At 38.6% G+C, this 288358-nt stretch overlaps 2 protein-coding genes across 3 annotated transcripts in view; one reads left to right on the forward strand and one right to left on the reverse strand.

The window, feature by feature from the left end:
• The first annotated feature begins 12868 nt into the window (after nucleotides 1-12868).
• On the forward strand, nucleotides 12869-172452 carry LOC122793458 (amyloid-beta A4 precursor protein-binding family B member 2-like). Of its 2 annotated transcripts, none has more exons than XM_044061488.1 (6): nucleotides 12869-12979; nucleotides 55818-55905; nucleotides 116731-116814; nucleotides 137076-137191; nucleotides 138617-138796; nucleotides 166975-172452. In XM_044061488.1, the coding sequence occupies exons 2-6, from the start codon at nucleotides 55821-55823 to the stop codon at nucleotides 167143-167145; spliced, it is 636 nt and encodes a 211-aa protein (XP_043917423.1). In that variant the 5' UTR covers nucleotides 12869-12979; nucleotides 55818-55820; the 3' UTR covers nucleotides 167146-172452. The 2 variants fall into 2 exon arrangements, with proteins under 2 accessions (XP_043917423.1, XP_043917424.1); XM_044061489.1 differs by having other exon boundaries at nucleotides 116734-116814.
• Nucleotides 172453-262452: 90000 nt separating this feature from the next.
• The window catches only part of NSUN7 (NOP2/Sun RNA methyltransferase family member 7), a 1092683-nt gene continuing 1066777 nt past the window's right edge, over nucleotides 262453-288358 (reverse strand). Inside the window, exons 11-12 of the mRNA XM_044061490.1 lie at nucleotides 279095-279218; nucleotides 262453-263225 (exon numbers count right to left, since the gene is read on the reverse strand). Coding sequence (XP_043917425.1) covers nucleotides 262725-263225; nucleotides 279095-279218 — 625 coding nt within the window. The 3' untranslated portion in view covers nucleotides 262453-262724. The remainder of the gene's footprint in view (nucleotides 263226-279094; nucleotides 279219-288358) is intronic.

Below are 288358 nucleotides of genomic sequence, written 5' to 3' on the forward strand. Positions count from 1 at the left end.
AACTTAGGCACACAACCAGTAACTATTTCAGATAATGCAACATTAAAAACTAGGATAGGAATGTGAGGTAATGAAGTAAAATGAGGGATTTTCCCACCTATCTGTTAAAAAAAACAGCCAAATTTAAGAAATGGGTAGTGGAAATTATTTTGAGAATTATTGATGAAGATAGAAGTATCTTAAACAGTTATACTTAGTGAGTGGGCTAAAGTGATAATGGAACTTAATACTACGGTAGAAATAAAAGAGAAAGACATATGGTTAAGACGTAGGAGGATTTACTTAGAGGGGCTTTAGTACTGCAGAATAAGGGAAACCTCAGTGAACAAGAAGAGGAACAACAACAGAGTGCTAAAGAGAAAATGAGAGAGTTTCTGGATAATATGCATGAGTTTAGAAAGATTGCAGTTTTGCAACTATTTTTGATAGTAACTAAAGAGCACAAAAACATTTAGCACAGTGACTTAAGCAACAGAAAGTAGAAAGGGATGTTGCCAAACTTAGGGAGCATATAACAAGAAGAAGAAAGAAAGAAAAAAAGAGATTCTGTAGAGGTATTAGAGATAGTCTGGAAATGCTTTGAAAATTTGTGTAAAGCAGAGAAATGTGGAAGCTAAGAAAGAATACAAATGGAAATATTTATGGAAGACTTAATTATGCCAATGTTAGAAATAGATGAGGCTCAACAACTTACAGTTCAGATAGGAGATGAAATAAAAGCAGTGATGTATAGTCAATCTGCAGGAAAGTCTCCAGGGGTAGCTGGTATTCCTGTGGAAGTTTGGAAGGTAGGAGGGAAGAAAGTGATAAAGATTTGGAAGGGTTTGTTTAACAGTGTTTTAAAAGGAAAAGAAGCACCAATATCCTGGAAGAAAGCTGTGGTGGCTGTAATACCTAAAGACAAATATTCATCAGGTCCATCTTCATATAAGCCCATTTCAAATATAAACCGTGATTATAAATTGTTTGTCTGTAGTAGCTAAAAGAGTGGCAAAGATCTTGCCAAAATGACTAGATATGATTATGTGTGGCTTTGTGGAGAGAAGGCAAACTTTTGGCAACATTAATGGAACATTGATGGTCCAGAGGGAAGCAGAATGTAAGTAACTGCTGCTGCTGTTGGTTGGTCTTGATGCAGAGAAAGCATTTGACAGAGTAAGCTGGGATTTTATGAGTAGGGCAATGGAGCCATATAAATTCCCTGATACAATAATTCGGTTAATTAGGAGGATATATGAGGGATCAGAAGCAAAAATTAAAATAGGAGGGTTCCCCTCTGATAAGCTGCATCTGAACAGAGGAACCAGGCCGGGGTGTCATCTTTCCCCTTTGTTGTTTACATTATATTTAGAACCATTGGCAAAGAAAATTAGGGAATCTAAAATTCAAGGATATAATTGATATGTTATTCAAGAAAAGTTGTCTTTATTGGCAGATGATATAGTTTTCTACCTGATTGAACCAGGAAAGGACATCTCAGTATCGTGGAGCATTGAGACAATGTCAAGTCCTTTCAGAATATAAAAATATGAAGACAAAATAAAGGGCTGTAGCTGTAAGCTATGTACCCACACATGAATTGGTTCAGCAGTACCCATATTTATGTAGACATGATAAAAATAAGTATTTAGGAGTATGGGTTAAGGTTTCTGTCATGGCAGCTAACGATATGTGAAAAGAGACTAAACAAAAGATGATACAAAAACTTAGAACCTGGAACTGTTGTTTATTGGTATGTATAAGAAGATACAAGCAGTGAAAATGTTTTTGCCCCTTTAGTTTTGTATACAGGTTAGGCATATTTTTATCAACCAGAGGAGAAATTGTGGACAGTAATTAATAAAGAGGTAAAGAATTTTATATGGGAGGGCAAGAGTTAAGTGGGATAAGTTGATGCTTCCATTAGAACAACGTTGTTTAGGATTACCTGATTTGAACAGATATTTTAGAGCTACACAGTTAAGGCTCTTATACATAATACAAGCAGAATGTTGTAATTCAAAATGGAAAGGGATGATTTTAAATTGGAGGGGGAGTTAAGTAGTAAATAGAGAGTGGGATTTTGGATGCCGATACTTAAGAAGAAGAGTAACCATACAGAATGTTATATTCATAAAGTAGCAGAAAGTATTCCAAGGACTAACCCAACATGAGAATGGAGAAAGGAAATTTTGCCAGTAGAAATGACTGGAAGTACGGGTTCAGAACATAGGCAATAAGGGGCTGGAATTTACTGGAAAAAAATGGCAAATTAATTAAAGTATTGGGAGCAAATAACTGGAGCAGGAAAACTAACAGAGTGGTAGGAACACAATATGATGTGTGGACTGCAGGCTAGAGATTGCCTTCCCTACCAGGGATTGATATCAGTGTATAGGCAAAGAGAAGGGGGTAGGGGAATCTTAAGTGAAATACCTACTCTAGTAGGTATTCTACTTGAATCTAAAACAAAGGCTGATGTTAAAATAGAGATAATTAGTAGTGCATATAAAATATTGCAAGATAACTATAAAAATCAGTCAGTGGAGGTTAGAAAAGATTGGGAGGAGAGACTGGAAAAGTAATTTAACAGAGAACAATGGAAGGATGTGTGTATGGCTCCCAAGTATTCATCATAGTGCAGAAGGTTTAGGATCTTTGCTTTGAAGTGTTTGTATGGGTATTCTTTTACCCCAAGCTGACTTCAAATAATTTTTCCTCAGGTGGATAGCAAGTGTTTGAGGTGTGATGTGGAACAAAGAGGTAACTGGGAACATGTTTTTTGGGAGTGAAATGATTTGATAGATTTCAAAAAAATCTCTGCAGAGTACTCTGTCAGGAAATATTGGGTGAGCAAATGGCTGTAACTAAGGAAATTATTATTTTTAGCTGGGACATGGTATTTGAATTGCCTAGATGTAGTAAAGCCTATTTAAGTTTAATTCTTTTGACTGCCAAAGCAATTATTAGAAAAAGGAAATCAAAGTTTAAACCAACTGTGTTTGAAGTTTTGAATGTTATAAAAGTGATAAAAGAACTAGAAGAGGGATCTTTAGAAAATTGGAGTAGCAAATTACATACAAGTAGATGGAGGTTGTGAGAGTAATGCATGCTTAATAATTTTCAGGAGGAGAAGGGAAGGCAGGAATTGAGCAATTTATGTAATGTTAGGCTGATGAAAGTTACAAAGAAAGAAAGAAAAGATGTGTGATGTGTATGGAAATGGAAAAACATGTTGACATTGTTGGTTATCTTTTCTGTTAATTTATGTTTGCCTGTCTCAAGTGAAAGTTTAATAAAGGTATTTAAAAAAGACAATGCTGAAATGCTTTCAAAACATACTTTCATTATAAATATTGTCTTAATTGCTTCACTAGCAAATTATTCCAGTCTTCTGTCAACTTCAGACATGAAGTATTAATACACTTTTTGCAGACCAAATCAAAACAATAAACCATATTTCTATAAATCTTGGATCTGAACTTTCTAACATTATCCTTGGGAGAACAGCACTTCCTGAATGCCAAAACAGATAACAGACATGGTTAGCTAAGAAATAGCTTAACCATTGCATTGTATCCAGTATGATTAAGATTGTGTATGTCTTACTTTCTGGAGGTTTATTAAAAACTTAACTAAGTTTGACTACCATTTCAAGGGATTTGTCAAACTTATTTCATCTCCACAGTCATTGGAGAAGTAGCCTTTTGTTTCCAGATATTTCATTAAACTCTTTCCACATTCTGGCAGTGTTTCTTTTATGGTTAAAGTTGTTGGGCCTGCAGTTGTTCTTTGTAAATATAGATTTAAAGTAATTTCTATGGCACTTATTCTTTTCACAATTCTTACTATAATTTGGACCCAACAGATTTTTTAAATAATCCTTTTTAATCTGTATAGCCCATTGTCCATTCATTATCATCTTGTAGGACCCTATTTTTTTTACATGTCTTTCTTTTACATAATGAAGCTATGAGATCCATTGTCATTGTTACTTCATAAATAACTGCAGTTTAACATCAACTGCTTTCACTTCATAAATACCAAATCAGGTTAATGAAGCTAATTGTAAAGAAACATACTCAAGGTGTACTTTTTTAAATAATCTAAATGTTATTTTGTTAATTGAAGTGCGGTGTTAATTTGCAATGATGGCTAATGGTAAATGGCAACTTACCACATAATTTAGAACTGCAAAATGTAAAATTCTTTCTTATTAGTAAAAATTCTTATTAGTTAGAATGTAGTCTATCAGAGAAATGTGACATGAACTGGAATATTCTGGACACTTAAATTACCCAGTGATTAAACCCCAGTTTTGTTGCGTTCTTTAAAATTGCTATGTTAGCACATAATACATTATGGTTAAAATCCCATCTTTAGACCTTCACAATTTAAAACACTTTCTTATTGGTAAACATTTTAATAAGAATTTAATCTGCCGGAGAAATATAGCATGAACTGGAATTGATTTAACCTCAGTTTTGTTACATTTCTGCAAAACTATGTTAGCCAATAACCAGTTACGGTTAAAATCTCATCTTGCAGTCATTATTAGCTGCTAATCCTGATGTAACTTGCCTCAGATATTTTAGCTTTACCCCGAGTGTGCAAACAGGCAAATATAGACGTGGCAATACTTTCTTTAGTGTCAAATAGCTTGTCAGTAATTATATCGAAGTCACTTACATTATCAAAACTTGTATGTGAATATATTTAGTAGTTTGTTTTAGCAATACAGCTACCCCCATCTCTACTATCCCATTGTCTAACTCGTTTTACTTCAAAAAACCCTGCAGTAAACTTGATTAGGAGAGTTATATCGAAACACCAAGGTTCTGTAATATGTAACAATCATAGATGTTGATTACTTTGTCTTTGTTGAACAAAGTAATCATCATATTCTGAGAATCTGAGATCAAAGATCATATTCTGATTTGAGGCACTCCTACTGTGTACAAAGAGAGCATTTGGGAAGGACAACCCCTGTAGCCTCTTAATCCTGCTCTGTTCCTTCCCTCAAAAAAAAAAAAAAAAATATATATATATATATATATATATATATATATATATATCTTATTCATCTGCTCTTACTGTAACTGTCTTAGTTGCTCTTCTACGTGCTATCTGTGCAGTCGCTCTTACTCTGCACTTATTACTGCTTGCTAGTAGCCCTCTAATTTACTGCCTTCTGCACTTGTTTTTTAGTCATTTGTTAATTTAGTTGCATTTATTTGAACTGTATTTGCCGTAGTGTTGCTACACGCTCAGTGTGCTGGCCTGCACTACAGTTTGAATTGTATTTTATATCAGTGGGAGTGGTAAGCACTAGGTAACCTATCTACCACAGGAGGAGTGGTTTCTGGCCCAGAAATTATAGTTTATTGGCCGTTTGGGAAGCTTTTCCATCTCTTTCAACCTTCTGATTTAATAGCCTGTGTTTGCGCTTGTTTCCTGCCTTTCCTGTTACTAGTCTAGTCCAGTCCAGGTACAGATTTGCTGTATCTAGGACTGTTTGTAAGCTTCTGAGCCCCCCCCCCCCAAGCCTTTCCATGTTGGAGGGAAGCCTTCTAGCTTATCAGTGGGAGTGATAAGCATCAGGTAGCCTATCTACCACAAAAGGAGTGGTCCCTGGCCCAGAAATTGTAGCTATTGGCTGTTTGAGTTTATTTCCGTCTCTTTCAGCTTTCTGGTTTGAAAGCCGCACTTATGCCTGTTTCCCGCCTTTCCTATAACTAGCCTAGTCCGGTTACAGAGTTGCTGTATCCAGGATTGTTAGTAAGCTTCTGAGCCCCCAAGCCTTTCTGTGTTGGAGGAAAGCCTTCTAGCTTATCAGTGGGAGTGGTAAGCACTAGGTAGCCTATCCTCCATGGAAAGAGTGAGTTTTGGCCCAGAAATTCAAGTTTATTTGGCCGTTTGGGCAGTTTCCCATCTCTTTCAACTTGCTGGTTTAAAAGCCTACATTTGTACTTGTTCCCCGCCTTTCCTGTAACTAGTCTAGTCCAGGTACAGATTTGCTGTATTCCAGGACTCTTTGTAAGCTTCTGAGCCCCCCAAGCCTTTCTGTGTTGGAGGGAAGCCTTCTAGCTTATCAGTGGGAGTGGTAAGCACTAGGTAGCCTATCCTCCATGGAAAGTGTGAGTTTTGGCCCAGAAATTGCAGTTTATTTGGCCGTTTGGGCAGTTTCCCATCTCTTTCAACTTGCTGGCTTAAAAGCCTACATTTGTACTTGTTCCCCACCTTTCCTGTAACTAGTCTAGTCCAGGTACAGATTTGCTGTATTCCAGGACTCTTTGTAAGCTTCTGAGCCCCCCAAGCCTTTCTGTGTTGGAGGGAAGCCTTCTAGCTTATCAGTGGGAGTGATAAGGATTAGGTAGCCTATCTACCACAAGAGGAGTGGTTCCTGGCCCAGAAATTGTAGCTATTGGCCGTTTGGGCAGTTTTTCTTTCCATCTCTTTCAACGTTCTGGTTTAAAAGCCGCACTTGCACTTGTTTCCCACCTTTCCTGTAGCTAGCCTAGTCCAGATACAGAGTTGCTGTATCCAGGACTGTTGGTAAGCTTCTGAGCCCAGCAAGCCTTTCTGTGTTGGCGGAAAGCCTTCTAGCTTATTAGTGGGAGTGGTAAGCACTAGGTAGCCTGTCTACCACGAGAGGAGAGGTTCTTGGCCCAGAAATTGTAGTTTATTGACCATTTGGACAGTTTGTCCGTCTCTTTCAACTTTCTGGTTTAAAAGACCACATCTGCGCTTGTTTCCCATCTTTCCTGTAACTAACCTACTGGTAGCACTAGAAAGCCTTAAACTGATACAAGCCTTCTAGCTTAGGAGAGAGACTTTGCAGTGATTAAGTATCAGTTTTCTGTACTTTCTTGCTGTACTTAACTGTTTTCTGCCTAAACACAGATTTTCCAGCATTTATTGTGATTTAAAAGCTTGTTTTTTTTCACATATTGTACTTATTTGACTGCCTGCCCTTTTGAAAAGTTGTTTTTTTGTTTAAACAATTTGTTTAACTGTTGTAGGCTACACACTAAAGTGTGATAGCCTTTTCTGATTGTTTGTAGTCGTTTAAAGCTGTTTTAAGTGTGTTTTTTATTGTATATCTTTTCAAAAAAAAAAAAAAATCCTTGTTTCCTGCCTTTCTAAGCAAGTATAGTGCAGTTTTTAGGCTGGTGCTGAATTCAGGGCTGTGATACTAGTTTCTGAGTTGCCCATACCTTACTTGGATAGAAGGAAGTTTCTGTGTTCACCTGTGAGAGAGGGGAGCTTTGAGAAACCTATCTGTCCCTGGAGGAGTGGTTCCAGCCCAGAAGTTAGTAGTTTAATAGCCATTTTGAGCTAATTTCTATATCTTTCATTTCCCTACTATAAAAACCGCGTTTGCACGGTTTTGCGCACCGGGCAGTGCCGGTTAGCTATGGTTAAATTATTCCCGGCTCCACTAAGTCTCCTCTTCAGTTTTTCCCTTGAAACTAGTCCAACTCTCAACCTAAGCACTCAAAAAGCATCTTACAGCCCAGCACTTGCTCAGACCTAATAGCAAGCAGTAATATACCCTGACACTGATTGCCCAGCAGGGCAAGGCTCTTTATTCACCCCTCACCAACCAAGCGACTAAGCAGCTCACCCTACTATTCAGGCATGACCAAAGGGCAACTTCAGGTGCACTCTCCAGTCCAGCTGGTGAATCTGGGTATCCTGAGGCAATGTTACAACTGCCTCATGTACACAGACAGCCCTCTCCTCCTACCACAAAACACTAACATATGCAAGAGATGCAACTATACAGCCAAACTGGAAGCTAAGCTGTCTCCACCCAAGACTGGGACAGACGGTCAAGAGGAGAAGGTTAACACTTGCCCCACAACTCCAGCCGCACATAGACCTACTAAAACAGCACTGGCAAAAAATACACAGAATCATACTCGGAGGCTCTAAATAAAAACCTGCAAAAGCATCAGAGACCTCCAAAGCAGACACCCAACCTGCACTTCCCATCTCAAACCAGACAACACATAAAACGCAAAATCAGTATGCCGCACAATCACAGCCCTTAAGGCGAAGTAACATACCTAACACACTAGTAATAGGTTACTCTATAGTCAGGCACACTGACGTCCCACTCACTAAGCTGGACAAGCAGAAGGTTACTGTTAGCTGCCTGTCGGAAGCCAGAATCCGCCACATAACACAAGCACTCAGGTCACTCCAGAACAAGTGCAAATATGACTCTGTCATTGTTCATGTTGGTGTGAATTACCTCAGATGTACCTCCCTGGACTACATGAAAAGAGACATGGAGGAGCTCTCTGATCATGTAGCCCAGGCTGGTATGACCATGACCCTGAGTAGCATCCTGCCCTCACCCAAGAATGATACCTCAGTATAAAGAAAAAATGATCAATTTCAACAATTGGCTAAGGTTCTGGTGTCATTCAAAGGGGATCCAGTGTCTGTCAGCCTGGGACGACATGCTCGACAAGCCGCATTGTTTTGCAAGAGATGGATTGCACCTGTCACCCCTAAGCTTTCGAATACTGGCCAAGACTCTTGCTGCCCCCATAGTGCCTTTTTTAGGCAAGGCTCAAAAGTCAAGCCAACCTCTGTAAACAGCACAATTAACAAAAAACTGAGGGTTATGCTACTCAACGCCAGGAGTTTAAATCTCAAAATGCATGCGCTCGAAGCACTCCTCGGTATGGAGCACGTCGACATCTGTGTAGTAACTGAAACCTGGTTCAAGGCTCCAGAGAACACCCCAGCACTACCGGGCTACAACTCATACCACACATTTCGGCCACAGAACACAGACCAAAACACAAAAGGAGGGGGTGTATCCATATTCATCAGGGATACCTACACCTCCAGGTTGGTGGCGCAGCATGATACCTCTGAGATCATCCATGTGCAACTAACATCGGACAAATCTGCAATGCAAATTGTGGCCTGCTACAGATCACCCTCCATGACCCAGGACCACCACTCCACCTTTCTGGAGACACTGGAAAACATGAAGGTCCTACAAAACACCCTGATATTGGGCGATTTCAATTACCCTACCATTCACTGAAAAAACTTCTCGAGTACAAATTCCAAGGCCCAGCGCTTCCTGGAATTCATCAATTCAAATGCCCTGGATCAGCTGGTAAACTCCCCTACCAGAGGTGAAAACATATTGGACCTGGTCATCACCAACATGGGCGACAGGTGTTCCACACTGGAAGTCGACCCGTCACTGGTTAGATCAGACCATAAACTTATCAGTCTGGATGTCCACACCCCACCCCCACCCCCAAATAAGTAAACCACAGTAAAAAAACTTTTCTAAAGCAACCTTCACCATACTTAAGACAGAGGTAGTAAGTTTCACAGCCCTCACGCTAAAGGATAACACTGCCCAAGATGCAGAAACCTTTACAAATGCACTCTATGAGCACCTACAAGGATGCTTGGATCATGCCATCCCTATCAAAACCAAGACTCACTCCTCTAAGAGAAGGAAACCAGTTTGGTGGACCCCTGCAATAAGCAGGCTATACAATAGAAGGAGGAAACTAGTTCAGAAAAAAAGCAAATCCCAAGAAGGAAAGACATCCCTGATCAGTATCAGTAAGAAACTGAGGTCCCTCATGAAATCTTCCAAGGCTAACTTTGAAAGAAAAATAGCTAAGGATTCAAAAGATAACCACAAAGCCTTCTTTAGCTTTGTTAAGAATCTAAGTGGCAACTCGCAGATATGCACTGAACTAGTGCAAAATAGCACAAAATATACTGAACCTACTGATATTGCCAACATCCTGGCAGACAGATTCAGTGCAAACTCCCCCCCCCTCTCACCTACAAAAGGGCCCACAACAATACCGGAAAAGTGTAGTGTCCCAAAAATCACAGACGCACAGGTGAAAACAGCCCCTTCAAAAGCCAAAAACACAGCGTCAATGGGACCAGATGGTGTACCAGGCTGCGTCTTACATGAACTACAGAATGAACTAACCTCCCACCTAAACACGCTGTTCAACCTCAGCCTCTCCACAGGCTACATGCCCATAGAATGGTGCACAGCAATGGTTATTCCTCTCCACAAAGAAGGGACCACAGCTGACCCTGGTAACTATCGCCCCATAAGCCTGACTAACCTGGTCTGCAAGGCTATAGAGCGCATCATCATGGAACTCATTAACAAAGACATTGGGAACCTCCAAACACTTGACCCGACCCAGTTTGGCTTTGTTAAGGGCAGATCAGGCCTACTAAACCTGGTTGACTTCTTCGAGACAGTCACCAAGGCCATAGACGAGAGAAATGTGGTTCACACAGCCTACCTTGACCTCACCAAGGTTTTCAACACCATTCCCCACTCGGGTATTATAGAAAAACTCACCAGCCTGAACATAAACCCCTACATCATGAGATGGGTTGCCATCTGGCTTACAGACAGAACTCACACAGTAAGAATAGCGGGCTCCAGGTCCGAGACTAAACCAGTCACAAGTGGTGTCCCGCAAGGCTCGGTCCTGGGACCCCTACTGTTTCCACATATACTTCTCAGAAGTACAGGCAAACACAGGAGGAATATGGCTAACCAAGTTCATCGATGACTGCAAAATGGGAGCCATAATTGACTTTTTGGCTGACACGGACATCCTCCAAAAGGGCCTTACTGAGATGGACACCTGATGTCAAAGTCATGGCCTCAAGCTAAATGCCAAAAAATGCATAGTCATCCCATTTGGGAAAAACAAAACACCCATGAATTACCACATAGGTGGCAGTCCCGTTAATACAAACGAGGTAATAAGAGAGCTGGGGACCCAGGTAGATAGTAATCTCTGTTTTGACAATCATATTGCCAAAGTAGTTAGGAAATCCTTCTATGTGGCCCATCTAATTACTAAAGGGTTCGCATCTAGAAATAAATAGTGCCCCTCTACTCGTCACTCATTAGACCCGTCATAGAGTACAGTGCCCCATTTGGAATGCACCTCACAAGACACTTCCAACAGCTGGAAAGACCACAAAAGTACCTCACCAAGAGGATTACTGGTCTCAAGTATATGTCCTATGAAGCCCGACTGAAAAAACTCCGGCTGTACTCAGTGGCATATCGCTTACTCAGAGGTGATCTCTGCCTGACTTACAAAGCCATGTCCAAATCAGAATTGATGGACATGCTCCACATAAAGAAATCCAAGTCACTCTAGTGAGCTAAACCTTGCCACAACAATAAATAGAACATGTTGGAGGAATAGATTCCTGTCACAGAGACTCCCCATGCTTTGGAACAAAATTCCAAATTACATCAGGCAGAGCCCCTCACTAACACTCTTCAAGAGAAACCTTGACGAGTGGATGGGTAACAGAAACTGCACCCCTGGGATCACTTCATTGGCTCTGCTCGACAGAGGATCAGTTAATTAATAAATGACACACTCTGGCTAGGCTTATAAATGCCTTGGGGCAGATAGCCTAGTACCTACCTATGAACCTATAGATGTTGATTAATTTGTTCAGTAAAGGCACCATTTCTGGTCTGAAACTTCTAATATTTATTAGTGAATATATAAATCTCAACATTATAAAAAACTATTGAGTACATAAGAGGGTTAAAATCATGACCCTTCTCTCCAATTAAACCATTTTTTCCCTGTTGAGGTGGTATGGTTACAGAAGAAGTGGTGTGGAGCTTCTAAGGAGGTTTTGAACCTGCTGAAATCTGTGACTGGAATTAGCAATAGACATTTTAATACCTCTACATTAACATTCTGCAGTTGCAGTTTCAGTTATAGTACTTATGACATTTGCACTTACAGAAGAACATGACTTAACTTTTTTGCAGCTTCCTTTTTTGGAATCACTGAACATCCAGTCTACTCCTAATAGTTTAATAGCTTAATGGCTTTGGTTGGAGGCTATGCTTGTGGCTTATTCCATACTTGACCTGGTTAAAAAAAGTCTCAGAATAAAGTAATGTTACTATACAAAAATGTAGTTCCTGTAGTTTTGCAATGGGAAATCTGCTTTATGAGGTACTTTTTGTTTGCATGTTCCCCACTGGAGCTTCTTTATCATTTCACTTTATTCCATACACATTTATAGGTCTTGCTTCTGTCATCATTGTCCTTGAATTCGGGAAGTGCACATAAGAGCCTGAGGCTTTAGCAAATCTGTATTAATCTGTTGTGCAGCAGGAGCACCGCTCAATGGGTTTCTGAGAAATTATTTTTTGGATATAAATCCAATGAACCAGGAACCCAGGACATCAAATAGAAGATTTAAAACAACCATCCGTTTATTATAACAAATAGTGTGACAGTTTAAGCGCTTTCATCTCATAACAGAGACTTCTTCAGAAGAAGAAGTCTCTATTATGAGATGAAAGCGCTTAAACTGTCACACTATTTGTTATAATAAACGGATGGTTGTTTTAAATCTTCTATTTGATGTCCTGTATTTCTGGTTCTTTGGATTTATATTCAACAGTTTTGTTCGTTTTGTTTGTGGTTTGCACAAATTATTTTTTGGAGTCATGTTGTCTGATGGTCAGAGTTCCAGCAATATGATCTGATGACAGGACTAGCCTCAGAAACTCTAGTTAAGTTCTAACATAATTATTTTTTTCCAGCAAAAATGTAATTCTCTTATGTAAGGAAGACACAACAGTGGTTGGGAATGTATAAGTTTTTGTTTTGCCATGTCATGACTCCGTGGAACATGCTTTGTTTTCATCAGAATGATGGGAATGCGTATTTGAGAAGATAATGCAGTGTTTGAATGCAACATAGGATAACAACAAATTGTTTAATTTCTTTAACTATCAATTTAAATGTGTCCTTTTTTCTAGCATGCGTTGAGATATTCATATTTTTGTTTCTTTGCTGTCTTTAGGGACTTTGCATATGTTGCAAGAGACCGAGACACTCGAATTTTAAAATGTCATGTGTTCCGATGTGACACACCAGCAAAAGCCATTGCAACAAGTCTGCATGAGATCTGCTCTAAGGTAAGTGCAAGAATGAAATACATCATAATTTTGTAGCATACCTTTTAGCATTTTATGTGTGTCTATAGATGGATTGTAAGCATCTTTAGTGTGTTTTTGCATATAAAGATTTATATTTTCACAAAACAACTAAACTCGCACACCTCTTGCTACGCCTTAACTTTTTATTTTACCCCTTTCAGATTAGTGTGTTAAACTGCAGAGTATAGTATATTTCTGTTTTTAGCAGTTCTTTCTCTTTTTCTTAGTTTTCTTTTATTCATTTAATCCACTTGGAATAAACTAGTCTGTCTTGATATGTTTTCGGAGTATAATGTGTTGGCACATTTTTAAAATTCTGCTTACTCCCCTAATCCAAGCTTACTTCTTTTGAATTTTGTTAGGTTGCTGTTTAATTTCCATGATTTGTTCAAAATCCATGCTGGGGAGATGAGAGTTTATTATGGTGTGTCATACAATGAAATGGTTGTTTATGAATGCATTTTTCCATTAGGATAGAAATGTGATGAGTTGAAAGTTATAACAGCCTTTTTTTCAGATTCCCCTTTATGTAGTGGTATTATAATATGAATTTTCAAAGCTCTGATTCCTTCATTGATCAAAGTCATGATTTTAGTTGTTGAATATGCTATGACTTCTGCAGCTGTTTTCATGTAAGGGGGAGGAGGAAGCTTTTATTGATGCTGGAGATCCAGGGATAATTTTCTTAAGGAGTTTCTAAGCACAGGTTGTGCTGACTGGTTAGTTTGACAGAGGTAGAGTTGTCAGTTCTTATGAGATAATTATGTGGCATTGATGTGCTTAGTGTGGGGTTGCAGTATTTTCTGAAGTCACAACTTTGAGTGGCTACCCGAGTAGAGGTGGTGCTTATGGAACAGGATTTGGCTGAGTGTCTTTTCTTGGTTTCATTAACTTGATAATTTAATTTAGTTTAATTTTATTTAATTTAAATTTGTTTGCCGTGGTAGTACACTGATCAGAATAACTTATTTGCAGTCACAGTCCAGGGGGAAAAAAGTCACACAAAAAAATAAATAAATAAAGCAAAACTGCTCTTAGTCCATTAATAAACATTTATCTCCCTAATAGACATGTGAGATCTGAAAGTAAACATCTCTTCTCAATCTATAAATCCAACAAAGCCCCGGGTTTAAGCCTTTACTCCTGCTCTGTTGCAAGATTATGGAACTCCATTCCCTTAGCTGTCAAGACTATTTTAGCTGCATTCCTTCAAATGTTCTCTAAACGACTACTTAGCCAAAGCATGGATTTGCTCCTACAGTAATCCTGGCTGAAGTACTGTTATCCTTTATGTACCTCTTTTCTTCCCATCCCTTCCTTTACACTTACTCTCATACCTTTTCTTCCTCTATTCTTCCCATCTCTTCTACTACCTTACCCCTACCTTCCTTTACTTTAATTCCCTACCATTTGATCGATACAGTTATGTTCTAATATCTTATGACCTCAAGCATTTTCTCCTCATGTATGTCAGCAGACTATGAACATGTTGTATTCCCAGCCCATTCTTGTATATCCTGTTGTTTGTTTTCCATGTTATATAAATCATGTGTTTCTCTTATTATAATGTTTCACCTATATGTAAATTGTGATTCAGTGTTATGCTTCCATTATATCAGTTTAGTTGTTTTTTTTCTTTCATTCTGTTAAAACCAATGATTTAACTGTATGTATCCGAAGTTTTTCTCCCCAGATCTCTGCTGAAAATAGTTACTTTATGACCCATTCAGACTTTCCCGGTAAACATATGCCACATAAATATAACTGAGTTCCATTACACCTTATACCAAACTGCACAGCACTGAACATACCTGTCCTCTCCGGTACCTACACATTGTCAAACTAATGTTGCACATTACACTCTGCTTGTTCACTAGAGTGTATATATACAGTTTTTCTATGTGACTAGTCTGAACTACGCTGTTATTGCTTACATTTCTGTGTTTTTTTTTGTTTGTGAAATGTTTTGTATTTCACCCAGGCTTGGCCTGAATTTGGTCAACACTGATCAGTGCACTACCACAGCAAACAGATATAAATAAATACATAAATGTACAAACATGAAATAATCAAAGAAAGTACGTAGTCCGGCAGACAACTGAAACAATGAGCAAATATTATTGACAGAGGTGAAAAACAAATGTGGATTAATTTAAGTAAATATGGGAAGGGAGAAGCTGGTGCGAACAAAGGGTGGCTGTAGAAGTAAAATCATGCCGGAAATGTTTTGGATTTGTTGATGGAGCAGTCAGTTTATGGACGTACTTGTGCTTCAGTGTGTTTTACACAGAAGGAATTATTAGCACTGACAAGTCATGAGATTCAGTTTTTAATGCTCTTGTACATGTGTAAGTGAAAGAAGGCTTTAAAGGCATATATGATAGTTATTTCCACAGCTGCACTTATTACTCAGGGTGTACTTCAGATATTGTGATGAAAATATTTACTGTTCACCTCATCTTTACATTTAGTACATCTGTTGTTTCTTTAACATTCAGTAAAATCAGCCAGTTACAGTACGCTGTCCCTGCACAGTTATAGAAAAGGGGAGTTGCTTTCAAATGCTCATTTTTCTCTGAAGGATTTGTTTTTTTCCCCTCTTCCCAAAGACGTACAGTAGGTTAATTGGCAAGCTAAAAATTGCCTGTGTGTGTGTGTGTGTGTGTGTGTGTGTGTGTGTGTGTGTGTGTGTGTGTGTGTGTGTTCTGTGATAGACTGGTACCCTGTCCAGAACGAGTTTTAAAGCCTTACTCCTATTCGTTTCTAGAATGGGCTGCAGCATTTCCATGACCCTGAAAAGAGTAAAGTAGTATTTGATTTGTCTTTTCCATCGTCCTCAATCTGTGGGTTATTTGATCTGATCAGATCCAAGGCCAGCATCTCAGAAACTTCAGTTCTGAAGCTCTACCTTTTCTCCCATAATGCCATACACACCTAAACCTCCTCAAATCTCGTTTGCCAGTTCCAGGGTCAAATACATTCCATATGACGGTCTGCCAGCTAAGTCCTTTTGCATTTATCGTTGTTCTGTTTTCCTCCTCTCCTAGTAGTTTTGGGTTCTCAGAGATAGTTTTCTCTGTCGTTGAAGCTAGTTGCATCACAAGCAAGTGTGTGTGCTCATTTGTGTGTGCCTGATCTTGATAGTGCTGTTTGCCACCGTTTTCTGATACGAGTCTAGCTGTTTGTTTTTTTTCTCTCTCAGCCAACCTTTTGTTGTTTATTGTTTACGCTTCATTGTTACAGAAAAGTTATACTAGGATAAGAGTTATTTGCATAGAGATATATCTTTCAATTTACACTTATTAGTGTGAAGTTGTCCTTGATTTTTCTTCTGTTTAGTATTACTATTGCGTGATATATAATATGGACAAAGTTTCAGGCTTTAAAAAGTGTTTGTGGTGTGGGTACAAGTTGTCCCTCTAAGACTCTCATGACAATTGTGTTTACTGTTTTGGTGTTGCACACTTTGACACAGATTGCCAAGCCTGTGCGGCCTTTGGAGCCAGGCGTCTGGTTGATCATAGGGCACTGTTGCTTTTAAGGGGCTTGTTTCCCACTTCTTCTGCCCCTGCCCAGGCTGACGTGTCTCCTTCTCCCTCAAAGAAGTCTGTAAATGACAAAAAGAGAAGGATAATGATAGAAGTATAGGATGGAAAAAAAAACAAGTAAGAAGAATGATTTGAGGAAAAAGAGATGGCAAAACAAAAGGAGAAGGAAGTTCAGAAATGTTTTTCGGATTTTCATGTCAAAGGTCACCTGGATCTGAAGGTCCCAAGACCATCTGCTCATTCAGCTTTCAGTATATATCAAGAACTGGAAGCCTTCAGCTACCAGTCCCCGTCTGTGTTGACTCCAGCTTTGGATCTGACTGAGTCACTGATGCTGAATATTCCAAGTCCCTGGCTGCCAGCTGCTAAAGTTGCAGGTTGGCTCCATTCGCCATTTGTCCCAATCAATACAGATCAAGACTTTTCTCTGGAGCCTTCCCGTCATCAGGTCCTGGCTTCACTCTTTTGGACTCAAGAGATTATTCAGCCTTTGCCTTGGTAAGCTGGATTACTTCCTCAAGGTCAATGAGGCTCTCCAGTAGTGATAAAGAATCTGACTTGGATCAGCTCAAGCAAACCTTTCTGAAGTCCCAAATGGTAGCCCATGCTAACGTTTCTGAAGTCCTAGATAGCCATGGGGATCATCCGCCTTCCCTCAGCCCAAAGGATAGGAGGTCCTTTTCCTTCAGCCTTGACACTTGTTATTCCTCCTCCTGCCCATGTTTCACTGCCAGTGACCATAGTTTTGACATAGACCCATATCACCCATTTTTCAGTGGCAACAGTCAGGCTGCTGTCGACATCGACCTCTTCCTTGATGTACTCGACAGTAGTATTCTCATAGTTGAGTGCATCCTAGAAATGTGGGGGGCAGAGTCCAGGGTCTGAGGTAAGGTTTTACTCTTGAGGATGTAAAATCCATCCCTACCACTGGATGCTGTGGCTCTGAACAGCTCAGTTCTGGTCTCGACTCCAGACCCAGCTAGATCAGTGGCTGGACCAGGGGTCCATCTCAGAGGCTCATCTGCACATCAGTGTATTGGACATGATAGCTGTCCTCCTAGCATTACAGTCCTTTAAGGACTGCCTCCTAAGAGGGAGGAGTGGTCCACAAAATCAGTGCTTCACAGGTCTTTTCTTTGACAAGCCTTTCCTGCACTACTGAAAGTTTGCTTGACGGCTGCATTCTAGATAACATGGCTGTTATTTGGTGCATAAACAAACAAGGAGGAACCTGATCTTATGCCCTGTATTGAGAGGCTATGAAAGTGTGACAATGGACAGTGTTCTCTTAGTGCTTTCTGATAGCAAAACATATACCAGAGAGGTCCAACATTCTAGTGACCAATCTCAGTAGGAGCATTTTGATGCCTTACAAGTAGTCCTTTAGTCTAGCAGTGGCTACTTAGATTTTCAGCCTTTGGGTACAGCCTTGCTGTGACATTATTATGACACCCTTCAACACCCAATGCAGCAGCTACTTTGCTCTGATCCCTCCCAAGGGACATTACTGAGGGTTGCTCTACTGCATGCTTGGTCCCCCGGTCTTCTATATGCTTACCCCCAACCTGCTTGATAATCAATTTTCTGCAGAAAGCAGCTCATTGTGAAGCAGTGGTAATCCTCATAACTGCCTTCTGGCCCAGACATGTTTGGCTGCGCTTTCTGTGGCCTTATCTTAAATACCCTCCTTGGGTTTTGGACCTTGTGCCAGATCTAATATACCATCCTTTGAGTCAGCCCCACCCAAATTTTTAATCTTTCAGACTGACCACTTGGTTCCTCCAATTTCAGTGATGGCCAGAGATCTCAAGCTTCCAAAAATAGTGCATATTCTGTCTTCTTTTCAGAACCCCTCTACCAGAAGGGTGTATGATAGTAAGTGGAGAGGATTTTCTATCTCGTATATTCCCATGGGCCCTGATCCCTAGTCAGCTCCTGTAGATGCAATTTTAGATTTAATGTCTGGCCTAATTCAGTCTGGTTCTAGCTATTCTACCATCAAGGTCCACTTGATGGGTCATCTCAGACTTTCACGTCGGTCATGACCAGCTTTCATTTGATTCTGTAAGACTGTCCAAAGCCTTTTTTGAAGGGTACCTTTTTGATCAGACCTTCAGTGAGAGATCCCATTTTTCTTGTGGTATCTGTCCTTTCTCCTCCCAAGACTTGTCTAATGCCCTTTTTGAACCACCTGCCTCTATAGATTTAAAGTTTTTCTCACAGAAAATGCTGTTCCTGGTCAGTAATTTCTGCAAGGAGAGTTTCCATGCTTCAGGCTTTGCCTCACATACCACCTTACCTTATTTTCCACAGCGACAGATTTTCCTTGCAGGTCAACCCACCCTTCCTTCCTTCCTTCTTTTTAAGGTGGCCTCTGCTTCTAATTTAAACCAGTCAGTTCAGTTACTAATTTTCTTTCCTAATTTTACTAACAAAAGTGACTGTATGTTTCAGTGTTTAGACCTCCCTTGCCAGTTAGGATGCTAGGTGGGCATGAACAAACATATCAATAAAGCAGAGCAGTTTGTTTCCTTTTCTAATGCTAAGCTTGGAAAACCAGTCTCCAAAGTGACTTTGTCCAGATGCTTTCCGATTGCATCCATCCATCTTCAACCGCTTTTTCCCATTTTGCACATGGGGTCAGGTGTCACTTCAACAGTGACAGTCATCTAGAGCCAAAGTTTACACCACAAACAAAGGCCTACTGTGCTAGGGCAGTAGCTACTTCCAACAGCTTTTTTTAGCTGCAGTCCTTTGGATGATATTTATGCAAGGGCTACCTGGTCAAACATTCACACTTTAGCCTCGCTTTATAAACCAGATATTCAGTCCAGATCTAGAATGTGTTTTGGTTCCACAGTCTTGTAAAATGTTATGTCCTGATACCACCCAACTGTCTGGCTGGAGACTCTATCTCACAGGTTGAGACGGCCAGAAAAGACAACAACAGATACTAAAGTTATGTACTTACCATAACACTAGATCATTGTCATCTTCTATTCATCTCAGCCATCCCCTCCCTGTGTTCCCCTTCCAAATTGTCTTTGCTATTTGTGGCTTCTGGTGGACATTGCAAATTGTTCCAAAGTCTTTGTCAGACCCTCTGGTCTATCCCTTATTTTACATTAGGGAAATTATGTGTGCGCAGGACAGCTGTGATAGGGCAAACTCAATCTGAAGAGGTTAGGTGTGAAGGACATTATGGAACAGGAGGTGGAGCATCAGCACTGAAGATTCTGAGAGCTCGCCACAGATCCAATAATCCACAGGTTGAAACAGACAGAAGACAACACTGATCTAGCAACATGGTAATACATAAATTTAATTTATTGGAAAATGGTTGCATGGATGGATGATTACATGAGTGGTGAAGCCATGAGTTACAAAATGAGTTCATTAATTGTAAAGTGCATAATATTTAATTTTATTGCACAAAGTAAACCTCCAGATATTTCATTTACTTTTTTTGCTTTGATTTTTACCTTGGATTACTTATTCCTATTCATCTCAGTGTGATCAGGTAATTGCTTAGTTTGTCTTTTGACTAAGGCTTTGCATTGTGTATAGTGGATTATCTGATGGACATTTTTGTCCATAATTTTGATGTATGTTTTAGTCTTATATGGTATTATTTTGCAGATGTATTGAGTGTTAAGGTAAGGTCTGTTAGGATTGTAGTTTATTCTTGTTTTCATTTAGCCTGAAGTTAGATTTATTAGTTCATATCGATTTTGCTAGTTATGCTTTTATGATTTTATTTTTATTGGTCTAATGTTGCTTGTTCTAATTTTGGAGGGTTGACTTATGAGGACCTAGTTTCATGGAGTTCACATGTGTATTTTAATGTATAATATTTATAAAGTTTGTGTGTATACGTTTGTCTGAATGAGGCTGAGTTGCAGTAATTTGTGATACACAGAGAGGTGATATATGCTTGATAATGTGTACAGTGTGGTGATAAATGAAAGTCTATACTCTTCTCTTACATAACGTTTTTCATATCTTATCAGTGCCCAGTATGATTAAGGAATTGAGAGAAGAGCTTGGAACTGTTATGATTATGCAATATCTAATTTTGTCAGTTTTCTTTTCTGTAGAACATATAAAGGTGTACACAGTGGAAATGTGGTGGGATGTTTCTGTGAATACCACTAAAAGGTTATAATATGGCCAAAATATATGATATCATCCCAGTTGTTAAATTCTAGAATTGAAAGGCAGCTGTAGTTTGAAGAGAAGTTAGATTAGCCTGAAATGAAAAATGAAATGTAAAATAAGAAAAGCGTAGTCCTTAATTTACCTGACTGAAAGTAGGCTTGCACCTGTGTTAAAGCATAAAAACAAACTACAGTTGATGATGTGATATTATCATCCTGTAAGAATGATGATATTTTTAAAGTCATTTGACATATTAGGATGCTGCCTTGTCTGTAGTAATCTGGTTATAAGGAGTATTTTATTCGTAGATCTTTTTTTTTTTTTTTTAAGTGACACGTAGTGCAGATCTTTTTTTTTTTCTTTTTTCAAATATAATTTTTATTACATTTCTCTTCGATTTAAATACAAGAAAAGAATGACACAGAAAATATACATACAAGGTACTTGGAATATCAAGTTTAATTCATCCAAATACGATATACATAACATAAATCATAAATCATCAATGTTAGGGTAACAATTATACAGAATTGTCTAATAATCAAGCTGCTCTTAATGAGCTATAAAACAGACATTTACATAAAGATAGTATACAACATATTGAAAATGTGACATTAAAACATTGCAACCAGATAATATAGTCTACCTAACTAATCATTCTGTCTTGTACTAACTATGTACAATATATACATTGCTGTTACCTTAATGTTCATCTTATATGTGTTTGCCATTACCTGTACACTGTTGTGGGTATACACTTTTCTATACTAATTGTATTTAGTTTCCCTTAATTATGTAAAGTAATATTGATGGTGAAGTCCCTTGTTCATAAATCAATTTTGTCCTTGAATTTCTAAACGCGTTTTCCAATGTTTCTGATAGTAAGATAGTATTTTTTTTTTGGCTTCTTGTAATTAATTTGCTGGCTATTAAGTACTTTATAGCCATTCCTTTAAATTCTTCCCATGTGATTTTACTTCTATCTAACCAATTTTGGGCCATATATGATTTGATCATTGCGCACAATGTGACTATGATGTATTTATTTTCATAGGAGAAATTATTAGGGAATATATGTAAAATTGCCATTTCCCATGACAGGGTAGATTTGCTGTATCCCTTTTTTTCTAACTTGGTTCTTAATGAACACCACAGCTTGTAAACATGTTTACAGCTACAAGAATATGAAGGGTGTCAGCAACACTGTTTTAGCATATGGTACAATAAGGGGAGTGGGAGGGATTAATTTTACTAAGAAAAAGTGGTGTGTGATATGCATTGTTATTGATCATAATTTGAATATAAATTAGTTTTTTAAAGGGAGTTAATTTCAAAGTAAGTTCAGTAGCAGCAGATTTTTGTTCATCAGTTATCTTATTATTTTTCTCTTCCCAAAATTTGGGATATAGAATTGCATCTTGATATCTAATTTTTATCAATCTGTACATATTTGATAACATTTTAGATCTCGACAGTAGCAGGTTAATAATTTGTTGCGATAGCTGCATGTCTTGGTTGACTATTTTGGCATTCATAGTAATTGTGTTGATCAGGTATATTAATTGGTTGATTATGGTATTATAGCTTTTATTTACTTCAAGTTTTTGTCTAATATTGTTAACTGAAACATTTGATCTGGTATAGGTCCCATACAGTGATATTTTTAATTTTTGAAAACTGATTCAGGTTTAATATAGTATTGTTTAATTTAATATTAGGATTAAGGTGTACTGGCTGCCCCAATACCAAAGTATCTTTAAGATTTAGGGAGGCTACCAGCTTTTGAAATATTACTGTGTTTCTTATTGTTATGGGATGAAACTTAAAATGCTTTAAAGTCTTAGAATTTAGAAAGGGTACAGCTCTAGGGTTTAAATTGCTTGAGTTTAGATGATTGTAATATATTTTAATCCATAGTGGATACCATGCTTTGTTGGAATGTTCAAAATTTGCTATTTGTATAATTCGACTAGAGTTTAGTATGTTGTAGTATGTTTGAAATTCAGGTAGGCCTAGGCTCCCTTTTGTTTGAGTAATGTTAATTTAGTGTATTTTATTCTTGTACTTTCTGGAAGACAAATAAACTTTCCTAGTAGTGTTTCAAGTTTGGAGAATAATTTTTTTGGTATATTTTGGTTAATAGCACTAAAATGAAACAATATTCTTGGAAGAATATTCATTTTAACTATGGCTGCCTTAGCTAGTGGAGATAAATTGAGGTTTAACCATCTCTTAGTGTCTTCACTGATGTTAGACCAGGTTTTAAGCAAGTTGTTTTTAGTCATATCAGATGGGGGATGAGTGAACATAATACCCAGCTATTTGACATTATAATTGACTTTAATTTCAGTTTCAGGGAAATAGAATTCTTTATGTCCTAGAGTATTCAGAGGGAATATGACTGATTTATTAGGGTTACTCGCATAATTAGATATTTTTGAGAATTTTTCAATGGAGTTTAGTATCTTATTCAAATCAGTATTAGGGAATTTGAAATAAATGTTAAGATTGTCAGCAAAAGCTGTATACTTTATTGGGACTTTGGAAATATTCATAATAAAGTGGTAAGTTCTTTGTGATATTTTAAGCAGCAGAGGTTCTATGTATATATTGAACAGGTAAAGTGATAGTGGGCATCCTTGCCTTGTAGCGTTCACTATTTGAATAGGATTTGATTGCTTTTTATCTATAGTGTTGTCGTGGCATTTTTGTATAGAGCCCTATCCATGTTTATATAGTCCTCAAGAATACTAAATTTTTTGAGTATATTTAATAAATCAAAATGTACTCTTTCAAAAGCTGTGGTTGCATTTATCATTCGCTTTTAAATTAATGATTGAATCAATAGTAAGTGGGTTGTCATATATTTGTCTGTTGTTCATAAAGCCTATTTGCTCAGAAGATATAATGCGAGGTAGGATTTGTTTGATTCTACTAGCTAGTATTGTAGAAATTATTTTAATATCAATATTTATGAGTACTATCGGCCTGTAGTTGTTTGGGTTTGATGCATCAGATTTGGGTTTTGGTATAAATATAGTTTTTGAGTTATTGATATACAGGTCTTTGGTACCATACTTTATTATATATCTGTATACTTTCAGTAGTATTGGAGCTAACTGTTAATTGAAAGTCTTGTAAAATTCCACCACATAACCATCAGGCCCTGGTGATTTACCTGGTTTCAACTTATTTACAGCAGCAATGATTTCTTCTACACTTAAGGTAGCTTTAAGATTATTTATTTGTGCCTCATTCAGTACTGGAAATTGTAACACTTTGGTAAATTAATGAAATAATGACTCATTAAACTGGTCATGGGAGCCATATAATTTTTGGTACATCTCTTCAAAAGCCGCTATGATCTCTTCATCCGTCTCTAAAGATTTGTTATTGTAATTTAGTTTCTTTATTTTGGTAGGAGGATTTTTAATGTTTATGATTCTTGCCAGTGCTTTTGAGGGTGATTGAGCCCATTTGGTATATTTGCGGAGGAGTTTAATTTCATAGATTGAGTACTGTTGTGTTTGAATTTCACGTAGTTGTCCTTGTAGTGTAACCATTTGACGTTCAAGTACTGGTGAATAATTTAATTGCAGTTCTGACTCTAAATTTTTTAATTTTGATTCTATTAATATGACTTTTTCTTTGTTTAATTTTTTTATAGAAAGCAGCTTTTTGAATTAATATACCCCTAACAGTGGCTTTTGTAGCTTGCCATTGAATGTCGTAAGTTATATCTATTACTTTTAGGTTGTTATAAGTTTGGGTGAGAATGTCTATGATATTTTTTGAAACATCTTTAAGCTTTAGTAAGTTAGACATAGATAATTTTTTAATGTATAACATTTGTGAAGTTTGTGTGTATATTTGTGTGTCTGTATGTTTGTCTGAATGAGGCTGAGTTACAGTAATTTGAATGAGCTCTATTCATTTTTTTCCCCTTATCACTCCCAGTCTTTTATTTATCTCCTGCTTTTGTGGAATAAAAGACAGTGATGATTTTATAGAAAAAAGAATATTCCACCATGAAACTCTTTATGCTTGGATTCCTTTAAGAGAGGATGCTGTAAATGATAATTTAGGAATGGCATTGATGTCATTATTGTCAGTTCAGGTTAGGAAACTTTAGTGCCAAAATTAGAGGGATAACAGGACAGTCCGTTTTGTTCACCACTGGAATGTTTTGAAATAACAGATGAAAAAAATAAAAATGTAAGAGGTGCTCACCAGACTGTAGTTGTAGTAGTAGTAGTAAAGCTAGTGAAGTATTTGGATAGTGATACACAAACCTTGCTTAGTTTCATTAAATTGAAGATTGGATAGAAATGTTTGAAAGGTGAGAATATATCTATTTGGCAGAGGTCGAGCTTATATCTCACAGACATGAGGTGAAGATATATAGAAATATTTGTGAGTTCTGGAAAATAAGTGTCATGTGTCACTGATTTAAAATATCTTTTGAGAGTGTTGCAGAAGTGAGAGCTTCTTACTATTGAGTGTTGATAAAATACAAAAATGGTTGAGCTCAATCATTAGTAGCATTTGGCTATGATTGTAAATATCCTGCATAAGCAAACATAAGCTAAATGAAGGAGTTTAGAGGGTGATGATTATGAATTAAAGAAAATATATTTTTGGATAACAAAATGGAATATAGAGATCATGACAACACCAGTTCAAACCAGTTGTTTCGTTAGCATTATGTCATAAAATAGAGGTTCCAAAATAAACTAAAAGTAAAAAAGACAAGAATGAAATCTAAAAGTATGCCTAATAAAATACAAAGAGCCACTGTTTGGGAAGTAGTTATTTTTGTGGTTATTGAAAACAACTTGATGTGGTCACATTTGATAATCAGAAGTAATTGTCTTAAATGTTACTGTAGGATAGAAAAATGATATGCATTAGTGGTTATTACAGATATAGATACCCATATTAAATATTTAGAAGGAGGCACCACTTATTCTACAGTTTAAGGGGGACATTCATAGATGAGACAGGGAAACGTGATTTAAAGTAATTTATGCAATATATCTATGCATATGTTTGTCTAGTTAACAATATGGCTAATGGGAGGGGTGTAAAATATGTTGAATAAATGTAATACAAACCTCAAAAAAACTGAATAACAGAAAATGCATGCAGTTTCAGACATACAGTAGTCTGTGATGGGTTTTTACTTAAAAAGATGTTACTGCAGATCAGGCTTCTAAGGCATTTGTCTTCTGGGGTGCCTTACCACAAAAAGTGTTGTTGTACATGTTCGGCTTGTGTATGTTGCTGGTGCACGCGCGTGTGTGTGTGTCTGTGTGTGTTTGTATGCTGCTGTCGACGTAGAGGGTGTGGTCTTCTTAATCCCAAAGTGGTAAAAGTAGTATTCACGGGTCATGCATATGGGCACATCCACACATCAGGGGAGGTTATAGGACACCCCATGATGGCATGAGTGCCATTATCAGCCGTTATGTTTAGGTTAGGGTCAGATAAAAACACTTCAGAAATCACTCAGAAGTCACCAAAGACGTTAAAATTTAATCAGAAGCTTTCGGGCTATCCACCCTTCATCAGCACATAAAACTATCAAATTCATCACATTTAAATAGAGGTAAAATTAAAGTCACATGATCAAGCCAGCCATACACATTACACATACACTTTTGCATCAATTAATACTTAAATTATACACAAATATACATATATATATATATATATATATATATATATATATACTTTTCAACATGTTCAAATAATGTACTATTTATAACTAGTTACTACTAACTTTATGAAATATAAAATCAACAATAATGTTGGAAGTTTATAATACTAAAATATTAAAAATTCAAATGTGAATATAATAATTCATCATATAATTTCTCTCTGCCTTTTTATCAATACAGGTTTCAAACTAACACTACTATTCAAGCCTGGTGGTACATTGGCTTGCAGTTTTACTATCCATTCATATTCTCTTAATTCTAAAATATTATTTAAATCACCCCCTCTTAACCCTATATTCAACATATTTATGCACCTAAATTTAAATTTATGCGTCTGAAACTCCATAATGTGTCTATACAAACCATTTGTCTGTACTTTCCTTTTTATTTCTGACCTGTGTTCTATTATGCGGTCCTTTAACCTCCTTATCGTCTTTCCTACACAGAACGCCATGCATTGTGTACATGTCACTAAATATACTAATTTTGTCGTATTACAGTTTGCTTTACAGTGAAAACTAAACTTTTCCTTAGTAACAGGATGTTGAAAGCATTCATTTGATTCAAGGATATCTATGCAACATGTACAATTGTGGCATTTGTATGTTCCCACTCTACTTTGTAACATCACTTCCTCATTCTTAAAATCTTTGTAACACAACATCTGTTTAAGTGTCTGATGGTTTCTATATGCAAATCTGGGTTTCAGACCTATCAAATCTTTTACCTCTGGCATTGCCATTAGTATTATCCAATTTTTTTTCTATAATTTTACATACTTCCTTTGTATTCCCGTTATAGGTAGTTGCATATCTCACAATACTATTATTTTTACTTGTTCTTTGTAAGGCCATTTCCTGTGTTGACTCTAAACTAATACTGCCAAAAGTGGGTCTATATCTATCTTTCCTTCCTAAAAGTACCTCATTGTATATACTATTTATACTCTGTAACGGATAACCATTCTTTATAAATTCTTCCTTCGTTCCATTAGCTTGATCTATAAAATTATTGTCTTCTATATTTAATCTACTGACTCTTATTAACTGTGATTTAAGAATTCCCTTAAATGTATGCGGAGCATGCATACTACTCCTTTTTAAATACCTGGCCGCATGTACTTCTTTCTTGTACACCATAGTTTCTACCTTATCTTGTTTCCTATACAAATTTACATCTAGAAACACTATATTCTGGGATGAAGAGTTCATCTTAAATTTCAAAAAATTGGTGGTATTGTTTAAATATGTAAGATAACTTTCCAATTCTGCAGATGTCCCAGTCCAAACAAAAAAACAGTCATCCACAAATCTACAATAACATTTCACATTATTATTAAGCTTATTAATATCACTTAACACATACTGTTTTTCCCAGTGATATAAAACCAAATTCACAAAAGTGTATGCAACTACCTATAACGGGAATACGAAGGAAGTATGTAAAATTATAGAAAAAAATTGGATAATACTAATGGCAATGCCAGAGGTAAAAGATTTGATAGGTCTGAAACCCAGATTTGCATATAGAAACCATCAGACACTTAAACAGATGCTGTGTTACAAAGATTTTAAGAATGAGGAAGTGATGTTACAAAGTAGAGTGGGAACATACAAATGCCACAATTGTACATGTTGCATAGATATCCTTGAATCAAATGAATGCTTTCAACATCCTGTTACTAAGGAAAAGTTTAGTTTTCACTGTAAAGCAAACTGTAATACGACAAAATTTAGTATATTTAGCGACATGTACACAATGCATGGCGTTCTGTGTAGGAAAGACGATAAGGAGGTTAAAGGACCACATAATAGAACACAGGTCAGAAATAAAAAGGAAAGTACAGACAAATGGTTTGTATAGACACATTATGGTGTTTCAGACGCATAAATTTAAATTTAGGTGCATAAATATGTTGAATATAGGGTTAAGAGGGGGTGATTTAAATAATATTTTAGAATTAAGAGAATATGAATGGATAGTAAAACTGCAAGCCGATGTACCACCAGGCTTGAATAGTAGTGTTAGTTTGAAACCTGTATTGATAAAAAGGCAGAGAGAAATTATATGATGAATTATTATATTCACATTTGAATTTTTAATATTTTAGTATTATAAACTTCCATTATTGTTGATTTTATATTTCATAAAGTTAGTAGTAACTAGTTATAAATAGTACATTATTTGAACATGTTGAAAAGTATATATATATATATATGTATATTTGTGTATAATTTAAGTATTAATTGATGCAAAAGTGTATGTGTAATGTGTATGGCTGGCTTGATCATGTGACTTTAATTTTACCTCTATTTAAATGTGATGAATTTGATAGTTTTATGTGCTGATGAAGGGTGGATAGCCCGAAAGCTTCTGATTAAATTTTAACGTCTTTGGTGACTTCTGAGTGATTTCTGAAGAACTTTGTAACCTGTCAACAGTTTGTTTTTTCGTACTCAGATAAAAACACCCCATGGCTGCCTGTATGACGGCCACACCATGGATAGTTTTTATGGTAGTGTTGGAGAATGAATCAGCAATAATGATCTGCAGGCATGGTGGCCATTAGAAGGATACAGAAAATATCTAAAGGAGTAACATGCCTGTTAATTTGAATATCACACACTAAACACAAGATCCTTCACAAAAAGACAAATTACAGTAAAATATCAATAACACACCCATGGAGAACTCTCCCAGAGCAAATAGCCACCAAATAACCACATCTTTCAAAAGTAATTTAGAGGTGATAAGCTACCAAACACAGAAGTGTCATCAAAACAAAACAAAATAAATAAGTAATTAAACAAACTAATAACGTGATTAGAAAAAAAAATCAAACAGCAGAAACACATATATCCAAGTGAATGAAGTACATGATTATATCTGAATACAAAATTAAATTCAACAAAACAGAAATCAGGATTGTGACTTGAGTTAAACACACTTTACAATAATAAAAAGCACTAGAAACTAGGATTTAACTACATTGCCTGATCAGATCTACTGTCTATTCTATTATGTCCCTATAATGCCCACATTATCAGGCATTATTGCTTACTTATAGGTTAATAGGAGGTTACTAGGCTAACAGCCCCACTTAGAAAATGGTCATGTGAAATGCTTAAATAAGATTTGCCAAACCTTCAAACCATGTAGCTATTAGTATTGCAAAAGAAAACAAGGACCAACAACAAGCTAGCTCCTTATCAGCTCTGTAATTCTGTCAGAAAGCTAATGGATGCATTCCCCCATATTTTGACAACTTTTTTGACAGCTGTTAAAATAGTTCTCCTAGTGTCAGAATTTGGCTCTTTCTGCAGCTGGCAAAAGAACAGTCACGTGTGTTTTGACAGTTCTTTTGACTGCTGTCAAAGGATCCATAAAATGGCAATGCTTTTAACTGCTGTCAAAAGAGATGTCAAACCATAAACCTATTAGACTGCATTTTTAGCATTGCAGAGCAGGGAGAATAAGGAAATCATTTTTGACTGTCTCAGTTGCTGTAAGATACAACACAAAATGCACAACTCTACTATGACCTTCCTATATTATTGCTTCTTGTAGATTATTCTGTGTGTATTGAGTGTATTGTTTCCAAATTTAATGGAAAATTATCATAACCAGACCAAACTGGCCTGCACAGGGTCCTCATAATATTTTTAAGTTTTAGGATGGCAATAAAAAGTAGAAATTTCTGCATGATTAACTAGTAAATGTTTCTTATATTTTCTTGGGTGTGGGACTACAGCTAGGAATGAAGCATCAGTTAATGCATTTATGCATATTAAAAGTTTTAAACAACTTGTATCTTGATGGGCATTAGTACAAAATAATAAACTTTAAATATTTTCATTTTTAAATTTGTATTTTGAAGTTAAGCATCTAAACAAAAATTTTAGTAATTTCATAAGGCTAACTAATTCTTTGACCAGCAAAATTGGGATTGTTCTTGGCAGAATTTTCAGAGATACTGTAGCTTTTGAATACAAAGCTGTTTCTTTTTTGATGTAGAGTTGTAGAGTTAAGTTTCCTAAGATAGAAAGTCATAGGTGAGGAAGAGATAATTTTCTTGTAGAGAATGGAGGCATACACCTCCAGGTGACTTTTTCAAATATTTTATTTATCATTTGATACACTTTAGGGCTCATTGAAGGTGATTCAAAGAGAATATTTTACAAATGTCATGGATCTTAGTGCTAATGTGATACAAGTGGTAAGTAAGGCCAAGATTGTCTTGGTTTTATAGATTCTTAGTTAAGTACTAGGCTAGCTGCCATTAAGGGCCATTTTAAGCCTAGCCAGTTTTCCGTTTTATGCTTGAATTAACCTATCCCACCCATGGTCAATATTATATATTACCCCTAATGAGAATAACTGGGAACATACCATAGATAATTTGCTGAGACACGTTCATGTGTTAAAGCATTTAGGATCTGCCTCTGTCCATTACTAGCACAGACAATAGTCCTGGAGTAAATTTTCCCATCTCATTCATAAATCCAGGTTACACTTGAATGTGGACAGGGATGAACTTTGTGTTATGTGGATGGGGAGCCCATTCCAAAGCAGCAGTATCCTCTATGAGATATACCTGTCCCTCCAAACCATTCTGCTGATGATGCAAAAGAGGTTTATATCACTAGACTGAGTATTTCTGTGCCATTTGACTTGTTGATGTGCAGTAAATGTATTGGTATCTGGTTAGAGGACGCCTTGTGTGCGAGACACAGGTCACCTCTTAGCAATCTGTAGGATAGGATACCGAGTGTAGTGACAGGTTTGAATTGGTTCATGTAAGATTTGTAGTTTAGGTTTTCTATCCTTTCAGTAAAGTATCTCAGTGGGCATTACAGTTGTTACATGTATCTGAACAAATATGTGGCAAAGAGGGCATTATATTCAGTGACTGGCATAATGAGGGCTGAGTAAAAGGAGATAATGACATGCTTAGTTCTAGACACAATCCCTTTATTTATAAGCTGTACTATATAGAAGGACATGCTTACATCAGTGGACACACATTGGTCAAAACTTAATTCACTGTCCACATAAGTTCCCAAATCCCAAACAACTGCATCAGCTCTGAGTTGTATTGTTAATGTGGTAGTTTCTTTGTATAGATGACTTCCCAAAGGATACAATAATGCATTTTTTGGTATTTAGTTTCAGTCCATGATTTTGACACCAGATCCAATGTTGTCCTTTTCATTCTTCCTCAACCAGTGTGTTATGGATCCAATCCTTGGATCCAACTTGGCCACATATTTCAGACTTTGGATCCATCTCTCGAGCTCCTTCCTCTACCCATAATGCCCTAGTCCATTTTCAGTACCTCAGATCTTGTTCACTGCCATCATGCTAAGACGTAGGGTCCTTCTCTTGAGTGCTTAGTATACAGTTTCTGATATTTTTTTCATAAGTAAGATTATTTTCTTTATCCTAATTTTAATCTTTGTTAGCTTTCATCTCCCTCTTAGTTTCTGGTTATTTTTTGAGTAGCATAAATGTAATTTTTATATAGTATTTTCTTCTGTTTACCATAGTTGGTAGCCCTTTCTTCCTGTAACTTCTCACTTTCTACCTGTCTTTTAGGGTAATATCTAATTACCATTGTTGGTAACTTCTCCATTTAGGCAAATTGTTTAAAATAAATATTCTGTAATTTAGTTTGTTGTTTAGTTGTCTCCATTTTTAAACTACCATGGCTGACAAGCTGACAGGATTAAAAAAATGCACTTCTTGTGGACCCAAAATCCCTAACTTGGATGCCCACAAGGAGTGCATATATTGTCTTGGAGAGGCCCATCTAGAGACTAACTGCATTATTTATGCTGCGTTCAACTCCAGGGCATTAACTGATAGATGCAGCAAACTTATCTTGAAGGATCTTCGTCCTCCTTCATCAGCATCTTTTTCAGGTGCTCAAACCCCTAGTAGAATATCGTCCTTTGGAGCATAGACAGTGCTTTCCACTGAAGTCCTCTAGAACTTCATCGGAACTGCTTCCAAAAAGTTCAGAATCATCAGATCCAACATCTTCTGACCTGAAGGTTCATTCTGCAGATCCAGAATCCTCAGATCCTAAAGTTTCAGATACAGTCATTATTTCAGCTAGTCCCATAGCTTGGGTTATGGATGCCAAGTCATCAGATCCGAAACCTGGTACATCACATACGTCAAGAGCTTGCACTACAAAGTTCATCTTAGATCCAGTTTCTCCTACTGTACACTCTCCTTTCAAGCAAACTCCAAAAAGCATTACAGGCCCCAGTCTACCACATCCAGCAGGTCCTCCAGAAGTCTTTCAGAAGCAGATGTGGATAAAATGATGCAAAAGTTCCTCACAGCTCAGATCCAGGTGGGGGTCATTGCAGCTTCATCCCCTATTGGATCCATGAGTCTTCCAACCACTACTCACACAGTACTATCTCCTTCTCCAATCCATCCTTCTGTTTTGGAGCCCCAGGATTCAACGGCTCCAAAGGTTCCGGCATCTAGATTCAAAGAGAATCACTTCCGCAACTCCAACAGCATCCCTGACTAGTTCTGTACCTGCATCTATACTGTTGGATTGGAACAGGTCCCCAGAGCCAAAGAGTCTGCATCAGATCCATAGGGCTAGGGTTTACTTCACTGTTTTTGGATCCATCCTTGGAGCCTTGGCGCTGGACAGCTTGGGTCCGGTTCCCTCCTCCAGGCATGGATCTGGTTGGAGTCATGATCTACCCATATTGGAAGCCTCTGCTCCAGTGTGGATGGCCATGGCTTCTATGGGTCCATCTGCCTTTGAAATTGTGGCAAGGGCCTTTTCTCGTCCCAGAGATCTGGTTTCTCATCCTTTGGATCCACTGCCTGTTCCGCAAGTTCCATTTAGCTTCTTATCCCCATAGAGAAACTCTTCCTGTCTTCTGATACCTCTCCTGAACATCCCCTAGAGGAGATCCATCGGATGAGAAAGTGCAAGAGGAGGGCACATAGCTTCCCCACTGGAATCTCTCACAGAAGATACTGATTTCAAGGAAAGAGATGGGTTCCCCACATCACCACCTGACAATGTCTGTTTTAGAGACATATTAGAGATTCTTAGGCAGAAAGGCGGTTGGTCTTCCAATAATCCTTGTCCAGAGGAAACAATATTTTTGGAATCTTTTGTTTCTGACCCATCTACATCTTGTGTTACCCCCCCCCCCCCGGCGGATGGGATTATTGATTTAATCTCTCACCTGGCACAGAAGGAGCCGGATTCTGTTGAGTCTATACTGAGATGACCTAACAAATTCCTAATTGGCCCCACTGGAGCAAAGGAGTTCTAGTAGATGTGATGGCGGTGGTGGCAGCCACTAAAAAAGAGCTACAGAACAGTGCCTGTCTGTCCAGCCTCCAAACAGAGAATCTAGGGTGCTGGATAGATTCAGAAAGTGAGTCTTTGCATCAGCAACATTCGCCTTGAGGTCTCTTAACTACCTGGCTTATTTTACAAGACTACAGAGAGATCTGACCAAAGAACTGTCAAATTCCCTGTCTATATCCATGTCTGCTGAGGATTTAAAAACATCATCTTCTCAGCTGGCTACTGTTTTATCAGTTTCCAGCGTGTCCATGTGGTTGATCTCTCACGTAGCTGAAGGCACCTCACCTGTTCAGGTACTGCCATAAGGAGACATGCCTGATGTGGCTATGCAACTTTGCTGAGCCTTTCAAGACATCTTTCTTCAGTGCTCCCTTTGATGGAACATCTTTATTTGGTCCATCTTGGTTGCAGCGAACTAGAAGCAAAGACCCTGTCTGCAATGGGAATCAAGTTTTCTACCCCTCAATGAACCTTCTGTAGAAATCAAAGAGGCAGTAAGAAAATGTGGTTCCACAAAATCTCAGAGACTGTTCCAAGATCTCCATGGGGACAACAACTTTAGAGGCAAAGGTGGCAGTTCTAATGGTACACATCATCTCAGAGGCATAGGAGGTCTGCAAAATCATGGTTTCTGAAATTCCTTTCTGGACAGACCTTTTCAGCACTCCTGAAGTGCTGCCCAACTGCCTACCTCTGGAGTCAGTCGTGGGGTGATTATCATTGCACCCAGATGCCTGGGCTACTATAACAACAGATTCCTTGGTGCTAAAAATAACATCCAGAGGTTACTCCATTCGATGTTTTCAACCCCCCAGTCTACAAAACAAAAAAGTTTCCTGATATTCCACCCAGTCAAAGGAAGGTAGTAGCCCAAGAAATTCAAAACCTGCTAGACAAAAGAGTTATCCAAGAGGTCCCACCAGACCAAATAGGATTCAGAACTTAACTCATGCTTCTTTTTAGTGGCCAAAAAGACAGGGGACCTGAGACCAGTTTTGGTTTGGGCAAACTGAATCAGTACGCGAGTTCAAAATGGCAGTTCAGTCCATTCTGCCATTTCTTCACAAGGATGATTGGATGTCCTCTATAGATCATCAGGATGTGTACTAGCATATCAAAATAAACAGATGTTCCCAAAGATATTTATGCTTTTGGCTGGGTGCCAGTTATTACCAATGTAGAGCCCTGTCCTTTGGACTCACCACAGCCACCAGGTGTTCACCAAATGTATGGCAGTGGTGGCAGCTCACTTGAGAGTCAAAGGATTCCGAGTCTTTCCATATCTAGATGACTGGCTCGTCACTGACCCTTCCATGCATTTCCTTCAACAATCCAGGGACTGTTTGGTCTAGATTTGTCAGTCACTGGGAATAACAGTCAACTACACCAAATCAAGTCTAGCACCAGTACAGAGCCTGGAGTTTATTGGAACACATCTGAACATAACAGCGCCAGTTGCATCCTTACCAACTAATCGCATACATGCACTCAGATTTCAGGTTCATCAGATTCTTTCCCATCTATCTCCTCCAGCCAGATTTATTCTTCAAGCTCTGGGATCTATGGCAGCAGTAATAGTACTTCTTCCCTTGGCATGATATTATATGCATGTTCTTCAGTAATAGTCTATTCTTTGACATCCTGTATCCTTTCCATTCAAACTTTCACTGATTTGTAAACATCACTTCCATTGGTGGATCCAGTCGGATGACATTTATCTAGGTCGACCCTTTGTTCTACCACCCCCATTGACCACAGTGAGTACAGATGCCTCCCAATTGGGGTGGGGGAGCATTACTTGGGAAGGACTGTCCAAGGCATGTGGTCCGCTCGAGAGACCAATTTGCATATCAGTGTCTGGGAGATGAGTGCAGTCCTATTAGTGTTAAAGGCATTTCAAGATACTGTTCCTCTAGGGACCATTGTGATTCAGACCAACAAAATGCCTGTAGTCTGGTACATCAACAAACAAGGACGAACTTGTCTTACCATCTCTGCAGAGTGGTTATGACAGTGTGGCAATGGCCAATCTCCACCAACCTCTTTACAGTTGCAATGCACATTTCGGGGAAAACCAACGTATTAGAGGGCAAAAGAAGCAAGTCCATTCTGATGCCTCTGGAGTGGTCTGTCAAACAATCAGGAGTGCAGGAAATTTTCCATTGTTGGGACCAACCTTGCAGTGATCTGTCTGTGTCCCCCTCCCAAAACAAGTGCAGCAGGTATTTTGCTCTGATCCCCCCTCACAGGGAGTCACTGAGAGATGCCATAGTCCACACTCGGCCACCTGCTCTCATTTATGCTTATCTCCCACTTCCCTTGATCTCCAAATTCCTACAGAAAGCAATTCAGTTGAAAAGATTAGTCATACTCATTGCCCCCTGCTAGCCTCAACAGGTATGTTTCTCCTTCCTTTGGTCTCATCTTTGCTATCCTTCCTGGATACTGGGCCCTTGTTAAGATCTCTTGTCACACCCCTCAGAGGTGAGTCATCCCAATATCCCAGCCCTCAAACTAACTACATGGTTTCTCCAGTTCAGATAATAGCCAGACAGCCCAGGCTTTCTTCCTCAGTACGTACCATTCTCTTATCCTCGCAAAAAGACTACAAGAAGGTTTACAAGAGTACTTGGAAAAGATTTTCCTTATAGGCATTGAAAAATAATGTTGCCTCTTTTACTGTCCCGGTTTCTGCTGTTCTTGATTTTTTCTACCTGTTCCTTTCAATGAAGGAATTACTTTTTTCTACAGGTAAACAACAATTGGCATCCATTTCAAATTTTCATATAGGAGATAAAAATTATTCTTTGGCTTCTTCCAAGTTATCTAAATTGTTTTTGAAAGACACCTTTCTCCTTAGATCCCCAGTAAAGGATCCTTCACCTCCCTGGATTCTGACTGGTACTACAAGGTCTAACTCAGAAACCTTTTGAACCTTCAGCAAAAAATGATTTAAAATTCCTATCATGGAAAACAGCCTTTTTAGTAGCTATCACTACTGCAAAAAGAATTTCTGAACTCCTAGCTTTTTCATCAAAGACTCCCTATATTATTTTCCATAAAGACGGGATAACTTTATGAATAAACCATTATTTTTTACCTGTCTTCTGAATCTAACATTAATCAATCTATTCCTTTACCAGTTTTCTTTCCAAAATTTTCAAACAAATGAGAATACATGCTACATCTCCTGGATGTCCACAGACAGCTACGTTTGTATCTACACAGAATGAAACAAATTAGAAAATCAGATCAACTATTTGTATCCTATTCTTCAAATCAACTGGGTTATCCAGTTTCTAAAGTTAAATTGGCTAAATCTGTTCTCAACAAGGGATTTCTCTACCAGTACTGCCCAATGCCCACTCAGCTAGATCCATGGCCACTTCATCTGCTGTTTGTTCAAGAGCTTGTATTGATATTTGCACAGCAGCCACATGTTCCAATCCTCATACCTTTGTCACTCATTACAAATCGGATGTATTATTTGGAAGAAGAGCTACATTTGGCACCGTAGTTCTTTGTAATATCCTTTCACGAATGCTACCTAAGATTAACGTAGCTGGGGACTCTGTCCCATTGGTTGAGGAAGAATGAAAAGGACAACATTAGATTTAAAAGTTTTGTACTTACCATAACTAAGTATCTGTGTTGTCCATTTTCATTCTTCTTCAACTTCTACGCCCCCAATCCATCCCCCTTCCTATAATCTTCTGAAGAAACCTAATGGATTTCTTATTGGAACTTATAGTTCCAGGTTTGAGCTCTATTGAGCTATCCCTGTCTTTATTTAATTAATTGGAATATTATAGTAGCACGCTCGATCTGAGGTACTGAGAATGGACTAAGGCATTATGAGTAGAGGAAAGAGCTGGAAAGTTGGATCCAAAGTCTGAAATATGTGGCCAAGTCATATCTGAGGATCAGATCCATAACCCATTGATTGAGGAAGAATGAAAATGGATAACACAGAAACACAGTTATGGTGGGTACATAACTTTTAACTATTTGGGACAAACCTTCATGCAGGATGGTTAAATTATTTGGGGATTCAGTGACTGCTCCTAGATTGCAGTCATCTGCAAACTTAGTCAAGCAATGCCGTTTGTTATTTGCTTTTAATTTATAAAAGTAGATGCCAAACAGGAGAAGTCCCAGCACAGAACCCTGGGGGACTCCACTAGTGACTGGTCTGTTTGTGAAGGTAACTTCCCCTGTTTTGATTTCCTGCATCCTATCTGTGAGCCAGTTGGCAATCCAGTGGGTGACATAGGGAGTTTATTCCCAGTTTATTTAGCTTTTCTATTATGTGTAAGTGGGGAATTGTGTCAAAAGCTTTGGCCAGGTCGAGGTATGCTGTTTGTGTACCATTTTGCCTTCATCCATTTCTTTGGTGACATTTTCAGAAAAATCCACCAGGTTCATGATCTGCCCATGATGAATCCAGACTGAGACAGTTCCAGTGTTTGGAGGTCCCCTATGTCCTGACTGATTAGTTCCATGATGGCTTTGTGTAAATCTGGTTATGTCTCTGCAGCAGGAATCAGTCATAGGATGTTAAACTGCCAAGATATAATACAGAGTTGTGTGCGCATTCTGAAATGTACGAATAATGTGGCCAGCAGTCTGTATGATGAAAGTGTGAGATCCTAATTATTAAACGTCAGAAGTCTGTTTAATATCAAATGTAATGATGTTTTACATAAGCTCATCTTTTTTAGAGAAACAAGTGAGAGGAGAGCTAAAACAAAAAATCGTGTGGATCTTCATTACTCTGTCAATGCAATGTTTTGTTACTGTTTTAATGAGAGATTAAATGTGGATCTTTGAGAAGTGAAACAGTTTATCTGCAGTATCACTATGTTTAAGTATATGAACAAAGTAAGGCGGCCAGGTATGTGGTACACAGTAGTAACTTGAATGATATTGCTTTTTTTATCTTTATTGGCTTTACAGATTTTTTGTACATTATTTAACATGTCCATAACACTTGATGATTTTAATTCTACAACACAAAGATGCTGCAGGTGACAAGTATACTTATTTCAGAGCCACCCTCCGCTGTGTAGTAACAAGTAAATAAAGCTGGCTTCTGTAATGTACTTCTTAAACTTGTCAGTTTAGTTAACTGAGCAGTTTGCCTTGAAATTTAAAAGGTTAAACCTGTTCGTGAAAGCAGGGCTTCAATGCAGCCCCTCTCCAATACATTTGTTCTTCCACATCAGGCACGCCAGAGCTGCTGCTGTGTCCATACCTCGGTAATGGTCAAATGTACTGCATGACAGAATGGGGTAACAGGAAGGCAGTCATAGTGACAGAAGAGCTGCAGTAAGACATTTAGAGACATAGTAGTCCTATATACCTGCCAGAAAGAGGTTATTGAGGAGGTGGTAGAGGGCACTGTGATTGAAAAGAAAAGTCAAAGTTAAACATCCTTTATTGTCGGGGATTGTGTATGTTTGCTTGTATGTAAACCTTGCTTTAATACATTACTTTGCGGTATTTATTTTAGATGTTCTCTGCCAAACTTAAGACACATCACTAGCCAGAAAGCAATAATTCAGGGTTGGAGGTGGGAGTGTTTTTTATTTGAAAGTAGTGTACTTCCCATTAAACATTGCTTGATTTGCAGACAGTTTCTACTACTTGTTCATATGAAAAAAGATGCACCTTATCAGAAGTAGACTTAATAGATGGGACAGTCTGTATTGCGAAGGGAGTTGTATATTTTTTTTCTTTGCATATTTTTCTGTGCCTTGCTTACAGTCAGAGGAGGTGCATCCCTTCATGAAGGGCTTATTCTGAGGAAGGGCATCTTTTGTATCAAGGGAGCTCAAGAAAAAGTTAGGGACAGTCAGCTCTGTACAAGGGCAGTGTGTGTGTATACAAATGTATGTTACTCATATATATTTTATGAAGGCCCAGTCAGAACACAGTATACTAAGTATAGCAAGGGAGATAATATAACTAGAGTAAAGGGGAAATGAACAGAAACACACTTCATAGCCATATTTTCAAGTCATCAAATGATTTCGTCCACAGGATGGCTGAAGGAAGAGAAGATACAGAGACACCTTTTGGTGCTGTTTTACAACAGTGTCAATGAAGCTGGAGCATGAACATACTTTAGGTGATCACCTATTGATGGATAAGCCAAACACCAGGATTTTAGCCAAATTTTACTGGCCTGGTATTATGAAGGAAATAGAAAACTTTTGTATGGCTTGCCCTAAGTATGAAAAGACAACACCAAATCCCAGCTTTAGCAACCCTTTGATACCCATTGGTGAGGGTGAATAAGGAGAAGCAATATATAATGCTAATAATAAATTATGTAACAAATTTTCCTGAAGCAATACCATTATAAAAAAATATTTCAAATTCTTTAGCTAGAGAACTAGTAGTACTATTTTTTCCAGATTAAGATTTCATTGAGAAGAGACTTCCAAGATGGCTGCACAGTGTGTAACAGTTTGACTCCAGCTCTCCCAATGTGAAATCAGGAACTCAACAGAGAAGGCCAGTAGACTTTTGTGTTTATGGATAAATTTCAGTAGCTAGTAAGTGTACTGCCTGATGCCAGGAAAAAAGAAATACAGAGCACCAGGGAAAAAATCAGCAACAAAAAGTGAGGGGGGGGGGATTGTGCAGCTGGTCAGCAAAAAGTAATGCAACCTCCAGACACAACTTCCAGTAACCTACAGGAAGATATAAGACAACTGCACCCAGACCTTGTTAAAATAAATGAAATACAAACAACAAAAGGCTGAACAATGTAAGAAGCTTTAAACAGATATTTAGATGAGGTGATAAAGCTGAAAAAAAATCAGAGGTTGAAATGAAGAAAAGGCTGGCTGAATATGAAACTGCTCAGGAAGAGATGTTTGAAAAAATAATATAATTAGAGGACAAAGCACATAGGGAATACCTGAGATTTTCAGCTATACCAGAGAAGCTGGAAGGAATAGACTGCATTAATTTTATGAAAGCACAATAAAGCACACAGTAGGAGTTCTTAGTTGAAAGGGCACATCATGTGTATGTTCCAAACCTGGCTATGAGAAAGCAACATAGACCTTTAATAGTAAAGATGCACTACTACGAGCAGAAAGAGTTGATTTTGATATAACTGTGCAGAAGGGCAAAATACTAAATGTGGGAGACAGCAGAGTGTTTGTGGAGAATGGTTACTCATTGTACACCAGGCAGAAGAGGAGTAAATTCATTCCACTATTCAGGAAATCTTGAGATGCAGCTATGAGATTCAAACTGCTGTACCCTGCTGTCTTCACAGTATTCTTCATCATTTTTTGAAGAAGGACATAAGTAGGAAATACAAAAGTTTGTTCAACAAAAAAGTGAGCTGTGAAACAGAAAAAGATTCTGTTTCTTGTTCTTCTGGTAATAAAGACAGTAGGGAGATTGTACCTGTGAAACCTTTTCCACAGTTTCAACAGAAAATGTTGGAGGAAAGGAAGGGAGCACAAGAGTTGACTAGAAGAATGGAGAGGACACTGGAAATGAAGCAGAGACAGGATTTGGGAGATGGAGATGAACCGTAATAAAACCAGTAACATGGAGATGAGCAGTAATAAAACCAGTAACTTAATGCAATAATTATATTTGTGAAATATGACAGAACAAGAAAATCTGGAAATAGTGGACTTTTTCAGAAATGTGTTGGACTTGTGGGGGACTCTATAAAGTATATCCCGTACTTCATGTCATTAATGTTTGTAAAAATGCTTTGGGGAAGGGGGAGGAAGGGGTTAACTGTATGTAAAGAAAACATTTTTTTTCTTAATAGTACTTTGTGGTATATGAATTTCTTTGCATACTATAAAGTAAAGTGTTCTCACATGTTTTAAGAGTAATGGGATTGTAAATAGGTGCTGCTGTTCTTTTTTCATTTCTTTTTATTTTGTTCAGTTTTAAGAAATGTAGGCACTGCAATGTTAAAAAAGGCCTGGTTAAAAGACCATGGCAAAAGAAAAATGAATGTGCTTTTTCTCATTCTTGCATGGGGGAATGACTGGATTAAGGATCTGAGATCGATTTAGTAAAGGTTTTAAGAGAAAGCAAGTAAATAAAAAATAATATTGAATATTATGAGGCTTTGTTTAACAAATGAACGTATGCTTAGTAGCAGTTCTGTATCAGGCCCTCATGTCTCCATGGAAACAATCTGTTAAAGAAAATTTGACTGTCTGATCTCTTGTCTGTATGAAGACAATCTGATAATGAGACATTGACTGGTTCTCATGTCTCCATGGAGACAATCTGATAAAGAGAAATTGGTTACACTCTGGTGGAAGTGATTGGCTGAGGAAAAGAAGAGAAACTGTCTAGGAGATAATGTTCTCTGAAAGCATTCAGGGGATGTTCTTTGTGTTTCACTGTTGCAGTCATTATATTTGGGTTATCTGCTTGCAGTAGCCCTCAGTTAGCCTAATTAACAAAGTCTTGGGTCTTACTTCAGTTGCTGTCTCTTCTTCCGTGACATCAGGTTGTCAGGGGTATAAAACATGCAGCCGACATCATTACATCAGTCTTACTTGCCATGCGGTGCCCAAAGCAGAAGCGGATCGCAAGTGCCGGTCAGCCAACTCCTGAAATTTTCATTTTCGAGTTTCAGAACCAAAGTCTTCAACTAAAAGCTAAGTACCCCATTGGAGAAATTTTTTCTTGCTCTAAACCGATGTCAGTAAAAGTAAAGAATTGCATTTTTTGAGGAAAGCAAATACCTCATAAAGATTTTCATTCGTACTATATTCCTTGCCTAGGCCCTGACCACAACTTACCTCGCTGTTGGTTTTGTGCCTTATTTAAACCACGAACTGTTCATTGTTATTATATTTGCGCTTCTAAATATTTTGGTTCTCAGTTCAATTATCCTGATACGTCTTTGGTAAGCCATCCGACTATCAACATTCCAAAAAAACGCAAAGATAAAGACAAAGACAGGCCACCCAGTTCGCTGGTACTCAGTGAGGTGCTTTCGCAGCCCCTGATACCCGCTACTTCAGATTCGCAGGCCTCTACTGAGACCCATTCGGAGTCCGGTATGCCGTGAGATGCTTCAACTGTGAACTTGCGGATGTCTCTACCTTGGATGGGTCCGGAGCTGCTGTGCAGGCACCGGCTTCTGAGGGTGTATTCAGGCCTACTGACTTGCATATTAAACTGATGCCATCTTCTTCTTAAAGGCCTTAAACTCGAACCATGCCTAGAAGACTGACGCTCAGACTGCATGGTCAGGTCTCTATGCCTAAAAAACAAATGATAAGAAAGACTGAAGATCTTATTACTTTAATCTGGGGAAGCCAACCTTCCCCCTCTAAGAGACGTAGAACTGAGTTTGGTTATGATACTTCTGACCAGGATTCTGAAATTTCTGTTTCCTCTGATGACCAGGATTTACCCTTATCTACCTATGAGGATTCTGATGCTGAGGACTCTATTCCCTCTGCCCCCCCCCCCCCAGAGGATTTCTCTTTTGGTGAAACCTTGCATACTCTCAGGGAGCATTTTCATTGGGAAAGTCAGGATTTCTCTGATTTTAAAAAGAGGCTTAGCGATTTCTTACTCCTGCCCCAGCTCAGACCTTTAGCTATACCTCCTGTACTGGACATTGTTGATGATGCCTTTTCAGAATCTAGCATGGCCCCTGACACTTTACCTCCTGCTTCCAGAAAACCTGATAGATATTACAGGCTTCCTGACTCTCATAAGTTCCTTTTCAAAAATCCTACTGCGGATCCTGAAACCGTTTCACAGGGACCCAAGGACATTAAAGCTACTACTGTCAAAAATCCTACCCCCTCTGATAGAGACTCCAGGGCACTGGATAGATTGGGTAAGAAGGTATACACTTCTGCAACTTTGGCCATTAGGGCCTTGAATTGCCAGTTTCATATGTTAAAGTATCAGCTGCATGTTATTAGATTGCTTAAACAGAAAATTATGTTGATTCCTGATTGTGCTGAAAATAAGGATTTACAGGATTTAATGCATTCTGCTGAACAAGTTGGTAAACATACATTGCGATGTGGTTTTGATTCACTAGAGGCATCTTGCAGGGCTGCGGTAACTGGGTCTGTACTTAGAAGGCATGCTTGGCTTAAGGAGCAATCCTTGCCAGATCATGTTAAAGCGAGATTACTGGATGTTCCTTTAAATCAAGACTGCCTGTTTGTCAACAAGGCAGAAGACGTTCTTAAAAAGATGGAGGAAAAAGCTAAATCTATGCAAACTGTTAAAGATTTTTTACAAGTACATCCTCCAAGATTTAGTAGGCATTGGCCTTCTAAGAATTGGTCCTTTCCTGCTTCTTCCAGAACTTCTCAGTCCAAACCCAGATCCAGCAGAGCACCCAGGCTTCAGTCCCAGGGGATGCACAGGACTAAGCAGTGGGGGGCCTCCACTTCCAAATCTGGGAGTAATAAAACTCTCCCCTATGATAAACTGCCTCAATGACTTCATTTTAAAACTTTCAAGCAGTTCTGAACTGGCTGCCCCTTTGGGGGGAAAGATTGCACTTCATGCAAAGAACTGGGGATTCATTACCCAGGACAAATGGGTTTTAAATATAGTGTCCCAAGGATACAGATTGCACTTCCACAAGTTACCAACTGCAAGCAGTTGACTGGATCTACCTCCAAATCAGTGCGCAGAGGCCCAAAAGCAAGTACTCTCTCTATTAAGCATACGGACTATTCAGTTGGTACCAGAAGAAGAAAAAGGACAAGGTTTCTACTAGAGATTTTTCCTGGTACCCAGAAAAGACAATTCATGACATCCTATCCTGGACCTGCCTACTCTAAACACCTTTTTTGTTAACTCCAAAATTCAAGATGCTGACGCTTCACCAGTTGCTTCCTATGCTAAGCAAAGATGCCTGGTTGGCAACACTAAATTTAAAGGAAGGATACCTGCACATCCCAATCAGGGAATCTTGCAGAAGATACCTACGCTTCAAAGCAGGCTACATGCACTATCAGTTCTCTGCACTGCCCTTTGGCTTATCTACTGTGCCCAGGGTATTCACAAAGTGCCTAGCTCCAGTCACTGCATTTTGCAGGCAAAGAAATATTCAGATATACCAATAACTGGACGATTGTCTAATTGAGGCAGAAAACCAGGACATACTTTTGAATCATCTGGCTTTTGTACAAAGGGTGTTAACTTGTCTGGGGTACACCATAAACGAAAAGAAATCACACCTGGTACCCTGTGAACAAATTATATTCCTGGGAGCAAGCTTGAATACAACTTCCCAGATGGCTTTCCTCACCCCAGAGAAACAAATTCACTTGACAACCTACTTCAAACAAGTGGCTACATAAACCCTGCTTTCTGCAAGGCAAATAATACAAGCCTTGGGGTTCATGGCCTCCTGCATTCTGCTAATTCCATATGTAAGACTGCATATGAGGAAACTACAATGGTATCTAAAAAGCCTATGGTGTCAACACTCTCAGGATCTAGAAGCAATGATTCCTATCACTCCTTGTCTACGCCTAGTGTTCCTTTGGTGGGCAGAGGCCTGCCACCAAAACAAGGGATTACCATTCACACTAACCCCTGCCACCCAAACCCTAACAATAGATGCATCAGACTATGCATGGGAGGCGCACCTGGCAGGGAAGTGCATTCAGGGCAAATGGAACCCAATTCAAATGCACCTTCACATCAATCATAAAGAAATGTTAGCTGTACAGAATGCTCTGACAGCCTTCAAGGACCACATTCTTCCAGGACAATTAATGGTAAAGACAGACAACACCACTGTTATGTGGTACATAAACAAGCAGGGGGGTACACATTCTTACCCCCTCTGCACACTAGCTATGGCATTGTGGAACACAGCCTTGAGCTACCAAGTGCATCTACAAGCTCAATTCTTGCCAGGAAGACTAAATATACCAGCAGACGGACTAAGCAGAAACCTCATGGAACCACACAAGTGGAAACTGGAACCAAGGATTTTCAACATGTTGACAAGCAATTGGGGGAGCCCAGATATAGACCTGGTTGCCTCCCCCCATCTGTCTAGCTATCAACTGGAAAACATTTTCGCACGGACTCTCCACAGACAAGCTTGGAAAGTGGATGCTCTGTCCTTCAGCTGGAAAAACTTATCAGTTTATGCCTTTCCTCCTCTGTCTCTGCTGTACAAAGTACTACTAAAGATCAAACAAGACAAACCAAGGATGATTTAGATTGCACCATCCTGGCCACGCCAACACTGGTACCCCCCCCTGCGCAGTGTGTCACTCTTTGCCCCATAGCACCTGCCTCAGACTCCTACCGTGCTGTCTCAGCAGGAGAACCAGATTCCGCACCCTCAGCTTCAAACACTGAACCTTGCAGCCTGCCTAATTACTTAAGATCTCCTTTACCATCCCTCAGTAAACCAGTGATGGATGTCATTTTAAAGGCAAGGGGGCCTAGTTCTAGAAAATCTTATGCTAAAAAAATGGAAAAAATTCTGTGCCTACAACCAGTCTCAAGGGATGAGCACAGCAGTGCCCAATTTACCTCAGATTTTACAATACTTAACTGAGATGCTTCACAAGGGCCTGTCTTTTTCCTCAATAAAAATTTCATGGCTCAGCCTTTTCAGCTCATTATAACACAGAACCTCCCATCTTCTCTCATTCACTGCTCAAGCAGTTCCTCAGAGGGGCCAAAAATTTAAGACCACCCAGGAGAGCTCCAACTCCAGCCAGGGACCTTAACTTTGTATTGGAGAAACTGACCCTTTCTCCTTTCAATCCAGCTGCTACTGCAGATTTAAAATTCCTTTCTTGGAAAACCGCTTCTCTTTTAGCCATCACTTCAGCAAGAAGGGTATCTGAATTACAGGCCCTTATAGCAGTTGAGCCTTTCATTATCTTTCATGCGGACAGGGTGTCCCTCAGGACCAATTCCGCTTTCATGCCAAAGGTGGTATCCAGTGTGGCCTTTAATCAGTCCATTCATTTGCCAACCTTCTTTCCTAATCCACAGAACAAAGGGGAATGGATACTGCACTCCTTAGATGTGCACAGACAACTTAGATTCTACTTGGACAGGACTAAACCTCAAAGGAAATCTGAACAACTGCTGGTGGCAATTGCTGCAGGGACAGAGGGGAAAGCTATTTCAAAGCAAACCATTTCTAAATGGATAGGCCATTGCATTCATTTCTGCTATATGCACCATGGAAAACCTATTCTACAGGAGATCAGACCCCACTCAACCAGGGTTACATCTACCTCTATAGCCTTTCTCAGAGGCGTACCTACCAGGGACATCCTAGAAGCTGCTACCTGGAGTTCTGTACATACTTTCACCAAGCATTACCATTTGCTAATTTTCTCTAAATTCAGAGCTGGCTTTGCCACTGCAGTTTTGCGGGGCCTTATATCAGGTCCTAATGCTATCTAAATTCCTCCTCCCATCCTTAGCTTTGGGAATCTACCCAGATATAATGACTGCAACAGTGAAACACGAAGAACATAGTACAGTTGTGTACACTTACCATAAATGTAAATGTTCGAGTATATTCACTGTTGCAGTCCCTGGTTACCCTCCCTCCAGCCCCCTGACTTCTTTTGGCTATACTGCTTCTCTCCTTTTCAATGCTTACAAGCTTTTTAGTGTATTTGGTGTATTTGATTTTTTGTTTGAGGTATAACCTTGTATATTTATAGATTTAATTGCTTCCCATTAGGGGGGTACCTGACATCTGGGGCAAGAAAAACTGATGTAATGACGTCGGCTGCATGGTTTATACCCCTGATGACCTGACATCATGGAAAAAGAGACAGCAACCGACGCAGGATCCAAGACTTTGTTAATCAGGCTGACTGGGGGCTACTGCAAGCAGATAACCCAATTGTAATGACTGCAACAGTGAATACACTCGAACATCTACATTTATGGTAAGTGTACACAACTGTACTTTTCTCAGCTGGGAGAGCTATAAAGATAAGACAAAACAGCACTTAGTAGAAGCACAGGCTATACCATGCATCTTAATCATGGATAACCTTTCTTTTAGGTTAACTCAAATCTGAGAGTGTGGCTGTCAGTTTGAGACATTTTTTTTCCTAATAGGAGGGTAAAAAGTCAATATTTGAAAATGTTCATAGTTTTGTGTGCTAGTAGTAAATTAATAGATTTTGGGGAGGTATTTAGGTTTTTTTGAGGACTTTCAATAAAACAAAACATTTTGTAAGATTTGACATAAGCTCAAATGGATATGACAAGAAACTATATAAACGTTCAACCTGCCAAAAAGTGTATGCATGTAAAACAAAAGCTGGAATTAGACATTTAAAAAGATGTTATACATAAAAGGGGGGAATAATAACTTTTTAATACAATGATGGTTTCTGTAATGTTTTAAAATGTTAATGGTCAGATAAATACAAAAAAGAAGGAATGGTGAACTATATTAAAAATGTAGAGAGCAAATAGTTATGTTACACACTTGGAATGAACTGAATGTGTGAATTTGATAAAGAAAGGTTTTCAGGATGGTTATTCAGCAGAGTATCTATGACAAAGAAAAAGAGGAATACTTCTATTAATTGCAAGAGGAGCTCCAGTAGTGATAGAAGAGGATAAAAAAACAATAATGGCAGATTTGTAGTGCTAAGGGGCTACTGGCAAGGGAGGAAGATTACACTGGCATGTATTTATATTCCACCAAAAGCTGCTATAATGGAGCTTAAGAAAATTCTGGGACAAATAATCAGTTTTTAGCAAGGAATATTACTTATAGGAGGGGCCTGGAATTTGATTTGCAACAGTGAAGATGTGTCTGTGGAGCCAGAAGGGAAAGTATAACAAAGGAGGGTAGATCTTTGAAGAAATTTATGAAAATATTTGGCATGGAATATGTGAGCTTACATATTATTCCCAAATATATAAAAACTGTGCTATGCTAGATAAAATTTACATTTCACAGGAACATGCCAGGGCACTTCTATGGGCTAGGCTTGTAAAGGCTCCAAAGCCATTAGCCTAGTACATACCTATGAACCTATGTGCATTTAACTGAAGATCTTGATACACACCTAATAACTATTTCAGATAATGCACCGATAATAACTAAATTAAAAACACAGGGTAATGAAATAAAAATGAGACACTGACTTTTTCCCACGTATCTGTTGAAAAGAGAAGAATTTAAGGAATGGGTGGTGGAGAATATCCAGGAGTTATTTGAGAGGATAGAAATTACTTCTGAAAATATAGAATGGGAGTGGGATAAAATTAAAATGGACTTTAAAAGTAGGGTGGAAGTAAAAGAAAGGGAGCTATGGTTAAGAAGTAACAATTATTTGGAGGGACTGACAAATGTTGAAGTGTTCCAGAATAGGGGGAATCTCACAGAACAAGAAGAGGATCAACTGCAGAATGCTAAACAGAAAATAAGGGATTACGTCGATAACATACACAAGTTTGGAAGGACTGCTGTTAAGCAACTGTTTTTTGATAATGACACTAGAGCAAAAAAAGTTTAGCACAATGATTCATGCAACAAAAAGTAGAAAGGACTGTCACCAAGCTAAGGGGGCTTTTAATAAGGAAAGTAACAAGAGATCCTGTACAGGTATTAAAAATATTTTGGAAGTTCTATGAAAGTCTGTATAAAGCAGAGAAATATGGAAAGCATGAAAATATCCAAATGGAAATGTTTATGGAAGAATTAAATATGCCAAGGTTAGAGGTAGATGAGGATCAATTATAATGGTTATTATAGGAGGAGATGAGATAAAAATTGTGATGTATAACCAATCTACAGGAAAGTCCCCCAGAATAGATGGTATTCCTGTGGAAGTTTGAAAGCTAGGAGGGTAAAAGCTGATAAAGATCTGGAAGGTTTTGTTTAACAGTATCTTAAGAGAAGAAGTACCAACATCCTAGAAGAAAGCAGTGGTAGCTATAGACCTAAAGAGGGTAAAGATCCATCAGACCCAGCTTCATACAGGCCCATTTCAATACTAAACCATGATTATAAAGTGTTTCATTTCTATAATGTCTAAAATAATGACAAAAGAAATGCCAAAATTGATAGATATGGATTAATTTGGTTTTGGGAAGGGGAGGCAAACATTTGACAACATTAACAGAACACTGATGATCTAGAGAGAAGCAGAATGCAAGAAAATACTGTTGTAGTTGGTGGGTCTTGATGCAGAGAAAGCATTTGACAGAGTAAGCTGGGACTCTATAAGCAGGGCAATTGAAGCATTTGCATTTCCTGAAAAAGTTATAAGGTTGATTAGGAGGATATATGAGGGATTGGAAGCAAAAATTAAAGTGGGTGGGGTCCTCTCTGATCATTTTTGCTTGATTAGAGGAGCCAGGCAAGGGTGTCCTTTTTCCCCTTTGTTATTTGCATTATATTTAGAACTATTGGCAAAGAAAATAAGGGACTCAGAAATTCAAAACAATAAATGCACGGACAAGTGCCGAAAACAGTCCAACTTCAACCAGAAGGCACTCGAGAAGAACAAGAGGCTCGACTCCTTAGTTGTGCTTCAAACACTTTAATGTGACTCACAGCACTCCAAAAACACGTATCCCACATGCTTCAAACACTTTAATGTGACTCACAGCACTCCAAAAACACGTATGCTTCAAACACTTTAATGTCTTGTTCTTCTCGAGTGCCTTCTGGTTGAAGTTGGACTCAGAAATTCAGCAATATAGTTAGTATGATAGTCAAGAAAAGCTGGCTCTATTTGCAGAAGATATTATTTTATACCTAACAAAACCAGAAAGAGACATTACAGTGTTGTGAAACATTTTGAGAGAGTTTAAAATCTTTTCAGGATACAAAATTAATGAAGCTAAAACAAAGGCAATAGTGGTACATTTTGTACCCGCATATGAATTATTTCAGCAATATCCATATTTATGAAGACATGATAAAAGTATTTGGAAGTATGGGGGAAGAGACAATAAAGATAAGACAAAAACTGAGAAAATGGTAGCTTTGTTATATGGATATGGATAGTAAGATACAAGCAGTTAAAATATTTCAGTCCCGTTAGTCTTATACACAGAGCAAGCATGCTTTTATCAGCCAGAGGAGAAATTGTGGATAGCAGTTAATAAAGAACTAAAGGACTTTATCTGGGAGGGGAAGATGGCAAGAGTCAAGTGGGATAAGCTGATTCTTCCAGTAAACCAGGATGGATTGGGATTACCCAATTTGAAGGGGTATTTCAGAGCTACACTGTTAAGGCTCCTATTCATAGCACAAGCAGAAAACTGAATTTCAAAGTGGAAAGAAATTATTATGAAATGGGAGAAGCTCAAGAGACAAGGAGAGACTGGGATTTTAGATGCAGACCTTTAAGGAGAATAACAATAATCATACAGAATATTATATCTGTAAAGTAGCAGCATGTATCATAAGAACTAAGCCAACATGGGAATGGAGAAAGGAGATTCTGCCAATAGAGATGACTGCAATTATGGATATAGACAATAGACAGGAGAGGGCTGAAATTTATTGGGGAAAACTGGCAAAGGAACTAAGGTATTGGGAGCAAATAACTAGAGAGGGAAAGATGATAGAATGGGAGGATGCCAAGAATTTATTTGGATGGCAAGTTACAGATTGCCTTCCCTATCAAGAATTGATATCAGAATATAGGCAAGGAGAAAGAAATAGGGGGGATCCTAAATGAAAGACCAGCACTAGTAGAGTTTTTAGTAGAATCTAGAACAGAAGCTGCCATTAAAAAAGGAATAATTAATAGAGGATATAAAATATTGCATAATAACTATAATAATCAGTCAGAGGAGGTTAGAAAGGATTGGGAAGAGAGATTGGATAAGCAATTCACAAAGAAATAATGGGATGATATATGTACGTCTCCCAAACATGCAACAAAATCTAGAAGATTTAGTATTTCTGCTTGGAAATGTTTGCATATGTATTTTTATACCCCAAGTAGACTCCAGAAAAAATGTCCTCGTCCTCAGGTAAACCGCAAATGTTGGAGGTGTGACAGTGAAGAACAAGGTAATTGGGAGCATATTTTCTGGGAGTGCGGTGAGTTAGTGGACTTTAAGGATTCCCTGTGGGATGCACTGTCGGAGATGTTGGTTGGCAGATTGGTGTAATGAGATGATTTTTCTGAGATATAATACCGAATCGGAATTGCCTAGACATGGTAAGGCCTTGCTGTGTCTAATTATGGTGGCTGGCAAAAAAGCAATTACTAGAAAATGGGAATCAAAGTCTAAACCAACTAGACTAGAAGTAGTGAAATGAGCTATGTAATATTTTACTGAAAATGATTTGGTGGATTATGTATATTATGTATATAGTGTATATGTATATAGTGGTGTTTGCAACTGGTAGTGTGTCAGTGTGGTTTGTGATGTAAAATGTTTGCAACTAAGATTGTGTTGGTGTGATTTGTTTTCATTTATATATATGTATGATTGCCTATGTTGCAAGTGATCATTTAATAAAGATACCTCTTGTTTAAAAAGAACAGCAGGAATTGAATAATTTATGTAATGTTGCTTAGGTTATATGATGTAAAGCAATACATGTGAAGTATAATGTTTGGAAACGTGAACTTGTTAATACAGTCTGATTACTTTTATATAAATGTAAATTTGTCTATGTCACAAGTGATAATTCAATAAAGGTGTTTAAAAAAAAAAAAAAGAATTCATTGAGAAATTCTTACAGATCAAGGCACCCCATGTCCATGTCCAGAGTAATGTTTAAATTCTGCCAATTCTGTAAGGTAAGCAGTTAAGGTCTTGTGTACCCAATCTGTGAAATGGGTTAGTTGAATATTTTAATAAAACATTGAAGCCTGTGTTAAGGAAAACCACAGAACTGGATGAAAAAAATGGTCTATCATTACTGCTACATTTTTTTTGTTGTCAGGCTTCAGCTGGGTTCACTTTGTTGGTAGGCACACCTCCCCATGGCTTTCTCACTATAACAAAGGATACCTGGAAAGAGGAAAGCACTCCATTTAAAATGTGATGCAGAATTCTATAGGCTTGCAATGTGAGGTTGAAAACATTAATGCCTAGAGTAAAAAAAAACATCTGAAATAGGCACAACAAAAACATATTATAGAAATGCACAGTTTTCAGTGCCCACTGCTAAGAACTAGTTCCTTGCCAAGTGGCAAGGACATTTTGAACATATAGAAAAAAAATAAGTGAAGTAAATTATAAATTGAGCCAACCTAGAGGGGAAAAAACAGAACAAATGTACTGCATAAATGTTCTTATGCCTTGAATGGAAATCAAGGTGTCTGTAAATAGTATGTTTATAGAAGAAGTTAAGACTCTCACAATGTGTATGTTAAGTCAAGATACATGAGACTGTATCAGAATCCCAAAAGCAAAAGGTTAAGTAGTTTGTACTGAAAATAGGGATATGTTTTTAGTATTGCCAGGCAGAATCACTTTAATCAAGCAAGACATTAAAACTCTGACTACTGATAAAATAAATGTAAAATCATAATATATACCAGAATCTCAACATCTCTTTATTTATTTATTGACATTTGATTACCAGGAAAGTATGTTTGGATAGGAGCCCATTTTCAGAAGACACCCAGGGAGAAAAGCTCCAAAGTATTACAAAATATTTTTAGAATAATTTTATAGTCTTTAAAAATAATGCAAAAAACAAATACAGTTTAAATAATTATACCAGATTAGACATAATGTGAAAACATTGGTTAAGAGTAGATACAAATTATATGGAAATGTTTTAACAGAGAAATTTTAGCCTGTGTATAGAGAAATTAAAGGTAAGTTAATATAAGCAGGAATTGCAATACAAAGGGAGAAAAAAAGCAGGCTTGTGGTGTATATATATATAGAGAAAAAGCCAATGAAGAGAAATTGATAGATGTAAGGAAGTGAGTGAAAAAGGGAGAATAAAGATATGTAAGGTATGTCCATATTTAGGGATATAGTTTATCTTAGTGTTGAGCAAGAACAGAGCCTGGCACAGAAAATTCTCAGACTTTGGGTCATACAGGAACCTTGCCACAAGGGGAATTGACCTCATTGTATTGCTCCCTAAACCTGCTGGATCTACCAGACATTGCAGCAACTTCAGAAAGTTAAACAGAGATTCGAAATGTGACTGATATTTTATATCCTGAGGGGTGAAATAGTGGAGAGATTAGATAAGGGTAGGTTTCTCTCCACTTTGGATGTAAGTAAAGGTCATTGTCATATGCCACTAGTCTGTGCAAGAAGTTAAGGAGAAATATGATTTTCCATGCCAGATGGTCTGTTCCACTATAGAGTCATGTCCTTTGGTTTCTATGGAGCAGCCACAATGTTTCAGTGATATGTGGACAAGATCCTTAGACCTCACACAAGGTAGTGCGTATCATGTCTGGACTGTATTCTCTTGGTAAAGCTATCACCTTAAGATTCAGGCCAGTTTGGACTCCCTTTGCCAAGCTAGACTAACAGCAAACTAAAGTAAGTGCAAGAGAGACCTGGCAGAAGCCCTTTATTTGGGCTATATAATAGGCTGGGGAATGGTAAAGCCTCAGAGTGAAGGGATGGATCACTGAAAGGCAGGTTAACATTTTTCTGGGCTTGGCAAAGTATTGAAGTTTTTGCCCATACTTTACCTCTGTTGCTAGTCCCTTGACAGTACCGCACTGAATGTCAAATGGAGAGATGCTATGCAACAAACATTTCAGAAACTAAGGGGCTTGTGCTCAGAACCCCTTCACTGCTCAAAACCATTTATTGTCTTTACTGAGCACTCTGAGTTAGGGATCAGGGCAGTTTAGTTACAAAGTGTAGAAGAGGGTGAACACCTTTTTTGCTACATTAGCATTAAATTCTTTAACACTGAACAGCATTACTTAGCAATTGGAAGTGTTAACCTTTAGGGAGAGATTTTACCCTCATCATAGATCACCCCCTCTGTTGTTGCTTTATAGCCAGAAGGATGGTAATTCTAAGCTTGCTTATTGGATATTGGCTTCAGATTCAGTACTACTCATCATCTATGGCCCTCCACTGGACATGGTTCATGTAACATAGTGATGGCTGTGCAGGCTGCTCCTTTAAGGTCCAGACAAGGAGAGGCAGGCAGGGCTGTAAGGAAGTCAAGGTGGTGCTAGCTCTGGTTAGAAATGGAGATTCCTGAATGAGAGAGAGAGAGAGAGAGGAGTCCCGAGGGGCTAGAAATTAACTGGGAAGTATTTCTACACCTTGTATTGGAGGAAGTATTAACCAGGCATTTGATAAAGTGCCAGGAGCAAGGAATATGAATTGTCAGTGTGATAACTTTTGCTAAAACTGACAAGACTTGAGTGAATTGTGCCTGTAAGTACTGAACTGTTTGTTTGAAAAAGAAAGTAAAACACACACACACACACACACACACACACACACACACACACACACACTAAACAAGCTAAAATACTTTGGAAAACTTTCACGTGATCACAGTCAGTTACAGATGGCTCCAACAGAAAGTAGTTATTTTATTGGGAAAAAGGGAGATCTGTGTGTGAAAGCTGAAATATTTCACAGTAGAAAATAGCAAAATGTTATGTCAAATTATGTATAATTTATTTCTGTACATATATATTTTTAAAGTACTACATTTATTATTTTGACCAGTAAAGAATAAGAAAGACTGAGCATGAAACATGGTCATGTCTTTTTTTTTTGGTCATTTGGAGACTTGCACTTGACTTGGAATACAAAATTTGAGGAAAACTGAATTTAAAAAGGTAGTAAGTACAAATTTAAAATAGGATGTTCTTAAAATTAAAATGTTCAGTTGATCAAATGTTGTATTAAACAAGACTCTAGCTACAGAAGAGAGACTGGAATGTAATTTCTTTTCTTTACAATTGACTTTCATCCATGTTGTTACCATATTGCTGGTCAGTAATTGAAATTCTTGCTAGTGTAAGGTAAATGGTGTTAGGTGATGGCATGGTTTTGCCGATAACCTTGTGTCATTATTGCATCCTTTATATTTTTCTCATGTCCTTTAGATTATGGCAGAGCGGAAGAATGCCAAAGCTGTTGCTTGTAGTTCATTACAAGAGAGGGTCAATATAGGTCTTGATGTTCCTTTACAAGGTAAGCAAACCCAAACCTTTAACTTACATTTGTTGTAAGTGTTAGTGAACTCCAATTGTTTACAAATAGTTTTGCTTACTTGTTGCTGTGCTTAGGGTTAGTATTACAGCCACAATTATATAATGCCTGGCAAAAATATAAGTAGTAATTTGGTGTCCTTTACTCCCTTCATATGTACTTCGGATAAACACCACTTTTTGTTCACCATTTGTTTCATGGAGTGACAAAACATTACAATTGCTTTTTGTTTCACTTTAAATTTGTAATGCTGTTTCAGTGTTGTCCTTTTCTTGAGTATTTTTATGCATAATTGTTAATTAAAAGTAGTTTAAAAACTATAAAAGAAAAATCAAAAGGGATTTTGCTTCTATGGATATTGTCTATAATTGCTGCATTTTTCACTTTGCGAGAGTTCTGTGAGGGTGCAAAACAGGAACTACTGAAGTACTACATCTTTCTCGCAGCAGAAGTTTGACTGTAAGGTAAACATGATAATTAACCAAAAAGAAAAAAAAATAGAAGAGGATTCCTTACAGTAGGTAATTGTAATGTGTTGGGGTCAGTGAATTCCAAGGTATTACTGAATGTGTCATCTACCCAAGAGTGACTGTCAGACCATGCAATGTACATCCTGGCATTGCTGTGATGTGAAATAGCAGTGTTCTCTTAACAACTCTCTTCAGATGTCCCATGTTGCAGAGCTGCATTTTAAAATAGTGGCTCAACATGTAATACATTATTTCAAAGTAAATGTAGATTACTGTCAGCTTTAGAAATTTCTAACATAACTGCATTTGTCCATCTAGTTAATCAAAAGAAAAAAAGAAATGTAAATTTTTAAACTAATTGCCTTTATAGATGATGTGTCATATACTAATGATTTCTTGGTTTACTATCAAAATCTGGAATGTCAAAAAACATTTTGTACACAAACACCGAAAAAAATTCTGAATTCCTGAATACTAATTAGGTACACATGTCGAAAATACTTCAATTCGCAATGATCGAACCAATGGCTTCAACATTTCTGAAAGTTTACCTGCCGACACTTAAGTGCCTGCTTAACAACAGTATGAATGTAGACACTTCAGTACTGCACATCACTTTAATTCACATCATACAGGGGGACAAGCCCCATACACCTCCATGTGGGGGTTGTGCCCCCCACACTCCCTTCATGTTATATATTCCAACTCCGAGATCACAGTACAGTGAAGAAAAGGGTACATTTCCCAATCCGCATTGTACCGCAGTCTCTGTTCGTAATGTCGACCTCATAGTACCGAATGCATAGTGGCATTTGCTAAAGGATATTCGTAGAACTGAAGTTCGTCAATACTGGAATCTGCCAACACGCATTCACATTCCTGTTTTCGCCTAACTGCACTTCTACATTTTGATAGTAAATTGATTTCTTCTAGAAGCACAGAGTAAAATAAGTTGTTCATCAATTCAAAATGCACTCTATATATTTAATCAATTCCACACAAGCATATTTTCTATCATATAATAGTAATAATAATAATAATAATAAAAGAGTTTTAAAATATTTTGTTTATTTCATAAAAAAAACTACATTTTTTATTATCTAGGACATTACACAGGAGTGTCAACAGATAAAAGTTGGCTTAACAAGGAGAAGTGCTATTTCTTCTCATTTCATATTATAGTTCCTATTGAAATTTACTTGTATGATGTAGACAGCTTGTATTTTCTTGTCTGCTGTTTTTGTCAGATAATTGAAACTTCATGTTAACTGCAAGTCATGTAACCATTTGTCTTTGGCAGTCCTTTGCCTTTATATGAGCTCTTTTCCTCTGCAACTCAGAACTGTTTATCTGTGAAGTAAGGCAACCTCTGCCCTGTAACGTGGTTAGCATCCTTTTACTTCCATATAGACACCATGGAACAAACAGTTTAACATTCATTTTTCAGGTTTCATTTTGCAGAGCTACATATCATTGTCAAATGAACTGTTACTGTTCTGCAACTATAACTGTAAAATAAGAATGTTTTGTTGTAGAGAAATCTGTAAAGATTGTTGTTTAGGTGCATTTTTGGGAATGATTCTAATAGTGACTATCAATGAATGGGGTTCATATTTGCCCACTAAAGGGGTAATTTGGGGCAAAAAGCATAATGGCGCTATATTAGTGATGACCAAGTCGATTACTTTGGGCCTGTAGAGAGCGAGAATGCACTCTATGTTCTAGAGACAGGCCAGTAGTGTAGGTCTTACAGTTATAGCTGAGGAGTTGAAATCCCCAAGAATAATAGCATTAGTACAGTGATGAAGGATTCAAACTTGCTTAAAAAGGCTTTGTGGGTTTTGGGTAAAATAGGAGGGGTTCTGCAGTTGGCTAGGATGTGACATTGGATTTTGCTGATAGTTATTAGGATGGAGAGGAGTCCAGGTAATTTTGCAATGGAGGTATGGCTTGATATGGACAAAACCACACCAGTGGCCAAGACACCCTCAGTAGAAGGCCTGAAGAGGAGTGGTAGTTATTGAATCCTGGTAGGCAAGGTGTGCCATCACTAAGTTGGAACCATTTTTCAGTAGTGATGCAGATGTCAATATTTACCAGAACAGTTTTAAGGAGGTTTCTGGTGTTGAGCAGCATTGCTTTTGTGCTGTTCTGACTTGATTGGGATAGCATACAGATCTTGCTGTGACATTTTGCTGAGGGGATGTATACTTGACTTCTTCATGTTTGTTGTGTGTAATGTGTCTTCTGTCTCTGAGTTTATTATCCTGTTTGTCATTGTCAGGCTTGATTTTGGGATATTTCCTTTAGGTAGCTAAGAATATCATTAGTATTTTAGTAGGTGAATGATAGTGGATGGTATAGTCGATTGTGTGATCATATATGGAGTCTTGATGCAGAGACCTTGAAGATGGAATATTAATATTGGTGAACAAAAGCCTAAGGGGGGGGGGGGGTTGAATGCTGCCTTATCACATAATGAAGTCATCGATTTGTATTTTATTTTGATTGGATTTTGTATGAGGGTGCGATTTTCAGATGACTGTGATGTAAATGTTTTTTACTTTTACTGTACTTGTGTTTCTTCCTACTTTATTTTGCTTTTGCGTCATCTTAAAAGTACTCAATTGTATTTATTACTGCTTGGTGTAACTCATTCTAAGCCTTTTAGTTTCAACACTTGGCTTCAGACCATTTGTTTTACATTGAGAGGGTTTGTGGTCTGCACTGTAGTGGCAGAACAGGTAGCTTACATCCTTCTAAGTTGGGAACTGCTGATTGAGAGCTCAGTGTCTGTTATTCCTAAAGTGTATTAATTCTGGTTTAAGCACTTGGGCTTTCAGGCCAGTTATTTTACATTAAGAGGGTTCATGGTCTGCACTCTTGTGGGAAGAGAGGCTGGACTCTGCCCTTCTGAGCTGGGAATTTCTGGTTAAAGGCTTATAGTGCATGCATATCTGAACTGCTTCTTACTGAAATCGGTACACCTTGTTTGCTGTAGCATAGACTAGGTCCAGGCCTGCTGAATCTAGCTTTGTTTGTATAACTTGAGCACTAATCCAGGCATTCTTTAAAGTATTCAATTATATTTATTACTGCTTGGTAGTAACTTGATTAAAGTGTAGCTATCATTCTAAGTATTTTGGATTAAGCACTTGGGCTTCAGACCAGTTGTTTTACATTAGGAAGGTTTGTGGCATGCACTGTGGTGGCAGGACAGGTAGCTTTCATCCTTCTAAGTTGGGAACTGCTGATTGAGAGCTCAGTGTCTGTTATTCCTAAAGTGTATTAGTTCTGGTTTATGCACTTGGGCTTCAGGCCAGTTATTTTACATTAAGAAGGTTCGTGGTCTGCACTCTTGTGGGAGGAGAGGCTGGACTCTGCCCTTCTGAGTTGGGAATTTCTGGTTAAAGGTTTATAGTGCCTGCATATTTGAACTGTTTCTTACTGAAATTGGTACACCTTGTTTGCTGTGGCATAGACTAGATCCAGGCCTGCTGAATCTAGCTTTGTTTGTATGCTTGTTGTTTGTTTGCTTGTTATTTCCCTGGAATGCTAATTCCACCTCAAACGCGGCTTCTCAGCGCTTCTGTGGATCCCTAGTGATATCTGCATTGCTTACTGTACTTATTTCCTTGTTTCACTTGAAAGTAAGTTACTGTTTGTCGTTTTTGCATTTAAGTTACCTGTAACACATTGCACTTAAGTTACCTGGCACTTGCTCACTAAAGCAATTATATAAGTCAGCACTAAAAATTAAAAGCACTACACCCTCACTCCCCATTGGCCCTTGTTTTCAATTATAAAGGAATTCCCAATATTATTCTAGCATGTCCAAAGGTCAGTTGTCAATCTCATCTCCGGTCCAGCTGGTGAATCTGGGAATCTTGAGGCAATGTCACAACTGCCTCATGTACACAGACAGCCCTCTCCTCCTCCCAACAAATTCCAACACATGTGAGAGATGCAACCATATAGCCAAACTGGAGGATAAGCTCTCTCAACTCAGTACTGGCATAACCAGTCAGGAGGAGAAGGAAACCACACTCTCTACAATTCCAGTCTCACATAGACCTACCATGACAGCAAACCAAACACATAATCACACAAAAACATACTTGGAGGCTCTAAATAAAGATCTGCCTAAGCAGCAGAGACCTCCAAAGCAGACACCCAAGCAATCGCTACCCCAAAACAAAACACGTGCAACACATATCTCACAAAGCCAGTGTGCCGAACAGTCACAGCCCTTAAGGCTAAACAACACACCTGATACACTTGTAATAGGTGATTCTATTGTCAGGCACACTGATGTCCCGCTCACCAGGCTGAACAAAGAGAAGGTCACGGTGAGCAGCCTGTCGGGTGCTAGGATCTGCCACATAACACAAGCACTCAGGTCACTCCAAGGCAAGTACAAATATGACTCAGTCATTGTCCATGCTGGTGTGAATGACCTGAGATGTACCTCCCTGGACTACATGAAAAGAGACATAGAGGAGCTCTCTGAGCATGTAGCCGGTATGACCCTGACCTTGAGTAGCATCTTACCCTCACCAAGAATGATGCCACAATATGAAAACAAGATGATCAATTTCAACAATTGGCTTAAGTACTGGTGTCATTCAAAGGGGATCAAATGCCTGTCAGCCTGGGATGATATGCTCGACAAGCCACGATGCTTCGCTAGGGACGGCTTGCACCTGTCACCCCTGGGCTTTCGGATATTGGCAAAGGCACTTGCTACCCCCATAGTGCCTTTTTTAGGCAAGGCTCAAAAGACAAACCCACCTCCATAGGTATCACAAGGGATAAGAAACTAAGAGTAATGCTACTCAACGCCAGAAGTCTAAACCTCATGAGGCATGCACTTGAAACTCTCCTTAGCATGGAGAACATCGATATCTGTGCAGTAACAGAAACCTGGTTCAGGGCTCCCAGGAGCACCCCAGGACTACCAGGTTATACCTCATACCATGCTTTTCGGCCCCAAAACTTGGACCGAACCACAAAAGGAGGGGGACTATCGATATTAATCAAAGATACCCACACCTCCAGGATGGTGGCAAAGCACGAAGCATCAGAGACTATCCATGTGCAACTAACAGTGGGTAAAACTGCCTTCCAGTTTATAGCCTGCTACAGACCACCCTCCCAAACCCAGGAACCCCACTCGGCCTTCCTGAGAACACTGGAAAATATGAAGGTCTCTCCAAACACCATTATATTGGGTGACTTCAACTACCCAAACATAGACTGGGAACATTATTCTAGCTCCAACACCCTAGCCCAAAGGTTCCTAGAATTCATAAACTCAAATGCTATGGAACAACTTGTTACCACTCCCACAAGAGGGGAAAACATACTGGACCTGATCATCACCAACATGGGGACTCTATGCTCCAGACCAGAAGTGTATCTCTCACTGGTAAGATCAGACCATAAACTGATCTCACTGGATATTCACATCCCGACCCCACCCCCTGCCCAGAAAACCGCAGTGAAAAACTTCTCTAAAACAAATTTCACACTCCTCAAAACCGAGGTGAAATCCTTCAAAGCCCCCGGGCCTGTGGAAAATACGGCCCAGACTGCAGAATCCTTTATAAATGCATTCTATGAACACCTTCAGGAATGCAGGGTGGCGATGGTGCAGCAGTGGTATTGTCACCCTCACAGCAAGAGGTTCTCTCTCGGTCCGATCGGCTGGCTGGGGTGCCTTGTGTGCATGTTCTCCTGTGTTCCTTGTGTTTTTCCCTCCTCCGTTTACTTTCTCCTCCCCCAATTTCACATTCAATCTGGGAGGCATCTCCTCCTTCTCTGAAAAACCTATCTGGAAACCGCGGAACCTGAATAAATAAATAAAATAAATAAAATGCATGGATCATGCAATCCCAAATAAAACCAAGACCCAATCCTCCAAAGGCAGACGTCCTGTCTGGTGGACCCCAGCCATAAACAAACTATACAATAGAAGGAGGAAGCTACTACATGATAGAGCAAAATCCCAAAAAGGGAAGGCAACTCTGACCAGTATTAGCAAAAAACTAAGGGCACTCATAAAATCGTCTAAGGCCAGCTTCGAGAGAAAAATTGCACAGGACACTAAGGAAAATCACAAGGCTTTCTTTAGTTATGTTAGGAACCTGGGTGGGAATTCCCAGATATGCTCAGAATTAGTCCAAAATGACAAAAAATACACCAAACCCACAGACATTGCCAACATCCTAGCTGACAGGTTCAGTGCAAACTTCTCCCCCCCCACCAAAAGGGCAAATATCTATCCCAGCAGAGTGCTGCCCCCCTGACACCTCAGATGCTCAAGTAAGAGCTGCCCTCTCCAAAGCAAAAAACACAGCATCAATGGGACCAGACGGTGTCCCGGGCTGCGTCCTACATGAACTCTAAGAAGAGCTAAACCCAAACATAAAACTACTGTTCAATCTCAGCCTTACTACAGGATATGTACCCAAAGAGTGGCGTACAGCAACAGTGGTCCCTCTCCACAAAGGTGGTGCCTCAACGGACCCTGGAAACTATCACCCCATAAGCCTGACTAGCTTGGTCTGCAAAGCTATGGAAAGGATCATCATGGACCTCATAAATAAAGATATTGGGGACCTACAGACACTGGATCCTACCCAGTTCAGCTTTGTTAAGGGCAGATCCTGCCTCTTAAACCTGGTCGACTTCTTTGAAACAGTCACCAAGGCCATTGACAAAGGGAAGGTGGTCCACACAGCCTACCTGGACCTCGCAAAAGCCTTCGATACAATACCCCACTCGGGCATTATAGATGAGCTCACCAGCTTAAATATAAATCCCTATGTCACTAGATGGGTTGCAAACTGGCTCAAGAACAGAACCCACATGGTTAGAATTGCTGGAGCCATGTCAGACTCCAAACCAGTTACAAGTGGCGTCCCACAAGGCTCAGTCCTGGGACCTCTCTTTTTCGGTATATATTTCTCTGAGGTACAGGCCAACACAGAAGGACTGTGGCTGACCAAGTTCACAGATGACTGCAAACTGGGCGCCATAATCGACTCTCCAGCCGACACAAGCATCCTCCAAAAGGGCCTCATAGAAACAGACAACTGGTGCCAGAGCCATGGCCTCAAGCTAAATGCCAAAAAGTCTATAGTCATCCCCTTTGGCAAAAACAAAGTGCCTACAAATTACCACATAGGTGGTAATCCATTAAGTACAGAAGAAGTAATTAGGGACCTGGGGACCCAAGTTGATAGCAATCTCTCATTTGACAACCACGTGGCCAAAGTGGTTAGAAAAACATTTTATATAGCCCACCTAATCATGAAGGGATTCACATCTAGATTAGGGGAGGTCATCATGCCTCTTTACTCATCCCTCATCAGGCCCATAATCGAGTACAATGCCCCTTTTGGGATGTACCTTGCCAAACACCTGCAGCAACTGGAAAGACCCCAAAAGTACCTCACCAAGAGGATCAAAGGGCTCAAACAGATGCCATATGCTGCCCGGTTAAAGAAACTCCAGCTCTACTCAGTGGCATACCACCTGCTCAGAGGCAACCTGTGCCTGGCGTATAAAGCCATGTCCAACCCGAATTAAGGGACATGCTGCACCTCAAAAATCCAAATCCCATTGAGCTACACGCTCGAGACTTGAACCTCAGCACTGAAATAAATAGGACATGCTGGAGGGACAGATTCATAACCCAGAGGCTCCCTTCACTCTGGAATAAAATCCCAGTCCAGGTTAGGCAGAGTCCCTCATTGACTCTCTTCAAGAGGAATCTTGATGAGTGGATGGGAGATCGTAGGTTTACCCCGGGTATCACTTCTGTGTCACTGTTAGACAGAGGCACAGTATACTAACCTCGAAAAAGGGCATAGCAAAATTAATTTAAAATGGGTGGTGAAAGCCAAACATACTCTGGCTAGGCTTATAAATGCCCTAGGGCAGATAGCCTAGTATGAACCTATGAACCTATGAAATGTTGGCATTGCACATATATACATATCTGGGTGTGTGTCTGTATATATATATATATATATATATATATATACATACACGCACACACACGCACACACGTGTGTGTGTGTGTGTGTGTGTGTGTGTGTGTGTGTAAATAAATAAATATATATATATATATATATATATATATATATATATATATATATATATATATATATATATATATACACACACACACACACACATATATATATATATATATATATATATATACACACACACACACACACACATATGTAGACATATAAAAAGAGGGAGAGCACACACCCAAACTCACATATATGCTTTGTTTTGCTCATCTGAAGTAAAGCCAGGCTGTAGAAATAGATCCAACACCACCACCATGCATATAAGAAAAGTAATAAATATGCGGGTCAGTAAATTATTCTTTAACTACTAATTTGAAGTCCAAAGATGTATGTGAATGGCTGCCTACAGGCAGGCAAAAGTTGCATTTACATCTCTTTTCATTACTAGGTTGCTGCAATTGCTGCTTGGATCTTTAAACTGGTTTGTAGCTGTTCTAATACTTTATGGATTTGTATTGTTATGTCAGAAATATGTTTTATCTATTCATGGTTCCTCTGGTTTAACAAGGTATTCCCTTCATGGGAGGTGCATCTTGCTATGTGTCATTGCAACCTTCCGGAGAATAATATTAAATTGTTTTGTCCAGTGTATTTTTTTTTTTTTTTTTTTTGCTGATTCTTTGCCATCTGGGAACTTTTGCCTTTGTGACATCTTTAAGCCGTTTTTGTTTAAGTTGATTCTATGGAATCTTTCTTTTTTTCCCAAATTTTTACTCGATTGTTATTCATCAAGATATTTTGATACAGCTTAGAATTTCCTTTGCTAGTATGCTCCCAGGCTGTTTGGTGAACTTTGCCTTGATAAACTTAGGCTGTGTGTCTTGCTTACAGAACATGCTGTAAAGCACTTCTTTGTCCTGGGTTCAGTTGTTTATAGCCCATACATCCAAACACATTTGGTGTCATTCATTTTGAACTAGTTTATTTTAAACCAAGAGTGTTTTTGGTGATGATCGGTTACAAAACTTGTTTTTGAATATGATTAATTTGCTTGGCTTTAGAACTTTTTATACAGTTTTTGAGGCATACAGACAGTTTTAAATTTCTCAATAAATTGAACAATCATTCCATTGCTTCATTGTTTAGTTGTATAGTTACTTTGCAGCTCTCCTGGCATGCTTTTTAATAACATTTCACTGTTAGTTTTGTTTATTTTTTATTTATTTATTTTACTATATTTCATTTTGTATTATGTTCAGTTTATCAACTGCTTAGAAAATGAGCACTGAACTAAACTTGAAATAAACTGATGTATCCTTTTGGAATTATTCAGATTCTGTCAGGGAAAATAGTACACAAGAATTAGTATTTTAAGTGCACACCCTATAAAGTCTCTCCTTACCATGTGAGAAACACTGAATTAGAAAGTGCCTAGTGTTAATCCCTGCTGCTTACATAATAGTATAAAGCCATGGTATTAACCCATCTTACCAGCAACTTGAGTCAAACAGTGGTTTGGGTTTTAGACTCCAGATTTAATAGAGGGAGTTTTGTGATACATAAATCAGAGTGAAGAAAATGTAATACAAAGTTTAAAATGCCAAAACATTGTTATTCAAAAAGTAAACAGTCTGAGTACATTAGTGTGACAAAATAAACAAACTGAATTAAGTAGTCATCAAAGTCCAGCCAAGCAGTGTGGCAGGTAACAAACTGAAAACCACAAAGCATGCCAGTAAACTCCAGGACCCAAAAAACTCCAAACTACCAAATCCACATAACCAAAACCGATTACAATACAGTCTACCATCCTGAGCTATAGTAGGACAGATTCAACAATTCATTGTCTCAGGAAAGTATCTGAACAGTTTCTATCTGGAAATCCATAACTCAACATCCATCTTAGGAAAGTGTTCGGAAAAAAGTTTGGGCTGGCTTGTCCACAACTTGACATCAAAGCTCCACCATCAAAAATTTGACTGGCGTAACCACTGAAGACATTTCCTAAGGGCAGGTTGAAGAAATGAAAAGCCATAAACCTCAGATCACAAGCAAATGACTACCCATGGTATCCAAACACTGAAAAGCTGTAATGTAATAACATGGATCACCCACAGTGTCACTGTAGCCACAAATTTTAGCAAATGTGCCTAAATAGAATAGACCAAAAGCTATCAGTTAGTCCCAAATCTGACAGTAGTACTTGACAAGAAAATAAAAAAAAATAGAGCTTATTCTAAATTTTATCCATAGACAGACAGATTGTCACCATTTTCTTATGTGCATAGATACCTAGTGCCCAGCCACCCATCTCCTTTGGTCAGATACCTGCAGGACTTGTTGTTGCTCTTATCATCATTAGAGAGTTCCAAGGGGTACTATTTATTTTTTCATTCATTCAGTTTTGTAACTGGGGTAGAGCTGTGATCCAAATGGAGCTATTTCAGTCTGTGCCCAGATAAATATAAATTCCAGTAAACAAACAAGTTAAGAAGACGTATTAGGAATGCAAACAGGTAGTAATGAATCAGTAACAGTAGTAACAACGATGGACACAGTATAAGAGACACTATGAAGTGATATTCATTAAGGGGAAAGAAGAACAGGAAGAGTGAAATAGTTAAAGGGTAGAGCACAACGTGTAAAAGATACCAAAAGTAAGGTAAGAGCACAGAGAAATGAACTATATACAATATATGCAATGAGAAAGAGATGTCACATGTGGTGTAAGGAAGTAATGTGAGGAAGAAAAGGGTGCCTGACTCATGAAGGGAAGAGTGGAGGAATAGATATGTCCAGAGGGAAAGCATTTGCAAATTGACTCAGACTTGAGGTCAACTTTAAGCTGAGCATGGAATGAGGAATATGTGGTGAGGTGTTCAAGATTAATGGAGAAGAAGGCATGGTTAGTGCAATGAAGTCTGGTTATGCGACAAGTGGAGCAGAGTGGCTGTGTCTTCTTAGATTGTAACTGGGGGGGGTTGCATCTGAATAGCTTGGAGGCAAGGGAAGCACAGGAGTGGCACATAGGCAAATCTTCACAAGCAGGCACATCTGTCCTTTATCTTGGATGCACTGAAACATCCACATGTAGGAAATGATTCACCTTGTTTGGCCTTTCTTTGGGAAGAACATGCTAGGCCTTAAAAATACCCTGCCCCAGTACAGCTGTTGAAAGATGGCTGCTCCTACCAGCCCTGACTGTTACGCCTATATGATGGCAGACTGATGGGAGCAATCTTCAAGAAACAAACAATGAATGGCCAGTAGGACTTGCTGGCAAATAGAAGGTGGAGAAAAAAGTTAGGAGTTGTTTAAAAATAAGAGAGTGAAAAGAAACCTTGATCAGTGTTATAGGCTCTCGAATCTCTGGGCACCAATTATAAGATTGCCTGTCCTTCTGTGGCTCATAATTGTACTGTCACAAGGTGATCTGGTCTGTAAGACTTCTTTTTTCATGTTTTCCACATTTAGAATGCACACTGCAGTATGGAATTACAAGGCTTTGATCTTTTGGCGTTTCAGGTGGCATACTGTGTAAAAGGCATTGTATGTTAGGTCTTGGGTTGCAGCTACAGCACTGATTTCTGTGGTCTATTGATTTCACGTATTATGTCAGGCACTCAGGTGGTTCACTCCCCACTGCTTGTGAGCTTTATTCCCTAGTACCAGCTTGTCTTCTCTCATTTTCCCCTCACTTCTGTTCGCTGAGTGTTTTGCTGTTTGTATGACAGCACTTGCTAACCAGCCAGCTAAATTCATCGTTATTTGCCACCTGTGTAACTTCTGCACTGTTATTGACATTATTTAGTTTGTCATTGCAGTTGTATCCCCAGATGTATGCTTTCATTTATTCGCTGACATTTTGTTAATTGGGAAGTGTATTGATTCCTGATGACCTTTTTCAGGCACAGGTTCAGCTGCACACTGTTTTGCATAAATGATCAGACAGTTAACTTGCAGGGTAAAAACGTGTCACAATAGGTGCAAGTAAAAGGTATAATATGTACATAAAAAGCAACGGAAGCCTTAGTTGTCCTTCTTCAGCATGTCTGCAGTCTAATATGTGCAAATTCATTGGCCCAGTATTTCTAGTTACATGTTAAGCACACTGTGGGTACTTAACTTGTAGTAATGAAGAGAGCTGTTAAAAATAATACGTGGTCATGCTAAGTCTTGCCTGCAGTCATGTAATGAGATGTCCTACCTTAAATGTGCATTTTCTCTGTCAGCATGAGAACTGTATCATACAGAAATGATAATGATTACAGCCAGACCAGTTTTTGAGTTTTGTGTGGACTTTTAGAGCAGTGAAAGATATATCCATCCCCTTAACATTGGTTTTAATTTTAGGAAATGGATCAGCAGATCCACCACCCTGAATGCTCAAGAGGTCATCTATCTCCTGCTTTTTGTCAGACAAGAGACATATCTTGCCATACATAAGTTTGTGGATGAAGTCAGTAAGATGGATTCTCTCCTGTCTTCTAATGACCATGCCAACCCGATTTCAGTAAAGTAGGTAGTGATTGTGTCTTAGCAAGTCCTGCAGGACAGACCGGCATCCATTTTTATAGATGGTTTTGTTTCATAGGCTGAAAAGTGAGATGTGATAGGTAGAATCCATATTCCATGGTGAAAAATTAATAAACCTATCATTCCCTTGTTTATGGAAGAAGGCACATTATTAAATGGTAGCACTCCTTCAGCTCCTGGAGCATCAAAGTATTATTTTGTTGACATGTTGTTGACATGCTTATTAGAGATCAGCTTAGGGTCATGCCAGTTAGATAGGAGTTTGAAAATACCTTCACGAGGTACCTACAGCTTATACGGACTTCAGAAAGTTCCAGTATAAAATACTGTGTTGATCACTTCTCATGGTGATGAAAGCATTCACAAATACATAATTTATTGTGTAAATTCCATAGCAATTAGGCTCTACACCAAGTAAGAAGTATGAATGTGTGTCGGTGTGTATATGTACACATACACCTGCAAAAAGTATATGTAAAACTTGTGATGCTATAAGTAGTTGTTGACTCCAGCAGCTCCAGCTAGTGTGTGCTACATTGTTTGCTAAAGTCTGAAATGGCATGCAGCACTAACTAGCAAGTTTAAGTTCAGAGTTAATTCCGCTATTCTGTGAGTCACAGCCAAGTGGTGCCCTAATCATACAATGCTGTCAGTGAGCACTCAGTTGCATCCTGGTAAGCCAATGACTATACTTTTCTAAATTGCAGTCCCTGTATGCACTTGCACTTAAACTTATCTCCTTCCTGTTGTTGAGCACAAGGTTTTGTAAACTGAGACCATTTTGTATGTTTATTTATGTCTTGTAACTGCTTTTGGGATATCTTTAGTTTGGGTTCATCTGTCAGTCCTGCATTTAAGTGAAAGGTTTGCACTTTAAGTTCTTTATCTCTCGTTCGTTGTGCATTAAAAAAAAGAAAAAAAAAACTTGAGCATCTGGTTACTTAGGACATGAATGGCTTCAGTTTATGTGAGGAGTAGGTGGATAATGAAGTATGCAACTTTTAAAAAATATGTGACAAAATGTTTCCAGTATTGACTTTTGTGAAGAGCATGCAACTTTTAAAACGTGTGACAAAATGTTTCCAGTATTGACTTTTGTGAAGAGCATCAGTTATCCATCTGAATCTTAAAGGTGGTACATTTGAGTGATACCAAATTTTTGAGAAGGAGCCATCCATCTTTTCTAGGAGTATGTATTTTAAAAACCAGCTTGAAAGAAAAATTGATAAATTTAAAAGATGATGACCAAAATAACCCTTGTTCTTTTTTAAGGGAAGCTATCTTCTTTCTGTGAAGCGTCATACAAGAATATTCCAGATGGTTGTTTTTACATGGATGAAATACAGTGAGGGAGTGAGATGAACAGGCATAATTTGATATGCTTAAATTTTTTGAACTTGAGAAAAAAATGCATATTGTACCCATCTTGTTCATCTTTCCGCGGTTGTGCAGCGGTAGCGTTGTTGCCTCACAGCAAGAGGTTCTCCCGTTCGATTCTCGGCTGGAGTGCGGGGAGTGCCTTCTGTGTGGAGTCTGCATGTCCTCCCCACGGTTGGGTGGGTGTTCGAAAGACATGTGTAAATGGGCGTGCCTTTGTTGAAGGTTGAATGTCGAGCTGGCACCTCGGCGTTTGTGAAAATCTACTGCCAGTCATTAGCGGACCGGAGTTCCACTGTGGCGACCCCTAACTGGGAAAAGCCGAAAGACAACAACAACCCATCTTGTTCATCTATGGAGAGCATTGGATGCAGTATCGAAAAGAGGACACATTAAAGTGTTAGACATTCATGCTTGCTAATATGGCTTGGGATTTCATGTCTGTGGCATATAGATAAGAAAAACGCTGTACCAGAAGTTGCAAACAAGTTTAATCCACAGTTTAAGCACTTTCATTCCAATACAAGAGGAACTTCATCAGAAACAAAGTAATAGTTTTACTTCCTGGATTAGAAACACTACAAGATGCCAAAAGTGTAACAAACTACAAAAAAATTAAAGGAATAGTCAACATAAAACGCATACACACACACACACACACACATATATATATATATATACATATATATATATATATATATATATATATATATATATATATGTGTGTGTGTGTGTGTATGTATGTTAGAAATCCAACAACAAGGTGCATATTTTTGAAAATGTAGTCAGAATTAGTAAAAACAAAACATCAATAAAATCATTAAAATGTTATTTGGTTAAATCAGATTAAATTTTAGCTGGCTTGATCTTAAGTATAGGTTTGATGGAGATAATGTCATCAGTGCCTGAGGGAGTACATGTATTGAGCAGTAGTTGCCAAAATTGTTCTCTCTGCTGAAGAACAAGCTCCCAGTGACCTCCCCTGGCAGATTTTTTAACTCTATCCAACACAGAAAAGGTAATTTTTTAAAAATCATTACACACTGTTGAATGTCTGTGCAATGTGTTAGTAGTATGTGCTTTGGAAATCACATACAGGTGTTGGTAAATCCTGTTTTGAAGTGGTCCAACAGTTTTACCAATATAAAATCCAGGGTAGGAAGAACAAGGAGCAATGTAAGCTAGCCCCATAGTGTTACAGTTGTAACTCCCAGTAAGATAAAAATCTTTAGAAAAACCTGGGATAAGTAAATGAGTGTCCTGCAGATATATCAGCAGTGTTTGCAGGCACCACAATGTCTCATTCCTGCATTGTTGTGGGTAATGTCAAGTGTGTCAGTATTTTTCTCCAGTATAGTTTTCAAGTTTTACTGTTTTTGTAAAGAAAGCTTGGATGTTCTTCCAAAAGCTTAAGCATTCTAAATGTCTCAAAAATCGTTGTCCAATGTGTACTAATTGAGTGAAAAAATGCTGCCCGTTGTATTAAATGACAGTAACATTAGAAGAGTCTTTGTCTGCTCCCACTGAAATATGAACTCAAGAAAAATGTGAATATGATCCTTTGTTACTGGGAAACCACACACACATTTTCAATACCCCCCAATTTTCTAAGGTGGAGAAGTACCTGAGGTACCGGGATGATATGCTTGTCATACGGAAGGGTACTGCTGAGAAGCTGTCTGAATTTGTGGATTTTCTTGCTCACTCCATTTTTCTCGTGTTCACATTTCAGTGGGACCACTGTTCCATCAATTATTTGGACATCATTTTATATAAAAACTCAGTGGAGGAAAGGTATGAGTCTACCATTTACAGAAAGGACATTTCCTCCAATTCTTACTTGCAGTTTGGTAGCCAACACCCTTACTGGCAAAAAAAGAATGTGGTAAGGGCAACTTATCAGACTTAAGTCAGTTGGTGTGTAAAGATCATGTTTATCAGGGGGAGTTTGGCAAACTTTGCAGCTATTTCAATGAGTGTGGATACCCTTCAACATTGTTGGATGACACAACTCAATGGATTACAGGGACTTACTGTATTCATCCAACAGTATGCTTGCAAAGGTGAAAAATCAGGCAAAAGACTCTTCCAGTGTTTTTGTCATTCAGTACAACATCAGTATTTTTTCACTCAAAAATGTTATTAGTACACTTTGGAGCAGGAAACCAGACATCACATAATCAAAAGACTTGTAGTAATAATAATAATAATAATATTTTTATTAGCCAAGGATATATTCTCAGGGACCAAGATAATCAAGGTCACCTTTAACAAAGGCTGGTGAACTTGAATGCCTCACAGAGGATTCCAAAAATATACTAAGTAACTGGTGCTGTTAGATCCAGGCAAGTATTAACCAGAAGAGCAGGACGGGGATCAAGTCTGCAGATGTTAAGATGTATGTCTGACATTACAGTATGAGCTTATTTGAAATCAGGGGTGCTGAACAGTATGCAAACAGGGGAAAATTCATTCTAGATTCGTAGTTCATGAAATCTGAAGGAAGAAATGCAGATGTAATGGTGACAACGTTTTTGATTGAGTTGAGTAACTATCTCACTTTGATATGATGCGAAGACCTTTTGAGTAGATAAACAGGCCAGCCAGCTAAGACTGTCCAGTACCTGAAATAGCATGGCTAGTTGGCTGGCCACTGCTAAGATCTGTAGAGGAACACTGCCTTCTTATAAGAGGTGTCAAGTCAGGTAAAGAGTGTAATGTTTCTCCAGATGAAGCTTGTCACTCCAGAGACCTACATGCCTACAGTGACCTTCCAAACTCCTTCCTTCCCAGTGCAAGGGGAGCAGCTCAAGGAAGAACCATGTCACATGTGCCACAACTGGGATAGGACATGCATGACATGGGGCAGGTAAATCCAGAGCAGTGGTTATCCACCTATAATCATGCACTGACACTATCCACCAATTAGAGCTGGAGGAGTGATGGGGGAAAAAATGAAGTGTAATTTTGGAAAACTTACAGCACTCCTTCACTTCAGCACTAGGGATGGGAAGAAAGAAGACAGGATAAGAGATAAGTGGAACTGTGGAGTGCTTGGGCAAAGAAGCGAAGTACCTCCGCTTCCACAGTCCAAAGTCATCAAAGAGCTGTAAATAGGGCAGGGTGAAGGGGGTGGCTGCCTTCAGTCCAAGCTGTTTTGGGGTGTGATTAGCAGGTGCCTGGTGCACAAGTGCAGTACCAGCACTCATTTACGAAGTGACGAGGCTGCGACTTGAGGCTGAACTTCAGTGCTGCTTGTAACTGTATTCTCTAGTGAATGGTTGCAGTGGCAGTGAGCCAAACAAATGAAAAGCTCTTTGTAATACAGAGGAATTCCTTAGAACATGTCACTGACTCATAATTGAGCTAAGTGTTGAAATGAGTGAGTGTGTCTTGATTTTGGTGAAACAGTGCAGAGTTCGTAATTCTTGTAGGGAAGTCCAGAATGAAATTAGAAGAGGTTTAGTTAGGTGGGTGGTAAATGAGGAGAAGTTTAGTTGTTCCTGAAGCCTGGATATATTCAACAGGTCTGATACTTTGTTAACCTGGGGCACTGTAACCTCAGTTTATAACATATGGATATCCTTTCCCCAATGTTACATTTCCAAGGGTGATAAACAGTAGAAACCCTTGGAGGAATACTGGATGCAGGATAAGGGTCAAGGTCACCATCAGGTCGTGTCTCCGTCCTAAATCCAAGGTCAGTGTCATGCAGCAAGTCAGAGACAGTCAGTCCCACACTTGTTGAAGATGACCTTACATTAGATTACAGCACACTGTGTGAGGTCTGAGTCGGACAGATTCTTGAGTACATGGCTTAGATGTAAGGTTGATGTTCCTCTACAAGTTGTTTCAACACAGGGTGGAGAAGAAAAGACCAGTTCCCTACTAAAGCCCATACTTGGGTCTGACCACAAAGGCTAGATTTTGTAGCTCTCCCCTCTGCTGGTACACAATTTGAGGAGTACATCCAAAACACTGATTGAGGTTAATGCAATGGACCTGAGGGGTTGAATGGTAAAAGAGCATTCTGATCATAATATAACTGTTCGGTAAGAGAAGTATAACCTGATGCAAAATAGGCCAACCTGAAGAAAGGGCAGAACAATGTGAAAATCAGAAAAACAAAATAAAAATGTAATCAAAGACCTGGATATAGAAAGCAGGAGAGATACCTGCAGATTAACAAAATAGAACCAAGTCATACCTGTCAACTTTCCAGATTTTTACCTCATGTTTTAGGTTTGCCACACATAAAAAAGTGTGGTTTTTGGCAAGTCATTAAGGATCAGTTTCATTAAATTATGACACACTTTTCAGCTTCAGATTTCATGTCATTCAGAAAATCCATGCTAATCCAAAACCAGTTATTCAAACAGATTTGTAAGTTTTAAGTTCAATATTTAAAATATGTCCCTGATTTGGGGCCTTTACCCTCCTTTTATTTTTGGCTTTGTCCAGATTTCTTATCCTTAGAGGTTGAGAGGTTTAAATCAAGTTCTGTTAGAATACCAGTCAGTTGCTACTAAGATAGCATTAATCATTGCGATAAAAGTATAAACACAAATTGTGAATTAAAAATTCACAAATCTGTTAACTTAGGATAAAAATAATATTTTCAGATACTGTGTATGAAATGAGAAGTCCAAAACTAAACAGGTGTAAGTGTACTTTTGCCAAATCAAGCTTATAGTCACAAGTAACAGCAAAATGAACTTGTTCAGCCTTTTGCTCCTGTACAGGTGGAGGCATGCATGATCCCAGTGGGCACAGGACTAGAGAGCATGGATTTGTTGCTCCAAATCCAGTGATTGTAGCTTCCACAAGGCATGCGTATGGGTTACACGTGTCAGGGTAGAGCATAGAATGCCTCAGTGGTGATGCTGGTGGGATGTGAGTTTACAACAGTACCAGGAAACTGCCCTCAGGCCTGTCTATGTGAAAGTTACACCATGTCTTGGTCTTGCCTGGTGATACAAATGAATGGTCAGTGCTAGTGGCTCAATGGCTGGCAGGTATGGGGGTGGGGCATAAAAGTGATGCACCAAAAATGCTGTTGATTGGCTATGGAATCCTGGAGACCATGCCAACTAAGTACAGATACAATTAAAGTGGAAATAAACCACTATGCTGCAGGAATAAAGAAATTCTTTGGGTGAAAAAGATAATTAGGCTGTCCTCAGGTCAGGAGTGCAGAATAAAAGGAAATATTTAGCTGAAACAGCTCACTGGTTTATAATGGTGCACAAAAAGAAACAAAATCAAGCAGAAGTCAATTAAATGGCAAATTTACTTTACAGGTGAAGTTGTATAGTTGCCATAACTGTTAGTTCAAAGCTGAATGCTATTAAAAAATAACAAAGTGCATACTGGTGGCTGGAGGACAACTACAGAACTAATTACACAGAAAACAGTCAAGACTACTACTTCAAAGCAACTGCAAAATCACTTCTCAACCCTCCTGCTGATAAACACTGAAAAAAGAAGTTCCTAGAGCAAAGGCTGTAGCATATACTAAAGTGCGAGTCTTCTGCAGCAACCAGAGAATGAGATCTAGCTGCACCGTAAGGACACGGTATGAAAGTAAAGTGCCGCAACAAACCAAAATCGTCAGTAGTAGTAGAAGTAGAAGAAATTTCCTGAGCGAGACAAATGGACAAAATGAATTTCAGAATTAATTTGTAGCCAGATTCTACTACCTACTAGCCTACCCTGCTTCAATTTGTCCTGCTACTCTGATTGACCTGTTCATTTCCCCATCCTGGCTGGTGGTACCCATTGCCTCTGAAGGCAAGAGATGTGCAGTGCTAGACCATCGCTTTGGCCATGTGGCCATCCTAGGTTACAGCTATGTTTTTTTTTCCTGTGCCGTCACATTTTACTAAGAGCCATGTGTGAGGCACTGTGTATACTATCACCCACACCATCATGACTACATTCATGTCCCTACTGCTTGTAATGCACGTGAATTAGGAGCTGACTCCTAGCCACTCCATCAAACCTCAAAGACATACTTGTTTTCCAGAGGGCAACCCCATTGCCCACACTCTAGACTTATTTGCACCAACTCCTAAGCTCATACAGTAGTGGAGAAGGATGGAAGGGGAATAGCTGTTGTTGCATGTGACACACAAGGACTTGATTTTAAAAGTCACAGATCTGGTGTGATGATTCTGATCTTAAAGCAATTTAGATAGGAGAGCTGGTACTGTGTGAGTGAAATGTAATTTAGCAGTGTTCAAGCTTTAGCTCTTGCATTAAATTCTGTTAAAGTTAAATGAATTATACTGTACCACTGTCAGCCGCGGTGGTGCACCGGTAGCATTGTCGCCTCACAGCAAGAGGTTCTCCCGTTCGATTCTAGGCTGGAGCGCCTTCTGTGTGGAGTCTGCATGTGCTCCCCTCAGTCAAGTGGCGTACGAAAGACATGCATGAATGGGCGTGCCTTTGTTGAAGGTTGGGTGTCGAGCTGGCATCGTGAAAATCTGCTGCCAATCATTAGCAGACCGGAGTTCCGCTGTGGTGACCCCTAACCGGGAAAAGCTGAAGGAACTACAACAACAACATACTGTACCACTGTCAGGGAAAGCTCATTTAAGAAAAATGGGCTTTGCACTAAAAAGTAATGAAAAGCCAATCCCAGGGAGCTGTGCACCTCTGAAAATCATTGTTTGATGGAGTTGTTTTGTAATCTGCTGTTATACTCTTATGTCTGCTGCTAGCATTAGCTACATAATGTAACTGCATGCAACCCCTTGTACTGTCCACCAGTTTGGAATTACTGAGCCAAAATGGAAATATCAGCCAGAAAATATAAATATAAATTAGATATAATCATTTCTGAAATGACATGAGTGAAAAATATGAGGCACTGGTCTGGTCCACCAGGACTTGCATGTTGTTGGAATGGATTGAAGAAGGAGTTTTGACAGAAATTCAGTTTTGTTTCTTAGCTGTAAAACCTCTTTCAGTCACTCATTGGGGAGATGTGTATCTATTTGATTTAGTAACCAGTCATTTTGTTTCTCAGTGTGAGGATCAGTAGAATGAGAGGGGTCAAAGATACAAGATGTGGAGGGTAGAGGGATGGTATGAGTGCTCTCTGGGATAAAAAAAAAAGTTTGTGAATTCTGGCCTTCAGAATATGCTTCCATGTTTCTTTTGGATCCCTCGATCTAGCCCACTGAGATTCACCTTTTTAAGCAGAGAAACAGTGTGCATGTTTTTACCTGTAAAAGGATAATTTCATTTTTCCTATAGAAAAAAATGTGAAAACATTTAAGTAATTGTCTCTTACTGTCTTTTTCCAGCTCATGTATCCCAGAAGCTGCTTCTGGTGTAAATTGAAAAGCATCAAAAATAGGAAGCATTTTGATTTTGGCTGCAATATTTTTAGCATGACTATTGTTTCAGCCAGACTTGTGTTCTGTCCATCAGAGAAGAAACAGTAAACTTCCTGGAGAAATTGAAGCAATATATTCAGCTTTATTTTTCTGATTATGTTTCAAAATGAGTCAGAATTTTCATTATTTTAGAATCCAAACCCTCTAGCTGAGTTTGTTGAACATATATTACCAGTTTGCTCAACATCTGCTTTGTACTTGACTCTAAACATATGGGCTTTTCAATTTCAAATGGCCATATAGGAGGGCTGATGGATCTTCTTAGCAAAAACATTATACAACTTTTTTCACCAGGTTTAGAAATACCTAACAACTGCCTCTTTCCATTCTTAGCTTGGCTTATCTAAGTCAGGAAAGGGGGATTTGAGTCACCACTGACATCCTTTAGATCCACTCACATAACCACCAGTTCACCAAGAAACATAGATGTATAACCACAAATGAAAAACTAAAAGCTAGTGATTACCTTCTCTTGTATTTAATTAAAAGCACGTCCAAGCAAACACATGCTTGGACATGCTTTTTATTAAATACAAGAGAAGGTAATCACTGGCATTTGGTTTTTTGTTTGTGGTTATAGATCCTGTAGATCTACTATGATATCTGCCAACACCTTTAAACCTTTTGGGATGATAGCTGTTTGTGGAAACATGATTTCCCTTAGGGCTTTCACGTTGTCAAGTAATGCAAGTCTTGATAAAAATTAAGATGTGATTATAAAACACAGATTCTGTGAACAAGCATCTCCCTATTAGAAATCTCCAGAGTTCTTCATCCATTCACTTTCATTTATTCTGTGACTACATGTATTGCATTTTAGGGTTTTGAGGAAGCCAGAGACTCTAAGCATTCAGTGGGTACAAGGTGGAGAAGCCAATCCCAAATAGAGCTCCAGTCTATCACAGCTTGCACAATACTCACTCATGAGTCATGTGCATACACCTACCTACAGGCAGTTCTGCAGATCACCAGGTAGACCTAAGGCTTTCTTTGGAATGTGGGAGAAAGCCAGAGAACCTTTTGGAAACTCATGCAGACCCCACAGAGAAGGCATCACAGGTGAGAACCAAGACCAGTGAGGCAGTAAGTGTAACGATTGTACCCCAGTGCCTCCCTGAAATGAAGCAGTTTATAGAAAAGTAGGCTTTGTTTTCATCACTATTTTTGGCAGACTTCTAATAATCATATCCTCTGGAGGGAACAAAAATATATTTTACGGAGTCCCCAGGTTGGTTATTTTCACTCATGCTGGAGTCCTCTTCAGAAGTTACAGTTAAAACAGTAGCATCTATTGAAAACTTCTGTTGCACTGAAAAACTAGTGCTTGATGTTGTTTTCTTCTCCTATTTGTTTTTCTTCTCTGGGAAACTTTTTTTTTTTTTTTTTTTGGCCAAGAAGCTTATTGTTTATTCAGTTTAATGTGCTCCACTTTCACAAAGCTGCACAAGTAAGCAACTCTCACAGAATAACACAGTTTTGGTTAATCTCCCCGAACCTGTAGGCTTAAGAAGATGTGATTACAATTCTTGAAAAAGAAACAGCAGACTGCTTAATGTTTTTTAATTTCTTTGAGAAAATGGTCCTTGGGACAGCATATTCAGATTATGCACATTCCTCCAAAGAATTTATAAGTAAATAGAAATACTTTTGTATTACCTAGCAAATCACAGTTTTGTCATTTAATGTGCAGTAAACTGCAACAATCATAGATTAAAAATGGAAAGTACACTTAAAACAGAAGACTGTTGTGTTGTAGAGAAGGCATAAGTAAATGAAAAAGAAAAGATGTATTACTTACGTCTGCAGTGGCAAACACAAGTGCAGTGCCCTTTATGACTGCATTAATGATATTTTACAGCTCAGAAATATAAAGAAAATGTAAAGTTATATGAATAAGAATAGCTGTTGTCTTGTACCACCCAGGAAGAATGGCTTTTATTCCAAAAACTTCATGGAAAATGCATTTGAACTTAATTTCAGTACAGAAAAAACTTATATTCTGCATCTTCCAAGATTTGGCTGAGAAATATGACATTGTTTCTTAAATTTCCTTAAGTACTGCATTACTTATGTAGCTGGTCACATCCCCCTGGACTGCATCTTACTACAGCTTGGCTTATGAAACAGTGGAGCCAATAAGCACACACAAATTGGACCACATTCCCTAGACATTGTAAATCAGGGACAGTGACATACACTTTTATTTACCCATGTTGTTGGCATATACAGCTGAAAAACTGCACAAGTTGGGAAAATCGGGTTTGTACAAATGCATACCTTCCAGATCCATTATATTATTTGATGACACCCTTTAACCCATCTCTGTTTATTTACTAGGTTTCTTTGCATTCTTCAGTTGGAATTTAACCTATTCATGATTTGTTGGAACAGTGTGAATCAGTTCTCAAAACACTCAAGTTTTCTTTTTGGACTATTTATTTTTTCATTTTCACTTTAAGCATTGCATGAGTTAAAAAGCTGATGCAGAACACTCACTACATTTCCCTAATGGTGAGATAATATCCATTTTTCTAGATATGAATCACTGTAGCACTTGTACAAGATGTACTTACCTTTCTGTTTCTGTTCAAAACAGCACTACTGTTTTCTTAAAAATCTTTGAGAAATTGTTGCAATCTGTATGCACATTGCTTTTAACCTTGTGGTTAAAGGTGTGTGTTTGTGTGTGTGTGTGTGTGTGTGTGTGTGTGTGTGTGTGTGTGTGTGTGTGTGTGTGTGTACACACACACACACACACACACAGGTTCCATTCAATCCATTGACAAGTTGTCTTGGCTGACTACAAAAAAAGCAGGTAGAGCGGAGATCGTCATACAGTTGGGCTTGGGGAATTTAATTGCAATGTCTGAGTGGGGATATATATATATATATATATATATATATATATATATATAGGTTCATACTAGGCTATCTGCCCTAGGGCATTTATAAGCCTAGCCAGAGTGTGTTTGGCTTTCGCCACCCATTTTAAATTAATTTTGCTATGCCTTTTTTTGAGGTTAGTATACTGTGCCTCTGTCTAACAGTGACACAAAAGTGATAGCTGGGGTAAACCTACGATCTCCCATCCACTCATCAAGATTCCTCTTGAAGAGAGTCAATGTGGGACTCTGCCTAACCTGGACTGGGATTTTATTCCAGAGTGAAGGGAGCCTCTGGGTTATGAATCTGTCCCTCCAGCATGTCCTATTTATTTCAGTGCTGAGGTTCAAGTCTCGAGCGTAGCTCAATGGGATTTGGATTTTCTGAGGTGCAGCATGTCCATTAATTCCGGGTTGGACATGGCTTTATACGTCAGGCACAGATCGCCTCTGAGCAGGCGGTATGCCACTGAATAGAGCTGGAGTTTCTTTAACCGGGCAGCATATGGCATCTGTTTGAGCCTTTGATCCTCTTGGTGAGGTACTTTTGGGGTCTTTCCAGTTGCTGCAGGTGTCTGGTAAGGTACATCCCAAAAGGGGCATTGTACTCAATTATGGGCCTGATGAGGGATGAGTAAAGAGGCACGATGACCTCCCTGATCTAGATGTGAATCCCTTCATGATTAGGTGGGCTATATAAAATGTTTTTCTAACCACTTTGGCCACGTGGTTGTCAAATGAGAGATTGCTATCAACTTGGGTCCCCAGGTCCCTAATGACTTCTTCTGTACTTAATGGATTACCACCTATGTGGTAATTTGTGGGAACTTTGTTTTGCCAAAGGGGATGACTATACACTTTTTGGCGTTTAGCTTGAGGCCATGGCTCTGGCACCAGTTGTCTGTTTCTATGAGGCCCTTTTGGAGGATGCTTGTGTCGGCTGGAGAGTTGATTATGGCGCCCAGTTTGCAGTCATCTGCGAACTTGGTCAGCCACAGTCCTTCCATGTTGGCCTGTACCGCTGAGAAATATATACCGAACAAGAGAGGTCCCAGGACTGAGCCTTGTGGGACGCCACTTGTAACTGGTTTGGAGTCTGACATGGCTCCAGCAATTCTAACCATGTGGGTTCTGTCCTTGAGCCAGTTTGCAACCCATCTAGTGACATAGGGGTTTATATTTAAGCTGGTGAGCTTATCTATAATGCCCGAGTGGGGTATTGTATCAAAGGCTTTTGCGAGGTCCAGGTAGGCTGTGTGGACCACCTTCCCCTCGTCAATGGCCTTGGTGACTGTTTCAAAGAAATCAACCAGGTTTAAGAGGCAGGATCTGCCCTTAACAAAGCCAAACTGGGTAGGATCCAGTGTCTGTAGGTCCCCAATATCTTTATTTATGAGGTCCATGATGATCCTTTCCATAGCTTTGCAGACCAAGCTAGTCAGGCTTATGGGGCGATAGTTTCCAGGATCCGTTGAGGCACCACCTTTGTGGAGAGGGACCACTGTTGCTGTACGACACTCTTTGGGTACATATCCTGTAGTAAGGCTAAGATTGAACAGTAGTTTTATGTTTGGGTTTAGCTCTTCTTGGAGTTCATGTAGGACGAGCCGGGACACCATCTGGTCCCATTGATGCTGTGTTTTTGCTTTGGAGAGGCGGCTCTTACCTGAGCATCTGAGATGTCAGGGGCAGCACTCTGTTGGGATAGATATTTGCCCTTTTGGTGGGGGAGTTTGCACTGAACCTGTCAGCTAGGATGTTGGCAATGTCTGTGGGCTCGGTGTAGTTTTGTCATTTTGGACTAACTCTGAGCATATCTGGGAATTCCCACCCAGGTTCCTAACATAACTAAAGAAAGCCTTGTGATTATCCTTAGTGTCCTGTGCAATTTTTATCTCAAGCTGGCCTTAGACGATTTTATGAGTGCCCGTAGTTTTTTGCTAATACTGATCAGAGATGCCTTCCCTTTTTGGGATTTTGCTCTATCATGTAGTAGCTTCCTCCTTCTATTGTATAGTTTGTTTATGGCTGGGGTCCACCAGACAGGACATCTGCCTTTGGAGGATTGGGTCTTGGTTTTATTTGGGATTGCATGATCCATGCATTCCTGAAGGTGTTCATAGAATGCGTTTATAAAGGATTCTGCGGTCTGGGCCGTATTTTCCACAGGCCCAGGGGCTTTGAAGGATTTCGCCTCAGTTTTGAGGCATGTGAAATTTGCTTTAGAGAAGTTTTTCACTGTGGTTTTCTGGGCAGGGGTGGGGTCGGGATGTGAATATCCAGTGAGATTAGTTTATGGTCTAATCTTACCAGTGAGGGATACACTTCTGGTCTGGAGCATACTGTCCCCATGGTGGTGATGATCAGGTCCAGTATGTTTTCCCCTCTTGTGGGAGTGGCAACAAGTTGTTCCATAGCATTTGAGTTTATAAATTCTAGGAACCTTTGGGCTAGGGTGTTGGAGCTAGAGTAATGCTCCCAGTCTATGTTTGGGTAGTTGAAGTCGCCCAATATAATGGTGTTTGGAGAGACCTTCATATTTTCCAGTATTCTCAGGAAGGCCGAGTGGGGTTCCTGTGTTTGGGAGGGTGGTCTGTAGCAGGCTATAAACTGGAAGGCAGTTTTACCCACAGTTAGTTGCACATGGATAGTCTCTGATGCTTCGTGCTGTGCCACCAACTTGGAGGTGTGGGTATCTTTGACGAATATTGATACTCCCCCTCCTTTTGTGGTCCAAGTTTTGGGGCCGAAAAGCATGGTATGAGGTATAACCTGGTAGTGCTGGGGTGCTCTCGGGAGCCTTGAACCAGGTTTCTGTTACTGCACAGATATCGATGTTCTCCATGCTAAGGAGAGTTTCGAGTGCGTGCATCTTGAGGTTTAGACTTCTGGCGTTGAGTAGCATTACTCTTAGTTTCTTATCCCTTGTGATGCCTATGGAGGTGGGTTTGTCTTTTGAGCCTTGCCTAAAAAAGGCACTATGGGGGTAGCAAGAGCCTTTGCCAATATCCGAAAGCCCAGGGGTGACAGGTGCAAGCCGTCCCTAGCGAAGCATCGTGGCTTGTCGAGCATGTCATCCCAGGCTGACAGGCATTGGATCCCCTTTGAATGACACCAACACTTAAGCCAATTGTTGAAATTGATCAACTTGTCTTCATATTGTGGCATCATTCTTGGTGAGGGTAAGATGCTACTCAAGGTCAGGGTCATACCGGCCTGAGCTACATGCTCAGAGAGCTCCTCTATGTCTCTTTTCATGTAGTCCAGGGAGGTACGTCTCAGGTCATTCACACCAGCATGGACAATGACTGAGTCATATTTGTACTTGCCTTGGAGTGACCTGAGTGCTTGTGTTATGTGGCGGATCCTAGCGCCCGACAGGCAGCTCACCGTGACCTTCTCCTTGTTCAGCCTGGTGAGCGGGACGTCAGTGTGCCTGACGATAGAGTCACCTATTACAAGTGTATCAGGTGTGTTGTTTAGCCTTAAGAGCTGTGACTGTTTGGCACACTGGCTTTGTGAGCTATGTGTTGCACGTGTTTTGTTTTGGGGTAGTGGTTGCTTGGGTGTCTGCTTTGGAGGTCTCTGCTGCTTAGACAGATTTTTATTTAGAGCCTCCGAGTATGTCCTTGTGTGTTTATGTGTTTGGTTTGTTGTCGTGGTAGGTCTATGTGAGACTGGAATTGTAGTGAGTGTGGTTTCCTTCTCCTCCTGACTGGTTACGCCAGTACTGAGTTGAGAGAGCTTAGCCTCCAGTTTGGCTATATGGTTGCATCTCTCACATGTGTTGGAATTTGTTGGGAGGAGGAGAGGGTTGTCTGTGTACATGAGGCAGTTGTAACATTGCCTCAAGATTCCCAGATTCACCAGCTGGACCGGAGAGGAGATTGAGAACTGACCTTTGGACATGCTAGAATAGTATTGGGAATTCCTTTATAATTGAAAAAAAGGGCCAATGGGGAACAAGGTACTCAAGGGGAGTTTGTGAGGGTGTAGTGCTTTTAATTTTTAGAGCTGACTTATATAATTGCTTTAGTGAGCAAGTGCCAGGTAACTTAAATGCAATGTGTTACAGGTAACTTAAATGCAAAATGACAAACAGTAACTTTGTTTCAAGTGAAACAAGGAAATAAGTACAGTAAGCAATGCAGATATCACTAGGGATCCACAGAAGTGCTAAAAGGCGCTTTTAGGTGGAATTAGCATTTCAGGGAAATAAACAACAAGCATACAAACAAAGCTAGATTCAGCAGGCCTGGATCTAGTCTATGCTACAGCAAACAAGGTGTACCAGTTTCAGTAAGAAACAGTTAGAATATGCAGGCACTATAAGCCTTTAACCAGAAATTCCCTGCTCAGAAGGGCAGAGTCCAGCCTCTCCTCCCACAACAGTGCAGACCGCAATCCTTCTTAACGTAAAATAACTGGCCTGAAGCCCAAGTGCTTAAACCAGAATTAATACACTTTTAGAATAACAGACACTGAGCCCTCAATCAGCAGTTCCCAACTTAGAAGGATGTAAGCTACCTGTTCTGCCACTACAGTGCAGACCACAAACCTTCTTAATGTAAAACTGGTCTGAAGCCCAGGTGCTTAAACTAAAAGGCTTAGAATGAGTTACACCAGGCAGTAATAAATACAATTGAGTACTTTTAAGATGACGCAAAAGCAAAATAAAGTAGGAAAAAACACAAATACAGTAAAAGCAGATAAATTTTTTTTTTTAGTGGAAAGAGAGAAAGGAGTAGCAGAAACTAAGCTGATTGGCCTTCTCAAATGCTCTCCCTGTACTGGGTAGAATGAGGTAATGACACTAGACTGGGAGGAGGGTCCCAGATCAAATTTACACTAGGGGCGGGCAACTGCAAAGCCACCAAAATGCCACTCGACCCCACCTTTATGTTTAAACATCAAATTGATAATTTTTTGCATTCTGCGGTTGACAATGGGATAATAACAACCAAAACTCTAAGTCACTTAACCATGACTGATCCTGTTAGACAATACATTTATTTTCTACCAGAGATACACAAAGATCCTGTACATCCACCAGGTAGACCCATTGTATCGGGTATTGGATCACTCACTGAGCCCCTTTCTGAATTCTTGACCAGATATTTAAAACCTTTACTTTCCTGGGTCAGATCCAGGATTCAAGATACCACCCAATTTTTAAGCATTGTTAATGATATGCAGATTGAGGAAAATTGGTGGTTATGTACATTAGATGCAAGTTCACTATACACCAACATTCCCCATTGGGCTGGTCTTGATGCCATTGAATATTGGCTTTATAAATCAAATATCTATCAACCTGGTTTCAATACTTTTTTGATTAATCTCACCGAGCGTGTGCTTACGAAAAATGTCTTTTTTTATGACAAGGAATGTTATTTACAGATCAGAGGTACTGCGATGGGGGCATCCTTTGCCCCCATCTATGCCGATTTATTTATGGCATACATTGAGGAGATTTTGATATATGACGATACTCATAATCTGTTCTTGCCTGAGATCGATATCTGGCAGAGGTATTTGGATGATTGCTGGATGGTGTGGAGATCTGACATTGAGTATCTCCATGAATTCATGGAATATTTAAATGATAATAAATGGGGAATACACTTTACCATCACTTATAACCTTAACGCCATCACGTTTTTGGATGTTTTGGTCACAAGGAATCAGGATAATACCTTGAATACAGAAGTATATAGGAAGTTTCCTGAATATAATACCTTACTCCATGCCTCCAGCTATCATCCAAAACATATTGCCAGAAACATTCCAAAATCACAATTCATTAGAATTAGACGCAACTGCTCAGATGATTTTAGCTATAAACATCACTCTCAGGATCTATATAACAGATTTATCAACAGGGGCTACAGTTCAGGGTATGTCACCATGGCTCAAAACCATGCATCGGGTCTACGTAGACATGATCTATTGACATATAAGAAGAAACCATTGTCAAAAAACATATTACGTTTTACTACAACATTTGGTAGGAACACTAACAGATTTATGGATATTATTAAGGACAATTGGAACATATTGAAGGCGGATGGTAATATTAATACGATAATTCCCAATGTATGTTCATTTTCTTTCCGTAAAGGAAAAAACCTAGCAGCACATTTTAATCATTATAAACACCACTCCGATTCTGTACTACCTCAGTTGTATCAGACCACCATCATGGGTGACAAACTTATTGGTTGTTTCCCCTGTGGTCACTGTATCAACTGTAAACATATCTTGAAATCTAAAGAATTTAGTAGTAAAAATAGCAGCATAGTATATGATATTCGATTCTTTGCCAACTGTAACACTGACTGGGCTATTTATATGGCTTATTGCAGTTGCCAATCATTTTATATTGGTCAGACCTCTCGACCTTTCAGGTTACGTATGTCAGAGCACTTGAGTGACATTAAATGCAAAAGAACTACCAATGCATTATATAAACACACACTCAAACATCAGACAGCTAATTTTCATTTCATTATTATTGATAAACTCATTGGGGATCGAACCCACAAATCTGGTTGGCACCACAAACTTGATACTAAAGAAAAGAAATGGATTACCAAACTAGGTGCTCTGTTTAATCCAGGGCTTAATGAATATTTATGAGTTAAATTCTGTGATGTCTAAGTTTAACCTAGGGCTTAATGAATATTTATGAGCCTAATTCTGTGATGTCTCTTGTCAGCCTATCAAATGTTTTGTTTCATTTGTTCTTTGACTATATAAGACTTTTTATACTTGGTATGCTTTTTTCTTTTATACACTGAAGAAGGCCAGGTTAAACCCAGGCCGAAACCGGTCTGTTGAATTAAGCTTTCATGAAGTCTTAAAGTAGTTTCAATAAACTACAATTTTTTCACGGCTCACTTGTTGCTGGCTAAGTTTATTCTCTTACTTACCTCTCAACCATAGTAGATCAATGTTATGCTGTTAAGCAGATTGTACACTGTTTTTTTTATTGGCAATTATTGCCAGTTGTCTTTTTATTGTAGTTTGGAGCTTTTCTCTCCGGGTCTGGCCTCCTCATTAAACAAATGTCAAATAAATAAATATCTCCTTTATTATGCATGCCGTGAGATGGGCGGACCGTGGAAAATTGTCTTACAGTGAATATACCGGTCCTTGGTGCAATAAAGGTCGGAGACTACTGTTATAAATTTTCACGGTAATGCATTTTCGTTATTGTGGTCTCGACATTATCCGATAAAGCATTGTGGTAATTCAGGATTGAAAAGTAGATCCATATAGATACACATACACACACACACACACACACACACACACACACACACACACACACACACACACACAAAACATGCATACATACACTTGAAGTAGTTATGCACATTAGTGTCACACAGTAACCTCCAAGGGAATACAATAAAGATACATAACTGAAACTTTTCTTTTAAATAAAAGTAGTTTTGAAAGTAGTTAAGATCTTTTTGCTACCAGGTATTGTATCGTTTAGGCATTATATATGTTTGGCTGTAGAACCATTTGAAACAGTTTAGCTGACTGTTTATGCTACTTGTATTTCTAGTTTAAACGTATGATCCATCTTGCTGTACCACTGAGAATTTTGGGTTAGAAATACAGTCTTAAGATACTTAATCCACTCGACACAGTTCTTCAGTGTAATTCCATTGTAAGAAGAACTACCAAGGAAAATACAAATAAAATGCAAATCTCATGCTGTAGGCAACCCTTCTCCAAAACAGACCATCTGTGATAACTTCATCTCCCACCCCAGGTGCGTGATTAAATCCAAGGTCATTAGTCCAACCTTTTTTAAGGGTGTGTATGGGGATTATTTAGCCTGCATTTAAATGACAGGTGTAACAGAGGACTTAAAATAGTATTTTTGTATTGTCATTATGTAAGGACTATGCATAACAAAAACTAGCGGTCTTCGTACATTCTTCGAAACATCATGTGAACTCCAGATTGAATAGCTGAGAGAGAAAATGATGGATATTGACAGGTCACAATATGCATATACCAAAGGAAAGATCTGGATCAATTGTTGTAGGAATATGGATTTTTTTATCAAAAATGCCATAACTGATGTAGACTGTAATTGTCAGGTAGTTGTTATCTGTATCTGTTAGTTGTTTTATGTGTTTGTATCTGTGTGTGTGTGTGTGTGTGTGTGTGTGTGTGTGTATGTGCATCTGCCTGTGTATAGAGATATAAATACATTCATGTACACTTTAACAATGGACAGTGACAGAATGAGATAAAATGCGTGTTTGCTACAACTTCCACATATTTCTGCATTGGTATTTTCAGTTCAGTCATTTTTTTGTCAGTTTGTGCAGCAGTGTTGTGTGAGATTGTCACATGTATACACACACACACACACACACACACATATATACATATATATATATATATATATATATATACTGAGAGATAGAGAAAGAGACTGAGAGAGGGGTGTGTGTGTGTGTGTGTGTGTGTGTGTGTGTGTGTGTGTGTGTGTGTGTGTGTGTGTGTGTGTGTGTGTGTGTGTGTGTGGTCTATATATATATATATATATATATATATATATATATATATATATAAAGTTCCGTAACTCCAAACACCTAATGGTTGAACCATTATGTTTGAAGCTACAGAACTTCGACAGTGCCAAAAAAAAAAAAAAAACCACAATGTACAAAACAATAACTTGTTGTAAACAGGGGGCAAGCCTCCCTGAACCCGCCACACCCCCCACTACTTAAATATACCAACTCTGAGATCGCACCACATTGAAGTGAATGGAAATTTCCATTCAAATGCTCAAACTTGAAGACGAGGTAGAAGAGATTATCTTTTTGAGCTGTCTTGTGTAACGTCATTTTGAGGGAGCATATCAGTATGATAATGTCATGTAATCAAAGTGTTTTATCTTTGCCACTAAATATAGTGATGTGGCATTCCTACAAGGGGCATTTAATAGTGTAAAGAAGTGTTACATTTCCATTAATAAGGAAAAATAAGTTGAATTAGTTTGGTAGTTTAAAGAAAAAGTGTTGCTATACAACAGGTGAAGAAATCAAACTAGGTAAATTATTTTAAAATGATTTTGTTGTTTTGATAGACAGTAAATTAACTTTTGACCTGCACATAAATGAAACCTAAATTGTCTGCTAACGTTTATTACTTCAGGGTCCTCAATTATCACAGTTTTCTAGTTTATTTGTTATAATTTCTCTAGAATGTGAATCCTGTGTTTGGTCACCCTGTGGAAAATACTTGTAAAATAATGAAATGCATATACAGTATACATTTATAAAAAAACATCAGAAGAATGCAAAATGAGACTTATCAGGAAAGATGTCAGGCTCTTAGTCTGTGTTCCTTCTACTGCAGAGGACTTGGTGGGGCTTAATTGTAGTTTGTAAAACCCTTAAAACTATATAAATGACACAACACCTAGAGTTTATGATGAATTATGCATACTTGAGAAATCAGACTGCAACATCCAAAATTTGGCTCAGACAGTAGGATGTATTGGTTCAGCTGCAGGGCTGAGAAGAAATTTGAAAACTGTTTCTGAAAGTGTTAAAACAGCAACTGCTTTCATTAGTTTTGGATAAAATATGGAAAAAAGAAACAGACTTGGATTGAGCAGGCACAGAGAAGGTCCTTATTGAGTGTGCCCTGTCTGAATGCTGACTGCAGATTGCATGGTGTGTAAACCTGAAGTTTACAGCAGAGGTGAAGCGCTGATGTTTTTGGCAGTAGTCAGTGTGCTCATTTCAACCACTTCTGTATCTTTGTAAGTAGTTTCAGGGAACAGGCATGATACAATTGTAAAGTAAATATTAAGGCTGTTATTAAGTTGATATTGCATCAGTTTGCTTGTTTCTGTGTTTAGGACTTGGGTAGGTTTGCCTTCCTTTTTGCGTTGTAAGTCACTTATTGACAGTGAATATAATTATATTAAGTGACATTTATAGATTTTTGTTTAAATTACTGCATTATTCATTTGTTGCTGATGTTTGCTTTATAAACTGTTTGGTATCAAATCAGGTATCTTTGCAAGTTTACTTTTGTGATGGGGAGTTGAAGATGGCATCTTTGTTTTGGTGGATTCGGGCATTACACATCTGTAGCTTCACTGATATAAAAATTACAGAATCTCAGAGCCCCAATATGTCACTGGAGTAAAAAAGACTGTATTTTGTATGTCAGCATACAAATTAGACTCATATTTAGGCAACATGATTGAAACTCATTTTTTTTTTGCACATTTATCCCTTCACCCTTAGTGCCTTGATATGTACACACCTGAAATTCGGGTAACTTAATTTAATATTTCCTTCTCCTTTTGGTAGGGTTTGAGACACTTGCATCTTTTAGGCAAGGGGGCAAGAAATGTTATTATTACTAAAGCTAGCTTTGAACCCATACTGAACATGAAACGGTGGGCTTGTATTATCTACTATGCTCCATGAGTATCAGGTGGAGCAAGCTGCTGAGGACCTTACACATAATAGAGTCACAACACTGATCCTTAGTTATACAGGGATTGCTGCTGCAAGACCTAAGAATGAGAATGGTTGTTGTTAGTCTGTTTCTGTTTTTTGTTCCACAGTAGAGAACATTGATGTGTGTCAATACTGCTAATTTAAGAAATCTAATGTTCAAGTCATATTCTGCGGCATTACTGTAGTCTGTATGCAGGGCAGACATTCTGACTGTATGCTGTGTAATTTAAAAGCAGTAGCAGATATATGCATTTTACTCTAATGGTCAAAGTTGTTAGGAGTCCTAGTTATGGTATCTGTATAAAATAGGCTGGAACTGAGAAAGATTTGTCCAGAAATACCTTCATGAGCATTGCATTTCAAAACTTAGCCCAGTGGCTGAGAAAGGACTGTGAGGCTATGGGCTGTTCTCAGGATTTGATTTTGTCAGCCTCTGTTGCCTACTGTGTGATTCTGAGCAAGTCACTTAACTAGGCAGTGCTCCTGTGCCGAGTCCAAAAAAAGGTCATTATGGGTCACACTGCTTTACCTTTTGTCGCACCTTTTATTAATGAATTTCACTCCTACAGCGCTTTGCATTTAGTTCTCCACAATGTACTTGTAGTGTGCATTCACAAATAGAATTTACAAGCATAAGTAGATGTTCTTCGTGTTTCACTGTTGCAGTCATTACATTTGGGTTACCTGCTTGCAGTAGCCCTCAGTCGGCCTCATTAACAAAGTCTTGGGTCCTACGTCGGTTGCTGTCTCTTCTTTCGTGATGTCAAGGGTATAAAACATGCAGCCAATGTCATTACATCAGTCTTTCATGCCGTGCGGTGCCCGAAACAGAAGCAGTTCGCAAGTGCCAGTCGGCCGACTCCTGAAATTTTCATTTTCGAGTTTCAGAACCGAAGTCTTCAACTAAAGGCTAAGTACCCCATTGGGGAAACTTTTTCTTGCTCTAAACTGATGTCAGTAAAAGTAAATAATTGCATTTCTTGTGGAAAGCAAATACCTCATAAAGATTTTCATTTGTATTGTATTCCTTGCCTAGGCCCTGACCATGACGTACCTCGCTGTCGGTTTTGTGCCTTATTTAAACCTATCTGTTGTCTGTATATTTGCGCTTCTAAATATTTTGGTTCTTATTTCAATTATCCTGATATGTCTTCGGTAAGCCATCTGACTACCGACATTCAGAAAAAACGCAAAGATAAACACAGAGACAGGCCACCCAGTTCGGCGGTACTCAGTGAGGCGCTTTCGCAGCCCCTAATACCCACTACTTCAGATTCGCAGACCTCTACTGAGACCCATTCGGAGTCCGGTATGCTGCAAGATGCTTCAACTGTGGAACCTGCGGATGTCTCTACCTTGGATGGGTCCGAAGCCGCTGTGCAGGCACCGGCTTCTGAGGGTGTATTCAGGCCTTCTGACTTGCATATTAAACCAACGCCATCTTCTTCTTCAAGGCCTAAAACTCAAACCATGCCTAGAAAACTGATGTCCAGACCACATGGTCAGCCTCTATGCCTAAAAAACAAATGATAAGAATGACTGAAGATCTTTTTAGTTTAATCAGGGGAAGCCAACCCTCCCCCTCTAAGAGACCTAGGACTGAGTTTGCTTATGATACTTCTGACCGGGATTCTGAAATTTCTGTTTCCTCTGATGACCAGGATTTACCCTTATCTACCTATGAGGATTCTGATGCTGAAGACTCTATTCCCTCTGCCCCCCCCCCCAAAGGATTTCTCTTTTGGTGAAACCTTGCATACTCTCAGGGAGCATTTTTGTTGGGAAAGTCAGGATTTCTCTGATTCTAAAAAGAGGCTTAGGGATTTCTTACTCCTGCCCCAGCACAGGCCTTTATCTGTACCTCCTGTACTGGACATTGTTGATGATGCCTTTTCGGAATCTAGCATGGCCCCTGACACTTTACCTCCTGCTTCCAGAAAACCTGATAGATATTACAGGGTCCCTGACTCTCACTAGTTCCTTTTGAAAAATCGTACTGCGGATTCTGAAACCGTTTCACAGGGACCCAAGGACATTAAAGCTACTACTGCCAAAAATCCTAGCCCCTGTAATAGAGACTCCAAGGTGCTGGATAGATGGGGTAAGTAGGTATACACTTCAACAACTTTGGCCATTAGGGCATTGATTTACCAGTTTCATATGTTAAAGTATCAGCTGCATATTATTGGATTGTTTAAACAGAAAATTATGTTGATTCCTGATTGTGCTGAAAATAAGGATTTAAAGGATTTAATGCACTGATTCACTAGAGGCATCTTGCAGGGCTGCAGTAACTGGTTCTGTACATAGAAGGCATGCTTGGCTTAAGGAGCAATCCTTGTCAGATCATGTTAAAGCGAAATTACTGGATGCTCCCTTAAATCAAGACCGCCTGTTTGGCAACAAGGCAGAAGATGTTCTTAAAAAGATGGAGGAAAAAGCTAAATCTATGCAAACTGTTAAAGATTTTTTATAAGTACAACCTCCAAGATTTAGTAGACATTGGCCTTCTAAGAATTGGTCCTTTCCTGCCTCTTCCAGACCTTCTCAGTCCAAACCCAGTTCCAAAACCCAGATCCAGCAGAGCACCCAGGCTTCAGTCCTTGGGGACGCACAGGACTAAACAGTGGGGGGCCTCTACTTCCAAATCTGGGAGTAATAAAACTCCCCCTATGGTAAACTGTAACAATGACTTCTTTTTAAAACCTCCAAGCACTTCTCAACTGACTGCCCCTTTGGGGGGAAAGACTGCACTTCATGCAAGGAACTGGGGACACATTACCCAGGACAAATGGGTTTTAAATATAGTGTCCCAAGGATACAGATTTCACTTCCACATGTTACCAACTCCAAGCGGTTGGCCAGATCTACCTCCAAGTCAGTGGGCAGAGCCAAAAAACAAGTACTCTCTCTCTTAAGCATAGGGGCTATTCATTTGGTACCAGAAGAGGAAAAGGGACAAGGTTTCTACTCAAGTTTTTTCCTGGTACCTAGTAAAGACAATTCATGACGTCCTATCTTGGACCTGCCTACTGTAAACACTTTTTTGGTGATTCCAAATTTCAAGATGCTGACTTTTCACCAGTTGCTTCCTATGCTAAGCAAAGATGCCTGGTTGGCAACACTAGATTTAAAGGAAGCATACCTGCACATCCCAATCAAGGAATCTTGCAGAAGGTACCTACACTTCAAAGCAGGCTACACGCACTATCAGTTCTCTGCACTGCCCTTTGACTTATCTACTGCGCCCAGGGTATTCACAAAGTGCCTAGCTCCAGTCATTGCATTTTGCAGGCAAAGAAATATTCAAATATACCAATGCCTGGACGATTGTCTAATTCTGGCAGAAAACCAGGACATACTTTTGAATCATCTGGCTTTTGTGCAAAGGGTGCTAACTTCTCTGGGGTACACCATAAAAGAAAAGAAATCGCACCTGGTACCCTGTCAAGAAATTATTTTCCAGGGAGCAAGCTTGAGTAGAACTTCCCAGATGGCTTTCCTCACGCCAGAGAAACAAATTCACTTGACAACCTACTTCAAACAAGTGGACACAAAAACCCTGCTATCTGCAAGGCAAATACTACAAGCCTTGGGGTTCATGGCCTTCTGCATTCTTCTAATTCCATATGAAAGCCTGCATATGAGGAAACTACAATGGTATATAAAAAGCCTATAGTGTCAATATTCTCAGGATCTAGAAGCAATGATTCTTATCATTCCTTGTCTACGCCTAGAGTTCCTCTGGTGGGCAGAGGCCTGCCACCAAAACAAGGTACTATCATTCACACTACCCCCTGCCACCCAAACCCTAACAACAGACGCATCAAACTATGCATGGGGGGCACACCTGGCAGGGAAGTGCATTCAGGGCAATTGGAACCCAATTCAAATGCACCTTCACATCAATCGTAAAGAAATGTTAGCTGTACAGAATGCTCTGACAGCCTTCAAGGACCACATTCTTCCAGGACAATTAATGGTAAAGACAGACAACATCACTGTTATGTGGTAAATAAACAAGCAGGGGGGTACACATTCTTACCCCCTCTGCAGACTAGCCATGGCATTGTGGAAGACAGCCTTGAGCTACCAAGTGCATCTACAAGCTCAGTTCCTACCAGGAAAACTAAATACACTGGCAGACGGACTAAGCAGAAACCTTATGGACCCACATGAATGGAAACTGGAACCAAGGATTTTCAACATGTTGACAAGCAAATGGGGGAGCCCAGATATGGACCTGTTTACCTCGCCCCAGAACTATCAATTGGAAAAATTTTGCGCAAGGACTCCCCACAGACAAGCTTGGAAAGTGGATGCTCTGTCCTTCAGCTGGAAAACCTATCAGTTTATGCCTTCCCTTCTCTGCCTCTGCTCTCCAAAGTACTACTAAAGATCAAACAAGACAAACCAAGGATGATTTTGATTGCACCAGCCTGACCACGCCAACACTGGTACCACCTCCTGCGCAGTGTGTCACTGTTGGCCCCATGACACCTGCCTCAGATTCCGCACCATCAGCTTCAAACACTGAACCTAGCAGCCTGGCTAATTACCTAAGCTCTCCTTTACCATCCCTCAGTAAACCAGTGATGGATGTCATTTTAGAGGCAAGGGGGCCTAGTTCTAGAAAATCTTATCCTGATAAATGGAAAAGATTCTATGCCTGGAACCAATCTCAAGGGATGAGCACAGTAGTGCACAATTTACCTCAGATTTTACAATACTTAACTGAGATGCTTCACAAGGGCCTGTCTTTTTCCTCAATAAAAATTTACGCCTCAGCCATTTCAGCTCATTATACCACAGAACCTCCCCTCTTCTCTCATCCACTGCTCAATCAGTTCCTTAGAGGGGCCAAAAAATTTAAGACCACCCAGGAGAGCTCCAACTCCAACCTGGGACCTTAACTTTGTATTGGAGAAACTTATCCTTCCTCCTTTCGAGCCAGCTGCTGCTGCAGATTTAAAATGCCTTTCTTGGAAAACAGCTTCCCTTTTAACCATCACTTCAGCAAGAAGGGTATCTGAATTACAGGCCCTTATGGTAGTGGAGCCTTTCATCATCTTTCATGTGGACAGGGTGTCCCTCAGGACTAATCCCTCTTTCATGCCAAAGGTGGTATCCAGTGTGGCCTTTAATCAGTCCATTCATTTGCCAACCTTCTTTCCTAATCCACAGAACAAAGGGGAATGGATACTGCACTCCTTAGATGTGCACAGACTACTTAGATTCTTCTTGGACAGGAGTAAACCTCAAAGGAAATCTGAACAACTGCTGGTGGTGATTGCTGCAGGGACAGAGGGGGAAGCTATTTGAAAGCAAACCATTTCCAAATGGATAGGCCATTGCATTCATTTCTGCTATAAGCACCATGGAAAACCTATCCCACAGGGGATCAGACCCCACTCAACCAGGGCTGCATCTACCTCTACAGCCTTTCTCAGAGGCGTACCTACCAGGGACATCCTAGAAGCTGCTACCTGGAGTTCTGTACATACTTTTACCAAGCATTACCATTTGCCAATTTTCTCTAAATCCAGAGCTGACTGCAGTGGCTGCAGTTTTGCAGGGCCTTATAGCTGGTCCTAATGCTATCTAAATTCCTCCTCCCATCCTTAGCTTTGGGAATCTACCCAAATGTAATGACTGCAACAGTGAAATACGAAGAACATAGTACAGTTGGTACACTTACCATAAATGCAGATGTTCAAGTGTATTCACTGTTGCAGTCCTGGTTACCCTCCCTCCAGCCCCCTGACTTCTTTTGGCTATACCTCTTCTCTCCTTTTCAATGCTTAAAAGCTATTTGGTGTATTTGCTTTTTTGTTTGAGGTATAACCTTGTATATTTATAGATTTAATTGCTTCCCATTAGGGGGGCACCTGACATCTGGGGCAAGAAAAACTGATGTAATGACATCGGCTGCATGTTTTATACCCCTGACGACCTGACGTCACAGAAGAAGAGACAACAACCGACGTAGGACCCAAGACTTTGTTAATCAGGCCGACTGAGGGCTACTGCAAGCAGATAACCCAAATGTAATGACTGCAACAGTGAATACACTTGAACATCTACATTTATGGTAAGTGTACACAACTGTATGTTTTGGTGATGCATCCCTCTGAAAGTCTCGAGTTATTTCCTGAAGGTATGGCCATTTAGGAATGGAGGTGGAATTTGGAATTTTCTGTCGGGGAGATTTTTTTGTAAGAAAAAGCCATATGAATTCTGAAGGTACCTGTTATACCTTTCCTGTTTTGTCATCATTCTAAGATGTTGTCATCACTCTTTAATATAAAACCAGAACCACATTCATTTAGAAATTGGAAGAGCAGTTCCCCACCATTCAGTCTTTGTCTCTTTTATCTTCCAGTCTGAAGGAAAGACATCAATGAATAACTTCTGATGACTGAGTAAAATTTTCTTGTAAAATGTGCTCTTTCCCCTTAAACGTTTGGAAGTTCAGCCAGAACATTTGTCTGTGCATCCAAACACATATGTCAGTCATGCACCATTTAAATGTCATTGTTAAAATGCAAGCTGTTTGGCCAGTTACCTATGTTGAAATTGTTCAGAACTGTTAAAGAATATGTCAGTAATGAGGAAATAATGACGCAAAGTTAAGTGTCCTGAAATTAATATATTAAAAATATACAGAGTGAAGGGCATTAAGACTTTAATAACCACTGGAAAGTAGAAGTGAAGGGGAGCACCCCTAGTTGGGGTGACATCTGTATGAAGTTTGCTTATCCTCCCTGCTTCCATATGGGCTTTTGCCTGGGAATTCCAGTTTTCTCTCACGTCAAAGACATGGGTGAACTGAGGATGCTGCAGATTGCCCTTCAGTATGTTTGTCTATGAAAGTGCATATGTGTCCTGTTGGTATGTTGTTAAACCATGATCGGCATCTGCCTTACACCAGTTGTTTGCATGAGTAGGCTTTGGCTGCCTGCAGCCCTGAACTAAACAGAGCAAATAGCTGAGATGTATAGTATTTTATGACACCAAAAGCTTCCTCACAAAGTCTGAAGAATACATTAAAGGATAAGCATTATCATAAATTGTAAATTAAAAAAAAATCCTAAAACACTGGTTTCATATACATTATTAACATCCTTACATTACTGTAAATGGTTGGTGTTGTTTTTCTTGTTTTACACTAAAGTAGCCTGAGGGGTCAACATACATGATTTTTGTTTTGTTCTTTCAAGGCTTTTTAACTTACAGTGCAATCTGTGTACCCACAAGATGGCATTTTATTGCAACTCCCATTGTTTCATTTTAGATAACACATGAGTACCCTAAATTACTGCTTAGTCTGGGGAAAATACAGTCATGTGAGGCAGTCACCATAATGGCAGATGGCTGAATGGGTTTGATGCACCAGTGAGAGATGCACAGTTAAATGCTGTTTCAGAAAAATCCAAAATTCTCATTTGCACATTTGAAGGCTTTGTTTCTATGGGGCTCGCTGCATTGTAAGAGAATTGTGATTTCCCCTAAACAGGGTCTGCATTCTAATGGTATAAATTTGACCTCATGTGCATTATTGCTTACTTACTTACTGTTGAAACAACTTTCTGACTGAATCAGCCTTACCTTCATAGTTTTAATCATGTATAGTTTGTGGCTTAGATTTTCCCATGCAGTAGCTGACATGGCTCCTTGGTGCTGAATGGAGTTATCTGTTGCCAGTAAGAAAACCATAGCACAAGCCACATGGATGGGGCAGCCACAAAACATTATTCGAAAACCCCTTGAGAATTGATTTCATCTGTAAAATTTCAGAGACTGTAGTAAGTAAAACATGGATCCCCACTGTTGTTCCACTAATGCATTGTGAAGTAACAGGTTGGTTTCACTCACCTGTGCTGTAAATGGTAGATCCGGAGGTTTCCTGTCTCAGGCGATAACACCTTGTTGTCATGGTTATGACAGCAAGCTTCATCAATATATCTAGCTATAGTATACATACTAATTTGAGTCATTCAGGCTGTAGTGTGTGTTATTTTAGTCTTTACATATGTCATCTGTACAGTTGGCCATTTATCTGCGCAGTTGGTTGTAAGAGGTTTTAATCACCGTTCACTCCACACATAAAAAGAGCCATATGTCAGGATGGCTACAACAGTAACAACATATAACTGAAGGAAGAAAGAAACGAAGACAAAAGAGGGATAAGGAAGGCCTCAAAACTATAAAAGCAAAGTTGATTCATTTATTTACTGTTGTGTCAAGTACCATAGATGACAGTATTATGTCTCCTCATCCTTACCTTCAGAGAATACCAAGCTTACTGAACTCATCACATTCTAGTTATGTAAGCAAACAAGCTGTCTGCCATCCTTCATAAGGCAGAACAAAACTTCTTTTGGACTCCGTACTATGAATAAAAAGAAAACCACAGGAACCCATCATGACTTTAGGCATAAAAAAGTTGTTAGTCTTCGTCTACCCTGTTCTTGAGAAGCAGCATAGAAGGTTCTGAACAATAGATGCCTGTGTCTCTAAACCCTTTCTGGCTGAAGCAATAGTCACAAGGAAGACTTTCAACACAAGAATTTTAAGGAAGCTGAATACCCAAAAGGAGTGTAGACATTGTGTTTGAGAAACCTAAGATCCAAGTTAGGAAAAAAGTTTCTTCAGAGTATTGAGGAGCAGCATTTCCCCTAAATGTATTCTTTGTCATAGGACAAGAAGTTAAAGGAGGATACTCGGGCAGCATATTGGGTCCTAATGGAACATAAAACCATTCTCATAGGAAGTGAGAAAGGTGATTGAAACGTTTAATACGCTGTGCAGGGGAGCATGGGAAGGAAGCAGGTTATCTCCTGCACACCAGTCAGGAGTCTGGCCAGTTTATAAAAAAAAAAGGTTTTCTAGCGGTGCATTTTCTTTCCCAGTATTACATGAGTAGAGAATGTTTCCATATTAAAACTTAAAATGTCAGCCTCAAAGCCACAAGACAGAGAACAGAGTGCAAGGTGCAGCATATGCCATTGTATTAGAACAGATGATCTTTCCTGAAAGGAAGCTGAAGCCGGGGCCAGTGTGTCCAATGTGAAGGAATAAGAATTAAACAAATGTTTCCTCTTTATGACCTTTTAAAGTATCAGAGCTATGGTATAAGTTGTTGTGGTGCAACCTGTGGTCTTGAGAGAGCATTTGAGATAATCTAAAAGGTCTTTTTGACCCCTTAAATTATAAGAACGTGGGTAAAAGTTGTTGTGCCTCCTGTGGGCTTGAGAGAGTGTTTGAGATCATCTAATGATGATGTTTCCCCTAAGGAAGTCATCCTCTTGATTCTTTCTTTAAATGTGAATACTTTGTTGTTTAATCAGTTATGTGAACAGTAACTTAGTAAATCAGAGGGTTTCTGATTTTTTGAAATGTAAAACATTTGCCTTTTCTAGATTAAAATGTTATCCTTAGTCTTTACTGAAGCAGACAAGCAAGAGGTAGTCATAACTTTGAATAAGGATTGATATGTCAGTGGTTTAGAATTACTCCTACAGGACAAAATGGCCTGTGAGAGGTTATCTTCTGATGCCCCCCCCAAGATGTTTGTTTGATGTCATCAGTATACTGCATGAGCTGTTGTGATGTAAAATTACATATGATGACATTTTGTTTGTCTGACCGAACATCCTAAGTGGCTGATTTTCTTAGCTTGCCTTAAATTCACAAAGATTCTGAAAATTCTGTCTTGTGTCTAATAATCCCTGGACATAGCTTTCTTAGTAAGTGTTTGCTTATTTCATTAGACTGATTAGTGAAGCCTTTATTACATTTTTCCATCATGTGTTTTCAGGATACTAGTAACTTTATTCAGTCTCTGAATTTAGTGTGTTTCTTTGATGTTAATTTCTTAATGATTGCTGATATTACTCCATTGTATACCAGGATTAACCATGATTTTGGGATAGTGGCAGCTGGACAATGGTTATATAAATATATGCAGTGATCCAGTGAGTGTGAACAAGCCATTGTAAGCAAGTTGCAGATAGTTTTAAAGCATAATTTTTTTCTGTTTGTAAACCAAGATCTAAACAAGTAAAACTGTTTGCTTGTTTGTGTCTTTCGGCTTTTCCCGGTTAGGGGCCGCCACAGCGGAACTCCGTTCCGCTAATGATTGGCAGTAGATTTTTATGTACTGGCTTGCCGGGCCTAACGCACAACCTTCAATGAAGGAAAGCCCATTCACTGTACTTCTCTTAAAATATTTTAGTAGACAAAAGTATGTATCTTTTACTTTGGCGGCTCAGTATAGTTTCCTTTTAGTGTATCCAGTTTGCATTTTTATTTATTTTTCTCATTTGAAGACTAGCACCATGTTGATAAAGGCAGACATGTGATCCAAAAGAACAAGTAAAAAAGGTCACTGCAGTGTAAGGAGTAACATTTGGGTTACTGAACAGGAAAGTTTTTGCGTAGTTATTAACTTTCCTTATGCAAGCCAATAAAAAGCCAAAAGTAACTTTATTGTCATTTAGATCTACACAAGTATAGATTAAATGAGATTCCGTGCAATCAGCTCATCATGGGACAAACAAAAAAAGAAATCACATACATAAAAAGACATAATTTAAAATAACATATAATAATAATAATAATAATACCACCATCTTATAAATCAACTCTACACTTATGTACATAGCTACATATATTCCTAGAAACACACACTTTTTAAGATACTAAAAACACACACCTAGCAGCAAGGTTCAAGTAATAATATTGCACATGAACCATGTACCACATTATGGGTGAACAAGCACATAGCAATAGCAGCTAAAGAAAAAAATGTTGCACCTGGGTTAGTAGTATAAATTATAATGGTTGGATGGGCTTAATAAGTAGATAAAATAATATTTCACAGTGAATGGGAAGTCCCAACATCCTGATCTGTCAATGCTCTGACCTAATGTTGGAGTTAAGAAGTCTGATCACCTTCGGGTAAAAACTGTCTTTCAACCTAGTTGTCCTGCATCGAATAATGCAGTACCTCTTACCCGATGACAGGCTCATAAACAGACTGTTTGCAGTATGAGTTGAGTCATTTAGTATTTTGGTGACTTTCTTTAGGAACCTCGATGTATAAAGATCCTGGATTGTGGGCAGACTAATGCCAGCTATCCTGAAAAGCTGAATGTTAGGATGCTTTCAGTTGCTGCTCTGTCGAAGGTGAAAGTGCTGACAATGGTAGTTTCACCTTTTTGAGTCGTCTCAAAAGGTGGAGACATTGGTGTGCTTTTTTTCACTATGTGGCAGGAAGGAGGTCCAGGACCAAAAGAGAGATTGTCAGAGATATGAACTCTGAGGAATCTGGTACTGCTTATCCTTTCCACCATCTCGACGTTGATCAGGAGCGGTGTATCGGGTGTTTGCCTCTTCCTGTAGTCTACGATGATTTCTTTTGTTTTACTTACATTCAGGTCAAGATTGTTTCTTGCACACCAGGCAATCAGTGCGTTAACCTCTTCTCTGTATACACTGTCGTCCTCTCTCCTAATGAGACTCACAACTGTGGTGTCATCAGCAAACTTGAGGATATGATTAATACTGAAGTTTGCTGTGCAGTCATGGGCTAGAATAGTAAACAGTAGGGGGCTGAGAACACAATCCTGAGGAACACCTGTGTTGGGTGTTATGCTCCTAGAGGTATTCTTGCACACACAAACATTCTATGGCCTGTTAATCAGAAAGTCCAGGATCCAATTGCAGAGGTGTTTGCTGATGCACAGATGTGCTAGCTTATTAATCAATTAATTGGGACAACTGTGTTAAATGCTGAGCTAAATTTGATGAATAGCATTCTCATATAGCTGTCCTTGCTCTCTAGATGCTCAAAAGCAAGATGCAATGCGACCGCTATTGCATCAGCATTGGATCTGATTTCTCTGTAGGCAAACTGCAGTTTATCGAAAGGTGATGGTAGTTCCGCAGACTGGTGTTTCTTGACTAGCTTCTCAAAACATTTCATAACTGTGGATGTTAGTGCGAGAGGCCTGAAGTCATTCAAACTGGAGGGTGAGGTTTTTTTGGGTAGAGGGATGATATTCGTCACTTTTGTAACATGAAGGGAACTTTGCTAGGCCAAGTGAGGTGTTAAATATATCCATGAGAACAGAACATAGTTGGTCTGCACAGCTCTTTAGTATCTTAACCAAGATATCTGGACCAGCCATGTTTCTGGGATTGTCTTTCTGTAACACCCTTTTTACTTCAGTACAGCTCTTGGGTAGTGGTAGTAGTGATTTAATTTTCTCTGTGAAGGTGGTTTCCATATACACAGTGTTAGCTTGCATTCTAATAATTTTTTCTGATCATAAAACCTTGTAGGACAACTTCCAAGATGGCTGCACACTAAGCAGCTAAATTGCAACTCTCACAGTGTTAAAACAGAAACTGTTAAAAAAAAGGCCAGTGAAAATGTCTGCTTGGGTAAAATTCAGTTACTGGCTAGTAAGCATACTATCCGGATGCCAGCAAAGAAGACATTTGGAGAAACTGAAAGAAAATTAACCAAAAAAGATGAAGAGAAAACACTGGCTGGGCAGAATCCTGCAGCTGTTCAGTAAAACACAGTTCAATCTTCAGAGGTGGCTTCCAGTAATTTAGAGAAAAAAATGAATCACATGTACTGAGAGGTGATCAATAAACAAATGAAGGCATTAACTCAAATAAAATGATTTTAAAATAGAAGAAGCTACTCAGATGAACTGATAAAACTGGAAAAATCAGAGGTTGAAATGAAGAAAAGTCTGTCCAAGTATGAGGCTTCTCAAGAAGCGCTACTTCAAAAAATAATGATATTAGAAGACATAGCATGGAGAGAAGATCTGAGATTTTCTGTTGTATTAGAGAAGCTGTACATTTTTATGAAAGTACAAATAAGTAACTTTACTGGTGGTTCCACAGCAGGATTTGTTAATTGAAAGGTCCATCGAGTGAATGCTCCAAACCTGGTCATAAGAAAGCAGCTAAGACTTATATTAGTAAAGATGCAATCATGCCAGCAGAAAGAATTGCACCTGACAAAACTGTGACAGAAAGGAAAGGTATGAAAAATTGGAGACAGCAGAATGTTTGTGGAAAATGATTATTCACTGCATACCAGACAGAAACAAAGCAAATTTAGATCAGCCTTCAGGGATGTCAACAGGCAGGTGTGTGATTCAAGTTGCTGTATCCGTCTGTCTTCAGAATATTTTTCCTGGAGTTTCAAATACATTTTTGATGCAGAAGAGGCTAAGGAGGAAAAAAAAATTAACCATATTAACCACATACAGTGACTGAATTTTGCAACCAAACTGGCAGTCCAGCAGGCTCCATGGAATAAAGTTTTTTTTTTTATTGTAAGTGGAGCCAGTGGTGTCAATTTTAAGGATTACGCACATTTTAAAGAATGTTTTAAGTTTAAGTGCTGGTGTGTAAGTGCTGCTGCAGTGCTTTTTGTTACTACTTTGTGAAGTCCGTATGTTTAAAGTGCCTGCTGGACTTCGATTTGGTTAAAAAAAATAAATAAAATTTATCCAGCAAAAAGTTAACCGGCAAGCAGAAAGGGCACTGCTTCTCATTCTCCTGACAATAAAACTCATAGAGAGACTTTGCCAGTAAACCTTTAGCAATGTTCCAAATGAAAATGGTTGAGACAGAGAAAAAACACAGGAGTTGACTCAAAGAATCAGGAGAACTTGGACATAAACCAGAATCAGGTGCTAGGAGATGAAGTTGGAGATGATCAGGAAGAAGATCAGCAGCACTGAAATTAGTGATTAAATGGGAAACTGTAAAGCATAATCACATTTGTATGAAATATGGCTTTGCAAGAAAAAGTGGCTAAGAAAGAGTGGACTTTTGTAGACTTTGTTAAATGTGTGGGTGGACTGTAAAGCAAATACCCCACTTTATGTCATTAATGTTTAGAAGGGCACTAAAGGGAAAAAAAGAAGTAACTAATTAAAACAATTTCATGATATAGACTGTATGTTATATTGTAAAGCAGTTTTGTATAGTGTGCCAATATAATACTGTTTAAGCCAGTATAGTACTGTGATCTTGGGTTGCTAAGTTGAGAGGTGGGGTGTAAATGGGTACTGGTTATATTATATGTTCAATTAAGTATAATAATGATCCTTCTCCCTTGCCAATAGTCTCTTGCTATAGCAAACCTACCATTATTGTCTTTTTTTCCCTCTTGTATCACTATTGGAGCATATTAATTTATAATGTCCATTTTCTTTTGTCCCTGATACCCATTCCTGAAATCGTTTATCAAATTCACCTGCTCATTTCTATCCAAATGCATCTCCTACAAAATTTATTTGCACTTACATTTCTTAATATAAATCAGTACTCTTTCTGTTTGCATATACCTGTAAAACCATTTACATTCCAAGGTAACAAGGGCAGAGTAGCCATTGTGATGAAAAGCTATTGCCCCCTCCCCCCACCTATTATACAGTTCTTTTAAATGCGTATTTCCAACTTTTGTCTTACATGCAGACACACTGTTTTAGGCTGATCTTTCATATGGTTGTTTTTTCTTCTCTCCATTTGAACCAATGCCATATTAAGACTTTTTGCTTTAACGAAAACCCTCAAACAAAAAACTACATACATTTTCAGAACACCCCTATCTCCTATTAACTTAGGTCAAACACACTCAATTATGTACATGTTCAACAAATGAAGTTTAACCCTCCATATAGGAGCAATTGCTCCAAATCGACAGCTGCACCCACAGACATAACCTAATCTAAAATTAAGGTTACCTAAGCTAAAGTACATATTACAGCCTGTGTTTCCATTTGCAGTTATTGCTGTCTGTTCTTTTCTTATCTTCATTATCCTCCTGGGTCTACTTCACAAGAATGAAATTGCACATTACCGAAGATGGAGACGAGAACCCTGAAACTTCATTTAAACGAACGACCACATAGTCAACAAGTTTCCCATGGTAAGTAACCACTGGGCCAACAAGAGGAAATTTTCCCTTTTCCCTACTGTAGTGCAATTCTGGAGTTGGTATATTTAGGTGGGGGGTGCATCCCCTCCACCCACATAGGAGGGTGTGGTGGTCATAGCCCCCCTACCTGGGTAGGTTGGAGATGGTGCAGTGTATTTTCCGTTAGTTGTTGCCTGGTGGTTACTTACCATGGGAAACTTGCCCGCTATGTGGTCGTTCATTTAAATGAAGTTTTGGAGTTCTCGTCTCAGTCCTCTTCTTTTTGGTAATATGCTGTTCCGTTCTTGTAAGTAGACCCATCCTCCCATATGTGAAAAAACAGCTTGCGTACTTTTAGAAAACATTAACGTTTAACCCTAATGAAAAGTGCACTGGCTACCAATAAAACTAAGTTGTGCATTGTTCTAAACATATTAAACTATTAAGGCTGCTGTGGAGGTTACTGTTTTTTAATTCATTTCCCACAATTTCAGACCTTATTTATTTTTCACTGACCTGCTTGTCATTTTACCTTTAAATATTGTATTTATATCAGCAAAGTCTGCTCAAAACTCTCAAGATTAACCACTTGCACATGCAGACTGTTGCTGTCCAAGTAAAAGTAGTGAGAAAAAACAAGAACAGCTATCAACTTTGCAGATGGCTTCATGGAATCTGCACATTTCACTCAAAACACAATGTACAGACTTTTCCTGGACAACTGCCTTCAACTGCTGGCATCTTGTCAGTCACTGAGACCATTTGCTAATGGGAAAAAAAGTTAATAATTTTATTCAAGTAGCTCAACATTTTTCATTCCTTTCATCGTGTCTTATTTTTAAAGCATGTTTGCTTAAAAAGTTATATGCAGTTTGAGCCAAGGACTTTTCCTGGACAACTGCCTTCAACTGCTGGCTTCTTGTCAGTCACTGAGACCATTTGCTAATGGGAAAAAAAGTTAATAATTTTATTCAAGTAGCTCAACATTTTTCGTTCCTTTCATCGTGTCTTATTTTTAAAGCCTGTTTGCTTAAAAAGTTGTATGCAGTTTGAGCCAAGGACATCAATCCAGACATCCACTCTTGTAAAAATAAGGAAATTATTATCTTTACTCTACATATAATATAGTCAGTACACTTTTGTACCCAGCCTTCCATCCCAGAGACACAGGATCACACTATATTAACATTAACATGCTTTTGTCCAGCCTTCATTATCTTGTTACAGTGTAAACCCAGTCTATCTTATAACTGAGAAAAAGTACTTGCTTTAACATTTTAACATATACAACAGGCATTCAAAGGACTGCCCTCTGCAACACTTAAAATACACTTAATGGAACAGTGAATGAAACTGCTTTACTATAAAACATGCACTTTACATCATAAAATATTTTATAGAGATAGTAATATGAATAAATCTTGTTTTACTTACAGTTTTCCTTTTAGTGTTCTTCTAAACATTAATGACGTAAAGTGGGATATATGTTTTAATTTCACCCACAAGTTAGTCTTTTCAACCACTTTTTCTTGCAAAGCCATATTTTACAAATGTGATCAATGCTTTATAGTTTCCCATTTATTTACAAATTTCACTTGTCTTCTTCCTGATCATCTCCATCTCTCATCACCAGACTCTGATTCAAGTCCAAGGTACTACTAGGTTCATAGGTAGGTACTAGGCTATCTGCCCGAAGGCATTTATAAGCCTAGCCGGAATGTGTTGGCTTTCGCCACCCCCTTAGATTAGTTCCCTGTGCCTCTGTCCAGCAGAGCCATTGAAGTGATCCCTGGGGTAAACTTTCTGTTTCCCATCCACTCGTCAAGGTTCCTCTTGAAGAGGGTTAGCAAGGAGCTCTGCCTAATGTAGATTGGAATCTTGTTCCAGAGCATGGGAAGTCTCTGGGACAGGAATCTATCCCTCCAGCATGTCCTCTTTATTGTTGTGGTGAGGTTTAGATCCCTGGAGCATGTGGCTCGAGGAGATATGGTTTTCTTTAGGTGGAGCATGTCCATCAATTCTGGGTTGGACATTGCCTTGTATGTCAGGCAGAGATCACCTCTGAGTAGGCGGTATGCAACCAAGTACAGCTGGAGTTTCTTCAGTCAAGCTGCATAGGGCATCTGCTTGAGACCAGTGATCCTCTTGGTGAGGAACTTCTGTGGTCTTTCCAGTTGTTGCAGGTGTCTTGTAAGGTACATCCCAAATGGGGCATTGTACTGTATGATGGGTCTGATGAGTGATGCGTACAGGGGCCCAATGACCTCTTTCGATCTGGATGCAAACCCTTTTATGATTAAGTGGGCCACATAGAAGGATTTTCTAACCACTTTGGCAATGTGATTATCAAAGGAGAGATTACTATCTACTTGGGTCCCCAGATCCCTTATTACGTCTTCCGTATTTAGTGGACTACCACCTATGTGGTAGTTTGTGGGTACTTTGTTTTTTCCAAAGGGGATGACTATGCACTTTTTGGCATTTAGCTTGAGACCATGGTTTTGACACCAGGTATCTGTCTCAGTGAGACCCTTTTGGAGGATGTCTGTGTCAGCTGGAGAGTCAATTATAGCCCCTAGTTTGCAGTCATCTGCATACTTGGTGAGCCGTAGTCCTCCTGTGCTTGCCTGTACCTCTGAGAAGTATATGCCGAACAGGAGGGGTCCTAGGACTGAGCCCTGAGGAATGCCACTTGTAACAGGTTTAGAGTCAGACCTAGCTCCTGCAACTCTTACCATGTGGGTTCTGTCCATGACCCAGTTGGCAACCCATCTAGTGTTGTAGAGGTTTATGTTCAGGCTGGTGAGCTTGTATATAATACTTGAGTGGGGAATAATGTCGAAGGCCTTTGCGAGGTCTAGGTAGGCTGTATGGATCACCTTTCCCTCGTCTATAGCCTTGGTAACTGTCTCAAAGAAGTCCACCAGGTTTAGGAGGCATGATCTGCCCTTAACAAAGCCGAATTGGGTTGGGTCCAGTGTTTGGAGGTTTCCAATGTCTCTGTTAATGAGATCCATGATGATGCGCTCCATAGCTTTGCAGACCAAGCTAGTCAGGCTTATAGGGCAATAATTCTCGGGGTCCGTTGTGGCTCCACCTTTGTGGAGCGGAATAACCGTTGCTGTGCGCCACTCTGTGGGCACGTAGCCTGTGGAGAGGCTGAGTTTAAACAGTGTGTTTAGGTGAGGGGTTAGTTCATCTTTGAGCTCGTGTAGGATGCAGCCTGGGCCACGGTCCGGTCCCATTGATGCTGTGTTTTTGGCTTTGGAAAGGGCTGTTTTAACCTGAGTGTCTGTGATGTCAGGGGCACTACATTCTTCTGGTATAGTTATGGGCCCTTATGTCGGTGAGGGGGAGGGGGTGAAATTTGCACTGAACCTGTCTGCCAGGATGTTGGCTATATCGGTCGGTTCAGTGTATTTTGTGCCATTCTGCACTTACTCCGAGCAGATCTGAGAATTGCCACTTAGATTCTTAACATAGCTAAAGAATGCCTTGTGGTTATCTTTGGAGTCCATGGCAATTTTTCTTTCGAAGCTATCCTTGGATGATTTTATGAGGGAAAGTAGTTTTGTGCTGATACTGATCAGGGATGTCTTACCTTCTTGGGATTTTACTCTTTTCTGTACTAGTTTCCTCCTTCTATTGTATAGCTTGTTTATGGCAGGGGTCCAACAGACTGGTTTCCTTTTCTTGGAGGAGTGAGTCTTGGTTTTGTTTGGGATAGCACAATCCATGCATTCTTGTAGGTGCCCATAGAGTGCATTAGTAAAGAATTTTGCAGCTTGGACAGCGTTATCCTTTAGCATGGGGGCCTTGAAACTTCCCACCTCGGTCTTAAGAAACATGAAGTTTGCTTTTGAAAAGTTTTTCACGGTGGTTCCTTTGACCGGGGGTGGTGGCAGAATGTGGATATCCAGAGTGATTAGTTTATGGTCAGATCTAACCAGCGAGGGGTTGTGTTTGGAACACCGGTCGCCCATATTGGTGATGACCTGGTCCAATATGTTGTCACCTCTGGTGGGGGTGTTAACCAGTTGATCCAGGGCATTTGAGTTTATAAATTCTGGGAAATGTTGGGCCAGGGAGCTCGTACTTGAGTAGTTCTCCCAGTTAACATTTGGATAATTGAAATCACCCAATATCAGGGTGTTTGGTAGGACCTTTATGTTTCCCAGTGTTTCCAGGAATGCGGAGTGGGGCTCCTGGGACATGGTGGGTGATCTGTAGCAAGCTATAATTTGAACAGCAGTTTTGCCTGTTGTTAGTTGCACGTGGATGATCTCTGAAGCATCGTGCTGTGCCACTAACCTGGAGGTGTGGGTATTTTTGATGAATATGGATACTCCCCCGCCTTTTGTATTTCGGTCTGGGTTTTGTGGCCGAAATGTATGATACGAGTTATAGCCTGGTAGTGCTGAGGTGCTCTCTGGAGCCTTAAACCAGGTTTCTGTTACTGCACATATATCAATTTTCTCCATACCGAGGAGTGCCTCGAGTGCATGCATTTTGAGGTTTAGACTTCTGTCATTGAGTAGCATTACCCTTAGTTTTTTGTTACTTGTGCTATTTATGGTGGTGGGTTTGTCTTTTGAGCCTTGCCTAAAAAAGGCATTATGGGGGTGGCAAGAGCCTTGGCCAGTATTCGAAAGCCTAAGGGTGACAGGTGCAAGCCGTCTCTAGCAAAGCAGCGTGGCTTGTCGAACATGTCATCCCAGGCTGACGCTGGATCCCCTTTGAATGACACCAGAAGCTTAGCCAATTGTTGAAATTGATAATTTTTTCTCTATACTGTGGTATCATTCTTGGTGAGGTCAGGATGCTACTCAGGGTCAGGGTCATACCAGCCTGGGCTACATGATCAGAGAGCTCCTCCATGTCTCTTTTCATGTAGTCCAAGGAGGTATGGCTCAGGTCATTCACACCAACATGGACAATGACAGAATCATATCTGTACTTGTTCTGGAGTGACCTGAGTGCTTGTGTTATGTGGCGGATCCTGACACCCAACAGGCAACTAACAGTAACCTTCTCCTTGTTCAGCCTAGTGAGTGGGACGTCAGTGTAACTGATTATAGAGTCACCTATTACTAGTGTGTTGGGTATGTTATTTTGCCTTAAGGGCTGTGATTGTGTGGCACACTGGTTTTGTGAAGTATGTGTTTCATGGTTTGTGTTGTGGGGGTGGAGGTTGCTTGGATGTCTGCTTTTGAGGTTTCTGTTGCTTTTGCAGATTTTTATTTAGAGCCTCTGAGTATGTTTTTGTGTATTTATGTGTGTTTTTTTGCAAGTGCTGGTTTCATAGGTCTATGTGAGACTGGTGGTGTGATGCAGGTAATTCCCTTCTCCTCTTGACTGCCTGGTCCAGTCTTGGGTTGAGAGAGCTTAGCCTCCAGTTTGGCTGTATAATTGCATCTCTTGCATGTATTAGTGTTTGGTGGAAGGAGGAGAGGGATGTTCATCGTGTTACACTGCTGCAGTTATTACACTTGGGTTATCCTGCCGTCAGGCGGTCCCGCAGTCGGCCCGAATTCCAAAGTCTTGGTCCGGCGTCGGTTGCTGTTGCTTCTTCCCTGACGTCAGTGCTCCAGGGGTATATAAGATGCATCCGACGCTATTTTCTTCAGTTTTTCTTGCCCCAGATGTCAGGTGCCCCAAGTAGGTAGGCAATACATATTGCTAATCAAAAATATGAAATAAAAACAATACCTTCAGTTACCTGCAAATACCCCCCCAAAGGTTGTATAGGATAGAAAGGTATAGATAAGTCCAGCTAGTTCAGAGGGGATGGAGGGAGGGTAACCTGGACTGCAGCAGTGTGAACACTCGAACATCTACATTTATGGTAGGTACAAAACTGTACTATGTTTATCACGTTACACTGCTGCAGTCATTACACTTGGGTAGAATCCCAAAGCTGAGGTTGGGTGGCTGGTCTGTCAGGAGTTAGGATTGGCTATGAGGCCCTGCAGAACTGCAGTGGCAAATCCTGCTCTGGATTTAGAGTAAAGAGGCAGGTGGTAATGCTTGGTAAAGGTGTGCACTGAACTCCAAGTTGCAGCCTCCAAAATTTCCTTGGTAGGTACTCCTCTGAGAAAGGCTGTTGAAGTGGCTGTTGCCCTGGTGGAATGTGGCCTAATGTTATTTGGGACTGATTTTCCATGTTGTGTGTAGCAGTACCGAATACAGTGTCCTATCCATTTGGATATAGTCTGCTTTGAGATAGCCTTGCCCTGTGATCCTGCAGCATATGCTACAAACAGTTGCTCAGTTTTCCTGAAAGCCTTTGTTTTGTCCAAGTAGAAGTGTAGCTGCCTGTGTATGTCCAAAGAATGCAGAAGTTTCTCCCCTTTATTCTGGGGTTTGGATAAAAAGTTGGCAAATGGATGGTTTGGTTAAGAGCCACACTAGATACCACCTTTGGCATAAATGTAGGGTTTGTCCTTAAAGATACCCTGTCCTGATGAAAAATTATAAAAGGTTTCACTGCCATTAATGGCAATTTTTATTAAAGGTCCCCATGGTCTTCCTTCTTTGGGACAAAGAAGAAGCTGTAAATAATGGTCTGTGGCTTTGTATGATGACGTCACAAGTTCTGGAACCTTTATCTTTAAAAATTCTTTGCAAAATAGGTCTTGTCCTGATTAGGATAGACCTTGGTGTTTTTTTTTTATATATTTGTATTTCATTTTCTTCACAGCAGTCATATGTACTTGTTTTTGTGAGTAAAAGTTTGTCTAGCAAAAATAAAAAGGCATCTATCATCTGTTCTGTGGTTACATTCAGACTAGTCATCCTTTACTGTTCAGTGTGCACTTAATTTTCTTCATCCCTTTTCTCTTACTGTGTGAAGCTATTCTTTCCTCCTCCTCCTCTCTCTTTTCTCTGTTTACTTCTATTTGTACTGCTACCACAGATGTTTCCCTGCCTTCTCCCATTTTGTATTTCCTAACCCCCACACACACACACACACACACACACACACACACACACACACACACACACACACACACACACACACACACACACTTTATTTCCACTGTTACTCTTCTAATGGTTCTTATGGTACTGCTCCTTATGTTAAACCTTTCATCTTCATTCTTATTCCTACCAGTTTAGGTCTGCAGTCTGGACACTTATTTTTTTGAGATTCCCTGTTTCCTAGCCCAAACAGACAAGAGTTCCCACCTGTTTTCGAATCTGAGAACCCTTAATTGGTCGTGTTGTTATAGTGCCTTGCCCAATAGTTCTTTGTCCATACACATCTCCGGAACATGTTAATTGTCCCTGCATGTCTCTGTTGACACCTCATGCGTCTCACTTAATTATGAGTTTCTTATCTCAATATTTTAGAGGTGTGCTCCACCACCTTTAAAATTCTTATCAGCTGATCCCAGAAGTGGAGCCCAATGTCTTAGCTTTCCAGACAAATACATTCTTTTCCCAGTCATCTGCAAGTAGAAGCTTTCTTGTCCTAGCATCTGAATTTTGTGTCCACAAGTTCCCTTACTTTATGTCAGTTTTTCCTTGATTAAAATGAAAGGTAGTGGGGAGAGTGGGCATCCTTGCCTTGTCCCTCTCTTTATTTACACATTCATTGTGAATTTTTCTATTCATTTGTAAAACTGGCCTGAAGCTATTGTATGTTGCTTTGATCCAGTCTGTGTATGTATTTATCTCCCAGCTTTATTCATTCTAAAATCTTCCAAATGCAGGATTACATGAAAGATTCATTTTTTTTACATCAAAATGTGTCCTTTTCTAATTTCATAACTTCATATTTTTCTGTGAACCTCAGTACCTCCCACCATTTTTCTACTGAGGTTCTACTTTGACTAAAACCTGACTGAACATTTTGGATTACTTTTAGCAGTGAATCCACATTATCAAATTTGGCACCGTAGAGCTTCAAATCTTTATCGAATTATTTCCAAAAACGGTAAAAACAGTCCATAGGACAAAATGTATTAAACTTCTACAATACTGCAAAAAGATTTCAGTGCTGCAACACTTTCTTCACTGCAAACTAAAACATCTGCTTAGATAACACATTTTTTCTGTTTAAATAACTTGATTTAGGCTATCACAATATTGAAATAAATTAAAACTAGTATTCATTATTAATAAAGAGCAAGTAAAGTACTGAATCAGATCTAGAACAATGCTGACATATATTTGGTAGAAAAGGTAACTGCAAGATATAAAATATTAAAAATTTGAATGCAAGCCAGGGGAAAGTAATGCATCTAGTTTTACTATACACTTCCTCTCATTCTTAGTGATGAAAACATCCTACCAACCTATTCTGTTGTTTTTAAACTACAAAAACAAGGATGGTGAAATCTACTATGGAGAATGTCTGTACAGTTCTCATGGTTGTCTTTGATTTTTATGTTCTTTATCATTTATTTTGTCAGCTACAATAGTGGCCATATTATTCAGTCTTGTAAACTGCTGAAATATTATATTCTGGAGGTTGTCGCTATGCTTTTTCAGGGATTCTCTATGATTTGCCTTCTTTCCCAATTCAGATGCTAACATTTATTCACCATCTCTTACGTTATCTACTGATTGTGGCCAAATTATGTATTTTTATAAGGATAAGAATGTTTCAGCTGCACTAAGTCCTCCCACAGCAGTCTGCTAGGTAAAGGTGTTAAGTTTCCTACCATTCACAGTTGAGCTTTCCATTAAACAGTGACTGCCAACTGGCAGTAGAAAATGTAGTTTGTCTCTGTGCATCAGTAGTATCTGTGCTGCTTACTCCATTGAATATTTGGATATACATGCATTTTCAGAGGTGGTACTTTTTTATCGTTATAATTTGGGATGGAAAGAAGGCAGCCTACCAGCATCTTGACATGTAAGTTTTACCTAGGCCAGAAGTGTGTACTGTAGTATACACTGTGATATATAAGCCATTGAGATTAATTTCCAAAGTAGATAGCACATGGTGTCATGCAGAACAAATGGGGTGCACAATGACGAGGTTGGATAGCATAGGAATGTCATATAAATAAGTTTATTTTAGTCATATACAGCAGTGTAGGTATGTGTCACTTTGTAGGAGGAAAATGTACTCTTGGGTGAGAAAACTCAGTGCTTAGCATTTAGCCTTCCTTTAAAGAGTGTTATTCCAGTGATGGGCAGGAAAGCACTAGTATGAAAACTGGTTCAAATGCAGGTTAACCCTGTTATAAAAATACAGCTTTACCAAAGAAAACATTTTCTGCATCATTGATTTAGACTTTCGTCCTTCTGGAACCTGTAAAGTAATTAGTTTTGCTACCATAATGTGGTTATCAGCAAGATGGAGGAGGGGCAAGTGTTATTTCTAGAGTTTTATGACTGTCTAAGCCTTAATGTGAGTCTCTCTTTAGTTTTAGATTTTTGCTTTTACTGGTATTCACCTATTCTCTTGAAAGCAGCATGCAGTAAATAATAAGCTGTGTTAAGCAGCAAATTTTGACCCCATAGTACATTCATTTTATTATCTGCAATGACCAGCACCTTAATAGCCATACTACGGAAGGCATACCTTGTGTTAGATCTTAGGCACTGAGGTAATAGTGTGACATGTGACTTATTGCTACTTATTATGTAGATTGGTGACCTTAGTTCACAGTTGGTTACGCCTTTAGGGAATATGTTTATTTAGAATATTTGTGATTAATAGTGTGGAAGGCATGTATGTTTTGGTTACTGTGGATTTCAGTTGAAGTCAGACAAGAATATCTGACAGCAAAGCATTTTGAAGTGAAGTATTGTGTTTTGAAATAGCACAGGCGTGACATGGTTATGCATTCAATAACTGTATAATACTCCTCAAAAGTTGTTGTTGTGTATTGATTTATGTATATTATTTCTACGCAAAATTTGATTGTGTGAAATATCCTTGTCAAATTGCTGTCAGAAATATTACACTGTTGTATATGCCTTCATTTTTCCTTAAAACTTGAATGAAATAACCTCATATTGTACCTCTCAGTAGTATTATATTGGCTTCATTTCTCCATAAAATTTAAGTATGAAATAACTTTGTATTACACCTCTCAGCAATATTGCAATTTGTTATATGTGCCTTTATTTCTCTGTATTTCACGGTATTGTGAATATCTTTGGGTTCCATTCTATTAAAAGGTCATAGTAAGTCAGGCACAAAAATGTGGTAACATAAACATCCCATAAAAAGGCGTTCTTTCAAATATAACAGAACTTGTCAACAACACAAACACCTATAAAGGTGTTCTTCCAAATACAAAAAGGTGAGAGGAAAAATATATTTTAGGTGCACCATGGAAAATGTATATTTTAAATGTACTGCGTGACACAACCATGTTGCAATGTAAAAAGAGGAAATGCATGAAACTCATTATAAGCAGTAGTATGGAAAAGTAACACCTGCAAGGAGCATTCCACCCTGACACCCCTAAATGTGCATACAACAAAGTAGACCAGGAGACAAGCCACAATGGTCTGAGATGCTTTATCAGCTTGTGTTTAAGTTAGATTTTACTTTTTAGTGACTAAGTCTTGTCTCTGCCAGTGTGCTTTATGAGCTTGTGTTTAAGTCAGATTTTACGTTTTAGTGACTAAGTCATGTCTCTGTCTTCTTGTGCAGTAGATTTCCCTACACCAAAGACTGAGCTGGTTCAGAAGTTCCACGTACAGTATATAGGCATGATGTCTGTCACCAAACCAATAGGTAAGTGACCAACAGAAATTAATTTTTACAGAGATTAAGCATCTGTACGGTTATCATGAAATCTGTATCCAGAAGATCCTTAGGGTCCTGCTGATAATCAGAAATGCGGTGATAACCTGGATGGATTTGATTTCAGAATCAGTTGTTCACTTGCATATTACTGGTACTAATTTGTTGGTTATTGATGTCATTTTAAATAGCAGTTTCATTGTTTTGACTATATTACTGGTTTGAATGGAGAACTTTCTCCTTTTGTAGTGAAGTATTAATTGCACACTCAATTCCTCTACTGTTAGCTTTGCCTCTTTTTTCCAGTATTCAAAAAATTAGAAAGATTAAATTTAGCCTTAGACTTTTCTTAGCCAGAATATCATTTTCCTGTAAGGAACGAGACTTTTGCTTTCCTCGCGTTATTAATGTAAACAGTTTGTTTAACTTAAATAGGCATAATATTCTCCTAGCGAATGACATAACTGTCTGAACTGCATAGTTTGGGAGCAAACTGGACAACATGGGTTTACGTTATCTGCCTGGTCCACTAGAAATTTGGATTTCATTAGCAACAAAGGCAGCAGGGAAGCGTCTTTTGAAGAAAAAAAAAGAAGAATGCAAAGTTTATGACAGAGGTGAAAGAAGTGAAAGCTTCCCTGCAAGACACCAAACCAGGATGTCCAACTGCTGATGGACAAAGCAGTTAAAAAGAGATTGTGAAAACTTCAAGCTTGTTGACACACACTTGCAGCTATATACTATGTTATTTCATGCATGGATGGAGTGGACTATAAATAGAGAGAAAAGCTTATTCTAGTAGACCACTGCTGTTCAGCCAGTAAGAATCATCCTGATTTCTACTGTCTGAAAGAGTCCTTCATTGGACAGCTTTTTGTTTAGGTTCCTTTTCCTTCCAGACCCGTATTGATATTATTGCTGCCTTGGACGGAGAGTGTTGATATCAATAGCATGCATTTAATGGACTCCATCTACATGGTTGCCTTATTGACTATGTAGATTTGCTATCCTAAAAAAATTCAAGGCACTACAGTGGCTGTTTGGACCAGAAATGCACCCAGACTAGCACAGAAATATAGGATATATCCTGGATTGTAGTAAGGCTGTATCTGGACAGGGCTCCTGTAGAAATTGCTCCTCATTATCTCTTTCTTCATTAACCGTTATTTACGGGCAGCTCCAAAATGACTGTATTTGACCACTGTAGAGTTGCTGAGAGCATGCTGCATACACTTGGAGCATATATATATATATATATATATATATATATATATATATATATATATATATACACTGTAGAGTTGCTGACAGCACACACACACATATATATATATATATATATATATATATATATATATATATATATATACACACACACACACACACACACACACAATGCATATATATGTAAAATATGTATTTTCTTCCCTCCTCACAGTACTTATTCCACTGAGAATTAGATTAAGCTGAGCCATCAGCCTGGTGCAGTTTATTTTATTTTTTATTTTGCCCAACCAACAGTTCCATCTAGGGGTATAGTGTGCAACAAAAGGTCATGAAGTCACACATGTGCTTCTCTGCATGGTTCTGCAGGATACCACTCAGACCTCCCTGTCTGTGACTAAGTAGTGCACACGGCCACAGTATCACACTGCTGTCCCCACTGTGCCAAAACCCCACACACACATTCCCCTCAGAAAGACGAGGTGAAATCCATTCATGAATCCTCCCTCCCCAGTATACCTGCTCCTCCAGTGACTGAGCCCACTGTTCAAATCTGGGTTGCCTGCATCACACTGAGGGTTCTGTTCCTGTATACCATAGAGTCAGAGCTCTGTTTGTACTTTGTTTTACGTTGCTTTTAACATTTGATTTTATTTGTTTCTTTCCTTCACATGAATGCAGTTTGCTCATCTTTTAGTGGAGGCACATAAAAAATCAGTGTAATTCAGTTACCTTATGGCTTATGAGATTTCAGGTCTTTTTTAGAAGGAATCCAAGGGCATGAGTACAAATAATATGGTACTTCCTGGTCATGTGATTTTTGGCTTCCCAGAGAAGCTTGCCTGCCAAATCTGTGCTAGGTAGAACAGTTACGTTCATTGCTCTCAACCTCTTAGTGCAAAAAATCTGGACAAACCCTGATATAGCGAAGGATAATGATCCAAAAATATGGACAGATTTTAAATTTTGCTCTTTTAATCTTTAAAAAAATGCTAGAATGACAGAGTTTGTATTAACTTGCATTTTCTGAAGGATATGATGTCTGAAACTCAAATATATGTAAATATTTAGTGATGTCAATCCTGAGATCATCTCAGTGATTTAGTAGAAAACCACAAATTTTATGAGGAACAGACCAAAAATATGAGGCAAAAATTTGGACATTCTGTGAAAATCTGGACAATTGAGAAGTATGGCTACGTTTTAAAGGACTTATTGTATTTATGGATAAATTGTTAGAGCTAATGCAGTCATTTCTGCTTTACAAAATTCATTTATCGTTTTGATTTGATATAATGCTTCCAGTTGACATAAACTTTTTTCTGAAGGATGAGGTCTGCATATATTAATTTCTCTGGTTTTCCTGAGATGGCTAAAGATGAGAATGTATTATTTGTAAAGAAGATGGATCCCTGAGGTTTCAGGAGTCATCTGCAAGACTTTTGTCATTAGGATTTATCGCTTGGCTAACTGTCCCTCATATAGTTCCAGGAATATTCAGAGTTACAGTTTTATGCATTATCAGTTTATATCAACTAACTGGAAGGAGGAGCCCAGCTGTACAAAGTGTATGAATCCCATACTTGCTTTTTATGGCATACCATTTCACTGCGCATTTTTGTAGAGTCTGATGTCTGAAGGATGACATGAAAATAGTTAAGTGGGGCAAGAAATCAGAAAAAGTTTTTTGTTTTGATCTGCTATAATGTGCAAGAAGGTAAGTTAACATTTTGATTAGTTTTAATAGAAGCCTTCTGGATGGGGATTAGGGTTTTCCTTTTGTTTTTTATTTTGTGAAGTAATTACTATTTGTTGACCTTAGATTGCATAATTTGCATGTAGTGCATGGAGCGTGCTGAATACGCTCTGATGTTCAGAAAAAAAACTAACCAGTTAAGTGCCAGAATGGCACACCATCTGATCTTTACAAATGTTAAGCACCCCCTGCAAATGTTAAGGTTGGGTCCCATGCTAGGCAGTAAAATCTGCCTGTACTGACTAGCAAATTACAGCAGCAGAATAAAATATTTCTTCCGCCTGCTGTCAGCACCCCTAACATGTCCCTAACTTCCTGTAAAAAAATGTGTAGTGTTCCTGCATATTCTGAAGAATGCAAATACTGAAACTCATGTGCATGTCATTACTTAGTGACTTCAGGCCTCAGTGGTCTATCTGAAAATAAGGTATTTTATTAGGACAGACAAAAAATATGAAACATTAATCTGGATTTCCTGCAAAAATCTAGACAGAGCGCTATGGAGGTAAGTGTAAATGCAACGGACTGCATTACACTCCCTCTCTGACAGCGCTTCCTAAGTGTTTTACGGCTTTGAAAGCCAGAAAAACACTTGGTGATTTTTCCCCCTTTAACTAGTAGGACGTGGAACAGATAAAGCTCCATGCACTATAAAGAAGTATGATGGTCTGACTGATCATGACCCCTTATGTGTTCTGAAGATGTGAATTTCTTGACATCCATGCCTTGAATACATAATAAGTGGGTTATGATTGGCAACCTAATACTAGCCCTCTGTTTTGTTGTAATTTACCAACATATTTCTTTACAGTACTTTATCTATGTATTAGATGTCAAGTGAGATTTTCTGACTCTACTGAAAACTACAGTTATACATCTTTTTGTAAGGCTGATTTAGAGCTGTTATGATAATGAACAGCAAAAAAAGTGTTTTTAAAGACTACCCTAGAAATGAACCTGGTATAGTACTGCCTGAGCAGAGGATAACTGTTCTTGGTCTTCAAAAGGTCAAACCATGGGAAAAAAATAGTTATGTGTTTTGTAACTATTGTGAGTGCCCCCCAAAAAAACATGCAGTTTGGAGACATGAAGATTGTGGGAGGAGATAAAATACTGTCCCAAAATGAGTAGCCTCAAAACCCAATACCACCAGACAGATTTCTTTAGCTGCCAGTCACAATGGACATAGTTTAGGGCAGGTGATTAAAAATATGAAGGAGGTTTCCAGGAGCCTCTTTGTGGCTCTTCCAGCTTTGGTCAGTGTAGCTGGAGTAAAACAAAACAGTCTACTGACGAGGTAATAGAGAAATGAAGCATCTGCCAAGCAAAACCTCTAAGGATGGAGGAGGAGCTAGATGATGCAGAAAGAGCATAAACAAACCAGTATGAGGCCAGGAATGTCGTACTGATGAGCTTAACAAAAAGGGTGAAGCATGGCGTATCTACAACTAGTGAGGTTTGCTGTTATTGGCCTGAGCTCACCACCAAAGATTTAAAAAAGGGAAAAAAGTCATGGGCATTCATAATTTATGTAGATGAAACATTGTTTTTTTACTTAGAGTCAATTCCATAAATCCCATGGGCCTCCAGTACAGGAGGTTTAAGCTATTACATAGTGAATACTCAAGCTTAGATGGGTTTTTCGTTGTAGTTTTTTACTAAATGGTTTGTCTGTCATCTTTTTGTCCTTTGGTTTGGATGTTATTTAGGATATTTTGCACTGACCCTAATGTTTATGGACATCAAGCTTATTTTTTTGTGCCTTTATTAAATTATCACTTAAGTCATAGGCAAACACATTAATATAAAAGAGAACAAACCATATTAACATGTTTCCAGTTACATGCATTATAGGGTCTATATTAGAACATCAAAGTTTCAAAACTTCGAATGTTCTAATATTGACCTGTATTCAGCAAAAGCTGAAAATATCGAAGCTACAGAATACCGAATTTTTTCCTAGAGAAAGAATTCGGTTGTCCGTTTCTGTTGCTTCAGTATTTTCAGCGCTGTGGTGGAAAGTTACGGGTAGGGTTCAGGTAAGTGTGCAATTGAGCACGGGTCAGGTTAGTTATGGTTAGGGTGCGGGTTAGGTATGTGTGCGATTGTGTGGACGTGAGGGTCAGGGCGGGTTAGGTGAGTTAGGGTTAGGGTGCAGGTGAGGTGAGTGTGCGATAGTGACTGAACTTAGGGTTAGGGTTTGGGTTAAGTTAAGTGGATAGTTAGTGGTGTATGTATAGTTTAGTGTAGGGTTAGGTTTAAGATTTTAGGTGTGGATTGCTGTTTGTTTGGTGAGCTTGTGTTGTGTGTATGTGTTTTGGAACAGCAAATTTTTTCCCTATGAAAAAATTTGCTATTCTGTATGTTCGATGTTTTCAACTTTCGTTGACTAGGGTTCGATATTAGAAAATTCGAAGTTTTGAAACTTCGGTGTTCTAATATAGACCCCATTATACTTCGTGTATCTTCTTTTTTACGACTATTATCAGTCCAACATTACATAAATTTCTCAATTTCTGACGTCCCTTAGCCCTCACTCCTACAGATCATTATTCTTCATGTATTGTTCCCACAAATTCCATTTATTTCTTTGTAATTTGCTTTGTCACTTTTCTAACTATCCCACTTCCAGTTCTTGTATCTCTGTTACAAAATTCAGTACATTTACACGTTAACTAACATTTTCTAATAATTGCTTTTTTCATCCAACAGAATTAAACTAAACAAGACCTTACTATATCTGGGCAATTCAAATCCTGCATCCCAACTCCAAAGAATCATTTCCCTAGTTACACCCATTTGCTTAACCAATATTTCTGACAGAGTACTCTGTAGAAAATTTTTGAAAATGTTCCAGCTCATTACACTTCCGAACCATATGCTCCCAGTTACCCCTTTCTTCCCCATCACACCATCTGTCTGAGGAAAAATTCTTTGGAGTTTGCTTAGGGTATAAAAGTACCTATGCAAGTACTTCCAAGTAAAAAATACTAAACCTTCTAGACTTTGTTGCATACATGGGAGCCATATATATGCTCTCCCATCATTCCCTTGTAAATTCCTTATCTAATCTCTCTTCCCAATTTTTCTAATCTCCTGCCATTGATTCTTATAGTTATTGTGCAATATTTTATATAACCTACTAATTGTCCCTTTTTTAACAGCAGTTTCTGTTCTAGATTCAACTAAAGGCTCTACCAAAGCAGGACTTTATTTAAGATTCCCCTCTAGCATTCTCTTTGTGTATACTCTGATGTCAGTCCTTGGAAGGGAAGACAGTCTCTAGCCTGCAGTCCAATTTCTTCTTGGCCTCATCCCATTCTGTTACCTTTCTCTCTCTAGTTATTTGCTCCCAATACCATGGTTGCTTTGCCAGATTTCTCCAGTAAATTTCACCTCCCTCTTGCCTAGTTCTGTACCCCCTATTCGCAGTCATTCATATCAGCAAAATCTCCTTTCTCCATTCTTGTGTTGGCTTAGTTCTTAGAATACTTTCTACTACTTTATGAATATAATATTCTGTATGGCTGCTGTTATTCTCCTGAAGGGTCTGCATCCAAAATCCTATTGTCTCCTTGTATCTTAAATTTCCCCCTGTGCATCATCATCCCTTTCCACTTGGAATTATAACTTTCTGCTTGTGTTATGTAATTGAGCCTTAATTGTGTACCTCTAAAATACCCCTTGAAATCAGGTAATCCTAAACCATCTTGTTCTTCTGGAAGGATCAGTTTGTCCCACTCAAAGCTTGCCCTCCTCCCCTCCAAGATAAATTTCTTCAACTCTTTACTAATTACTATCCACAACTTCTATGATAAAAATATGTTTGACCTGTATATAAAACGTAAGGGACAAAACAACATTTTACACTGGTTGTATCTTACTATCCATGTCCATAAACGAGAGCTTCCAGTTTCTCAGTTTTTGTAATGTGTTTTGCTTAGTCTCTTCCCATGTATCATTAGTGGCCATTTTAATCCAAACTCTTAAATATTTCATCTTATGGTATCCCCATAAACATGCGTATTGCTGAACCAATTCACATGTGGGTACTTAATTTACAGCTATAGCCTTTGTGTTTTATCTTCATTAATTTTATATCCTGAAAAGACTTGAAAATGTCTCAAAATTAGGATGTCCTTTTCTGGATTTATTAGGTGCAGAATAATATATGCAAATAAAGCCAACTTTTTCTGAGTTCCTTATTTTCTTTGCCAATGGCTCAAAATGTAAAGCAAATAAAGAGAAAGCGGACACCCCTACTTGGTTCCTCTGTTCAGACATAACCTATCTGATAGGAACCCTCACACTTTAATTCTTGTCTTAGTTCCTTCATATATCCAACTAATTAACCTTATTATTTTGTTAGGTAATTCAAATGCTTCCATTGCCTTACTCATAAAATCCTAGCTTACTCTGTCAGATACTTTTTGTACATCAAGACCCACCAACAACAGCGGTATTTTCTTACATTCTGCTTTCCTCTGGATCATCATTGTTCTATTAATGTTGTCAAATGTTTGCATCCTCTCCACAAAACCACATTGATCCATATCTATCAATTTTGGCAACACCTTTGCCACTCTGATAGCTAGTATAGAAGTAAATACTTTATAATTTATTTATTTATTTATTTATTTATTTATTTATTTACATTTGTTGACTAGGAGTGTCCGACTGGATGTAGGTCCATTTTTAAACGGAGGCCGGGGTAGAAAAGCTCCACAGTTAAAATACAGTAGTTACATTGGATTACATAGTGATTAACAATTTGATTAACATGGCAATTAATTACAAACATATTTACAGATGAAGAACATAGTACATCAGTAGACAACTAGAATCTTTATCTGCGAAGTACATACCAGACATTAACAAATGTTACAATGAGAAGTTCCTGCTGTATAATAAGTACTAGGCTTATGAGCATCTGAGCATGCTATAATCAAGGTAGTTAGTGGGGTGGAAAGAAAGGTAGTGGTTGGATGGGGTGGGTGATATTAGAGTGGGAGTTGCAAGGCCATAGCCAGCATGTTTTTAGGTGCACTTTTAGTAAAGTTTTGAAGTGGGTGCATGATGGTATGGAGGTAATTGTGGCTGGGAGGGAGTTCCATAACTTGGCTATGGTACAAGAGAATAGTGCTTCACCAGCAGAGTTATTGACTTTAGTGATCTGCAAGTGATTTTTGTTGCTGGATCTTAGTGGTCTGGTGGTGTGATAGGGGTGGAGTAGATTCTGGAGGGATGGGACATTTAGTGGATGGTTTACTAGTTTGTGGGCGAGTGAGAGTTGATACCATTGAAGGAGGTGAGGGAGTTCAAGCCAGCCCAGTTCAGCAAGTGAGAGACAGTGGTGACTACGGTAGGATGCCCCTGTGGCGAATGTGGCGATTTTGTTGTAGCAGGTCTCTATCTTGTTTAGATTGCATTGCCTTAGGTTGGTATATATTGGAGACGCATAAAGTAGGGTGGAGATAAGGTGGGAATTTGCTATTGAAATCTTTGCTGCTTTGGTGAGAAGTTGCTTATTTCTGTATAACGCTTCTAGTTTTTTGTGGACTTTTTTATGGTCATGGATATGTGAATGTCAAATTTTAGTTTATTGTCTATTTCCACTCCTAGCAATTTGGTGTGTTCAGTTGGGTATATAGCGGTGTTGTCTTTTGCTGTGATGTTAAAGTGAGAGTTGTTTTGAGTATGTTTGGTGGGTTGGAAGATGAGTAGTTTAGTTTTGTTTGGGTTGAGTATTAATTGGGCATCGGATAACCAAGTTTCAACAGAGGAAAAGACTTCCTGTGTGACTTTTTGCAGCTTGGGTAGGGACTGGGCTGAGCAGATGATGGTTGAGTCATCTGCGTATTGTATGAGTGTGCCATGTTTGGTGGCAGAGCCTAGATTATTGGTGAAAACAGAGAAGAGTAGGGGTCCAAGGATGGATCCTTGAGGAACCCCTATGCAGACAGGTAGTTGTGGGGATATGTCATTCTGCCATACAACGAATTGTTGGCGGTCAGACAGGTAACTCTGAAACCAGTCGGTGACTGATTGAGAGAAGGATAGGTTACTGAGGACAGCGATGAGTTTATGTGGGACCATGTCAAATGCTTTAGATAGGTCTAGGAAAGTAGCAGAGGAGAGATAGCCATTGTTTTTATGCTGAAGGATAGTGTTAGCAAAGGAGAGTAAGGCAGTGGTGGTGCTATGGTTTGGTCGGAAATCATGCTGAGTATTGGAAAAGAGGTTGTTAGTAAGGAGGTAGTCTGAGACCTGAGAGTGTATGCATCTCTCTAGTATTTTGGAGAGTGGAGAGAGAATAGCTATGGGGCAGTAATTGGTTAGTTCTGTGGAGGGAAATTATATGTGATACTTTCCACAGTGTGGGAACGTAACTTTCTGACAGAGATTGGTTAATCAAGATAGATACTGGGTAGGCCAGAGCATCAGCTGCGATTTGTAGGTATTCACTTGGGAGGTTATCCGCTGCTAATTTGGTGGTGGGCTTAAGTTTAGTTAAGAGTTTTTTTATGTTGGAGGTAGGTACAGGAGAAAAAGAGAAGGCAGTGGGGAGATTACTAGTTGGTGTGGGTTGGAGGGGAGGGGGGGTTGTGTTGTTTAGCTAGTGATAGTATGGTTTGTGTGAAGTGTGTGTTGAATGAGGTAGCAATATTTTCGGAGGAGTGAGGGATGTTAGGAGGAGGGGTACTGACTTTACCTGGGTAGAGGATGGAGTTTATGGAGGACCAGAATTGTTTGGGGCTGTGTTCGAAGGAGTCTAGGGCAGACTGGTAGTATTGGAATTTGTCCTGTTTTATTAGCTTTTTGACTCTATTGCGTAGTTCTAAAAATTTCTGTCTAGTTGAGGGGGTTTTGGTTTTGCGCCAGTGCTCCCAGGCTTTATCCCCGTTTTTCATTTCTGACTTGGTGGTTTTCTGTAGCCATGGGGAGGGTTGTGCTTTGGTTCTGGAAAGTCTTACGGGGGCATGGTAATTAAGGATGCTCAGGAAGGTAGTATTAAAAAATTCAACTGCATCATCAAGACTGAGGTACTTTAGAGCATGCCAGTTACATTCTTTGAGGGATGAGATGAGTATAGGTGGGTTAAAGTTTAGTTTTTATGTATTTGCCGGTAGATGACAGGTTTAGCTTGGTATAGGTATTTTTTGAGTAGGAATGTTAGGGAGTGATCACTGAGGCTGTCTGATAACCAGCCTGTTATATATTACTGGGGGCTCTTACTTGACTAGTATCCAATCCAGTGTAGTGTGCTTGCTGGAGTTTTTATTTATCCTGGTTTTCGACTAGACTAGTTGGGTGAAGCCATGAAGGTTTACTTGATGGGTTGGATGGTTGCCAGAACAGGATTGCCAGTCAATATTGAAATCACCTAAAATTATAGTTTCTTGGGGGAGATGGTGGGTAGACCAGCTGAGGAGGTTTTCTAGTGGAGGGATGTTTTGGCCAGGTGGGAAGTAGCATCCAATTATGTTGATGGTTTTGTTTTGGTTTATTTTGAGGTTGGTATATATTATTTTTTCATTGTCTATTTGTGGAGCTGATGATTTTAAGATCTGGATGTTTAGATGCTGTTTAAATATTATAGCAACACCGCCTCCTTTCTTGTTTAGCTGGTCTAAATAATCATGATTTAAAAGTGAAATGGCTATATATGAAGCTGGGTCTGGTGGGTCTTTACCATCTTTAGTTATTACAGACACCACAGCTTTCTTTCAAGATGTTGGCGCCTCTTCTCCTTTTAAAATATTGTTAAACAATATTTCTTCCGCACTATCTTCCAGATGTCCACAGGACTACTATCTTTTCATGGTGACATTCTCTTTTTATTGAGTGCACATCACCAGTTTTATCTCATTTCCTCCTATCGTAATTGTTAGTTGTTGAGCGTCATCTACCTCTACATTTGGCATTTATTCTGTAAATATTTCCACTTGTGCTCTTTCTTGATTTCCACATTTCTCTGATTTCATATAAATTTTCATTGCATTTCTGAAATATCCATAATACCTCTGTAGGATCTCTGGTTATTTTTCTTATTATAGGCTCCCTATGTTTGGCAACATCCCTTTCTACTTTCTGTTGCCCAAGTCTTGCTCAAAGTTTTTGTGCTCTGGAGTTATCAAAAACTGTTGCTTAACAGCAATCTTTCTGAACACTTGCTTATTGTCTGGGTACTCCCTTATTTTCTTACTATGCAATTGTACCTCCTCTTGTTGTATGAGATTCCCCTTATTCTGCAATATTTTAACCTTTATCGGCCTCTCTAAATAATTCCTACTATGTCTTAACCATATTTCTTTTTTTTTTATTTCTACCCTATTTTTAAACTCCATTTTCATTTTATCTCACTCACTAGCAATAACTTCTGAAGAAATTTCTATCTTTCATAATAACTCTCAATAACTTCCTTTACCCATTTCTTAAATTCTTTTATATTTAATAGTTAAGTGAGTAAGCAACAGTGTTTCATTTTTACTTCATTACCTTGCATTTTTATTTTACTTTTTATTGGTGCATGATCTGAAATAGTTATTGGATGTGTGTCAAAGCATTCAATTAAATGGACATGTTCCTGTGAAATATACCCTGGGATTTATTAACTCTAAGTGTGCACCATTCTGAGTGAACAGACAACCCAAGCATAACTCACACCTTCTTCCTCCTAATTTTATTTTTCTTACTGATTTTCTGGCAGCCTTAAATATTGAGGAGAATTCATAAAGGTTACCACAAGGTGTACACTACATGTAAACTTAATGTAATCTTTCTGAGTGACTAAAAGCACAAAACATTCAGTAGGGATATTATTGAATACAGATCCTGTACAGTTAGTGTACATTTAGTGTAGGCATTAATGAATCTGGCCATTAATTTCTGTCTAGTCTAACCCAGTTATTGTACCTTGGGGGATAATATATAAATCCTCTTAGAGTTCCTACTTCTGAATTCACGTCTTCCATAATTAGTATTTTCATAAATGTCTTCAGAAAACTAACCTCTTTTGTTATATTTTTCCTTCTAAGTCCCCCAGATATATCCTTACTGTTGCAAGTCAAGTTCCAGTCCCCACCTGTAAGTAGTATTCCTTGTTGAAAGCTGATTATTTATCTCAAAAATTTCTTAAGCTCCATAATAGGAGTTTTTGGTGGAATGCCAGCTTAATCATATTCCCTTGCCAGAAGCCCCTTACTCACACAAATCTACCATTATTATCTTTTCCCATCTTCTGTCACAAATGGAGCTCATCTAGATATGAGTGTAATTACTCCCCTTTTCCTCTGTTCCTGATATTCTGCTAAATATCCAACCTGAAATCCTTTCTTTATAAAATTCACATGCTCATTTCTTTAAAAATGTGTCTCCTGCTGCATTGTTATTTTCACTCTGCATTTCTTAATTTAATTCAGTACTCTTACCTTTTTGTCTATACCTGTAAGGCCATTTACTTTAATATGGATAGCAAAGCCATTATGATAAGAAGATATTATTCCCATCAAAAATAAGTATATTGTTACTGAAACAACTAAAGAATCACCAAAATGTAATGCTAGCTGCCAGTATTAAAATCCACAGCTCAACTCTGTTAAACACTTAAGTTTATAGGTTTTACATAAAGATTGAGCGATTTCATTCAAATTTCATCAGGACTTTTCAAAATCAACTTACAACGACATAACTCACTCCTTATATATTAGTAAAATGTCACTGTGGTGATAAAAAAATTAAACAATTCATTGCATTTACGGTGAAGGGTACATATATTTAAAGGGCTAGTACCTCAAAGAGCACAAAAAATATAAATATTTTTAAAGTAGTACTGATGCACAATTAAAACCATATAAACATGCAAAAATCAATAAAAAATGTTTTTGTAATTGAATAGTGCATAAAAGATATACATGTAAAATGTTGCTATCTTGTGGCTTTCTTACATAAGATTTACACCATGTCACCACTAAAGGTATATCATGGCATTTTTATAGTTTTTTAGACCGCATAACAAGTAAGGGATGGATGGAAATATTTTCGTTTATACCTGGGTACTGTGTGACATTTAACTTAAGTTGCCATTTAACCTCCTTAGATTCTAATGATATTTTCCAATCTCAACCCCCTGGGTTAACATGAAAGCATTCCAGTGTTGCAAATAAAAACTTTTTATAAGAATGGCAATATTTCCATCCATCCCTTACTTGTTATGCGGTCTAATGAACTATAAAAGATGCCATGATATACCTTTAGTGGTGCCGTGGTGTAAATCTTATGTAAGAAAGCCACAAGATAGCAGCATTTTACATATATTTTATATATATCTTTTATGCACTATTTAATTACAAAAACATTTTTTATTGATTGACTTGTATGCTTATTTATGTGGTTTTAATTGTACTTCAGTACTCTTTTAACAATATTTGAATTTTTCAAGCTCTTTCAGGTATTAGCCCTTTAAATGTAGGCACCCTTTACCTTAAATGCAATGAATTGTTTGCTTGTTATCACCACAGTGAAGTTTTACTAATATATATATATATAAGGAGTGCGTTATGTCTTTGTAAGTTGATTCTGATGAAGTCCTGATAGAATTTGGATGAAAGAGCTCAATCTTTATGTAAAACCTAATACATTTACTGTTTAACAGAGTCGATCTGTGGATTTTAATAATAGCAGCTAGCATTACATTCAGGTTATTATTTCCACCTATTATACAAGACAGTTTTTATGAATGTGTATTTTCAACTTTTGTGTGACATGAATACACTAATGTTAGGCAGGTTAATCTTTTACAAAGTTGTTTTTTGTCATCCCCATTTGAACCCATGTCACATTTTCAACATTTTTTGTTTTAATGAAACCACTGAAAAACTAAATACATTTTCAGAACACCTCCATTACCTATTAACTTAGAACAAACACACAAATCTAGCTACATCTTCAAAAATAAAGTTTAACCCTCCAGATAGGAATTATTGCCCCAAATCAACAGCTGCACCCACAGGCGTTACCTAACTTGAAATTAAGATTACCCATGCCAAAGTGCATCTTACAACCTGGCCTCCCTCTTAAACTGATTGCTATCTGTTATTTCTTAGCCCTGTTCCCCTCCTGAATGTGAAAAAACAGATTGCATGCTTTGAGAAAACATTAACTTTTAGCCTTAAGAAAAAATGCTCTATCTTTAAATAAAACTAAATTATACGCTGCTGTTTTACGTGCATTGCAATATTAAGGCTGCTAGTGAAGCTCCTATCTTTTATTCACTTCCAGTAATTTCAAAGTTTATTTTTTAACAGAATATGCACCTGCCTTCACCTGCAGACGTATTGACTCCCACTGAACATTTGCTAAAGGAAAAAAATAAAAACAAGTTAATATCGTTGCATATGCAAGAAACGTGGCACATCTTGTAGTATTCATTTTATTTATTTATTTGGTATTTCTTTACCAGGAAAGTCCAACTGGGCATGTGCCCATTTTCAGCAGAGCCCCAGGGAGAAAAGCTCCACAAACACTTTAGCATAGTTACATTTTTTCCGTTTTATATAGAAATTCAGGTACAATGCAGTGCAGATACAGTCATCACTGTCAATAACAACAAAAGTTGCATAAATAGCAAATTAATCAAAAGATGGTATTATAAGAACTATACGAGTCTAGCACAAGGTATATTCAATGTAATACAGTTTAGTATAATAGGATGGGGAAAGAGTAGAGTTGAGAGAAAGAAAAACATCAGGTATATATGTATTATAGGTGGAAAGGATTGAAAAAAAGATAATGTGTAATGGCTCATAGGGTGGTACCTGAGAAAAGACAAAAATAGTATTGCACTCCAGCTATGAGAGCTTAGACAGTGAACTAAGCTGGCATAGGGCATTGGCAGAGCCACTTGTTGGATAGATGTTGTTTCAATTGGTATTTGAAGGAAAAGTGATGGGGTAACAAGTCTGATAGATTCGGGAATAGAATTCCAGGTTTTAGCAATACACTGTGAGTTCAGACTAACTCCAGATGATCTGTGAGGTTTATAAATAGATAGTAGATGTTTAAGAGAGGAACGTAAGTCATGGGATGGGGTGTAATATTGGAAGTAAAGTTGAGGTTGCTTGTGAAAAAGAAGAATATATTTTGCGTAGCATGAGTTGATTCAGAGTCTGCAGGTTGGGGAATGTTGTCTTATTCTTCAAACCTACTTGCTTACACTTATTTTAAGATTAGGCATTAATCCAGGCATTCTTCTATGCATAATGAAGATAAAACTTCTCAACTCTGCATAATAATTCAATGCATTTTTACACACAACCCCCATCCCAACAGCCCAAGATTACAACGTATTAACTTAAACTTGATTTTGTCCAGCCTTTCTTCTCTTTTTACATTGTAAATCCCTTATTTTTTAATTTCTTTACTTTAATATTTTCATTATATACAACAATCAGTAACAAGATTCACCCTCACCCCCACATTTAAAACACTCCTGACTACATACTGCCAAAAGGGCTTTACTATATAACATGCAGTTTATATCATGAAATGTTTTATGCAGATGCTATTAAGAACAAAACTTGTTTTACTTACATGCACTTTCTTCTCTTTTAGTGTCCTTTTAAACATTAATGTCTTAAAGTGGGTTATATGCTTTACAGTCATCCCACAAGTTTAAAAAAGCAAAAGTTCAGTCATTCTCAGCCACGTTATTCTTGCAGTTTCACAAATGTTAATGATGTTTTATAATCTACATTCATTCACTAATTTCAGTGTTGCTGCTCTTCTTCCTGTTCATCTCCCAACAGCAGACTCTGGTTTAAGTCCAAGGTATTCTTAGTTCTTCTTAGTCAACTCTCGTGCCTTTATCTGTCTCTCCGGCATTTTCTTTTCGGACACCGGAGAAGTTTCACTGGCAAAGTCTCTCTATGTAGGAGCTTTGTTGTCATAACAATGAGAAGCATTGCCCCCTTCTGCTTGATGGCTGACTTTTTGTTGGATAAACTTTTGTATTTCCTCCTTAGCCTGTTTTGCATCAAAAATGTATTTGATCCTCCAGGAAAAAATAGTCTGAAGACAGCTGGATACAGTATCTCGAATCTCACACCTGCCTCTTAACAGTCCCTGATTGCTAAGATAAACGTGTTTCTCTTCTGCCTGAAGTACAGTGAGTAATAATTTTTTGTTTTACAAAGACTTTGCTGTCTCCAATTGTTAATGCTCTTTCTGCTGGTAGGTTTGTATATTTATTAATACAGGTTGTGGCTGCCTTCTTATGGCCAGATTTGGAGCATACACATGGTGTGTTCTTTCAATTAACAGTTCCTGCTATTAAATACCAGTCCAGTTGTTTATTTCTGCCTTCATAAAATGAATTCAGTCTGATTCAGTCTGTTCTTTCTATTTTTTTCCTGGTATAGCAGAAAATGTAAAATTTTCCCTATGTGCTCTGTCCTCTAATTCTGCCATTTTTTGAAACATCTATTCTTGAGCACTCAGCCAGCCTTTTCTTCATTTTGACCTCTGAATTTTTGCTGTTTTATCAGCTCATCTGAATATTTGTTTAAAGCTGCTTCCATTTTTCCAGCCTTTTGATATTTGACTTAATGTATTCCTGTAGTGTTTCATTTATTTTAATAAGCTCTGAGCGCATTTGACTTATTTTTTTCTTTTAGATTACTGGAGGCCATGCCTTACACCAGTGCTAGAGTTTGAAGTGCTTTTTGTTGACCAGCTGCAGTATTCTTCCCTGTCAGTGTTTTCTAGTCGATTTTCTTTCAGGCTCTGTAAGTTTCTTCTTTCTTGGCATCCAGGCAGTATACTTACTAGCAAGTAACTGAATTTAGTAAAACTGGCAGAGTCACTGGCCCTTATTTCTCAGTTTCTTTTTTCACACTGACAGAGGTGAAATTAAGCTGTTGATCAGTGTGCAGCCATCTTGGAAGTCTTCAGTCCACTCTCACCCTTATCCTGCTGTCTGGTAGTCTATTAGAATTGTTTCAACATTCATCTTTGAAAGTAAGGTCTGTAATGTGTGTTCCATATGAGTGCTCTAAGACATCACTATTGCTGGTATTACTTTTATAGAAGATAGTTTAAAAGACCTTTCCTGGACTCAGTGATTGTTACCTGAATGGTGTACATTATGTGATTGTGAGTTAACATATCTGTCAGTCACTTGCCATGGCAGAATAAAAAGAGATTTAGTGCACACCAGCATGCATTAGGTTTACCTGTGGCATTGGGGAATGTTTGCTACTTGTCTTGGTTGACTGGTATTGTTGTTCAGAACTAAAGAACATTCTTCAGAATGACCTGCTAGATCAGCCACAGGATTTCCAGGGAAGATGCCAGTGATGCTGCATTTGATCTTATGACATCAAATAAGAGTCAGAAGAGGAGAATTGAATGCCTGGATAGCTGCAGGAATTTCAGTATCTGCTAACCCCCCCCCCCCAGCAAAGGTGAGAGACAGGGACATATGCATTCTTCGTTGTTACATTTTTCTTAATGAGTAACCCTGCCTCTTCATTTATGAAGGTAATGCCTGTAGCAGAGTTATAAAAAGTCTGATATTGTCTGTAATATATTTTTCTTTTCCATCAGCAAGTTAGGATGCTTTGGCCATTTGCCCAGGCTGAAGCATGGTACTAGCGTCTTGCCAGGATATGGTGCTGTTAAGTGGGAAATAAGATCAAAACATACTTAGTTAAACATAAAAGTTAATGACATGTTTATTTGCCACATAGATTTTTTAAGTAGGGTTCCCGGGAACTGTAGGGATCCCCTAGCATATTAATGTTAAGAATGAGCTTGTCATCCCTTAGCAGAAGGTTTACTCGTGTCTGTCTTTAGTTCTGTGGATCTAGCAGCTGTGCAGAAGCAGTTATTGTTGTGTTCAACAGAAGAACAAATACAGTTGAGTGCCTGCAGAAAGTCTGAGGACCAAAAATGTAATCTTCTGAAAAATATATGTATAAATGAGGGGGATGTGAACAGAATCTGATGCTGAGTATGGGTGTAATCCTTAACATGCGGAACAGCAGTCTCAAAATGGCAACAATGTGTTTGTGGGGGGGGGGGGGGCGCATGGAGTGAAATCCTCATGCAAAAATACTTAAAAGATGTAACAGCTAGGTGCACAGTTTGCTTTTTGTGTTTGAAATAGTTTTTCTCTGTATCATTTTGCCACTGTTGGTACTGACCATCAAGCCTCTCCCCAGTTGAACACAGCCTATTTGCTTCTCATATAGAGGGACCCCCCTCCCCTGATCTCACCCAGTGCCAGAACTGTCCAGAGGAGGCCATTATTCAGGCAGCCATGATTGTGTTTTGTGCTTTCACTGATATCCCAGCAATTGGAAATGTTTTATGGCCTAACTCCACCCCTGGAATGAGGGGCATATGCTGCACATCACAGTGGAGCCACAGTACCTTCACAATGTAAGTACACACTGATACGTATCCACTACATAGGCCAACAACCTTCAGTGGCTTGATAAGCCTAATGCCAAACCTCTATCTGTTTATTTACACCCGAGCTCGTTAGCCAAGGCATATTTATAATACACAGCAATTCATTCGTACCCTTCCCCCATAGGGGTGGAGTATGCCCATGTATCCCTCCTGGCTGCATTAGTCACCTAAGCCACTAGTCCATCTCGTGTCATCCGGGACATAGGGATTTAGCCCTCTTTGCCTTCAGAACTGGAATCATTTTATTTTTTGAAGGATCCCTGCTCATGCTGTTGGTTACAGACCTGTGAATTAGAGGTTAAGTAAAGCAAGTTACTAACTCAGATTTATTTTCTTAGAAAATTAAAAAAAAAATTGAATATCATGTTTTAATTCTGTTTATTGTAAAAGCAATTATAGTGCTATCATTATGTCTTAATAACATAAAGGCAGTTTTGCTATTGTTATACATTTATAAATATAGAATTATTGTAACATTTTTATAAAATTACATGGCCACAGCAGGTAGCATATGTGACATTCCTTGAGTAGTAGTGATGGTTTCTGTAGGATTCTGCCGACACAAAATGTTGAAAACAATTGAATTAGATATGTGGCCATGGTTAGTGGAAGTGTCTTATAACAACTAAAGTTAATATCTTGCAGGTATTCTTGTAATTATCAGAGCTGTGGAATACATGGTCCTTCATTACAGGAAAGGGAATATTTTTATTTTAAAAGTATACTTGGAGAAATTTGTGTTGGAAGTTGGATGCTGAGGCAATACACAGTTTTGGGAAGTGAAGTATTGCAAAAATGGTTTATCGGGATTCATACTCTTGGATGGTAGTACATTTTGAAAAGGAGAAGAAATATTTACATTTTGCTGCAAAGCTTGCGGCTCTAAAAGGGGACAACTACACTGTAAAAAGTCATATTAGCCAGGTATTGCAGTTTCCCAAGCCTGAATGGCATGCTGCAATAGAAACATTGTATTTTACAATTGTTTTATATACAGTAAACTCTCAGTTAACCGGCACCTGTAGGGATTGGTAGATGCCAGATAACTGTTGTTTCATGTTGCTTGAGAGTTACTATTAAAAATAGGCCTGACTAATACTGTACCCTATACTGTTTGATTTGAATTGTTATCAGGTTCGGGAGAGAGGGAATTTATTCCTATCTTCCCTTTTAAAACTCGAAAACTCTAAAAACATAAGGTATGTTTCCGCGGGGGGTGGGGGGCAGAAAGTGCAACATGAAAATTGTAATGTATTTCTTCGATTTTTTTTTTTGTTGGCGGTTTGAGAGTGCCGCTTGTTTGAGTTCCAGTTACCTGAGAGTTTACCATATAGGACATCATAGCAAACTCTCCCCACATGTTGCTGATTCAGATAATACATATGTAGTCGTACTAGACATTGCCAAGGCCCTTATAAATCATCCATGGTTAGAGTCTGTCTGTACATGTACTGAATGTCAGTTTTGGACACAGGTTCATTTAGATGCATGTGCACACCCTTCTTTTGGTGGCATTCATCTTTATATCTTGCTTATCCAGTACGATATCCAGTATTGCCTTCCAAGAATGTGATATCCTTACAAAATGAACATTATTCATCAGTTGTGCATGAATTGTGTATACTGTACTAGGGCTCATACAGCACACCTTTCTACCCATAGTCTTGAATTAAGGACATGTGCCTGTATTTTTATAAAGTGTCATAAGAAAAAAAGTAATATTTTCATTTTACATGAAACGATGAAGTCAAAGAATTGAAAATGATATATATCTTTTTTGTTATTTTTCTCATCTTAGGTATGGATACTCTGAATGGTGCTGTGGACTGCCTTATGTCTTCATCGAACAAGGAAGATTGGATGTCTGTTATCATGAATGTGGCTGACGCTACAGTCACAGTTATTAAAGAAAAAGTAGGATGACTAACTTAGCTAATTTCTGAAAATGTACCATTATAAAAGTATAAATATACCATTCTGAAAGTGTACCATTATAAATGAACATTGCTTGCATTCTATGACAAGAGGAAAAACAAGGCAGTAAACTGAGGATTATTCTGTTTACCTGAATTGAGGAATGTTTTTTCAATGCTGTTCTCATTTCTGACCCAGTTTTTATGGGTCTTTCAGACTTCCAGCACCCCAAACTCAACATTTTTCAGGCTGCCCTGTCATTACTTCTTGGCTAGTCCCAGATGCATCCATCCTTCCTCAACCCCCTTTTTCCCATTTTGCACATGGAGTCGGGGTGTCACTTCAACAGTGACAAAATCAACTTGAGCCAAGGTTTACACTGTCTAGTGGCTAGACCTGTTACAGTAGTTCATCTGTACCACTCAGTCGCACATGCAGTCACACCTGTGGCCAATTTAGGGTATCCAGTCCACCTACTGCATGTCTTTGGAATGTGGGAGGAAATCAGAGCACCCGGAGGAAACCCACATGACTGCAGAAAGAGCATGTAGACTGCACACAGAAGGCACCCCATCCAAGAATTGAACTGAAGAACCTGTTGTTGTGAGGCGACAGTGCTAACCACTGCACCACCGTTGGAACCCAGATGTTAACTCTTTATTTCTTCGGTCTTCCTAGTGTTTCAGAAGAGGGGCCTTACACCTTTTCATGGTGAAGAGTTTGGGACAGATGTTTTGTGGTCATCACTCCAGATGTTGCTTTTCCTGGTGGTGATCAGTTAAGGTCCCAGTCTGGATAAGTAGTGTGGCATGTAATGCTGAATAACGTCAGCTGGCCATTATGTGTGTTTCCACAGATCTGTCACAATTTATCCTCTACACCACCCTAATTTCTTTTGTCATTTCAGTAATCTAGGAGGCAGGCTGACAATGCACCATGATCTTGTGACTGCTGAATAAAACAGTCCAACACACTCAGTCTTTGTCCCCTGACCGACCTTTCTGTGATTTGAGTTTGTACCAAGAACCATGTTTGCTAACACTGTATATTGTCTCTGCATTAGTAGGTTGGTAAACAGACTAGAAAGATTTTGCTGTAGTAAAGTGATGCAAAAGAAACCTTGCATTGCATATTACCTTGAATGCAGTTTGTTTTCAGAACTTATATAATTTATCATTTCTTTTTGAAGTTACTGTACAAGGTGCTATTTATGTTTTGAGTGGAAGATGATAAGATATGACTGTATACATTATTTCAGATGCAATATGACTATATAAATTACTTCAGGTACTGTTAATGTAAAACTGTATTTTGAGCGATTTGGTGTTCTTTACAGATTTTCTTCAATCATTGACTTTTTAAGAAATTTGACATTGTGCTATACGTATGACTGTACTAAGTTTGCACTTTTTGTCTTTCTAATAGAATGAAGAGGAGGTAGTCTTGGAATGTCGTGTTCGGTTTCTGTCATTTATGGGAGTTGGAAAAGATGTCCATAATTTTGCCTTCATTATGGATACAGGGAACCAACACTTTGAGTGCCATGTCTTTTGGTGTGAGCCCAACGCAGGCAGTGTATCAGAGGCTGTTCAGGCAGCTTGTATGGTAAGTATCTGGTACAGACTCGCATGGTGAGAGCTAAGTAATTCCTACTGTATTATATACTGTGTCACAGTGTCCCATGACATTTGCTACATTATGTACTACATTATCACTACTGTTGTGTCACAGTACTCCATGTTTGCTGCAATGAGTGCCACATTACCTATACTGTTGGTCACAGTACTCCATGATGTTTGCTGCACTGAGTGCTACATTATCACTACTGTTGTGTCACAGTACTCCATGTTTGCTGCAATGAGTGCCACATTACCTATACTGTTGGTCACAGTACTCCATGATGTTTGTTGCACTGAGTGCTACATTATCAATACTGTTGTGTCACAGTACTCCATGAAGTTTGCTGCAGTGAGTACTATAATGTTTGTACTGCTGGTACTTCACTGTCAGTACTGTTGTGTCACAGTACTCCATGACATTTGCTGCACTGAGTACTACATTATCAGTACTGTTGTTGCAGTATTCCATGATGTTTGTTACACTGAGTATTGCAATGTCAGTTTTGCTGGTCACAGTACTATGATGTTTGCTGCACTGCATACTATATTAGTACTGTTGTGTCACAGTACTCCATGATGTTTGCTGCACTGCATACTGTATTATCAGTACTGTTGTGTCACAGTACTCCATGATGTTTGCTGCACTGCATACTATATTATCAGTACTGTTGTGTCACAGTACTCCATGATGTTTGCTGTACTGGATACTATATTATCAGTACTGTTGTGTCACAGTGCGCACTGATGTTTGCTGCACTGAGTACTGTGTTATCAGTATTGTTGTGACTCAGTACTCTTTGACATTTGCTGCACTTGAATACTATGGTGCACTTACAGATTCAACATAGAAATGAACTTTCAGTGAAATGAAGTTTCAGTGAAATGAATTTCAGTGAAATGGTGTCAGTGAAATGAAAGTCAGTGAATTGAAAGTTCAGTGAATTGAAGTGAGCCCATATATATATATATATATATATATATATATATCTATATGGATCTGCTACTATTCACCGAAAGCACATTTCACTGAAACACATTTGACCATGCACTTTTCACCGAAAGTTGTAGATGGCCTTTTCCGCACTGTAGTGCGACCCTGGAATTAGTATATATAGTAAGTGTGGCGCCATAGCCGCCCACATATTTTAAATATTTTGAATTATATACATGGATACATGTAATTGCAATATATTACTGTTCTCTGACAATAATATATACATAAAATATGTGGGGGGCTATGCCCCCCCCATGTGGGGGGGGCAGTGCCCCCCACAACCCCCTTACTATATATACTAACTCCAGGGTCGTATTACAGTGGGGTAAAGGCCATCTACAACTTTTGGTGAAATGTAAAGCAATACAAAAACTGCCCAATAACCACCAAATACCTCTGTTGAAAAGCTCGATACAAACAGAAATCCAAAAAAGAAAGCTGAGGTAAGGCTCCAGTGTCCAAATGAGTGCACAAATCAGTCTTCAGGCGTTGTAAAAAACAAAGTCTTCTTTAATGTCACACAAGCGCTTTCACACAATGCTTCATCAGGTGTATGAGTAACATAATTACCCACACCTATTTATATATCTAATTTAGTCACAAGACTTAAAGATCTATTAAATTTAAAGTTATACAATGCAATAAAACAGTTGGTTAAAAATAAATGTGTAAAAGAGTGCTGACATCAACTAACTTACTTGTTTAAAAAAAATATATATATAAAACATATTTTTTAATGCAATATATTAAATAATTCTAAAAACATTTAAATGCTCATATATATATATATAAATCTTGCTTATTATATAAAAAATACATATATTCAAATATAAAATCATAGCAACCATCCCTAATACCGTATCTATCTACATAGCCCCCTTTTTCTCAAAATGGGTTTAATGGGCATGCTGTCATTAAGTCCATGGTCAAAATTAGCTCTCAACATAACTATCCATTTGGTTTCTACCTCTTCAGTTCTGTCCCTAATGTCCCCACATTTCAAATTCTCAAAAGTTCTTGGAATTATCATAAACTTGAACGTGTGCTGTTTTCCTACTTTGGAAACATGTTTAGACAAGGCATTACATTCAGACTCCTTACCTATGTGGTATATATGCTCCCTAATTCTTTCTTTTAGACTACAATCTGTCTTGCCTATATAGAAACTATTACATAGACAGCAGGTAGCAAGATAAACCACATGTGTAGTCGCACATGTTCCACTAACCCTGATGTCAAAAACTTTACCTGTATCTGGATGTCTAAAATATGTATCTTTATTTATAAATTGACATTGTTTACAGTTACCACACGGTTTTGTTCCAATGGAGTTAACTGCTCTAACACTGCCTCTGTTGTTGCATAACCTTCTTTTAAGATTCTTTTTATTTTTGAAGGTAAACTATGGTCTTGAGCCTACTACCTTATTGATGAAAGGATCGGTCATAAGTATGTTCCAGTGATTATTAATAATACTGGTGTATCTCCAAACATCCCTTGAATAAGAGATATTAACCTTCAAATTATTGTCTCTTTCATTCACTTCACGATGGTACTTATCCGAGAAGTATGGTTTAGCTCTTGTCTCCCTCAATCGTTTTACATTCCTACAACCATCTTCTATGATGTTTCTCTCATACCTTCTCTCTTCCAGTTCATAACGGGTCTTACTAAGTTGCTTCTCAAATTCATCTTTATTAGCACTTAATCTAGATGCTCTAAAAAATTGATTTTGAGCAACATTTCTAAATACATATCTGGGATGCATACTCTCCCTTGATAATAAAGTGTTAACATGACATTCTTTCCTATAAAGGTTAGTGCTAATTGTACCTGAATTCCCTTTTTCCAAAAGTACATCTAAAAAACTAATCCTCTCCTCAGAATAATTTAAGGTAAATTTTAAAAATCGTGTTGTATTATTAATATATTCAACAAACGCTAACAAATCTATTACTGTTCCCCCCCACAAAATAAAAAGATTATCGACAAACCTCCTATAGAATAATACTAATTCACTATAGGGTCCATCAAATACATATTCTGTCTCCCATGCCAACATGACGGCATTAGCATACGTGTTAGAGCATGAACTCCCCATTGCTACACCATTCTTCTGATAATAAATTTGGTTCTTGAACAAAAACACATTATTCATAAGCACCAAATTCATTAATTCATGCAATGTTTTCACTTCATCTGGATTGTACAAATTAATTCTGGTCATGAGTTCACTGAAAAACTCTAGACCTACTGTATTAGGAATAAAAGTAAATAATGAAACAACATCTAGTGTTACTAATATAAAACTAGAACTTATTTTACCCTGATGTATATGCCCATATAGATCATTAAGAAATTGTTCAGTGTCTTTAAGAACATATTCAGATTTATCTATAATAGGTTTTAACTTTTTATCTAGATATATGGATATTGCTTCAGTGCACCACCCACTACTTGAGACTATAGGTCTCATAAGAGGTCTAACAGGATTCTTGTGAATCTTAGGCAAACCTTGTGTGTGGGGTATGGTATATTTAGTGCTAGTAAAATATTCAGATAGTTCTCTACTAATAAAGTGTGTTTGTTCTAGTTGTCTAATTTTGTTATTAACTGCTATAACCATTTCTCTAACATCAGAATATCTAATCTTCTGATAAAAATCAGTATTATCAAGCATCTCATACATTAGAGCATCATAAAACTCACTATCTAAAACTACTATACACCCTTCCTTATCAGCTGGTCTAATGACCAAATCAGCATCATTTTCAAGTTTGTATAAAGCTTCAAATTCACTTTTACTAAGGTTATGCCAACTATTTCTACTGTTTTTATCATTATAAATTCTATAAATATCATCTATAACAATCTGTTCAAATGCATTAATCAGTGCTGTTTGGTTGGGTACAAAAGTACTAGGTCTATTAAAGACATTTCTATCACTTACTGTGTTTTGTTGAAATAAATATTTTAGCATCAAATTTCTTGTAAACATCTTAACATCAAAAATGATATCTGTGATACTCATATCACTCGAGGGTATAAATGATAAACCTTTCGAAAGTACATTAATTTCTGAGTTTGTCAAAACATGTTTAGAAAGATTTGTTATATATGTCTTACTTGTTGAAAAGCTTTCTTTATGGTGTAGGTATTGTCCTTCACTTCTTCGTACTTCCTTTTGTACCGGGTGTTGCTCCTGCCCCTGGGCTGATATTTCTGCCCCTGAGAGTCTCTCCGATTCCCTGAGGTATCCCTCATAGGAAGTGGAAAATTTAAACAATGATTAACTGCACCAATAGCTTCTCTCACCACAGATGGTTGCTCTCATTGAATAGTACTCAGTACTTCATTGTCCGCTCCCCTGTGCACTTCTGCAGTAGTTAAAACAACTTTTCTCCTTGCACCCAACACATCACTAGAATTCACTACTGGTGAATTAGTCTGGACGCGTGTTTCGTCATTCGCCTTACTCTCTGTATGTAATGTAGCTCCACTCTATTGTACTGATAAACTGCCATTTTGGATTTCAACAGCTCCTATGCTGACATCATTATGTCGTTCATCGTCTAACCTGGGTTGCCTAGTTTCACTGAAAGTTGTATCACATGGCCAAGTGAAAATATTGCCCAGGGCAAAATCCTGACTATCTCTTCTTAACTTCTTCAATTTAATTTGCAGAAGTTTACGCTTATATGTATTGACATTATCTACAGTTTCAGATAATAATCTGGCAAACACATCACCACTGTATTTAGTGCATAGTTGCGAGTAGTTGGTCTTCACCTCTCCTACAAGAATCAGTTCTTTTCTTTCTGCAGCACTAATTAGCAAATTAATATAGCTCATGCTGGTGGCAATGTTTAATTTTTGCCATTCACTAACCAGTATGGAGTCTCGATCAGCCTGAGCTGGCATTTTCAATATTCTCAGGCCACACGGAATCAAGTTTTCAACCAAACAAACTTGCAGATGAAATTTCTCATACTGTAGCCTAGCTAATTTTGAAATATTTTTCTCTAATGTTAATAAATCAGTACGAAGTAATAAAAAGTCAAATTCAGATTCACTGTCACCATCAATAGTCAAATTTCTGTTTAAAAGAGGATTCTCTCGATCAGTAACTTTAGAAATAAACAGTTCAACACTTAAATCAGGTTGTTGAACATTAGAAATGCTATTTGAAAGATTACTTACAGGTGAATAATCAATTTCTTCCATACCACTGGCCATAGCTTTGGTGTTATCAGGCATAAAGAGGAAAAGCAAAGCAATACAAAAACTGCCCAATAACCACCAAATACCTCTGCTGAAAAGCTCGATACAAACAGAAATCCAAAAAAGAAAGCTGAGGTAAGGCTCCAGTGTCCAAATCAGTGCACAAATCAGTCTTCAGGCATTGTAAAAAACAAAGTCTTCTTTAATGTCACACAAGCGCTTTCACACAATGCTTCATCAGGTGTATGAGTAACATAATTAACCACACCTATTTATATATCTAATTTAGTCACAAGACTTAAAGATCTATTAAATTTAAAGTTATACAATGCAATAAAACAGTTGGTTAAAAATAAATGTGTAAAAAAGTGCTGACATCAACTAACTTACTTGTTTAAAAAATATATATATATAAAACATATTTTTTAATGCAATATATCAAATAATCCTAAGAACATTTAAATGCTCATATATATATATATATATATATATATATAAATCTTGCTTATTATATAAAAAATACATATATTCAAATATAAAATCATAGCAACCAGCCCTAATACCGTATCTATCTACGTAGCCCCCTTTTTCTCAAAATGGGTTTAATGGGCATGCTGTCATTAAGTCCATGGCCAAAATTAGCTCTCAACATAACTATCCATTTGGCTTCTACCTCTTCAGTTCTATCCCTAATGTCCCCACATTTCAAATTCTCAAAAGTTCTTGCAGCTATCATAAACTTGAACGTGTGCTGTTTTCCTACTTTGGAGACATGTTTAGACAAGGCATTACATTCAGACTCCTTACCTATGTGGTATATATGCTCCCTAATTCTTTCTTTTAGACTACGATCTGTATTGCCTATATAGAAACTATTACATAGACAGCAGGTAGCAAGATAAACCACATGTGTAGTCACACATGTTCCACTAACCCTGATGTCAAAAACTTTACCTGTATCTGGATGTCTAAAATATGTATCTTTATTTATAAATTGACATTGTTTACAGTTACCACACGGTTTTGTTCCAATGGAGTTAACTGCTCTAACACTGCCTCTGTTGTTGCATAACCTTCTTTTAAGATTCTTTTTATTTTTGAAGGTAAACTGTGGTCTTGAGCCTACTACCTTATTGATGAAAGGATCGGTCATAAGTATGTTCCAGTGATTATTAATAATACTGGTGTATCTCCAAACATCCCTTGAATAAGAGATATTAACCTTCAAATTATTGTCTCTTTCATTCACTTCACGATGGTACTTATCCGAGAAGTATGGTTTAGCTCTTGTCTCCCTCAATTGTTTTACATTCCTACAACCATCTTCTATGATGTTTCTCTCATACCCTCTCTCTTCCAATTCATAACAGGTCTTACTAAGTTGCTTCTCAAATTCATCTTTATTAGCACTTAATCTAGATGCTCTAAAAAATTGATTTTGAGCAACATTTCTAAATACATATCTGGGAAGAAGGTTATGCAACAACAGAGGCAGTGTTAGAGCAGTTAACTCCATTGGAACAAAACCGTGTGGTAACTGTAAACAATGTCAATTTATAAATAAAGATACATATTTTAGACATCCAGATACAGGTAAAGTTTTTGACATCAGGGTTAGTGGAACATGTGTGACTACACATGTGGTTTATCTTGCTACCTGCTGTCTATGTAATAGTTTCTATATAGGCAAGACAGATCGTAGTCTAAAAGAAAGAATTAGGGAGCATATATACCACATAGGTAAGGAGTCTGAATGTAATGCCTTGTCTAAACATGTTTCCAAAGTAGGAAAACAGCACACGTTCAAGTTTATGATAGTTGCAAGAACTTTTGAGAATTTGAAATGTGGGGACATTAGGGATAGAACTGAAGAGGTAGAAGCTAAATGGATAGTTATGTTGAGAGCTAATTTTGGCCATGGACTTAATGACAGCATGCCCATTAAACCCATTTTGAGAAAAAGGGGGCTATGTAGATAGATACGGTATTAGGGCTGGTTGCTATGATTTTATATTTGAATATATGTATTTTTTTATATAATAAGCAAGATTTATATATATATGAGCATTTAAATGTTCTTAGGATTATTTAATATATTGCATTAAAAAATATGTTTTATATATATATATTTTTAAACAAGTAAGTTAGTTGATGTCAGCACTATTTTACACATTTATTTTTAACCAACTGTTTTATTGCATTGTATAACTTTAAATTTAATGGATCTTTAAGTCTTGTGACTAAATTAGATATATAAATAGGTGTGGTTAATTATGTTACTCATACACCTGATGAAGCATTGTGTGAAAGCGCTTGTGTGACATTAAAGAAGACTTTGTTTTTTACAACGCCTGAAGTCTGATTTGTGCACTCATTTGGACACTGGAGCCTTACCTCAGCTTTCTTTTTTGGATTTCTGTTTGTATCGAGCTTTTCAGCAGAGGTATTTGGTGGTTATTGGGCAGTTTTTGTATTGCTTTGCTTTTCCTCTTCATGCCTGATAACACCAAAGCTATGGCCAGTGGTATGGAAGAAATTGAACTTGGTTATTCACCTGTAAGTAATCTTTCAAATAGCATTTCTAATGCTCTTCAACCTGATTTAAGTGTTGAACTGTTTATTTCTAAAGTTACTGATCGAGAGAATCCTCTTTTAAACAGAAATTTGGCTATTGATGGTGACAGTGAATCTGAATTTGACTTTTTATTACTTCGTACTGATTTATTGACATTAGAGAAAAATATGCCAAAATTAGCTAGGCTACAGTATGAGAAATTTCATCTGCAAGTTTGTTTGGTTGAAAACTTGATTCCGCGTGGCCTGAGAATATTGAAAATGCCAGCTCAGGCTGATCGAGACTCCATACTTGTTAGTGAATGGCAAAAATTAAACATTGCCACCAGCATGAGCTATATTAATTTGCTAATTAGTGCCGCAGAAAGAAAAGAACTGATTCTTGTAGGAGAGGTGAAGACCAACTACTCGCAACTATGCACTAAATACAATGGTGATGTGTTCGCCAGATTATTATCTGAAACTGTAGATAATGTCAATACATATAAGCGTAAACTTCTGCAAATTAAATTGAAGAAGTTAAGAAGAGATCGTCAGGATTTTGCCCTGGGCAATATTTTCACTTGGCCATGTGATACAACTTTCAGTGAAACTAGGCAACCCAGGTTAGATGATGAACGACGTAATGATGTCAGCATAGGAGCTGTTGAAATCCAAAATGGCAGTTTATCAGTACTACAGAGTGGAGCTACATTACATACAGAGAGTAAGGCGAATGACGAAACACGCATCCAGACTAATTCACCAGTAGTGAATTCTAGTGATGTGTTGGGTGCAAGGAGAAAAGTTGTTTTATCTACTGCAGAAGTGCACAGGGGAGCGGACAATGAAGTACTGAGTACTCTTCAACGAGAGCAACCATCTGTGGTGAGAGAAGCTATTGGTGCAGTTAATCATTGTTTAAATTTTCCACTTCCTATGAGGGATACCTCAGGGAATCGGAGAGACTCTCAGGGGCAGAAATATCAGCCCAGGGGCAGGAGCAACACCCGGTACAAAAGGAAGTACGAAGAAGTGAAGGACAATACCTACACCATAAAGAAAGCTTTTCAACAAGTAAGACATATATAACAAATCTATCTAAACGTGTTTTGACAAACTCAGAAATTAATGTACTTTCGAAAGGTTTATCATTTATACCCTCGAGTTATATGAGTATCACAGATATAATTTTTGATGTTAAGATGTTTACAAGAAATTTGATGCTAAAATATTTATTTCAACAAAACACAGTAAGTGATAGAAATGTCTTTAATAGACCTAGTACTTTTGTACCTAAACAAACAGCACTGATTAATGCATTTGAACAGATTGTTATAAATTATATTTATAGAATTTATAATGATAAGAACAGTAGAAATAGTTGGCATAACCTTAGTAAAAGTGAATTTGAAGCTTTATACAAATTTGAAAATGATGCTGATTTGGTCATTAGACCAGCTGATAAGGGTGGGCGTATAGTAATTTTAGATAGTGAGTTTTATGAAGCTCTAATGTATGAGATGCTTGATAATACTGATTTTTATCAGAAGATTAGATATTCTGATGTTAGAGAAATGGTTATAGCAGTTAATAACAAAATTAGACAACTAGAACAAACACACTTTATTAGTAGAGAACTAGCTGAATATTTTACTAGCACTAAATATACCATACCCCACATACAAGGTTTGCCTAAGATTCACAAGAATCCTGTTAGACCTCCTATGAGACCTATAGTCTCAAGTAGTGGGTGGTGCACTGAAGCAATATCCATATATCTAGATAAAAAGTTAAAACCTATTATAGATAAATCTGAATATGTTCTTAAAGACACTGAACAATTTCTTAATGATCTATATGGGTATATACATCAGGGTAAAATAAGTTCTAGTTTTATATTAGTAACACTAGATGTTGTTTCATTATTTACTGTTATTCCTAATACAGTAGGTCTAGAGTTTTTCAGTGAACTCATGACCAGAATTAATTTGTACAATCCAGATGAAGTGAAAACATTGCATGAATTAATGAATTTGGTGCTCATGAATAATGTGTTTTTGTTCAAGAACCAAATTTATTATCAGAAGAATGGTGTAGCGATGGGGAGTTCGTGCTCTAACACGTATGCTAATGCCGTCATGTTGGCATGGGAGACAGAATATGTATTTGATGGACCCTATAGTGAATTAGTATTATTCTATAGGAGGTTTGTCGATGATCTTTTTATTTTGTGGGGGGGGAACAGTAACAGATTTGTTAGCGTTTGTTGAATATATTAATAATACAACACGATTTTTAAAATTTACCTTAAATTATTCTGAGGAGAGGATTAGTTTTTTAGATGTACTTTTGGAAAAGGGGAATTCAGGTACAATTAGCACTAAACTTTATAGGAAAGAATGTCATGTTAACACTTTATTATCAAGGGAGAGTATGCATCCCAGATATGTATTTAGAAATGTTGCTCAAAATCAATTTTTTAGAGCATGTAGATTAAGTGCTAATAAAGATGAATTTAAGAAGCAACTTAGTAAGACCTGTTATGAATTGGAAGAGAGAGGGTATGAGAGAAACATCATAGAAGATGGTTGTAGGAATGTAAAACGATTGAGGGAGACAAGAGCTAAACCATACTTCTCAGATAAGTACCATCGTGAAGTGAATGAAAGAGACAATAATTTGAAGGTTAATATCTCTTATTCAAGGGATGTTTGGAGATACACCAGTATTATTAATAATCACTGGAACATACTTATGATCGATCCTTTCATCAATAAGGTAGTAGGCTCAAGACCACAGTTTACCTTCAAAAATAAAAAGAATCTTAAAAGAAGGTTATGCAACAACAGAGGCAGTGTTAAAGCAGTTAACTCCATTGGAACAAAACCGTGTGGTAACTGTAAAGAATGTCAATTTATAAATAGAGATACATATTTTAGACATCCAGATACAGGTAAAGGTTTTGACATCAGGGTTAGTGGAACATGTGTGACTACACATGTGGTTTATCTTGCTACCTGCTGTCTATGTAATAGTTTCTATATAGGCAAGACAGATCGTAGTCTAAAAGAAAGAATTAGGGAGCATATATACCACATAGGTAAGGAGTCTGAATGTAATGCCTTGTCTAAACATGTTTCCAAAGTAGGAAAACAGCACACGTTCAAGTTTATGATAGTTGCAAGAACTTTTGAGAATTTGAAATGTGGGGACATTAGGGATAGAACTGAAGAGGTAGAAGCCAAATGGATAGTTATGTTGAGAGCTAATTTTGGCCATGGACTTAATGACAGCATGCCCATTAAACCCATTTTGAGAAAAAGGGGGCTATGTAGATAGATACGGTATTAGGGCTGGTTGCTATGATTTTATATTTGAATATATGTATTTTTTATATAATAAGCAAGATTTATATATATATGAGCATTTAAATGTTCTTAGGATTATTTGATATATTGCATTAAAAAATATGTTTTATATATATATATTTTTTAAACAAGTAAGTTAGTTGATGTCAGCACTTTTTTACACATTTATTTTTAACCAACTGTTTTATTGCATTGTATAACTTTAAATTTAATAGATCTTTAAGTCTTGTGACTAAATTAGATATATAAATAGGTGTGGTTAATTATGTTACTCATACACCTGATGAAGCATTGTGTGAAAGCGCTTGTGTGACATTAAAGAAGACTTTGTTTTTTACAATGCCTGAAGACTGATTTGTGCACTCATTTGGACACTGGAGCCTTACCTCAGCTTTCTTTTTTGGATTTTTGGTGAAATGTGTTTTGGTGAATTGTGTTTTCGGTGATATGAGCTTTCTGTGAAAAGTGCACTCTAATTTGATTTTCGGTGAAATGTGCTTTCGGTGAATAGTTGTAGATCCATATATATATATATATATATATATATATATATATATATATATATATATATATAGTAAATACACAAACAGCTAAGTTATATCCCAAATCTTAAAAGTACTTCAAACCTGCATCAGGTTTACTATGTGCATGTCGTGCACTGTCACCCTCCTGGGTATAATGTGTGTGTAGCACACATGCATCCCCAAAAGTAAGTTATCTCAAATCTTGAAATCTTCAAAGTGCAGGCTTACTGGTATGCATTTACACTTAGTATGCTGTCACACACCTAGGATGTATTTGTGTGTGTGTGTGTGTGTGTGTGTGTGTGTGTGTGTGTGTGTGTGTGTGTGCATGCATGTGCACACACACACACACACACACACACACATGGACAAGCACACATATGAGCACACATACACCCACACACACACACATGCACGGGCATGCACATAGTGTGTCTTCACATTCTTGCAGAAATCTGGTTTGCTGTATAGATCAGATCATAAACTGTAGCTAAACTGAGCAGCTTTGATTATTTTTAAACTAATGAGTATATTAAGCTTCCATCAGGTTCTCATTAGAAAGTCTGACATAGATGGAATATGTGGAACTATAGGATCTCCCTTGCAAGAAATTTCTATTTTAAATCAGAAATAAGTGGAAAAAGGGGAATTACTTTATTTGTTTGGTTAAGGTATACAGGGCCCCAAGGCCCATTTTTATGTATGACCTTGGTACAGAACTAAAGTAGTAACTTAATGTACAAGTTATGTAATAGAATAATGCAGCAAAACAGTAGAGTTGCAGCACATTGACCTAGTTCTGCAGTCAGTAATCAGAGAGCAGGATGTGCCCCTGAACTAGGATGTACCAAATGTAGTAAATGACTTGCACCAGACGTTCAAGTGAGCTCGGTACCAAACCTTTCACAGGCTCCATCTTATCTCTTCCTGCCATAATGCAATGCACTAGAAAATGACCCCACACTCTTCTAATTGCACAAAGTTTGCTTTTTGCTGAAAGTTTTTTTTTCTGTTCTTACATTAGGAAGGAACTTATTTCAGGCTAGATCTTTACAGTGTGTTATTGATGATTGTAGCTTATCCTCGCGTTGTATTTTTCTGCCCATTTCCCTGCTACCGTGGGTTTCTGTTGAAGTTTCTATGTTCTTGTGCATTGTAGTTTAGAAAGTTAGGTTCATAGGTTCATACTAGGCTATTTGCCCTGGGGCAATTATAAGCCTAGCCCGATTCTGTATGGCTTACACCACCCCTTGATTTGAGTATACTGTGCCCTTTTTAAGGTTTAGTTTACTGTGCCTCTGTCTAATAGTGACACGGGAGTAATCCCTGGGACAAACCTAAGATCCCCTATCCACTTATCGAGATTCTTCTTGAAGAGATTCAGTGAGGTGCTCTGCCTCACATGAACTGGAATTCTATTCCAGAGTGAAGGGAACCTCTGGGTTATGAACCTGTCCCTCCAGCAAGTTCTATTTATTTCTGTGCTGAGGTTCAAGTCCCTCGAGCGTGTGGCTCTAAGGGATTTAGATTTACTGAGGTGGAGCATGTCCATTAATTCTGGATTTGACATAGCTTTGTATGTCAGACATAGATCGCCTCGAAGTAGGCGGTATGCAACTGAGTAGAGCTGGAGTTTTTTTAACCGAGCAGTATATGGCATCTGTTTGAGACCATTGATCCTCTTGGTGAGATACTTTTGGGGTGTTTCTAATTGCTGCAGGTGTCGGGTAAGGTACATCCCAAAAGGTGCATTGTATTCTATGATGGGCCTGATGAGGGATGAATAAAGGGCACGATTACCTCTCTTGTTCTAGATGTGAAACCCTTCGTGATGAGGTGGGCTATGTAGAAGGCCTTTCTAACCACTTTGGCAATGTGGTTTTCAAAGGAGAGATTGCTATCAACTTGGGTCCCCAGGTACCTAATAACTTTTCTCTGTACTTAATGGGTTTCCGCCTATGTGGTAATTTGTGGGCACATTGTTTTTGCCAACGGGTATGACTATACATTTTTTGGCATTTAGCTTTAAACCATGGTGCTGGCACCAGTTATCTGTCTCTGTGAGACCTTTTTGAAGGATGTTTGTGTCAGCTGGAGAGTTGATTATGGCGCCCAGTTTGCAGTCGTCTGCGAACTTGGTGAGCCATAGTCCTCCCACGCTTGCCTGTACTGAAAAGTATATACCGAACAAGAGTGGTCCCAGGACAGAACCCTGTGGGACACCACTTGTGACCGGTTTCGAGTCTGACATGGCTCCAGCAACTCTCACTCTGTGGGTTCTGTCTTTGAGCCAGTTTGCGACCCATCTTGTGACATAGGGGTTTATATTTAAGCTGGGTAGCTTATCTATGATGCCCGAGTGGGATATTGTGTCAAATGCCTTTGCAAGGTCCAGATAGGCTGTGTGGACTACCTTCCCTTCATCTATGGCTTTGGTGACTGTTGCAAAGAAGTCAACCAGGTTCAAAAGGCAGGATCTGCCCTTGACAAAGCAGAACTGGGTAGGATCTAGTGTCTGTAGGTCCCCAATGTCTTTGTTTATGAGCTCCATGATGATCCTCTCCATAGCCTTGCAGACTAAGCTAGTCAGGCTTATGGGGCGATAGTTTCCAGGGTCCGTAGAGGCTCCACCTTTGTGGAGTGGGACCACTGTTGCTGTATGCCATTCTGTGGGCACATATCCTGTAGTGAGGCTGAGATTGTATAGCTGTTTTATTTGAGGGATTAGTTCCTCTTGTAGTTCATGTAGGACGCAACCTGGGACGCCATCTGGTCCCATGGAAGCAGTGTTTTTTGATTTGGAGAGGGCAGCCTTCACCTGAGCATCTCAGATGTTTGGGAGGCAGCCCTCTGCCGGGATAGATACTTGCTCTTTTGGGGGGGAGGGGGGGGAGAAGTTTGCACTGAACCTGTCTGCCAGGATATTGGCGATGTCTGTGGGTTCAGTGTATGTTTCTGTCGTTTAGAATCAACTCAGAACAAGTCTGGGAGTTGCATCCCAGGTTTCTAACATAACTGAAAAAAGCCTTATGATTGTCTTTGGTGTCCTGTGCAATTTTTCTCTCAAAGCTGGCCTTGGAGGATTTTATGAGGGATCGTAATGTTTTGCTAGTACTGATCAGAGATGCCTTCCCTATTAGGGATTTTGCTCTATCATGTAGTAGCTTCCACCTTCTGTTGTACAGTTTATTTATGTCAGGGGTCCACCAGACTGGACGCCTGCCTTTGGATGATTGGGTCTTGGTTTTCTTTGGGATAGCATGATCCATACATTCCTGGAGATGTCCGTAGAATGCATTTATATAGGATTCTGCACTTTGGGCTGTAGTTTCCACTGGCCCTGGGGCCTTGAAGGATTCCACTTCGGTTTTGAGAAGTGAGAAGTTCGCTTTTGAGAAGTTTTTCACTGTGGTTTTCTGGGCTGGGGGTGGGGTCAGGATGTGGAGAGCTAGTGAAATTAATTTATGGTCTGGTCTTACCAATGAGGGATATACTTCTGGTGTGGAGCATAGAGTCCCCATGTTGGTAATGATCAGGTCTAGTATGTTGTCCCCTCTTGTGGGAGTGGTGACTAGTTGTTCCATAGCATTTGAGTTTATAATTTCCAGGAATCTTTCGGCTAAGGTGCTGGGGCTTGAGTAGTGCTTCCAGTCAATGTTTGGGTAGTTGAAGTCGCCCAATATAATGGTGTTCGGAAAGATCTTCATGTTCTCCAATGTTTTCAGGAAAGCCGAATGGGATTCCTGACTTTGAGAGGGTGGTCTGTAGGATGCTATAAACTGAAAAGCAGTCTTGCCCACTGTTAGTTGCACATGGATGGTCTCCGATACTTCGTGCAATTCCACTAACCTGGAGATGTGGATATCCTTGATAAATATGGAAACTCCCCCTCCTTTTGTGGTTCGGTCCGGGTTTTGGGGCCGAAAAGCATGATATGAGGTATAGCCTGGTAGTGCTGGGGTGCTCTCTGGAGCCTTGAACCAGGTTTCTGTCACTGCACAGATATCGATGTTCTCCATACTGAGGAGAGCTTCGAGTGCATGTATCTTGAGGTTAAGACTTCTGGCGTTTAGCAGCATTACCCTTAGTTTCTTGTTCCTTGTGCTGTCTATGGGGGTGGGTTTGACTTTTGAGCCTTGCCTAAAAAAGGCACTATGGGGTGGCAAGAGCCTTTGCCAATATCCGAAAGCCCAGCGGTGACAGGTGCAAGCCGTCCCTAGCGAAGCAACGTGGCTTGTCGAGCATGTCATCCCAGGCTGACAGACACTGGATCCCCTTTGAATGACACCAAAATTTTAGCTAATTGTTAAAATCGATCATTTTGCCTTTGTACTGTGGCATCATTCTAGGTGAGGGTAAGATGCTGCTCAAGGTCAGGGTCATACCAGCCTGGGCTACATGATCAGAGAGCTCCTCTATGTCTCTTTTCACGTAGTCCAGGGAGGTACGTCTCAGGTCATTCACACCAGCATGTACAATGACTGAGTCATATTTGTATTTGCTTTGGAGTGACCTGAGTGCTTGTGTTATGTGTCGGATCCTAGCACCCGACAGGCAGCTCACTGTGACCTTCTCTTTATTCAGCCTGGTGTGCGGGACGTCAGTGTGTCTGACAATAGAGTCACCTATAACAAGAGTATCAGGTGTGTTATTCAGCCTTAAGGGCTGTGGCTGCTTGGCACACTGACTTTGTGGGTTATGTGTTGTGTGTGTTTTGTTTTGAGGTAGTGTTTGCTTGGATGTTTGCTTTGGAGGTCTCTGTTGCTTAGGTAGATTTTTATTTAGAGCCTCCGAGTATGTTTTTGTGTATTTATGTGTTTGGTTCACTGATGTGGTAGGACTATGTGATACTGGAATTGTGTTGTGTGAGGTTACCTTCTCCTCCTGACTGGTTACACCAGTTTTGAGATGAGAGAGCTCAGCCTCCAGTTTGGCTAAATAGTTGCATCTCTCACATATATTTGAACCTGTTTGGAGGAGGAGAGGGTTGTCCGTGTACATGAGACAGTTGTAACATTGCCTCAAAATTCCCAGATTCACCAGCTGGACTGGAGAGGAAACCATTGACTGACCTTTGGACATGCTAGAGTAATACAGGAAACTGAATTTAAGATGGACCAATAGAGGACAGGGTAATCGTAGAGAGTATAAGAGTAAGTAGTGCTTATGGTTTAATAGTGCTAACTTGTAGGATTACTTAATTGGACCAGTGAAGGGCCTTAGAATGAGAATATGGTGTTTAAATTGAGAGATAGAGCAGTTCTAAGGGAAAAAGTGAAGAGCAGACTTTGTGGAGCCAGGAATAGTTTAAACCCAATTAGGCGCTGCCCGTTGTTGCGCTATGCTCAAAAACGCGCAAAACCGCACAAAAGAAGGTTTTAAGAGAGGAAGATGAAGGAGTTTTGGAATTGACCCAGAATGGCCAATAAAACTACAGTTTCAAGTCAGTAACCACTCCCACAGGGGCAGGCAGGCTGCTCAATGTTTTTCACTGCCACTGATCAACAGAGAGACTTTCCTTTAGCCCAAGCAAAAAATGGCCTCACAGAAACTTACAAACAGTTCAAGAACAGAAAGCCTGTAACTGAACTTTTTTAAATCTCAGAAAAGTGGGGAAAAAGCAAGTTTTTTTTTTGTTGTTGTTTTTTCAGAGATAGCAGAGGTTAACAAGTATCAGCAAGTTATAACAGTGCAGTAAATGACCCCCCACGAGAGTGCTAGGCCAAAGACAGATAAAATGCAATTTTTGAGAAAAAAACGATTTTAAAAATAAGTGCAAACAGGAAATTCAGTAAACAGCTCTAGGTTGTGCTCTAAATACAGTTACTAATGCAGAAATCAAATGTAACAAGCCAGAAAATGCTCAAAATAGGTGGCTATGCAGAAAAACTTAGCAAATAAACAGAGGAAAAATACTTAAAGTCTCAAAAGTGGCTCCTTTCTTCTCTCAGCGTTTTCTCCTCTTGGTGGGTGCTTCACCAACAGCCAACAAGCCTGAAAAGATGCCAAAACCACGAGGCAACCAGGTTTTAAGAGAGGAAGATGAAGGAGTTTTGGAATTGACCCAGAATGGCCAATAAAACTACAGTTTCAAGTCAGTAACCACTCCCACAGGAGCAGGCAGGCTGCTCAATGTTTTTCACTGCCACTGATCAACAGAGAGACTTTCCTTTAGCCCAAGCAAAAAATGGCCTCACAGAAACTTACAAACAGATCAAGAACAGCAAGCCTGTAACTGAACTTTTTTAAATCTCACAAAAGTGGGAAAAAAGCAAGATTTTTTTTTTGTTTTTTCAGAGATAGCAGAGGTTAACAAGTATCAGCAAGTTATAACAGTGCAGTAAATGACCCCACACAAGAGTGCTAGGCCAAAGACAGGTAAAATGCAAGTTTTGAGAAAAAAACGATTTTAAAAATAAGTGCAAACAGGAAATTCAGTAAACAGCTCTAGTTTGTGCTCTAAATTCTTTTTGGTTGCTTCTCTTCTGTTTGAAAGTGTTTGTTGGTAATTGTATGTTTTCTTGGCTTGAACAGAAAATTCCCTTCTGAATATAACTGTACTCTTAAGTGCAGTCTTAAGATAGTGATATAAAAGCCCCATTCCTTATGCATGGTTTGTTTCTGTTGTCAGCATTTATCTGTTTCCTGTGATAATTTTGATACAATGCACACTCCAAGAAGCTGCAAGAATAACTACTTTTGAAAGTTTTATTGCTTAGAGATGGTGATGATGAGGGTAAATCTTCCCTTCTGTGCTCCCCCTAAACAGTTTTAGCATCCCAAGAATAACGTTATCCAATCATTATTAAGAATCCTAGAGAGAAGGTAAGTGAGTCCACTCAAAAATATTCCAGCATTTTGGTTGTTTCTGATTCAAAAGGACATGTTCATTTGCTACAGTAGTGTATCTCTAGCTTAAGTATTAGAACTGGCTAGCCTTTCTTCCTGTAGGCTTTCATCATCCAGGTCTGTGAAGTCCAATTCTTTGTACAGGAACATCATTGTGGAAATAGATTAAGCTAAAATGATGGAGGCGTTATTGCACTCCCAAGTCAAAAGTGGTCTCATTGTGATCATGTCTACAGAAGTGATAGAGTTTCTGGTATTCCTCCTCTTTCATCTGTGCTCTCAGTGGGACATTTCGGTCCTTAGGTTCAGCCTAACATACAGATAGATCCCTTTAACATTCAGAGTTTCGTATCTGAGTGTCTGAATTATTGTGTATTGAGGAAAGGTTTATCAGTACTACATAAAAGATAGAAGAGTGGGAGCACAAATAACTGTCAGAGGTCATCACATGCTTTACAGATAGAGGACTGAGACCAGAAATGCCCGTAGCCAGGGACACTTCTGGATGCTTAAAAATAGAATAATGATGTAAGTAGTTCTTCCTTTTAAGCCATGAATCAGATCCCTGTCTGGGACAGAAAAAGAGCTTGGTTTGCAGGGGTTATGTGTAAAAGCTTTAAAGAATGATACAGAGTTATACTGCAGTCATTATCACAATGTTGAAATACTACTTTATGGTGGATTACACACCACAGAGCTGGTCTTTATCTATTTTCCATATATGATGGATATGTGCATCATATATGATGATGTTTTGAGAATGCAATATCACTGCTCAAGTGGCTGTTTCTCCTTCATTTATTTGGTCCATTCATTCCAGAAGGACAGGAACTGAGCATGCCTAGTCTATTTAAGAGCGCTACAGCCCATAGGTGCCTCCCCATGCCTCCAAGAATACTGATTTGCCTTCATTTCACAGATCAAAGGCAGTAGCAAGCAGTCCAGCTTGATAGTCCTGGAAGAAAGGCTTACTCTCTGTCTTTCTCCCTCTCTCTCTCTCTCTCTCTGTCTCTCACACACTCTCTGTGAGCAGCCTTTTTCTGCCTCAGCAGTCCCTGTAATCTCTACAGTTACTGTCTCCCATGGGTAAGCATACCTCTGCATGCCAATTTCCCCTTGACTGCATATAAGGGCTTCACAGGTTTGAAGCCCACTAGCTGGGCAGCCTGCACTTCCACTAGGTGTTGTCCATCTGGCCACCCAGAGCCATGTCCCACCCTCAGAAAGAGCAAACTGGCACTGACCATTCACTTTCATCCTCCCCGGCCAGATCCTGTAAGCAAGTTGTTAATCGACCTCAGGTCACCTAGGCAATAGTTAGGGTGTTATAACATTACAGCATGCTAGTTTTTTTTTTTTTTTTAAGGGCTGTTATACTCTCTTAGATTTTGGAATGAAAACTGATTAATTTGGAGAAATTTTGGAGGAGGTTTCTTTGAGGAAGTATGAAAGTGGAAAGTGGTGATGTAGCCATCATTTCAAGGCATGCTGTATTTGTATGCAAACCTTCTAAATTGGATGTGGCTGTGTGTGTGTGTGTGTGTGTGTGTGTGTGTGTGTGTGTGTATCCTTTGATCAACAAATAAATTCACAAACGTAAAATATATTTTTTTTAAATGTATGATGCTACTGACATTTACATTGGCAGTTTAACTTTATAGGTAGCCTGAACTAACATTGATGACTTCTTTTTAGATATCTTGATGACTTTCATTTGTAACTTTGAAGTGGAAGCCATTAAAGATATAGCCGTTTCTTCAGTGGTCCTCAGAGAAAACTAGTATATCTTATATTGCTGCTGTTACTGCTGCCATCTCTGTAGGCTTGACAACTGATTTCTCTCATCTCTTCTCAGTTCAAACAAACTAGAAGGCTTATTTTATCTTCTCTTTTCTTATAAACATTTTGGAACTTTTCTGTCTAAGAAGAAGAAAGATAAAACTTTAAGCCTTTTTAATCCATCACTGCTGTTAAATGTCAGACAGGGCTGATGCAAACATAACTGTCAAGCTTTTAGTGTAAAAAATATGAACAAAGCCTGACAAAATGGGGGGGGGGGGGGGCATCGGCCCAAAAATAGGGACATATTTTAAATATTGTTATTATAACCTTAGGAAAGTTGCTAGAGTTACAGTGTTTGTGTTTACATACATTTTCTCAAGGATTTGACATCTGAAACTCAAATGTATATCATTATTTATCAACCTTAAGCCTCAGACCGTCCCAGTGACATGCCAGAAAAGCACAAATTTTAATAGGAATAGACCAAAAATATGAGGCAAAAATCTGGACATTCTGCAATAATCTGGAAAGTTAAGTGGTATTCCTGCAGAGAAAACACTTCTGAAAGAATCTGATGGCAAGTGTTTTGTCATACGTATCACTTCTTCAATATTCAGATTTGTTTGGGTGCTTATAAACTGCATGTCAGTGCAGTAAAAGGTAGAACATTCATAAGTAAAAAGAATAAACATTAGAACAATAAATACATAAAGCTGCAGACAAGTGTCATATTACAGATGCAAGTCCAAGCTGGTATTTCTTACGGAAGCTTTAAAAAAACAGGTGAGATTTGGGGAAATTCTTAGCCACCCTGGTAAAATGTCCAAAGGTGCAGCCCCTAAAAAGTGAAGTGGTGTTCAGAGTATAGGCAAAGAGAAAGGAATAGGGGGATTCCAAGTGAAAGACCAGCACTGGTAAAGCTTTTAATAGAATCTAGAACAGAAGCTGCTGTTAAAAAAGGGGCGATTATTGAGGCATATACAATTTTACAGGATAAGTATAGGAGTCATTTAGAGGAGGTTAAAAAGTATGGGAAGAGATATCGGATAAGAAATATGCCTCCCAAATATGCAAAAAGTCTAGAATATTTAGGATATTTGCTTGGAAATGTCTGCATGGGTATTCCTGTACCCAAGCAGCCTTCAAAGAATTTTTCCTCGGCTACATTGCAAAAGTTGGAGAAAAAGTTAAATAGGAACATATTCTTTGGGGGGGTCTAATGAGTTGACAGACTTTAAAAAATCCCTGCAGACTATTCTGTCAGAAATACTGGGTGAGGAAATTGGTTTAACCAAGGAAATTTCTTTGATAAAGAATTGGAATTGCCTAGATTATAGTAAGGCTGTGCTGAGTTTAATTCTGCCAAAAAAATCAATTGCTAGAAAATGGAAATCAGGGCATAAACCAGCTGTATTAGAAATAGTGACTATAGTAACAGAGAGAAAAGAACCGGAAGTGGGATCTTTACAAAAAGTAGGAGCAAAGTACAGAAAAAATGGGAATTGTGGGAACAATACATGCAGTATAATGTTTTGGAGGAGGCATGAGATTTAGGGGAAGGCAAGGACTTGAATGAGCTATGTGATGTTTGACTGAAAATGATTGTATTTCATGTGTAATGTTTGCAATTGAAAATATGTCAGTGTGGTTTGTTTTCATTTATACAAATGTGTAATTGCCTATGTCATAAGTGATAATCCAATAAAGATGTTTCTTGTTTAAAAACAAAGTGAAGCAGTGTTCACTGGAAGAGTCCAGCAATACCCCTGAGATAATGGCCACTTGATGGATGAGTGTAGGACATGTGCAGTCCAGTAGGCCAGGAGCTCTTTAAGGTGGGAACACCCAAGTCATGAAGGGCTAAATAAACTAGAACCTTCTTTGTGCAACATGACATTCAAAGCAGAAAACTGAGGTAGAAGCAAACCAACACTACTCATTTCACTCTGCAGGCGTACCTGTCAACTTTCCAAATGTTTGCAGAATGTCTAGATGTTGGGGTCATATCTTTGGTCTATTCATTATACAATTTGTGTATGAATAATATGGTGATATATCCCTGTCAGTAGCCAAACTGTTGAGTTTTATACAAGTTGCAAATAGTCCAAATCTGGACCCAAGAGCCTCAGATGCTGGGCATAGCAATAGTCCAGTCAAGAGGAATCCAAGGCAGATCTATGAGTGAAGTAATGTGGTTAATAAGGGCTGCATTTCTCAGATGAAAACAAGAGGAATCCATAATGGCCAACATCTGGTACTTTAAGGGCAAAAGTATCATCAAAGATCACCCCTAAATTTCACACCTTTGACACAATTTCCAATTTGTTTTCCCTGCAGATAATATTAGGGTAGAAAACTTGAGCAGAAGGGTTTCAGACTATGGCATTTAGAGCCACGGCAGCTGTCTTGGATGTACTGAATTTAGGTCAGTTCGTGACTATTCAGGTATAGATGCATTCCAAGTGTGCGGGTAATTTGTTTTAAGGCTGACATAAATCCTGATGGAAGTAGTTGTGCAGTTGAGTAAGGTCACTGCAACAGTGATATGGTAAATCTTGCTATCAGATAGCATTTCCTAATGAAATTATGTCACAGCAGACAGTGGTATTAAATGTGTGGCCCTCCAGAAGTCAGAGAGTTGGGTCCAAACAGGAATTAACCTTGGACACCACCCTCTGATTATGTCCACATTGGAAGGAGATAGACTGTTACAGAAAATTACTTGTGATGCTATATAGTTGGTCCAGTAGGATTAGGGTTGCCACCTTTTCAAATGGCCAAAGTGGGACATTTTCGGGACAAACATCAGATTTTACAGGCCAACACATACCCATGGTCAGTACAATGGATAGAACTTAACTTTCTTGCCTAAATAAAAGCTTATTCTTGTAGCATTTTAGTTGCTTATTGTGTTTCTTATAACATTTAGGTATTTTAGATACAGAATAACTGTTTTATGCAACTATTACGTAAAATATAGGAAATCATTTTGTCCTAAAATCTCAGGACATTTAGGTTCATAGGTTCATACTAGGCTATCTGCCCTGGGGCAATTATGCTTCTAGCCTCGCCCGATATGGCTTACTCCACACCTTGATTTGAGTATACTGTGCCCTTTTAAGGTTTAGTTTACTGTGCCTCTGTCTAATAGTGACAGTGGAGTAAGTAATCCCAAACCAAATTCCCCCATCCCCCCCATCCTTATTCTTGAAGAGAGAGGAAGAGGTGGTCTGCCTGCTCACATGAACTGGAATTCTATTCCAGGCCAAGAGCGAGGACCTTATGAACCTGTTGTCCCAGCAGCTTCTATTTATTTCTGTGCTGAGGTTCAAGTCCCTCGGCTCGTGATGCTAAGGTTGAATTTGCTAGATTGGAGCATGTCCATTGTTTCTTGTGATTTGACATAGATTTGATATAGCTTCAGATCTCGCCTCGAAGTCGTATGCAACTGCAACTATGCAACTGAGTAGAGTTTAGTTTTTTAACCATGTTTGATGCTTGATCCGCTTGGACCTTTACTTTTGGGGTTTTTCTAATTTCTGGGTGTCGGGTAAGGCTGGTATTGTAATCCCAAAAGGGGCTATGATGGGCCTGATGAGGGTGATGAGGGCCTGAGAAATCTAAATTTGATCTAGATGTGGATTAGATGATTGAGGTGGGTCTGATGAAGGTCTTTCTATGTAGAAGTGGAAATGGTTTTCAAGGAAGATTGTAATCAACTTGGTCCCAGGTCCTAATAACTTTCTCTTTATGGTTTTCAACTTGCTTTTTAATTTAATTTCACATTTTCTCTTTTTTGGGTATGACTATACATTCCAAATGGCAATTTAAAACCATGGCGCTGCATTTGGCACTATCTATCTGTGAGACCACCAGAGATATGAGTGTTAGCTTAAGAGTTGGAGTATATGCAGTTTGCGTTGGTCTGCGTTGAGACCTTGCCATATGCCTCCCGTTTCGTCGTGCCTCGGAAAGGAATATACCGAACACGCCCAGGCTTAGGGCAGAGTATGAGCAGTTACCACTTGTCCGGGGGTTCGAGTCAACATGGCATGCACTACACTCTGTGGGTTCTGGGTTTTGACATGTTTAAACCCACTCTGTGACACTTGTGTTTATATTTAAGCTGGCTAGCATATCTATGATAGGGGTTTATATTGTGTGTCTGGCTATTTTGCAAGGATGATGCCAGTGGGGAGTACCTTCCATCTTCTTTGCAAGGTCCAGATAGGCTGTGTGGACTACCTTCCCTTCATCTATGGCTTTGGTGACTGTTTCAAAGAAGTCAACCAGGTTCAAAGGCAGGATCTCTCCCCCTTGACAAGTGTTGCAGGGAGCTCCATGATTTCCTCCATCCAGTTGCAACCCCTGTAGTCAGGCCCTAACTGTCCATGATGATCCTCTCGCCAGGCTCCACCTTTGTGCAGTGGGACCACTGTTGCTGTCAGTTTACTTATTGTGGCACATATCCTCAGGAGGAGTGGGGATGGTATAGCTGTAGGTCCATTGGATTAGTTCCTCTTGTGGAGTGGGGTAGGGAGCAATAGCTGCATTCTCTGGGGATTGGTAGTCCCTCTTTTTACTTTAGAGGCGGCACTTCACCTGAGCATCTGAGATGTGTTTGCAGCAGCAGTCTGCCGAGATACTTGCTCTTTTCCTTCTGGGGAGGGAGATGTTTGTTTTTTGAACCTGTCTGGGATATTTTTAGATTGCTCTTGCTCAGTGTATTTGGGTCATTTAGGAATCAGCTCAACCTGTCTCTGGGGGATGCATCCGTGGTTTTTTAACATATTGGCCTCTTTGTCATTTTATGATTGTCTTTTCAGTGTAGTGGGAGTTTCATGCCAGGTTTCTCCTCGGGAGGATTTTTATGAGGTGATGTAATGTTTTGCTAGTGTTGATCAGTTCTGATCTTCCTTTTCCCTTGGATTTTAGTCATGTGGTAACTTCTCCTTCTGTTGTTTGGTTTATTTATGGCAGGGGTTTTTTAGACTGGGTGTGCTGAGATTGCTTCCTTAGGTCTTGGTTTTGTTTTTGGTTTTGGCGAGGGGCCATCTGCTGGATATCCGCTTTTATGATTGGGGTAGGATTCTTTGTTTGGGATAGTGAGGATTTTACTATTTTGGTTTTCTTGAAGGATTCTACTATTGAGAGAGGAGTGAGAAGTTTGCTTAGTTTCCACTGGCCCTGGGGATGGGCTGTTGGTGGGCTGTCTTTTGTGAAGGCCCAGTGGAATTGAAGGATGGTCTTCGTTGTCCAATGCTGATAAGGTTCTGGTGTGGGTATAGAGTCCCCATGTTGGTAATGAATCTATGAGTCTGATCTGACTCTTGTGGGATATATGACTAGTTGTTCCATAGCATGTGGATTATTATTTCCAGGAGTCTTTGGTAGAAGATGCCCTCTTGTGAGTAGATGTCCCGGATAATGTTTGGGTAGTTGAAGTGGCCCAATTCCATGGTGTAGCATATAATCTTCATGTTTAATGTTTTCAGGAAGGCGAAATGTTTTCTGACTGAGGATGGCCCAATATAATGATACTGTAAACTGAAAGCAGTCAATATCCTTGTTTTTCAGGGATGGATGGTCTTTGATACTTCGTTCAGGAAGAACCTGGAGGTGTGGATGACCTTGATAAATATCCTCACTCTTGCCTCCTTTAGTGGGTTGGGGTCTTAGGTGATGTTGACATGATATGGATGGTCCTGATGGCGCTGGGGTGCTCTCTGGAGCCTTGTTCGGATCACTTTGTGGTGCTGAATATCGATACACTTATAACTGAGAGCTTGATTGCATGCATCTTGAGAGTGGGTGCTTCTGGCGTTTAGCAGCATTACCCTTATTTCTCTTTCCTTGTACTGTTCTTGGGGTGGGTTTGACTTTTGCATGCATCTTAAAAAGGCACTAGGAGAGCTAGCAGCCTGGCCCAATATCGAAAGCCAGAGGTGACAGGTGCATGCCGTGTATTTTGGTGACAGGAGCCTCGAGCATGTCCCAGGCCCCTGAGTGGCTTACTAGATCCCCTTGAGTGACACGCATAGTGGTGGCAGGTGCAAAATCGATCATAGCAACAGCGTGGGTGGCATCAGCATGTCATCCTTGGCTGACACAAAGGTCAGAGTCATACCAGCCTGGGCTACAATTTTCAGACTGTGTTATGTCATCAGACATTGTCTTTGTACTATGGCATCAAGGTCATTCACCAGCATATCACTGTACTAGATCATATTCATACCAGCCACTTTTGGAGTGACCTGGTGCAGGCTTAGTGTGTGGGATCTGCTTTTCGACAGATCGTCTACTGTGACCTTCACCATTCAATAGAGTGAGCGGGACGTGTGTTCACACCCTTTAGGTGTATAACAAAGTATCCAGGTTGTGGGGATCACTGACTGGCTGTGGCTGTAGCACTGTGACTTTGTGGCAGTGGTGTTGTCGACAGTTTTGTCACTGCGACAACTTGGATACAGCCTGTGGAGTCTCTTTTGCTGCGGTGGATTTTTTATTTACTGCCTCAGTATGTTTTTGTCTGTGTTATTCAGTTGTGTGTGGCTGATGGTTTCACTATGTTGCTTGGATTGTGTTGCTTTAAGGAGTGTTTTGTTTTGACTGTACCTTTTTATTTTTGAGATGCGGTTACTTTCTCTGTAGTTTGGTGTTATAGTTGCATTAGAGATATATTTGATGTGTTTTGGCTTAGGAGAGTTGTGTCCATTACTGAGACAGTTGTAACGGATTTCAAGAGGTCCCAGATTTGCCATTTTTAAAATTTTTTGTCAGGACACAACTGCCCAAAGAGGGACTGTCCCTTGCAAAGTGGGACAGGTGGTAACCCTAAGTAGGATCATGTGGTCAGCTTTGTTAAATACTACAGTGAAATGTAAAAGGATGAATGTATAAACAGCATTGATCTCTTGCCATAAAGAGATCATTAAAGAGCCTATAAGGGCCATTTCTGTATTATGTCTTGAATAAAAAAAAAAAAGTGGGAAAAGATTTTAGATGTTATTTTTACTGAAGTTTGAATTCATTGTGTAAACATAACTTCCCAAGAACCTTATCCAAGGGGCTATCAGTTCTGAAGTGATGGGGGAAAATTGAGGTAGAAGCGTACCAGCACTACTCATTTCACTGTATGTCATTACCTATGTCAGCACAAGACTAACATTGGGCTTTGCAGAGGTGTATGACTGCAATGGAAAAATGGCTAGAACACAGCTTTGCTGGTGAGGAACCCCACATGCTGTCGCTTACTATTGCAGTGACCACAAAATGAGATGCCTCAGTATAGTGGATTCTGGCAGTCATTAGATGTGATCCACCTACAACAGTATTCTTGCTTAAAATAGTTTGTTGGAAATCTGTCTTTTTTACCTGTGGATTTTCCTCTTGTTTTGTGAGACAGGAGCTGAATATTTCAGTACTTTTATAAAATGTGATAGAATTTATAAAGAACTGTTAGTTGCTAAATAGAATCTTTCTGCTGTGGTGACCACTGTAAATTGGCATTGGCCAGTTGGATTAACCTGCTCAACAAAGTATACATTAAAAATGAAAAAGTAAAATGTTCACTTTATCTGTGCTCACATCCTTCTTTTGAGGCTGTATGTTACTCTATGTTATTAAGATGCTGATGTCTTTCACTGCTAGCTTTTAGATTATATATGGAACTGCACGTTATAAGAGTCTAGTTTAGATTGTGTGTATGGATGTGCACATACATGCGTGTGCCAGGTCAGTGAAACTGATACAGCTAAGAGCCCCACAGTGTTCTTCAAAGGTCCACATGTAAGTATCTTGTACAGTCTGCTGTCTGTGTTTTACCTGTTTCCAGTTTCATATAGGACTAAGAAATATTTTTTAATTGCAGCTACGATACCAGAAGTGCTTGGTTGCCAGACCTCCTCCACAGAGGGCACGAGCCTCCTCTGCTCCTCCAACAGACTCTGTAACAAGGAGAGTGACAACCAGTGTGAAACGAGGGGTCTTATCCATTATTGACACACTGAAACAGAAAAGACCTGTCTCTGAAATACCATAAACTGCAGATACCATGAGATAAGAGATACTGAAGCTGTATTTATATTACCAAGGATCTAAATGCTACAGTGCAGGAAACCAATTGATGCTCTGACTTCATTTATTTGCAGCTGCCATCATTAGAGCTTTGATCGTTTATCAGAAGCTGTGAAGGGAGCATGTACTTTAATTTTTGCCACAGTTATGTGATAATAAAAAGAAGCATGAATATTTTATTTGTTTATAATCAGTCTGATTTACAGTCTCAAGTGGCAGAAGTTTCACTTCACTTCAGATTGCAAAATAACTGAACATTGCAAGTTACTAAAGCCAAAAGGCAGCAGTCCCTTTCTTTGTGCTCTGGTGCTGAAATCTTTGGACTGGCTGAAGCTTTGTGTAGTACTTTCACATTTTGCTTGAGTTGGATTTGATGCACAGAACCTTGTTTCTGAAGCTCTGCTAGAATGCTTCCCCTACAACCACCCCTAACACAAGAGTCGGTATTGTGTACGACACATATTGAGAGTACTGCAGCACCTGTTCTTGTCATCATTTCAGTCAGTGTATTCTTGTTTCATTCTGGTAACAAACTGACTGGCTCATGTGTTTCACTGTATTAAATGTTTTAAGTGACAGCTTTGGTATCATAAGCTTTCTTGAGCATTAAAAGCAGTTATAAGATAGGTGCATGGAATTGTTTAATTTGACTGGTTTGCATCTGAAGTGTTGTCTACACTGGTAAAGAAGCGCCAACTACTAACTTGTAGTAGCGCCATCTTATCTCACTCCATTTATGGAAACATTATTCATCACATACATTACAGCTATCGTTATACAGCCTTAAGCTAAGCACGGAAATTAAATCACCTTGAATGAAACTAGAGCAGTGGCGTTTCCCTTATTACCATTTACCTTGCACACAGCTTAAAATGTAAAGGGTGGTGTTGCAGTTATTACACGATTTTCAATTCGCACTTTAAAACCCTCAATCTTCCTTCCATGTTCTATTGGATTTAATCTGTTTTTGAGTGGCTTTTGTTGTTAATAAGGTGTATTCTGCCAGTGTAGCTGCATATACTGTTGAGTTTGTACATTCTGTAAGTATCATTCCATGCCTTTTACCTGAAATGAGTAGACGGAACAAAACAGAATAGATTGAGGAGGATTCAGTTTTATACATTGGCTAGAGTTTACCTCCATCTGATGTGCATTTTAGTCCATTCAGGAGGTAAAAACGGCTGTATCCCATCACTGAGTTCTTCAGCAGCTTGAACAGTCAATGCAGTTATCAAACACTCCTGAAGTAACAACCACCAGAACCTGTCAAAACTGATTCTTAAACTTTAGAGCTCTGACTGCAGATTAACTGAAATTTAAGTCTCATATACCATCATGTGGTATTAAATGTGTCCATTATATTATGATGACTTAATCTGCATTTTCTAAATAAGCCATAAGGAGTGGTTCCAAACTGATGTGCTATGAATGCATTGCTACGTAATGAGTATATACCCTGCACTGCTTTGTTAAACCAACCCTAACTGACCCTGTATCAGTGTAGAGCCTCCCAGAACAAGAACAGAATTTTTACTATACAATAGCTTTATTTTAAGTAACCAGTACCTTTTTTTTTAATAACATTGTACTATAGCAGTATACATTTGTAGGATTGTCGGTAGTTTGTGTATTTTCCATTGAATGTGGGGGGGGCGCTTTCATGTGGTATATTAGGCTGTACTTCTGAGACTAAATAATATCCTCAACTCAAATGTCATACTATGTCCTGATTTAGAGGCAGTAAGACAAATTGTGTAGCAGTTAGGCATATCCAAATTGCAGACTATATTTTTGTATTTTTACTTTTGAAAGCTGTTTTTGAAGTACATAACCACACATACATTTATATAGGATAATGTATTTCCCACCCACACTTACAGAAAATATTATATGGGATGGGATGAAATATGTCTCCCCTACCCATACTCAGTCAGAACATCCCTCCTTTTCAGTCTCAGTTCTGTACCATGATATCTTTGTTCTCAGTACACCATCTTTAGTCAAGTAAGATTACTGTACTGTAAAATTTCACACAATATATTTTAAAGATGCATATGTGACTTTTCTGAAAATAAGTGTGAACAGTGCTTAAGTTATATTAAAAGTGCACTAAAGTGTATATGGATGTGCACTGAACATAAAGATAAAGTTGCTTAACTATTGTAGCAATGGCAGATCCTAACTGTTCAAATACCTTTGTACTTAAAGGCATATTTAAATCATATATGGGCATGTTTAGCTGACATACCCCCCCCCCTCCCCATACACACATCATAAGTTGTTTTTAATTTATTTCTTGCTTTTTAATTTGAGCGTTGATCTCCTAAGACAGGTGGAAAGACTGTATTATGTGTTGCCAAGAACTGGTATGGTAAAATTACTACTGAACGCATTTACAAAGGATTGTCTTTTTAATGAAACTTACATTATTTGTTTTTGTAGCTGCAGTAAGACAGCTGGTTTGGGGTTATATATCACCTATCTGATGCATGGTAAGGGGCTAAAGACACTTGTCCTCTAGACTCGATTCTTATTTTTCCCCTGACCAGTTATTAGATGTATTTGTTGTAAACACCTGTTATCCTTTGTCTTGTTTGTGCTCAGCAGTGAAACCTTCCCTTAAATGTAAGTGTTTGGGGCTCTACAGTAGTAACTATTACCTGTCAGATCAATGTGTTAGGTCACATTTGTTAACCGTGCAGCTTAAAACACAGGTACTTTACATCACAGCATGTACCCCTTACATGCGTTCTCATCTGAACATGCACAATGCATAAATCACTACTAAGATTTGGTGAGTCGATGCTTAAATAACAGTAATCAGTGAACTGACTAAGCTGAAGTTACGACTACCAGTAAAACCTAGTTTTAGAATCCAGTGTGTGAGAAGATCAGGGTGATTTTACTTAATTGTAGTGCAGTACAGTTCACATCAGGGATGTGATTTTTATAAAGAGTGATTGGCTCAAGTCTTGTAAAATGTCCTGATTAGTCTGACTGTGTGAAGCCTCATGCTTCAGTCAATTTTACATTTTCCCCAGAAGCTAGGATTTAGAATAGTATGTAAAATATCTTTTGGCAGCTGTACTGAATATACCACATGAAGGCATGTCTACTTAGATTCTTTGCATAAAGTCTTTCCATTTTAAATCGCTAGACACTAAACTGTACTCCTCATATTAGATTCTGCTTGGCAGAGTGAGTATTGTTCTGTCTAATAAGACAGAACTCTTAACGGAATTGTATGTAATTTTTGCAGATAGAGCAAAACAGTTACAAACTTATTAAAATGTTTGATTTGGATACCACCCGACTGTCTGGAAGCAAATATACATTTCAGTTCCTGCAGTCTGTAAATCAGGGATGAGGCCTCTCATTTACCTAAAGCCTTTTTTTAAAGCAAGAGAATTTTGCCAATATTTTAAAAACAAACAAACGTACAAACATTGATGAGGAAGTTTCTTTAAATATGCAATTTTTTGAAGAGGGGAGTAAATTATAAGATATCATAAAGTTGGAAGAGGAAGCATTTTTAGCTCACTCTTAAGATCTCGTTTTAAGGTCTGTTGTTAACCATTTTGTTTCTGCCATGGCCAAAGTTTACGTGTTAGAAGTCTTGTCTTGTGGTGCCAGTGTTTTCATGTGTTTATTAGGTAAACTAGTTGTAGTGAGACTGCAGAAACCTATGCATTTTAGTCAGTCTTAAAGAAGACAGCCATGTCACTATGCCTTGCATGTCTTGCCATTTTTAAGTAATAATACACTTAAATTTATTTTTGTTTTGTATTAAAGTATTCAAAAACATGTTGATGTATTTCTTTTATAAGCACTGTTATATGTATAAACACTATTGGCTAAGTTAGCTAAACATACTCCATCCTAGTTAGAAGGAATTTTGGAAAATGTTTAACTGCATTTATGGGCACAGGATGAAAAGTTAAAGGGGCTTAGTTAATTTATTTAATGGTTTATAACTCCGGGCAATAGGTCAAAAGAGATGTTTATGTTATCTTTATTTGCAAATGTGTCATGCATATATGTGTGTGTGTGTGTATATATATATATATATATATATATATATATATATATATATATATATATATATATATATATATATATGCATCTACTGTTAAAACCACAACTGTTTATGAGCTATAACTGTTAATGCGTTGTACTGCAAGAGTAATTTTGAATTACACATTCTAAGTAAGAACAATTTCCATAGATAAGACACACACACACACACACACACACACACACTTACTTATTCTTCCGTTTTGTTAGCACACATAGCTTAGGAGTAATTGCCTGTTTTCTGTTGCAAATGTTTCACTCAGCTGTAGCTCTGGAAAGATGTGTATGTAATTGTGATCTGAATGAGGTGTCTGTGTCCTGCAGAGCTTTGAAGAAAAAGTGAAAATGTATCAACTTACATTTGGAACTGGCATGTGGTGGATCTAATTAACCTAGTGGATAACGCATGACACATCTTCATTTCACAACACTCTGTGCGGCACAAGTATGCATTATACAGTAACTGCAGATACTTTGGAATATTGAGTTCATACAGACGATTTATGACAGATTTCCTGCCTAAATATTCTGTAAACCAAAATACCTGCATACACAATAAAGTAGAAATATATGTGCTCCCCATTGACTATACGGTAATCATGCTAGAATCTGCATAGCTAAACTAATTAGTCAGAATTCCCATATACCATTCTGCTTCTGTATTTGGCCAGAACTGAAGAGTTGCTGCGAGTTCACCATATGTGTATGTTTTTAAAGTTCACATTGAGAGTTTGCAGGTGTACACATGTACCTAGATATGCGAGTTTTTTGAAGCTCTTTGTGCCAATATGTGCAGAGCACAACTGAATGAAGTTTAAAAACATGTTGCGGCTGTTAGTGAAGTACTGACTTGAATGTTTAGAAGTTAATCACAGTTAGTTGCAAAGACTGTTTCCATTGTCAGTATGTAAAAGCAGCTTTAATTTTCATTAATTTCTAAAGCCCTATAGTAAAAATAAAAGGCATTTGCTTTACTGTAGCCGAAATCTGTGTTGTGTCGCCAGATAAATATCTTCTTGAATCTTATGTTTGGTTGTCACCATAAAGTCTCCTTCACAAGTAAAACAAAATGGAAAAATAAGTTCTTTGTTGTTGTATTATCCAGAATTTACATCAAATGCTGATTTATTTTGCTGTTCACTACTTTTACACGTAAATGTAATCAGTTGTGAAATAAAATTAACTGCTTACATCACAATGTGTTGTTTCTTTGGGGTGATTAAAATGGTACATATTCTGCCGTAGTTAATAATCATTTGAGGTTTTCTTGACTAGTACATCACAGTGACATTTTTCCCTTTGGTTTTATAGCTGATTGCTTTTGAATGTGTCATTGTTTATTTCTGAAAAGTGAATGAGAGCTAGGCTATTAGTAAAATGTGAACTCTTGATGGAATATGAGAGTTTGGAAGCATGCCTTCATGAAGCTTGACATTGCAGGCAGGGCACAGCTTCCCCCTAGACCACTCTAGCATGCAGTAATTTTCTTTTAAAATATTAATACCATGCTGCCTTACAGCAAGAGGTTCTCCTGTTCGATTCTCGGCTGGAGTGCCTTCTATGTGGGGTCTGCATGTCCTCCCCACGGTAGAGTGGCGTCCGAAAGACATGCGTGAATGGGCGTGCCTTCGCTGAAGGATGGGCGTCGGGCTGGCAACTCTGCACCATAAAAATCTACTGCCAATCATTAGCGGACCGGAGTTCCGCTGTGGTGACCCCTAAACTGGAAAAGCCGAAAAGACAAACAACACTGTTCATAATGACAGTATGTAAGACCATTTGGTCTGGCTTCTTTTGTATTAATTCAGAGTTTAAATAGAAATGCTGAAGAGAGGACAGCATAGTACCTTGTGTTTGCTGTTATTTCATTTAAAGTAAACCCACTTGTTAAATAATGTCAGCAGCAAGGCCGGGATGATTTACATTTGTTCATTTGAGACATGGCGCAACTGCAACTATGATGAAATGTATCTCTAGAAGGCAGTTTCTCTGAGAACTCATATTTTGGTTCCAAAATTTCAGTTTATTCCTGACTGCAAGCAGAACAGATGAAGAACCTAAGAAGGTACAGCATGCTAGTTTTTTTCATGTTGCATGGGATGACACAATTAAAAATAAATATCTTCTAATTTTGAGAGGGAGAGAAAGAAAACATAACAGTGACAGTTATTGTTAGTCATTAAAAAATTCTGCCATATAACCTCCGTTTGTTCTTTAAGAGGTCACAAGGTCCCTTGGAAAGTATTAATGCTTATTTTACTGAACTAAGAATCAAGACAAGGACTAATGCTTTGATGATTTACCTGATTTGTTAACAAAAGACAACTGGGTGTGGCATTCATAATTATGTAAGAGATGACAGTGAGAAACAGATTTAATGTTAAAGCAGCATATGTGTATGTATCGAGTGAAATAAGTTTATATAAATTTATTTCAGTTAAAATTAATAAGGAAAAACTCAGAAGTTTTTATATTCTTTATGAAAGCAAAAGCAGAAATTTAGCAAAAATACACTGAAAATAGCCTGGCTTTCTGGCATAGAGTAATAAAGCCAACACTATAGCCCAGATGACCTGAGTTTGATTAGCTTCCCAGGTGCTGCAAGAGGTGAATGTTGGAAGATGGGAATGGGCAGTCAATAATGGGTAGCCCATCCTTGGGGAGGGAGTCATGGTTGTTGTCAGCTGATTGCCAGCATGCTAGCAGGGGCTTCCAAGACACTGAAATAGCCACATACAGTGATGTGGGCATGGTGGGATCCCATGCAATGATGGTAGTCTGTATAGTGTGTGATTGGAAGAACATGCCAGCAAGAGGGGCACATAGGGCACCATATGGTGGTGTAGGAGCTCATGTCAGCCACCAGGAGTGATGTTAGAGTCCTTGTAGAAATGCCCTTATTACCAGTATGCATGTGAGGTCACAAGCTACCTCCATGGCTTCCTGGATGATGGTCCCTCCATTTGGCATTTGCCCATGTACAGGGGTGCCCAGTTCAGGAGGAGTTGATGAGGTCAAGACACACTGAGGGAGGCTACATACTTTCCAGGTATGAAGTAAAATGAGTATTAAGCAAAACAGGATGAGAAGTGAGAATTATGGCAGTAATGAAACTCAGGCATAGTAGAAAAGCTGAATAAACTGGGAATAAACCCCTATGTCACCTGCTGGATTGCCACCTGGCTTACAGATAGGACACAGATAATCAAAAATAGGTTAAGGTTCTTCTGCAAAGAGACCGGTCCCCAGGATTCTGTGCTGGGACCTCTCCTGTTTGTCATCTAATATTCTAAAGTAAAAGTCAATGTCAAAGGGCTTTGGCTAACAAAGTTTGGAGATGACTATAAGCTAGGAGCAGTCATTGAATTCCCAAATGACTTGGCCATCTTGCAGGAAGGTTTGTCTCAAATAAATGTGTCAAAACTGTGGTCTGAAACTGTATGCCAAAAAATGTATTATTATATCCTTTGGGAAGTCATCTACCAAAGGGAACTACCACACTGACAATATGCCTCTAAGAGCTGACCCAATTGGTTAGGATTTGGGAGCTTATGTGGACAGTAACCTAACTTTTGACCAACATGTGTCTATTGTTATAAGAAAATCCTTCTATATTGCACATCTTATAAACAAAGGGATTGTGTCTAGATCCATTGTCCCCCTTTACTCCGCCCTCATTAAACCAATCTTTGAATATAATGCCCCCTTTGGCATGTATCTATCCAGACAGAAGCAACATTTGGAATGCCCACAGAGATACCTTACTAAAAGGAGACAAAGCCTAAACAACTTGTCCTACATGGACTGACTCAAAGTCTTGTCAGTATACTCTGTATTCTACAGACCGCTAAGAGGTAACCTGTGTCTGGCATACAAGGCATCCTCCAAACCATTACTGATAAGTTTACTGCACATCAAGTCAAACTGCATCAGAAATACTGAGTCTAGGGATCTAAACCTCTTCAGCAACATCAACAGAATGGTTTTGAGGAACAAGTATATTTCCCAGAGGATACCATTGCTATGGAACAGACTCCTCATCCACATAAAACAGAGTTTAGCCCTCTCTATTTTCAAGCACAGCTTAGATCTGTGGATGAAAACTAGAAAATTTACACCAGGAATGCCCCCTGTAGTACTAATGGACAGATGCAGCTCATAAATGCTTTACTCCATGCATGGATTGGGTTGATTTCAAAGTATCAAACAGCTGAATTGCTGAAACCCATATGGTCGGAATCATATGATCGACAGTTTAGTCCATCGAACTGTTGTGACTGAGATCACAGTACAGCTGGGATCAGGAAATTTGCCCTTTTCCCCACTGTAGTGCAATCTCAGAGTTGGCGTATATAATTAGCAGGGGGTGTTGGGATGCAGGGGTGGCTTGCCCCTGCAAAGCCATTGTTTTTGTTGTTTGCAGGTGGGGTCTGGGTTAGGTTTTTTGTTGATGGACTGAGTTGTCGATCATGTGGTCCACATCATATTTAATTTGATAATTCAGCCGTTTGATAAGAAAAAGATGTCCTGGGTCTCCTAAAATTATCTATGGTATGATCTCAGTTATTCCCATCAGGGATAATATATAATTATTGACCATAGAATGGGTAAGACCAATCTGTAACCAAATGGGATAGGTTATTTTGAGCACAAAAAGGAAAATTGTTTGACTTAAAATGGTCTGCAAGGGCATGTAGCCTAATACTTTCATGTTAAGTCTTGCATGAGGTGTAGCTGTAAGCTTAATAAAACTGTTCTGTAGTCATTCAGTTATCTAAATTGGCCAAAGAAGTCATTTTGATTGTGTGAGAGGATCAACTTTTCAGCCGTTAATAATGCATGTTGTATAACAAAGCCACGGATTGTAAATTAGGTTATCACATTCCATAATTTGAAAAAAGAGGACAAGTCAGAGATCTAAGCAGAGAACCTTGAAAAAAATAATCAAAGTGTGATATGTAAGCTAGGTACTAAAGTAGGGAGTAATGTGATGTCTGCTTAGGAGTCTGATGTTCTAAGGTTGAAATAAAATCATTTAAAGCATTCTGTTTTCAAAATGCTTACTTATTCATATCGTTGCATTTGCCATTGATTAAGTCCCTATAACAGTAAATCACATGTTAACTATGAGTTAGAAATTGCTTATTTCAAGTATAAGGGCAAGAGATACAATGTTGTGCTTCAGGCAATGAAAATATGTTATGCTTCATCTATATGGCATTAAAAATCATGATTTCCATATAAAGAATACCTACTTGCTTCATAAATGTGAAAATTTATTTATTGGTTTCAGCTATTTGCTAACTTACAATCCCACAAGCAAATAATCTAGGCACAAGAAGTTTGAAAATGTGCTGTGCATGAAAGCTTTTTATTTCTGAATATTATTTAATCCATATTTGTATGCCAGGATTTTTTGTCTTTAAGAATTCACACAGCCTGATGGATCCTGACATTTTCATCAGTCACATTTGCTGCAGAATGTTCCAGCAAGCGCTTAGATGCAGAAATGAAAGAAAGTTGCATATAGTGCTGAACGTGAGCTTGAATATGAAATACATTGAACCTACAGTGTTACACATTTACAGTGCAGATGAGTTGCTGGCTGGAATCCTGCCATGTTGGAGGTCTGAATTTCCACTGAACACTGACTGATTCTTGCACTCATTGAAGCCAGGCTTAAAGACAATATCTGCTCTCCCCCCATGCAATCTATAATATCCCCTGCAATATATCTGGTATTAGATCAGGAGGAGGTGTCATGCTTCTTAGCAAAATAAGCTCTTCTTTAGACATTCTTAATTTCTCTAATTCTCAAAGTAATAACAACAGAGCTCCTAACTGCATAACAGCTAACTTGATCTTAGGAAATCATACATAACTGTTTCTGTCATCTACTTTGCCCTATCCTATCAATAAAAATCACAAAAAAATACCCTGCATTATGTCCTTCCTGAAAAGCTTTCATACCAATATTATCACATTAGGTGACTTCAGTGTAAATGCAACAGGTGTAAAATCTACCTATCTCAAATAAATTGTATCACTAAATAGCCCAGAGCAACCAGTAAACTATCCTACCAGACCAAACCAACTGTCAGGAAAATATTTTACTTTAGGTCTCTGTGACGCCCGTGCCCTGGCCCAGCAGTCATGGAGCCTCAATCCTCACCACTAACACCAGTGAGGGGCGTCTCATATAGGAGGAAAGGATAACCAATACACACAGTAAAGTGCAACTTCCCTTAAGAGCACACAGAGATCACAGTCAGTCTGGGGCTGGTCACTCCCTTGCTCTCCAGGTCCCCAATAAGACTCCCCACTGGCACAGCTATAGGGTCCAGATCTCAGCCAGCTGGGCAAGCTAAAATCTCCAGCACCCTTTCTGTCCAACCAGTGCTTCGTGTCCCTTACAAAGTAGCTGACACACACACTTTGAGATGAGTTTATACAACCACACAGACACTTCTGAGGAAGGCTAGCACAGGTTCTCCAGCTGTGCCCCTTTTACCCAGACTATATGGCAGAAATCACTGCCACCACCCAGCTAATATTTATCAGCTACTCAAAGGCCCTTAAAAGGGTGTCCAATTATTACTGTGCAATATTATTAACCAATTGGTAGTATAACTAAACAGTCAAGGCTTATTAGAGTGACTTGGTACAGTAATCACTATAAATATGCAATGTACTCTAGAGCTTAAATTATCTCTACACAAAACAGCCACAGTTGAAAAGTTTAAAAATATTTAATAATAAATACTAAAAACACAAGACAATACTTCTTACTACATAGTGCTAGTCAAGAGTTCAGAGATCACAGAGAAATACTTAACATAATTCAGTAGTACAGTTCTGACATCACAGAAAAACACTTAGTCTAATATTTCTAGTTTCTAGCTATTTCTAAGACAGAACACAAATCTAAGATAAACTTACTTATAGGGCAAGACAGTGCTGTAAGTTGGATGGTCAAAACAAAAAATGCTTAATGCCCTCTGATTCTCTCTGTTTTTAAAAATCACATTCCTGGTTCCCATTGCATCATTCTTCACACTTCCCAGGGTTCCCAGCCTAAAAGGAACTACATTTACATTCTTAACATCTCCTTGTGTTATCTTGCAGCTGGTCAGGAAACAGAGCAATAAAAATGCATCTGCATGTTTAAATCTAGCAATTTAACTCTTGGTTAAAACAATAGAAAGAATGTCTTCATCTAGACAGGCTGGAGCCAACTTTAGATCAAAGGGTCACAACATGCTTTTACTTGGTCAGTAGAGACCACTGTTGTGACATTTTTTGCAGTTCCACATATAACAGCAGTTTTTCCATTTAAGACAACAAGCCTGTGCCTTACATTAATATTTAAAAATGATAGAATTATCTATAAAATTCTATCTGCCTAGGCTGGCAGCCTTCACAGTCTCATTATTACAAATATTGGATACTGCTGCTCCAGCATCTCTGTTATTCATAACTCAAATGCCTTCTTCTCTCCTATTGGTCTTTTGAAAATGTTTCCCCTCAAGAAATTGTAATAGGTAGACCATTCTCAAACCACAAGCTTTTGGTCTTAGACCAAATTTTGCAAAGCACAGATTGGTTCCCATTTTATTATACTCAGGCTAGTAAATCCTATGCAGGATGGTACCTAAATATGTAGAAAACATTACTGGTTTCAATCATGGTGTTTATAAAGGGGGATTCTGTGATTGTGCATTTCAGAGGAAATTTGTGGGGCCTTAAATTGTAAATGATGGGCATCACTTCTTAAAATGGGTTAGGGTACCTTTTTAGATAGGATCAGATTCAGTGGACATTCCAAGCTAAACTCCACTGATGATAAGGTGAATGCGAGACAAATAATGCTTGAAGCCTAAACAACAAAACTGAGTTGTCTGGAGGTTTACCTTGCCTTTAAGGGTATTGGTGTATGTGCCTCAATAGACTCATTGTTCAAAGACCTGTCTTGTATTTCACAAATGCCTGGCTAGAATGTTTTTCACTCATTTTGACCCAGTGAGCAAAGAGGTGTGTTTACATTCATAAATCAATCTGAAAAAGGGATACATATCCAAATTATAGGCATGCAATATTCCACATCCAGGTTACAATAAACAAGACAAAATGTAAATTTGTAACATGCTATTTCACTCCCTCCATAGTGCCTCAAGAAGAATACTATTTCCTTCTAGACTTTCAAGATAGTGATTTACAGCAGCAGGTTGACTAATGCTTCCTCAGTGTGAAAACCAAGAAATTAACAAAAGCCAGTAAAACATTGATTTTGTTTAAATTGGTTACTGGTTAGCAACTGCACTGCTTGGAAGTCAGTGAAGAAGAAAATTGGAAAACATAAGGGAAAACCAACCAGAACAGACCTCTGAAAACCCTAACAAACTGTACAGCAAAAGCAGTTTAAGTTGCAGCTTTAATACAGGAGAGGGCTCCAGTAATTTAGAACAATAATTTAGAAGAAAAGTAAATCAAATGTGTTTAAAATATGTGGGACACTGATGGAAAATGAGACATTCTTCCTTTAGATGAGATGTTAAACCCATATCCCATCTGCTTTGTTGATAGTAGCTCAGGTGGATGTAAAAAGTTCCCACAACACCCATCAAAGAGAACAGGGGAAGTTCTCTGATGCCCTGGCCAAATTTCCCCTATGGTATTTTCATGTCTCCTCTAAAAAGAGGTCACTAGCTTTGTAGGGCTAACGTGTTGTGTGTGTACACACACACACACACACACACACACACATATATATATATATATATATATATATATATATATATACACACACACACACATATATATATATATATATATATATATATATATATATATATATAGGTTAAATGACAAAAGTCTAAAAATTACACAGGAAGCTTTAAGTAGACATACAGTTGAGTTGATAAAACTGCAGAAACTGAGAGACTGAAATGGAGAAAAGACTGGCTGAAAATGAGGACACGAATAAGTATTTAAAAATAGTAGAGTTGAAACAGAATGCAGCAAAAGTCTGAGATGTTTTGTTATGCCCGTGAAACCTGAAGGAGTGGACAGCATTATTATTAGGAAAGTACAAATACGCAATGGGACTGGTGTTCCGTGGCAAGATTTGATAATTGAGAAAGGTACATTATGTGGATGCTTCAAATTTGTCCATCAGGAATTAGTAGATACCTAAATTAATAAAGACATAAACATACCAGTGGAAAGAGCCCCTCTTGACAAAATTGTGGTGGAAGAGGAAAGCTTTAAAATTGGTGACATCAGTGTGTTTGTGGAAAATGGTTATTTACTGTACACAACACAAAATAAAACGCGTTTCCCAGCAGTCAGGGATGTTGAGAGGCAGGTGTAAGACTCAAGTTGTAAGATCTAGATTTCTTCATAATATTTTTCTTGCTGGATAAAAGTAATTTTTGGAAGGAGAACAGGTTATGGAAGAAATAAAAAAGTTTGGTTAAAGATTGAGACAGAAAACTGAAGGGGACTCTGGTTCTCAATTTCTATCAATAAATCCCAGAAAGAGAGACTTTGAATGTTTTCCCATTGTTTTAAAGGGAAATACTTTTGTGACAGGAAAAAGCTCAGGATTTCACCAGAAGGCTAAGGAATACCTTGGACTTGAACTAGAGACCAGTGTTAGGAGATTGAGATAATCAGGAAGAATTCCAGCAGCAAAATGAATTTAGTTAATAAGTGGGAGAACTGTAAAACATCAAACCCATAGTTTAGAAGTGTAAACTACCATTCTGCAGAAAGTGGATGAAAACGCCTGGAACTTTGTTGACTCTGTTAAACTGGTGAAGGAAGTGTAGGATGCAAATATTAATGTTACTGGAGACACAGGTATAGACAAAAAAGTAAAGACTACTGAACTACATTAAGAAGTGTAGGATGCCTTCTCACCCTGGAGGACATTGCCAGTTGTGCAGTCACTGAAACATGGTTTATAACAGTGGAGAGCACTCTGGCTGTGCAGGGCTATAATGTCTATGCCTTCCACATGTTTAGAGTAGCTGTTAAGCAGGAGGGGGAAAAGTGGAGGAGTCTCAATCTGCATCCAGAAGGGGCTCACATCAAGGGTGGTAAAGCTGCATTATGCACTTGGACTTCTTGACATGAAAATAACCATTAGAAATGTCCCATACTATATGTGAGCTAGCAATAGAACTCCCTCTATGACCCAGGAAGGCTACCCCTATCTGCAGGAACTAGAATAACCTGGTATTAAATCAAGTACCATTTACCTAGGTGATCTAAACTATCCAGTTATAGACTGGGAAACCTACACCACTACTAGTACACAAGCACAGAGGTTCCTGGACTTAGTCAATACAATTGCTCTGGAACAATTAGTCAGAGTACCTAGTAGGGGGAACAACATCTTGGATCTTGTCCTTACTAATATGGGAGCATCTTTTATCTTCACTTGCATATCTTCATCACTTGTTAGGTATGACTATAAAGCAATCTACTTTGAAATAAATTTGAAACCAGAAATCCCTTCCATCTAAGATACTTTTATAGGTTCATAGGTGTTTACTTGGCAAACAACCACAAGGACATTTGTAAGCCTAGCCATGCATCCCAAATCTCTGACAAGTTCTGATACCCTTGATAAGTGTAAGCATGGGCCTGGGAGATGAACCATTTACAGGTTGGTTATCTGTGTCCATTAGAGACATAGGTGCCAAACCAGGGATGAATTTCTGGTTTCCTATCCAATTGTCCAAGTTGCTCTTGAATTGGGTTAGGGTGGTATTCTGCTTCACATGGATGGAGAGTTTGTTTCATAGATGGGGTAGTCTCTGGGACACATACCTATCTTGTGCCCCCACTTACGCCAATTATATTATGGCCCATTGGGAGAGAAAAATACAACACAACAAATGAATACAGTCATATATATTTGTTATTTTTGATTTTTGATATATTTTTATAATCTGGACCGAGAAAATTATATTGGGATAATTTGATTATATTAACAACACAATTTGGTTCTTAAAGTTCACACATGAGGTTAACACAGATAGACTATTTTGGATGGATGTGAATTTAATATATGAAGAAGAAGAAGGCAAGGTTAGATCTTTTTAGAAAATCCACCTTCCACCTTTACTCTTTTCATTTTGATAGTTGGCACCCACCACATCAAAAGCCAAAAAAAGCCATAAAAAAGGGCAAATGTAAGTGGGTGGTGACAAAAAGTGACAAAATGAATTTTTCTCGAAAAAGAATTAGACTTTTTCTAAAGTGTAAATTTATAAATTAAAGTTTAGAAAACACTGTGTTTAGATCTAAAAAAATGTAGATCTTTAAAAGAAGAAACAATGTAATAATAGTATTTTTACATCTAATTTTAGACCAATTTGGGTATGTTATAGGCTAACATTAAGTATATACCTTTGGGAGTGATACAATTTTGTATATTCTAAATTATAACATGGATTCCTTTATTGATTTTATAAATATTAATAAAAATATATTTTTTTTATTATATAACTAAGGGCATATATAGGAAAGATTTGTCATTAAAGGAGTAGGTGAGAATAAAGATTTGTCATTAATTTGACATTTTGAAGTATGGTGGAAGACATGTGGACACAATGCCCATTAGTTAAAACTACAAGTGGAACTACAAGTGTGGTAGATGTACTACTATATAACATATATATACATCAGGACACATTAATGTAAGTAATATATATATGTATAAACTTAAATTTTGTTGCAGTAGTAAGAATCTAGTGTATGTTATATGTGTAGATTTGTGCAGGGTATTTTATGTGGGCAAACCTGTAGAAGGTTTAAGAATAAAAGAACATATTCTTGATAAAACATCACACATACCTATCTCTCCAGCAGGTCCTATTTATATCACAGGCAAGGTTTAAGTCTTTAGAACTGGTAATTCTGGTGGTGTTTGTTTTGTGGATATGCAGGAGGTCCAACAGAGTGGGGTCTGACAATGCTCCGTATGCCAGGCATAGATCTCCCCTCAAAAATCTGTAGGAGGCAGACTAAAGGCATAAAGCCTTGAGGCAGTCTGCATAGGACATTTTACTTGCACCCTGTATTCTTTTAGTGAGGAACCTCTGTGGAAGTTCCAATTTTTGAATATGCTTGGTTAGGTACATATCAAAGGGGGCATTGTACTCAATGATAGGTCTGATGAATGCTGAATACAATGGAGCAATGACTTCCTTGGACTTAGATGCCATGCCTTTGTTTATAAGTTGTGCAACATAGAATGATATCCTCACCACTGTAGACATATGATGGTCAAAGGCTAGATTACTACCTATGTGTGTCCCTAAGTCCCTGACTACTGGGTCAACTCTAACAGGGGGTGTTGTCAATGTGATAGGGATGGATGACTTTCCAAAGGATACTATTATGCATTTCTTGGCATTTAGTTTTAGTCCATGGCTCTGACACCAGCTATTTCTCTGTGTCAGCCCCTCCTGGAGAACATTTGTATCAGTGTGAAATTTAATGATAGCTCCCAATTTGCAATCATCTGCAAATTTAGTCATCCAGAGACCACTGAGATTGGCCTTGGCTTCTGAGAAGTAAATGCCAAAAAGTAGCAGTCCAAGGACTGATCCTTGAGGGACTCCACTTGTAACTGGCCTCTTTGTAGAGATGGACTCCCCAATTGTAACTTCTTGGGTCCTGTCTGTGAGCCAGTTGGCTATCCACTGGGTGACATATGAGTTTGTACCTAATCTTTTGAGTTTGTTGACAATACCCAAGTGGGGTATTGTGTCAAATGTCTTGGCCAGGTCTATGTAGGCAGTGTGAACAATTTTACCCTAATTCATTGCTTTGGTGACCTTCTCAAGGAAGTCCAGTAGGTTGAGTAGGCATGATCTGCCCTTTACAAAACCAAACTAGGTTTTGTACAGTGCCTTGGGGTTTACTATATCTCTGTTGATCATCTCCATGATGATTCTTTCCATGGCTTTCATATAACACTAGTGAGACTTATGGGTCTGTAGTTTCCAGGGTCTGTAAATAGCCCACCTTTGTGCAGATGGATGACTACTGCCTTTCTCCATTCATGAGGTACAAAGCCTGTTTGTAGGCTATAGTTCAGTAGTAATTCCAGAGGCCCTGATAGGTCATGTTTCATGCTATTTAGAAGGCATCCTAGGATATTTTCTGAGCCCTTTGATGCAGTGTTCTTGGTCTTAGAGAGAGCATTAAGGAGGACCTGTTCCCTAGTAATAGTAGGGGGAGTTCTATTTGATGATATTTCCTGAAGGAAGGTTGAGGGGTAGAGAGGGGTAAAGTTGGAAAATAAATATATCTTTAGTCAATGAAGCTTTTACCAGAGGTAAGGATCAAACCTTGTACTTTGTGCATGGGAGACAAACACCTTAACCATTGTGCCAATTGGTCTGCTAGTCTTTCTAACACAAGCTGTCTACTCCTAAGTGATGCATTGTCAAGCTTCTTATCCCCACCACTGAATATGCAGAAATGTACACCACCACACTATTCCAGCATGTAAACAGTTGCATAAATGTCACTGTATCCTATAGGAACAAGCACAGGGCAAGCCACAGGAAAAAGACCACATGGCATAATATCAACAAGCTGTACAATACATTTTGACCAAAAGTAAGAAGATTAATTCCCAGAATTATAGAAGCTTCATCAGTGAAATAAACAAACAAGACAGGAGCTTAATAAAATATGTCAAAGCCAAGTTTGAAGCTAAAATACCTCCTCAAGTCAAGGACAGTCACAGGGCCCTTTTTAGTTATGTTCATAATCTCACAACACAATGCAGAAATGTGCTGAGCTGATTGTAAACAATGTTGCTTACAATGAGGCTAAATATATAATGAACTGACTGACTGATAAATTCAGCTTTAACTTTATCCTTCTCCATCTATCATACAAGATATACCTGAAACTGGCTCACCTCCAGCAAACACACAAAACCAGGTCTTAAAAACACCATCAAAAGCTAAAAATACTGCATCAGTGGGTCCAGACAATATAACTGGATGCATTTTAAGTAGCATGAAGCATGATTTATCCACCTCCTTTACAATACTGTTCAGCCTCAGCCACCATAGAGTTTTTGTACCAAGCAAATGGAGAACAGCTACAGCCACTTCCCTGCATAAGGGAAGACCTTCCAAAGACCCGGGCAATTACAGACTTATAAGTCTCATATACAAAGAAATTGAAAGACTTACCATGGAACTAATTAGCAAGGACATAGAGAACCTCCAAACACTGCACCCATCTCAGTTTTTATTCATCATGGGCAGATCATAATTTCTCAACCTGGTGGACTTTTTTTGAAAAGGACACCAAAGCAATTGATGAGGGCAAAATGGTACACACTGCAAACATCGACCACAGCCAAAGCTTTGGACACAATCTACCACTCAGGCATGGTAGAAAAGATAAAATAAATTGGGACTAAACCTGTATTTCACCCCTTGGATTGCCAGCTGACTCAGAGATAGGATGCAGGAAATCAAATTAGGTAAAGTTACCTCCACAAAGAGACCATTCATCAGTGAAGTCTCCCAAGATTCTGTACTAGAACCTCTCCTGTTTGACTTCTACTTCTCTGAAGTAAAAGTCAATGCCAAAGGGCTTTGGCTAATTACATCTGCAGATGACTGCAAGCTAGGAGCAGTCATTGAATCCCAAATAACTTACCCATCCTGCACAAAGTGTTGTCCCAAATACCAAAACCATGGATTGAAACAAAATGCATTATTGTATCCTTTGGGAAGTAATTTACCAGGAAAAACTACTACATTGACAATAAACACCAAAGATTAGCACAGTTGTTCAGGGTTTGGGAACTTATGTGGATGATGACCTAAATTTTGAACAACGTGTCTATTGTAATAAGAAAGTCCTTCTGTATTACACAGCTTATAAATCAAGGGATTGTGTCTTGATCTAGGGATGTCATTGTCCACCTTAACTCAGCCCTCATTAGGCATGTATCTGTCCAGATACATGTAACAACCATAACAACCACAGAGATGCCTTACTAAAAGGATACAATGCTTAAACAATATTTCCTACATGCTCCAGCTCAAAGCCTTGGTATCCTTCATACTGCTAAGAGGTGACCTGTGTCTAGCATACAATACATCCTCTGACCAAGTACTGATGGATTTACTGCACATCAGAAAATCAAATATCAGAAGTACTCAATCTAGTGATCTAAACCTCTTCTGCAGTATCAACAGAATGGTTTGCAGGGACAGGTATGCCAGAGGACAATGCTGCTGTGGAACAGACTCCCCATCTGCATAAAACAATGCTCATCCCTGTCTATATTCAAAAACAACTTGAATGTATGGATGGGAAACACAAAATAAATTACCCCAGTACTCCTAATGGACAGAAGCAACTCCCAAATGCCTTAGCCCATGCATGGGTTTCCTCAAATTATCTATGGTGTGATCTCAGTTATTCTCAGAAGGGGTAATATCTAACACCAAATGGAATAGGTTAACTCAAACAGCAAAATAGAAACTAGCTAGGCTTGAAATGGCCCACAAGAGCCGCTAACCTAGTACATACCTATGAACCTATAATGTTACCAGAGACACATTTTGATAGAAATGAACATGTAAATTTGACAAAGAAAGGATTTCAGCATGGACATTAAACAGAATATCAAGAACAGAAAAAGGGACTAATACTATTGATTGGTAGAGGAACCCTTGATAGTGATAGAAAAGGAAAAAGGGATAATTCTAGTACATTAGCAGTGGAGGAGAATCATGCTGGCTTGTATTTATATTCCACTATAAACTACTGTTATGGAACAGAGGAGAATTTGGGGACAAACAGTAAGCTTTCACCAGGTCATATTTACAAGGGGGGACTGGAACCTGATTTGCAATAGTGAGGATGAATCGGGAGACCTAGATGGGAACATATCTCAAGAGAGAGTAGATTACTGAAGAAATGTATGATAATATTTGGTAGGGAAGATGGGAATTCAGTAGTTGGAACTCAAACAATTTACATGTTATCCCAAGATGCCCTATATTTCACAGGAACATATACATTTAATTGAAAGCTTTGTGACCCATCCAATAACTATTACAGATCATTCACCAATAAAAATTGAGACTAAAATGCAGGGTAGTGATGTAAAAATTAGATATTGACATTGTCTGGTATGCACCCAGTTATCTTTTAGGGTAGTTTTAGAAAGTTTATAATACACCTTTAGTTTAATCATACAGGTAACTTTTATTCATAACAACGTGTCATCTGAACAAAAATTATATTAACAGAAGCATCTCACAACCAATTGACTGTAGATTTGAAGTGCAATGCATTGCATTTTATATATATATATATATATATGTGTGTGTGTGTAGTTAAATTTAACACGTTGACAAGTAAATATCAGCAGTATTCACAGTGTCAACAGGTCATTGCACATTTGTGTTGGGTTTGGTACTGAAGTTAAGTAGTAACCCATGATACAGATGGAAGAATTTGACAGCACACCAAGCTGCATCTAAAAGCTGTTCAATAAAAAAAATATATTACAAAAATCATCAGCTTAATCATCTTGCATGCTACACCAATGGTCTTTCTTGCATTGTATAAATACAACTCAGTTTGGCTAAGGAAGTCTCTGAATCAATCAATAAATCAGTCCAGAGACAAGTAAGTAAGTAAGTGGGGGAAGGACAGCAAAACAAGCAACTGCCCTGGCTTGTATACTCAGAAGTAAACCTGCAGTACTTTCTGGAAACTTACAGCTGTCAAGCTGATACTTTTTGGAAATGCTATGAAATTGATCAAAAGTAACATGTAGTTTCCTGAACTGCCTGAAACATTTACAAAGAACATTATTTTTTAGTTCATTTTTGCATACTAGCTTCCTGAATCTGCTAGACAGTGGATAAGCCATGTCCCTGCAAAGCATGGTTACTTCCTCTTTATAAGCACACTCTTGATACATAGACATTGGGTTGAAAATGTCATAGCATGAACTACAGCTTTGTACGAAATATGTTTGCCTCCTATATTTTACAAATGTAAATGCAAAACTCTGATTAATTAATGCAGAATTATTGAAAACATGCTCACTAATAATTATATAATAGGTTAGCAAGCATAATATCTGTCTAATTAATGCAGTTTCATGTTCTTATATCTTGGCTGCTCACTTTGTTGTTTCATGCCAAACCATGACAAAACCAAACCAAACCAATAAGATGGGATGGAATGTATGGGCCCTATTCAGCATGCTCCAAGCATAGCCAGAGAAAATGCTAAGTCTAAAACAGTGTTTTTTTTTGTGCTGGGGCAAGCCCCCCATATCTCCCTGTTATATACTAATTCCAAGACCTAACAACCCATGGGAAAGGGCATATTTCTCATCCCCATGGATTGTTGATTTTGCACACCTGTCGAACACCTGTCTTGTCGACGAAACTGGGTCAACAAAACAGGTGCTGACTTTAATAAAAGTTGACAATACCTATATAAATAAGAGTAACACCCTTGTGTTTGCCAGGCTTGCACATCTGCTTCTCATGCAGTTGTTTAGATTATCGAAAAGTATGCCTCTTTTTAAACTTGAAAAATTTACGTTTTACCTCGCACGCATCATTTGCCATGTTTAACTTAGCTTTTGCATTATCATAAATTTTACCAGTCTCAAAATTTGTATTATTTTTCTAAATTTAGATTAACTTCATGTTCTAACTTCTGAGACAATTCTACATCAGGTAAGTCAAATCACAGTTCTCACCAAAGCAAACTTCAATTGTGCAATAACTCAACGAGTAACCAAAACTACCTTTACAAAAGACCAGTTCAGGATCAGAAGAGTTCTGATTAGGTCTGTTATATGTTTTTGGATCAAAGTGCATAACTTTTTCTTTTTGGAATAAATAGTATTTTTTGTACTTGTGGCATATTTTATTGCTTCCATTGGACTGGTCTTGTTTGTGCAAATCGCAGTTCTGTATCTTGTTCATCTTTTGTGCCATTACAACCCCAAATTTTCAACTAGTTTTTGCAGTCATCTCGCAACAGATGTACCCCCTTTCATATGCACCCTTTCATGTATTATATTTCTTTTTTGCACAAAATGTTCTCTGAGTTTCCTAATTATAGACTCATATGTAACATTATGACCCTCTGTGAATGAAAAGGAATATTATATGGCCCCTACTGCATGCCATAGTAAATAAAACGGGATGATTACCTGGATTTCATTTATTTATTTACTCACTTTGGTTGCTATGTGAACTTCTATCCCTGGCAGACCAGCCAAAGAATTTTGAGAAATCAAATGACTCTATAAGGTTCATTAATGAAGTAATTATTTTTTCCTGCCTGGAACAGTTAAAATGTTGTAGAATGATAGTGTCCTAAGGTAAAATGGCTATTTTGCAGTAAAAAGTTTGACTCAAGCTTAAAGATTCACTTGAGGTGTTATGGCACAGTTTTATGACACTGATAAGGCATTTTTCAGTTATTGTTCTTTGAGATGATTCTGGTTCTGACTCAATGTAAGAGTGTTGAAAAGTAAAGACCTTAACCATTATGCCAAACCCTCCATCAATACCCAGTTATCTTTGCTACACCATTAGTTTAATCAAACTGGTATGTTTTATTTGTAGTAACATGGTAGCTCAATTGCTCCCAACTGACGGCAGTCCATTATAGAACATGTACAGTCTTAAAAGGGTAACTCTGTATATTAAATGGTAATGGCTATGTTATATATGTATAATACATACAAACATTTTGCAGCTTTACCTCACTTATCACAAGCATTTTTCTACTTATCTAATAAAATTAGTGCAATTTAAAGAATGGATAGTCAGTACAATTTCAGTATTGTAAGGGAAGTTAGAAATGACTATAAAAGGGATAGCTAGTGAGTGAGAAAATGAAAATGGACTTTAAAATCATAGTAGAAATAAGGGAGAAGAGGATATGGAAAAGAAGTAATATGGATTATTCATTGAGACTGACAAAGGTTAAAGTATTGCTGAAGAATGGGTGTCTCATAGATTAAGAGAAGGAGGAGCAATTGGAAAGTGCTAAAAGAAAATAAGGGAATATTTGGCAATGGGTCTATGTAAATTGGTTGACCACACATTTGTGTGATGCACAATTCATCTAAGCATGTTGATCTAAAACACAATTGGTCGTCAACACATTTGTGTGAATATATTTGGTCTAAACACATTAAATTGGCAGATGGGAAGTACTGGCAGGTACAATCGGGAAATGTGCTGAATGGAGCATAGTGTCCATCAACAGAATATTTTAAGCAGTACAGCCTAGAGACACCTCTGTCAAGCACACAATCCAGATCACTGTTTTTCATTGTAAATCAGATCTGGTACAATGCCTTAGTGTGCAATGATAGTGATTCCCTGCTTTTGAGAGATTTCTCCTTCATAGAACTGGTGTGACTATGAAGTTGGTATATATAATTTCAGGAAGGGTTGCCGCCCCTGAAATAATACACGTGAAGTTAACTTTTTCACAAGCTCACTCACAAAGTCAACAATTCTCCTTATTGATGAATGTGTTGCTAATGTTCTTTTTTCTCACATATTGTATTTAGAACAAATATTTTCACACAGATGTATTGCTGACCAGTTGCATATTAGATAAGTATGTTTAGATCAAATGTGTAGGTGACCAGTTTAAGTAGACCCTTGGACAACATGCATTATTTTAAAAAGTTTGATGTTGAACAACTATTTTTGATAAGATCTCTAGAGCACAGGACTTCCAAGATGACTGCACATTGAATATCAGCTGAATTTCACCTCCCCCACTGTGAAAACAGAAACTCAAAAGAGAGAGAAGGTAAACTTGTATTTTTGGGTAAATTTCAGTAATTGACTAGTAAGTTCCCTCCCTGGATGCCAGCAAAAAAGAAATTCAGAGAACCTGAAAGAAAATCAATCACAAAACATGAGGAAAAAACAATGACTTTATAATCATGGTTTAGGATTGAAATGGGCCTGTGTAAAGCTGAATCTGATGGGTCTTTACCCTCTTTAGGTATTAGAGCCATCACCACTTTCTTCCAGGATATTGGTGCTTCTCCTCTTAAAATACCGTTAAACAAAACTTAACAGTTTTTCCTCCTAGCTTCAAACTTACACAGGAATACCATCTAATCCTGGGGACCTTCCTGTGGATTGGTTATACATCAACATTTTTATCTCATCTCCTCCTATCCTGTTAGTAACTGAGCCTCATCTATCTCTAACCTTGGCATATTTAATTTCTCCATAAACATTTCCATTTATACTTTTTCTTGATTTCCATATTTAGCTGCTTTATACACACTTTCATAACATTTCTGAAATATTTCTAGTACCTCTACAGGATCTCTTGTTATCTTCCTTGGTATAGGCTCCCTAAGCTTGGCGACAACCCTTTCTCTTCCTGTTGCCTAAGTCATTGTGCTAAAAGTTATTGTGGTCTAGAGTTATCAAAAAATGTTAACAGCAAGCTTTCTAAACTCGTGCATATTATCAAGGTCGTATTTTATTTTCTGTTTAGCATTCTGCAATTGCTCCTCCTCTTGTTCTGTGAGATTCCCCCTATTCTGCAATACTTTAATATATGTCAGTCCCTCTAAATAATTGTTGTTACTTCTTAACCGCATCTCTCTTTCTTTATTTCCACCCTATTTTTAAACTCCACTTTAATTTTATCCCACTTCCTAGCTATATTTTCAGAAGACATTTCTATCTTCTCTAATAACTCATGAATAATTTCCACTATCCATTCTTTAAATTCCTCTCTTTTCTACAGCTAGGTGGGAAAACACCAGTGTCTCATTTTTATTTCATTATCCTGTGTTTTTATTTTAGTCATTATTAGTGTGCCATCTGAAATAGTTATTGGATGCGTATCAAAACTTTCAAGTTAATGCACTGTCTAGCCTAGCCCAGTTTTCATATCTTGGGCAATAATATGTAAATTTACTCTGAACTCCTATTACTGAATTTTCATCTTCCATGCCATGTATTTTCATAAATTTTTATAAATGTCTTCAAAAAACTACACTCTTTTGTTATATTTTCCCTTCTGGGCCCCCCTTCTGCAAATCAAATTCCAGTTCGCACCTATAAGTAATATTCCCTGCTGAAAGCTGATTATTTACCCCAAGCTAGTGAAAGCGGATAACATATAGGTTCATAGGTTGGTACTAGGCTACCGGCTCTAATGCCTATGCAAGTCTAGCCATAACAATTCCCTGGATATTTCTTCCCACAATATTTACTTCTCTGGGCCCCTGTCTAGCAGGGTGACTGACATGATCCCTGGGGTGAATTTCCTATCTCCCATCCAATCATCAAGGTTCCTTTTGAAGAGGGCCAATGAGGCACCCTGCTTGACATGTATGGGAGGTCTATTCAAGAGTATGGGGAGTCTCTGGATCAGGAACCTATCCCTCCAGCATGTTTTGTTCATTGTGATGATAAGGTTTACATCCCTGGAGCATGTGGCTCTGAGGGATTGGGATTTCTTTAAGTGGAGCATGTCCAACAGCTCAGGGTTTGACATGGCCTTGTATGTTAAGCAGAGATCACCTCTGAGTAGACGATATGCCATAGAGTATAGCTGGAGTTTTTTTAGATGGTCAGCATATGGCATCTGCTTTAGGCCTGTGATTCTTTTAGTGAGATATTTCTGTGGCCTTTCCAGCTGTTGCAGATGTCTTGTGAGGTACATACCAAATGGGGCATTATACTCTATAATGGGTCTAATGAGGGATGAGTACAGTGGGACAATGACCTCCTTTTTTCTGGATGAAAAGCCCTTAGTGATGAGGTGTGCCACATAGAAGGATTTCCTGACTGTTGTGGTGATGTGGTTATCGAAAGTGAGACCACTGTCCACCTCTGTCCCTAAGTCTCTCATCACACTTTTGATGTTTAGTGTCCTGCCACCTATGTGGTAATTCATGGGTGCATGTTTTTTTCCAAAGGGGATAACTATATATTTCTTGGCATTAAGCTTGAGCCCATGGCTCTGGCACCAGGCATTTGTTTCTGTAAGGCCCTTTTGTAGAATATCCACATCATTTGGGGATTCAATAATGGCTCCCAGTTTGCAGTCATCTGCAAACTTTGTTAGCCAGAGTCCCTTAGTGTTGGCCTGTACTTCAGAGAATTAGATGCCAAACAAGAGTGGTCCCAGGACTGAACCCTGAGGTACTCCACTTGTCACTTGTCTGGAGCTGGATATGGAGTTGGCTACTTTTACAGTCTGGGTTCTGTTAGTAAGCCAGTTGGCAACCCATCGAGTAACGTAGGGATTTATGCCCAGCTTAGTAAGTTTATCTATGATTCCAGAGTGGGGGATGGTGTCGAAGGCCTTGGCGAGGTCCAGATAGGCTGTGTAGACTGCCTTACCCTCGTCCACAGCTCTGGAGACTGATTCAAAGAAGTCAATCAGATTCAGGAGACAAGATCGGCCCTTCACAAACCCAAACTGGGTGGGGTCCAGTGTTTGAAGGTTGCCAATGTCTTTGTTTATAAGTTCCATGATAATGCGTTCCATGCCCTTGCAGATAAAGCTTGTCAGACTGATGGGATAGTAGTTCCCGTGTTCCAAGGTGGATCCTCCCTTGTGGAGCTGGATAACTGTAGCTTTGTGCCACTCAGTGGGCACAAAGCCTGAGGTGAGGCTATGATTAAACATGACACTTAGGTGAGGTGCCAGTTCATTTTGTAGTTCATATAGTACACAGCCTGGGATGTCATCTGGTCCCATGGATGCTGTATTCTTAGCTTTGGAGAGTGCAGTTTCTACCTGTGTGGCTGTGATTATAGGAATTTGACAATCTTTTGGTATTCAGATGGGCCTTTTAGGGGTGAGAGAGGGATGAAGTTGGTACTAAATCGATCTGCCAGGATATTGGCAATATCCTTGGGATCAGTATATTTAATAACATTCTGTTGTAGCTCAGAGCAGATCTGAGCATTGCCATTTAGATTCTTGACATAACTATAGAATGCCTTGTGGTTGTCTTTGGAATCTTTGGCAATTGTATTTTCTTAACTAGCTTTTCAGGATTTTATGAGGGATCTCAGCTTCTTACTGTGGCTGGTGAGGGAGTTTTTTGCATCCTGGGATTTTCCTCTTTTCTGCAACAGTTTCTTCCTTCTGTTGTATAGTTTGTTTATAGCAGGGGTCTATCAGATTGGCTTCCTTTTTTGGAAAAGAGCATCTTGGTTCTATTTGGGATGGCACGATTCATGCACGAGTGGATGTGCTCGTACAGTGCCATAGTGTAGGATTCTGCAGTCGAACTTCCAGATCCCGTCTGCATGGGTGTTGTGAAGTTTGTCACTTCTGACTTCACAGTAGCATGAAGTTGACTTTGGAGAAGTTTTTTAATGAGGTTTCCTTACTGGGGGTGGTGGTGGGATGTGGATGTCAAGGGTGATTTGCTTATGGTCAGATATACATACTAAATCTAGAGCACTTGATAATAGTTTTCAGTCTTGCAAACACTGGCTAATCTACAATGTATGTACTGTACCTGTGTACTATGTATGTATTCTACCTATTTTCCAAATTTCAGCTGTATACCACAAATCTATTAATTACCTTTATTTTTAAAATTAATATTTTTTTTGTTTGTTCTCTCCACTGTAACTGTTTATGTACCGCATACCACTGTAAAAACTTGTCTCTTGTAATTTGTGTGTATACTGATCATGTCTAAATAACTAAATGTGTCTGTAATTTATCTTTGTGGAGCTTTTCTCCCCAGGCCTCTGCTGAAAAAGGGCCTTTTCGGCTCAGTCAGACACCCCCAGTTAACAAATGTAAAATAAATAAATAATTTTTTCCCAGAATTTTCTTAAGCACCATTACAGCAGTTTTATGTTGAATATAAATACATGCCAGTGTAATTCTCCTCCCTTGCCAGTAGCCCCTTAGTACTACAAATCTACCAATATTATATTTTATCCTCTTCAATCACTATTAGAGCTCCTCTTGCAATTAATATAAGTACTCCTGTTTTCCTTTCTCCCAGTTATTCCAGTGAATGACCACCCTGAAAACCTTTCTTTATGAAATTCACATGTTCATTTCTTTCCAAATGTGTCTCCTGTAGCATAACTCTTTGCACTCTACATTTTTACATTTTTAATATAGTTTGCTACTCTTTCTTTCTTGTGTATATCTGTGAGACCATTAACATTTAAATAGAATATAGAAAACACCATTATGTTAAAAAGTCATTATTCCCACCTTTTATGTGTAACAGCTTTTTAAGTATCTAGTTTCAGCTTTTGTGTTACATGCATTCACCAATGTTTGGCAGGTTGATTTTTTATATTGTTACTTGTCACATCCATTTGAGCCTATGCACATCTCACAAACCTTTTTGTTTAATTGAAAGCCCTCAGACAAAAAAATACTAATACTAAGACAAAACTGTGTACAGCTTCAAATATTGAAGCTTTTCCCTCCGAATAGGAACAACTGTCCCAAACTGACAGCCGCATTACAGATTTGGGTTAACCTAAAAGGAAGGTTATCCATGCTAAGACACATGGTACAGCCTCTGCTTCTGATAAGTGCTGTCTAGTTTTGTCTTATCTTTATTGCTCTCCAAGATTAGGAAAACACTTGAATGCTTTCAGAAAACATTATCTCCTAGACATTGAAAGAAAAAAACATATTCTGTTTTAAATGCTATTTATCAGATTGTCTCCAGAGCTTTATTATATTCAATGACCTTTTTTTTATTTATTTGTTTTCTCTTAAAATGTGTTACTAGATCAAGCCAAGGTCCTTAATCCAGTTGTTCCTCTATGCAAGAATGAGAAAAGGCACATCACTTTTTCTTGTACCGTGCTCCTTTGACCAGACTTTCTTCTTTTTTTACTTTGCAGTGCCTACATTTCTTAAAACTGAACAACGAGAAACAGAAAGAAGGGAAAAAACAAGAACACCTGTCTACTTTAGTTTCCCCATTGCAGTTAAAAATAAATGAAAAAACTTTAATTTATAGCATGCAGATCATATCATGCATTATAAAAACACTACTAAGAACAAAATTTTCTTTTATTTAAAGTTAGCTCTCTCCCTCCTCTTCCTCTCTCTTAAATCTTCTTCCAAACATTTATGATATGAAGTAGGGCATATGCTTTAGAGTCCCCTACAAGTTTAACCAAGTCAAAAAATCCAATATTTCTAGGTTTTCTTGTTCTGTCATGCTTCACAGATATAATTAATGCTTTGTAATCCCACATTTTTGTCAATTTCCAAATTGCCATTTTTATTCATGTTTATCTCCATCTCCCAAATACAGCTATGTTTCATTTCCAATGTACTTCCATTTCTTCTAGTCAACTCAGCTTTTTTCTGTCTCAAACATTTTCCATTGAAATATTGGAACAGGTTTTACTGGTACAGTCTCTATGTGGTCTTTATTACCCAAAGAACAAGAAGCAGAATCTCCTTCTGTTTCACAGCTCACTTTTTGTTGGACAAACATTTGCATTTTTTCCTTAGCATGTTCTGCATCAAAAAAGATTTTGTCCCTCCAGGAAAGAATATTCTGTAGATAGCTGGGTACAGCAGTTTGAATCTCACATCTGCTTCTTGACATTCCCAGATTAATGGAATACATTTACTCTTCTTCTGCCTGGTGTACAGTAGATAATAATTTTCCACAAGCACTCTATTGTCTCCCACTTTTAGTACTTTCCCTTTTTGCCAGGGTTTTGTAAGAATCATCTCCTTCTACTGGGAGGATTACTTCTTCACTATTAAAGGTCTAGGTTGCTTTCTTATGGCACAATGTGCCCTTTCAATTAACAGCTCCTGTTGTGGAATTTAAGTTCAGTTGTTTATTTGTACTTTCATAAACTTAATACGGTCTTTTCCTTCCAGCTTCTCTAGTACAGCAAAAAATTTCATGTGCTCTATCTTCTAATTCTATTATTTTTTGAAGCATCTCTTCTTGAACGGTGTCATATTCAGCCAGCCCTTTCTTCATTTCATTCTCGGATTTAGCAGTTTTATTAAATCATCTGAATTTCTGTTTAAAGCTTCTTCCATTTTTTCCAGCCTTTTGTTATTTGAGTTGATATACACCATCAGTGTTTCATTTATTTTAGTAATTTCTGAGTACATTTGACTTATTTTTCCTCTAGGTTCTTGAAAGTCATGTCTTGCACCAAAGCTAGAGCTTACACTGCTATTTGCTGAACAGCTGCAGAATTCTTCCCAGTCAGTGCTTTTCCTCATCTTTTGTGATTGACTCTTTCAGGTTCTCTGAATTTTTTTGCTGGCATCCAGGCAGTGCACTAAGTAGCCAATTACTAAAAGTTACACAAAATATGTGTTTACTGGCTCTCTGTTCTAGGTTTCTGTTTTTACACTGGTAGAGCTGAAATTAAGCTGTTACTCAGTGTGCAGTGATCATGGAATTCCCAGTAAAAGATCTGCTTTGGTAGATTTTTTATTCTGGTCTAGAACAGACACTACTGTTAAAAAAGGATAATTAGTAAGGCATAAAGATAGTGCATGATACCTATGAAAATGAATAAGAAGAGTTTGGAAAAGTCTGGGAAAAAAAAGCAGAAAGACAAATTAAATTACAAAGGAATGATGGAATGAAATATCTACGTCTCCCAAACATGCAGTAAAATCCAGAAGGTTTAGGATTTTCGTATGAATGCTTTTGCATGGGTATTTATATTCCCCAAGAAAAACTACTTCAGAGGATTTTTCTTCAGGTAGATAGCAAATTGTAGAAGCATAGTGAATAGAAAAATTCAGGAAACTGGAAGCATTTATTTTGGGGATGTAACAAGTTTTCAGATTTTAAACATTTCCTGCAGAGGACTCTGACAAAAGTATTGGGAAAACAAATGTTAATAATTAAGAAAATTATTCTTTTGACCTAGAATATAGGATCTGAATTGCCTAAGCATAGTAAGGCCATATTAAGTTTAATGCTATTGCGGGCCAAAAAATAATATTACTAGAAAATGGAAAACAAAAATCTAATCTAATTGTAATGGAAATATTAAATATTACAATGGAAATACAAGAACTGAAAGTGGGATCTTTAGAAAAGGGAAGAAGCAGATTTTATAGAAATAAATGAAATTTGTGGGAAGAATGCATTCAGGATAATGCTCAGGAGGAGGTGTGGGCTTTAAGGGAAAGTAGGAACTGAGCAATGTATGTAATATTGGAGTGAGTGACAGCTATTAAAATGAAAATGCATATGTGTGCTGCATGATGATAATAATGAAAACTGTTATTAAGGCTTGTTTTATTTTCTGTTAATGTATGCAAACTTACATTGCAACTTAAAATGTGATGATTTAATAAAGATGTTGAAAATAAAGGAACAGGGGCCCTGCCATGATAAACTTATAATCCTCCCATAATGGAAAGTACTTAGCTACTTAGTGGCCTAAAGTATCCTTTGAGTGAATGGAGAAGATATGCCTCAGCCATTAATCAGTTCCAATAAAGAAAAAAACTGTCAGAATGCATAAAAGATGGGCAGAGACATGAGGGCTTTCATTCTGACAAACATTCCTGTCAGTTGTGCTTAGTTAAACATCACTTCACCCTCTTTTCACTCTAACCACAATACTGTGACAATTACTTACATGTATTAAACCAAACCTAATATAAATGTATGCCTGCTGTATGGAGTTTTCTCACAGCAGGTGTGGTGCCCTGAGCAATCACCTTGCATCAGTGAGTTGGGACTGTTTATTAAGCACCCCCACACACACACTTTGAAAACTACTGGTGAATTCACAACTTTGTACAACATCTTAAACAGGTGCATTGATAAAATCATTCCTGTGAAACATAAATATAGTGAAATATTTTTTGCAGTAAACCTGAATGGTGGAGTTATAAAACCAGCAAATTATTAAACTAAAAGAGAACAGCATACTAAGCTTTTAAACTTTGTCCAACAAGGCTAAGGTTAATACCATTCAAATGAACAAAATGTCTGAGGCAAAACTCACTGTCTGCATGTGTTATGATAATAATGCCTCCCCCCAATCATGTCCAAAGAAAATGAAAGGGAAGGAAAATAATGTAGTAAACTAAAATAAAATAACATCACTATAAGAGGGGTAACAGATTATGCCAGCACATTTGCATACAGATTTTTTCAGCAAATTTTAGGCTACAAACACAAATCCCATCCACACTTTTTACAATATTATCTCACCCACACGTACATCTAAAATGTTCACCTCTGCCCAACCAAGCTTAGAAATGTCACTTCCATGGGACCAGATAAGTTGCTAAGATGCACTATGTGTACATTAAAAAATATACTATGTTATTTATTATATCACTAAAATGCTTACATGGGGTATGGTAATCCCAGTCCAGAAGCGGCCCTTCCACAGACATCCATAATTAGACACCATTCAGTATCACAAGCATGTTGTGCAAGGTAATGGAGACAGTCATCATGAAATTGAATCTCATACTTTTCTTTGAGAGTGTAACCACCACCTTGGGTAAAGCTTTATTTATCCATACAGCTTCGCTTACTTGTCAACGTTATACCCCATGATGGAATTGTATATAAACTCAAGGATCTAAACATAAGTGAAATTGTAATAACTTGGGTTCATAGATGGCTACATGGCAGTACAGAATAAGTAGGAATATTCTCACCATCAACTGTCAGCAGTGGAATTCCTCAAGGCTCTGTCTTGGGGCTGCACCCTTTTCACATCTTTTTTCTCAGACATCAAAAATTGCTTCCTTTCTTTAACTCACCTGATTTGTAACTGATTGAAAACTTATGCGTATTGTCTCTAATCATGCTGATGGTCCTTCTTTAACACAGTGCTTAATATTTCAAAATAACAGGGAAAAAAATCACTGTGCATGTAGTATGGAAAAGATACAAAAGGTGTGGATTACAGTAAACCCTCACAGCCTTATATTCTGTTGATGGGAAGCAACTTTATGTTATCTAAAACATAAGCAATGTAATGTTGTCAAAAACATAAATGAACATTGATTCCTTATTGACAGTTAACTTTCATTTGTTACTCATAAAGCTGCCATTCTCTGCAAAGCATATAACATTGCAAACTTATGTACATGTTATATGGTGAACTTGGAGAAAATACTCCTCAAAAAGGTCATCAAACGGTTTGACCTATAGCCAATAACTGCAGCTCATCTCTCTCTCTCTCTTTGTATTGCCTTCTAAGGGGAGACATATGCCAACATTAAAGGACCTTTTACTATTTAAAACCTTACTTATCATCATAGTGATTTGAACACAAGGGGACATACTGCTTCACTAAAATTAATGACAGTTTTATTGTGAAACACGACAACTTCATAATTCAAAGACTTCCAGTCATCTGGAAAAGACTCTGACCTGTGATTTCTGTAGTGAATCCTGTCTTTGTATTATGTAGCCAAAGTGTTCAAGTGCTAGTTCTATTATCAGATATCCCAGTAAATAGTTCATTTCCTTAAGTATTGACTTATTTGATCTCTTTGCAATCACAGAATCCTCAAACATTTTCTTCAACACTATAGTTTAAAAGCATCAATTTTCTGGTATGAAACCATATAGCTGATGCCAATCTTCATTCATTCTTGACTGATGGGTTTGGTCCCAAATCCTCAGAACCGACTCAGCCATTATACTAGCTTGTGCCAGCCAAAACCTCTCGAGCTAAGGCTCTTCCCATACTGTCTCTCTCCCTATTACCTCGGATCTCATTTGCCGTGTAGAAAATTGGACGTGTCAGCCATTGCTCTCAGCTAAGTGCTCAAATATTTTGCTATTTAGCTATCTTTCTACCCTTTTTGTAGTATTTTCAATTTTATAGTTCTCTTTTTTGGTGTGAGTGACTCTATTTATATCCTTTATTCCATTTTTTGCCTCAAGGTATCTCTATTTTACCATTGTTGATATTAGGCCTCTCCTCCCCTCTTACCATTGGCAACTCTTGGATAACAACATTGGTATCCTTTCTCCCTTAGAATATTGGTTAAATAAAACAGAAATGTACAAACCTGGTTTCAATACTCTGTTACTGTGCTTGACCGAACATTTGCTCACAAAGAACATCTTTTTTTATCGGGACAATTGCTTCTTACAAATAAAAGGTACAGCTATGGGAGCATCTTTTGCACCAATATATGCCGATTTATTTATGGCTTATATTGAAGAACAGATTATTTATGATAACTCCCATAACTTATACATAGAAGAAATAGATATCTGGAGAAGATACTTGGATGATTGCTGGTTGGTGTGGAGATCGGATACGGAATACCTTTTGGAATTTATTACATATTTAAATGAGAACAAATGGGGAATCGAATTTACAGTCAACTATGACAAAAACAAAATTATTTATCTGAAGTTGTTAATCTTCTTCCATTCCTCACTGATGGGTACGGTTCCAAACCCTCGGAACTGAGCTGGCCAAATACCAAGCTAGCATACACCAAACTCTCGAGCCACGCTACTACCCACAATGCTCTTCATCCCATACCCCAGATCTCATTTGCCATGCAGCCATTTAGCAGCATTTTCACCGAGCTGGTATTTTCTTGCCTTTTCTTTACCTTTTCTTTACCTTTTACCACCATCATGGTAACTCTTCATACCATTGCTGGTAGTCTCTCTGTTTGAGCGAGTGTTAGTATGTCTGAGAAAAAGGGTACTTCAGGTTTTAAACATTGCACATTGTGCAGTGGTAAATTACCTAACAGTGACTTGCATTTTAAATGTGTTTATTGTTTGGGCATCTCACACCTTTCTGTGACTCCCCTATGTGATATTTATGCGAGTTTTAGTCAATGGACATTGAATGAACGGCGCAACAAGTTGATTTTGAAAGGATTGCTTTCCGCTCCTTTCTCAGAGGCTATTTCTGTGGAGGTCTCAACCCCTCCAGGCAAGGATAAGAAGTGACCCCACTCAGACCCTTCTTCACTGGCCGGTGACAGGGGCAAAAATCATCGATCTAAGGCTGGTAGCTCTTCCTCCGAGCATCAACTCACCGCCTTGGTGCCACCAATCTCGGCGCCTAGCGCAGTTTCTGGGAAGTCTGAATTGTCGGTGCCAGGCTCGGCAGTGATGACTACTGAACCGCTGATTACTTCTGTTCTGACCAGTCTAGTTCTGGACACTTTAGTACTGACCTCGATTAGGTCTGCCAAGAGCGTGTCCGAAATAGACATTGTTAGTCTCGGATCAGGTATTGACTGCAAGAGGAATTTCCAGACCCTGTTCCACTCCAGGTGTTGGGATTTTTCCTCCTTTGACTCCTTCATATTCTCCTGATGGGGATCTTTTGGTTCCAAGGCCCCCTTGCCCATTGCTTGCAACGGGACCCCTTCCTTCAGTGCAGAGTACTATGATGCCTTAAGCATCTAAGCCCTGGTGGGCTTCAGTTCCGATGACAACTCACCTTACTCAACCTCTTGTTTTGGGGGTGGAATATTCGGTTCCGGCCCTGGCACTGATGGCCTTCTTGGTTTCCGTCTCAGATCCGAGAGTTATATCTGCACAGAACTCTTCTCAAACATCAGTCTTGGAGGTGGGTTATTTGGAGCGGGGTATGACCCCAGTTCTGATTCAGTCCTCTTTGGTTCCGGGCTCCCATCCCTCTTTGGGTGGGCCCGCCTTCTGGATTATGAAGAGGGTGCTGGTGGCTAGCAACCCTCCTCCTTCAGCTCTGCCTTTGGTTCCCCCCATAACTCAGCCATCACCAGCCCTTAGCAGGGGACTGCTAATCCAAAGCACCCCCCTTTCTCGAGGCCTCTTCAGACATTCCCCCTGAAGAGCCCCCTCGGAAGAGGGTGTGCAAAAGAAAAAACATGGACTCACCTGAAGAGTCCCTTAATGAGGATACGGATTACGGTGATGGGATAGGTTCCCTTAGATCACCCCTGATGATGTTTCCTTTGGGGACATCTTGGAGATTTTGAGTCAGCAGGGTGACTGGAAATCTTCCACCCCTTCCCCGGAGGAATCCATATTCTTACAAGCTTTCCGTTCCTGGCCCACTACGTCCTGGGTGAACCCTCCCACAGATGAGTTGGTCAAATTCATCATGCAGTGAGCGTGGAAGAGTCCGGATTCAATAGAAGCTATCCCCAGGAGATCAGACAAGGTACTTTCTCCTCCAGAGGCTCAACCCCAATGGTCAAAAGGCTTGCCAGTAGAAGCTGTGGTGGTGGCGGCAGCCACAAAGAAGGACTTGGCAGACGAGAGTCCTGCTGTTCATTTGCCCAACAGGGAGTCCTGGGCGGTGGACAGGCTAGGAAAGCAAGACTTTGCTGCAGCGACCATTGCCGTGCATTCGCTGAATTTCTTGGCACACTTTACGAGACTCCAGAGAGACCTTATTTCTGAACTCTCTGGTAGCCTCGTGGGTCAAGTGTTGCATGGGGCACGTGACAAAGTGGCCTACCAACTTGCCAGCCTTGAAGTGATTTTGAATTCCTCCATGAGGTTGCTCTCCCATGCAACCGAAGGAGCAGCTAGAGCAGCAGGTGCTGGTGTGGTTGTCTGACATCATGCCTGGATGCGCATTTCTGACCTACCGGATTCCTTCAAGTCTTCCTTTTTGAATGCCCCTATTGAGCCCTCCTTGCTCTTTGGTTCTAAGGTCAAGGATACTTTGGCCAGGTGCGAGCAGGATGGAAAGGCCTTGTCTGCCATGGGCCTGCACTTCTCCAAACCTCAGTGTTCCTTCTCCAGGAATCAGAGGAGTGGAAAGTTGTAGCATAAGAAGTCGCAAGGTTTCTTTCGTGATGCACGTGCCGAGGACTCCTCCAGAGGCAGAGGAGGGTCCAATGGTGGAAGACGTCCCTTTAGGGGCAGAGGGGTTACCGGAATCAGGGCTCCAGAGATTCTTCCTCTGGTAGGCCCTATCAGTGCTCCTGAAGCGTTGCCCGATTGCTTTTCTCTGGAAGCAGTCGGGGCGCATTTCTCTCTGCACCAAGCAGCCTGGTCCTCAATTACTGATGATTTATAGGTGCAGAGAATTATCATCAGAGGCTATCACATTCCCCTCAAATCCTTTCCAAGACCTCAATTCTCCCTTCCCGACATTTCACCCAGTCAAAAGGAGGAGGCAGCTTCCGAAATCAAGAAGCTTCTTCTAAAGTGAGTCATCCAAAAGGTCCCCCCAGATCAATGTGGATTAGGGTTCTACTCCAGAGTATTTTTGGTGCCAAAAAAGATGGGGGACTGGAGGCCCATTCTGGATCTCAGTTGTTAGAACGATTCAGTTATACAGACCAAGTTCCACATGGTCACTATTCAATCCATCCTTCCATGCCTTTGGGAGGGTGTGTGGATGTGCTCTCTAGATCTCCGGGATGCGTATTACCACATCAAAATGGACAAATGCTCCAGGAGGCTTTTGCGCTTCCAGCTGGGAGCCAATCATTTTCAATTCAGAGCCCTGCCTTTCGATCTCTCGACGGCCCCCAGAGTGTTCACGAAATGTCTAGCAGTGGTGACAGCTCACTTGAGACTTCACGGATTCCAGATGTTTCCTTATCTGGATGATTGGCTCTTCTCCACCCCCACCGAGCATCTACTGACCAGAGCCATTCGCCACACTCTGTCTCTGGTGGAGTCTCTGGGTATTACCATCAATTGGGAAAAATCAAACCTTCAGCCATCACAACAACTGGAATTCATAGGAGCTATGTTCAACACTTAGCTAAGCCTAATATCCCTTCCTCATCACAGGCTCTTAAGACTGAGAACACAAGTGCAAGTGGTACTCGACCACAGGAAAGTGTCTGCAAGGGAAGTTTTGCAGGCTCTAGGTTCCATGGCGGCAGCCATTCCCATTGTTTCATTGGCCAGGCTTCATATGTGCCTGTTACAGTGGCTTCTTCAAACTCAATGGATACACAATCATCATCCCTTGAATGCACTAATCCTCATCACCGATCTTAGCAAACAGGATCTCCTCTGGTGGATGAGAATGGACAAAAGTCTTTGGTGTTGCCCCTTTCAATCTCTTCAGCCCAGCGCCATGGTGACTACAGATGCTTCCCTGATAGGGTGGGGGGGCCATTTTCAGGGAAAAGCTGTTCAAGGCACGTGGTCTCCCCTAGAAGTCGACTTACACATCAACGTTCTAGAGCTCAGAACTGTATTACTGGTGTAGAAGCTCTACACCCTCTTCTTCCTCTCAGACCGATTGTTATCCAGTCTGTCAACATGTCTGTGGTCTGGTACATCAACAAGCAGGAAGGGACCAGATCTTACCCCCTTTGCCGCAAAGCCATGAGAATTTGTCAGTGGGCGATAGCTACCAACCATTTCCTGATTGCTACACACATCCCAGGGAGTTCCAACGTGATTGTGGACAGGCTGAGCAGATGCACCCTGCTTTCTCATGAGTGGTCTCTCAATTCAAGAGTGGCGGAGGAAATTTTCAGCCGCTGGGGCTGGCCTTGCTGTGATCTGTTTGCCTCCCCCTCCAATACGAAGTGCAGCAGCTACTTTGCCCTCTTTCCTCCGCAGGGGGAGTCCCCAAGAGATGCTCTGACTCTTGATTGGCCCATGGGTCTCCTGTATGCTTATCCTCCCATCCCCTTGATATCCTTAGTCTTAAGGAAAGCTACTCAATTGAGAAGCAGAATGATTCTCATTGCTCCGTTCTGACCTTGACAGGTTTGGTTCCCCTTCCTTCAGCCACAATTGCTCTGACCTCCTTGGGAACTGGACTTCCATCAGGATCTCATTTCTCACCCCCAAGGATTTTCGTCTCCAAATCTGGCCACTCTCAAACTGACAGCTTGGTTGCTCCACTTCCGTTAGTAGCCAGGCTTGAATCACTTTCTTCTCCGGTACGGAATATCATTTTGGCCTCCCACAAACCATCTACCAGAAAACTTTATAAAGACAAGTGGAAACATTTTTCCTTGTGGACACAAGAGCTCTCTCTGGATCCTGTTTCTGTTCCAGTAGCTATGGTTCTTCAATACCTGACCGAGCTTTTCCTTAATGGGGCTTCTGCATCCACGATTCGGGTGCATCTAGCTGCCATCTCCAATTTCCATGATGGTTCAGATGGAATTCCTATTATTTCTTCCCGTCTGTGTAAGACTTTCTTGAAGGGGATTTTTTCATTCTAGACCTCCCATTAGGCAACCTGTGGAATCATGGAATCTGTCTAGGGTGCTTCAAACTTTGACTTTACCTCCCTTCGAGCTGGCTGCATGTGATGTGAAGTTTCTGTCCTGCAGGACCTTGTTTATGGTGGCAGTTACTTCAGCCAGATGTGTATCAGAGCTGCAAGCATTATACATTAAGGGCCCTTATTTGATTTTCCAGAAGGACAGAGTATCACTTCGCACCAATCCCACCTTCTTACTCAAGGTGGTTTCAGAATTCTTGATTAATCAGTCCATTGAGTTGCCTGTGTTTTCCCTAATTATACCAACAAAGGGGAATACTGTCTCCATTCCTTGGATGTCCACAGACAGTTGCAGTTTTATTTGGACAGGACAAAGTCTTTTCGAAAGTCAGGTCAGCTTTTTGTTGCCTTTGCGGGCACTAGAAAGGGATCGGCAGTGATTAAGATTACCTTGTCTAAATGGCTTAGGGATTGCATCTCCTTTATTTATTCTCTGGAGGAGGAATCAGCTCCTGGCCCGCATTAAACCTCCCTCCACTAGAGCTGTAGCCGCTTCTGTCGCCTTTCATGCTAGGGCTTCCATGGATGATATTTGTGCAGCTGCCACCTGAGCCAAACACCATACCTTTATCAAGCATTACAAACTGGATCTGATCTCCAGGGTTAGAGCTGCCTTTGGCTCTATAGTTTTCCGGAATGTTCTTTCATGAGGGCCACCCAGATTCTGTAGTAGCTAGGGACTCGGTCCCATCAGTGAGGAATGGAAGAAGATTAACAACTTTGATAAAGAAGTTACGTCTTACCATAATGTTCCATCTGAGTTGTTGATCTTCTTCCATTCATCACACCCTCCCACCTTCCCCCGCCAAAGGCTCCTGGCGGATCTTTGGGTCGTTTTGGTATATTAGGGTGTTTGCACAGAGATGGCATCTGCCTTTGTTTCTGTTTCTTATATATATGTGTTGCTACTATGTGTTCTGCAAACTTGATCTGAGGTATGGGATAAAAGGCATTTTGGGTAGTAGCGTGGCTCAAGAGTTTGGTGTAGGCTAGCTTGGTATTTGGCCGGCTCGGTTCCGAGGGTTCGGTACCGTACCCTTCAGTGATGAATGGAAGAAGATCAATAACTCAGATGGAATGTTATGGTAAGATATAACTTCTTTTTTTGGATGTTTTGGTTTCTCGAGCACCTGACCATACGTTGACCACTGAAGTTTACCAGAAATTTCCCGAAAACAGTTCGCTTCTCCATGCCACCAGCTTTCATTCACCCCACATTTGCAAGAATATCCCTAAATCTCAATTTATGAGAATGAAATGCATTTGTTCCGATAATAACACCTATAAACATTTCAGGGATGATTTGGTACTTAGATTCAGGGACAGAGGTTACAAAATGGGTCAAGTTATACATACAAAACATGGTTGATAACATGGAGCGAGATAACCTTCTTCTTTATAAAGAAAAGGTCGACAGAGGGGTGGGCCACCAAGACTAATCACGACCTATGGACATAATACCAAGGCATTAATGAATATTGTTCAACAAAATTGGAATATTTTGACATGTGATACTAGACTGAGTGAATTATTGGGTGACAGATATCTTTTCTCATTCCATAAAGGAAAAAATCTTGCTGCATTTTTTAACCATTTCAAACATGGGCAATCTCCCAATACTAAATCAACTCAAACCACTTTGTCAGGAGAGCCTTTAATTGGTTGCCATCCTTGTGGCCATTGTGTCCATTGTTTCAGGCTATTGAAAACCAAAAGTTTTAGCAGTCAAAACACCCCCTGAGTCTACAACATTAGATTTTTTGCCAGTTGCACTTCTGATTGGGTGATTTACTTAGCTAATTGTAACTGCTCAGCTTTCTACATAGGTCAAACTTCCAGACCTTTGAAATTCAGAATATCTGAACATCTTAGTGAGATAAAACACCACAAAGAAACCAATGTCCTTCATAAGCATACCGTCACATAAAAATGTATATTTTAATTTTACTATTATTGATAAAATCATGAGACCCAGGAATAATAAATTGGGTTGGCACGATTTGTTAAACATTATGGAGAAAAAATGGATTGTTAAATTGGGAGGTCTCTTTAAACCAGGACTTAATGAGCATCTTTAATTGATCACATCTTTTTCTTTTTGTATTTAAGTATTTCTTAATTTGTTACTTTTTTACACTGATGAAGGCTTTGTATTTATTCAGCTGAAACCGGTTTGTTTTTTAAGAATACTTTTATTAAAGTATTTTCTGGTGCCATTGTATGCTGGTCTCTCTACCTTTTTTGGAATCCTTTCTCCCTACCCCTTCCTTCTTCCTTTTCTCTTTACTCTTTTTTGGGTAGTCTTGATATACCATCATCAGTATATTAAAAAAAAAAAGCTTTATCCTTATCTTCCCTTTATCTTGCGAGTGTGTGTGTGTGTGTGTGTGTGTGTGTGTGTGTGTGTGTGTGTGTGTGTGGGCATGCCATTTACTTTAGACAAATGGCAGAAAAGCAAAAAGGAGCCTCCAGGTTTAAGTAATGTAAAGACTGTGGCAGAAAGATGCCCAATTCGGATGGGCATCTTTCATGCATTTATTGTTTGGGTGTTCCTCATCTGGAAATTCAACCTCCATGCGAACTCGGCAAGGATTTCAGTGCTCAAACTCTTGCAGAAAGGCGTAATAAGTTGATTCTTAAGGGCTTATTGAAATGTCCCTTTGGTGAAGTTCTCTCTCTGAGGCGGAGACTTCAAAATCTCCGAAGACTGAATCTAAAAAACAGAGCCATTCGGTACCATCTTCCTCCAAGGTACACGAATCCAAGACTCCAAAATCTCAGATTCCAACTCCTTCCTCGGAACTGAAACCAAAAGTTCCAAAGACTGCACTGACCTCTGCTCTGGCACCAAAACCGATAAAATCTTCTAAAGTGCCATCAACCATTGAAACTATCCAGACATCGTCTGTGCCAACCATGTCTTTGATGCCAACGACCTCACTGGCACTGATAGTTGCCACCTCTAATATTTCGGTTCCATCTTCTCCTGCCAAACAACAGTTTAATAGTTCAAAAGCATCAATTTTCTGGTATCAAACCATATTTATAGTCCATCTCTCACAGCCATATGTTATTACTGTAAAAACATGGCTTTGACTATAAAGTCCTTTGTTAACAATGTGATATATTTGCTATTTAATGTCTTTTCCAGACATTTCATCCTAATAATCAAGTGTCTTTTAATTTCATCGCTACATTCATCACCTGCACAAATTCTTGAGAGCAATAAAATAATCTCTGAGATTGCCTTCTCTTCTTCTCCATACATTTGCAAATAATTGATTGGGATAGATAATGTAATCTTATTTTTATATGTTTTGCACTGTTCTTTCACTTTCATCAACAGGCTCTTTAGCTCATCACTTCCAGCTGTAAAAGTGGTATAATCTGCATATTTGATGTCAGTGCATCTTCCAGCAATTTTGATTCCAGCATCTGATTTATCTAATCCAACATTTTTCATGATGTATTCAGAGTATAAATTAAATGATGACAATATACAGCCTTGCCTCACTCATTTTCTAGTCTTGAATCATACAGTTATTCCATATTCAGTTGTAATGGTTGCTTGTTCTGCATACAGCCTCCTCAGGAAGCAAGTAATTTGACCCAGTATCCACATTTCCCTAAGGACCTGCCACAGTTTGTTATGCTTCACAAAGTCAAAGGCTTTAGAGTGGTCAATAAAATAAAAGAAAAAGTTTTTCTGATGCCAGCTCCAGTTGTGTAGAAGGATAAAACTCTGACTATAATGCAGATGACTTCAGTTCAAATAACTGCTCAGTGTCCTGTTGGAGCTGGCATATGGGGAAGGAAGTAGTGACATGACTTTGCCAGCTCACCTTTCTTGTCAGGCAGGGCACAAGTCTGGTGGCTCAGTGCTGTGGTAGTATCCTTGATAGAAACTGAAGACTGTGTAGGAGTTCTGGCTTTGAAAGACTAGGTTACCTGTGGAAGCAAGTGACACACCCTCACCAACACATTCAATGCAGACTGTAGGGGTGGTACAAGACATGTTCAGTAGGATAAAAGACTCCAAGCTCAACCCCCACACCCAGCATCAGATAGGTGATGGCTCTGCTCTTCAGTACCCAACTCTCACCAGTGAGAGGATCTGCTGGGCCATATGGCTATCACCTCTTGGGAGAATAAATTGGCTGCACGTGGCATGCAAAGGAGGGGAAGAGTTACTAAGTTACAGCAGACAAATACCAAAAAAAGGAATAAATGCTTTTTAGAATTCTCTAGCTTTCTCTGTCATCCACTGGATATTGTCAATTTGATATCTGGTGCCTCTAAAACTGCCTTGAACATCTAAAGTTGTGAGTTCATATACTGCTGCAAAGCAATTTCAGCTCTCTTTAGCATTGCCTAGTTGAAGAAGACATACTTCAGGTTGCCTGGGAAATTATGAGTAGCACTGTCACATCACAATTTTGCAGGATTTTAAACAATTCAGCTATAATTCTATCACTTTGTACAATCTTGTTACTAGCAAAGCTTTCTAGGCCCCATTTAGCTTTACTCTCTTGGATGTTTGCCTCAATACCGAATAAAACAGCTTTATATTTATTAGTGATATTAGGGCATTTCTTTCTTTTACAGTCTTTCCATATACCTGATCTTAACATCTTCTTTAAGGTTTCTGTCATCTTTTTTCTTTTATCATGCCCATTTTTACTTGGATGTGTCTCTTACTGTCACCAGTCTTGAAAAAAACTATTGTTTTTCATGTTCTATCTCATTCCAGTTCTTTGCACTACTAATTTAAATATACCACTTTATTTGTTCTTGCTATCCTCTGAAACTCTACATTCATTTTGACATTTTCTATATCTCCACTGTCTTTTGCTCTACTCCTTTCCTTGGCTACTTCTAAAGATTTCGCAGATAGCCCTCTTTTTTAACATCTTTGTTAACTCATCACATTTTGAGTTGCAACATGACTTCACATCTTTCTGTTTGGAATATTATTGTTACCACCTCATGGACAGTATCATGAACTTCTGTCCATAGTTTTTAGGCACTCTGTTCACTAGGACTAATTTTTTAAATCTGTTCTTCACATCCTTTCATACTGAATGTTGTTTCATTCATACCTAGTTGTCATGGAGGATTTTGATATTTTCTTTAATTTGATTCAAAGCTTTGTGATAAGACACTGATGGCCCAAACCATAATCAGATCTATGTCTGTTTTTGTTGACTATATAGATGCCTTCCATCTCTGACTGCAAAGTATAAAGTCATTTTTAGTATTGACCGTCTAGTGATATGATATACATTTGTAAAGCCATCTCTCAGGTGGTAGAAAGGAGTGTTTTCTATGTCCAGTTAATTATCATGACATTTTTCTACTATTTTGTACTCCATGGACAACTTTCCAATTTTTCTAGTTGTTTGACAACTAGCTTTAGCATTACAATCACCTATCATGAATGCAATAGCTGTGTTTGGTGTTGTTTCCAGATGGTGTTGCAGATACTCACAAAACTGGTCAACTTCCTCCTCTACTGTATCTGTTGTTGGATCATAAACTTGTATTACTATATTGGCTCAATGGCCTGCTTTTGAGTCTGTCTTGAGACCATTCTGTCATTTTTGGGGGTCTATATTAGAACACCGAATGTTCAAAATTTCAAGTGTTCTAATATCGACCCATTTTCAGAAAACGCTGAAAATATCGAAGAACTAGAAAAACTATTTTTTTCCTAGGGAAAGAATTTGGTTGTCCATTTCTGTTGCTTCGGTATTTTCAGCGCTGTGGTGGAAAGTTACAGGTCGGGTTCAGGTAAGTGTGCGATTGTGTGGATGTGAGGGTTAGGGCGGGTTAGGTGAGTTAGGGTTAGGGCGTGGGTCATGTAAGTGTGCGATTGTGTGGAAGTGAGGGTTACAGCGGGGTAGGTGAGTTAGGGTTAGGGTGCGGGAGAGGTGACTGTACGATAGTGATGGACCTTAGGGTTAGGGTTTGGGTTAAGGTAAGTGGATAGTTAGTGGTGTATGTATAGTTTAGTGTAGGGTTAGGCGTAAGAGTTTAGGTGTATGTGTGTGGATTGCTGTTTATTTGGTGTGCTTGTGTTGTGTGTATGTGTTTTGGAACAGCAAATTTTTTCTCTAGGAAAACATTTGCTGTTCTGAATGTTCGATGTTTTAAATTTTCGATTCATAGGGTTCGATATTAGAACACTTGAAATTTTGAATGTTCGGTGTTCTAATATAGACCTCATTTTTGGATTTTAATTATGCATCAGTTTTGAAACCTTTTTGTTAACTATGACGTCAACTCTACTTCTCCATTTCTTCTATAAGATTCTTGTTGACAAAGAAAATGTATCATTATCCAATATGAAATGATCCTTTCCTGTCCAGTTCATTTAGTTCTCTGTGTCCCACAATGTCATTGTTTGCACTTGTCATCTCACCTTTACCCATATCACATTTACCTAAGTTCATATTTCTTACAGCCCAATTTCCAAAGGTGTATACTTCTTTTCAGTATTACACTTTCCTTTCATCTCTGAGCACTTCAGCAAATGGACATCCTCTTGGCTTTAATCCATTAAAATCATAACCTCTTGCTCTGTTCCTATATGTCCTTTGCTTTTCCCCAGTAGTATGCTGGACACATTCAGGCCTGAGGGTCCCATTTTACAGTCTCGTTTTAAAGTGTCTCTGGTTGCTTTTGCCAATATGGTTTTCTTAGCAAAAATACTGGAGTGAATTGCAATTTCTTGCTCCAGTGGACTGTATTCAGTCTGATATCTTTACTATGACATTTTCATTCTGAGTGGACGTAGCATGATATAGCTCACAGCTTCACTGAGATAATGGCCTTTCATGTCAAGGTATCTGCAAAGAAGGATTTATGAGATAAACAAAGTCTGCCTCTAATTTAAAGGTAGCCCATTTTGCATGTATTAATGTAATTTAACCTCAAAGTGTTTGATAAATCCTTGAAGAAAAGATTTTTTGTGAAAAATGTTCTTTCTGTTGAGCTGCATACACAGAATAGAGCATGGATTTGAGCAGATTTGATAAAACAATGTGATCTCTGGATGCAACTGACTTATAGATGGTTTGTAATTAGGCTTAAAACTGACAGACATAATTGCTTCATATTTATAGCTAGTGAAGTTCATCCTTGACTTTTTGTCATTTGTTGCTAGTCCCCAAATAGGAATTAATCTGCTTGATGTTCCTATTATAATAATAAACCACAGCACCAAGTTTACAGCATCATCATATTTAGCCAACAGAAAAATGTTTTTTTGGAAATCATATTAAGGAAAACTGAGTAAACAAGGTCCCAATATGAAGCCTAGAAGAACACCAGATGTGATGGGTTTCTGTGTGGACTTTCCAGCTAAAATAAGACTCTCTGAACTCTAACTTCTAAGCATCTCAACCTTGTTGTAATGAATTGCTTAATGTTGTGATGGTTAAGACTGGCTACTACTCCATCACAGGGAAGCATATCAAAAGACAGACCACTAAGAGAGCTAATGTGTTGTCAACAGCCAAACTAGTAATTTCATACAAAACAAACAAAAAGGTCAAAGCTGATCTCACAGACAAAAAAAGATGCTGTTCTAAATCAGTTATAATTGAATACTTTCTGTTTTGTCTCAACAAACTAATGCAATGCTCAAAGCATTTACCTAATATGGATGTAAAGCTAATGGGTCTATAGTTTTTCATACATTCCAAGACACCACCCTTGTGACTAGGGACCACTAATGATTACCTCCAGTCATCATGAATATCACTGGACTGCAGCAAACCATCAAAGATTTCAAGGATCAATTAAAGTGTTCTTTAACCAAATAAAAAGCAAGCATACTGATAATGCATCTAGATTTCTTCACCTTCCTCAAGGTACTTTTAATAATTTCCTTGTTTAAAGAAGACAAACAGAAGCTGAAACATTGATAAAAGTTCTATTTTAAATAGAGTGAGTGACCTCAGTAATGGTTATAATGCACTTGTTAAAAATCAAAACCATATCAGAGGGAGAAGTTTTCCAGAAAGTATTGTGCACACTAACTCCAACAGGAAGAATGGCTTTCATTTTTAAGTAGACACACCTATAATGGGCATTCTTTATTAGTGAATTAATGCACCTTTTTTGTTATCTTTTGCAGAAGCCACATTGGTCTCATAAGTGACTTAGCATTAGAAATAGCTACCTTTAATGGCCAAATGATTTGATAAAGCCATTTGTTAATACTGCTGGGGAATGTTTTATATATACCAAGGGACCTATGTTTCTTCTTTCTACAAATGATCAATCTGAGAAACAACCTAGATGAACCTATGAAATTATGAACACAGAGGAAAAGCCAGTTTCAACAATGGGAAATATTCCCATTTACCAATGATTACTTACACTTAATATGCTTAGTAAATTAATCTACATATAGACTTCTCAGTGTAGTCCAGCCATAACAACCAATGCAAAAGTTTCAGGGTCATCTCAGAAATGTCATAGATAGTATAAACCTTTAATACACAACCGTATCACTGAGCCCTCAAGTCAAACTTAGATGCCTGTTTAACTGTTCTTTTTACTTGCTAGTACCAAGGGCATATACCACTCAGCTGGATCAGTAACATTTTTGATTATCCCATGGTTTTACATTCATCTTAGTTCTGCTTCAGCTTTGAGCAGAAAAGGAAATGGCACCCTTCTCAGTGTGGTTCAACCATATGAAACAGCATTTGTTTTTATTATGATTTTTTACTGGTTCACATTCAAGTAGGCCAAGTTCACCAAACATGTCTGCACTGACTTCATTTATTCTTGTTATTAAGCCCATTTCATGGATTTCCAAAATGTCGGCACAACTAGTGTGAAAACAGAAACTCAGAAGAGAGAGCCAGTAAATCTGTATTTTGGGTAACTTTCAGTAACTAGCCAGTAAGTGCACTGCCTGCATGCCAGCAAAAAAGAAATTCTGAGAACCTGAAAGAAAGTCAGTCAAAAAGGTGAGAAAAAACATTGACTGGGAAGAATTCTGAAGCTGTTCCACAAAAAGCAGTGCAAGCTCTAGCTTTGGTGTAAGACATGACTTCCAGTAACATAGAGGAAAAATTAGTCAAATATTCTCAGAGCTGATTAAAATAAATGAAACACTGATGGAGTATATCAACTCAAACAACAAAAGGCTGGAAAAAATGGAAGAAGCTTTACACAGATATTCAGATAATTCCTTAACAAGTCTGGGAAGAATTCTGCAGCTGTTCAGCAAAAAGCACTACAAGCTCCAGCTTTGGTGCATTCCTTGAGAAAATTATAAGTTTGAAATGAAGAAAAGGCTGCCTGAATATGAGACTGTACAAGAAGAGATGTTCATAGATAGATTATAGATTAGTACTAGGCTAACTGCCCTTGCAAGCCATTTTAAGCCTAGCCAATTATCCCTTGTGAGACTCAAACCCTGCATCTTGTGTTTATAAGGCAAACACCTTAACCATTAGGCCACCCTCCCAACATTAGGCCACCCTCCCAGTGTTTCAAAAGATAATAGAAATAGAGGACAGAGCACTAGGGGAAAACCCGACATTTTCTGCTGTACCAGAGAAGCTGGAAGGAACAGACTGTATTAATTTTATGAAAGCACAAATAAGCAACTGAACTGGTATTCACAGCAGAAGTTGTTAACTGAAAGGACACATTGTGTGTATGCTCCAAACCTGGCTATGAGAAAACAATGGAGACCTTTAATAATAAAGACACAACTTTACCAGAAGAAGAAGTTGATTCTGACAAAGCTTTGGCAGAATTTGAGACTGTACAAGAAGAGATGTTTCAGAAAATAATAGAATTAGAGGACAGAGCACTCAGAGAAAACCTGACATTTTCTGCTGTACTAGAGAAGCTGGAAGGAACAGACTGTATTAATTTTATGAAAGCACAAATAAGCAACTGGACTAGTATTCCACAGCAGGAGTTAATTGAAATGGCACATTGTGTGTATGCACCAAACTTGGCTATGAGAAAACAACTTAGACCTTTAATAATAAAGACACAACCATACCAGCAGAGGGAGTTGATTCTGACAAGACTATGGCAAAAGGACAAAGTAACAAAAGTGGGAGTGAGTAGATTGTTTGTGGAAAATGACTATTTATTCTAGACCAGGCAGAAGATGAGTATATGTATTCCATTATTCAGAGAATGTCAAGAAGCTGGTATGAGATTCAAACTGCTGTAGCCAGATATCTCCAACATATTTTTCCCTGGAGGGACACAATTCTTTTTTGATGAAGTACATGCTAAGGAGGAAATACAAAAGTTTGTTCAATAAAAAGTGAGGTGTGAAACAGAACGAGATTCTGCTTCTTGTCCCTCTGGTAATAAAGGCCACAGGGAGGATGTGCCAGTGAAACTTTTGCCAATGTTTCAATGGAAAATGCTTGACAGAAGGAAAAAGGCACAAGAGTTGACTAGAAGAATTGAGAGTACATTGGAAATAAAGCAGAGACAGGATTTGGGAGAGATGGAAATAAACAGGAATAAAACCAGTAACTTGGAAATTGACAAATGTGGGATTACAAAGCAATAATTATATCTGTGAAACATGACAGAGCAAGAAAATCTGTAAATATTGGACTTTTTTGGAATTTGTTAAACTTGTAGGGGACTCTAAAGCATATGCCCTACCTCATGTCACTAACGTTTGGTAAAATACTCAAGAGAGGGGAGGAGAAGGGAGAAAGTTAACTCTCAGTAAAACCATTTTTTCTTAATGGTACTATTTTAATACTGCAGGATTTCTTTTCAGTGCTATAAAGTAAAGTTTTCTCAGTTATTTAAGTGTAACAGAGATACTACTGTAAATAGGTGTTCTTGTATTTTTTTTCTTCCTCCCTTTTTCTCTCTTTCTCCTTGCTCGGTTTTGATAAATCTTGGCACTGCAATGTAAAAAAAAAAATCTTGTTAAAAGAGCACGACAAAAGAAAATTAGTATTTTTTTTCTCATTCTTGCATAGGGGATGACTGGGTTGGGGACTTTAGATTAATATAGTAACAACTTTTAAGAGAAAGAAAGTACATGAAAAAGAATATTGAATGTTATAAGGCTTTTGTCTAGTAAACAAATGTATGCTTGCCAGTTTTGTGTCTGGTTCTCATGTCTCTAGGAGACAATCTGATAAAAAGAACTGGCTTAGAGAAAATGTTTTCTGAAAGCATTCAAGTGTTTTCCCAGATGGGTGGCTATAAAATAAGACAAAGCCAGACAGCACTTAGTAGAAGCCCATGCTGTATCATATGTCTTAGCATAGATAACCTTTATTTTAGGTTATCTCAAGTCTATCAGTGCGGCTGTCAGTTTGGAACATTTGTTCCTATTAGGAGGGTAAAACTTTAATATTTGAAGATGTACATAGTTTAGTGTGTTATTATTAAATTGATAGGTTTTAAGGGGCTATTGGTGTTTATTTATTTATTTTGTTTTTTGTTTAAGGGCTTTCAATAAAACAAAATGTTTTGTAAGATGTGACAAATGGATATGAAAAGAAACAACTGTATAAAAGATCAACCTACCAAAGAATATAGCCATGTAACACAAAACCTGGAAATAGACGTTTAACAAAAAAGCTGTATACATAAAAAGTGGTAATAATAACTTTGTAAGACAGTTATGCTTTCTGTAATATCATTAAATGTCAATAATCTCACGATACAAAAAAGAAAGAGTAGTAAACTATATTAAAAATGTAAAGTGCAAATAGCCATGCTACAGAAGATGTACTTGGAAAGAACTGGACATGTGAATTTGATAAGGAAAGGTTTTCAAGATAGTTATTCGGCGGAATACATGGGGTAAAGGAAAAGAGGAGTGCTTATATTAATTGCAAGAGGATCTCCAACAGTGACAGAAGAGAATAAAAGAAAAGATAATAATGGTAGATTTGTAGTCTAAGGGGCTACTGGCATGGAAGGAGGATTAGACTGGCATGTATTTATATTCCACCAAAAACTGCTATATTGAAGCTTAAAAAAATTCTGGGAGAAATAATCAACTTTCAGCAAGAAATATTACATATAGTTGGGGACCAGAATTAGATTTGCAACAGTTAAGATGAGTCTGGGGGGCCCAGAAGGGAAAATATAACAAATGAGGGTCAATTTTTGAAAAAAAAAAGAAAATATTTTGCCTGGAAATGAGAATTCAGCACTAGGAGTTTGAAGTGAATTTACATATTATTCCCCAAGATATAAAACTGGGCTATACAGACTTTACATTTCACAGCAACGTGTGCATTTAATTAAAGGTTTTGGTACGCACCCAATAGCTATTTCAGATCATGCACTAATAATAACTAAAATAAAAACACAGGGTAATGAAATAAAAATGAGACACTGGTGCTTTCCCACCTAATTGTTGAAAAGAGAGGAATTTAATGAATGGGTAGTGGAAATTATTCAGGAACTATTAGAAAAGATAGAAATTTATTTTGAAAATATAGCTAGAGAGTGAGATAAAATTAAAATGGGGTTTAAAAACAAGGTGGAACTAAAAGAAAGGGAGATATGGTTAAGAAGTAACAAGAATTATTTAGACGGAATGACAAATATTAAAGTATTTCAAAATAGGAGAATCCCACAGAACAAGAAGAGGAGCAAATCCAGAATGCTAAACAGAAAATATGGAATTACCTCAATAATATGCATGAGTTTAGAAAGATTGCTGTTAAGGCAACTGTTTTTTGATAATAACTCTAGAGCATAAAAACTTTTAACACAATGACTCAGGCAACAGAAAGCAGAAGGGGCTGTTGCCAAGCTTAGGAACCCTATAACAAGGAAGATAGCAAAATATCATGTAGAAGTATTAGAAATATTTTGGAAATTCTACAAAATTCTGCATAAAGCATAGAAATAAGGAAATCAAGAAAAGGTAAAATGGAAATGTTTTTGTGAAGAATTAAATAACCCATTAATTAGAAGTAGATGAGGCTCAATTACTAACAATTATGACAGGGAGATCAGATAAAAATGGTGATGCATAACCATCTACAGGAAAGTCCCCAGAAATAGATGTGGAAGTTTGGAACCTTGGAGGAAAAAAACTGATAATGATCTGGAAGGTTTTGTTTTACGGTATTTTAAGAGTAGGAGAAGTACCAACATCCTGGAAGGAAGCAGTGGAAGCTGTAATACCTAAAGAAAGTAAATATCAGCTTCATACAGGCCCATTTCAATACTAAACCATGATTATAAAGTGTTTATATCTGTAATGGCTAAAAGGTGACGCCAAAATTGATAGATATGGATTAATGTGGTTTTGTGGAGGGCAGGCAAACTGTGTTAGTTGTAGCAATCTTGTATTTTGGAGGTCTCTGGTCTTGCTCAGTAACAATTTTATTTTCTAATTCCATTCTTATTGCGTTTTCTCTGATCTGCAGTACTTCCGTTTAATTTCTTCCATCTTCCTTCAGTACTACCTCTAGTTCTCTCTATGACTCCTCAATCACCCTTCCATCTTTTCTTCTGTAGCATCAGTTTTCCCCTGATAGTGACCTTGATTTCATTCACCAATGTTCTTCCAGTTTGACTCTTTCATATTGTGCTGTACTGACTCCTTTATTAATCCTTGCAGTAATTTCTTGTCCTCTATCTCCTTTCACTTATAGCTAGACCACCTTCATCTCCCTTCTCATTGTCTTTTGTCCTGTACAAGCTCCACTACTGCATAAGCTAATTATGTGTGCCTCCTGTATTTGGAGCTCTTCTATTAGGTTTTCCTTCACTAAGAACCTATCTAACCTACTTACCTCTACCAAAATATTTCTTGTGAAGGTGTATTCCCTTTAATTTGGATACTTTTCCCTTGTTATGTCCAGCAACCCTTCCTCTTTCATTCCTTTGGCTAGTTCTTGTCTCTTTTTGGTATATTCCCTCCTTCCATACAAAATATTTTTTCTGGTTCTGCAGTGTCATTGTAGTCCACTCCCATTATCACTATTGCATTTCTTGTCTGTGCCCAGTAACCCAAAAAAAGTTTGTGTAGTGTCCTTTTTCACCTCTGTTTGGTGCATATATGTTTCCTATATCTTCTTTGTCTGAAGAAGTCTGTTGTTACTGACGAAAAACGCTGTGTGATTGTGTAAGCATTTTACGCTTGAGATTGGTTATTTCAATAAAATTTGCAACTTCATTTCAGCTGTCCGGTGCCTGGCTTTTCCTCTACTCAGTGCTTTGTGGATTGTTTACTAGTTAATTGGTTGCACTGGTCTTCCATCTCTTTGGGTTATTAGTTTTTGCCATGGAAGGAGAGGAGAGCTTTTCCCCGGTTTCCTCGGTAAACCAGGAAGCTCACATCAACAAGGGGAGAAAGAATCCTGCACTTATTGGTCAGCTGAGTCAGCTGGTTGCATTACTGACTCCACTATGCGACTCACTTATTCATAGTAGTGCTGTATCATCACTACCAGGAAACCAACGTGCCTATATTCCAAATGGACAGGCGAGTGTCGATATACCTGGTGGAGCGTTTGAAAGGCTACATTCTAGCCCTTTGGGAACTATGGATCGAGGAGACAATATTCCCTATATTTTTCGTAATAGTGGTGACAATGGAAATATAGGTGAGCTCAATGAAATGCGAAGGAGAGAACGTACAACGCTTGATGAGCAAGGTTACTTTTCAGCCAATATTTTAACTTTAAAGGATTGGCTTAAGCAAAAAGGAGACTTGGGTGATTGTTTGGTTAAAAATGATGGATATGTTGCTACATATGTTGGCAACTTAAACACATTGAACGATTTATTGTTTAAATACAAAATTTTAAATATTGACAACATGTACTTGAAAGAATGTTTGCATAAAAAACTAGTGCCTAAAGGCCTACGTGTATTTAAATTTCCAAACAATGTTGTAGCTGGCTCATCCTTTCATACTTTACTTTTGAGTATGTTCGATAACTGGGGCTTTGATTTAATAAGGGTGGTAATTAAAAATAATGAAGATGAAATGGTTTTACTTATGAAACAGATTGAGACCATAAATGAACGTATCACGAATGATCTTTTATTCACTGTTGATGAAGAGAAAAAGAAATACTATGATTTAAGAAAGGTTATAGATTCTAAATGTGAAAAAATATTGGAAAGGAAGAAAAGAAAAATTAATAGGGGCACTTTTGAGTACCAAAATCAGGTACATTATCCAAAACCTAGGGATATTTTAAATTATGCTCCTAGGGGTGTTTTGGATCAAAATGATTATAATAAAGACTCAGAATTTTATACTGAAGATCAGTTAGACCCCTTAGTATTTCCCCCACTCCGGAGATCAGAAAGAATAAGAAATCAGAGGGAAGGGAATTTCCAGCAGAACCAATGGAAGGGGAGGGGGAAAAGGTAACTTATTTATCGGATACCCAATATGGGTTTGAGAATGAAGAAAATGCTTTTGAACAGTTTGAGATGGTAGATGAAGAGAATATTTTAGATAATATTGTTTGTACCAATAAAGAGTTCATTCACTTTAACATTTTTAACTATACCGAGTTGAAAATTGATGAGACCTATTTTAGCCTATTTTCTAAAGGGTTGAACTTTGTCCCGAAGAAAAAATGTGATATTAGTAAGCTTGTGATAGATCTAAAAATGTTTCTTAGAAAAGTTAACTTTGAATTAATTTTTCATGAAGGCCAGACATATGAGGGTACATCAGATGAGTTGAGGAAGAAAAGCATTTGGAACCCATCTATTCATGCACAATTAAAAAATTTTGAAACAGTAGTTGAAAATGAGTTAAGAAAGGTAGTGAAGAATAATAAGTTTGCATCCAACCTTACATCTGTAGAACACAATTTATTACATCAAATTAGAGGGGATGCTAACATTAGGGTGATGAAACCTGATAAAGGGGGTGGTATTGTCTTGATGAATCATATTATGTATGAAGCTAAAATGTTTCAGCTACTTTTGGACACCTCAAAATACGGTAATGTATCCAAAAATGAGATTTATATTGGATATAGAAGAATTTATTCTACTTTATATGATTTGTTTTTGGAAGGATTTATAGACAAAGATTTATTTGATTTTTTACACAATAATCAACCTAGAATTCCTTCCATTTTCGGTATCCCAAAAGTGCATAAAAATTATAGGGATCCTCCTCTGCGCCCTATAGTAGCAGCTGAAGGTTCAGCTATTTCGCCTTTAGCTAGATTTATTGATGTAAAACTAAAAAAATCCATGATGAAACATGTTTCCTTTCTTAAAGATTCCTGGGATTTTTTACAAAAAGTTAAAAATGAGTTGTTTAGAGAAGACCTTATTTTTGTTACCATAGATGTAGTGGACCTTTTTGGCTCCATTCCACATGATATAGGGTTGGAATGGTTCGAAGAAGCCATTAGAGCTTCTGGAGGTATACCAGATAATGAAATTTATACCTGCACCGTATTGATGGAGATGGTGCTCAAATACAATTATATATTTTTTCAAGGAAAATACTTTCAACAAAAGAGTGGAGTAGCGATGGGAGCAAGATGTGCTCCCATTTATGCAAATATGGTACTTAACACCTGGGAGAACAATTTTATTTTTAATAGTATGTACAAGGATAGTTGGTGTTTATACAAACGCTTCCTGGATGATATAATTATTTTATGGATAGATACCAAGGACAAACTAGATGATTTTTTAAGTTACATTGGTAACACCACTGAATTTTTAAAATTTACACATGAAATTGGCTCTAATGAAATTAACTATTTAGATATTACCTTGATTAAGGATGGTGACCATTTTAAATCAAGAATATTTAGAAAGCAAACCTTTTCTAACTGCTATTTACATTTCACTAGTGGACATCCCATCCATCAAAAAAGAAGCATTGTGAAAGGTCAGTTTGTTAGGATTTCAAGGATGACCTCCAATGACTTAGATTTTGATAAGGAAATTGAATTTGTGGTCAAATGTTTTTAGACAGAGGATATCCCTTAGATTTTATTACTAAAATAAAAGATGAAGTAATTAGGGGTAGGGAAGATAGATTTCAACCTATTTTAGGAAAAGGAGGTTTAGAATTTGTCCATGAAGATAATATCAATACTACAGAAGCTCAAAATACCCCTAACAACATTGACAAGAATTATCACAGAGCTTTTGTAACAGATTTTAGTGGAGATGGTGGCATTATTCAAAAAACCTTTGTGAAAGAATGGGATAAATTCATTAGAATTAGTGATTTAGGACTACAAGGGACTACCCCCCTCAAGTTAATTTTTAGAAGGGGATGAAATTTAAAAGATTGTCTGTTGCCTATACCCAACGTAAAAAAGAAAACTGTCAAGCCTAATGGCACTTTTTCATGTAAAATGTGTGCGCAATGCCCCTGGATGGCTGACACTGCAACTGTTTTTATTGAAGCCAGGGGAAAGGAATTAAAAGCAAAGTGCCATAACACTTGTAATTCTGCAGGAGTGGTTTACATTGCTATATGTAAAGTTTGTTCGAGTTTCTATGTTGGCAAAACCGAAAGAAAGATTAGAAGAAGAATATACGAACATATTAATGACATAAAAAACAAGAAAACAACCAATGCATTATACAAACACACACACACCTGCCCTTTAGCAAAGTATACCTTTTTTATTATTGAAGAAATACAAAAAGATGAGAGGGGGGTTTATGGGAAACAAAGATTGAATATCGAGAACTATATTGGCAAATTGTTCTTGAAGCCAATAGGTCCCCAGGATTAAACAATTACGTTTCCCTTGCTCCAGTTTTAAAAATGAGGGCTGCTAGATTGTGAAGGTCCACTATCCATTACAATTTTTCAAAAAATATTTTTTAAAATATTTAAAAAATATATATTTTTAAATTAACTTTTATAATATAAATAAATATATTTATTCTATTTCAGTTATTATTAAAAGTATATCTAATATTTAATATTCACTTCATTTATACTATTTATATTAATATTTATTTATACATTTAATATTTTTATACATTTTTTTTTGTATTGGATAAACACTTCCAAAGTAGTATTAGATTATTTATAGATGGGGAATGAACTAATTTCACCTGTTTTTAACATTTTAATATATGAAAATTTATGGAATATTTTTAGTATTCATTACAACTCTTACATTTTTCATTATTGACCACTAGATGGGAGTATTTGCAAAATTTTGTAATCAAATGATACCACTTATTCATTTTACCTTCTATTTATTTATTCATGTTTTTTACATTTAGAATCAATGTCGATTTTTACCCCAGTGAGTAAATCATATATACAAACATTTGCATTGTTACATTATTTAAGGATTTTCATGTTAATTTTACGAATTTAACTTGGAGTCACACAACCTTTGATTAATATTTATTATTTATTCATGAGAAGTGCATCTATTGGCTCAATTGAATTTTTAGCACATTATATATACATGTGTTTTTAATGTTGGTTCTTTGTCTGAAGAAGTCTGTTGTTACTGACGAAAAACGCTGTGTGATTGTGTAAGCGTTTTACGTTTGAGATTGGTTATTCAATAAAATTTGCAACTTCATTTCAGCTGTCCGGTGCCTGGCTTTTCCTCTACTTAGTGCTTTGTGGATTGTTTACATGCTAAGGAGGAAATACAAAAGTTTGTTCAATAAAAAGTGAGGTGTGAAACAGAACGAGATTCTGCCTCTTGTCCTTCTGGTAATAAAGGCCACAGGGAGGATGTGCCAGTGAAACTTTTGCCAATGTTTCAATGGAAAATGCTTGACAGAAGGAAAAAGGCACAAGAGTTGACTAGAAGAATTGAGAGTACATTGGAAATAAAGCAGAGACAGGATTTGGGAGAGATGGAAATAGGAATAAAACCAGTAACTTGGAAATTGACAAATGTGGGGTTACAAAGCAATAATTATATCTGTGAAACATGACAGAACAAGAAAATCTGTAAATATTGGACTTTTTTGAACTTTGTTAAACTTGTAGGGGACTCTAAAGCATATGCCCTACCTCATGTCACTAATGTTTGGTAAATACTCAAGAGAGGGGAGGAGAAGGGAGAAAGTTAACTCTCAGTAAAACCATTTTTTCTTAATGGTACTATTTTAATACTGCAGGATTTCTTTTCAGTGCTATAAAGTAAAGTTTTCTCAGTTATTTAAGTGTAACAGAGATACTACTGTAAATAGGTGTTCTTGTATTTTTTTTCTTCCTCCCGTTTTCTCTCTTTCTCCTTGCTCAGTTTTGATAAATGTTGGCACTGCAATGTAAAAAAAATCTGGTTAAAAGAGCATGAAAAAAGAAAATTAGTATTTTTTTTCTCATTCTTGCATAGGGGATGACTGGGTTGGGGACTTTAGATTAATATAGTAACAAGTTTTAAGAGAAAGAAAGTACATGAAAAAGAATATTGAATGTTATAAGGCTTTTGTCTAGTAAACAAATGTATGCTTGCCAGTTTTGTGTCTGGTTCTCATGTCTCTAGGAGACAATCTGATAAAGAGAAATGGCTTAGAGAAAATGTTTTCTGAAAGCATTCAAGTGTTTTCCCAGATGAGTGGCTATAAAATAAGACAAAGTCAGACAGCACTTAGTAGAAGCCCATGTTGTATCATATGTCTTAGCATAGATAACCTTTATTTTAGGTTATCTCAAGTCTATCAGTGTGGCTGTCAGTTTGGAACATTTGTTCCTATTAGGAGGGTAAAACTTCAATATTTGAAGATGTAAATAGTTTAGTGTGTTATTATTAACTTGATAGGTTTTAAGGGGGTATTGGTGGTTTTTTATTTATTTATTTTTGTTTTTGTTTTTTGTTTAAAGGCTTTCAATGAAACAAAATGTTTTGTAAGATGTGACAAATGGATATGAAAAGAAACAACTGTATAAAAGATCAACCTACCAAAGAATATAGACATGTAACACAAAACCTGGAAATATACGTTTAACAAAAAAGCTGTATACATAAAAAGTGGTAATAATAACTTTGTAAGACAATTATGCTTTCTGTAATATCTTTAAATGTCAATAATCTCACGATACAAAAAAGAAAGTGTAGTAAAGTATATTAAAAATGTAAAGTGCAAATAGCCATGCTACAGAAGATGTACTTGGAAAGAACTGGACATGTGAATTTGATAAGGAAAGGTTTTCAAGATAGTTATTTGGCGGAATACCTGGGGTAAAGGAAAAGAGGAGTGCTTATATTAATTGCAAGAGGATCTCCAACAGTGACAGAAGAGAATAAAAGAAAAGATAATAATGGTAGATTTGTAGTCTAAGGGGCTACTGGCATGGAAGGAGGATTAGACTGGCATGTATTTATATTCCACCAAAAACTGTTATATTGAAGCTTAAAATAATTCTGGGAGAAATAATCAACTTTCAGCAGGAAATATTACATATAGTTGGGGACCAGAATTAGATTCACAACAGTTAAGATGAGTCTGGGGGGCCCAGAAGGGAAAATATAACAAATGAGGGTCGATTTTTGAAAAAAAAAAGAAAATATTTTGCCTGGAAATGAGAATTCAGCACTAGGAGTTTGGAGTGAATTTATATATTATTCCCCAAGATATAAAACTGGGCTACACAGAATTTACATTTCACAGCAACGTGTGCATTTAATTAAAGGTCTTGATATGCACCCAATAGCTATTTCAGATCATGCACTAATAATAACTAAAATAAAAACACAGGGCAATGAAATAAAAATGAGACACTGGTGCTTTCCCACCTAACTGTTGAAAAGAGAGGAATTTAATGAATGGGTAGTGGAAATTATTCAGGATCTATTAGAAAAGATAGAAATTTATTTTGAAAATATAGCTAGAGAGTGAGATAAAATTAAAATGGGGTTTAAAAACAAGGTGGAACTAAAGGAAAGGGAGATATGGTTAAGAAGTAACAAGAATTATTTAGACGGAATGACAAATATTAAAGTATTTCAAAATAGGAGAATCCCACAGAACAAGAAGAGGAGCAAATCCAGAATGCTAAACAGAAAATATGGAATTACCTCAATAATATGCATGAGTTTAGAAAGATTGCTGTTAAGGCAACTGTTTTTTGATAATAACTCTAGAGCATAAAAACTTTTAACACAACGACTCAGGCAACAGAAAGCAGAAGGGGCTGTTGCCAAGCTTAGGAACCCTATAACAAGGAAGATAGCAAAATATCATGTAGAAGTATTAGAAATATTTTGGAAATTCTACAAAATTCTGCATAAAGCATAGAAATAAGGAAATCAAGAAAAGGTAAAATGGAAATGTTTTTGTGAAGAATTAAATAACCCATTAATTAGAAGTAGATGAGGCTCAATTACTAACAATTATGACAGGGAGATCAGATAAAAATGGTGATGCATAACCAGCTACAGGAAAGTCCCCAGAAATAGATGTGGAAGTTTGGAACCTTGGAGGAAAAAAACTGATAATGATCTGGAAGGTTTTGTTTTACGGTATTTTAAGAGTAGAAGTACCAACATCCTGGAAGGAAGCAGTGGAAGCTGTAATACCTAAAGAAAGTAAATATCAGCTTCATACAGGCCCATTTCAATACTAAACCATGATTATAAAGTGTTTATATCTGTAATGGCTGAAAGGTGATGTCAAAATTAATAGAGATGGATTAATGTGGCTTTGTGGAGGGCAGGCAAACTGTGTTAGTTGTAGCAATCTTGTATTTTGGTGGTCTCTGGTCTTGCTCAGTAACAATTTTATTTTCTAATTCCATTCTTATTGCGTTTTCTCTGATCTGCAGTGCTTCCATTTAATTTCTTCCATCTTCCTTCAGTACTACCTCTAGTTCTCTCTATGGCTCCTCAATCACCCTTCCATCTTTTCTTCTGTAGCATCAGTTTTCCCCTGATAGTGACCTTGATTTCATCCACCAATGTTCTTCCAGTTTGACTCTTTCATATTGTGCTGTACTGACTCCTTTATTAATCCTTGCAGTAATTTCTTGTCCTCTATCTCCTTTCACTTATAGCTAGACCACCTTCATCTCCCTTCTCATTGTCTTTTGTCCTGTACAAGCTCCACTACTGCATAAGCTAATTATGTGTGCCTCCTGTATTTGGAGCTCTTCTATTAGGTTTTCCTTCACTAAGAACCTATCTAACCTACTTACCTCTACCAAAATATTTCTTGTGAAGGTGTATTCCCTTTAATTTGGATACTTTTCCCTTGTTATGTCCAGCAACCCTTCCTCTTTCATTCCTTTGGCTAGTTCTTGTCTCTTTTTGGTATATTCCCTCCTTCCATACAATATATTTTTTCTGGTTCTGCAGTGTCATTGTAGTCCGCTCCCATTATCACTATTGCATTTCTTGTCTGTGCCCAGTAACCCAAAAAAAGTTTGTGTAGTGTTCTTTTTCACCCCTGTTTGGTGCATATATGTTTCCTATTGACCAGCATGTTCCTTCCACGGTTCCCTGTCAAATGATCTAATTTTGCCAATATTTTATCATTTTCTCTGTGGTTGTCTGAAGCCCTTTACAATTGCTACTCCCTTTTTTTCCTCCCCTTGCCTTGTTGCCCATTTCTCCCTTTGGGTAGTCACAACACAGCATCTTCTCTCTATTTCTGGTTTTAAGTTTTGTTTCTTGTAATAGAACAATGTCTTCCTATCATCTTTAATCTTTCATGTATTTTCCTCCTTCTGACAGGATTTGTCAAACCCCAATGATCCCCATAATTAACAATATTTTCCTTGTTGTTTTTGACCATTCCCTCTCTGCTTTCTCAGTTGCTGCCATCCAGTATAACCCTTCTAGTCCTACCCTCTAAACTGAACATTGTGGTTTTTGGCAGCTGCCCACACTTGGACCCACCTCCACATCCCTGGCCTCTAGAGCACTGCCTTTTGGCTCTTGCAGGTGCATGGGTATGTTCTGGACATGGAACTTTTAATACTTTCTTTTGTTACCTTTCACTCCCCCTCACATTAGTATAATGCATGCCAGCCTAGTGTTGATGTCACAGTAATTTTATACTACAGAATTCCCAGTCATTGGCCTACTCTCCCCATTGTTGCTGAACAGTCTTGTGCACCAGCTTTACTTATGTGCTAATGTTTTAACATGTTTTGTTTATTTGCAGTTTTACAGCTCCTTAATACATTACTTATACACCACTGTTCCTTTATTTCACAATTTTCTGTGGGCTGTTCTTAGCCTTACTTTTTATGCCTTCAGTTCTTACATCAACAGCTATTACTTTTTTTTTCAAAGTCATATGCTTACTGCAGTTTTTTTTGTACATCAGTAATTAGTCATGAAAAATATATTAAAGAATACACCACCAGAGGTAGAACACAGCTGCAACTCAATGAGGACAAACACTCAGCCAATCAAAGAAATAAAAATCCACTATTTATTCCAGCACAAAAACAGGTAAGCGCTTTCGCATTGGAGCTTCATCAGACCTTTAAAAAACAGTAGACCTAACCTATCTTTTATACAAAACCAACTCATCTAATAAATCAATTAAATAATTAATTAAATAATCAACGCTTAAAGTCACAGTAAAGAAATACAAAGTGAATAAATACAAAGTAATAGACACAAGGTTAAAACAAGAACATTACACAATGCATACTTACATTCTTAAAGTCACTTTAAACCAATATACATTCACAGAATGTAAACTAAAAAGAAAAACTGAAGATAAAAAACTATCAAAGACTTCATTTACAAAGTCTTCTTTTCTTCAAAACTGGCTTAATAGAAGCCCTTTCATTAAGGCCACTGCCTCGATCTGCTCTTAAGAGAACAATCCACCTTGTTTCCTTATACACAGTGTATATACAATAATATCCCCTTCTCTGATGCTAGGTGTAACAGTTTCAATCACCTGAAATTTAAACGTATGAGTGCACCCAAACTCAGTGGCATGCTTGGCAAGTGCATTATGTGGGGACCCCTTCCTAATGTGATAGAATGAAGTCTTTGATAGTTTTTTGTCATTCTTATACTGCCCTGGTTTAGTCTGGATGAGATGGCAGAAGGAACAGGTTACTTTGTCTAAAAAAGGCTCTGTGGGGGGTAGAGAAAATCCTGGCCAATATATGAAAGCCTTGAGGAAATGTGGCATGCCACCTCCCAGTGAAGCAGGTAAGACAGTCCATGCTGTCTCACATTGGATCCCCCATAGAAAAATACCAATAGATAAGTAAATTGTTGAAGTCAGTCATATTTTGCTTATACTGAAGCATCATTCTCAATGACAGTAGGATGCTGCTCAAGATTAGCTTCATACCAGCCTTGGATGTATGATCTGAGAGCTCTGTCATATCTCTTCATATAATCCAGCAATGTGGGTCTCAAGTCACACACATGAATAATGGCCATGTCTTAGATGTATCTGGGGTGAAGGGACTTGAAAGCTCTAGACAATTGATGTATCCTTGCTTCTGACAGGCAGCTCACCATTATTTATACCAAGCCTTGTGAGTGGACTGTCTCTGTGTCTCACTATGGATTCACCAATGACATTTCCTTATGTTTTGGCTGCAGCGCTCATGGTGCCTTAAGGGATCATATGGATTGGTATAATGACACTTCTTAGTACGGTTTGAGATAACTAGTAATAATGGTGTAGTACATGAGTTTTCATTATGCTGATGATGAGGAGTTTGAGAGTTAGGCTTTTATCTTGGTGGCCTTTGAAGCTTGGAAGGAATCTTTTTATGTACCTCAACATAAGAAGTCTTGTTTGTAGGTGCATGACCTGCAGGTGTAGGGGGATATGGGTACTGATAACCCTTTGAGTGCTGTGTGTAGGTTTAGATGATAAGCTAGCCCCTAACTTTAGCAGGTATTTCTATCTCTCACATATCCAGATGTTAGTAAATGTAGATGTGAATGATTGTCAGTGTGCATTAAGCAGCTAGAGCACTGCCTCAAAGCACTTAGTATTAACAGGATGGTAATAGTGTGAGGAAGTGGCCTGTGCTGTTATAATCTCAGAATAAGGTGAACTGAAGGCATCTACTAGGCTGAATATAGAATTTACTATATTGGGTAATAGTACCTAGCATAGGGGTTCTATAATCGAGAAGGTAATGGGCACACATAGGTTGTGCTCTAGTCATTCCTTATTATAAGGCCTTACTTGTTACTGTCTAGCTAGGTGTGTGTGTGTGTGTGTGTGTGTGTGTGTGTGTGTGTGTGTGTGTGTGTGTGTGTGTGTGTGTGTGTGTGTGTGTGTGTGTTACTGTACTAAGAAGGACATGATGCTGCTTGGTGCAACAAGTGGTCTTTAGTTCAGCTAGGTGATGAAGGTTGCAGCAAGGTTTGGCACTTTGCTCCTTGACAATACTGAGTCAATGATTGAGCAATCATGTAGCACCAACTTGGAATGACAGGTATTGTGACAGGAGGGAATGGGACACTAAGGCTATAGACACAATTTAGTTAAAGTGACACACTTCTATGGAGTCCACTGTACCCTGCTACTGTGTGAAGTGCATCTTAGGCAAAAGGAGAGCAATGGCTCACACAGCAAAGCATTTAACTGTGAGCAAGAAAAAACAAGTAGCCAGTTGGAATACAACTTACAGCAAAGCCAATAACAACTGAATGCCTAGAACAGCAGTAATATTACCTTGTTATGATAACTACTACAGCACTGTTCTAAAATGGCCTCCAAGAACTAAGCTGTGCCCAAATTAGCAGATAGAGTAAAATCAGTAATAATTGTCTTCAGATGTTAACAATGAAATGCAAATAATGGCACTTCCCTACTTTTTTAATTTATTCTTTTCTCCCTTCCTAAAGTTCCTACAGCCATCAGCTACTCCCAGAAATCAATCCACTGGGTCCACCAAACCTGACAAACCTCCCTAAGACTTTCTCTGACCATGGGGCAGCATCATATTGCTAGAAAAGGAAGATTTTTTTGCTATGTCTTAGATTCCTACCCCATGTGTGCACCTCATATGTGTAAGAATGAGCATAAAGTGGGAGTGCTGGCATATTTTTCCACCTTCAAACAGCCAATACACTGCCTCCCTGAAGACAATGCCCACCATACCTGTTCTCATACAAAGATCAACCACTACTTGCATATGAGTGCATCCCCCCATGGACACTCACATCCTCTCCTTCCCATCACCTGAGACACCCAAGCCTCTAATCAAATCCAGATTGCCCTGGCCATAATCAGACCTTTATCCCTCTACACCATGGCACTGGATAACACTTCATTCATGTTGTAGGGATTGAAAAGCATCAAATCCAGTATAAATAGGTCAAAGCAGGCTTCAGTGGTAGCTCAGTTGTGCAGCTTAGAACACCTCCACCCAAAGGAGAGCAGTGGCTCATAAAGCACAGCAATAAATAGCAGGCAAGAAAAATAAGTAGCCAGTTCAGGTATAACTTATAGCAAAGCCAGCAATAATTAAACACTCAGAACATTCACTTGGTTAAATCAGAACTGGAGGAATAGCATTTAGGAGAGAGGGAGCTGAATCAAGATGCTTCTAGGTTGCAAAGAAAAAAACGGCATCCTTCAGGACAGGCTTCACAAGGGGGTAATCAGACGTTTTCATCCTTCTTGACAAATAATGATTCAGTTAGTTCTGGGAGGAAAGCAAAGGAAGAACAGAACAATCCATGGTGGACTTCATAAATATGAGAGCCTCCCCATATGAATGTTCATATGCACTCCTTATCTCTGAGCGATACCAAAAAAAAAAAAAAAAAAATCAGAATAATACTTCAAACAGACAAAGAAATCATAAAAATGTCTATCCATAAACAGAAACCTTCAGCTTATTTGTACACTTCATTCTTTTTTCTTTCTTTCTTTCTTTTTTTAACACCTTTATTGAATTATCACTGTACACTTCCTTCTTGAGGAGTTCCAAACCTGACAGCACCAGGGTAAATTTGTGGCTACTTATCTATTTGTCAAGCTTAGTCATGAAAGCTTGTGCTTTGCTTATCTTGAATTGGAAGCTTACTCTACATGCCAAACATGTACTGTGTAAGGAATCAATCCCTTCAGAAAGTGCAAATTAAGGTCCTTACTGTGGATCTTTGATGTTCTTCGTGTTTCACTGTTGCAGTCATTACATTTGGGTAATCTGCTGGCAGGTTCTTTGTTTCTGAGCAAAAAAATCAGGTCAAATCAGACCTGGTCTTTCATGGCTCAAAAACTGAAACAAATGTCCCTGTACAATAGCCAGTGAGTTATAGCCTATAATAATACCAATGCTAATCTTTTGAGATAGTTTAGGGATTTAAGACCTTTGACTTTCTTTGTTAAAATCTCCGGAACCTTACTAATTTGACAACAATCTTGGATTTGTACATACCAAAGTGGGCAATATACTCAATGATAGATCTGATGACCTCCTTAGATATACAGGAAGTTCCCCTGCATCCTGCAGAGTAATTTTCTGAGTACAGTGTAGACGTGTTGATCAAATGTGAGCAAGTAGTCCACATATGTACCCAGGTCTCTTATGACTATATCTGGCTGAAGGGAAATGTTTATAACATAGGGAGTATAATTTTTTTTCAAACATTACTACACTGTGCTTCTTCTCATGGAATTTAAGGCCATTGTCTATGTACCAAGACCTTCTAGCCTTAATTCTAGAAGACAGCAACCTGGGTACATTCGGTGCACAGGATGAGGCAAGAAGTAAATGACAGGTGAGGATCAGGTATCCAAGGATAGGGTTCACAGGGTCCCAGCGCTCATGGTACAACATGCCAAAGGTGGCATCTGGTCAGGACAGGCCTGAGTTTGGGCATGTCAAGCCATACTCTGCAAAGGTGCTTCTTATATCCATATAGACAAGTCCCATTAAATGATGAATAGCGGTTACACTTCCAATATTTGGTCATTTTTATCAGTCCATCTTACCTAAAATAATGTGGATGAAGACATTTCAATCTTAGCCAATGAATTTTGTGTGAGTTGGGGTGAAAGTTAAGTTGAGACCACGGGAAAAGTCCCCCTATACTGAAGTGCAACCCCTAAGTTTTCACTGGGATATCTGGATTAGTTCACACAAGGTGGCGGGGTGTGGTCATGTACAAACTCAAATGTGGGAGAGCTGGTCCCCACTGTAAAGTGGTTGTTAGTTGTACCACTCTCATTGTCAGCTGGCAAATGGAGTAACACAATCTCTCAAAGTCTAAGCAGAGCTCATAACTCTTACAGAACACCGACAAAGAAGGAGAATGTTGGCCTCTGAATTCTTTATCTTCCCTCAGTCTGACTCCATCAGTAAAGTTCTTTCTCCGCTCTATTTTTGAGGAAATTAGGTCACTGAGCAGACATGTAGGAGGGTGTGGATATTTGCACACTCCAAGATGCAGCCTTTCTTTCTTAGCTCCCATGCAAGTGGAGAAAACTAACAATCTACCTTCTCCTTATGGGGAAGTAGGAACAGTGCAGCTGGAAAATCAGGTGTAGAAAACCTTCTGTCAGGGAGAACATATATTTTTGGAGTGCCTCTGAAGGCAGATCCGGGATTTTAAAAGTGATATTCTGAAGAAGTGTCACTGTTAGTGTTAGAAGTCAAACTACTCACACCCTATAACTATAGAAATGACAATATGTGGTAAGTGGAATTTGTTCTCTTCCCCTTATGTTATGCAACCTGGAGTATTGTTATATATGTGGTGGGTGCTGGTGGTGGTTTCACTCACCACACCCAAAGCCAACTTTCTTAATTTTAAAAGTAAAAATTTTGTTTCAATACTTTCCAGGTGCAATGAGTTTACAATTGATAAGTCATAAAGAAGGCAATGCTGCCAGCCCTCTTGACAAAGCACATCTGTGGGTATTGGGGGAAAAAAGGTTGGTGCTCTCTAGAGGAATTAGAAAATGATTCTCCCTTAGAGCTGCCATTTTTATATTTTATTTTGTTTTTTTGTCTTCCCACTTCTGGTCCTTTTATTGTCTGCTCATTTCATTACTAAATAGAACCCGTAAAGGGTGTAGCCATAGTATTTCCTTTAGTCAACCACGACCACCAATTGTACCTCTCAACCTCTTACTGTAAGAAATCTGGACAAAGTTTAAAATAATGGGGGCCAAATATACAGACAGGTTTTTTAAATAGTCCTCTTATACACTTAGAAATTTGCTAGAATAACAGGATTTGTGTTAGTATGCATTTTCTGAAGGACATAAAGTCTGAAACTTGGCTCCCCAATGAATGTCATTACTCAAAATGTTGCGTGCCAATAAGCAAAAAAAAAAAAAATAAAAATCTCGGAAAATTGATCTTCTCCTTCAAACTACTTTTTTGGGGGGGGAGGCAGTCCTGCATGCCATGTGGGGGGCAAGCCCCCTCCCCAAACTTATATATACCAACTCCGAGATCACCATACCTCAGAGAAAAGGGAATATTTCGAAAAATGGCATTTCAGGCTTAGTATACATAAGTCTGACCTTTTGGCTATTCAGCCTTTGTGTTTCAGGATTCACTCTAGCTTCTAGTGGGTCCTGCCATTTCAAATGGTTACCCTGAAACTCAAATGTATATCATTATTTGTGACTCCAATCTTGAGTGATTTGCCAGAAAACCAGACATTTTATGAGAAACAGTCCAAAAATATGAGGCATAAATCTAGATATTCAACATAAATCTGGACAGTTGAAAGGTATGTGCAACTCAACTAATAAATATGCTTGTGCAGTCTGTTCTGCATACTGCAGAGATTGATCAAAAAATGTTCTAACTGCTTCAGAAGTAACTGCTGCCCTGCTGAAATGCAGGAAAAAGTGCATGTGGGTTAAAGTTCTTAGTGACAGACTTAACACATTATTGAGCCTCTTCCCTACAGTGTCTACATTCTACAATTTACATCGTATGACGCTCTGTTTTGCAGGTTCACAGACCATGGCTTAGTATGCTGTCTCACGTCACTAAAAAAAAATTACCTGACACTGGACTTTTGATAAACTGGGCAAAGCCATTCATTGAGAAATAATATAGTCTTCTGTCTCTTGCTCAAAAAATGGCCATTAGGATACTTTGTGGCCACCTCTAGAAAAGAATGCAGATGACACAGGGTGTCTGCTTTGGTATTTTGACTGATATATATAAAGGCACTATTTCAGGTCATGATAGTTGTCATAGCACAATTTACAGATTTCAAAACCATCTGGTATATTTCCCAAAACAAAGCATCTTGAAGGGTGGAATTCATTGACTAAGATTCCCAATCATCCTGGTTATGTCTTTAAATCACAGGAGATTGGTAAGTAGTGAAGCAAGAAACAGACATGAAAAAATGTGAGAAAGAAGCAGTGGCGGTTCATTATTGTTTGCTCTTATGGTACTGAATGCTAAATGTGAGTGTGTATGTGTGTGTGTCTCAGGTACCCTCTTTTTGTCTACAGTGTCTCTGTAAGTGGGATAAAGGCTGTCACCTCCACTGATGCTGGTGGGGTGGCATGGGTAGGTAGCATACGTCTCAACCTTGAAACATCAAAAATCTGGACAAAGGCCCATGAAAAAAGGTACAAATCTGTACGCTGATTAACAAATAATTTGCATACATAATTATGTAACCCAACCCACTCCAATGGAATTGTGGGGTACCAACTTTCAAACTCAAGCTGAACAGACAACCAAAACATAGCCCCATCCTGCTGCTCATTTATATGCTGCATAACATAATAAGCTGTTATGAAGAATGGACTGGCCAGTACACAAACACCTCGTTTGCTTAAATAAAATAATAAGCTGTGCTAAAGAAATATCAGATGCTGTAAGCCTGCAACACACACAATAAAAGAAATATGCTGCATAACATAAGCTGTGATGAAGAATGGAGTTTGCTTAAAAACTAAGCTGCATGACATAATAAGCTGTGATGAAGAATGGAGTGGCCAGTACACACACATCTCATTTGCTTAAATAAAATAATCTGTTGCTTGTTTCTGCTTAAATAAAATAATAAGCTGCTGGTAAAGAAATATCAGATGCTGCAAGCCTGCAACACACAATAAAAGAAATATGCTGTATAACATAATAAGCTGTGATGAAGAATGGAGTGGCCAGTACACACACACACACACACACACACACACACACACACACACACACACACACCTCGTTTGCTTAAATAAAATAAGCTGCTGCTCGTTACTGCTTAAATACAATAATAATCTGCTGCTAAAGAAATATCAGATGCTGTACACACACTGAGCACACACGCTGCTCGTTTCTGCTAAGCTGCTGCTTAAATAAAAGAAATACATAACATAATAAGCAGAGGCCAGTAGAAATAGCAGATGCTGCTAAGCTAATACACACACACACACACACACACACACACACACACACACACACACACACACACACACACACACACACACACATGGATTACACACCCTGCTTGTTTGTTTAAATAAAACATGCTGCTTGTTTCTGCTAGTTTGCTTAAATAAAACATGCAGCTTATTTCTGCTGCAACACACGCACACCGACCTCATTTGCTTAAATAAAAGAAATATCAGATGCTGCATAACATAATTCATAAGCAGCTCTGGCTGTTTAAATAAAACATATGAAGAATGAAGTGGCCAGTAGAAATATCAGATGCTGCTAAGCTAACACACACGCTGCTCATTTCTGCTTGATTGTGTAAATAAAACATGCATGACACTGCTCGTTTCTGCTTGTTTGCAGAAATAAAATAATAAGCTGTTCCTGCTGCTTCACACGGACACACACACACACACACACACACACACACACACACACACACACACACACACACACACACACACACACACACACACACACACACTGCTTGTTTGCTTAAATAAAATAATAAGCTACTCCGTCTGCTTAAATAAAACATATGAAGAATGGAGTGGCCAGTAGAAATACCAAATGCTGCTAAGCCAATACAATACTGCAGTCAGAATTCTTTTTTTTCTTACCTGGGACATGATCTGCAGCATGTAGGCGGGTGCTGGATGGACTGAGTGGACTGAAAGTCTATAACTTAAATTTGCACAGCCATTCCCTCCAAAACAGTTCAAAATCTGATGTAGTCCAACAAAGCTGATGTCATCATGCATGCCACTGCCCCTGTAAGCTGGTGATGAGTGGTGAGGTCAGCTATAAATTTAAAGTTGTAACACATGAAAAAAATAAATAAAATATAAGCGAAAAAAATCGGGAATTAAAGGGGCCACTCGGGAATTCATGGAATCCAATTATTTTTCCCTCAAAACCGGTAAATACTGAGGAATTTGGTAAGGTTGAGAGGCATGGCAGGTGTCAACATCTGTGTAGCATGTACTGCATCACTAAGAGTCTTAAAAAGCCAAGGCTAACTCTGGCCAACACCATGGAACAGAGAGATAAAGCCTTAACTAAGTTACAGGCAACATGAGCTTAAACTGGCCTGGGTTCCTGTAGCAGCTGGCAAGGGAGGATTGGAATGAATGGCTGTTGCTGGCTTACCCATCTTAGGGGCAGGGAGGTGGCTTTGGCTCTCAGTGAAGGAGCATTATGTATCTACCCCATGGAGTTTAAGGCAATCAAGCCTGCACTGTCATGGGCAAGTCACATAGTAAGTCAAGGGAAATTCAGCATGCAGTGACATGTCTTCCCTCGGAGGGCAGATACAGTGCAACCACAGGGAAGGGGTACTTCGCTGGGAGAGAAGGTAGGCCACTACTCCCTACCATCCAAATCTCACTGCAAATGCATGAGCTCATGGAGGATTCCCAAGCATGAATAAATGGAGCATAGGACTGTCACCTTGCCCATGAATTTCAACCTCCCATGACCACAGAATGAATGTGATGACTGAGGGAAGCAAGAGGAGCCACTGCACTTGGCCCTGCGGGAAGGGGGAGGCTAAAAAAAAACCTAGGCTAACAAGATATAATCAGCAGGGAAGGTGGGGGATGATATGGAAAACCTGGACACAAAAGTCATATAAAGACTGAAAAGTGAGAGTTGATGTGGAAATCCTGTGACAGAAAGACTGTATGATGCTCACTTCCAATAGCTGCTGAGAATGTGAATTCTCAACTAATGCTACCTAAGCAGGCATAAAAGGCCATTTATTATTGCTTGATGATGGACAGCTTGTACTCAGATATAACCAGTGTCAGTTTCAACTTCTCATATGCTAATAATATACAGATGACAGACAGTGGTGCCTTGAAGGAAGGTAAATTGAAGTAAGTGCACAGACTTATCAGTTATGTTACATGGGCTGATACTTGCTTTACTTCAAGCTTGGCTGGTGTGAAAACAGACCTTAATACCGGATTTAAGATATATATTGTTCACCACATGGAGTAGATGTATCCTTTTTCACAAACTCAAATGAATCTAACTCAAGGGCAGGGGTGCTGTAACTACCAAATGACTAGAACATTGAACCTTCCTGATGAATTATCTAATGGCGTGTATTTTTTCATATGTGACTCTCTTTATTGTTCTTCTTTCCCTTGCTGTCTTGGCTATATGCTTTATAAGAGTCAACATTCTCCTTTCTTCTGGATGTCTCAAAAGTCCTGCACTTAGAAGTAAGCTTCTGGCAATCCTTTTTGATTTGGCCTGCAGGTATGTATGAGTGCAGCACTAGTCATATATAGATGTAGAAACACATTTGAAAGATGTGTTTATGATAAGCATGCTCTTAGTAGTTACCAGCTGAAGCTGCAGCACACTACTCATCATGACAGGTTTATGGATAGATTAACACCGTCACTGATGATCTTTAAACAGAAACTTGCAATGACTGTATAAATGACAGTGATCATTGGTATGATAGCCTACAGGGAGGTGGCACTGCCAAATGTCCATTCTATTGTGTCATTAAAAATTGCCACATATACTGTGCCACCTATCATACATATACAGTAATGTCATTGCCCACAATATGTAAAAGAGACTCACAGAAGCCAGTGCCACTGGTTTATTGTTAGCAGAATAGTTGCAAGTAATATTTTAAATGAGAATGTGGTTTCAAATCCTCCCCCCCATCCCTGACAATGTGCAATAGGATATGTTTATTTTATTAAAGTATATGCAGGTTTTCCCCTTTAGTGTTTCCTTAATTTGCAGACTAAGTAAAGCTGTTTGTTAATTCTTTCTGCTTAACTGTAGATGTTTTGAGTGGGTTAGGAGCTTATAATTTATTAGCTTTTCTCCTGTGCATTATAAAGAACTTCACTAAACTGAATAATAATAAAAGCTGGATTATTCGTTGTATTGGCTGGTTGTACACTGCTCACACTGTGATGCCACATTGTCCTTGTTTAAGGATATATTCTTTATTTACTCTACTTTAATTCAGTGGTACTTTTGCTGGAATGAAACATTCTTTATTCCAAATGCAACATTCTGTATTTGTTTGGCTGATGTTACAGCAGTGTATGTGCATGGAGTGCTATCAATGTTGTCTTTAACTTCCAAGCTTTACAGTTTATCTCAGCCTTTTCAGGAGGAAGCCTACATTTTCACTTCATATCAAATTGTTGCCCAGTTTTAACTATTTGGCAAATACAATGATGCAACATATGGCACCTCCTGGAGCAAATGTCATTAACTGTACCTTGTTTACTTTTATTGTTTAACTGATATGATTTGCTGTGAGTTTTATGACTATCTACTTTGGGCAGTATCAGCTTTTTGGTAGGTAAGGGATATGAGTACAAGGTGCTGCCAATAGTCAGTGTACCTTTTATTGCTGCTTCTCTCAGTTTTGCTCTGCTCTGTTTTGTGGCAAACAAATAATTCTTCACTAATTTTTATTTCCGCCCATGCTTCAAGTTTTTCTATACTCTGTGCATCTTTAATACAAAAAAATCCATATATGGTATATTTCACTTGATATACTTGGATCTGCAGTTTATTTTTCCACCCTTCCCCTTAGATTTTGCTCAGTGGCTCCCCTATCTGCACCCCCCTTAGCTCATTTTTCCTCCTAATAGGGTAGGAGGTAGGCTCCTCCAATCTGGGCGAGAGTCCTATGACCCATTCACTTCCTAACTAGAGAACCTAGTCAACCCTTTAGTTATCCACGAGGAGAGATTTAGGTGCTAGGAAGCAGGATAACATTGCCAGTTCTGTGGGTGTAATTATTTCCCACCCCCACAGATGCTTGCTGATCTCTGCCATATTCTGCTTCACAGATTAATGCATGCTCATTACGCCACATGCAGTCTTAGTGGTGCATAGCCTGCAGTGCAGGTTTGCTCACCTCAATCTGTAGGTGATTACTTTCCTGCCAGTAGCTGTTTTCAATGCAGTAAGATCAAACTGCCCTCCCTCATGTTGTGTGAGCCAGCATTGGCCGTTCCCATTCTTCTTACCTGGTCCCTCCAGTACCTATGCCTCTAATTGAACACTGTTTTGCAGTTTGTTTAACTGCTTTCTTTTCTGCAGCTTTACCTTGAATACAGAATGCCAGTGGACAAATATATGATAAATGTATCAAGTTATCCTTTCAATGATGTTATTTTGCCAAACGTTTTGCATTGTTTTATTTTCTGACCTATACATAAACAAAAGTCATGTACTCCTGTGATGGTGAGGCCCTCCCTTGCAGCTCCTGTATTGATTTTATCCAGCCCTACTCACACCTATAGGTACTCTCCTCGGATAGTACCCACACCACTATTCCTGACCTCTGGTCCACATATTCTGACAACATGGACGGATAATTTCTTATGGTTTCTCCTGCTAGTCTGGTTGATATGGGCATCCTGAGACAGTGAAGCAACTGCCTCATGTACACGGACAACCCTCTACTACTACCACTTATGAACACAATATGTGAGAGATGCAATTACATTAAGAACCTAGAATCTGTGTTGTCTCAATCACAAGCCAGTACATCTGGGACTGAGAAGGTTGTCTGCATAAACACTACATACACCACACCTCTAACACAACCCACACCTGTACAACACACTCCTACATATGTGGAAGGTCTCAAGAAAAACATACCTAAACGAAAGAGACCTCTGAGCCAAAAACACGCAAGCACATCATAATCCACAGCACCAAGCACCAAGCCTGTGTCTCACAGCCTCTAAGGCCCAGCCACAAACCCAACATACTAGTCACAGAATACTCTATCATGAGACACACAGATGTGCCCCTCATCAGGCTAGACTAGGAGAAAGTCATGGTAAGTTGCTTGTCAGGTGGTAAAATCTGCCATATCACACATGCACGCAAAACAACAGGTACTGTTATGACTCTGTCATACTCCATGTTGGTGTGAATGACTTGAGACCTACGTCTCTGGACTATATGAAAAGAGACATGATTGAGCTTGCTAAATATGTGTCCCAGGCAAGTATGTCCCTAGCCTTAAGCAGCATCCTACCATCACCCGGAATAATGCCTCAATACAAACAGAAAATAACTGACTTTAACAATTGGCTTAGTTTCTGGTGTCATTCCAAGAGGATCCAGTACCTGACAACCTGGGAGGACATGATTGACAGACCACGATGCTTTGGCAGAACTGGCCTTCATCTGTCTCTCCTGGGCTTTAGCCTTCTGGCAAAGGCTCTTGCTTCCCCCATAGTGCCTTTTTTAGGTAAAGTCATGAAAACAAAATTACTAATGTGAAAAATTCTTCCAAATGAAATTTAAAGGTCATGCTGCTAAACACTGAGAGTCCTAGCATGAAACTGCACTCATTGCAAGCATTCCTCACCCTGGAGGATGCCGACATTTGTGCAGTCACTGAAACCTGATTCAAAGCTGTGGAGATCACCCCAGCCTTACCAGGTTACTTGTACTACCATACTTTCAGACCCCAAATGGAGGGCTACAAACAAAAGGAGGTGGAGTTTCAATATTTATCAAAGACATACACACCTCCAGGCTGATCAAACATTATGACACACAGGAGACACTCCGAGTGCAGTTAACTGTTGAAAAAACACATATTCAAATCATAGCTAGCTACAAACACCCACTCATGACTCAGGACGCCCACTCCACCTATCTGGACTTACTTGAATTCATCAAGATTCAGCCCTCTTCCCTGATCCTGGGTGACTTAAACTACCCAGCCATAGAGTGGAGGACCTATTTTAGTCCAAACATGAATGCCCAGTGATTTCTTGACTTCATCAATGCCAATGCATTGGATCAGCTGGTCGACACCCCCACAAGAGGTGAAAATATCCTGGACCTGGTACTAACCAACAAGTAGCCACTGTAGCACCCCTACAGTGTCATCCTCCTTGGTAAGATCCGACCATAAAGCGATCACGTTCGAAGTCAACATCTCCCCTGACCTACCCCTTGCCAGGGTCAAACAAAAATTCACAGCCACCATCCCTTCAGTTGGAACTAGCACTGATGTTCAGGCCTGCACCAAAAAACTATATAAGCACCTACATAGCTGCATGGACTCAGAAATACCTGACAGGACCAAATCATCTTCTTCATGGAAGAGTAAACCTGTCTGGTAGACAGCAGAAATAAAACTCTATAATAAAAGGAAAAAAATTGCTGTCCAGGACCAAGAAAAAGCAGGAGCCAAGTTGGAAGCAATAACTCCTTTGTCTGAACAAGCAAATAAGATCACTGATGAAATCCTCTAAGTCTAACTTTGAGTCCAAATTAGCCATGTCCACTACAGACAATCCCAAGGCCTTCTTCACATAAGTCCAAAATCTCAAAGTTAGTACCCAAATTTGCTCTGAACTGGTGGTCAAGAACAACACATACACAAATGCCATAGATATAACCAACCTGTTGGCAGACAGGCTCAGAGAAAACATCACCCCCGTCCCCCAATCATTAAACCAATCCCCAACACCTGCCCCCCTCCACTTATCACCAGGTGCAGGTCTTCAATGCCCTCTCAAAGGCAAAAAATATAGCCTCCATGGGACCTGACAACATCCCTGGCTGCATCCTACATGAACTAAGGCATGAACCCTCAGCACCATAAGGCACCTTATTCAACCAAAGCCTGAGCACCAGGACAGCCACTGTCATCCCTCTACACAAAGGTGGAGTGCCCACTGACCCAAGCAATTACAGGCCTATCAGCCTAACTAGCCTGATCTGCAAGGCCATGGAAAGCATTATCATGGACCTTATAAACAAGGACATTGGCAACCGCCAAACGCATGACCCCACACAGTTTGGTTTTGTCAAAGGAAGATCATGCTTGTTAAACTCGGGTGATTTCTTCGAAACAGTCACCAAAGCCATGGTTGAGGGGAAGACAGTGCACACCACCTACCTTGACCTAGTCAAAACCTTTGACACTATTTACCAGTCGGGCATAATAGGTAAACTCTCCCAGCTAGGCATCAATCCATATGTTACCAATGGGTAGCTAAATGGCTCACTGATAGAACCCACTCAGTCAAAATAGGGGAAACCACCTCTAGTAGTAGACCCATAATGAGCGGCACACCCCAAAGATTGGTCTTAGGCCTCTACTGTTTGGAATATACTTTCTGAGGTGCAAGCCAAAACCAGTGGTCTGTGGCTGACCAACTTTGTAGATGACTGCAAGCTGGGTGCTGTCTTAAATTCCCAAAGTGATGTGAACATCCTCCAACATGGCCTTACCCAAACTAATGGCAGGTGCCAGAAGCATGGCCTCATACTGAATGCCAAGAAATTCATTATTATCCCCTTTGGGTCTGTTTCTGTCCTTCCTCAACTATTCGGCCACTTATTCCAGACTTATGATCATACCTCTCAACCGCTTAGAGCAAGAAATCTAGACAAAGCTGTAAATAATGGGGGAACAAAGGCCCAAAAATGGAGTAAATTTTTAAATATTGCTCTTACAAACTTAGAAAGTTGATAGAATAACATGTTTTGTGTTAGCATGGATTTTCTGAAGGGTTTTAAGTCTGAAAATCAAATGTCTGTCATTAGTTTCGAACTTCAATCTTTAATGACTTATCAATGTTCTGCCAGAAAATTGGTTTTATGAAAAATGGACCAAAAACAGGAGTTAAAAAGCTGGACATTCTACGAAAATCTGTACAGCTGTGAGGTATGTTTAGGATCTGTAGCTCAGACTACTCCCCTTACAAATAATACCCTCCTGTCCTCAACATTATCTCAGATAGAATTTGCCCTTGAATCCTACAAAACCAGTACATTAATTACAAATATGTATTACCATAAATAAGGTATCAAAAGACAGCATGACAAAGCAAAACAAAATCTGCACTGGAGCTGCAAGAATATACAATGCTGTACCAATGGCAGCCAATATAGTCATACCAGAAGCCAAAGGAAGAAAACCTACCATAAAATGGAAGAGGCAAGGAGGACAGAAATAGACAACACAGATCTATCATATGGTGAGTGCATACATTTTGTATCTGATGTTGTCTCTTCTGTCCATTCCTCAACTAATGGGTCAGAGACCCCATCTACTTAGTTCCATGGGTGGTCTCAAAGAAGGATGTTATGGAGGATTGCATAACTGAAAGCTGCCTTATCTCTGGAAAGCAAATCCAATTTGTAATGGAAATGAAGGTATGAACATTAGGCCAGGTGGCAGCAGCACAAATGTCATTGAGTTCCTAGAAAAGAAGGCTGAAGAAGTGGAAACAGATGTTGTTGAATGTGCTTTTGGTGTCTAGATAAGGCCAAACTGTTTTGCTTACTTATGTAGGAGATACAGTCAGTAAACCATCTAGTTACAGTAAAGTTTGACATGCCTTGACCATCTTGGCTTTAAAACATGAAATACACAACTGACCTGACTTCCTAAAATGTTTGGTATGATGAAGGTAGAAACTTAATTGTCTTTGCACATCTAATAAATGGAGCATGTCTTCTTTATTCTAAAAATTTGGAAAGAAGACTGGTAGATTAATACTCTTATTGAAGTCTGTGAGGCTATTTTAAGCAAAAAGGAAAGGTTGGTGTGTAAAAAAACTCTGTCCTTGTGGAAGACAGGGATTGGAGCTCTGACACCCTTCTGGCTGAAGAAATGCTACCAGGAAAAAGATCTTCCAAGTCAGAAATTTTAAGTCCACCTTAGCAGCAGGTTCAAAAGGAGTGTGGGTCAAGGCTTGTAGCAAAGGCAGTCATGTCCAAAGGGGAAGTGGGATCCTAGAGTGGGGGGGTCTAAGAATAGAAGCACCTCTAATGAAAGCTTTATACAATTTGAGTAAGGTTACAGAAGTTTTTGTCTCTACAATATGGAAGTTTGAGACCTCTGCCAGCTGGACCTTGACAGTTTAATAACTAAGTCTGTTATGGAAAATGAAGGCAAGGAAATCTAAGGGGCTGAAAAAGGATCTACATTTTTCTGTGAAGCCCAAATGGAAAATCTTTTCCACTTACATTTGTAAACTTTCCTAGTGGATGGTTTCCAGGAAGAAGTAAAAATATGGACCATTTGGGATGAAAGCCTGGAGTGACTACACATCACTGGAAGTGGAGAAACCATGTGTTAAGTTTTAGGGTTTAGGTGTTCAGATAAGGCATTTCTGACAGATGAAACAAGAGATCTAGGTTCAGATCAAGCACCCAAGGGGGGGGGGGTGCACTAGATGAGACCAAAGGAAGGGAAACCACACCTGTTGAACCCAAAAAGGGGCAATGAGGATAAGCATGATATTCTATTGTAATGTTTTCTGAAGGAATTTTGGAAGTAGGGGAGTTGGAGGGACAGCTTATAGGAGACTTGAGGGCCAAGCATAGATCACAGCATCTCTCGGGGACTCCCCCCTCCTGCAGGATCACAGCAAAGTGCCTGCTGCATTTGGAACTGATGTAAAAAGTAAAAAGATCACAGTGTGATTGGCCCCAATAATGGAAGAGTTGTGTTGCCACTGTTGGATTGAAAGACCATTCATGAGGTAGCAGAATAGATCTACTTAACTTGTCTGCTAGAATAGTGGTCTTCCTCAGTATGTGCACTACTATCAGAAAGAAGTTGGAAAGATATCTCCCACTACCATGCTCTTGTTTCCCCACATAGAGGATAGGAGCATATTCCCCCTTGTTTGTTCATGTATCAGACTACTGATATGTTGGTCTTGATAGAAATTACTCCTAGACAAAGGACATCCAGAAAAGTATGCAACATTACTAAGACACCCCTCATCTCTAAGACATTGATGTGAAGATTGGCCTCTGATGGAGACCACATGTCTTGGACCATATTTCCTAAGTAATTTCCCACCTTCCCACAAAGTTAGAAAGCATCAATGGTCACTGTGAGTTTGGAAGAGGGAGAAATAAAAGGATGGCTCAAAAAAATCACTGGAGATTGATTCTGCTGAAGTTACACATTTTCTGCATTATTAAGCAGATAGGAAAAGTCATAGGATGGGATCTGATGGACCAATGGACCACGGCTGCCAATGTAACATTCTCATTTAATACCTTGCCAAGGGGACCAAAGTACAGGAGGCTGCCATTGATCCTAGAAGTTGAACTAGTCTGGCAGGTGGTGTTTGATAGGAAAGGTGTTGAACCTGATTTATTAGAGTGAGTAACCTGTTCTCCAGTAACCTTGCAATTTTAATGGTTGTGTCCAATGAGCTCTTATAAACTTCAGAACCTGCACTGGGGAAAACCTAGATTTGTCTTGTTTCACTGTAATTCCCAAGTTGGAGCACAGCTGAAGCAAATAGTTTCTGGCCCAGACTAGCAGAGTCATGGCATGAGAGGTAAGCAGCCAGTTGTCTAGATAGCGGAACACCTGCAAACTTTGCAGTCAGAGATGAGATGGCACCACTGCCATGCATTTGGGGAACACCCTGGGAGTGGGGCTGTGGTGATACAAAACAGCAGGACTCTGAAATGAAAATGACTGGCTCCCAGCAAAATGTGAAGGAACTTCTTGGAGCATCTGTCCATTTTGTTGTGGTAGTATACGCTTGAAGTTCTATCAAGCACATCCAGTTGTCTTTCCTCAGGAAGGGGAAGACAGGCTATACTGTGATTATCTGGAACTTTGTGTGTTTGACATATTGATTCAAGTGAGTGAGGTCCAAATTTGGCCTTAGGTCTCTGTTCCTTTTTGGCACTAAAAAGAATCTAGAATAAGTTCTGAGCCCTTGCTGCTCTGATGAGACCTCTTGGATAACTTGTTTGTCTAGCAGCCTTTTTATTTCTAATGCCATTGCTCTTCTATTAGAAGATGGTATGTTGGGGAAGTATTCCTTCATACAGGGGGTGGATAGAGAAAGGGAATGAAATAGCCTCTAGTAATTATTGTTTACACCCAGACTGCCACTATTATGACATCCACTGCCATGCCTTTGCTCCAGTGATAGTGGTCTTTAAGGGCAACAAGATATTTGTCTATTTTTTCTGGGGATTGATTCTGTAACATCTGGTTCCTTCTATGCTCGACAGGGGAGTAAATCCACCATCTCATCAGCAGGGGAGCTGCTCATGGAGTAGCTGAGCTGAAACAAAAGCCTCACAAAACACGGATTCCTCTTAGGATAGGGCTTTGAAAGACCAACCTTCTTTCTGTATGACAAGCTTGAAGATCTCCCAGAATGAGATGTTTTCAAGGTGTGAGCTGGAGGACCCGTCCCCTTCACTGAAATCATGTCTCCTTCAAAGACTCATGGGAGGATCCAATGTGTCTCCTCTTATACTTATGCTTCTAAGGAGCCTCTGCAGGGGGAAGGTCCAGAGAGGACTCAAAAGTTTGAGGGGAGTCCTAAATAAGGACCTTCTCAAGGCTAGTATGCTCTTCCAATGGGATAGACTATGCAGGATCGGGACCCAGGGCTATCAGTTGTGGAGTGGATGGAACCAAGAGGGGTAGAGATGTCCATTCTTTAATCTTGGGGAGAGTTCTCTCCTCTACCTTGAAGGCAGAACCTGAGGGGGAACCCAACCCATTTAGAGGCGAAGTTGTCACACAAGCATGACCAACAGCGCCAAGCCAACTCTGCACCAAGACCAAAGCAGCAGCTGAGCTATCTAACGCAGCGGCTCTGAGGGGAAGGAAACAGTCCAGAAAGCTTTAGAGTTGAATCTTTATCCCCAGAATCAATGCAGAAGCTTTGGCTCTGAGACACTTCTGGCTCCAAAGAAACTGGAACTAGTTGAGTCAGAGATGATGCCGAAGTTGAAGATGACCACAACTTTGAATCCAACACAGACAGTGTGGAAGAACTTGGATCCAGCATCCCCAAACCTGGAGGCTGGATCATGATAGGAGTAGCCAGAGGCAAGGGAGATGGTCCAAAGCTCAAGAGTTTGATAGGAGCTGGAGCTGGAAGATCTTCCAACTGAATTTGGGTCCTGAGGAATTTCCTCATCATTCTATTCATTATCACCTTCTATCAAGCTTCTGGCAGACCTGATGGACCTCAGTGATGAAGATGCAGAAGGTGGCCTCAAAGTACTCTTTAAGGATCTTTCCTGTAGAAAGGGTAACTGCAGTTTAGGACAGCTGGATCTGGGGAAAACCTCGGCTCCAGTAAGGGATGAGTCTTGGACCAAAATGGAATTGGATCTAAGACATCAATAGGATCCAAAGCCTTGAAATTTTTATCAGAGCCAAAGATAATGGGGATGCTGGAGAGTGATCAGGGGATTGTTTCTTCATCTCTCTGCTCTTCTTTTGGGCCTGTTGCTCTTTACTCCCTTGTGTTTATCTGGGGACATTTTTCTGGATGTGGGAGCTCCTGATGCAAATTTGTGGAATCAGAAGGAATTAGACCCTTGAGCACAAGTTTGTTCTGACATTCAGTCATGGCTCGATAAACAAATTCCTTGCAAATACAGCAGTCCTCTTCTAGATGAGCTGCCCCTAAATAATGTACACACCAGGTGTGAATCAGAATTTCACATCTTGTGGCTTAAAGCCACACATTTCTTAAAACCAGTAGGCTTGTCCAACATACTCCCTGATAGAAAAAGAGAAACACTTCCAGTAATTGTAAAACAGAATACACAAAGGAGAGGAGATTGGTGTAAACGTTTATATAAAGGCAAGAATACCAGCAATGGTAAGAAAAACTACTAGATATAACTAGTAAGAAAAGGGAAGAAAGTGCAGAAGGCACAAAGGAGGCCTAGAGAAAACTTTGTTTGTTATATGGGAAGGAAAGGAACTTCAGTAGAAAAAGGCACCAATATATTTGAAGATGACAGCAGAGAAGCACCAAAACTTTAAAATATAAAAATAACACAACTAAATAGAAGCCTAAGCCTCTATTAGAAGCAAACAAGGTCAGAGGTAATGTTAGGGACAGGAGGGGTTATGGATAAGGGAAGGAGCCTGAGCTACAGATTCTAAGTCTGGAAATAAAAGGCAAATGTCGGATCCGATGTCAGATTCAAAACCAATCAGTTGAGGAACAGACAGAAAATATAACATCAGAATTAAGTGTATCTTCCCTTCAGTCAATCTTTACTGTACAACTATTATTTATTATATAGTGCCCCTTAATACATCATGCTCAAAGTCCTATGAATGGGTTCCATGAAAACAAGCATTGCACCATCATCTTAACGATGTATGTAAATAATTTGTATTGATATTTCCCAATGCTTGGCTAGGTAGTATCCACATGCAGCATTGTGCCCCAAAGGACAGCATACATACTTGTTAAGTAGCCTGTTGATGTTTAGATTATAAAATGAAAGGTGAAAGGAGATACCGGCAGGCTGATGTTTCTGTGGGCTAGTCATTGCTGGGTTAAGTTTCATCTTTTATTTAGGTTGCTATTCCAACTTTGTTTCAAACAGAAAATAATTCAAAGCAATGTTCAATGAGACTTCCAAGATTGCTGCACACTAAGTAACAGCTTAATTCTAGCTCTCCAAGTATAAAAACAGAAACTTAGCAGAAAAAGCCGCTGGATTTAAATTTCTGTGTAAATTTCAGTAAATGGCTAGTAAGTACACTGCCTGGATGCCAGGAAAAAAAGTAATACAGAGGAACTGAAGGAAAATAGTAATACAGAGGAACTGAAGGAAAATCAGCTATAAAAAGTGAGGAAAAAACACTAACTGGAAAAAGTACTGCAGCTGATCAGCAAAAAGCAGTGCAAGGTCCAGACATGACTTCCAGTAACCTAGAGGAAAGTATAAGACAACTGCACACAAACCTGATTAAAATAAACAGAACACTGATGGAGTATATCAACTCAAACAACAAAAGGAAAGGCTGCAAAAAAATGGAAGAAGCTTTAAACATATATTCAGAAGAGGTGACAAAACTGCAAAAATTAAAGGTCAAATGAAGAAAGGGCTGGCTGAATATGAGACTGCTCAACAGATATTTCAAAAAATAAGAGGACAGAGCACACAGGGAAAACCTGACATTTTCTGCTGTACCACAGAAGCTGAAAGGAACAGGCTATTAGTTTTATGAAAGCACAAATAAGCAACTGGGCTGGTATTCCATTCCACAGCAGGAGTTGCTAACTGAAAGGGCACGTTGTGCATTTGCTTCAAACCTGGGTGTGAGAAAGCAACCTAGACCTTTAGCAGTAAAACTGCAATCTTAGCAGAAGGAGTTGCTTCTGATGAAACTGTGGCAGAAGGACAAAGTACTAAAAGAGAGAGACAGCAGAGTGTTTGAGGAGGATGACTACTCATTGTACACCAGGCAGAAGAGGAGTAAATTCATTCTATAATTCAGGGAATGTGAAGAAGCAGGCATGAGATTCAAACTGATATACCCAGCTATCTTTAAAATTTTCTTCCCTGGAGGGAAAAATCATTTTTGATGAAGTACACGCTAAGGAGGAAATACAAAAGTTTGTCAAACAAAAAGTGAGCTGTGAAACAGAAGGAGATTCTGCTTCTTGTTCTTTGGGTAATAAAGACCACAGAGAGACTGTCCCAGTGAAAACTTTTCCAATGTTTTAATGGAAAATGCCTGGAAGAGGGAAAAATGCACAAGAGTTGACTACAAGAATTGAGAGCATGTTGGAAATGAAGCAGAGACAGGATTTTGGAGATGAAGATGAACAGGAATAAAACCAGTAACATGGCAACTGACAAATGTGGGATTATAAAGCAACAATTATATTTGTGAAACATGATAGAACAAGAAAACCTGTAAATATTGGACTCTTTTGGACTTTGTTAAACTTGTAGGGGACTCTAAAGCAGGGTCTACTTTGTAACAGTGAATGATCAAAAGATCAAACTCTGTTATATCGACACCTTAAAGTCGAAAACTAAAAAGAGCGAACAACCAGAACAGCAATTTCTTTCCCAGGGAAAGAAATCGCTGGGCCAGCTGTCCGGGTTGTGCTGTTTCCTCCACTGTAGTGCAATCTCGGAGTTGGTATATTTAAGTAGGGGTGTGGGGGGGCACAGCCCCCTACATGGGGGGTGTAGGGGGTGAAGCCCCCCACTTAAAATTGTGTTTAGTGTGTTTTATTATTATTATTTTTTTTGGGAACTGTTCTGGTTGTTCGCACATTTTAGTTTTCGACTTTAAGGGGTTGATATAACAGCGTTCGATATTTTTATAATTTGCTGTTATAATATAGACCCTCTAAAGCATATGCCCTACTTCATGTCATTAATGTTTGGAAAAATACTTGGGGGGGGAGAGGATGGAGAAAGTAAACTAAGTAAAATAACATTTTTTCTTAATGGTACTATTTTTATTTTATTTTCTCTGCATGCTACAAAGTAAAGTTCTATCAGTTATTTTTAAGTGTAATGGGGATACTAATGTAAACATGTGCTCCTGTTTTTTTCTCTCTTCTCTCTTTCTCCTTGTTCAGTTTTAAGAAATGTAAGCATTGCAATGTAAAGAAAAAAAAACAAAGGCCTGGTTAAAAGAGCATGACAAAAGATAAAACAGTGTGCTTTTTGTCATTCTTGCATAGCGGAATACTGTATTACGGCCCTTAGCTTGATCTAGTAGCAAGTTTTAAGAGAAAGCAAGTACATTAAAAAGAATATTGAATATTATAAGACTTTTTCTAGCAGGTAAATATCTGGTCTTCATGTCCCTAGAAGACAATCTGATAAAGAGAAATGGCTAGGGGATTATGTTCTCTGACATCATTCATGTGTTTACTCATCTGGGAATACTATAAAGATAAGACAAAACTAGACAGCACTTAGCTGAAGCACAGGCTGCACCATGCGTCTTAGCATGTATAACCTTTCTTTTAGGTTAACTGAAGTCTGTGAGTGGGGCTGTCAGTTTGGAACATTTGTTCCTATTAGGATGGTAAAACTTTAATATTTGAAGATGTACATAGTTTTTTCTGTTATTATGAAGTGAATAGGTTTTAGGGAGTATTAGAGAATGGAGCATCTTGAGTTTTCTTAAGAAGTCTCAAAGAATGAGTTATGTCCTTCTGTACACTGGTACCAAATGTGGGGCTTTGCATGCATCTCCATATCGTAGTTTGGCATGCTGCATTTTGGTTGGTTTCAACTAAGGCAAGGTATATGACATCTTTCTAGGATAAAATATTTTTATTTTCTTTATTTTTTATTTTACATTTGTTGACCAGGATAGTCTGACTGGATACAAGTCCATTTTCAGCGGAGGCTCAGAGAGAAAAGCTTCAACACAGATACATTCAGAAAAATATTACATATAGTAATAATACATATATACATATAGTATAATACATATAGTAGCAATAGTGTTTTTATTTATGAGAAAAAAAATGTTTTTGCAGACTTGTTCAAGCAAGCTAGATTTACAGAAACAACACATGCAGAATTAAATTTAGTTTATATGCATATCTCCTATTGAGGCTCCAGGATCCATACCTCAGATAAACATTTACAAATGGTATTCATCATAATAAAAGCATCTTTTTGTAGACTGACTCAGTCAAACAAATATAGAGTTAGATCATATCCAGAATTGAGTAGGTTTAGTTTCTCTGCTAGAGTGAGCAAGAGGATTTTTAGTACACAATTTTAGAGGAAGGAGCTAATCAGGGCTAGAACATAGACATAGCCAGTGTGATATGAAATGGAGTTTGAGACTCTTGTTGAATTGGGCTAAGGAGGTCATGAGAGTAAGGTTGGCAGGGAGGAAATTCCATATTTTACCACATATGCAGAACAAGGCCTGACAGACTATGATTTTATTGTGTTGTCATTGCATCAGAAGTAAAAAGCCTATATATTTTACAAGAAAACACAGAATTTTTGTGTCTGTAAATTTGATATCAGAACTTCATGAGTTGAGGGAGATAATTTGCAGAGAACAAATTCAGCACTTAGCTTCACCGTAATCCCTCTCTAAGGTTAGAATAATAGTGTTATGTGCATTTTTAGTTGCATTCTTGCTATTCTTCCACAAAGATTTTTACTAAGTTTCAAGGGGCGGGGGGCAGATTTATTTGTTTTTGTGCATAGGTACTAAATGTGTAATCTGACAGACATTTCACTATCATAGTCTGACATGCTGATTTACAGGGTTGGATACTTGACGTCTAATGAGGCGGAAGTATGCAGCACATGTCCACAATAGGAGAGAACAGAGCAAAACTGTTGTATGAAAAAAGAAGTTATGTACTCACCATAATGTTCCATCTGTGTTGTCCATGTTTATTCTTCCTCATATCCGACTCGGATGCTTCTTCCAGACTGTAGAACACTGAAACTCTCAAGCTTCCACTTGTACCCACAATGCCCTAGTCACCTTACACACCTCAGACCTGCCCACAGACCTACAGGGTAGTACAAAATAAGGAAATAACAGAATCTGAGGCTCAAACGAACAGTGGTTCCTCCAATATCCTTTGATCTTTCCAGGAGTGCAAGCAAAGAAGGGGGTTGGTGGGAGGGAAGTTGAGGAAGAATGAAAATGGACAACACAGATGGAACATTATGGTGAGTACATAAATTCTTTATCCAGTATTGTCATTTTTTATTCATTCATTCCTCAGCTGTTGGGACAGAGTCCTCAGCTACCTAAATCCCAGGAGGACTCTAAGGAAAGATATTCCTAAGCACAGCTGAGCCAAAGGCTGCTCTTCCCCTAGAGACCAGATCCAATTTGGAATGAGTAATAAACGTATGAGGATTAGTCCAGGTTGAAGTTCCACAAATTTCATCCAAGGAAGGTCTAGACAAGAAAGCTGAATAAGATGCCATAGACCTGGTGGAATGGGTTTTTGGTGGTTTTGGTAAAGGCAAACCTACTTTTTCATAAATAAAGGTAATACAGTCTTTTAACCATTTAGCCAAAGTCACTTTACAAACTGGTTTGCCTAATTTTGATTCAGAAAAGGAAACAAATAATTGTTTGAATTTTTTCAAATTTTTGCTTCAGTGAAGGTAGAAATGTAACTGTCTGTGAACATCCAATAGGTGTAACATATACGCTCCTTTGCTTGAGAAATTTGGAAATAAAACTGGAAGGTTGATAACTTGATTAATATTGGATTCTGATACCACCTTGGTTAGAAAGGAAGGGTTGGTCTGTAAGGATACTCAATCCTTATGAAAGATTACATAAGGAGGTGTGGAAGAGTGAGCCTGAAGCTCAGACACTGTTCTTGCAGAAGTAATAGCAACTAGGAAAACAATCTTCCAGGTCAGAAAGTTTAGTTCAGACTTAGCTGATGGTTCAAATGGGGGTTGAGTTAAGGCCTGAAGAACAACATTTAAATCCCAAGGAGGAGTAGTATCCTTTAGAGGAGATCTAAGTAGATATGTTCCTCTTAAAAAGGCTTTGCTAACCTTGGAGGAAGCTAAGGTTGAGTCATTTACTCTTACATGAAAGTTGGAATCCACAAACCAGGACCAGGACCAGGACCAGAAGTTCACCACCAATGATTCTGGTTTAAAAGTTCGTTTTTTTCTGTGTTCTACATGAAAGTTGGAAATGGCTGGTAATTGTACTCTGACAATTAGTCTCTTCATTCAAAATTGTAGCTAAAAAGTCAAGAACCTTAGAAATCTCTGCTGAAAAGGGATCTAAACTCTTTTTGTGTGCCCAAAAAACAAATCTTTCCCATTTACTTTTGTAAACTTTTCTCGTAGAGGCTTTGTGAGATGATAACAGGATGTAACAAACATGGGAGGAGAGTCTGGGCTGTCTAGCAGTCAATGAAATTGGAGGAATCATGCATCAACTTGAGACCTGTAATGTCTGGATGAGTCACGTCTGTCGGGTGAGACAGTAGGTATGGAGATGAATTCAGAATCCATGGCAGATGTAGATGAGGCCAAAGGAAGAGAAACCAGATCTCATAAGCCCAGGGGCAATGAGGATTACTGTGCTCTTCAACTGAAATGCTTTCTGGAGAAATTTGAATATTAGGGTAATACAAGGTAAGTGTAAAGGAGAACGAAGGGCCAAATGTGAAGTAGACCATCCCTCAGGGATACCCTTTACCAGGGTAAAGAACCTGCTGAGACAAGACGCAAAAAGATCACAGCATGGTTGGCCCCTTCAAAGGAAAATCCTCTCTGCCACCTTCATGTTGAGAGACCACTCATAAGACATTAGAATAGACCTGCATGTCTGCAATTACATTGGACTTCCCTGGAATGTGCATTGCTATTAGAAAGCTATTGGATGAGATCACCCACTGCCATACTCTCACAGTGTCTTGACAAAGAGGGTGAGACCTGCTTGCCCTTATTTGTTGATATACCAGACCACCAACATATTGCCCATGTAAATCACAATAGTCCTGATTAGGAGAGTGTCTTGGAAGGCCTGCAATGCTAGGAGGACACCTCTCATCTCCAGGACAATGATAAGCATGTTGACCTCTTCAGGAGATCATGTGCCTTGGACCATCCTTCCCAAGAAGTACCCTGCCACCTGATCTGAGAGGCATCTGTAGTCATTGTTGTCTTGGGTTAAGGGAGAACAAAGAAATGGCCTTCTTGTACCTGACCGGAATGGATCCACCATAGAAAGTAATTTTTGCAGGCTTGCGTTATTTTGACTTGACTGGATAAAGGTTGTTGGAGAACAGACCACTGAGTTGCGAGTGTCCATTGAAGGATCCTCATATGGTACCTTGTTAACAGTACAAGAGTGACTGCTGCTGACATGGATCCCAATATTTGGAATATCAGACAAGCTGAAAGAGAAGACCTTTGAATGGTCTTTTTGACCTGGAACTGAACTGTTTGAATCCAGGAGAGAGGGAGAGAAGCTATTTGACTAGCCATATTGAACAGACCACCGATTAATTCCAAATTCTGAGTTGGCTGAAGTTGAGATTTGTTGTAATTTACAGAATTCCCCAGATGGGAGGACAACTGGAGTAAGTAGCTCTGAGCTTGAATTAGTTGATGTCTGGTCAGAGCAGTTAGGAGCCAGATGTCCAGATATGAAAGCACTCAAAATCCTCACAGTTTCAAGTGAGCTGTAACTACACTTAGTAAACACCCTAAGGGCTGTGGTGAGAACGAAGCTCAGTACTTTGAATTGGTAATGACTGACTCCCAGCTGGAAGCATAGATATCTTCTGGATTGTCTGTTCATTTTTATGTGATAGTACACATCCTTATGATTTGTTAAGCACATCCAGTCATCCTTCTGCAGAAATGGCAAAATGGACTGAACTATGACCATCAGAAACTTTGTATGTTGAACCAAGTTATTTAATTCACTGAGATCCAACACTGGTTAGTCACCTGTCTTTTTTGACACTAAAAAGAATCTCAAATTCTGGATTCTATGTTGTCTGGGGGGAGTTTCTGTTGGATGACCCTTTTTTTAACAGCTTGTTTATTTCTAGTGCTGCTGCTTCCCTCTGACTGGGTGGAACATCAGGGAATTTCTTTGATACTAGAAAAGGTGGATGGGGAAATGGTATTGTATAACCTCTGGATATTGTCCTCTGCATTCATGAATATTTTGCAATTTCTAGCCAGTCTCTCTGGTGCAGGGAAAGACAACTCCTGACTGCATCCAGAGATGAACCGTCGAGTCTCTTTTCAGGAATGCTGATAAGATCTGTCAGAGAAAGTATCTCCGGAAGCTTGGTTATGTGGACCACTTCTGCCATGTGGACAGCATCTTCCATTTAAGTTCTCCCTCTGCCCCTGGGGGAACTGTCTCCATGTGGCTCTTGGAAGGGAGCCTGGGATTTTTTGAACCACATTTTCTGTCCGCCTCATTGGTTCCTAGAAAAGGTCCGTTGAGGGGGTTGAAAAATGTACACCCACAGCAGACAGGGTTTTCCCTTCCTGCTCACACTGACAGTGTGTATCCTTAACTTGGGGCCAAATAAGGAGGTTTTGTCAAAGGAAGCATTGACGAAAGACAACTTGAATGGTTCTGCAAAGACACATAAGAACATCCAGACATGTCTTCTGATGGAAATGCCTGAACCCACCACTTGTGAGGTACCTTCAGCTGTGTAGGAGATAAGCCTCATGGATAAATTTGAAATAGACTGAAGGATAGCCAACTGTGAGGAAATAGTACTCTCTACCTTGGAGGATATGGTTCCAGAGAGGGATTTGGAAAGTTCTTTTATCAAATCCCTCTGTAGTGTTGTAAAATGTGCCAGATAATTCAGCAACCTAAAGGTAAAGGTTGTTGAAGCATAAACACACTCTCCAAATCTGTCTGGTGCCGTAGAACCTCTGTTGGGGGGGCTAGATAGAGTAACTTTGTTCTGCCAGTTCCTTCTTAGTGGCCACTGATACAACCATGGCATCAAGAGGGTACTCCTTTACTCCAGTGTGGTCTATCCTTAGGTGGTACCAGGATCATATCTGGTCTCTTAGGGATTGGCTCAGTCATGTCTGGCTCCTTCCATGCCTGTCAAGAGACCAAATCAATGAGCTCATAGGAGGGCAGAGTCACTCAGGACATAAATGGGCAACACCGAAGGCCTCCAGGAACATTGACTCCTCTTGGGAATGGATATTGGGGGACCAACTACCCCTTTGCTTTAGGAGTTCTAAGATGTCTCCAAAGGAGAGATCATTGGGTGATAATCTGGGGGACCCTTCCCATTCATTATAGTCAGTGTCCTCAGTGACAAACTCCTGAGAAGAGTCTAAGTGCTTCCTTTTGCACTTCCTCTTCCAAGGAAACTCCTCAGTGGTATGCTCCCGGGAGACATCAGAAGCGATAACTATATCCTGCTAAGTGACCTTGAGACTGGTTCTGGCTGGCTGTTCCAGTGGAATGGATGACTCAGGCTCTGGATATAGAACTGAATGGTAAGGTGGTTGCAGCTGAAGAGGGTAGAGAAGTCTGAACTCTAGGAATAGGGAAGGGTCTCTGCAATACCACGAAGGCAGAATGCCTGGGAGAAACACAAACTGACAGATCTGACAAGGCAGGCTTATGGATTGCCAGTTCCTGCCACCCCGCAGGCAAACTACTTAAGGACAGAGTCATTGCAGAACTGTCTAGTGCCAAAGCTCTGAGATGCAGAGATAGCTCCAACAACTTTGGAGTCAAATCTAACACCATGGAGCCAAAGTTGATGCTACTGCTCCAAGAGTCATCCAGCTCCAAAGTACCTGATCTGATGGCTCCAAAACTGTAGGTCGGATCAGAGAAGGATCGAATACTCCTTAGAGTCCTAATAGACAAGAATTATAAAGAGAAAAGCTTAACTGACATAAATTTTAAGTTCATTCGAGCGTTTTACGACCTATGTCTGAATGCTACTTTGGCAAACAAGAGGTGTGAATGGTGACTACGGCATTGTGGGCAAAGGGAGGAGCTTGAGAGTTTCAGTGTTCTGCAATCTGGAAGAAACAGCCAAGTCAGATCTGAGGATTGGATCCAGACCTCAACAGTTGATGAATGAATGAAAATGACATAAGATAAATAATTTCATCAATTTTGTAACAGTAATAATAACAGATGTAGTCATAAGAATATGGGTTACTTTGTTTGCTGAACATAATGTGCTGACAGACAGAATTGTACATAAAATTAGAGATATAATTTACTAAAAGCTGATGGAGAACTTTCTGATTTAATGCCTAGTATTATAAGTATTCCATATAAAGGAGGCAAGACTCTACAGCATTACTTAGAAATAATTACAAAAAGTAGAAAAGGAGAATTACTAAGCATTTATTTATTACGATATTTTGCTTACAGAAACTGTTCTAAATGTCCCTTCATTGTGTGCTAATTACAGTAATGACAAAAGGATGGATGTTAAATATAAGTACACTTGTGTTATACTGACAGTCATAAACACCTTGATGTGTGGGTATGTGTCTGCCTGCCTGTCTGTACAGAGGTTGGACAAGAAAATTTAAAGCAACACCTAAGGGATATCAGAAATAAGAAAAGAAGTCACGTAGCTGCACATTTTCATGAAGTACATGATGGTTATATTGTTGAACTGAAAGCAACTGTACTAGAACATATGGTACTTTCTGGTTGGGAGGCATATACTAAACAACAGCTTTTATATTAATAATTTTCATCCATGTTACAATTTGATATTGTGGAACTTAAAGTGTTAAATAATGAATGTTGCTGAAATGGAAATGGTTATTCCCTCTCCCACCTCCTGTTGTTAATAACACTCATACATCATATCCATGCTGATCTCATTTATCTTACTTTCCCAACAGGCAGAAGAAAAATAGAACAAGCAATATTTTAAGCAGGATGCAGTATGACAGCATGTGTGCCCTGCTACTCTTGGGCAAGTAGTCCCCATCTTAATCAGTGATTGGTGTGCTGCTGAACTGTTCAGTACACTGTACATTTCTGTAAGATACTCAAAGGTTGTGCAAAGTCATGAGCATAATTATATTTATGAATAGCACACTGATGTGACAACACACCTTCCATACATGAGGATTGGGGTGCCACTTCAACAGTGACAATCATCTAGAGACAATGTTTACACTGCCTGGTTGCTAGCCCTGCCATAAAAGTTCATCCATACTACACACACACACACTCACACCTATGGCCAATTTAGAGTGTCCAAACTCCAAACCAACTACTGCATGTCTTTGGGAGGAAACCAAAGCACCCAGAGGAAATCCATGCAGACTCCACACAGAAGGCACCCCAGCTGAGAATCAAACTGGGAAACCTCTTGCTGTGAAGCAACAATGTTATCTGCTGCAGCACCACTGTGCGACCCAAATACGCCATACTCCATCAGACAGGTTCTGCCATGCATCCCGTGGTAATGGCAGAAAATGAAATGGTAGGCCACCTAAAAGTGCTGGGGTCTACTTGCCAACTACCTTGTATATTCTCATTTTATTAACATATCTTTAAACACTACTGCTATCAGTACAAGCCAATATTAGATCCCAGATGTGAAAATTTAAAGTTGCCTTTACCCAGTAGATCAGGAGTTATACAGACATCTTGTACACTTAATAGTGATTTTCCTTTACCATTATGCTACTTCTTGGAGGGGATCACCAAGGGAATGGAATACAATCTCATATGGGGAAAGCACGGGATTTTTTCCATTTCCCAAACTTTATTTTCTAGCAACAAAAACAAATCAAATGAATATCTCATTTTCTAGATGTTAAATTTTAGACATGACAGATAGTCTTTCTTAAAGTGCTGTACCTCATATAAAAATACTGCTGTTCGCTTAACTGAAGTAGAAATGTGGAAGCATGATGCTACAGATATCTCTCAGTAGTCTGACAGCAGAAATACCAAAACATTTAAAGATCAAACTCTATTACAAAAGAAGAAAAAAAAAATCTGTCAAGCATGTAAGGGACTACTGATTTTATGCCAACATTTGTGCTGAAGGATGGACTCAGGTCAGTCTCAGAGAAGGATTCCTGTAAAAAGATAAGGAAAAGTTGAAGAATGCTGATAGACCACCAAGTATTCTGTAATAAATGTGTACTATAAGAGCAGTCGAAGTAAGATTCCATTTTTACATTAATGTTGCTGGTATTAAATATTCTGGGAAAATAACACAGTAGAAAGCTTAAATACACCATAACATTTGCCAAAGTCTCCAAGTGGTTATGATCTTTTCTTTAAAAAATACTAGATGCAGTCATGCAATTTTCAAAAATGATAACATCAGTATAAAAGTTAAGAGAACATAATGCATTCCAAATTAATTGAATACTTCAATACTATTCATCAATTTAGGCTAGTTTATTTTGCAACCATCATATAAAGGCAGAGTATGCATAAAGTAATTTACCTTGCTAAGGCTCCAGAAAAATAAAACATCTGTTTTAATATTAATTCTATACCCGATCAGAATATTTCAGTTAGCAATAAAAAGAGCAGGAATGTCAGAGAAAGTCAATGCAGAACACTAAATAAGGGGTTTTACTCTTTTACATTTTCAGACGCTGAAGGGAATAACTTTGAGTTCTGCATTCCTACTAATCCGGTAAAAAGAACTGTTAAGATTTTGGGTTTTTTGGCATAATCGGAGGAGGCAAGACAAATTCCATAGGTTTCAGCACAGTCCTTTCTTCTCGTTTTGCTTTTCTTACACTTGCACTCTGAACTTGGAACCTGTCACTGGAAGACATACTGGCAACATTTCTTTTCAAGGAATTAGGAACTGCCAAGATTGCTTTAGGTTTTGGAAGCTTCTTCTTTAAGCCAGAAGCTGTCGTCTGTTTTTTATAATTGTTAATTACATCCTGACCTGAAGATGTGACTGTAGGAGCATCACTGTTACAGATATTAGTATTTAGATTTAGTTCTCGATTTAAGAACTCTGTAATCTTCGCCTGACTTTTAACAGCAGCTGAAATATTTTTCTTAAGGCATGGTGGTTTGCTTTTCTTTCGCTTTTCCTTCTTCTGTGTTTTTGTAACTTCCGCACCTTCCAGCAATCCTTTAGCTGCAGCACGAGCTAGAACATCTTTGACAGATACGGTTCCAGATATATCACGCTTGAAATAAAAACAAAAAAACAAACAAAAAAAAAACAACAGTGAGCAACTTTGTTTTTATTAGTTACATCAGTCTAATATGTATACACACAGGCATGGACATTCACAAATGAAAAAAACATATGTACTGCATACACTTCAAAACTGTCAGTTTGTATAAACTGAGTTCCACTATGTTTTAACAAAGGAAGCATGTGTGATCCATGCATTTATTTATATTTACAATTCTTTCTTTATATCTTAATTCCTATAAGTAGGATTCAATGCTGCTGAGATATACATATTCCTATTAGTTCAAACAACACAACCAAACATTAAAATTAAAGAAAAGGTCACCGGAAACTCACACTCTGGGTACAGCAGCACCTCTCTAGTTATTGTCAACCAAACAGTGCTATTACATGTTGAAAATGATCCTAAAATCCATACTGGCAAACTACATCACTTGGCTGTCTCCATATAAGGAACTTTAAAACAGGACAAAATGCAGTACATGGTAAACAGTTTGTTGGATGGTAACAAAAGAATTAAAGCTATTTTTTAAAAATTCTCCAGTGATTCCAGAGTTCACACAGCACTAATGCAACTAGAACAGACACTCATAAGAGGAAGTTAAACAGATGACAGTGGGAACTGAACTGGAAGCACAATGAGCACCCCCTGTGCTATAAGAACTACGGCATGCAAGCTGCTGTGTTGTATCTCTTTACATTAGAGGGTTCACTCCAGAAGAGTACCTACTAAGTTATATTTTTCTTTTCTCAAATATTTTATATTACTTATCAGAGAGGACAGAAACTAAAGCTGCAGTTTTTAAACCACTCAATGGAAACACAGTTTGACAAAAGGGTGGTCCACAACTAAATACCCCATGGAACCTAGAGAACCCTTCTGAGTTTTCAGGGATGGCTATCAAAGATCAGGGCTTTTAGATAAACAGTTCAGTAAATTTCTAACATAATCTATCAGATAAGAATCATATGTTGGTCTAAGTTTAAATATCTTAATACTTTGACAGTCTGGCAAACCTCTCTTTAGAAAGGACTGAAATGATGCCCCAGTAGATGAAGCTTCTTTAATAATTCCCACTTATGATGAATCAGACTGCTTTAATAAAAAACATTGGGATGCACCTGCCTGCTTTTTTCTTATTTTGTTACTGGCCCTCACTTGACAACCAGTCCATCTATCCTCAACCCCTTTTTCCCATTTTGCACATTGGGTCGAGGTGTCATTTCAACAGTGATGACCATCTCGAGCCAAGGTTTGCACCACCAGGTGGCTAGCCCTGCTGTGGTAGTTCATCCGTACCACTCACTCACACCTACGACCACTTTAGAGTGTTCAATCCACCTACTGCATGTCTTTGGAATGTGGGAGGAAACCAGACCACCTGGAGGAAACCCAAATGATCGCAGGGAGGATATGCAGAGTCTTCACAGAAGGCACCCCGGCCAAGAATCGAACCTCTTGCTGTGAGGTTACAACACTAACCACTGCACCACCATGGCCACCCTCTCCATTGGCAACCAACTTCTTTAGAAAGTTAATTTTTTTTTGTTTATACAAGATCCATTTATTACAGAGAACTATTCAGATATTAAGCAATCCAAATGCATTGTATCTACTGTTCACATAAGTTTTCAAAGTCAGTGACCCACTTTAACCTTTATCCAATGTTAACCCAACCCAATACAGAATGGGTAGCCCAGAAACTTTGGCTACAAATGTTCACCAAAATATTTAATGTTCTCCAGTCACTGAAACATGAACAAAACCACTCTTCTAACTAGATTTGCCACCTGTATTAAATTTCCATTGCATAAAGCAAGTAACATAACAATTAGGTTAGTATTCTAAAGCCTCTTTGTGAAACATTTGTAAAATATAAATTACCCAACTGGCGCAGATTTGAAAAACAGGAGAATAAACATAAAACAAAATAAAGTAAAGGAACAGCAAAAAAAATATAACTACTAAAAGACAACATATTCTCAAAAGGCTTTGGAGATGCCATTCAATTTAGCTCTCCCCTAAGAGATCAACCAATTAACTTTCATCAGTCCTGAACAGGGAAGGTTCTTCTTAATATTGTATCCTACTTCCCTTACATCAGTCTATTTTATGACCTCCACCTTAGCTCTAATCTTTTGCTGACTGGGTCAGCTGTGGCATCCATCTTTCTCTCAGCCGTCTATTTTTCAACCTATGACCACTCATCTCTAGTTCTTGAATTCCCTCAACTATTTTCGCTATTACTTCTTTCTGTGGGGGCTCTTCAAACTTTCACTTTTTGGTTACAACTTTTTAAGCTGCTAACATTATTACAGATATTAACTCATCTAATCGTCTTGGGAGCTTATTTTGTTCAGCATTCTACCCCCAGAAATAACAAAGCTATTATTAAAACCTTGTCTCAACCAATTTTCTCTAATATGCTATGGAAATCTGACCTAAATTTGGCTAATTGGTTACAGCTCCTCACAAATATGTAACCAGCCTCCCCATTGTGGTCCCTGGCACCTCCAGTGATTTCTCCTTACACTACAGAACATCTTCTGTAGTTGTCACAGTATACAAATATTTGTGCAAATATTGCCAAGCAAAGATTCTAAATTTCCTTGACTGCTACGCCTTCCTAAGTAACAAATGAATTTCCTTCTAGTTCTGGGAGTGAGCTTACCCTCTACTATTACCCTCTACTATCTCCTCCCAAGTACTTCTAAGTCCCTTAGTTTTATCTTCTTCAGCCTTCTGTAAAATCTTATATAACTCAGATATTTGCTTATCCCTTTCTGAATTTTCTCCTCCTACGTAGCTGGGGCCAGTCATTTTCCTGCTTTCCTTTTCAATTCATTTTTCCAAATTCTAGAAGCAATCCTTCCATATCCCTCTGGAACTCTACAAGCAACCCATATGTTATTCTACACTCTGCCCATCCCTTTAATTCTCCCTTTTGAACTAATTGATCTCAATATTTCAGTTCCATCCTTTTACTCTGCCACCTCCATACTTTCACCCTGGATTGTTTATCTGATTTCTTTTTTGCTCTAGGTAACAGATATCCTAACCATTTATGGGTTTTGCCCCTTCTCCAAGCTTTGAAAAGGTCACTGTCTTATTTCTAGCAGCACTGGGTATTGCAGTCTTTCTCAATCACACTCCCCTAGGCTTCTATTATATCCTTTCTCCCCAACCAACTTTCCCTGTCTTTTGACATTTCCTTCCACACTGCCATATAATTCTCAACCTGACACTGTTTAAGTCAAAACCACTGAACTGTTTCCATATTAACTTTTTAGGTCTGGAGATACTGGTCCCCTTCTCTCTTCCCACTGTAATCTTTTCACACTCAATTGTAATTGTGGTGCTTCCCTAAAAATAGTTCTCATCCAATTTTTCAACATTCCCATATTCTTCTTATCCAGTTGAGACAAAAAATCTTGTCCCTAATTCAAGACATGGTAGAATATGGCACTGAAGGACCTGCACTTGCTGACCAGCCTCTGGGTTCAGCTGCTTAAATTTACTCAAATTATTATTTTTTTTCTGCATCATCTCATTGAGAGTTTGATCGCTTGAAGACTCTACTATTTGCCCTAACCATATTCCCAAGCATTTTACTCACAATAATCCCTGTGGACATTTGAAGTGAATCTCTAGCAGTGCCTGATCCTGCATCTTTATCATGACAATATTTTTTTTTTTTCTTGTTTACATTATATCCTATCTATCAAATATGTCTCATTGCTTAAACAACTCCTGGAAATCCCTACCCGGGTCCCTCAATCAGCATATAAGGTTAGCTTCAACTCTCTACTCCCTCACTTATAACCTTTGATTTGTAACTTCCAGATTTCTCCTGCTACAGGTTCCAAATACACTGCAAATAGCAATGGGAATGGAGCATCCTTGTCTAGATCCTCTAAGGAAAAACCTTGCTGAAAGTTCTGCTCTGATCTTTCCCCTTACCACTGCACCCTCATATATTCTTTGTAACTGATACACTACCAGGTCATGGATTGCCAAGGTTCTTAGGAATGTGAATAAATAATCCAATGTTACTCTATCAAATACTTTTTCAGCACCCAAACTAAATAATGCTACTGGTCACCCCCCCCCCACATCTGTGAATACTAAGGTACCAAGTATGTTATCAAAAGTTTTCTTACCTTCAATAAAGTAATACTGATTCTAGTGTATCAACCCTGGAAGTATCTCTGCTAATTTTTTCACAAAATGACACCCATAAAGAGTTTATAAGAGTAATTCAAGATAGTTATAGGTCAGTGTGACCTTGCATATTTCAGATGCTTACCCTCTTTTGGTATTACTGCTTTTATCACCTGACACCGGGATGTGAGAATGTCTCCCCTCCTAACACCTTATTCATCAGCACTACTCATGTTTGCAACAGTGTTGTGCCCCTCAGATTCCATATTTCAACTAGAAGACCAGCCATTCTCAGAGATTTTCCTAATGCCTGTTTTGCCATAACTTTCTTTATTGCGTCCTGACTTATCCCCTTAAGTAACTCCTCCTGTCCAATCTGATTTATCTTAGGAGAGGAACTTGGTTTATTCAGACAATCAGCCCATCCCTAGTTATTCCATCCTTTATTTCAGCTGTACAGAGTTCCTGATAAAAACTTCTAAAGATCTCCAGTACCTTACCTGTCTTTGTGTGGGCTTCACTTATCCTAGTACCCGTCCCTAGGGATACTGTTCTCTCACATTCCTGATATCTTAACCTTCTGCCCAATACTCTCATTGCTTCAGGGTTGTTGTGTCTTTCGGCTTTTCCTGGTTAGGGGTCGCCACAGTGGAACTCCGGTCCACTAATGATTGGTAGTTGATTTTTACATGCCGAGTTACCAGCCCTGATGCACAACCTTCAACGAAGGTACGCCCATTCACGCACGTCTCCACGCAGAAGACGCTCTAGCTGAGAATCGAACCGGACAGCGTCTTACTGTGAGGCGACAACGCTACCGAGGGTATTAGCATAAAATAAAAAGTCCCTAAGGGCTACATGCTGCAAGCGGATTTTTGTCATCTTCTTTTACAATATCTGTTGTATTTTTCTCATCCTCTCTTCCTCTTGTTGAACCCTTTTATACCCATTTCTTTGAAGGGTCCCTCTCTTTACTTCTCGTCGTATCCTCTTCGAAAGCTTTTACTTTTCTCATGCTTCAGCTTGTATTAATACATAGCTGAATATATTAACTTAACATAAAAATAATGGAAATAAGAGACTCATTTGAACAAATATATGTCAGTTACGTCAGGTTTGGAAAATGAGTTAAAACAAAGAAGTTTACAAAGTATAAAAGAGTGTGGATTATAGTTCAAATAGAGAATTTACTTGGTGTCAGCATAAGAAGTCAGCTAGGTTTCCTAAGGAAGATGATTCACGATACCTGGACTTTTTTATACATTGACAAAATTCACAAAGATGCTTTTCAACCACTAGGTAGACCTAGGGAAAATGGAATGGCATTGCTAAATGAACCATCATCAGACTTGTTAGCACATTATTTGTCCCCTTTACTGGTTGTTGTAAAGGCTAGAATCAAAGACACCATTCAGAATCTCCAGCTGATGAAAAACATACAGTTGGAAGAAGGTTGGCTGATGTGTACTTCAGATGTAAAATCTCTTTGCATCAGCATACTCCATGATACTGTTCTTGCTGCATTAGAATACTGGTTAAACAGAACTGGTATATGCATAGGTTTTAATACACTTTGTCGAGCTTAACTGAACATGTTCTAATTTTTTTATTATGATGGTCACTGCTATTTATAAGTTCAAGGAACAGCTATGGGAGCTTTCTTTGGCCCAATACATGCCAACTTGTTCATGGGGTGCTTTGAAGAACTACTGATTTATGATGCATGTCATAGTTTATTTTTGTAATCTATGGACATGTTGGCTCATCTGGCGATCAGATATTTCCAAACATCATGAATTTGTCCAATATCTAAATGAAAACAGATGGGGCATACAGTTCACATTAGAGGTGCAGATTTTCTCTACATCATTTATAGATGTATGGATTCCCAGGTAATGGGTGGTACTCTGCACCTCGTTGTTCAGGAAGCCCTTTCATAGCAATTTTTGCTTCAAGCACTGAACTGTCACCCTAAGTTTGTAACTAAAATACATCTAGGTCACAATTTTGAAGACTAAGAATCTCCTCAGAACAGATGGACTTTCACTCTAAGACTGATGAACTTAGTGACAGATCTGCTCAGATGGGATATAATATAGAATTTATTAAACATATTAGAACCGCTGTAGATAAGTTAGAAAATAAATACTACTTCATAAAAACACAAGCAGAAGACCGATTCAGATACATTATTTGTTATCATTTATGGAGGAAATGTGTATTTGGATATTTTAAATAAACACTGAGATATATGAACAGTGAAGTTAGACTACTGGTGAACAGTATCTGTAAAGCTGAGTTTAGGAAACATTCCAGATTATTTTGCTGAATTTAAAAAGAAATTAATTTCTTTACCAACACAAAGATATTTACATAATTTTATATAAAGGGACTGTTTCATTTTGGTAAATGCCCATTTTGAAAGTATATATATATATAAAACATAAATATGGGTCTATATTAGGTGATCGAAACTTTAGGTAACTGAATACCTAAAGATCGACACCTAAACAGCGAAAGCTGCAAATATCGAATGGCCAAACCAGCAAATTCTTTTGTAGGGAAAGAATTTGCTTGGTTGTTATCGGGAATCTGCCCTTTTCTCCACTGTAGAGCGATCTCGGAGTTGGTATATTTAGTTAGGGGGTGGGAGGGTACAGCCCCCCACATGGGGGAGCAAAGCCCCAACTCGATTAGGGTTTGAAATTGATTTTTTTTCCAGCCAAGCAAATTCTTTCCCTACGAAATAATTTGCGGAAGTGGCCGTTCGATGTTTACAGCTTTCGCTGTTTAGGTGTCAAGTTTTAGGTACCTAAAGCTTCGACTTTATAATATAGACCCCATAAATATAGATATATAGATATAGACACAGATATGGATGTGTGTTCTTGCTCTGCTTTTTAGGTAGGGAAAACATCCAGGATGTTAGCTAAGGATGGCTGGGCTGGTTATGAGACTAATGCTTTATATAAACATGCTTTATGACATTCTGGGACATTATTCATGTTTATAGGGATAGAAAGTTTAGTGATGGGCATTAACATTAAAATGGGCTGACAGGGTTTGTTATCTAAAAAAAACTGCAGTAGATTATTACCCTTAGTTCATAGGTTCAAAGGTTCATAGGTGTGTACTAGGCTAATGGCCATGAAGCCTTTATAAGCCTAGCCCATAGGATTACCCTGGCATCGTGCCACCCGACATTAGTTCCCAGTGCCTCTATCGAGTAGAACCACTGGAGTGATCCCCAGGGTGAATTTTCTATTTTCCATCCACTCATCAAGATTTCTCTTGAAGAGGGCTACTGAGGTGCTCTGTTTGACATGTATGGGAAGTCTGCTCCATGACATGGGCAGTCTCTGGGTTATGAACCTGTCCCTCCAGCATGTTCTGTTGATTGTGGTAATGAGGTTGAAGTCTCTGGAGCATGTGGTACGGAGGGATTGGGATTTCTTTAGATGCAGCATTTCTAACAGAGCTGGGTCAGACATGGCTTTGTAAGTCAAGCAGAGATCACCTCTAAGTAGGCGATATGATACAGAGAATAGTTGGAGTTTATTGAGTCTGTCCATATAGGACAACTGTTAAAGGCCTAGGATCATCTTTGTGAGGTACTTTTCTGGCCTCTCCAGTTGTTGCAGGTGTCTAATGAGGTACATGCCAAATGGGGCATTGTACTCGATGACTGGCCTAATGAGGGAAGAGCACAGGAAGACAATGACCTCTTTCTTCCCGGATGCAAAACCCTTAGTAATGAGATGTGCCACATAGAAGGACTTTCTGACCACAGTGGCAATGTGGTGGTCAAAAAAGAGGTTGCTGTCAACCTGTGTTCCCAGATCTCTTATAACACCTTTTGTGTTCAGTGGACTACCATCGATGTAGTAATTCATGGGAACCGAATTTTTCCCAAAGGGGATGATGACACATTTTTTGCCATTGAGCTTAAGGCCATGTTTCTGACACCAGTTGTTGGTCTCAGTGAGGCCTTTCTGCAGGATGTCAACATCACTTGGGGAGTTAATAATAGCTCCCAACTTGCAATCATCTGCGAACCTTGTCAGCCTGAGTCCCTTCGTGTTGGCCTGGACATCAGAGAAGTAGATGCCAAACAGTATCCTAACAGTACTGAATCCTGTGGGACTCCACTTGTGACTGGTCGGCAATCTGACTTGGAGTCAGCTAATTTCACACTGTGGGTTCTATCTGTGAGCCAGTTTGCAACCCACCTAGTGATATAGGGGTTGATGCCTAGCTTAGTGAGTTTTTCTATGATTCCTGCGTGAGGAATGGTATCAAAGAGCTTGGCCAGATGAAGGTAGGCTGTATGAACCACTCTGCTCTCATCCACAGCTCTGGTAACTGACTCAAAGAAGTTGACCAGACTGAGCAGGCATAATCTACCCTTCACAAAACCAAACTGTTAAATTATTTTCACCAGGGTTAAATGAATATTTTTGAACTTGTATTTTTGTACACATTGGAGCCTGCACATTTTCTAAATGTCTACTAGATGTCAGCATTTATTGTTATTTGCTACAGAAATAAATCAGTTTTGTCAGCATAGATTAATTTCCTCTTAATTTTCAGGAAGATTAGTGAAGGGTGCTTGGAGGGACGAATTAGACAATAACCAAGTCATAGCAAAATGACCTCCACCAGCTGATATCCATTATGATAAAGATACCAAGATATCTCAAACACTGCCTATACTCAAGCACCTCATACCCCCACCATACTTTTAGTATATCTTCTCTGTATCTTCTTGGTTCCGACCCTGAGTCAAATGAATGAATGAATTAATTAATATTTTTTGACCAGGAATGTCTAGCAGGGGAAGACCCATTTTCAGTAAAGTTCTGGGTGACAACTTCTAAAGGAAGCAGCGAGTCATGAGAAGTATACATTTATATAGTGTATCACTAACCTATATACAGAGAGACAACAGTAAATGCACAATAAGACATATACAACATACATACACTTTAATATGAAAGGAAAGCAGTATATCAAGTATATATGATATATACATTTCAATATGAGAGGAAGCATAAATTGCACAAGTTCTACATTTAAATTGTATCACCTACACATTGTCCAATCAGATAATCATATTTAGTGCATGAAATTCCACAATTATACTCCACAAACATGAAAACAAGTTTTTTAAGCGCCTGACATGAAAAATGTGCTTGACAAGCTTTTGTTAATTAGGTCTTGCAAAAAGGATTAATAGCAGACAGTCCCAATGAGTAAAGAAGCATGACAGAAGGTGAACCTGATTTAAAAGTTGCTAGAACTTCATCCTGCCACACTTACAAACATAAAAGTGTGGCAAAGTTGGCAGAAATAAAGTGTCTAACATCTTTTAAAGCTATTTGTTCTTATGAAGGACACTTCAATTCTGTCTGCTGTCTGCCTGGTAGCGCTAAGTGCTTTTCTGGCTATCAAAGACTTTGAAAGCTGCTAAAACACTTTGTGCTCCTACAATTTTTTTCTTTAACTGTTAAAACATGGACACCAAACTCGGTAAAATCCAAACAACAACTACAGCGACAAGGCTAAGAAGGTCTACATGTTTGTACTCACACAATAAATTTAATAAAACAAGCATTAAAACAGGTTAGAAAAACAAACCAAGTAACATAAAGCGCTTTTTGTCTAGTAAAGTGACTAAACTTCATCAGATAAAATGTTCCCTAAACACTGTTACTTAAATTTAAAATTGCCATACCATGTTGTTGTATCCACTGGGATTAACCCTTATTGTTAGTATCCAGTCCAAATATCTAATAGAACAGAGTCATTGAACCACAATTTAAAATTTAAAAATTACAAATCTAAGTACCTTACTCTTGATATTAGAAAACAATTAAAAAAAACAATTAAACAAACAAAATAAAGCCCCAAAGGGTGTGTGGGTGCTGGGTATAAATATTAGCTTACTTAAGAATTAAAGTCATCTTGTCAAACCTTTCAGTTTCAAAATACATGCAATGGAACAAGTTTCATTTAACCCTAGAAATTGGCCAGAATTCAGTCTCAATTGCCATATCAATGCTAGTATTGCCAGTAATAGGGAAGTTGGTCCCCCCTATTGTCTAAAGGCACCTGGTCGATAGCCCGGAATTTGAACTTATGGGTCGGGTGATCAGCACAATGCCATGCCAATGCGTTGTCTAACTTGACCGTAAACTTAGGGAACGGGTGTATGAGCATACTTACTGCATTAGTAGGAACAAGTTAGACAACATAAGGGTTAATCCCAGTGGATACAACAATAGTCACATGGTGTGGGAATTTTAAATTTAAGTAACAATGTTTAGGGAACATTTTATCTGATGAAGTTTAGTCACATTACTAGACAAAAAGTGCTTTATGTTACTTGGTTTATAGGAGTACAAACGTGTGGACCTTCTTAGCCTTATTGCTGTCAATACATGGAGACTTACTGTCCAAATGCACCACATTATGCGAAATGCTCTGCATTTGGAATAGAACACAAGCAGTGTTCCATTGTTCCACATCGCAAGGTGGCGGTCCTGCTTTCCATTCTCAGAGTGGCTCAGAGGTTGTAATTTTATTTTAGCTAATGGGCACAGAGAGACAGATGGAGAAAGCAAGTGAGCAAGAGAGAGAGAGAGAGAAAATGGGGCCAGTCAAAGAGCAAATGTCCTCAGGCAAAGTGACCAATCACAGATCTGCTAGTTTTCACGCCACTGTGATATTTTGAAAAATTGTATCACAGGGCACTTTATTCTTTGGGAAAGGAGTGCATTAATACTTCACCACAGATTTTAAATTTGGAGGCAATACAGCAGAGAGCTGCTTTAATTAAATGGTCTACCTCATTTGCTTGGTTGTCTGCTACAATTTGTGTGTGCCGGATAAAATGTTATGGCCAGAAGCTGCCGCTTGGACGTGGAGCTAGATTGATCCATTTCTGCAGCCCTGTTTGCTGTGAACTATTTATTTATTTATTTTATTTCTATCCTGAGCTTGGGGCTGCTGGAATTAGTTGTATTGTCTACAAAAGACGTCTACTGAACCTGCTAATTTAAGTTACTAGGGCTATAGTAATTTGGGTGAGGGATAAGGGGGGTCTTCTAAAATGTATAAAAAAGCATACCTGTGCTGACCTGTCCCAGATTTTACCTCATAGTTTTGCCCTGTCCCTCCTAAAAACTTGTAAATTCCTGATGAACAGTTAATGTAAGACATTTTTCTTTAGAAAATACATTCTGATACAGAATGCATTGCTCTAATAACTTTCTGAGTAAACTATAATATAACCTTGAGTGAATAATATGCAATAAATTGAATCTGGTTGTGGGCCAGCTGTCCCTCATAACATTTGGCCTTGATTCATGAACAGAGAAAATGAAAGCTACTATTTGTAGAAGTTGTTCTGGGGGTATTATCAGGGCTGCAGTATGAGGAAGGGGCAATTATACTGTTTTAAAATGTTGAGGTATGCCTCTAAACTATCCCTGACTTTTGCATCATATTTTTTGCCCTGTCCCTTGGAAAAGTTTTTATTTTTCTGCTACATCACTAATAGTTATAGTCAATGTCAAACATTGATGATATAGTTCTAGTGACATTATAATTGAATTAAAATAAGTTGTTAAAAATGCACCACTGTCCCCATTATGTTTGATCTCTGGGACCGTTGGGAGGTATGAGGTAGCAATCTCCAAATATTTTGTTCTGATTTATTAATTTAGTGCTGCAGCTTGGGGAGGGGGGGTCTTCTGAGATATATATACATACTTCTGAAGTGTCCCTGACTTTGACTCATAGTTTTGCCCATGTCTGGTAAAAGTTTTGATTTTTCTGGTAAATCACTGTGCATTAGTTAGCCAATGCCTGACACTAAAGCATCATGCTTTCTGTTCATAAAATGTATGTTGATGCAAAGCTTGAAACACAAGAATGTCATACTTTTTCTTTAGAAAATACACACTGATGCAAAATATGTCTTTCTATTAACTTTATAAGTGAATTAAAATAATATGATTTTTTTATTGAAGAATTTGATAACACAAATGTACAGTATGCTTTTGATTGAAGGACCACTTTGGCCAGGCACCCTGGAACGGTACATTTCCACACAGTGTGAAAATAGGTTGTTTCACATTTTGGCCATTTGTCACACATTACTATGGCTTGAGTCCCACATTAGCCTGTTAAGAGGTGGAGACCTACGCATGGAGAAAATAAAGCTACATGCATACAAAAAATTATGATTGGGTCTCATCAATCACATCTATTATATATTCTCAACATAGATACCCAGTTTCACATCCATGTCTTAAACACATAATAAATTGGTTATGAATGCAGACCCTATCATAATCCTCTACTGTAACAAAGAAATTCAAGTGAGGTACAATCAGAATAGAAAAAAAGGCAAAAAAATGGACTGTAATTATGTGAAGTTCAGAAGGAAAAGGAAGGAGTCAGAACCAGACATAGACAGACACAGTACAAGTATACAGCACTGTGAAGGCAAATTAGCCAAGTAATACCACAAGGGCAGATCCAGTTGCTAAAGAGTTAATTTAACTGCAGTCTTGAATTTTGGCTTTTCAGACATATACCTTAAATTATGTACAAATATATTCCATTGTTTACCGATAAAAACTATAAACCAGAATGACCATTTTTTTTTGGTAATGCTATTTCTCCCCTCTTGTCTGTCTATCAGTGGCCCACATTTCCTCGAGAATTGTCATACCGGAAGCCATAAGGGATTCTGTGACTAAGCCCTCCAGTGACTGACATAAGGACAGTACAGTTGTGTACACCTACTATAAATGTAGATGTTCGAGTGTCTTCACTGTTGCAGTCATGAATGTAGGGTTCTCCCCTGCTGGCAGGCAGCCCTCGGTCGGCCAGAATCCCAAAGTCTGGGTCCGGCGTCGGCTGTTCAACCATGCTCCCTGACGTCAGAGTGCCAGGAGTATAAAGCTGACAGCCGACGCCATCTTCTCCAGTTTTTCTTGCCCCAGATGTCAGGAGTCCCAAAATGAAAAAGGTCCCATAACCTTTGCAAATACACCTCAGAAGAATGGTGAAAAAAAGGAAATACACAAAAGTAAAAATAAGAGGGGACAGGAGGGAGGGAAACTTTTTATCAGCTGATAATGCAGGAAGGCACAAGTTTAGCACTGAATGAATGAAATACTGTGACTGCTGTGCATTGTATTGGTTTATTTAAAAAGTGAGTAGCTGATGTCACCTATTTAAGTGTTTGTCTTTGCTCTTGTGAGTTATATGGTCTGTAGAAGCCACTTGTAGTGGTGAAAGTGCTTACCTACTCACACTTGTTTATTAAAGTTTTTTATGACTGCCGTGCGTCTGACTGTCGTTCGTTTGGTTGTTGCCATACTCATATTTTATGTTCTTGGCAGTCCGTTTACTCAGGTGATTTTTTTTATCTTAACTAGCTCTTTAATATACTTTAGAGAATGGGCGACCTGTACATCACATGCTAATTGGAGAATGAATGTTCTCCACCAGGGTGTTAATCTACAGGTAATCTTCTTCTTCTTTCGGCTTTTTCCCGGTTAGGGGTCGCCACAGCGGATCACCTTGTCCGGTAATACCTGCTGAAAAACAAGTTTGCCATTTCACAGCAGCATATCAAGCTGTCATGGAGGTTGGACTGAAAGTAACCTGAATGAAAGTAACCTAACCGCCACAGTATTTTATGCTCACTAAGCAGTGCTTTTGCTGTTTATCGAGTGTAAAATTAAAAAAAAAAAAGAAAATTAAAATAAAAAAAGTTTATATGTGTTTATGTCTGTGTGTGAGTGTATGAAAATGAGAGAGAGAGAGAGAGTGATCTATCAAGCTTTTATTTTACACTCACTAAGCAGTGCTTTTGCTGTTTAGTTTAGCGAGTGTAAAAAATAAAACAGAAAAGTGTGTGTGTGTGTGTGTGTGTGTGTGTGTGTGTGTGTGTGTGTGTGTGTGTGTGTGTGTGTGTGTGTGTGTGTATGTGTGTGTGTGAGAGACAGAGTGTGAAGAGTGAAACAATCAAGCACTGGCAGCAGTAGCAGTTAAGGAAGTTTGAATACCATTTAACCTCTTAACTCAATATAGCTGGATAAAGCCTAAAATAAATGAAGAACAAAGGCTCAAAATAGGAACATATTTTAAATATTGCTGTTACAAAATTACAAAGTTGCTTGAATAACAGGACTATGTTAGTATGCATCTTCTGAAGTGCAATTGTGTGTATATGTGTGTTTGAGAGAGTGAGATGGATTGATCACTGTTAGCAGCAGTAAAGAGGTTTGCATACCTCTTGACTTCTTAGCTGAAGAAATCTGGATAAAGCAGAAAACAAAGGGGAAGCAAAGGCTTAAAAACAGGAACAAATGTTATTTATTGCTCTTATAAAATTTCAAAGTTTCCTAAATAAGATTTGTGTTAGCATGAATTTTCTGAAAGAAATAAAGTCTGAAACTCAAATATATATCATTATTTAGTGACTTAATCCCCAATGACTGGCAATAAACCATTTCAGGAGTAAGGGACCGAAAAATAAATATCTGCATATATTTTTAAAAAAAATGGTACATTTTGGATGTAAAATGCTTCTTCCAACACCATTTACATATACTACAGCAAATTTGAAACATTAGGTGGAGGAACTATTTTACACCATAAATATATAAAATATAATATAGTAATAATAAAAAGTAAATAAATAAAACAACAATTTTACAGACAGCCCATTCTCTAAGCTCAATAATGGCCTCCAGGGTGTGCGTTACTGTGTAAATAATGCACATCTGGGGTGGTCATTATTTACATAGGTAATGCGCACCCTGTTGGGCATTATTGCCTGCTTACCAGCCTCAAAAACATTTAAACACAGTTTCTTCACAGAAAACAACAGTTTTAGAATGTTTAAATCAACTTTTAAATTATCAATCACCGAAGTGAGCTCCTGTTTAAAAATACAGCAGAGTTGTGTGACAGTCAATACAAACACATATTTCTAGCTTAAAACATTATTTTCCAAACAGGTAAGTGAATTTAAACATTAAAAATAAACATGTGGAAGGTCTTCCCCAAAAAAAACTTATCTGCCCAGCATTGGAACAGAGCAAGCCCACCACTGATCCTCAAAACCCAGCAGGGTAGCACTTTATTCGGTGGCAGGAAAGGTATGAAGGGCATGGCACCCAAACCTATCTTTTCAGTGAGCTGACTAATGGCCTGGGCACATCACCTCTGGGTGGTATATATATCACTATGTCCAGAAGTTCTGTACCAACATTTGCTTAATGTTAAAAATCCTGCATCTACATTTGTCAAAGCAGGCACCCCAGCCTCAGCCAGAGACCCAAGCATAATGAACACATTAAAGCTCACCTCTTCCACTAAAGTAGAAGAAACTGTCATAGGAGGTTTAATCATTTTAAAGTTAACTTGCCTGCTGAAGTTTGACTACACTAATGTATGCAAGTGACCAGCAGTGCATACATAAATTTAAATAAAGCTCTGTCAACCCAGCATTCAGTATGATTTTTTTTATTTCCAGATCATCCTTTGGAAATGAACTGCACGGCTGTTTGCACTACCTGAAACTTCTGATCACCTAGTCAATCAAAACCTTAATACAAACATATCTAACAAGGCTACAGAGTGTATAAGTGTGTATGTAGCAAAATACCTACCTCTCTTGTTAGGACAGCTAGAAAGTAGCCATTTGATTTATCTGATGGCTCCACCTTAAAGAATCCATCAGCTGATGACTTTATTTCAGACATACTGAATAAAGGTAGAACAGGGGGATTCAGACTGTGAAGAAAACAGAAGCATAGCCTAGGTATTAATCATATAGCTTCTTCAGATATACATATTTATCTATATAAACACATTCTTCAAAGCCGTATAATTACTGATCCCTTAAATGAACATCAGTGAGAAAGTGGAATTTATCATGCTAATTCCACTATGGCCATTACATTTTTTGCCTTTTAGCATTTAATGGGCATCCATACTGCAGCTGTGTGTCACATATGTTACAACAAAATACTCAGAACTGACGTGTTCAACATATGTTACAAGACCGCTTTACTCTCAACCTCATTTGGCAAGAATATGAAGACATAAAAGACAGACTCTTGCAATGATTTCAGTGTGGCATACACCTATTCTCAGCAACTGGTCGACTTATTTTTAATTTGTTTTGAAGTCTGTGATGGTTCTCTCCTATTCAACACCTATATATTTTATCATTAAATGACCAGAAGCTTCAACATCAACTGTTTAAAACAAGTCATAAACTTGGTGTGACAACCCAGTTTACAAATTACACACAAGCTTTAAAACTTAACAGTCAGTACTTCTACATGCAAATAGGACAAATACCATTATACCACTAGGTGACAGAGATGCCAGGCTGTGTTTGATAAAGAAAGTCTGTGTGAGGCACTCACCACAATGTTGAATCTTCAGATATCATGGGCCTGGTATGAAACATATCATCACCAAAGGCATCTGTCACTTACATTACATTTTTCAAAAGTTCCGGATAGTACAGCCTTGATAGCATCATGCTTCCAGTGCCAGTTCTAAAATGTACATTCAAGACTTTTTTGCCCTCACCTTCTACAATCTCAACTACCTAAACACACCTTATGCTTTTGTGGATATGACTGTGACATGCCTGCAACATAATACAACAAACATTATACATTTTTTCAAAGAGCTAAAGAAGCACTTGGTCAGGTGTGTATGGAATAGTATGAATCTGTTGCAAGAAACAACCATAAGGATCTAGAGTAATGGTAAACACATCAATTTACTTTTCCTGTCTTTGGGAAGTCTCTTGCAGCCAATCTACACTATGGGTTAGAGTCCCAAGTAAAAAAGAATTAGATGGAGGATGGAAAATATTCAGAAGGAATCCTTCAATACTCGGGGCAAAATACTCTGTAGCCTAGCTATTGTAAAAAAAGCTCTTGTTCTAGAAATCTTACCCAGTTTTATGAATGTGTAGACTGAAACATTTTGCAACTGCAGAGCTATCTCGGAGGTAGTCACAACCCTGGCAATGGAAGCCTTAGCTGCCCCAGATAAAGGCTAACCATATTTCTATATACCAAAATATTGTGTTTTTTGATCCAAGCCTTTCAAAAATACCATGAAAAACTGCAAATAATTTTGAACTGCCTTAGTCCTCTCAATATAATCTTGCACTATCTACAGAATCCATGTAAAGTAGCTTTTGGCTTTCACTTTCCTAGGTGGACTAAAGTTCTGGGAAATAATTACTTGATTTAAATTTAAAACTGAAGCTATATCACAGGAGAGCCTAAGATTAAGTTTTTGAACACAGATCCTCAACTGTGGATTTAATCACTCTCTCTTAAAGGAGAAAACACAGTTTTCATTTAACTATATGTGTTGGGGGGAGCAAAGATTTTATTTATGTACATTCTTAACTTTATATCCCACTCTCCCACTATCTGTCCAGTCAGCACTTGAGAGGATTGGCGTGCAATGGGCTTAGAATGAAAAGAAAGCAGCCTAAATCATGTAAAATGCTGCTACCCAGGAAACATGTTTTTGCTAGGTCTTAAGCCTTTGCCTGAGACCATTAATGGTATTCATCCCCCCAAGACAGCCATCCCTGCCCACCTCATCAGGTGAGGTGAGCAGACAGAAAGTCTCGTCATTCTGCTCATTCCCAGGCCATCTCTCTATCATCTGGGTCACTAAATGAACCTTGGCCGCTAATACATAAAACATAAAATAGTTCTTACAGTTACCCAAGCCATACAGAAAGTAATGAAAGGCTCCAATGTGGACAATACCTGATATAGGGAATTCTAACTGCAGATGTTACTGTCACTAGATAAAGGGGCTTCAAGGATAAGTGCATCAAATCACAAGCAGCTGCTGCCACAAACAGTGGACAGATACATTTTATCATAACAATTAAATCCTTGTGGAAGGAAAGAGCCATATAATTCTGTAAGAAAATGAAAGTCTTTGTTCTGACTACAGAAAGATTGTTTCAGCAGAAGTGAACTCGGAAACAGAGACAAATCCAGCACTAAGCAAACTAGGCAGCTGCCCAGAGACCACTCGCTTGGAGGTGAGGGGAAGGCTGGGGTTGGCCGGGGGCTCCCACATAATTTAATTTCTTCTTTAAGACACATTCTACACCTGTGTATGCATCTTTAGTATGAAGCATGCCCAACAATGCAGATTTAAACATTGGAACTCTATGTGTGTGTGTGTGTGTGTGTGTGTGTGTGTGTGTGTGTGTGTGTGTGTGTGTGTGTGTGTGTGTGCGTGTGTGTGTGTGCATGTGTGTAAAATACCCTAATTAGGGATCGCAGGTAGGTTATTTAACTTGCTGAGGCTCAAACCCTTTACCTTAATTAAGAGAGATGAGCCTGAATGCTCTACACCAATGACCAGACTGTCATCAGGGTGCATTTTCAAGGAAGTGTGAGTTTCAGTTCATTTACAAGGAATTGTGAATATCAAGGGAAAAGAGGTTTACTGTTGCTCATGCCAAGTCTGTTTTCAATGTGCAGTTATTTTGTTTGCCAAATGGCCACCATCAGTATTTGTACTGTAAAACTTGAAAGCAGTGTTAGTAGCTCAACAGGTTGCATACTTGGCTTTGGTGCAGAAGATGTGTGTTCTACTCCCACATCATGTAGACGGACTGCTGATATTACAGTGCACTTTAATGGGGGTAGAGGTGCTGCACTCCCAGGTGTGTCTCCCCTTGGATGAGATGATTAGTATCTATGAACCTGTTGTGGGTTCACCAGTCATTCCCTATTGCAATATTACCAGATTACCATTTTTTAATGTAACATGGGCGATTTACTCTTCAAGGGCAGCAGGCACTGAATTTGTAGATGAAACACTAAAATGTAGTTTACCAGCAAAAACCTCCTCATTGGCTGCAGATCTCTTTAATGTAGAATCATTCAGATGACTTTTACTTCTGCAGAGATTGTGCATATTGACTAATATTGGTGGACTGTATTGACAGAAGTCTGAGTGGCCTTTACAGTTGAAATGTTCTGAAATGGGTAGTTTTGTCATCATTGGGTCATATGTTTTGTTTTACTGCTTACTGGAAAAAAGTTCAAAACTACAAGTGGTACTGTATTATACAAGGAATACAATTTAACATAATCAGGAAGGTAAATCAAAGAACACAAGCATGTATGCAAGGTGCCTGTGGTTTAAAAACAGCCCAAAGGTTAAATTAATCCAACCCTGGCTACATGAATTTTCTTTGAACGTGGGTTCAATGCCATTTTGATGAATGTGAGTTTCAAGGGCAGAAAAGTTTACTGTTCACACTGTTTGTTTTCGTTTTGAGACTGTATTGTTTTGTTCAGCAAATGGCTAAGAGTGTTTGTGCTATAACATTTAAAATAAAAGTTTTACATTGAATTCAAACATCTTTAATGATAGCAGAAGTAAAGAAGCAAATAGTATGCACACTGACAGATCTGAACAGTGTATATGGTAACTGTGGAGAAATTGACAAGTAATGGGACACTGGAATGGCTGCAGGGTGTCTCTTGGGGCCCCCAATCCATTACCTTGCCTAGGGCCATATCTGACCATGATCGGTTTGGAAACCAAATAAATAAGCTAAGTCGACACTTATTAAAAGAAGGCAGAAAAGGATAAGCATTTAATAATAACCTTTCAAAGCAAAATGTTTCTGTTTAGCAAGGAAGGTTCATATACTCATAGGTACTTACTGGGATATTGATCAGTGATGATATTAAGAAGCCTAGCCTTGAATTTCCATTAAATTATTAGCCCTTATATTTTGTAAAACAAATATCCAAAGTATACCTCTCCATTCCTAAGTGCAAGAAATCTGGTTAAAGTGAATTATAATGGGGGGTCCAAAGACCCAAAATCAGGGACTGAATTTAAATATCGCTCTTATAAATTTAGAAAGTTGCCAGAATAACAGATTTTGCATTAGCATACTTTTTCTAAAGGATATCAAGTCTGAAATTCAAATGTCTGTCATTGTTAAGTAACAGTGATCCTCAATGATTTGCTATAAAAAACACAAATTTTATGAGGAACAGACCAAAAATAAGAAGCAAAAATGTAGACATTTTGTGAAAATCTGGATAGTTGAGAGGTACGATCCAAAAACAGGGCAAACAAGTACATGCTGGAATAATTACCTATTTCCCCATCCACGTGGGCCTATGATGCTAAACCTAGGGTGAATCAGCAGTTACCCAACTATTCATCCAAATTACATATGAATAGAGAAAGATAAGTACTCTGCTTTATGTGGAGTGGGTTCCAAAGTAGTTGTATTCTCTGTGATGGCATGTCCATATTCATTAAGGATATCCACACCTCCAGGCTAGTTGCTCAACAAAATGCATCCAAAATTATCCAAGTACAACTAACATTGGGCAAGACAATCCAGGTTATAGCTTGTTACAGATCTCCCACCATACCCCAGGATTCCCACTTTTCATTTCTTAAGATACTGGAAAATATTAAGGTACAACCCAGTACCTTAAGTATGGGCGATTTCAACTACCCCACCATTAACTGGGAAAACTACTCATGTACCAACTCATTTGCTCAACGTTTTCTGGAATTCATAAATTCCAATGCCTTGGATCAGCTTGTCCATACCCCCACCAGGGGCAGCAATATCCTGGACCTGGTCATTACCAGTATGGGTAACCAGTGTTCCATGCCAGAGGTCAACTCCTCGCTGGTCAGATCCGACCACAAGCTAATCACCCTAGACATCCATATCCCACCCTCACCCCCATTAAGGAAACCACCATCAAAAACTACTCCAAAGCCAACTTCATGCTTCTTAAGACAGAAGTGGCAAACTTCACGACACCCATGCAGATGGAAAATAGAGGTACAACTGCTGAATCTTACACAAATGCACTGTATAAGCACTTACACGAGTGCATGGCTCGTGCCATCTCCAATAGAAGCAATCTGGTGGCCCCCTGCCATAAACAAACTCTACAACTGAAGGAAGAAGCTGTTGCAAAAAAGAGTAAAATCCCAAGATTGGATGAACTCTCTGGTCAGCCTCAGCAAGAAGCTGAGATTGCTCATAAAATCCTCCAAAGTCAGTTATTTTAATAAAATCACCACTGATTCCAAAGACCACCACAAAGCATTCTACAGCTGTGTCAAGAATCTCAATGGGAAGACTCAAATCTGCTTTGAGCTACAGCACAATGGCACTAAATATACAGAACCAACCGATATTGCCAACATCCTGGCAGATAGGTTCAGTGCTAACCTTATCACCCTCTCACCCTCCAAAGGGCCCATCTTAATAACGGAAGAATGCAAAGCCCCTGTAGTCAGGGATGAAAAAGTAAAGACAGCACTCTCCAAAGCCAAGAACACAGCATCCATGGGAACAGACAACATCTCAGGCTGCGTACTGCACAAATTATTTTTATTTTATTTTATTTTACATTTGTTGACCGGGATGGTCCGACTGGATACATATCCATTTCCAAACTGGCACCCCACCTAAGTACCGTGTTCAATCATAGCCTCACCTCAGGCTATGTGCCTACTGAATGGTTCACAGCGACGGTTATCCCACTCCACAAAGGGGGTGCCACCACAGACCCTGGAAACTACCGCCCCATTAGCCTGATGAGCCTGGTCTGCAAGGCCATGGAATGTACCATCTTGGAGCTTATAAACAAAGACATAGGTAACCTCCAAACCCTGGACCCCACTCAGTTTGGGTTTGTAAAAGGTAGATCATGTCTACTAAACCTGAGGGACTTCTTTGAAGCAGTCACTAGAGCTGTAGATGAGGGCAAGGTAGTGCACACAGCCTATCTTGACCTCGCCAAAGCTTTCAATACCATCCCCCACTCTGGAATTATAGATAAACTCACTAAACTGGGCATAAATCCCTATGTCACAAGATGGGTGGCCAACTGGCTCACTGACAGAACCCACACAGTAAAAGTAGCCAACTCCAAGCCCGACTTCAGACCAATGACAAGTAGAGTACCACAGGATTCGGTCCTGGGTCCTCTCCTGTTCGGCATCTACTTCTCTGAAGTGCAGGTCAACACAGAAGGTCTTTGGCTAACAAAGTTCGCAGATGACTGCAAACTGGGAGCCATAATAGAATCACCTAATGATGTAGACATTCTATAAAAGGGACTCACAGAGACAGATTCTTTGTGTCAAAGTCATGGCCTCAAGCTCAATGCCAAGAAGTGCACTGTTATCCCCATTGGGAAAAACTCGGTACCCATGAACTACCACATAGGTGGTAGCTCACTAAACACTGAAAGTGTGATGAGACCTTGGGACACAGGTGGACAGTGGTCTCTCCTTTGATAACCACATCGCCACAGTAGTCAGGAAATCCTTTTATGTGGCACACCTCACCACAAAAGGGTTCTCCTCTAGAAAAAAGGAGGTCATTGTTCCTCTCCACTCATCATACCTCTTAACCTGGAAACATCAAAAATCTGGACAAGGCCCATGAAAAATAGGTACAAATCTGTACGCTGATTAACATCTAATTTGCATACATAATTGCGTAACTCCACCCACTCTGATGGAATTGTGGGATCCCAACTTTCAAACAAACTGAAAAACAGAACCAAAATATGGCACCAGAGTCCCCCTGCAGTCATCCAATGTCCCATTAGCTGGCTATTTCACCCCATTTACCATAAACACTAGTGTTCATACTGCTTTACTTGTACAATGATTATTTGGATTTTACTTTTACATTTTACAGCACAACAATGCACAAACACTAAGACATCTGGTAAACAAAGCAATACTGTCTCACAATGAAAATAGACTTGGCATTAAAACTACTCTGCTCTTGAAACTCACATTCATTGAAACCCACACCACATCCAAAGAAAATGCATCTGGTCAGTGGTGGATAAAGATTACCTTTGGGCTGTTTTCAAATCACTGGCCCCTTGCACACAAAACAAGAAACATACATGTGTTCTTTTCTTTGATACACCTTCCTGACTTCATTAAATTATATTCGTTGTATAAAACAACACACTTGTTAGAGAGAGCACATTTTAAATTTATCGTTTTAACATTTTTCCAGTAGGCTGTACTGTAGGCAATGAAACAAAATGCATGAACCAACAATGACAAAATTGCCCAATTCAGAACATTTCCATCATAAAAGTCTACTTCCACAGCCACACTATAAATAGAATGACAGTAGTGTAAGCCATAGGCAAAGGCAGTGTTAGCAGTGATAATAATGAAGAGATATATTCAAACATGTATATATATATATATATATATATATATATATATATATATATATATATATATATATATATATTCCCCCCCCAACATCTTTATAAACTTTTCACAAAGGCAATCTTACATTTATATAAATGAAAAACACATAAAATTATATCACTTTTAGTTGGACAAAGTTTACATCACAGATACTATTAAAACAACTGTAGTTGTAAACATTATAAATCATTTATAAACCTTCCAGTCACTGTCAGTTAAGCATTATATAGCTCATTCAAATCCTGCCTCTTAAACCTCGTTCCTGCTCTGCATATACTGTTTCCACAATTTCCATTTTTTTCTATGTAGTTTGCTCCTTCCCTTTTCTAAAGATCCAAATTCCAGTTGTTTTTATCTGTTACCATATTCACTACTTCAACATGTATATATACCTTGTCTAAAAAATCAGCTTGTTTTATGGAGTACAAGTTCAAATTAAGTTTGAGTTAGAATAGCAAATATTATCTAGCCAAAACAAGCCAACAAATCTTTTAGTTCCACAGTAGGTGTAGAGATATATCCCAGTGGTCCAAACCAAGTAGGTTACTAACAGAGCACTACAGAAAACTAGATTCTAATAAATATTTTGCACTGTAGAAAGCTGGTGCATAGCAAAGACCTCCAATGTCCACGTTCAATAAACTGAGATTGCTCATTAGCTTTCCATTTTTCCTTTTTTTTCCAGACTGAATCCTCATTTCTGTGTCATTAGGAGACGTTGCTACTAGTAAAGTCAAGGGTACCAGCCTTACACTTGTAACTCACTGCATTTAAATCCTCACTACCATCAAGTGTGTGTCTGCCTGCTGTGGAAAAAACAGTTTATTACTGAGAAATAGTTAATAGTAGAAAGAAATACTGACATGCAAAGATACATGCTTATCTCACTTGTGTAACTGTCTGCTTTTTATCCACTATCACAGTCGAGTTTTAATGCTTCCAGGCACAGTAACAATGTGGGAAGAATAAAACGCATTTGATTAGATTAACCAAGCAGCTTCTGGTCGAACCATCCTACATTTTAATTAGCATCGTATACTAAGGAAACATTGAAGTAGATGGTCTTTCCAAATATATATTTGCTGATTTCATAAATTTACGTTTGATTAACAAGTCAATTTATGGCTTTAGGCAAGCATACTTAAAAAAAGGAGAGACAATATATAGGAAACTTAGCTTGAATTCATCTGTTCTTTCATTGTTTCAGGCTTTAAAGTTTTAGTGTACTATAAATTAGATCCTTAAAATGTGGCTGTAAGGTAGACAGCCATCTGCCATCTGCAGTTATTTGGCAGCTTTGCCTGTAGGAAAATGAAAAACTTTTGGCTTGAGCTGAACAAATTACATGACAAATTCATTGTAGGGATTACTATTAGGAAAAGACTCGGGGATACAGCTTATGCCAATATCAGAATGGAAACATCAGGTGAGATACTTTGAAATGATGGTATCCAGTTTTACACACACACTCACACACACACACACACACACACGTCGCCCCCCTTACCTCTAAATCTATCTAGAAAACCAGCGAGCATCTTCTTCTGAAACTCCAGCGAGCATCTGTTTTTTCTAAAATAAATAAATAAATCCAGTCCCTTGAGCGAGTTGAGCGTCTT

Source organism: Protopterus annectens, chromosome 2.part0 (assembly GCF_019279795.1).
Source record: "Protopterus annectens isolate FY-2018-M chromosome 2.part0, PAN1.0, whole genome shotgun sequence".
Lineage (NCBI taxonomy): Eukaryota > Metazoa > Chordata > Ceratodontiformes > Protopteridae > Protopterus > Protopterus annectens.

Bases quoted from the DNA above. Each gene is read 5' to 3' on its own strand.
- LOC122793458 (XM_044061488.1), top strand. From the start codon at position 55,821: ATGGCAGAGCGGAAGAATGCCAAAGCTGTTGCTTGTAGTTCATTACAA. The intron at 55,906-116,730 runs GTAAGCAAACCC...CTTCTTGTGCAG, and splicing joins TCTTGATGTTCCTTTACAAG to TAGATTTCCCTACACCAAAG. The intron at 137,192-138,616 runs GTAGGATGACTA...TCTTTCTAATAG, and splicing joins TCACAGTTATTAAAGAAAAA to AATGAAGAGGAGGTAGTCTT.